Genomic DNA, 246288 nt, shown 5'->3' with positions numbered 1-246288 from the left:
AAATGACAGGAACGCTTGTGGGGTAAACAGAACAGAGACACAGGATGAGGCCCGCCTTCTGGGCAACCCCAAGAAGTAGCATTGGGGTTTCAGGCAGGACGTTTCAGCTTCCCCAAAGCTCCTAGGTTTTAACTGAATTCCAAGAGCAGTCTGTAGGACTCCAAGGTCCCTGCCCACACACACTGCACCTGCACTGTGAGATTCTCACCGGACCCCCAGAGTTGGCACTACAGTGGCCCTGCCTCCTCTGCCACCTGGCACCTCCTTCCACCTACTGGGTGGTCGGAGCTCCTCTCTGTCCAAAAAGCATCCCGGTCTCACTCTCATCTCCAGGTCCCCATAAGCTGTCCCATTTGTCTTCCCATCCTTCTCATATGATTAGCTCATACTTCACTTCTTCCAGGAAGTCCTCCCCGATTGCTCCTCTAACCTTCCTGTTTACCTCCCTTACCGCTCAACACTGTTTGCTAAAGTTAGTGTCATTCCCGAGGTTCCAAACTGTGAGTTGTCTGAGGGCAGGGGTTTTAAAAGTAGCTAGTGTGCGCTGAGAACTTCCCAAGCTTGATTTCCTTTAAACCTTCACAAGCCTCATGACAGAGGCAGTTTCATTATCCCCATTTTACAAATGAGGAAATGAAGGCTCAGGACACACAAATATCATACCCAAGATTACAGTTAGCGGCAGAATCGGGCAACAACCCAGCTGTGGTTCTAGCGCTCCTTCTTGTGAGCGTTACAGGGTGCTGCCTCCCAGATAAATCTTTGTTAAAATATTGTCGACTAGCCAGCCCTGTGGTTCTCAAAGCATGGCTCCCAGACCAGCAGCATCTGGGAACTTGTTAGAAATGCAAATTATTGGGCCCTACCCTAGACTTACTGAATCAAAAACTCCAGGAGTAAGGCCCAGAAGTCTGTGTTTTTAAAAGCCCTGTAGTGTTTTTTTTTTTTTTTTCTGATGTTTGCTGGTGTTTGAAACTACCTCACTAGGCCAAGGATTGGCAATCTTTTTCTGTTAAGGGCCAGATGGTAAAGATTTCAGACTCTGCAGGCCTAGAGGTAAAATGAAGCTTAGAATATAAGGTACTTCTGTAACAAGACAGAAAACAAATTTCCAGAAATTTTTAATTGTTAAAATTTGAAATATGATAACAACTGAATATGACATTTTTTATCATACAGGTCTCCTAACAAGAAGAATGATATTCATTTCTGGAGGGGATCACATTTTGCTTACTTGGGGTTCAAGCTTAGTGTTCCCCATCATCAAATCAATTGCAAATGTTCGTTTGTAAAGACCATTCTTAGTTCCCTGTACAAAGCCGGCAGCAGGCCAGATTTGGCCTGCGGGCTGTAGTAAGCGGATCCCTGGACCAGACCAAGCCAGTCGAATCAGTAACTGTGGGTGCACTTGGGTCAATTCCTGTCTAAACTGAGCAGTGACTATAAACAACCAGTTTAGTGATTCCACACCCCCAACCCCACTCTTCCAACCCACAAAACAGTTGCTCAACAGAATTGACAGATCTGACCAGGCATTTTGGCAACTCCTAACTCTCAGAGAGGCTGCGATAGGCCGGGCAGGCCCTGCCTCACATAGCTCCCTGATAGGCAGAACAGCTGCCTGGCCACCTGGCCGAGCAGCTGCAGGGAGCCCGCAGCCCAGCTCCCCCCACCACCTGTGGCTTCTCTGCCTACCTCAGCTGGCCCTTCTCGGACTTCCCTGGGGCAGGCGCCCAGCTTGCTCCCGGGAAAGTAAATGCCCGCACACGACAGAAATTGACCCTTTGCTCCATTTTTCTCCTTGACTTGGCTTTCTCAGCACCTGCCTGAACTCGTAGCAGGATGGGAGACAGAAGTAGCAAGAATTGTCAAATCTTTTTCAAAGGTCTCTAAAACTGATGGGTGGAAGTAACCAGTGGCTGAAGGGCTCTACTGAATTAGGTCTCCCAAAACAGTTATCTTCGAGTCTAACCCCCATTGCCTGTGAATGTGACCTTAGTTAGAAATAGGGTCTTTGCAGGGTGCCCGGGTGGCTCAACTGGTTATGTGTCTGACTTCGACTCAGGTCATGATTTCATAGTTCGTGGGTTCGAGCCTCACATTGGGCTCTGGGCTGACAGCTCAGAGCCTGGAGCCTGCTTCAGATTCTGTGTCTCCCTCTCTCTCTGCCCCTCCCTGCTCATGCTCTGTCTCTCTATCTCTCAGAAATAAATAAAAGTTAAAAAGGTTAAGAGAAAAAAGAAATAGGGTCTTTGCAGAGAGTCAAATTAAGATGAGGTGCTACAGGATGAGGATGGGCTCTAATCCAACGACTGTTATCTTCATAAGAAAAGTGAAGTTTGTCACAGATACACAGGGACACAGAACATCATGTGAAGATAGAGGCAGATATTAGAGAGATGTATTTACAAGCCAAAGAACACCAAAGACTGGGGACAAATTCTAGAAGCTAGGGGAGCAGCAAGGAACAAATTCTCCCTCTGAGCCTCCAGAAGGAGCCATCCATGTCGACACTCTGATTTCAAACTTCTAGTCTCCAGAAGTGTGAAAATAAATCTCTGTTGCCTTCAGTCACCTAGTCTGTGGTATTTTATTCTAGGGGCCCCCAAAACCAACACAGCTGGCATAAGAGAATGGTAAAATACAGAGAGGTATGTGAGAACGATGAATCAGGGAAAATCCCTATACTTCCCAAAAGCCCTCGCACTGGAGACTGTGCTTATGACACAAAGTTAAGCAAATGAAGCAGATTCCAAAACTAACTTTTCAATTTTAAACCATTTATGCACACATAAATACTCAGGCAAAAGGCTGGGTGAAGGTGTCATATCTGAACTATTTATCTCTGGGTGGGGAATAGAATGAACATGGGTTCTTAGAATCAGGAAAAAAAATGGTAACTAGCAAAATCAAAACAATTAAATGGAAGTGATACTCTATGTGTATGCTGAATAAAAAACCAGTAAGTATGAAAAGAAAAGGACAATCATTTGGAATCAGAGCCATTTTGAAGCAGATCCCAGGTAAGCGAGAAGACAAGGCTGCTGTGAGAAGCCGCGAGGAAGCAGGTGCAGCGGTATCAGGGGCCGAGACTGCATCTCAGCCCGGGCTGCACACATTAGACCGTCTGCAAAGGTTTCCAAGTAAACCAGTGCCCAAGCCACCCAGGCAGGCTGAATGAACCAGGGGAGGTCACCAGGACTGTGTGAAATTTAAATTTCATTGTAATTATCTCTGCTTTGAGAAAATTCTGTGTGGGGGCAAACCTGAGGTTTGCCTCAGCAGTGAGGGGAGATGACAGAATTAATAATAGGTAACATTTTTGAACATCTGCTACACGGCCGGCAGAATTCTAAGTTACTGACATGGATTATCTCCCTTACACGTCCTAAGAGTGTCATAATCGCAGTTGCCATGGTTAAACCCATTTTAGAGACGAGAGAACTGAGACCCAGTGATGTTAAGTACTGTGGCCAGGGTCACAGAGTTTGTCAGTGGCAGATCTAGAATCCAAAACGAGGAAGTTAAACTCTTCACCATCTCACTACACTCCATCTTTGATGCTTGAGCCATGATGCTCCAAGCTGGGAATTTGATAAAGAAGATTGGAGTTGCTCAAATCCAGAACGTCATCTGGAGCCCTGCTTTTTCCCAGCTTTATAGAACACGGGCAACTACGCTGGGCTCAGCAGAGCTCCATATGCATCCTGAATAGGTCCTGTGTGTGTAACTGATTTAAAAACTCTGTCAGCTAAGCACCTGGGGAAGATTCTTTGCTTTCAGAATTAAAGATGGTGTGTTTCGATCCTTGACGATCTTTGCTAAACTGCACAGAAGCCACTGTTTAAGGTGGATCACCAGAGACGTTTCTTTTTAATCTCTGGACTGGGGACTATAGCGCTCCTCTCGAGAAATATGTTCACGTTTGTCACGTAGACATGAAACCCAAAGGTATCACATCCCCTCTATCCACATGTCCCCAGTATCCTAATTTCCTCATCCCTTTACTGTTAATTTCTTTTGCCTTTTCACACTGTCTCTATTTTTATAGATCACTGAAGCCAGTGGCCTTTAAACTAGGCCACAGTTCAGAATCACCTAAGGGGCTTTCAAAACTCCTGATGTCCAAGGGCATCTGGGCGGCTCAGTCAGTTAAGCGTCCGCTTCAGGTCATGATCTCATGGCTTGTGAGTTCGAGCCCCGCGTCAGGCTCTGTGCTGACAGCTTGGGACCTGGAGACTGCTTCAGATTCTGTGTCTCTGTGTCTCTCTCCCTCTGCCCTCCCCCAAGCCAAGCCACCTGCCTCTTCTCATTCAGAAACTTCCCCCCAACCCCTCCGTATTCAGGGACCCCTCCCACTTTGTTCCAACATCTGTGGCTCCACTAGGGACTCGAAGAGAAAACCCAAAACCACAGCAAACCGTTCTTCTGTAATTTGCTGAGCTGCCAACCTAAAAAGAGACTAAATATTCACCCCCCACTTTTTTTTTTGTTTAAATGAACTGTGAAACAAACCGAAGTTGTGGTTTTGTTTTCCAGAAACAATTTAGTAAACTGGTTTAATGCTGAAGCACAGACAATATACTCATAAAACTACTGAATGCAAAAAAAAAAAAAAAAATCCTCCAAAGGCACCTAACATTATATTCACAGTGATTCAGATGCACACATAAACAAATAAAACAGGTAAGGGGTGATAGGTGGCAAACCTGAGTATCAGAGGATTGATCTTTGAAAAGCGATTGATCTTTGAGGAGCGCCCCTGAATACAGAAGCATGAATGTTATCTGCAGAGTCAGGGCAACAATACAGAGCAAAACTCAGTGTAAATATTAAACTACCATCTATCCTCATTGGAAACCCTTGCCATCCTTCATGCCCTTGGCATGCTCTCTACTGCTTCCCACCTGGGGGACTGTGGCTGGCAAGACAGTGTCCAAGAAGGCATAGCAATGGAGAAGGGGACTTGGGGTTCAGAAGCCCCACTACTGTGTTCCTTAAAAGGGGAGCTGGGTGGGTTTATGTTGTTGGAATCAGACCCCAGACCTGGTCTCATCTCTGACTTAGCTGTGGACCTTGATGGAACTCTCTCCCCATCTATGATTCTCTGTCACCTTCTCAGTACGATGCAGAGTCTTCTAAGGATTAGATGCAGGTCTAATATCAGAACTGCAAGGTCTGATATTTAGGGCAGCAGGCTCTAGGAGCCAAGTCAGGTAACTGGCTCAGGACCCTGGGAGGGCTTGACTCAAACTTCCGGGATTTCAGGAAGGGCTACCCCCTATTTGCATCTGGGACCCAGAACGGCTGGCCCTCTAGTTTCTATGGAGGGACCTCTCTGGAAAAGAAGCATGGGAAATCATCACAACAACAACAACAAAAAATAGCCAAGAAAGGGACCAGCTCACCTAGAGGGTTCTACACTTTCCAAATGACTATGAAGTCATGAGATGCAGTACACAGAGCATGGGCTTAACCACACACACACACACACACACACACACACACACAAACACGATTTTTATAAGAATACTAGATTTAGAGTCAGCAAACCTGTGTTGCAATTCAGTTCTGGCACTTACTAGAGCACTTCAAGCAAGTTAATTTTGTGTAAAAACTGCCAAATGAAGCTCATAATATGAACTGCAGTAAATGAAAGATAGCCCCACATTCTCTGCTACTCCTCCCACTGAGAGGTACAGTCTGATTTCCCTCCCCTCAAATCCAAGCCATCCTCAATGACTGCCTTGACCAAGAGAATGCAAAGGCAGTGACACTCTATCTGCCAAGGCTAAATCATATGGCATCCTGGTCTTCCACTGAGGTCTCTTGGAGTGACTTGCTTTTGGAATGCTTTCTCTCAGGACCTACCACCAGATTCTGAGCAGCCCAAGCCACATGGAGAGCCCACCTGTACACGTTCTGGGCAAGCACTCCCACTGGGCTCCTGGCCAACAGTCAGCGTCAACTGCCAGGCATGTGAATGTGCCATTCCAGATGCACAGGCATTACACTTGGGGAAGTATGTTATGCAGTAATAGACCACTGAAACACCTAACTTGCAAAGCAAGTGATTACCATGTGAGATTAACTGTCAAGAATATAGAAAAACACCTATAAATCATAAATCACTCCACAAATGTAAAGAGTTATTATTAATATTGTGAGTTCTTGCATTGCCCTTCCTGTCTTCTCTCAAAGAGCAAGTCTGGGCCCTTGTTCCAGCCCACAGCAATCTTCTGCCTTGGCTCTGTGTCCAGTTCTCAGATTTTCCAGGTGAGCTTTTAAGAGACGCCAAGATCACAGAGAGGAACCCTTGGGGTTGCTTACCTGAGGTTCCTGACTACACTCTCATCCCTACATCCTGCTCACAGCTGACATTTCAAACCCTGGGTTTCCCAATACCTACATACAGCTGCATGGATACAAACTCCTCTGTCCATCTTGCCCTCAGAACTAGATGCTCTAAGTTGTCCCTGAAGTTAACATCTTTCCAGCCAGAATCTGTGCATATCCGTCCTCCTGTGGCCAAGGATTCACTATCATGGTAAACCACAGAACCCTACAGACCCCTACAGAGGGTCACGAGTGACAAGAGGGTGGAAATATGACCATAATCAGCTGGCTACAAATTTTTTTCTCCAATGGCCTTATCAAACCCAATGCTAGAGTCCTGTGGGACTATTTTTCAACAGAGTTTGTTCACTGGCACAAATCCTTTGACCTGAAACATTTTCAAGAGAGGTCCTTAGCTGTCTCTATCCTCTCAAGCAACATCAGACAGGAGACAATGTTCAAGGCAGGCATTTTTTAAAAATCCATTCAAGTGCTGTAATTTCCTGGTCATCCTGAGTGGAACTAAGTGAAGGAATCTTTTAATTTCGAAGGTAGTTCTCTGGAAAGATAATTAACAGAATTCTTTCTGGATTTCCCACTATATTAGTATTTGAAGTTGGGTTACTGTGCTCACCGGTCCCTCCCATTTCCTCAACCAGTCAGTACAGACAGAGGACAGCCCACACCCATGCTGCCTCACAAACCTGATGGCGTCAACCCCCACCTCTTTACACTACTGCAGGGAGGGATGTCGGTGTCATCATCTGTCTCGTGCCATTCCGGCCATCTGTGCTCCTCTCTATATCACATGGGGCTAGAAGCCTGCAAACAACATTTCCCAGGTCGATTCCCACACCAACTGGCTTCCAGTTAGGTTCTGTCAACAGCAGGCAGTGCCAGGAGACTGGAAAGAGGGAAGAAGAGAAAGACCATCTTTTTGTTCTTTCTGCTTCTGATGGTGTCATCAGTGCAGGAGTGGAAGCAGGCAAGGGGTCTCTCCTGGGTTCCTGGGCAGTGGTGGGAACAGGATTGGTGGCTCGGTGCTCAAGGGCTCTGGCCCTGCAACAGCACTGTCACAGTGGAGGTGCTCAGGTTTCCAGGCTCCTAGAGTATCAGTGAGAGCACAGGTTTCTGGCTTCCTGCAATGTGGCAGCAGCAGCAGGTATACCAGTAGTCCAGAGTCCAGCAACCCTGACTTTGGGGTAATATCATATGTCTTTCTGCGGCTATAGCCTAGGGGTGGTAATGACGCCACATAACTCTTAATGCCTATAACTTCTCCTAACCTCATTTTCCTTTTTTCTCCTTTGGCCCTTCTGACATTTCTTGTAGAAAAACCAAATGCCTGCACTGAATTCTTTCTGTATGATATACCTACAGCAGTTTCTAGTCTAAGCACCTCTAGGAGACACTGTTCATTGCTTACCCAAGGACCATTCCTTCTATCTGTCTTGTAAATGGAACGCCAATTTTGGTCAGATCAACAAGCTTCCTGGATAAATACCCACTTTTCCAGTCTCCTCTGCAGCCAGGAATGACTACGTGACAGTTTCTGTCAATGAAATATAAGGAGTCTTCTGGGATTTCAGGGAAGGTTTTTGCTTTTCTGATACGATGAAATAGGTGGAACCAGTGCCCCCTCTTCCACCTTCCTTCCTACCTGGAGTGTAGATGTGATGTTTGGACCTACAGCAGCCCTCCTGCAACCACGAATCAACAAACGTGAGGACAAAAGGCAATATTCTAGAGGAAAGACAGAAAGAGCCTGATCCCATGATGCCATTGTGAGCCTCTACACTGATTCCAGCAACCACGTTAGCCCTAGGGTCCATGTTTGAGTCCCATCCTATGACAGATTGGAGTTCTGGAACTTCCTTGTACATTCCATTTCTTTTCAGTAACTTCTGACTTACTTTGACTACATAGAAAATTCAGAAAATAGTTACCAGCTCCTGCTTAGCTCAGTTTGCGTATACTCTCACACGAGGCTTCGTTTTTTTTTTTTTAAAAAGATTTTTTTTTTTATTGATGATAACATTCCTTATTATGATGGGGACACCATCAAGTACTTTGCTTGAAGCTTTGCAGTTTGATATCGGAAGCAGACTGCTCTGCACTCTGAGGAATTTATTTACTTTTAACTGAATCAGACATCCATAATTCTCAATGGGGGCCATAGGAAAGCTTTTCTTCACTTCTCCCTCTTTCTCACCACAGACAAGGTCATCCTTAGGATTCTAGGCCTAAGAAGTAGCTTATTAAGGATATTAGCAGGATATTAGCTAATTTGAAGTGATTCAACAGTGCAGACGATGGTGTTTTCTGAAAACCTCATACCCCACTGTTAGTAGGTCTTCATTTTAATGACTGCTCCTCTCAGGAAGAGACAATCTCGGCACCTGGAAGGATTCCAAGGTTGCAAACCTCACATGAGGCTTTTTAAAAGAGAGGTCAAGAGGCAGATTCAGAAAATGGGGGGAAAAACCCAGCATCCCTATAAACAGGGGAGCAGGAGAGAGGGTGTGCTGGGCAGAAATCTGACAGGAGCAGCCCCCACAGCATTTGACCTCCCTGTGCTCATTTTGAATTGCCCTTTATAAAAGCTCACCACACAATTCTCATTAGGGCCTCTGAGATAAGCTGGAGTAGGTCGGAGGCAGATTATTTGGGTCACGGCCAGTAATGCAGTATCACAAATCCCTTCCTCTCACCCTACTTTTCTCCTCTTCTTTTTTACCCGAATTGGCTTCGGAGCCCCATCTTCCTGGAGAGGCAAGCTGGTGATCCCCGCTGACCACGGTTTCTCTTGGCAGCAGGTCTAGTTTGATTGGTACCCAGTATCGCTGCATCTCTCTCCCTGGGAGATGCCCGCCGCCTGGCCATGCTTTAATTAAGCGGACATCTCGTTCCCGCAGAGGGGGTGCAGCTGCTGTGTTTTGCTACTATCTTGAAGCCAAATTAGAGTGTTTTAAATCCTTAGCTTTCATTTGCTGAGTTCTCTGGTCTCTGGTGGGAAATGCGCCCCTGCCCCCCCCACCCCCTCTCCAGTTCCTTTGGAAGCATGGCCAAGGGGCAAGAGGGCGTCCCTCCCTTGAACTGGGCACTGATCATGTGCACATGCCTTGTTAATGAGTGCCCTATTTGTGAAGAAAGGGAGGGAATGAGGAGAAACCTCATTTCTCTCCTTCGATTTGTTTTTTAATCAAATCAAATTCTTAATTACATTTGGCTGGAATGAAATTATGCCTCTGAAGAGCTTCCAGATGGAACTAGGAAAGTGACTTGAGCTGAACTCTGCAGCCGTTTTAGTCAGCATAACATGTTTGCTCCTGAGGGGGCTGCCAGCCTGGTGGTTTTACTCTGAGGGACAAAGGGCACTTCTGTACCATCCCTCTGCCCGACGTGTCGCTTAGAGACTTCTCACCTGGCTGGGCTAGGGGACTTCTAAGTTTAGGGGTTTCCTAAAAAGTTGGCTCGATGGGGACCCTGAAAGGCAGTCTAGTGAAGAGCTTGTGGGATTTATCATCAGACACACCAGGGACCAAATGCTGAACTACTCCTCACTGGCTGTGTGATACCAGGTGCCATACAATCTCTCTGAGCCTCAGTTTCCTCATAGAGTTTTCTTACCTCATAGGATTATTGTCAAGATTAAATCATATGGTTTGCGCATAGCCTTTTTCTCCTTCTCTTTCCTTATTCTCCACCTATTTCCTCAGAGAAAAACTGCACAACACAATTGCAATGAAGGCTAAGATGCTGCTTTATTTAAAGACACTCTGGTTTACAAGCCACTGTTTTTGGGATCTCACGAAGAGGGTGGGCAAACAAGAATGTCAATTCTCATAAAGAGATTTAACTCCTCCCTTCTAACCTGGCTCCCGTGTCATGAGTCCCGAAGCTCTCCTTCCCTCATCCTTATCATGGGGCTCCTATTGTCTGAGCATCCTCTTTCCTCTCTCTGGATGCAGCATCTTGGCCTCTCTAATACCATCGTCTGGAATTTCATTATTTTAATGAAGCAAACGCAATCCAGCTTTCAAAAGACAGCTGGTAGTGTAGCCTTTGGGAGCACAGAAATGTGCTCCTCCTGGCTCTGTCCTGATCCCCCTGGGCAGGTGGGGGAGAGGGAAGGCAGGAGAAGAGCAGACCTGGTCATGTGGGGCAGAGGAAACTCCTATTTTAGCCACTGGCTCCCTGGGTGTGACAAATTAACCACTAATCCAAAATGGAGGATGTGTGGCCTGCTGGGTGATGAGGTACACCCAGCACGTGTACCAGCAGGTACAGGCAAGACGGTGTGGCACGTGTTGCCAAAACCTTCAGAGCAGGGCAGCAAATGCCTTGGCACTCCAACTGGTCACTCTATTTCCATGGTACATGTCACTATGAACACATGTGGAAACCTACAGGGGACTTGCACTGGAATGAACTTTTATGACAGATCCTTTTAGATTTTTCTCAGGGGCTTTTGCCAAACCACCTTAAAATGGCTCCTCTGTTCTTCTCTCAGCCCAGGGGTTATCACCGGGAGGAGCTAAAGTCAGAAGCAGCTCCATTTTCCCAGGAAAATGAGGAGATTCTGCTCTTTCCCTTTTTCCACCATCTTCTATCTCCAGCTCTGAGTCCAAGTGAAACATTCTGAAATATGCTTCCTAATCAACCATTATGAAAATTCCTACTGAGATCCTATTGTATGCAGAGCATAGCAGCTCTTGGGTCAGCTATTAATCTTTGGATTTAATTTACTGACTTATTTAAAACAGTGTGCATGCCTGAGTTCTTATACTTCAAACATTCCAAAATGGTTTCCAAAGAGTTGCGGCAGGTACTGGAGAATGGTTTACTTGGTGCCTAATCCCAACTGCTATTTTCCTCACCTTTCTCTAACACAGAGACTGAAAAGCTAAATACTCTGCCTTCCTTCCAGCCAGGAAGGGCCCTATTCTGGCCAAATAGATATATGTGGAAGCCACATGGTAGCTTTTCCCTTTCCAAATAAAAAATAAAGCCTCTCGAGAAGACAGCTTTTGGCATGCCCGCTTCTTCCTGCCTGGAAGCAGTCTTGCAAACAGGAAGCCCAGAGCCGCATTCTAAGAATAATGGGACGGCAAGATACAAAGGAACTGGCGGCACCCCGAAGCAGCTGTACCAACGCTGGGCTGCACACCTCCCGACTGCTTGTTCTGTGAGGGAAATACAGCCCAAGTCAGTAGTTCAAGCCTCTTCTGGGTGAGTTTTCTATTATTGGTGACAAAACTGATTTCTATCTTATACAAGTATGAACCCACAGAGCCACTGAAGATTTGGCATATTTCTCTTCTTCTGACCCTAAAGGATCATGAATGAAAGGGTCAGCACTTGTCCTGGTGAGTTGGGGAAAGGAGCAAAAAGGAAGAGTTCAAAATTGCCCACTGTCTCTAGAAGAGGGGTCAGAGCTTATGCCCCTTGTGGTACTTGAGTTACAGACTTTCTGTTCCTCTGTAGTGGGGGATTTCTCAAAATTTGGTATTTAGAAGGCTAGATGAGACTCAAGTCTCCTGACATCAAAACATGAATGGTTTCACTTCTCAAACATTTCAGTTGAATGTTTGCCAAAGTTTTTATCTTAGGGAAACTATTTGCTGAGGTTCTAATATTATGTAAAATGCTGAAGCGAGGCCTCCCCCAGAGGATTATATTACTATTTAGTTTTATATTTCTTCTGATGCCTCCAATAAATCATGAACTTTTTCAGAGATGTCAGAGGGCAGCCTGTCTCTCTGACTGCAAATGACAAGCTATGAATAATGCACATGAGTCTCAAGGAGAGGCTCCCAAACCTTCAGCCTGTTGCCTTTAGGCTCTGGCCTGCTGTCAGACTATCTACTTCAGTGGAGTCTGCTTTGGGGTGTGCCTGGTGTGGGGTGAGCTCTACACTGACAAATCACCAGGAACCCCCAGCTGAAGGTCTCAGTTCAGAGCACATGATTCCTGGAGTCAGGCACACCGCCAGGTAATGTGCAACACCAAGAGATGGCTCCAAAAAGAATGAAACTAGAAAACTGAGGTGGCTCAGATGGGTTAAACATCTGACTTCAGCTCAGGTCATGGTCTCATGATTCATGGGTTCGAGCCCCACGTCAGGCTCTGCGTTGACAGCTTGGAGCCTGGAGCCTGCTTGAGATTCACATTCTGTGTCTCCCATTCTCCCTCCCCCTCCCCTGCTCATTCTCTCTCTCTCTCTCTCTCTCTCTCTCTCTCTCTCTCTCTCTCTCTTTCTCTCCCTCCCTCCCTCCCTCCCTCCCAAAAATAAATTTAAATTTTTTTAAAAAAAGAAAAGAAAAGAAAACTCCAGAGAAGGCAGCCAGTGTGTTCTAATCTTCTCAACTAAAGACTCCTCAAGCAAAGTCCTGGCTCCCTATAACTCCTACAGTAGTGCCTGGGTCTTAATGGTGGCCCAATAAATATTGATTGTATGGCAGGATGAACATATGGCTGTATGGACGGACAGATGGATAGCTGGATGCACTTCCATACAAAAATTAACATAACACAGAGTATAGACAGGAATGAATAGAACTTGTTTATCATATATATCAAGTCAGAAGAAACTTCACAAGACTGGCAAGTGAGGAAAAGCAAGGATGACATGACTTGACATAGCAAAGAAGAAAGCTTAGAAACCCCCTCACGAGGCTGAGTTGTATATATATGCAGTCTAATACCTGCTCCAACCTTCGCTATCCTAATATTTCCATCATCCCTCTTCCTCCTCATTTTTTACTGAATTCCCCAAGGAACAGTGTATACTTGCCATATCCACAAATAAATCTGGCTTTCCTCTCAGCCAGCCTTATGAGTCTGCTTTCAAGATCTCCTTAATGACTTCCAAATATCCCTATCCTTGTCTAAATCATCTGCTTCCCCGACTATGAGGAGTTTCGATACTCAGACGATTCCTTAAATTCCCCTATGTTCTCCTTTCTTGATTTCTGTCTCGTGTCACTCTCTTACTCTTTCCTGTACCCTATCGCAATGTTGTCTTTCTTCTTTTTTATCTGCTGCATCCTCTAAACCCACTTCTTCCCACGCAGTAAGCTTTTGTCACATACTATCTTCATCCTTTTCACTTTTCATGCTACATTCCCCTGGTGACCTCATTCACACCTAAGTCCTCAAGTGTCTTCTTTTGGCAAATGACCCACATGGGATGTCTTTGGCCCCAAGGACTAGACGGGACATCTCCATCCACCCGTTAATTCATTAACCAACAATTTATAGAGACCTTATCATGCATGAAATTTGTTGGTACAAATTGGGGAACCAAGAAAATATGATTTATTTTAATGATATCAAAGTTTAGAGGGGGAGACAGCAGTAAAATGACAATAATGCAGAATAACAGTTTTCACCAAAGAGGAGGTCCTACCTAAGAGACCTCTAGGAGAAGGCTAAGTAGGGGTTAGCCTAGAGGATGTGATGGCAAAGGACATCCTAAGCAGAGAAAGGACACAGGCATGAATATATATGAGGTAGTACATTGGTCAACTAACAATTACTTGTTTCCTATCAAACACCAGGCACTATGGTAGGTATTTTCACAATATAATATCACATCACATTACACAGTGATTATTAGGTAAAAATCACTTTTCTAGGTCCTTTTCAAATAATATATTATTTAATCTTCAAAGAACCATACAAAATAAATATTTTACCTTGAGGTTACAGATGAATAAACTGATACTTAATGGTACTCTTTCTTTAATACCCTACCCATAACACTCCGCCCTTACCATAGTCAGTAACCTGAGTTAGTCAATAGACCCATGCTAAAGAATTGGCCACTGCAGTTCAAAATGCAACAGTAACTAGCACGACTTATAAACCAAAAAATTAGACCAACAAACCTCTAGTCTACTCATAAAGCCCAAGAGTAAAGCTGGTTGGTGAAAGATTGATTAACTAAGCTATTTTGAACGAAATCAAGAACATTGTGTCAGCAATTGCTATTACTAGTGTAAAAAAGAAAACTATTGGCAGATACAGAACAACCCAATGAGTAACTTTTGTAAGGTCAAGGGATGGCATTGCAATTGGTCTATTTGCTAAACTCGAGCTGATGAAACAATCAGGAAGGAGTAAAAGGAAAGAAAGAGTGAGCAACGGAGATGGTGCCTAGTAGAAGAAGACAACTGGCTTAAGACATGGTGGACAGATGGAAAGGAACACACCAAAATCAATTAGGGTCTCAACAAAAAAAAGTGGCCAATCTGGGTTGGTGACCCTAGCAGTGTACTGGAAAATGTTCAACTACTGGCCACTCAGGAGGAAAAAGCTCCCAGTTCACACCAATTTCCGTGGTGTAAATGCTCCCATCATGGCCAGTTTCACATTACCAATCAAACCTCATCAAGTGGGGAATTAGGAAGAGATGCTTGCAACTGACTCTCATGAGCTGGTGAGATGTGGTTCTAGCACACCACTGGACATTTCCAACCTTCCTGGCTTTCAGCATGTCCTAGGATAGAGAGACCTTCAGCTCACCCAAGTCAGAACTCCTTGGAACAAACAGCTATGCTCTTCACCAAATAATCTGACCCTGAGGTCTTTCTATTAGTTAAAAAAAATCGATTCCAAAATCAAACATCTCTCCAATCTTACCATAAATCAATTTGTAATCTAGTATATATTATAAGAAATGTACAAGACAGACTTTGAAAAGAGCTCTTGAAGAAAAGAAAAAAAGGGAAAATGAAATCCCTATTGACACACAAGCCGGGATTCAGGAGGAGGAGAGGCACTTCCGGGCAGTGATACTAGATTGAGACCCTGAGGTAGGACTCAGGGGAAGAAGCAGTGTGGATGTGCGTCTGTGAATGAAGCTTCTTGACTCACTTCATGAAAATCAGGACTTGAGGTCTAAGAATACTTACTCCTTAATCTTCCTCCCAAAGGTCTTTCTATCCGTAGAAATAACATTTACTTCTGTATTGACCAACATCTCTGGAGCCCAGCACTTCGTTCTATTTCTCCCTGCTGCCTCCCTTAAATTCTAGCTCTCATGACCTTGTAATGTTTTCTTTATTATCTCTCTGCCAACATCCTTCTCACTTTTACCCTCACCACTCCCCCAATATAGGTGTTCATACATACACACACACACACACACACACACACACACTCATGGCCCTGCCACCCCATCTGAGCACTACTCTGCTTCCAGAATGATCTCCATCCAGGGTAGCTCTGAAAAAGTCCCTTTGTAGCTGAAGAATGCCACAGAGGCATGGGTGGCTCAACCAACCTCATTTGAGCTTACCCTCTACCCATCCACATCCACCTATGATCCTGCCATTTGCTTGATTCCACTGTTCCCAGACACACCAGTTGTCCTACCTCAGGATCTCAATCTGGTCTCACTGCCCAGAATTGCCTCTCCTCCTCCTAAATCCCAGCTCTCATGCCAATAGGAATTTCCTTTCCTCCATTATCTTTCTTCTATTCCTCTCAAAGTCAGCCCTGTCCTTTTCTTATAAAGTATACTAGACTGTAGGTTCCTTAAATTAAATGCATCTATTGTGAGAGGACCCCATCTTCTTTCTCCTTACTCAGCACCTACCCGAAACTTACAAAGTAAACATGTAAGACAGAAATTGCCAACTGTCCTGTAACATCCAGTCGTTGTCTCTGCAGAGAAGGGCTGTTTTTTAGCTGCACAGATGGCTACCTAGAATAAACATTACATTTTCTAGTCTCCTTTGTGTCTGCTATGACCCTGTGCCTAAGTTCTGGCCAAAGAGAAATGCACCAAAGGGCATGTGTGGCTTCTGGAGTTTTCCCTTAAAAGGAAGGAGCACCCCTTCTCCTTCCCGTGCCCTCCTTTTCTCTGGCTGGAATGAAGATGTGCTGGCCAGCCACGTTGGTCAGAATAGATGTGAGCAAGCACCACAGGATCAGGAAAGACAAAAGACAGAAAGAGCTTGTCCCAGATGACACGGAGCCACTTGCCCAGCCAAGTGAGCAGCTTATGCACAGGTGATTACACCAGAAAGACTTTTTGACTGCATTTAAGCCACTGTGTTATTCTGGGTCTGCCTTAGAACAGCTGCATTCATATTCTAACTAACATAAGGTGCTTAATACACATTTACTGAATTAAGTTCATGGATGATGGATTCTAGGTTTGTATAGAAAACAAGAAAATTAAGGAAGTCTTGCTTCATGTGTTTAGATTAAAGTTTTAGGCAACTGGACCTCACAGGAGTCATCCCACTATGCCTGTGTCAAACAGAACATTCATTAGAAACTGAGCTAACTCTGGGGCACGTGGGTGGCTCAGTTGGTTAAGTGTCCGACTTTAGCTCTGGTTATGATCTCACCATCTTATGAGTTCAAGCCTTGCATTGGGCTCTATGCTAACAGCTCAGAGCCTGGAGCCAGCTTCAGATTCTCTGTCTCTGTCTCTCTCTGCCCCTCCCCCACTAGTACTCTCTCAAAATAAATAAACATTTAAAAAAAATCTTTAAAAAAGGGGGGGGGGGCTGGGTGGCTCTGTCAGTTGAGCGTCTGACTTCAGCTCAGGTCATGTTCTTGGAGTTCATGAGTTCAAGCCCCATGTCGGGCTCTGTGCTGACAGCTCGGAGCCTAGAGCCTGTTTCAGTTTCTGTGTCTCCCTCTCGATCTGCCCCTCTCCCACTCATGCTCTGTCTCTCTCTGTCTCAAAAATAAATATAAACATTAAAAAAATTTTTAATAAAAAATTAACCAGAAGGGGACAGAGCAAGAGCAGCCACACATGGTATTCCATGGACTAACTCTATTCTTACTATTTTTTAAAGTTATCTCCATGCTCAACAAGGAGCTCAAACTCATGATCCTGAGATTAACAGTTGCATACTCTACTGACTAAGCCATCCAGGTGCCCCTAAAAGGATTTTATTTTATATTTTTCAAGTAGGTTTCATGCCCAATGTGGGGCTTGAACTCACGACCCTGAGATTAAGAGTCACATGCTCTACTGACTCAGCCAGCCAGGCACTGTCCTGTTCTTACTTTATTGATTAAAGGCATTCATCCTAAGATCAAAAACACCCCAAATGTGGTGCCTGGGTAGCTCATTAGGTTGAGCTAACCAAGAGATGGCTCCAGAAAGAATGAAACTAGAAAACTCCAGAGAAGGTGTGCCTGGGTAGCTCAGTCGGTTAAGCATCTGACTTAAGGTCAGGTCACAATCTCACGGTTCATGGGTTCAAGCCCCACATCAGGCTCTCTGCTGTCAGTGAGAAGGCTGCTTCAGATCCTCTGTCTCCCTCTTTCTCTTGGCCCACACCCCCCCAACTTTTGCTTTCAAAACTAAATAAATATTTAAAAAACAAAAGCAAAAAAAACCCCCACAAATGTGCCATAATCACGTTGTTCGAGGCCTGGCAGAGTAAATGATTTTTTTTTTTTTTTTTTTTTTTGGTTTGGGAGGTGTTCCCACATTGGGAAAGTCAAATAAAGAATACATGTTCACCAGAACCCAGGGTGGCTGCTTATCAAGGTCCCAAGTAGTCTTACAAAAATTCTCCAAACACAGAATTGTCCTTTGACTTTCTTCTGTTTTTAATTTTCTAAAGTGATGGGACCCTAAGGAATTGATGCATCACACTGATGAAGAGACTTCTCCTCATCTATTTAATTCCACCACTGTCAACCAACCCCCCACCCCAGGCGTCAATCCTCTAAGATGGTCACAAACAAGCAGGGAAGCTCCCACACAAGGCAGCTCCTCCTGGACACAGGACAAGGGGCCGAGGGATGAGATGTGCCCTGTCATTTAGCAGAAGTCACCTAAGCCTCCCTGAACTGCCACCTCCCTTAACCACTGAGCTTGCATCATGCTAGTTACAGGAATCATGCACCACATGTTGAGTGAAATAGGAGCCACAGGAAATGAGGCAGATTCCTGGGCTTCAGGGAGGGCTCATTGTTAACCAGAAGGGGACAGAACAAGAGCAGCCACACATGGTATTCCAAGCCCTCGGCAAACTGCACAAAGGAAGGCTGGATCCGCCTGTTCTAAAGACAGTTTATGGCTTGGATTCTGGAGACCCGACTTCTTTTGCTCTGGGCAAGAAACATTGAAAATTCAAAGCTGTTTCTGTGCGTGCGTGCGCATGTGTGCGTCTGTGTGTGTGTGTGCGTTTTAAATATATGGCTGTGGATCAAACAGTCTGAGGGTTCTGTAGACATTTAAAAGACAAAGTAGACTTGCAGTAGACAAAGCCAATTTTGGAAAGAAGGCCAAATGCGAGGTCTGGGAAGTGCCCCTGACTCAGCGACTCAAACCACGGATCCTGCCCGGCCCTTTCAGAGCCCCATTTGTGGCATTTAAAATTGGGGTGACAGGATCCCCAAGGAGTCTGAACATCCAGGTTGGCGATTGCCCACATAACCTCATCCTTTCCTTCTTCCTCCTCTAACCTAAATCACTCCCTCCAGGGTCCAATTGACTTAAAATTGCTTATTTTCTCCAGGGTTTCTTTACAGATCTCACTGCTCCTTCGTCTTCCTGTTCTCCAAAAGCCACGTGCACATACAGTCCTAGCTCCTCTGACAGGGCTATGAGACTCCCGGGGGCAGAGCCTTCGCTGTCTCTTTCTTTCCTTCCTCCGTGGTGTGTTGGATGATCCAACTCAGGCAACTTAAATATTTGATCAGTTGGTTTGATTTTCTGTGAAAGGACTCCTTTTCTCCGCACCTCCTAAGACAAGGTAATAATAGCAACCAGTCACCTCCGCTATCAGATACAGAAGGCTCTAAGTATTGGCTCCTTGTCCTCAAGTGTGGAACAACCAACAAAGCAAAGAAGAGTATATTCCGAGGCCCCTTCCTTGTGGCCTCAAAGCAAACTACCCGCCTTTCTTCTCTCTAAACCTCCTGCTCCTGAAGACAGTCCGTGAACGACGTGGTGAATATTACCAACTTATAACAGTTAGAAGGGAAATTAAATGATATGAAGTCTTTCCTCACCATGGCTGGTAGAAGCTCAAACGGTGGAACACCATCATTCCCCAAGCACAACACGTGGAGACTGATTCCTCAGAATGGATGGCGCCAGGCCCACTGTATCTCCCAGGGGCTGTGAGGGGGCCGGAGTTCTAGCCATCTTCTCTGAGCAGGCTGGGTGGGGGGACCCCATGGGCACACGGACCTCTTCCCACAAGGGAGAGATGTGGCTCCACACAAAATGGCTTCTTACCAGAGCCAGAGGACTAAGCAGCTTTTGCCTGGTGGTACCCGAGTGAGACTGACCTTTTTGATTTTCCGGGGCAGAGAACCCACCAGCAGGCCCAGGTATCCCCAGACACTCTAGCCATAGGTCTAGTGCAGGAGAGGTGAGCGGCCTGTTTCCTGAGGTGTTCTGAACAGCGTTCTTTTCCTCAGCACAGCTTCTGCCTCTGTGGACGGGGCACAGCAGGGAGCCCATGGGCTTGCACCTGAAGAGAGGGAAAGCACATTTCCATTCATCTCCCTCTGCTGTCTCACCAGCTCACTCCGCTTGTTGCTCCGGCCTCCCACGGCTCCTCAAACAAGCCAGGCTTGTCCCAGCCTCAGGGCCTTTGCAAATGTTCCCTCTGCCAGGAATGCTCTTTCCTTTGCATGTCCTCACGATACACCCTCCCCCTGTTCAGGTTTGTTTAAATATCACCTCTGAGAGCTCTTTCCTAAACATTGTTCCCCACGCCCCCCTCCCCCAGCGATCCTTGCTCCCCTCTCTAGCTTTATTTCCCTCTGCTACACTTGCCGTTGCCTGGCATACTGTCACATTACTCATATATTGTGTTTGCTGCCTGCTTTCCCCCTTTAGGATGTAAGTTCCATGAGGGCTGTTTTGTCCTCTACTGGTCCCTCAGTGCCTGTAACAGTGCCAGGTAAATAATGGATGCTCGTGCGCATTAAAAATCTTTACCAAATAAACGAAATTATCATCACTGTCACCGTTAAAAGAGAGGAGTGTAAGTTACCCTTGGCATCAGTAAGGGAGCCAGAACTCTCGCGGGAGCTGCTCCCCACGGAGAGGAGAGGTTGTGCAAGGCCCCTCAGGGCTGAGCAGTGTAACACACTGGATCGCTTTGCTAGTCCAACAACAAAACTTCCTTGTCTCACAGTTCTGGAGGCTAGAAGTCTGAGATCAAAGCGTCGGCAGGGCGAGCTCCCCGTGAGGACTATGAGGCAGAATCTGTTCTGGCCTCCGCCCTAGCTTCTTGGGGACTCCCTGGCAATGTTGGGGCTCCTTGGCTTGTAAAAGCAGCAACTCCATCTCTGCCTCTGTCTTCACATGGTGTCCCCTGTCTGCGTGTCCGTGTCCCAATTTCCTCTTCTTATAAAAACACCTGTTGTTTGGGACGAGGGCCCACCCTAATACCTCATCTCAACTAATGACATCAGCAATAACCCTATTTCCTAATAAGGCCTCACGCCAGGGTACCGGGAGTAGGACTTCCATGTCTGAATTGTGGTGGGGGCTGAGGGACACAAGTCAACCTGTAACACTCTGCACCTTGTCTAGAGACAGAAATGTTGCCCCTCTCACTGCTTCCCATGGGAAGGAACATGGATGTCAGACAGGATTGTCCCAACACCAGCCTTAGAGCCTGTATCCGCCTTCCTCAGCGCTCCCTTAAGATGACCACTGTCCAGGCAGTGTGGACGCCCTGGGCCTCTACTCCCTGCAGCCAGGGGGGAGGCCGCCTGCCCTTTGGCATCCCGTAGGCTCCCTCAGCTGGACCCGAACTGATTCCCTCGGAAAGATAGACAGAGGCTCTTCTGTGTCCTGCTATAGCCCCTCACTGCTACGAGCCTCTCAGCCTGCCAACGTAGATGTTCTCAAACAGTGCTCCTGAGTGAATGCATTCACCCTGAAAAGCCAGACATGGGATATAACTCAGATGAATCCGTCCGGCAAGAGGGGGCTTGTTGAAAGGAGGCTCAGATGGCATGTGCCCCATCCGCAGCTGGGGATGGGCCGGGAGGAATTTCCTGAGCGCCTGGGGCAGGTAAAGCTGCCAGCACCTAACTAGGGCACCAGGCACACAGTTCCTGATACAACCACTTTGAGAGCTAGAAATGACAATACATATCCCAAACAGCAAGCAAACGACACATCGATCTTTGAAAGCCTCAGTGGGGCTGATGATAGAGTTGTCCATTAGCATGAGCACGCAAATGCCCGACCCCCAGTCTCCATCAGAAGCCCAGTTCTTGGTGGTTTACCAGCTGCAGTAAAGCGGTGGGAGCTGCCCTCTGAAAGCCTCACCCAGGTTTCAGTCTATGTGCATTTGCCCCAGAAAGGGCGCTAAAGAACACAGGGATGCTTTTGTTTTTACAACCCATGACATTCTGATTTACCAGAACTAAAACTAGAATAATTGAAAGGCAGCCTAGATATGTGACTTCAATAAAGCCGGAACTGTCTGCCAAACAATACTTCCTTCACTGTGGGAAGGAGTACATGAAGGAACTTATGTGCCCCGTACATAGTAGGCACTTATCAAATGCAAGGATGTGGGTTGAAGAAGGAGACTCTTCCAGCACTGTGCAGGAGCATGCAGGAAGCCCTGGGCCCCGTGAGCTGTTTTGGCCTCCCTGTTGCCCATGGTGCCTGCTGCTGCCTGAGGCAAAAGACCAGGAAGAGTTGGGGGTTTCCAGCATTCCCGGGTGGCAAAGTGCCGTCTGGGCACTTTTCTCCTGCCCAGATTTAAATTAAAGTACGAAATTTGCATTCAGTCCCCTCAGGGCCTGGCTCAGCGACCTAAGCCTCAGGTTTGAAATACTTCTGCTCCGGGGAACTGCAGGTTCAAATCCCAGGAGGGTTTCTGCTAGGCCTGGCATCCTTCTGAGACAGATCATTTGAATAAATGCAATTTAGTGAAGGCAGACCTTTCAGAGGAGGCCTCTGGGAAGGAGAGATGGGGGCCCTATGGGAGGGCCTAGAGGCTCCGAGTTTTATCCAGTTTTCCTGGTGTCCTTGCCAAATGTCAGGCGTGCACTTAAAACTTTGGGGAAACCAGAGAAAGCTCACAGAGGACTCCTGTGCCAAAGCCTAGCCCCTTACTTGTCTTTATTGTGAATCCTCTGTCATCTTCTTTCTCTCCAGCTCTCTGCCCAGAGAGTAGATGTTTTTTTAAGAGGGAGTACTTCTGCCTACACTCTTTTCCCAGTTCAGAGATGGGTCTGTACCCCTTCAAGCCACAGCCACAGGAGGGATAGTTTAGTACAGTGGTTACAATTGTAGAGCCCAGATCAGATGGCCTGGGTGTAAACCCTGGCTACACTGAGTCCTACCTGTGTGGCATCTTCTAGGTCACACAGCAAAAAGGATACTTGTCTCTGCATATTTTACAATACCCCATATTATTGGCTCTAAGGCACTGCCACAGTCCCCCACTGCTCTGAGCTTGGAGACTTATAGGGTAAAGGGACTCCAAGAAAGTGCTCTAACAGCCCCAAGCAGGGGCAGCAAGGAAACATCAGAGTGGTTAAGCCTTCCTTTTTTTTTTTTTTCAACGTTATTTATTTTTGGGACAGAGAGAGACAGAGCATGAACGGGGGAGGGGCAGAGAGAGAGGGAGACACAGAATCGGAAACAGGCTCCAGGCTCTGAGCCATCAGCCCAGAGCCTGACGCGGGGCTCGAACTCACGGACCGCGAGATCGTGACCTGGCTGAAGTCGGACGCTTAACCGACTGCGCCACCCAGGCGCCCCAAGCCTTCCTAATTTTTAAAACACACACTCACAAGCCACTTCAATGATTCCTCCTAAACTTCCCATAGTTCCCCAGAGTCCAATCAGAATTTACATGGCTTTTTAGGGGCCACTGTTCTCAGGGCTCTGATCTACATGGCAGAAGTATATAGGGGCTGTGGGGAGACACTAAGGGGGGAAGCAAGAGAGGGGGTCTGTCTCAAGTTAGTGCCCCTGAGGACAGACATAGATTACTGTGCAGGATGTTTATCAGGAGTGCTCTTGGGACCAACACCTGTAAGGGAAGGGAAGGAGGCATGGGTGGGCAGAGGGAGAGAGTGAGTCGTGATACAATCTCAACAGAGGGCTCAGCTGACTATACAGGAGGTTGGAGCAGCCAATAGGACACAATGAAGTAATCCAATGACAAGCAGTCTCTTCCCACTCCTGTCTATTTCATTTTAACCTTGTTACTGCAAGAGCCCTTAGACCTGAGGCCCAGCTCCATTTTACAGGGGTAGTCCCTAAGGCCAGAGGGGCTCGGTGACTTTGCCAAGATTCCCCCTTGCTGGTTAGTGGTTCATCCAAAGCTAATTCAAAAACTGCACCCCTGAACTCTTCACAAAAGAGTGAAGGCAGAGCCCTGCCTTCCATCCTCCCCTCAATTTTCACACTCCCCAAAATGAAGTGCCCTTGACCAGTTCTCTGGCCAGGGCAGCTTAGGCTTAAAATGATGTGGAAGCATTTCAGCCCCACTTTGCCTCTTCTCCCACAATAAGGTCCTTTAGGAGGGTTGATGTCCATCCAGGAAGCAAAGACAAGCACAGGAGGAGGCCAGGGCGCTCCAGCAGTGAGAGGGCACAGCCAGCCCGCCAGCCCTTCAGAATGGGACATGAAGGCTGACATTGTATGTGGTGCAGAGTCTCCCTGGGCATTACCTTGTCTAACCAGTTGTTAAACAGGACTCTTCCTGTCTCCGAGTGTTGCCTGAGGCCCCCAAACTGAGAACAATAGCTATTCAAACTCAGACTCTGGGGTGAGGTGTTGGTCATCTAGCCAATAGCCTTCTCCACTCTGCAGCTGAGGTGGTGATGGGTGAATGCCCACCCAGAGCCCTGCTTTGGAGTTGAGGAAGTTGGAGAGGCTGAAGGTAAGGATTTCTTTAGAGAGAGTTGTGGAAAATCTTTAGAGATTTAGAGTTGTGGATTTCTTTAGAGAGAGGCCGTCTATTGGTGGGGGCAGGGAGTGAGGAGGAAATTAAGGAAGTCATCAAGGAAGTCTCTCTAGAGGGGAGCTTGATTTGTGTCTGCTGGAATTAGGGAGGATGTAGACACTGACTGCCGACTCAGAGATAACAGGTGGCTGAGCCAGGAGGCAAAGCTCTGGCTAGGTGATGTGGTGCCTGTTCCAGATGGGCCCTCGGAATAGTGCCAGCCTGAGAAGGCAGGAAGGGAGGAGGGGACGCCAAGAGAGAAATGGACTTCTGGAAACTACTATGTGGAAGGAAGAACACAAGAGGAGGCAGTGCCCATGGTGAGTCACTACAAATGGGAGATCCCTAGGGACAGGGTGAGTCTCCAAAGAATCATAAAAGCATAGCACACTTGGTATAATTCCAGAGTGCCCTGATGCCAGACTATAACCTCATCATCCTCGAGATTCTGCACACTTATTCTTCGATGTCCCCTTTCCCCTAGGCTAAATCCTGAAAGGGCTAGAATAACAAGAGGGTGAGTAAAAGAGGTAGAGCAAGGAAGAGAGACCTTCCCCAGTGCAGCCTTCCGAGACCAAATCAGGCCAAGAAGGGATATGTGTCTGTATGTGTGTGTGTGTGTGTGTGTGTGTGTGTGTGTGGCATTATAGGGGACGGGCAGGTGCAAAGATTTGAAATATATGAGTGACTAGAACTTTAATTTGGATATACTCAATTTTTAATATTTGTGGATAATTAAACTAGTTTTGATGGCAAAACAGCTTGAGTAGAAACTCAGGTGATGATTCAGAGCCATGGAAGGAAGATACCAGGATATAGCACAGATTTACACCTTATCAAGTCCACCTCAGTCGATAAACTGATTATACTTATTCAAACAAACCCAGAGCCTCCTTCTGGGTTGGTTGTGCCCGGCTGAGCACTGGAGCAGAGGAAGAGATAATCCAGTATCAAAAGGAACAGGCCCCACGTCCTTGTACACGCTGTGAGCTCTCGGTATCAGGGACCCTGTCCAGAAACCATGTTACTATGCCTTTGGGGGATGAATATAAGAGCCCAGGCTGGGGCCTCCAAAAAGAAGATCCTGGGCCTCAAAACCAACCCAAAGGCCCACAAGCCCTGTGACAACAGCCAAACATAACCCACGGGGAGACTCGCCCCCGGCTCATTCCCTGGCCAGGATGTTTGCCTTTCCTCCCTTCCCACATGGAGATCTGAGTGGAAATGGCCTTTCTTCCTCTTCACACTGATGAGAATTTGTTGGCAGTGAGCCTTTCCAGCGTGTGTTTCCTTCCCAGGGAAGCCGATGCCTTCACAAATGAATTCCTTGCCTTGACACTGAGAATAGCCGCTGTGTATTTCTCCTCACTGAGGCCCTGTCCATTCTGGGTCTTGTGAGAACAATGCTTGGTGCCACTTTTATCCCAACAAAGAAGGAATTGGCCAGGTTAGTGCTCAGGGAATGGCCTGGACATGGGTGGAAATCCCTCTCTGTTCCTGCAAGGCCTTAACTTCATAATCCCAGGGTAGGGCATGAACAAGAGGGACCAGGGCTAATGACCAGATACATCCAGGCCTTTGAAAGTAGCCTCCAATGAGAGTCAAAAACGACTCTCTTATTCTGACCAGCAGTGTGATCGTGGAGAAGTGACCTCACATTTCTGAATCTCAATCCCTTCACCCATAAAGTAAGGATAATAATGTGAAACTCAGGGGCGCTGTTGGGATGATTAAATAAGAAAAAATAGGGAGCAGTGCAGGCACACAGAAGATATGCAGTAAATGTTTCCAGCTTAAAAATCAGACCCTACATGTCTCAGGCAGCCTTCCTTGATCACCCCGCTTAATGCCAGCATATCTATCAGCTCATCATTCCACTAGCTTTTCTCCAAAGGCTATAGGTAGGAGGTGGAAAGACACCCTGTGGCTAGGTGTAAGGTGTTGTTAGGTCAGGCTGCTGGCAGCCTAGTCACCAAAAGACCCATATCCTAAAGCTGGACCTTGTTCTTCCAGCTTTACATATTCTCAGTGATCTCTCTCAGTGGTGGTAACACAAACATGGTCACATGTGGCCCAGAGATAAGCCAGGCTGCCAATGTGTTGATACCAAGAGGAGAGGGTGGAAGAGGAAGAGGTTGTTGCTTTCTAATATCTGGAGCCCCCACAACACCCTGACTAAGATACCGGACGTCCCCAGTTTTGAGGTTCCCTCTCCTTTGCGGTAGGGGAACCACATGGTCTATTTGTCCATAAGGTACCCATTTTTCTGAGTTTCCTTGCAGATTAGTCCTGCCTTGTGTCTTCATCAAATGTGCTAATATCATTGATTATGCCACTATGAAGTAGATGTTTCTACAGGCCTGCAGAGGCTTCAGTATCCTCTCATTATATGTTGATTTCATTAGTGTAGCTTTCACAGCCTCCAGCTGACTGAGTGATGAAGAATACTGGGCATGGTCCCAGTCTCCTGAGGCCTCAGATCATCCCAGCTGTCAGTCCCTAAGAAATCCTCTGTGCAAAGATGATCTCCAGCCCACTAGAAGGGTGGTTCTGGCCTCTGAGTCAGACACGATAATGGCACCATATGAATGACTGAAGAAACACACCTCTGGCTTCTTCTAAGCCATTACCCTACATGTGCCATAGCCAAGGGAGGACCAAAGGGCCAACTAAGAGCAAGAACTGGGGAGGACCAAGGAGCAGCTGCCAGTCGAAATATTTAAAGGGACAAAGACAGGAGTTCAAATCAGAGGCTGCTCACAGTGGGAAAGGTTTAAACTTGGTGACAGGTTGTCTGGCTGAACTTTGCTACTATAAGTAAAGTGTGCATCTTGCCAAATTCCAACAATAGTCAAATTTTGTGCCATGAGTGGTTTTCTTGTCCCCGTTGTTAAATTTTCGGTCTGTGAGTAGGAATTCCAACTACCAGACCTCGTTTCTACTGGGCTTCTCCAGGTAGGTCCAAGGCTTCACAACAGAAACCTGGTGGGCATGGTTCTCCAGGCCCAGTGATGGCAGAAGTGAGCGTGGTGATGGGGCATTTCCAGACACTTGGAGAATTCTAGAATTGTCTCCTAATCCAGTCCCAATGAGTAAAACTGACAGGAAGCTCACTGTTACCCAAGAACCCACTCAGGCCACACAAACTGGGGCCCACTTAAAGATTCTCGGTGACACAGAAAGCCTTCCCGAGAAGCCATATTAGAGAGAAAAAAGCTGGTCTATGAGCTACCTCAAGTCCTGACATCTCTGGGTGTAGTCTGGGAAGACTCCAAAAGTAAACACTTCTCCTCTGAGATAAGTATTTCTGTCTGTTGATATGACAGGAAATTTCATGAAACCATCTTCAGCCAAAGAAACAACCAAAGGCTGAGAATGCCTTAAACATGCTGATCATGGCTGTTGCACAGTTAGCAGTGAATCAAATGCCTCCATTTGTCTGATAATGAAATAGCTCAATTTACTAGGCACTTCATCTACTCCAGAGCTTGAGATATACGTCCTCTTTACACATTATGTTTGTTCTACAAGCCTCACAAATACTAAGTGGGGTAGAAATTATTAACTCCCTTTTATGGATGAGGAAAAGGATTATCAAAATGACTTTTAAAAAACCATGGCTAGAATACCCATACGTTAATATGGGGCATGTAAAATGGTGCAGCCACTTTGAAAACATTCTGACAGCACCTCAAAACGTTAAACACAGAGTTTCCATATGACCCAGAAATTCTACTCTCTACCCAAGAGTAGTGAAGACATATGTCCACATAAAACTTGTGCATGAATGTTCACAGCAGCATTATTCATAACGGTCCAAGGTGGAAACAACCTAAGGGTCCATCAACTGAAGAAGAGATAAACAAAATGTACTATATTCACAAAATGGGTTATTGTTCAGCAATTAAAGGAAAGGAAGTTCTGACATACACAACATGGATGAACCTTGAAAACAACGCTAAGTGAAAGAAGCCAGGTAAAAAGACCACATTTAATCCCATTTATAAGAAACGTCCAAAATAGGTAAATCTATGGAGACAGAAAGTAAATTAGTGGTTACCGAGGGGAGAGAGTGGGGAAAATCAGGAGTGACTATTAATGAGGATGTGGTTTCTTTTTGGAGTGATGAAAGTATCCCAAATTAAGATTATGGTGATGGCTGCACACCTATATAAAATAGACTAAAACCACTTAATCATATACTCTAGATGGACGGATTTTATGGCATGTAAATAAATTGTCTCAATAAAACTATTTAAAAAAATAACATGGCTGGTTGAACCCTAAGAGATGTCTGTGCCTACAAAGTAACCTCTGAACTGAAGGGCAAAACTAGGGTTATGAATGTGTGATGGTAGAAAACACAGAGCTGTCATAACAGAAAAATCTGCACTTGGGCAACCTTGAGTAAGTTATTCAGTACTTGTGCGTCAATTTCTAGGACTTTTATGAAGATAAAATGGAATAATACCTATCACAGTTCCTATACAGACTTGGATTTGAATACACGTGAATTATACCTTCCATCTCTTAGAAGGGGGACTCAAAAGAACAAGCCAGGGTCCCAACCCTGTAAAGGGATGAGGATATGAGTCACTGGACCACAACAGGATGCTAGGACTGGAGATAAAGCTGAAACCTGTCAAAACTCGTTAGGCCCAGTGTAAGGACTCAGACTCAGTAACAACTCTACAACCCAAGACTGGAGTCCAATCAACAATCAAGCAATCATGGTGAGCCTCACGCAGGGCACCCTGAGATGGTTGAACCCTCCCTTGCCCTGATCATGCCTCGTTCTGCAACTTACAGGAGGCCTGAGGAGGGGGTGGAGGCTCCAGCTGAAGGGGGGTAAGGACTTCAGAAGCAGGGCTAGAAGGTAGGAAGCAAGAAACAGAGATACATGAGTGGTTCCAGTCCTTTAAGAATTGTTCACATCCCAAATGGCTGTATGAATCTATAAAGACCTATTTCATTACTGTGAAATGATCCAAAACGTGTCATATGGATGGGAGAAAGAAGATGGCACTACTTAGATTATCTACAACTTCACTTTTCATTCATCTCATTAACTCCAAATATTCCTATTCCCAAATCCAAATTCTAAGCCAGTGGCCTCAGAACAGTCCTTGTTCCCCAGATCTTAGAGGGCAGAAAAGGAAGCAGTGTGTCTATGTTCAGTCAACAAGATCTGCTAATCCTTCTTTCTTCTGCAGTGTCTTCAGCACTTATCTTCTTTTGACAGACAGGGAAAGGAGAGAAAAAAATGTATAGGCCTACAGTTGACACCTCAGCCCTGATTTTCAATTCAATCAGCCCACTTAAGATTCAGGAAGAGTACCATGCATAGTGATGTAGGAGAGATCTAGATAATAGTAAGTACCTCAGAGGATCACTGTGGAGAATGAATAAGATGGTGACCCAGTTGAACAAATTGTAGATTTGGAGTCAGGTAGAAATAGGCCTATGTCTGAAACTTTTTTAACCTTCAATTGCCAATCCCAAAAGACTGCTATGAAATATCTACTCAGAAAATGCCTAGGGTAGTGTCTGGCATCAGTAAGCCTCAACAGATAGTAGGAAAAGAGAAGCACATTCCACAGTGATTGGCACAGTCATAGCCCCTGCCTACATTGTTTCCCAGGGGTGGTAAGGGTCAGACGGCCAAGATGTGATTGAGAAAGAGGTCAGATGCATGCACGGAAGGGCCTAGAAGACCCCAGTGTGGAACAAGCCAGAGGAGAGCTGTTGTAGGCAGCTTAGTCCGGCAACCTCATACCAAGGGGAAATTTTGGCTCCAGACCTCAGAACCGAAGCAATTTCTGTCCTGGCTGGAGCCTTTCTGTGGGGTAATACACCACCCCAGGCTGCCTTCAGCAGGAAGGCAGCACTCCATCAGGAAGAACTGGTCAAGCTGGCAAGAGAAGAGTACATCCTGATGCATGTATTTACAAATATGAGAAGGGAATAAACGTCCTTCTCAGCAGAAGTGATCAGCAATATTTGACCTCAATTGGCAGGAGTTGTCCTATCGAGCCCATTCAGAAAGTCCAGAATTCTGCGAGGCACAGAGAAATGCGGTGATTTGGCATGAGTCACAAGCCATCTCTTCCACTGTCTCAGTCCGAGGCTTCTACTGAGCCCTTAGAATCAATAATAAAGAAAGAAGCCACTGTTTATATCCGGAGTCCTTTGTGCAGACTATCCCTGCCTCAGTGGGTGGCAGGTTGTCTGCAAAAGAAAGAAAACAGTCACTTTATTAACCCTCTTTGTGGGCCTCAGCTTTCCTCCAACCTTCTTGATTGAAGGTTAAAGCTTTCCCCCTTCCAGTGGTGCACATTGATCTCAGAGGTCATGGAGGAGAGATTTTCATATGGAGGGCAAGCGTCCCTGGTGAGAAGCAGGGAGGTGGGGTGGTGGGGTGGCGATGAAGACCAGGGAGGGTATCTTTTTATCAAAAGGTGATTCTCACTAGGGCCTTAAAGGTTCCAGGACGAGAAGAAAATCGTGCATTATCTCTTTAGACAGGCTTAGCATGATAATCTGGAGCCCAGCAAAGGGAGCTCAGACCCAAGCAAAACATGCCAAAGTGGAACAACCCCCCAAAATAGCTCAAGAACAAAGTGGTGTGAACCTGACACTCATGAAGATTTAACAAAGCTTGGGTTAAAAATAAGTTATTAATCAGTTAATGTAAGCACATGGTATGAAATTCTGGAGAATGAAAAGTCTCCCTCCTACCTGTATATCCCAACCAAGCAGATCCTCTCCCTGGAAGTAAGCATTGTTAACACATTTGAACATATTCTTCAAGAGATAATGTATGCATCTATAGCATACAAACACACACACACACACACACACACACACAATCTTCCCTGCCCTTTACACAATACTATACTATATATATTGTTCTAACTTGCCCTCTACTTAATGACGTATCATGGAAATTATTCAATAGTTCCGTCTAGTCATCTGCAATTATATCTACTTATACTATTGTCATTTACCTCCTAAAAAAATAGCATTTGCCCTCCAACTCTAAAATTTTTGGAAATCAGTGTGTTTGCTTTCTTTTTTCCTTGCAGAAACTTGGTGAAATATGTGATTTCTATAGTGAAGTGTTGTATGACACTTACATTCTGTATTTCAACCATAATTTCCACACGTTTTGATTCTTAGTCCTACAACTGTAGGGATTCAATGTTTACCACTATTCCTATAGCCAAAGTTTTTCCACTGATCTCTTGGCTGGAAAAATTTGCCTTCTCATAGTTTCTTCAAAGAGTGGTCCACAGAACTGCTTATCTTACCTATTTGAAACTGTTTGTCTTCTACTTTTACACTTGATCAACATATTTGCTGGGTATAAAATGCTTGGATTCCTTACATTTTCTTTCCATGATTTGAAAAACTATCAGCCATTTCTGTCGTGAAGCTTAATATCAGCCTTCTGTTTTTCCCTGTATAGGCAACTTTTCCTTTTTGGTTAGAATGCTCACAGGCTTCCTTCCTTATCTGTGAAGCTTAATTACTTTACTAGGATGTGATGCTCAGTGTATCAATTTTTCTGGGGATGTGGTATGCCCTTCCATAGTAGAAATTCAAGTCTTTTTCATTTCTGGTAATATTGTTGAATAATACCTTTGAGCATTTTCTTCTACTTGCCTGGTTATGTTCTATAGGGATATTATTTATGGATGTCATTTGACTGATGTCCCTCTCTATTATTTTCATGTTAGTCTTGTCACAATTTTCTCCATTTCCAATTCAATTTGCTGGCTTCTCAGTCCTTTTCTCTGTGTCCTTCTTGCATTTCCATCAGTGTTTATTCCTTTTTGTGCTTATTCCAATGTGTACTTCATTTCTCTTTGTCTCCTTCCTGGACTCTCCCGGTTGCTGGGCCATACAGTATAGTGGTTAAAAGTGAGGGCTTTGAAGTCAGGGTTTGATACCACTTACCGGAACATAAATCTGATTGAGTTACTTGACTTTTGGCACTTTGTGTTTGAATTGAGTAAAATGAGAGCATTTACCTTACAGGGCTATTTTAAGAATTGATGAGTTAATACATAAAAAGCAATTTGAACCATGATGGGCACATTTTAAGGTCTGTTTATGAATTAGCAAAAGGAGATGATGATGAGGATGATGATGATGATGATGATGACGACGACGACAGCTGTTTCTTCTCTGAGCTCTTGCCTCTGCTTTGTGTTCCTAGATCAACTTGTGACATTTTTTGAGTTCATGGTGATATGGTCATAATTTTCATCTACTTGATGGCCACATTTTTCTGGTGCCTGTTTCCTATCTGTTATTCTCGTTCTTTTCCTCATGTTTTCTTATAACATGTTTGTGTAGATCCTGTACTGATTCTTTTTCAATTATTACATATCTTTCAATAAGGCTAGTTCTTCCTGGACTAGCATTTCGCAGGAGATTCTCACGGCAGGCTAGCCTGGGCTTCAGACCAACAGAAATAGTCTGCATGATCATAGAGTGGTGCCTATGAGTGAACTATCTGTCCTTCATAGAAATCAGCAGTTATAAGACTGTGTGTGAATTGGAGTCTCTCTTCCCCATTCTCTCCAACAAACTGTCTCCTTCAAAGATGATTTTTGTATGCTCCTCATTCAGCCTCACATCCCTGCTACTTTTCGGTTTCACACAGGGGCCAGAAAAGCTCCTATCATCTAGTGATATATCCTAGTGCCACTGAATCAAATAAGGGATGGGGATTTGAGGCCACTAGGGTTTGTGAGAGAATTATGCTGTTGAGCACTGTCTGAGATGTATAAATGGAAACTTCCTCCTTTAAGATGTTCCCATAGCACTCCATTTGGCAGCCCTCCCTCGTATATTATGGTGAGGGTCACAGGATGCCTTTTAGTTTTATCCAAGATGAAATATTAGTTTGTTTCTTGATTTCTTTCTCTGCCTTGGTGGGGTTGTGGCTTTCATGGCTTGTCAGAGGCAAGGGCAGAGCCCTAGCAATACCTTTGTCTCCAATAGCATTTATGAGGAGTTCTGACCCCATCAGGGAGCCACACTGGGGGAGGGAGGCCTTGGAGGACTCAATGAGCAAATGAAAGGCCTTACACCATTGATAAATTTATCTTCCTTTGGAGCAAAGCCCACAATCACCATGGTTTTATGTAATAACTCAGAAATCTGGGATACTGCTCTTGGTAAACAAAGCATCTTTACCATATCACACAATCTCCTTATTATGCTTCACAACCATAACAGCCTCTGTCAGAGCTTTAATTGGAGAAACAAGATAAGCCAGGCACGTTTCTTTTGGTGATTTGTTATTAATAGGTTATATCCACTCAATGACTACCAGGTACTGAGCCTTTCTCCCCTTAGAGTAACCAGAAACAGAAGCACCAATTGGCAAATAACAGATAATAATTAAAAAAATTGTTTTAATGTTTATTTTTTTTTTTTTTATAATTTTTTTTTTTTTTCAACGTTTATTTATTTTTGGGACAGAGAGAGACAGAGCATGAACGGGGGAGGGGCAGAGAGAGAGGGAGACACAGAATCAGAAACAGGCTCCAGGCTCTGAGTCATCAGCCCAGAGCCCGACGCGGGGCTCAAACTCACGGACCGCGAGATCGTGACCTGGCTGAAGTCGGACGCTTAACCGACTGCGCCACCCAGGCGCCCCCTAATGTTTATTTTTGAGAGAGAGCGTGAGCAGGGGAGGGGCAGAGTGAGAGGAAGACACAGAATCTGAAGTAGGCTCCAGGCTCTGAGCTGTCAGCACAAAGCCCAACATGGGGCTCGAACTCATGAACTGTGAGACCATGACCTGAGCCGAAGTCAGACACTTAACCGACTGAGCCACCCAGGTGTCTCTAGGTAAGAATATTTTCAAAAGTCTCTTTAATTAAAAAACAAACATCTGAGAGTTTGTCTGGTTTTCTCTTACTAGACTTGAACAGGGTCAGACAAGGACTCCTGAGTCACCAAATCAGTGAGGCAGAAAGTCATTTGTCACCTGGTGTGAGAACACAGCTGGTTGGAAATGCTTTGCAAATACAGGAAGCCACTTTGTCTAGAGAGATTCTTGTGCACAGTGAGACTAAGTCTTCCCAAAAAAGCCTCGAAAGGAACAAACCACTGCCTGAAAAGGTATTGCCTTTATCAAGTATGTGGTGAAACTTTGGGGCTTTCAAACCAAGGGCTCAGAGAAAGAGCCACTTGACAAGGTCATCAAGATAAAGGAAAATGCACCACCCCCACTTCAATTTCACCTGAACCACTAGCAGGATATTCATGAAAATCCAGTGGGATCTGAAGGGCAAGGAGACCTTGAGCGTGAATTCTCTGCCTAGCAATTTAAAGAAGTGTTTTTCACACATCATCATCAGTTCTGAGTCCCCCAAATCTCCCAGAGTGACAGCAATCAAAATTGATTTGGGGAATTTCATCCACAAATTAAATTTACTGGTTCCAATATGGAAGCTCAGTGGCTTTATCTCATGGCCAGTGAGGTGACCAGAGGGTTTGAGGTATGACTTGTGAAAGACTGAAAGCATTCGATCATTTGGCACAAGTGAATGGTTTGAAAGCAGACACAGGTGCACTTTTAGCTCTGGGAGCCAGAGCTGGCAGGGCCATCTGAAACTGTTTGGGGCACACACGGTGTGACTTTAAGAAGGCTCATGTCTTCCAAGTTCACTGCTACCTAAATTTTTTCCAGGCTCACTTTTTTGTTTGTTTCTTTTTGGTGTTGTGCATGTAATCTAATGTACTGACTACCCTAGGAAGTCATTCCTGTCTAAAATTCTGCTGAATGCTCTATTCATGGTTTTCACCTAGTGAGAGTTCACCCAGCATCTAGCCCATAGGTATTCTCTGACTGTATGTCACAGCCGTGTGCAGCAGCACCCCCTGACCATGACAAATGGCGTTTCTCTGGGTGACACATGGGAATTGCAGAGAGAAATCCTTCTGCAAAGAGCTGTTGGCAGAGAAGGCGGCAGGGTTCCAATATCTGGGGTGGTCTGGCTTGGCACGCAGCCCAGCCTCCAAGCTTACTCTTTCTGGTCCACCTTATTTCATAATTGACTGTTCAGACAGACCTGGGAATGCTGGATGTGATGAAGGCAAAATAAAAAAAATCTTTAAAACTGAGCTTCCTTATACAGATTTCTGTGTCTCCTACTCAGAAGGTCAAAATCACCAGTCTGGGTTGGGGTCCAGGAGTTAGCATGTCTGATAGTGCCTCAGGTCATTCTAATACAGGGGGTCCATGGACCATGCTCTGATAAACGCTGCTCTGTGAGATGATTCACGGATTAAGGAGAACAAAACATACTTTGTTCATGTGAAAAAAAAAATTCATGGGCTTGTCCTTCCCTTCCACTATCTGCTCCTAACCCCTGACTGGTGATATGACAGCAGGATCAGATTAGTCAAGTTGAAACCAGCTATGGAAAATGTGGGTGTTCTCTGGACTATCTCTGGCCTATCAGGTGACCTAATAAGCTTCTACCTTGTTTTCAAACACCCACAATACATACGCACATAAAATCGCATTTCTTTGGCCCAAATAAAAATAAAATTATTCATGTCATGTTGTACCATTAATGAAAATTCAAAATGGTTGTTAAGACATTTCCATCCACTTCGTTTTATCCATTTTACAATTCACTGTGGCATTTTCTTCTTGAGGGTCAGAACCATGTCTTACATTTTTCTGTGGGCCCTCTACAGTTCCAAGAATACATCACATGCTCAATTAACACAGTTAATTCCATGAGAAGCATGAGTGGGACCTTGAAGCCAGTTGTGTTTTAATCTGCCACTAACTAGCTGTGTAGCTTTGGACAACCTTTCTGTAATTCAGTTTCATTGGTAAAAGGGGGATGATAAAACATGTTTCATGGGATTGTTGTGAGGAATTAAATAGCTAATATAAAGTACATAGAACAGTGCCTGAACCACGGTAAATGCTAAATGTGCTTGCCATCATTATTATGATTGTTGTTATGGTGATGATGGCCGAAACCATAGGGAAGGACTGTAGTTGTGCTAGCACTGGCCCCAAACCTTCTTTCATCATCCGTGAATGCGCACATTGCTCTATTCTAAAGTGGAAGCAATGTTCAAACTACTCTGAAGTAGATTTCAGCTTCTCTAGTTTTATATTACTTCTCTACTTTTATATTTTATATTACTTAAAGGAACATATTTACAAGGTAGCAGTCCATCTACAAATCATCCATGGAGGAAAAGCAAAATCCCTTTGTACGTGGCTATGTTAGAAGGTCCCACACCCAGCAAGCTAGGGTTTATCAGGAGAGGTGAAGGTTTTTTTCTGATTGTTAATACACAGTGAAATTAGACAAAGAGAAGACGAAGGAAGCTGTTTTCTTCCTTTCCTATTTTCAAACTGGGTTCCCTGTGCAGGGGCAATTCACACCACATCACACTGATTCATGAGAAGGTTAACATTAATGGCCAAAACGTGCTTCAAGTTTTACAGCTTGTGTGGACATTTAGGAAATAATAGTTTTTACTACTCCTCCAACTTTTCTCTTTGAAAATTTTAGAATAAAAAGTTGGGAAAGGGAAAACAAGAAAAATAAAAATGTAAGTAGGAAAGAATAGGGACCATCATTCCCTTACCTAATCTTTAAGCAACCCAAGATTCTCCACAATGAACAAAGTGTAAAATTCTTGCCAAATGACAGGACAGGTAGGAAAGTCAAAATATTCGTAAGTCATAATATTCATATTTGTAAGGTTATACATTTGTAAAGCTGCCTGTCAATAGGTTATTATTGTTCTGGGCATTGAAGACACCGAAAATGATGCTTGCACAGTGGAAAATAAATCTCTTCTCTGGAATCCCACACCCCCAAGGGGTCCTTGCCTGGCCAGGTCTGTGCTCTCTGACCCTCCTCCTTATGTCAGGGGCCAAGCCATGACAAGGTCTTCCTTGGGATTTGCCAAATTAGAACTAAGAAAAGATGGTCCATCTCTGGCCAAGAACTGTGAGATGTGAGGATCAGAAATTTGTTTCCTATCTGTGAGGTAACTCTTAAGAGAATAAAATCAATATTCAGTGAACAAAGAGCAGCATTCAGAGGACTCAACACTAGGAGAAGCCATGTGGAAGCCAGGAAGATGAAGGACTGGCAAAGGTGTATGTCAGGATAACAAATAAGAGAAATGAACATTTTCAGGATTCTATTTTGGATCCAATTATCTTCATTCATTCTCTGATCTTTCTCCTGAACTAACTCTGCCTTGAAAGCGCCACATGGATGTCTTAGACGCATCTCGAATTTAATGTGTGAAACTGAACTCTTGATCCTCCTCCAAAAAACTTGCTCCCCGGCACCTTCTCCATTTCAGTTACTGGCAACTTCTTCCTCCCAGTTGCCCAAGTTTAAAAATTTGGAGTCATTTTTGATGCCTCTCTTTTTCACATTATCACATCTACTATCAGGAAATGGCTCAACTTGCCAGATATATAGACTCTAATCACTTGTCACCATATCCACTGATGTGACCAGGTCCAGGCTCCATCATTTCTTGTCTGGATTATTCTAAGAGCCTCCCAGTTTTTCTCTCTGTATCCCTCCTAATCACATGGCAGCCAGTGAATGGTTTCTCATCTCACTTACCAATCAGGTCCTAGGATTCCTCCCTCTACTCTGAATCCTTCAAATGGAGTAAAAATCTTCCTACAAACCTCCATAGGAATAATGATAAAAAATAATTTTGGGATAGTCCAACTCCCCTACTCTTTACCCTCATCTCCTCCCTCCCTCTGCCCCTGTCTGCCCACCCCATTCTACTCCAGTCACACGCCCTTTCCTTTGCTGATCTCAGATAAGGCAAGAGCATGGTCACATTTCTACCTCAGGTTCTGTGCTCTTGCTGTTCCTTCTGCCTGAAACACCCATCTGCCAGACACTAGCATGGTCAGCCTCCTCCCTCACTTCCCTCGGAAATCTGTTCATATTTCACCATATGAGGAGACCTCTGAGCCTATTCTACCTAAAATAGCACCCCTTCCCTTACTTTTCCTTATAACACATATCACTAGCTAATTACATTATCTAGGTCTTCCTCCCACTTAGAATATATGCTCCATTATGGGGCGCCTGGGTGGCTTAGCCGGTTAGGCGTCTGACTTTGGCTCAGGTCATGATTTCATGGTTCGTGGGTATGAGCCCTGCATTGGGCTCTGTGCTGACAGCTCAGAGCCTGGAGCCTGCTTCAGATTCTGTGTCTCCCTCTCTCTCTGCCTCTCTCCGGCTAACGCTCTTTCTCTGTCTCAAAAATGAGTAAATGTTAAAAAAAAAAATAGAATATGTGCTCCACGAGAAAAGGCATTTTTTTGTTCATTACTTGTCTTCCTAGAGCCTAGAACCATGGCTATCGTGTGGTAGGCACACAAAAGATGTTGGCTAAAGGAACCACTGTAGTACATCTTACATTTCAATCTTTTACCCAACCTAGCTTGAATCCGTTCTCCTACTGCTGTAAAACAGTTAAATTTTGCTTCAATCACGTTTCTTTAACTAAAATATACCTGACTATGTAATGATATTTTCTTCCCCTACATCTTCCTGTCCTCTCACTGACCATTTACTTCCTGAAACAGATACCATTTAACATTTTCAGCAATTTGGAAAAAGCTCAGATGTCCTTTGCTACCATAATGTATTATAATATTGTGGCTACAATGACTTCACTTAATAATTTTATTCAACTGACAATATTCGAAAGTTATGAAACATTCATTTCCCCCCAAACTAGTTTCCATTCTCAAATGAAATCACAAATCAAGAGCAGTGAATTGTAGAATTCTATAGTCCAAGCCCCAATTAGGAACAAATTCTCTCCCCTTGAATTATCTAATGCTTCCTCCATTCTTCTTCCTGTTCATTCACATTTTAACAATCTCAGGACATTTCCTAGCACGGGCCCATTGGAATGTAAGAAAACATGCACCTATCAAATCTGTTTGTCTACCTGACCACAGTCCTAAACTAGGAGTTGAAGCCATGGTGGTTCAAGAACGTTGGCTAAAACGGGAATGAGAAAGTAATGTGAGTTCATTTGTCTGACATCCTTGAACTCCATCTTTTATCTAAAGGCTCAGAATAATTTTAAGATCTCTCTGCAAAGGTGGTCAAAAGAATTTTCCATCAGGGGAGATCTCCAATTCTATACTACCAGTCACCTTTATTCCTCTGATGCCACTCCTCCTAACTTTTCAGCAGTCCACTTCATTATGAAATGTCTGTTTTAATAGACCCACGTGAATTTATATTTATCTTTAGGCAACATCAATTTTCAAAAAAACAAGAATAAACTTGCATAACAGAACCAAACCTCATACCATTTTAGTTTTAATTTTTATTTCTACTTGGCATTAATGGGATTTTAAAATGTCACCAGAGACACATTTATTTTAACTTTCACCTATTGACTTAACCTGTTAACATTTGGAATACACCGTTAAGACTGTGTAACAAAGAGAAACTTTACAAATATTTCAAGGGATTAAGTATTTTGAAAACTGTAGCTTTAAAAAACTATTTGTTAGGGCATCTGGGTGGCTAGATCAGTTAAGGGGCCAAATGCTGATACCAGCTCAGGTCATGAACCTGCAGTCATGAGATGGAGCCCCACGTTGGGCTCCGTGCTGAGCTTGGAGCCTACTTGGGATTCTCTCTCTCTCCCCCCCTTTTTCCCTCTCTCCATGCCCCTCCCCCACTTGCACTTTGTCTATCTTTCTCTCAAAGTAAATATGCATTTAAAAAATTGTGTTGTTAAAAATAACCCTATTTGTCAATATCACTTCTGGGTATAAAGACACAAGAATTTAAAGCAGAGTATCAACGGGCTTTTGCATATCTACATTATAGCAACACTATATACCATAGCCAAGAGATGGAAGCTACCCAAATAATCTACACTGATGGATAAAAACAAAATGTCACACATACATATAATGGACTACCACGCAGCTTAAAAAAGGAAAATGCTAACTCACACTTCTGTGGTCAATTAATCTATGACAAAAGAGGCACATACTATGGGGTAAAGAGAGGCTTTTCAATAAATGGTGTTGAGGAAAATTGGACAGCTACACCCAAAAGAATCAAACTGGACCACTTTCTTACCTCATACACAAAAATAAACCCAAAAGAGATTTAAAAACCTAAATGTAAGACCTGAACCCATAAAAACTCCTAAAAGAAAACACTGGCAGTAATCTCTTAGATATCAGCCACAGCAACACAGGTCTAGGTTATGGATAGGTCTCAGACAATGGAAACAAAAGCAAAAATAAACAACTGAGACCATACCAAAATAAAAGCTTTTGCACAGCAAAGGGGACCATCAACAAAACAAAAAGGCAATCTACTGAATGAGAATATCTGCAAATGACATATATGATAAGGGATAACTCTAAAATATATAATATCCAAATTTATACAACTCAACACCAAAAATACAATCTGATTAAAAAATGGACAGAGGACCTGAACAGACATCTTCCAGGAAAGACGTAAGAATGGCTAACATACACATGAAAAGATGCTCAATATCACTAAATTATGAGGGAAATGCCAATGAAAACCACAATGAGAGATCACCTCACACCAGTCAGAATAGCTACTATCAAAAAGACAAGAAATAAACGCTGGTGACGATATAGAGAAAAAGGAACCATCGTGCACTGTTAGTGGGAAGATATACTGTGAAAAACAGTACACAGGCTCCTCAACTAATTACAAATACAAATCCTGGGGCACCTGGGTGGCTTAGTTGGTTAAGTGTCCCACTTCAGCCCAGGTCATGATCTCACGGTTCGTGAGTTCGAGCCCCATGTCAGGATCAGTGTTGACAGCTCAGAGCCTAGAGCTTGCTTCAGTTTCTGTGCCTCCCTCTCTCTCTGCCCCTTCTCCCTCTGGCACTCTCTCTCTCAAAAATAAATAAACACTGAATATATATATATATATAAAACTCTTTAAAAATATAAATCATGTACGATCCCATAATTCTACTACTGAGTATTTACCCAAAGAAAACGAAAACACTAATTCGAAAAGATACAAGCATCGCTATGTTTATTGTAACATTACTCAGAATAGCCAAGATATGAAAGCAATCCAACTGTTCACTGATGGATGAATGGATAAAGAAGATGTGGTACATATATGCAAAGGAATATTACTCAACCATAAAAACGAATGAGATCTTGCCATTTACGAAAACATGGATGAATCTAGAGGGTATTACGTTAAGCGAAATAAATCAGAGAGACAATTACCACATGATTGCACTTATATGTGTATTTATTTTTTTTAATTTTTTAAAATTTAATTTTAGAAAGAGAGGGAGAGGGGCAGAGAAAGAGACAGAGAGAGAGAGAGAGAGAGAGAGAGAGAGAGAGAGAGAGAGAAAGAGAGAGAGGAGAATCCTAAGCAGGCTCCACGCTCAGCACGGAGCCTCACACGGGGCTCAAATCCACGACCCCGGGACCATGACTGAAGCTGAAATGGAGAGTCAGACGCTCAACTGACTGAACCATTCAGGCACCCCACTTATATGTGGAATTTAAAATCAAAACAAACTCATAAATACAGAGAACAAACAGTGGGGGGGGGGGCAAAATAGGTGAAGGGGATTAAGAGCTACTAACTTCCAGTTATAAAATAAGTCACAGAGATAAAAGTACAACACAGGGAATATAGTCACTAATGTTATAACAAAATTGTGTGTTGACAGATGATAACTACATTTATCATTGAGTATGTATAGAATTGTTGAAATGCTATGTTGTACACCTGAAACTAATATAACATTATATGCCAACTGTAATTCGATAATAAATAGTTTTTAAAAAGAAAGAAAATCCGTCACATGTTACCACATGGATGGATCTGGAGTATGTTATACTACAGAAATAAGTGAAATAAGCAAAACACAAAGAACAAATACTGTATAATTGCACTTACATGAGGTTTCTAAAGTAATCAAGTTCACAGAAAGTAGAATGGTGGTTATACAGGGTCTGGGGTAAGGGAGAAAAAGGGCTGCTATTGTTTAATGGATACGAAATTGTTTAATGGGTATAAAATTTAGTCTGTAAGATGAGGAAGGTCTAGAGATAATGCACAACAACGTCAATATACTAACACTACCAAAATGTACACTTTAAAAAAAATGATTAACATGGTATATTTGTGATGTGGTTTTACCACACACACACACACACACACACACACACACACACACACACATATACAATCTAACTGCACCATTTTGCTATAATCTCTGAGGGAGATGAGGTGGGACAAATGTTTATATTGCATATGCAGCATTCACTCCCTATAATGCAATTTCCTTTTAAACCACACACACAGAAAACCTCTCACAAACTCAGCATTTATTAAATATAGCAAGTCCTGAACATATTATAGTTTATTAATTAGGGAGAATGACCAAACGTACAGACTGAGGAAAAATCAGCTATTCTGTCTCATATTTTATCTTTGTAATTATATGATTCATGTCAGTCTTCTCCACTAAGTAGACAGTAAGCTCCAGCGTGCAATTTTGTTCACCACCGTATCTCCAGGGCCCAGAAAATAGTACAGAAATATTTACTGGATGAATGAACATAGTATTAAACACTTGGAGATGTGGTAATATCCTGGTCTATAATCACCAAATTCAAGCGTAATACGAGATATACCATAAAGGAGGCAGAATCAACTTTCAAAAAACTAATTTTAATCAAAACAAAAATTGTTGATCATTAACAAGTTTATAAAACAGTGATTTAGTTACATAAATAAATTGATATCAGTGTATCAAATCTTAATTACTTTCAACTTCATGAGCATGTTTACATGGGTGATGAAGTACAACCTTTTTTTTTTTCTTTTTACCTATTATAATAAATAAAATGGAGCGCATGAAATAGTTCTTCTAAACAAAAATACCTACAAACATACCTCTAGCATGTTCTCTAATGAAGGGAACAGGAGACACTGGACAACTTTTGCACCAAAACATAAAAATTGCTTTAAAAAGCACAAGGTTACAGAACCATCAGCTAAAGTAAAGACACTATACTGTAACCAAAGTTGGTATTTAATAATATAATGAACAGTTTGGTAGTTAGATCTCCAGTTTGGTTATTTTAAAGCATTAAGACAAGGCAAGATAGAAGGCTGCTTTTGTTTTGAGTAATTCTAGAGAAAATAAAATATATTTAAAAAAAAAAAGAAAGAAAACTGAAAAGTAGAACAGTCATACCTACACAACTTTCTGTCCTGCACAAAGTCAAAATACCTATGCAGAATAGATATATAATATATATAATGTTATTTGTGCACAAAGGTTAGCTTATTATTAGCTCACTGCAAAGGCGTTGTATCATATGTCAATTGTTTTGGAAAACATTTTGCGTTTCGTGTCAAAAGGATATTTCTTTTAAGTTTCCTAGGCTAGGAGGCACGAACCCCAGTTCCGGCATACTGTATATTCTTAATGCTAAGGCTTGCTGCTCTGGCTGTGTATTTTGTTGTCCCTCTTTATTCTAGTGCCTGTTACAAGCATGTGTGGTGTAGTGGTTGTTGGTGGTGGTGTGTTTGTGTCTGGTGTCTGTGTGTATACATATATATATGTATACATAAACTGTATAAATATATATACATATATCATTTCTCCCAATAGATCGCAGTCCAACCATGCAATCCAAAAGGTGGCTCTGCATAGATGCCCAGCATGAAGTTCACCGCCTGAGCCAACCCTGAAGCAAGGCGCACTCTTTTAGTCCTTCTGATAGGTTTTCTCTCAGTTTTTTTGTTTTTGTTTAAAACCAAGCTACTGCAGCTTCAAGTATTTTGCATTACATAGAATATTTTTTATAAATTAGTTCATGTTATATTTTCAATATTCAGACATATACTATAATATATATACAGTACAATAAATGCTCTCATTCTTTTTTTAATTTTTTTTTTTGATAAATCCCTGAGAATGTATGTTGACAGTCGCTAAGTTTCCACATGCACAAGCATCGTGTGCCATGCTTCCGGACGAACAGCACTGCAAAGCCACGTGGGTCAGCCTTTTAACTATTAGTATTTCATTTTGTTGGTTTGTTTAAATATGCTGAAAATGTAAAGATGAGTTACAAAGGAGTAAAGCTGAATCCATTCGAGGTACTTATCACAGGATGGAGGTGTTCTGTTTGGTTTTTAAAGCCATTTCAATTATTTTTTTTTTTTTGAGGCTGTGAACGTATACAGAAAACAGGAGAGCTATGTGGACTTTCGCCACTTGACAACATATACTCAGTGTAAACCAAACCTTTTTAACCTCTCTCTCATACAAAACCAAAAGAAAAAAATTAAAAATTATAATAAAATAAAAGGAAAGGAAAAAAAAGTAAGAAAAAGGGAAAAAAATTAAAAAACACACAAACTTTCACAACATGACAATTTAGTCTGCAAACGCAATATAACTATACACATATAATACCGGTGTGGCTCTGTTCTTTAAGTTAAAAAGGGTACAAAGGCAGGCTCAAGTAAAAACAAACCATCCCTCCCTTCCCACCCCCCACCCCCATTCATACAAGTTCTATCAACCAAACCTCTCCCGAACCAACATCATCAGTTTCTTTTTGCCTTTGTAGATTTGTTTCAGGTTGTCGATAAACTGTGTAAACTGAATGTGTCCATCGTGCGCCATTAAGAAGGTCTCTCGGGCCTTGCTGAGGAACTCTATAAACTCACTATAGTGCCGAGGACTGATGTGCGTGAGTCTTGAGTGCGTCGTGTTGATGTAGGCCCCAATTGTGGCATCCAAGAGCTGCCTCAAGGGGGCTTTGTCCAGTGACATGAGCTTACCAGAGTTCCTCCTTCCGTGAAGTCCCACCATGCCAGGAGTGGTCAGAGTGCATCTGCGCAAAATGTCTGACAGTACCGTTGCACACTTGACACTCTTGACCACCAGAGGTATTATAGCTGCAAGCTCATTTTTACCAAGGGAGTGGCTGAGCGCACAGGCCCACAAAACGTCATTAATGGCAGGGTGTGTATCCTGATTGTAGCTCAGGTTGAGATGGGTCATGGCCAGGGTGGCCAGCTTGTAGGCCCTCATGGGGTACCCGCGGTGCTCCATGTACCGTGCTATTGTAAAGAGCTGGGTGTAGCTCATGCCGGTCGTAGCAGCGTCTAGAACAATTTGGTACGCCGTCTCAAAAGCTATGTGATCCTTTTCGCACAGGGTCAGCGCAGAGAGGGCACAGTTTTGAGGGTCCTTCATGGCACACTGCAATGCAAGTGTCCGGGCACTGCTGGCCAGCTTTTCCTGCTGGTGGCAGTCCAGATGGAGGCGAACGATGGTGCTGTTGGACATCACGGTGGTTGCAACTATACTTGTGGCCTCAGTGGGAGTAAAGAGCGTAAACCAGCTCTGCATGATGCTGTCCAGGGCATAGACACCTTCAAGGAACACAGAGAAGCCCTATTACTGACGAGGAGGCTGCACAGAGGTCTTGCCTTATTTCCACCTAACAATCAATGTTTACATGGTTAACCATCACAGGACATGACCTAGGTCACGAAATCCTGGAAGGTAATGTGCCTGGACGCAACCTTTTAGAATAAGGTTATGACAGATTATTATTCAGTGAAATACCTAAAAGAAACATGAATTTCCCATAATAAACTTCCTCGGTAGCTGGTATGCACTGCACTGCTTGCCATTTCAGAAAATGGCTTATTGCTAATGAGTTCTAGTTCACTGGGGCCTCCTGTCAGTTATCCACCACAGAATCTGAGTCAGAAAAAAATGACCACTCTCACCAAAAAAGAAAGTTTTTATGGAGGATGTATGTTTGTATATAGTTTAAAGTACACACAATACAAAATGATTAAGACACACAAAGAAGCAGAAAACTATGACCCGTCATCAAGAGAAAAAAGTCAACAGAAGCAGACCTACAGGTGACTCAGATGTTGGAATGTCTGACAAGATCTTTATAACATAACCGTTTTAAGGGCAGAGACCCAATGTGGCTGAGCCATAAGAAAATCTTAACTGCAAGTGATATGAAGACAAGGTACTAAAACTCAAAAGAGAATTAGGTATATGCCTTGGTGCAGGTACAGAAGTTGTATTAGCAGTTCTCCAACCGGTATTACTTTTGTAATGCTGCACTAAAGCATCACCTCAACAATCTAATGATACAATTTTTATACTGAGACCAACTTCCTTTTTTCCAAAGTAACAAACCATTAAGATTAATAAAAGAAAAAACCAAGAAGAATGATTTTACAATATCTAAAAACTCAGGTGGCAGTGTCCTCTCAGCAAGAGGGGTATATACCCTTTTCTGATGCAAACAGGAAAACAATTTAACCAACACTCATTTAAAGCAGCCACCATTTTGTTTGTTGACATTCCTACTGGAAATCTAATTTTCTTTAGTACTGATTTACCGCAACAGAGGGGAAACAGTTGGTTGATGGTCTCACAAATTGCAGATTATGGGCAACCAGGAGGATCTTCTTATAGGTTTCACATACCCGAAAGCTCACCTAACCCACACTGTCATTTATCTGTTGGATATGATGACATATGCCCTCATGATAAAGAAAAATCTCAGCACACCTAGATAACTTTATATTATTTTAATTAAAATGGATCTAACCACTAACCCACAGTCTCAAGTTAGTTTCAAATGTGGTTTCCAACCTACCAAGGACTCACTCTGCAACTCTTTCATATAAAACTATAAACCTGATAATGATCTCACAGTTCATGAATTCCAGCCCCACATCGGGCTGTGCTGGCAGCATGGAACCTGCTTGGGATTCTCTCTCTCTCTCTCTCTCTCTCTCTCTCTCTCTCTCTCTCTGCCCTTCCCCTGCTCACTCTTTAGCTCGCTCAAAATAAATACAAATTAAAACTTAAAGAAACAACCATAGGCCTGATTATCACAAAAAGTTACTAAAAGCACCTTAAGAATGACAGAAATGAACAAAAAGTATTTACTCAGTGACTTATTCAATTTTAAACAGGAGTATGAAGCCTCACAAATGTGATAGTTGAGACGAGGAACAGTACAACTAAAGGCTGGAGGCAGGGGTTGGAGGAAAGGAAGACCCTGTGGGTTGCTAGAAGGAACAAGGAGCCTTCGAGAAATCCAGGTAAAAGAGGGAAAACATTCTTGTATTTATAAATGATGAGTTAAATCCAACCAGGAGGCACTGGGGAAAGTTTCTCCTTCTCCAGAGTTTACCTACCCACTTCAGTAGCACACGTCACCAACCACCTCACCATCTCCCGCCGTCGCCAATTTAAGGTGGACAGTGTCATTCGCATAACCTATAAACACAGGATAACAAAATATTTCAGAAGATGACCCTAAGTCAATGGAAAAAGGAAATAATTCATCCCAAGGTATAAACTACTAGGAGTATTCCCTATGACCAGGAAGATGGAGAGCCATATTTAGAGCAAAGTTCTGCACATCAATTTAGATTCGACCATGGCTTCCCTAGCTGGCCTTGACCTTGCCTAGGAAGCAGGGGGCCCACATTCTACTCCAAATCGGCCGACTGATCAGATGCGGCATCCTGGGCCAGTTGCTCAATTATCACTTTTCTCATCTGCAAAACCAGAGCGCTGGACTGCAGGATTAAGCACAGTCCATGCCCTCACCTCCTCCACAGCTTTAACATATTCTCTGATTCTAGATTTCTGAGGCTCTTCATGAACTAATTCTGACTAGGACCTCTCAATGGACAAACAGGTATTTTAAAATAATCATTTTAGTTACTCCTTCAAAATCTGGTTGTTCTTTTTTCTGGTGATCAAGACGATATGCCTAGGTCTACGGAAAGAAATCATTTTTTGGCATCATTAGTTATCTGATTTTGTTTTTTACTTTCTAATAAGATCCTAAAATAAGTTGATCCACCTCTTCCTACTTCCCCCACCCTTTAAGATTTAGAACATCTGGGGAATGACATGCCTAAAGCCTTAGAAAGGCATTGTGGGACTTCTTCTTGGGTCCTAGAAAGAATAAGGCAGGGGTTAAGTTCTAAGTGATCTGCCAGATTTATCCAAAAAAACCTGCCAGAATTCCAAATAACCAGAAAGCTTGTGTTAATGGTACTTTCTGCATCATTCCTTAAAGAGGCAAATGATAACAAAAGTAAGCCACAGAGCACAAATTTATTTTTAAAAAGAAACTTCTAAAATGTCATTGTATAGCAGCAATCCTCTCTACCCTCTACTTGGACACTACTATATAGGGTGAGTACATTTTCCTGTAATCTAAGTCTTTAAACTTTATTAACCATCATGAGGAGACTCCATAACTAAAAATCTACATTAATCATCTGATCAGGACATTCTATTCCCCATACTTAAGGTAATTATGTAATTATTTCTTTCAATGCTTTTAATGGTATATATGGTATATATTTTAATGGAGAGATTTCCTGAGACAGATCAAAGTTTAAACTTTTCAGTTCCTGGTTTATATAGGAATTTTTTTTAGAAACTATAAGGAAGCAAACATCCATTTGTATGACTAAGAAAGCCTGCCAGAATACTGGAACTGGACCCTGGCCCAATCATTCCTCCTTTACCTAATTTTCTCAAGGTTATAAAAAGGAGCTAGAACTGCCCATCTATAATGAAAATGCAAACATCAATAAAAATTCATACTTCCTCTAAAAATTTAACCCCACAACTGATTCTTTATTATACACGATAGTTCTATTTAAGTCTCTTACTAGCAACAATCTCCTCTATTCATTAAAGGACAAACAGCGGTGCTAAGGCCATAATTCAGAAAATGACCTTTGTTATTGAAGGACACATACAGGGTTTCTTAAAGTACAGTCCCTGCACCTCAGGCAGCAGTCTGGTTCAGCTGGCAATGAGCATAGCTCTGAAATACAGTGCTCTTCTAAAGTCTAACCATTTTGAGCATTGAAGAGTCATTTGCCTGCACTAAAATATCCAAACAGAAACAACCCTAAGATGATGCCTTTATTTAGCAGTTCGTGGTGCCCCAGGAAAGACCACCAGTCATGTACCTGCAGGCCCAGCTCCAGAGACACTTTCAAAAGAGTGATGTCTGGCAAACTGTCCATGAGAGTTGCTATTTTAAATGCATCTTGGGCAAGCTTGAAGATGTGGGATGAGGAGTGAATGTTTTTCTGGATGGATTCTAATACTGTTTCCAGCCTCCGAACGTCGCCTGCAACGAACATGGGAAAACCAAACCACAGCAAAACAAAACAAACAAATCATACAACCACATACATATACACACACACAAGAGGGAGGGAAAAAAGGAAACAAAACAAAACATAAAGCGCAAGTTAATTTACCTGAAATGTTCACATATGGCACAGATGTCACTACAACTAAGTGTTCCAGAGTTACATGCCTATGAATCTCCGCTTCACAAAGATACACGGAGACACATCCTCGGTAACAAAGGCACAAAATTAACCGGAATGAACATGAGATAGTAAAAAACCCTCCTTAGTTCCTACTTACATATTTTTGGTGAATATTTCAGGGAGAAAAAAAAATACGTCACCTAACATTTTAATCTGCTTCTGAACCTGAACCACATTTACATGGCATGACACTAAACCTAAACTCTGTCAGCACCGAGTTTAATGATGCAATTAAAAGAGGAAAACGTCAGGTTCAAGTGAGTAGCACTTGTTTTACCTTATAAGCTAATGTCCTTACAACCAGATATTAGCATCACTACTGAGAACTGGATGGAATACATGACCGTTTAAATAAAAAAGGCAAACTATTTAATCATGAAGTCTCAGGACAATCCAATACCTTTGGCTGCAGTTAGCATGGTGGATGCCAGCTCACACTGCTGGGATTCTATGTGGCTTAGAGTGAACCAACGAGGATATCGGTTGGGAACAACTGACGCAATATGGTGTGGGCGGGTGAGGTCTCCAGTTGGAGCAGTAGATTCCAATACTAGTAACCTGTAATGAGAAGACAAGGCAGTTGGCTCCCAGTTATTCCTGGTCCATCACCTTGGCCACAGGGTCTGGTCAGAAAGCAGATGAATGGGTAGATGCTGGGAGAAACTGCTCAGGTCCTTGGTGCAAGAAGAGCTGGTACAGCTACACTCTGCTATCTGGATGCCAAAGTCACCTTGTTAATTGCTCATTACCCAAACTTAAGAGATTTCTTTTCCTTAGCATCATTCAAAAAATTGCAATTATTCAAGGAAATTAAGATACATAGCAATGAAGAGATCTGAAACACAAGGCTCGATGTTTACCTACTTTAAAATTTTTGAATCTTATCACTCATTAAAAAAATAAAAATCAACAGAAACTGATAGTCAGGTGAACATTTAAGACTGAGCTTGCAACGGTCAGGGATCAGTGGATAGCTGAAATGGATAAGCTAACTCATTAAAACACAACATAAGAGGGGAAGTTAGACAAAAAATAAACTCATGCTTCCTGCAGAATTAGTTCCTTATTACTTCAGGAATTTGTAGTTAGAATATGTTCTATCAATCCTATCAGAGATGATGAATGCAAATGATCCAAGTATTTGTCCTTTGACAGTCTTGCATAAATTCAGTGAGATCTCTATTTCAATCAATCTATGTTTGACTGAGAATATGTTGACAAATAAAGAACAATTATTGGAAAACAAAGCACGTGCTTAGCAATCTCTTCCAGATAGAAGTACCAAAGAGATAAGCAGAGTAGCTACAACTGCAATTATTCCTTTACAATCATCAAAACGCTGACCTTAATTCAGGTATACCAGTGTTAGAGACTATGGAATAAAAGCTGAAGACCAAAGGGTGTGAGGCTGGCCTTGGGGCCTCACCCAAGAGCAGTTACTGCTCTGCTAAGCCAAATGCCTCACTTTCATTTCCTTTTATCTAGGGACAAAGAGATGTGAGCATTAAAGAGTGGCAAGGTAAGCTATTAAGTAAGAAGAATTTTGGTGGAGTTGCTATTTAACTTTTCAAAAAACCTAGAATGCCCCTGTGTTCACAGGCAGATCTTTCCAGAGTTGCTGTAGAGGAAACTGGTCAATATGCTAAAAGGATGAGAAAATGAGTGCTAAAAACACCCTTTTCCCGCTCTCCCACCCTTCTCTCACTTCCACAAGGACGAAGAAGCAAGTAAGCTACAGGTCTCTTTTCTTTCCTGTTGCCCTGGCTGCCTTGAGGGGCTCTATCTAGTAGGTCACACTACCTCCCTTCCACAGCAGTCTTTTAGCAGGACTAGTGGCAAGTAGAAGAAAAGGTTGGAAAACAATCCCCCAGGGCCCTACTAATATCCCCCATAAACAAACTGCCTTGGCAGCAACCAAGGACAAACATCAGTGAGTTTCTGAGTGTTACAAAGCAAGCCTTTCTACCTGACAGATACCTTCCCATAAGCTAGAATCACAGAGAAACCTTTTATTTTACCCCTCAACTTTACAGTGGTCCTAGCAATCATATAACATTAGCATTCTTCCATTTCAAACAGGAGCAAAATTCTTAAGATTTATGGAAGCATAGAGCTAAGCATCTGTCTTCATCTGACAACTTCTATTTCAGCTTCCAAAAATGGGAATAAAAACTTACAAAACTGTGCCCTAAAATAGACCAAGGGGTATAAAGTAATTTGGTGGGGGGATTTCTGCTTATGTTAGTTATTAATTGATCTGGGGACATTTTAAAAATTAGATAAGAGAAAACTCAACAAGGTTTCTCTGACAGGTTAAACAGATTTCATGGCGCCAAGGAAAGAATACCAAGTTAAAAGACGTCAGACTCAATACACATGGGCACACAGGTAGGTACACACACACACACACATGCACACTCACTGCATAAAAAAAGAGGCCTCCTGAAAGATGTAAGCTGCCCTCACACAGGCAAGAATTTCTTTTGAATCCACTACAATGTTTCCGGACACAGAAACTTTGATGAAAAGATTCTACGGGACCAAACTACTCCCCAGCACCTCAAACTCTTAGGCGTGTGTGTACATGGTCTGTCTTTCTTTGGTGACTATAACTAAGTCTAATCTGCACTTTAAGACAGGAATGTTTTAATTATTTAAAAAGGAAAAATCTCATATTTTAAGAAAAGGAGATCTGCCTTTCAGGTCCTTAACGTTTAACAGGCAACAGTTAAGATTAAAAAATATAATCTTGAATTCATTAAAAAATACTCACCTAGACAAATTCATGGTAAAAAATATTTGATGAACAGACTTTAAAAAGTAAAGTGAAGGGGCACCTGAGCGACTCAGCCAGTCGAGCATCCGACTCTTGATTTTGGCTCGGTTCATGATTCCAGGGTCGTGGAATCCAGCCCTGTGCTGGGCTCCGTGCTGAGTGTGGAGTCTGCTTGGGATTCTCATTCTCTCTCTCTCCCTTTGCCCCTCCACCCCCGTTACCCCTCTTGTGCACTCTCTCTAAAAAAATTTTTAAGAATAAATAAAAAGGAAAGTGAAAATAGGAAGGTCAGTGGCAGAGAACAACATAATCTAATTATCATTCATGAAAGAGAGGGCTGGGGAGGAGATGGAAATAGTCAGACTGAGGAGAGCAGGTCCTGGAAAATGCCTAATAGTGCTGCCTTCAACCCTAGTCACCAGGCCTCATCCTCCCTTAAGCTCCAGGTGAGCACAAAGGGGTTTCAGCGATACTACGGCCTTCCTGCACTATTGATGCAGCAGGTGTGAAGGGCTCCCTCAGTTATTACATTCAGTCAAGTAAACTTATTATTTACCACTGTTTCAAAATCTAATATTTTCAAAACAATTAACTAATTAGGAAGGTTTCAACTGTTGCTCCCTTGTGATTAAACTTGGCCTAAAATTGTTCTTTAATTCCCAAATTCTAGCTTCAAGAAAAGTAAGAAAAAGCCACCATGAGCACAAGTATGACAGCAGTCTAGGAGACAATTCTTCCTTTACTGTAAAATAAGAAGCCAAACAAACCAACAAACAGACCACCACTACAACAATCCAAGAAGCATAAATAGTTTCTTTAGCTTTGCTGCTGCCTACAAGAGATATGAATGAATGAGAAGTCAGTTAACAGCCATTTTTTTCCCAGTGGGGAATTTGGATTGCCTCTGCCCGACTGGGCTGTGAATACGTACCGCATTGCTCTCAGTGCAATTTTGTATGCCAATTCAGCATCATGAGGTAGGAGAGAGGTGAAGAGATACTTGGCAAATGTGTGCATTGGAACGCTCTCCCGATGGATTATTTCGCCTAAACCACTATATGGTCCGGCTGTGGGAAGAGAGCATACACATTTTACATTCCTAAAAAAGGAACTAAGACTTCTTGTAAAGTATATTTTTAAAAATTTTTATGTAACGTTATGACATATACAAGCTATTCTAGTTAAGAATGTAACCAAAGTGACATAGTAGAAAGAAATACAATTCTTAGTCAAAAATGATTCCACAGGGTGTAGTATCCAGTATCCAATCACTTCAGGAACAGTCCCCAACTAACTGTACCATAGCGAAAATGAGAATCACAGAACTAAGGGGCAGAGCTTTTTCATACCATAACTGCTTCAGAGAAAGAAACCCCCTGAAGCATAAAATCTCACTGAATTCAAGAGACATCCTTTCTCACTGTGTGACATCTGAGCATCCAGATTTGCAAACGCACAGACGACTGTGCAGCTTAACTGTGGAACCTACCCCCGGACCCCATCGGTCTTGTGGGCACGGACAAGTCAGGTTTCCAGAAAAGAGTGCTTCGCCTCAAGGGAGGACTCTTAAACCACAAATCCCAATGCAAAGACTTTAAACACAGTTGCTTCTAATAAGCAGAAATAGGTATTAATTCTCGGAAAGTGATTAATAATAAAAGAATAGTTAGTAATCCATTTGATACTCACCACAGGCAAAAGAAAAAAAAAATTAAAGTAACTGGAAATCTACTACTTTGAGGGCTCCAAAAGACCAATTTCAAAAGTAAAATTACGTTTAAGCTGTCAAAACTCATTTCTTAGTAGGTTATGACAGGCATGGTGACAGAACTAACTTCCCTTGTGAGCTCTCTGAACGCTGCCCTAAGAAAGGCAATACCAAATTTTAAAATAAATTTTGAAAGGAAACCACAGTGGTTAGTTCAACTACTTTCCACTTAGGTACTTTGAGGTTTAGTTACTGTAAAGTGTTTAATAAATTAGTTTCCATGTCACCTTTGGGTAACATTTGTTTAATGATTTCTAGAATTATGAACCATGACACTACTGCTCAAAGGACATAATACATTTGTTTTCCATGAGAAAAAATCAGTCTGGCAAAGAGTTTAGAATGCAAGAAATGTCAGTTCAGAAGAAATGGTGTGAAGAGTTGGAATTGGGCACTGAGTAGGAGCATGATACATTATAGATAATTTTCATAGAGATTATTTTAACATTTCTGTATTTTTTGGTTAGTATTTTTGAACTGTTCATTATTTAAGGACTTTGAAAATCGTATTCTCATAAAAATTTGTTTTTTTACCTAGGCAAACTAAAATCCACCCTAGAGTTCTAATTTTACCAAATCCATGACCTTTCTTTTACGTTTAAGACATTTAAAAATATTCTGCAAAAGTTAATATAGCATTATAGTTCTGCCTTTAGTTTAAATAATGAGGCCAAACTATTTAAATTATTATTATGGACTGAAAGTTTATATTCCCCACCCCAATTCATATGCAGAAGCCCCAACTCCCAAGGTGAACTATACTTGGACATAAGGCCTTTACAGAGGTAATGAAGGTTAAATGGGTTCATAGGGTATGGCCCTGATCCAATAGGATTAGTGTCCTTATAAGAACAGATATCAAAGAGTTCTCTTTCTCTTTCTCTTTCTCCCCTTCTGCTTGTGAGAGCACAAGAAGACAGACATATACAAGACAGGAAGAGAGGGCTCACCAGAAATTTAATTATCGAGCACTTTGGCCCTGGACTTCCCAGCCTCCAGAATTGTGTGAAATTTCTATTGCTTAAGCCACCCACTCTGCAGTATTTTGCTATGGCAGCCTGGGAAGACTAAGACACTAACTCTACTTAAGGCCTAGTTATAGCAAACTTGTAGACTATCTATTTTCTTCATTTCTCCTCCATTTCCTTTCAATGTTTCCCTTAAATCATCAAGTTACCTTTTTGTGCTATGCAAAACAGGCCAGGATGCATAATCAACACTTCTTGTTATGATACCTCCCAACAAGAAAAACATTCAGCCAATTATTCAGAATTATTTGTAGATGAATAATCAGTGTAATCCCTGAACTCCCAGAAGTACTTTACCATTACGTCAATTGGCCCAATGTGCCAATATTGCATTGTGGTCAAAAGCGATCAACACACAGCAACAATACAGGGTTACTACTGTTTCTTTTTCAGAAAAAGTTAGCATCTTTTATTTCAGAATAGTTAGTGTCTGCTAACTACTATGCTCCTGAAATTTACAAAGTAACTGTAAGAAGAACTGATGCCCCAGTGCAGTCAACTTAGTCATGGAGTGCTTATTTTCAGGAGTTTACAGAAATGGTCCCTTGGCTTCCCCTTAGACTGCTTCCCGTCCTGCACTACCCATTCTTTACAGTCCTAGCAGGATCAGGAAAGTAAAGGAAGCTGTGATGAATCAACAGCATTCCTTAGCAGGCACAATTCTTAAAAAAAAATGTTTAACAGGGAGGGATGCGCTAATCAAAAGCTAAGAAAAAGTTTTAAAATATTCATGAGTAATGAACATGGAGACATTTAAAAAGGCAAATGATAAACAGGTATAAGACACTATCAACTCTATAAAAAGCACACATTCTCTTCCTGTCCTTCAGTATAATGGAAATCAAAACTCAGTTACTAAGAGCCAATGACAACATAAAAGTTTGTGGCTAATGGTACTGCTTGTATCAAAAGGAATTAAACAGGAGGGAACTAAAACAAAACAGTAATAAAAGAATGAAGATCACCTGAAATTTGCCAAGATAGGCTTTTTTTAATCTTTAGAAGAAAAAAAAGTTAAGGAGAGTGCTTCAAAAAATTACTATCAAGAATTTTACCAAAATTACTCTTGTTATTAAGAACATTTTCCCTTTAAAATACACTTATAAAACACACAAATGTATGATACTGTAATATATTTGATAAAGGTTTTTCTTTCAAAGAGATCTTTAGCTTTGGACAAATAAAAAGCAGTGAAATGTTATTTTCTCTAAATCCTTTCCCTGTATGCAAGAGTTCTAAATATATGATGAGAACACCACACTTTACTCATCTATCAATCACAGACAATCCCACAATAATAATACCCATGTACTTAAGATAAAGAAGCAACTTTACCCAGTAGGCATCACCGAAATTTGCATAAAAGATTAGGCTAGTATACAAATTACACTTACTCTTTTCCAGAAAAAAAACAAAACAAACAAAAAAAACTTTTTAAAAATAATGCCAGCCAAAATTTCTTAGGCCATTCAGCTCTTGACCTTATAAAAAGAAGAGAATTAAGACTGTCTTAGAGAGTCCATGAAACTTTGAACCTGGTGAATCTACACTTAATGAATTCTCTGAAAGAATTAGCGAGTGGTAATTCATTCCTGGAGCCTCCAAGTCCTTTGCTAACACATGCAAAACGACATACTCAAAACCCAGATGTCATGTAAAAGCCAAAATAATAATTCAGAGGAATGCCGATGAATTTCCATTTCATTATTTAAGTGATCAAGTAAATAGGTACATGGCTACCAGCAAGAACTCGCAAATTATCAAACTTAACATTTACCTCAGTAACAACACAGACTAAACAGTGACAGTCCTTTTCAAGGTTTGTGGCATTAAAAGGAGCTCATTTCTAACAGGCTATCTCACATCACCACTTATATCAAATGACACACAAGTGAACATCAGTACTTTTTGATTAAGTGATACAATTTTTTGGATAGTAAACATTCCTGTGACATTCAGTGGCCATACCAATCAGAATAACTACCATACTGAATGCATAAAAACAGTATTCCCAACATAAGAAAGCTTAGTGCCTCAATAAAATTGGCAGAACAAGCGGAAAACTTCTTTATCACACTACCTTCTAATAGGAAGACTGCTTGCTTGCGAAAAATTTTCACCAGTGTGTCATCCAATTCAATTTCCTGAAGCTTGGAAATGAGCTGCTCCTCATTCCGGCAAACTTTCTCTTGTGTGTACAGCCCGTCAGGCATGATACGCTGCTGTCCCAGCCCTATCAGGGCGACTTCCACAGCTAGTGTTAAATAGGATTCCCCCTCTTCTAAGAATTTGTGTGCAGGGAGATGCTGGTATTCCAGAGACTTGCACTGTCCCGTATTCTCTGTAAAATGTCACAAAAGAAAGCAGAGTTCAGATACTACTTTTGCAGGTACCGATAGGTATAAATATTTATTTTACCCAGGACCATTAAATGAATCGTTTACTTTATTCCAAGAAAAATAGAAAATATGTTTCTTACATTAAAGTGCGTAGTTTTCTAGATCTTTTAAAAAATGACCATGAATGACTAGATATGTATGTTTTAAGGGACAGAATATTACAAATATTTTCCTCCCACTGAAAATGAATCACCAAAAAACCCTACAAATCTAAGAAGAGATCTTAAGAATACTAACGAGTAAAAAAAACCCAAAAAAACAAAAACAAAAAAACAAAAAAAAAACTTTACTTAAACAAGAGTAAACTTATATAATGACTGCCATAGTTACCAACTCTTTAAAGCCCGGCATTAAAAAAGAAGTTGTTTCCAAAGTGTTATCACAATATTGGAATTTAATGAAGAAATTAGAGAACACAACATACTAACCAATTTCAAGGTCCTTTCTGCTATCAAAGAGTCATATCAGTTATCAAGAGGAACGATTCTTTGAGCATTCTCTTATCTCTGCTGAAGCACTTCTATGAGAAATTTTAACCAACTTCAACCATCAGACTCCCAAGGAAAATGAATTCAGAGTCATAGCTTTCACCGTCCTGACAGAGTCTGGGGCACCCATAATCCATGAAGGCAAACACCACAGGGGAAATTGTGGAGGGACAACATTATTAATCCTCTGTGTTCACCCATTCATGAGAGCAGAAAAGGGACAGTACTCCCTCCCTGCCACACCTCTGTCCACAGCCCACAGGCAGTTATTTTAACACTGATTCTTAAGTTTCAAGAGGCCAGAGAGAAATCTCAAAACATGCTTTAAAGGAATGTGTGATGTAGGGGAGCCTGGGTGGCTCAGTTGGGTAAGTGTCTGACTTCGGCTCATGTCATGATCTTATGGTCTGAGAGTTCAAGCCCCGCATGGGCTCTCTTGCTGTCAGCACAGAGCCCACTTGGGATCCTCTGTCTGTCTGTCTCCCTCTCTCTCTCTCTCTCTCTCTCTGCGCCCCTCCCCCACTTGCCCTCTGTCTCAAAATAAATAAATGAACTTAATAAAATAAAATAATGTGTGATGTAAAACACTTTTAGTGACATTAGATAATCCTCTTAAAGTAGACTACAACCCATTTAAGTCACAAGTAACTTCTAAGGCAAAAACAAATTTAAAAAGTAACCAAATTTCTAGTTCCCAATGCTAGGATATACATCTTTATCTTAAATTTTAACGCTGGAAAACAGTCATAAATGCAGATAAATTCTTAGATGCAGAATCACTAGCTAGAAGAAAATACGTATTTCTAAGGTTCTTTAACACATGAGCCCAACTGTAGATTCGAAGATTTTTCTCAGCGTGTTAAGTTTTCCATAAAACCATGGGAATGCCCATTTCCTTGCTCCCTTGTTAACCAAAAGTACTACTAACTGTACAGATTCACAAAACCAACTGTGACAAGAAACACTGACAATGCCACTCAAGGTTTAGGGGAAAAAAAGCACAGGAGACAATGCCAACAGTGTTACCTGTAAAATCGGAGAACCCAGAGAAGCTTTCATCATCAATTCGGCAAGCTTCCATAAGGCTGCTGAAAAGAGTGCCCACAGGGTCCAGGGGGTGTCCAACCCAGCCCTCCAGATTGGTTATCAAGGTGAGGCTTTTATGGGGTAGCTCTGTATAAGAAAAGAAAATTGAGGGATGGAGACAAGTAGAGGAAGAGATGCTTTTAATAGTGGCATCATAACAAATTAGTCCTGAATTCCACTGGCAATTCTTCTTTAATTAAAAAAACGATCGTACACATAATACCCAACATGTGAACAATTTGGTGTTCTCAAAGTTTATCTGTAAATCCATATAAATGGTGCCAACTTTCAAGGACAGGCCTGTGTGTCCAAGGTACTGGGTTAACATTACCACTTATACTATTAAATTATGTTATATGAGGAAAAATGAGTTCCAAATTTTTACCGAGAAGTGAGGAACAACTCCCCTTACTTCCCCAAGAGTGGCATTAGAGAAGACTAAGAAGTCTCCCTGGAATTATACTGGATAGCTATATTAAGAAGATACATCAAAGTCAATGTTCACTGGGTCACCTACATGGGAGACTAGATGGCAGTGGTAACCTGGGTCTGACTTGGGACTTCTCTATGGGTATCATTTAATTACTACCCTAGCACCTATGAAAGTCCTCATTATCATGAATCTGTAAGCCATTAAAGAGAGGATCTTTGCCACAAAGGGGAACTACAGCAGAAGATAACATAATTTGGATGAAACATATCCTTTGCATTTTCTCAACAGAACGGTAGCACTTTCAAGTTCTTATGTTAAATTACAGTCCTGAGAAAAAAGCTGTAAATATTCTAAGATATGTTCTTTGTTGTAAAATATGCAATATTTTACATCCAAGTGTTTACTAAAGTAATAAATAAGAGTAGCTCCTTCTTAGAGGAAAATATAATGAAATCTATACACAAGATACAATATCCAAGAAAAAAGCTGACTTTTTGTAAATAACTGAAGAACCATTTCATGGATCCAACAGTCCTTTAGAAGTCTTCTGGTTTTAGACCATCAACTATCAGTACATAAAAAATAAACCATGGCTTGGCACAATATATGAAAATTTATAGAAGTTGAGTCTTATATTCCTTGGAGGGGTCTTTCCCTTTAGTTTCTGTCACTGTCTTTCATATACATAATCAGTATGAAAAAAGAAAGAGGAGTTTACTCTTGGAACAACAAAATATATATGTTTTATGGGGGGGGTGATATATGGTGAAAGGTGTGGTACTTACACAAATAAATCTATTATCAAGTGATGGAAACGACATAAAATTTTATAAAGTATCTCCTCTTATTTCTTTCCACACAAACATTAATGAAAAAAGAGAAAAGAGAGAAATAAACAAAAAAAGGAGTGTCATTTTTTTTTTTTTCAAAATCAAGAAGCAAAGTGAAGTAAGTCAGACAGAGAAAGACAAATACTGTATGATCTCACTTATAAGTGGAATCTAAAAACAACCCCAAGCTTCTAGATACAGAGAAAAGACTGGTAGTTGCTAGAGGCAGGGGTGGGTGTGGGTGAAATGGGTGAATGGGGCCAAAAGGTGCAAATTTCCATTCATAAAATGAACAAGTCATAGTGATATAATGTGCAGCAGGACAATTACAGTTAATAATACTGTACTGCAGGGGCACCTGGGTGGCCCAGTCAGTTAAGCCTCCGACTCTTGATTTCAGGGTTCCTGAGTTCTAGCCCTGAGTGAGGCTCTGCGCTGACAGTGCTGAACCTGCTTGGGAACCTCTATCTCCATCTTTCTCTGCCCTTCCCCTGCTCATTTTCTCTCAAAAATAAATAAATAAACACTTAAAAATGTATTAATAATACTGTACTGCATATTTGAAAGTAAATCTTAAAAGTTCTCATCATAAAAAAAGTTTGTCAGGGTGCGTGAGTGGCTCAGTCAGTTAAGCATCCAACTTCAGCTCAGGTCATGATCTCATGGCTCGTTAGTTCGAGCCCTAAGTCAGGCTCTGTGCTGATAGCTCAGAGCCTGGAGCCTACTTTGGATTCTGTGTCTCCCTCTCTCTCTGCCCCTTACCCACTCACACTATATTTCTCTCCTTCAAAAATAAATACAAATGAAATGAAATGTGATCATTTCAAAATACATAAACATCTAATCATTATGTTGTACACCTGAACTAATTTGTTATATGTGAATTATACCTCAATTAACAACAAAAAGCTGACATATTATGCCAAACAGTATTGAAAATGTACAAGGTGTATATACATATACTAATCTTGATCACATAACAAATAGCTGTCATGGCAGTTTGGAATTGTAACAGCTGTGGAAAACCTATTCTTTTAATATGAACCAATAAAAAAGTAGAAAAGATATAGGTATAGAAATGTAATCACAGTAATAATTAAGAATAGTCTGAAAATAGTTATCATTGCTCACAAGATAAAAGAGAAATGGGTCTAAGAATGGTCTCAAAGACAAATTAAAGGAGTCTAACTTAACACATATTCTAATTTACCTATACAAACTAACATTTTTTACACTTTCTGTTTCTTAGATAATGCAACATTTTAAAAATCTTTACTTATTTTTTATTTTTAGAGAGAAAGAGAGTATATGAGTGGGGGAGAGGAGCAGAGAAAGAGAATCCTAAGCAGGCTCCATGCACAACGACCTGGGATCATGTCCTGAGCCAAAATCAAGAGATGGATGCTCAACCGACTAAGCCATCAAGATGCCCCAGATATTGTTTAAAACATTTTTTTAAGATGGTTTATTGAGAGAGAGAGAGAGAGAGAGAGAGAGAGAGAGAGAGAGAGAGAAAGAGATTGATTGATTCCTAGGCAGGCTCCATGCTGTCAGCACAGAACCCGATGTGGAGATCATGACCTGAACTGAACAGATCATGACCTAAAATGAAATCAAGAGTTGAATGCTTAACCAACTGAGCCATCCATGTGGCCCTAAAAACAACATTTCTAAGAAAAGTTTATGATTTTTTTAATCTGATAATCATCATGACCTAGCTTTATTTCTACAGTACAAAAAGTGCCTCACTTCTCTTAGCTTGAATTATTATTATCCTTTATACTTTTCAGAAGTAGCTATAGACTGTGGCTACTTTTGGCTATAGATTGTGTTTAGGGGAAGAGGGATTTCAGAAAAATTTTTAAAAAATCTAAATAGTATGTTTTGTAAACACATCTGGTAACCAGTGATGTTATGAAGAACATGAAGAAATGAACAAAATAATGACAGCCAGGGATATTACCTTCCAATTTCATTTGAGCTCCCCTTTCTTTGGTTACAATTTTAACTCTGAAATTTTCTTTCATCATATAAATAATAATGTTAATTAACATCTATAATAATTCTGATATAGAGGGTGTTAAAAGTTACAACAAACACTCATTCCAACTTTCAGCCTATTACAACAACTTGTGATAAATTTTAGCTGTATCCTTGGTGTGTGTATAATCATAGAAGGATTAAAAACAAAACATAACTCAAAAAAAACCCCTAGCAACTAAAAGTATTTGTCTGAATAAGAAATAAAACTCCACAGTGAAAAAACAAACCTAATCAAAGCAACATAAAAAAATTTATAACCTATGGAAGGAACAAGAAGTGCATTAATTAATCAGAAAAAGCATATGTATTTCTTTTTCTGATCAGGGCCTTCTGAGTATAACTCTCTGAAATTACTGTTACTCAGCAGTACTTATTTAAAAGATTAATAGTAAATTAAGATAAAGAGAAGTTAAATGTGTCCTGTCAGTTGGCAGCTCATCAGATGTTATTTACAGAATTTGAAAAATCAAATCTGATCACTTTAAACAAATACCATGTCCCGACACACAAACTGTTACAGCTAAGAAGTTTTAAAGTACTTACATATTATGCCAGGCTCTGTTTTAAGAGCTTTGTAGCAATTAACTTATTTAATTTTCTCAACAACTCTAATAAATAGATCCTCTACTAAGCTCCATCCACAGATGAAGAATCTACTGCCTAAGGTCTCCTAGCTGGGACCCAATGCTAGGATTCAAACATGGACAGTGTGCCCCCAGACCCCTTACTGTTAGAATTAGAATGCACTTTCACAAAATAAGCTATTGGCTCACTGGCATTTTTGATAATTCAGACACACTAAATAACTACTTGAACAACAAAATTATCCCCTTAAAAAAATTAACTAACCTAAGAAATGTTTTTAAAAATCCTACTTCTTACAACATTTAACCAAGACAAAACGTGCCTCAAATTTCTCACAGATCAGCTATTACATATTCCAAATGAGTGGTGAGTAAAGCCATCTCCTAATTTCAAAAGCCATCTCTCCCCAAAAGACGACAAAATCCAGTGATGTCATCACCAAGAATCCCATTCCATTGGAAACAAACTCCTTCACATTCACCTTTTTTCTGAGTCCGGAACATTTCCAACTGTTTCTGTTGCTGTCTTCTTAACGTGTTAACAATAGCTATTGCTAGTCTCAGGGCTTCTCTGGGGTACCCATGAGAACGTAATGCGTCCACTCTTGCACAAGCTGTAGGAACATGTTCTAAAACAGAAAGTTAAGGGGACAAAGTTGTCATTGTCAGATATATGTACAAAAATAGCATGTAAATAGAATGATGTTTTTCCCCAAAATACTATTAAAAAGACCTAAGAAGCCATTTCTGAACTTGGATTTGAATGCAAAACTCAGCTCCTCCTGCCAAGCATTCATCCCTCTCCCACTGAATCCCTCAACTCTCCACCTCCCACTCCAATAATGCTATAGAAACGAAACAAAGAAGTAAGTCATGGAAATGTCTTTCCGGTTTGGCCACTTACCATGCCAGAGGGGCCACCCGCGGGAGTCAAAGAGGGAGTTTTCAGTGTCGTCATGGTAACAGTAGTTGGTGTATAGGTCACTGCTGATAATGTGCTGCAAGTGGCTATCCTGCCAGTGGAGATCGCATGCCTCGATGGCTCGGGTGAACACTGTCCGATGTGGCCTGTTCGATGAATCTGTTTTTTCCACAATTCAGAAAGCCGTGTCAGCTATTATTCACATGTGAATAAATCAGTCATACCATTCTGTGGCCAGATGTTCATGAACACACCCACACACACTGTCCTGCACCCCCTAAGCAGAAAGATGAAGGGTGAATACTCTCGTGTCCTAAGTACTAGGAGGCAAGTCAGCCCAAAGAGCCACCATCCACTCACTTGTTTTATCAAACACAAACACTCTGCAGCCATCAAAGCTAAGGTTAAAGGCATCCTGCAAAAAGAAGGGTCAAGTCTAGTTTCCATGCCAAATACACTCAAAGGAGGCACTCGGCACAAAAGTCACATGAAAACTCACTGCTCCCCACTTCTGAGGTGCTGTGGTGGGCTGCCCTGATGGGATCAACAGCTCTCACAAACACTATGCAAGAGATGCGACACCAGCCATGGAACCTTTCAGGAAGATGCAATCAGCCTTTAAAAGATATGCATAAGGGTTGTGCTTTTGGTTGTATTTTTTAACTATATTGTGCGGTTTTGCACAATTAAAACTATTATGCTTCTTGGGATATAATGCTGAAATGCCACTTTATATCCCAAAGGGCATAAATGCATATAGTTAACATTTCACAAAGCCACACAACATAGCTACAAAACAAACCAGCGCACTTACCTTGCCCCTACAGGCTGCCTCCTGACTCCTGTGCAGGTTCCATGACTGGTGTGATGTCCCCAGCATAGTGTATGCCGGGGCATCACAAAAGAGCAGAAGCATACACTCCGAAGAGGGTTCAAGTTTCAGGACCTGACGGAGAAAAGAAATGTTTGGGGAATAAAGAATATTCTCATCCTAAATCCTGGGATTATTCAGTCCCTCTGGATGACATGGTTCCAATTCTGCAACTGCAATCCCACACCTCGGGTCCCCACTCCAGACTTACCTTCAACTGTGGCACAAACCTTAGCAAGCCTCAACTGATAATCAGGAAAACAAACTATTCTTATATAGATTTTACTTAGCTCAAGTATCACCCCTCACTGTACTGAAGCTTAACTAAATGAGAAGCAAACTGGAGCTTTGGCTCCGCAAAGATGTAAAGGGAATCATAAAAACCAAAACACAACCGAATTGAGAAGCACTCTGAAAACTCATCTGGTGCAACTCCCCTATTCTGCTGATGGAACTGAAAACTGAGAGATTAAAGTGACTTGCCAAGGTCACACAGCCAGGCAATGGCCATCAAGATCAAAACATAAATATCCACACTCCAAACTCAGCTATTTCAGCTGTTGTGACAGGCTTCAGTGAGGTCTTCACAAGAGAGACCTTCAGTTTTACCAAACCTTCAGCTTGGTTTCAGGTCAACTTAGATATCTGTATTTAAATGGGAGACATATCAAAATGTATGATGACTGAACACGCGAGGCATAAATAGTGACGTATCTGTCATGGCCCTGCCCAGTGGGCAGATGAACACCTTGCAAAGAGGAAGAGTGGGCCCTACATTTAAGGCCCTTTGAACCTACTGGGGCTTTGTGTTGAGCAGAGTAAAGATATCCCTACCCAACAAAAAACTGGTTCCATGACCTCTCACCCAGTGTCAACTGGGTAAATATTCCAAAGTCCAAATTTTACACATTTTAAGTGGCTCTGTCATTACATTTATTTAGCTCAAATCACAGAAAGAGAATTGAAAACTAAATCAAGCCTTTAAAAAGCAATTTAGTATAAAGCATATATTAAAAGAATTAAGAGTTCTACTTATCAATTTGGCTCACTGTGGTATCACTTAAGAAAAGTAAGTTGTAGAGTATGATTCCATTTTTTAAAAAAAGCAGAAATCTCAGGGGGTTTGGGTGGCTCAGTCATTTAAGCCTCAGACTTCGGCTCAGGTCATGGCCTCACAATTCTTGAGTTTGAGCCCCGTATCAAACTGTTAGTGCAGAGCCTGCTTTGGAGGATCCTCTGTTCCCCCCATCTCTTTGACCCTCCCCCACTCACTCTCTCAAAGAGGAACATTTACAATAAATAAGATAAAAAATAAATAAAGCAAAAATCTTAACTTTTCACATGTTTGTGATCGTATGAGCAAAGCGAAAGGTACAGGAATGGACCACACTTCCAACGGTGGTTAGCTATAAAAGACTAATAAAACCAATTCTAACATAAAAGGCTAAATACTAATGAAAAAATAACTAAATGAAAATGTAAGATATAACATTGTCTGTAACAACCTGGGAAATAAAATAAAGATTATGTACAAAGACAATGGCTACAAAGATAAAAAGTTAGTTTCATTAATATCAAAATTATGGTCAATTTTTATTGTAATATCTGTAGTTCTGTTTTTATTAAAAAAAATTTTTTTAACGTTATTTATTATTGAGAGACAGAGCAAGACAGAGCATGAGCATGGGAGGGGCAGAGAGACCAGAAGACACGGAATCTGAAGCAGGCTCCAGGCTCTGAGCTGTCAGCACAGAGCCCGACGCGGGGCTTGAACCCACCAACTGTGAGATCATGACCTGAGCCGAAGTCGGGCACCCAACTGACTAAGCCACCCAGGTGCCCCATGTAGTTTTTTTTATTTTTGCAACAAGATGGAAAAAACAAACAGATTACATTCGTCAAATTTTCAAAATGATAAATACACAAATTTGTAAAAAGTTGTTAATAAAGGATATGTAATATCAATACACGCCGATTAAAGAAAAGTTGGGAAATTCAGAAAAGTAAAAGAGGAAACCATTAGCTCATTTATCCAAAAATTAAAATAAAAAAACTGGCCACAATTCTGGTATATTAAAAAAAAAAATACTCTTTCAAAGAGTGTGGATTTTAATACTGTTGTTGTTAATTAAGTCTAACAAATAATCTTAGCGAAGACAAGGCCTGATTCACCCTTCACATTCACTCCAATCTGCCAGCACATTCAATTCTGCTCATGGTCTGAGTCATGCACACACTCCGCCCAGCTGCAGAGGCATGGCGGCTGGGCTCTGCTGGCTTTCCCCAACCAAGCCTGCTCAGCACTCCCAGCACTACTGCAGGCTGAACATCAGAGTCCCTCTGTAGAGATGTCTCTTCTGACAGCCTCTTGCAGGATGCGGATATTCTGCTAAAAACAGAAACTATGGTGCCTTTACCTTTAGGCCCAAGAAATATTACCCTTAGAAACTAGATTCTAACTTCATATCCCAGGACCAAACCATAAAGGAAATGAGTGGTTTCATCTGGAGGCTGGACCACTTCTTTTTTTTTTTTTTTCAACGTTTATTTATTTTTGGGACAGAGAGAGACAGAGCATGAACGGGGGAGGGGCAGAGAGAGAGGGAGACACAGAATCAGAAACAGGCTCCAGGCTCTGAGCCATCAGCCCAGAGCCTGACGCGGGGCTCGAACTCACGGACTGTGAGATCGTGACCTGGCTGAAGTCGGACGCTTAACCGACTGCGCCACCCAGGCGCCCCTGGAGGCTGGATCACTTCTTAAAGGCTTTCTAAAGCCTATGGAATATTTATGTTTAATAAAAGGGAAAGTAACCAAATGTAAAGTAAAATGTTAGGATGGCAGTCCCAAAAAGCAGGTGGGAAGTGAAACACAGAGAAACAAACAGTTAAGTAAAAGGAGATTAAAGTAATTTACCTATATAGATATAGATATACTGTTTCCTAGAAATGGAAGAAAATAAAACTAAATTGTAAACCTGAAAATACTATGCTTCTAGAAAAGAAACTGGGATGTACTTATTTTCTCTGAAGTTATGAATTAACATAATCATGGGCAATAAAATATGACAGATTTCAAATACTGAATTGCCAAAGCAAATAAATATTTCTAGACAAAGCTGAGGCAGACAAGCATCTCTTTCAAGTCCTAAAACTTCTTTTTTCAAAAGATTTTATTTTAAAGCAATCTCCACAACCAGCATGGGGCTCAAACTTACAACCCTGAGATCAAGAGTCACATGCTCTACCAACTGAGCCAGCCAAGTACACCTTAAAACTTAAAACTTTTTGGTAAGACAAGTCCCTATGGAGTAAAATACCTTATTTTCTTTCTCTGTAGATACTGAAAACACTATAGTAACATTCACACTTGACACAATGGCCGGCTCTTTCAGTAGTACCAACTCCATATGGGGCCATCACATACAGAAAGACAATCTGGATTCTGGATCCTTCCATTGTCATTTAACTCCCACTTTACATTGGTCATAGTCTGTCAAATCCCCCAGACATCTCCCCCGCCAAAAGAGGCAGCAGGGACACAAAAATCACACAAAAATAGTTACAGGAATAAGTGAATGAAATTTTTATTTGTTAAGACTTAACTTCTGTAAGGACGTGGTTCTGAAAGAGAGGAGAAAATTGTGTAGTAGCTGGAAGAGAAAATGGGGCCAAGGAAAGAGTTGTTTTTTGTTTTTGTTTTTTGAAGATGAGAGGAACTTGAGCTAAATGGGTAGATCCAATAGAAAGGGAGAAGCTGAAAAAAAGAGCATAGAAATGAAAGACACAGGTCCTTAAGAGGACATCTGGAAATGTATGGAAGCATCTCTTAGTTGTTCCAAAGACTGGAAGGCACTATCAGCTTACAGTACGTGGGAACAGGTATGCTACACAATGCATTATAATAAAGAATTTTCCTACTCTAAATGCCAACAGCATCCCATGCCCCTCCAACCCAGTCACATAAATGTTTATGTTTAAAATTAACAAATTTTAACTGATTAAATTACACAGCAACCCAAATATGAAGTGGGTTGCACCAAAAGAGATAAAAATAGTTTCTCAAGCCTCTCAATATTTTGTTTTACAAGGTAATATATTACTTCCTTATTCCATGATTTTTTACATTATTTCAAACTAAATAATTAATAGGGAATTTTAACACATTCTAATACATGAAAGTACAATATTCATTTGTATTCTGATAATATGAAAAAGCATACACAAAGATATCAGGTAAAAATTAAAATACATACAATCACAGTCAAAACACTAAGTCTCTGAATTGTGAATTCTTAGAGGGCAAAATAATTTTCCCACGTATACTGTATTACTGTTGTAAACATATATGCACAATTAAGCAAATATAAAGTGAGCAAAACATTACTGTGGACTCACCTTGGTTAGCATTTGCACCCTGAGGCAAAGCATTGGTTAAGTTGGGTAATTCACTGCCATGATTTCCATCTTCCCATGGACAGACATCAACACTGTTCCACTTTTTCAGCTGTTTTAGCCAACTGGCTTTCTGTTCCAACTTGCAGTGGGGGTTTAAAACTATACACATCCACAGAGCACCTAATTTAAAGGGAGAGAGGGAAGTAAATTTCAAATATCATAAGAATTTCCAATTCTAAAACCTAATGATACATTTTAAACCCTTTCAGAATGGACCTAGGTCTGCCATTTTTATAACTCCATTCTCTCCTTAATCTAAGCTACAAATCTCATATAAGGTTTAATGGAAAGAAGGACAACAGAGCCCAAATTTGAACCAAAGATCCAAACATGGTTACATATAAAGATGAAAGATATTTCAAATGCTAACTGTATCACCTTCCTATTTGTGTCACATTTTGGACAAAAAAGACAAAAAAGAAGTAAAGTCCAACTTACCACTTTAGTCTACAAACAGATTTTATATATGGATGCTGTAACAAAGCACTCTAAATGCTTTTTCCATGCAAAAATTAAATTTACTTCTAAATTTACCTTTTTACAATAAAATCATAAAGGTACTATAATGGACACAAATAAATAATTTCCTAGTTTTACAAGCTTTCCAAACTTTATGATGTTTTTAAATTAGAATGCATATCAATTGATATGCGTATGTATATTTCAACAGATGTTTTAAAAATAAAATTCATTTAAACATACTTCCCCCTAAATGATTTCACCAGAAATTAATCTTATTATATATATTTTTTAATGTTTGCTTATTTTTGAGAGCGATACAGAGTGTGAGCAGGGGAGGGGCAGAGAGAGAGACACACAGAATCAGAAGCAGGCTCCAGGCTCCGAGCCATCAGCACAGAGCTAGACGCAGGGCTTGAACCCACGAGCCGTGAGGTCATGACCTGAGTCAAAGTCAGAGGCTTAACCGACTGAGCCCCCCAGGCGCTTCAAAAACTAATCTTATTATAAATGAAATCACTAAATTTATGTCTTCATGTGAATGAAATCATTAAACATTAATCAAAATTTCACTTGTTTTTCAAAGGAAAAACCATAATGAATTTATTTTTTCAAATGATTTAAGTTTATTTATTTTTGAGAGAGAGCACACATGAACAGGAGAGGCACAGAGAGAGAGGGAGAGAGAGAATCCCAGGCAGGCTCTATGCTAAGAGCTCTATGCTCTTAGCATAGAGCCTGATGCAGGGCTCAATCTAACAAACTGTGAGCCAAAATCAAGAGTCAGATGCTTAACCTATTGAGCCACCCAGGCACCCTGCCATAATGAGTTTAGAATGCATAACTCATAACTTGAATAGCTAATTAGGTAGCTAATTCAAACAAATACTTCAGAAGTTCTAAAACTACAAGTTTTACTTTACTGATTTCAAAACAAGACAGATTCTAGTACTTCAAACTCATTCACAATACTTTTTCTTTTAAAGGTACATGTGTGGGGCACCTGGGTGGCTTAGTCGGTTGAGCATCCGACTTCAGATCAGGTCATGATCTCGCAGTCTGGTCCATGGGTTTGAGCCCTGCTCAGGCTCTGTGCTGACAGCTCAGAGCCTGGAGCCTACTTCGGATTCTGGGTCTCCCTCTCTCTCTGCCCCTCCCCTGCTGATGTTGTCTGTCTGTCTGTCTGTCTGTCTCTCTCTCTCTCTCTCTCTCTCTCTCTAAAAAATAAACATTAAAAAAAAAAAAGAAAGGTACGTGTATCTATGTGTATTTTAATCAACTGTGTTAGCCAAGTAAATAAAAGTAGAAATAACCACTGTGTTTTGTTTGTCCAAAAGAGATGTTTTACATTCTTTCACATATAAAATTAACAAGATTCCCAAAAGTGCATCAACAGATAAATGGATAAAGATGTGATGTGTATACACACACACACACACACACACACACACACACACACACACACACGAGGAATATTATTCACCCATAAAAAAACAATGAAATCTTGCCATTTGCAGCAACATATATGGAGATGGAGAATATAAATGCTAAGTGAAATAAATCAGTCAGAGAAACACAAATATTGTATGATTTCACTCATATGTGAAATTTAAGAAACAAAACAAATGAACAAAAGCAGGGGAAGGAGGGAAGGGAGGGAGGGAGGGAGGGAGGGAGGGAGGGAGGGAGGGAGAAAGAGAGGAACCAAGAAATAAGATTCTTAACTATAAAGAACAAACTGATGGTTACCAGAGAGAAGGTGGGTGGAGATATGGGTGAAACAGGTGATGGGGACTGGAGAGTACACTTATGATGAGCACTGAGTAATGTACAGAACTGGTGAATCACTACACTGTACACCTGAAACATAACAGTGTATGTTAACTATATTGGAATTAAAATTAAAAACTTAATAAAATTAGCAAGCTTCTTCAATTATAGAATCTGATATTTTAAATATCAAACAATTTTTACCAACAGAAAATTAAAATTGCCACAACTGATTATTTAAGCCACAAGTATTTAAAAATTACATTTCTATATTTTTAAATGCCAATTAAAACCAAAATGTGATCAGTTAAAATGGAATAAACCCACTATTGCTTATCTCTCTCCAAAAGTACAAAAAGCAGCACCTTGAGGGCTCTAAAAAGTAAATAAACAAGTAGATTGGAGAAATAAAACTTAAAAAAAAAAGCCATGTGAGGCTGATTTCATGTTACTTTTTTCCCCCTCTTTTGTCTCCTGGGTTGGCAGAAAATTAGTCCCATTTTGGGAACTTTGTAGAGGGCACATACAACAAAAAAGGAAAATATCATCTAGTTGGTGAGAGAACTGGGAAAAGGGGACCCTCCTCACAATCAGGAGCTGAAGAGGGAGACCCCTAAAAACTATATACCAACAGGCCCACATCCTATGTACTGGGCAGACCGCAAGCAACAGAGACAAGGCTTTGAAAACTTTACTGATAATGTCATCCAAAGAAGGTAAAATAAAACGTATGGTCTGAATCTACCCTGATTGTTGACTGTATGCTTTAAAAAACAAAAACAAAACAAAAACAAAAACAAATTCTCCAGAGGATTTTAAGAAGACTCAGATTTTAACACAATATTCAAAACATCCAGGATCCAAAATTACTTGGCTTACAAAGAAACAGGGAAATGTGATCAATTCTCAAGGGAAAAAACAATCAAGAGTGCCAACCAAGACAAACCATATGTGAGAATGATCAGAGACTTTACAGTAACTATATAACTATGCTCCATGAGAAGGTAAACACTATTAAATGAGTAAAAGACAAACTATAAAAAAAAAACTAAATGGGAATTTTAGAACTGAAAAAAAATATATCTGAAATAAAAAATTCACTAGATAGGATCAGTGGCAGGATGGATATGGCAGTGGGAAAAGTTAGTGAATGTGAAAATAGAAATGATCTCATCTGAAGAACAGAGAAAATCAGAAGAAAATTAACCAAACCTTAAAGACAAGTGGGAAAACATCAAAATGTGTAATATTTGTATTACTGGAGTCCCAGAAGATGAGACATAGATACAGAAAACTGTGGAAGAAATAATGACTAAAAACTTCCAAATCTGTGAAAATATATGAATTTACAGAACGAAGAAGCTCAACTAACCAGGAAAAGGGTAAGCTCAAAGAAAGCCATGCCCAAACATACCATAATCAAATCAATGAAAACCAAAGATAAAGAAAAAAAAAACTTGAAAGTAAAGAATAATAAAAAACCATACAGAGAAGAATCACTCAAATAATTAGATATTTCTCATCAAAAATCATAGAAGTTAGAGGACAGTGAAACAATACCTTCCAAGTGTTCAAAGAAACTAAAGTGTCAACCTACAATTCTATATCCAGCAAAAATACTGCTCAGGAATGATGGTGAAATAAAGATTTTCTCACATCAGAGAAAACTAAAGTATTTGTTGCCAAAAGATCTGTTCTAGAAGAAATGCTAAAGAAAGTTCTTCAGGCTAAAGAAATTAATACCAGAGGGAAACTGAGGCTTTAAGAACAAAGAGCAATTAAGAATAATAAATAGCTGACTAAATATAACAAACTGCTCTTGTCCTTTTAAGTTCTTTAAAATAAGTATGACTACTGAAAGAAGAAATCTGAATATTGTCTTGTGTCATTTTAAATGTATGTAGATGTAATACCCATTTAGAAAACTATAAAATAAAGAATGGAGAGTAAAGGAACCTATAAGGTTGTTAGACTCTACATTCTACTTAAAGTGGCAAAATGTTAACTCCAAATAGACTGTTTAAGGCTAGGTATGTTTAACACCAAAACCATAAAAAATATACTAAGAGATAAAAACAAAAAAGACAATACATTAAATGAAATACTTAAAAAGGTTAGAACAATCCAAGGAGGACAGGAAAAAGCAGAAGGAACAAGGAATAAAAACAGAAAGGATAAAGAGACTTAAATTCAACTACATCAATAATTACATTAAATGTAAATGGTCTAAACATACAAATTAAACGAGATGGTAAATTCAGATTAAAAAGACCCAACTCTACGCTATGTACAAAAAAGATACTTTAAATAGAATGACATAGATTAAATGGAAAAAGATATACTGCGTAAAACTTTCAAAATAAAGCTTAAGGGGCCATATTAATATCAGACAAAGTAGACTTCACAACAAGGAATAGTTACATCAAGGATAAAGTGAGATGTAGAATAAAAGGGTCAGTTCTCCAAAAACAATGAGAATCCTAAATGAGTAAGCTAAACCCAACACGAAGACTTCAAAATACATGAAGCAAAAACCAACAGAGCTTAAAGGAGAAATAGACAAAGTCACAACTATATTTAGAGGGTTTAACACTCCTTTTTCAATAACTAATAAGATAAGCAGACAGAAAATAAGGATGAAGAATACCAACTCTATCAACCAATTTAACCTCACTGACATTTATAGCCCACTCTACCTACCATTAATAGGAAAAACAAAACATTACTTTTTTTAAATGCACAAAGAACATTCACCAAGACAGTCCATATTCTATGCCATAAAACAAACTTTGACAAATTTGAAAGAAGTGAAATCATACGAAGTATACTCTCTGATGTAAAAGAATTAAACTAGAAATCAGTAACAGGAAGATATTTGGAAAATTCCCAAATATCTGGGAACTAAATAACACTTATAAATAACTCATGAATAAAGGAGGAAGTCACAAGAAAACTCAAAAAATATTCTGTAATGAATGAAAATACAAATAAAATATATCAAAATTTGTGATGTATACCTGAAAACAGTTTACAGGGAAATTTACAGGGTTAAATACTTATCCTGGAAAAAAGAAAGGATTCAAAGCAATCATCTAAAATTTTCTTTCTGTTTATTTTTAAGAGAGAGAGAGAGAGAGAGAGAGAGAGAGAGAGAGAGAGAGAGAGCGCGCGCACAAGCAGGGAAGGGGCAGAGAGAGAGGGAGACACACAATCAGAAGCAGGTTCCAGGCTTTGAGCTATCAGCACAGAGACCGATGCAGGGCCTGAACCCATGAACTGGGAGATTAGGACCTGAGCCAAAGTCTGATGCTCAAATGACTGAGCCACCCAGGCACCCAAAGCAATAACCTAAATATCCACCTTAAGAAAATGAGAATGCAAAAGCCAGCAAGCATAAGGAAGGAAATAACATCAGAAACCAATTAAATTGAAACCTACACCCCCTCAATTCAGTGAAACCAAAAGCTGCTTCTTTAAAAAAATCTAATAAAATCAGGGGCACCTGGTAGCTCAGTAGGTTAAGGATCCGACTTCAACGTGGGTCATGATCTCAGAGTTCCTCGAGTTCAAGCCCCATGTCGGGCCCTGTGCTGACAGCTCAGAGCCTGGAGCCTGCTTCAGCTTCTGTCTCTCTCTCTCTCTCTCTCTCTCTCTCTCTCTCTCTCTCTCTCTCTCAAAAACAAATAAAATGTAAAAAATAAAAATTTTTTAAAGGCTTATAATGGAATTCTACGAACAACTTTATGCCTATGAATTCTACTACTTAGATAAAAAAAAAAAAATTCCCTGAAACTCGCAAACTACCAAAGTTCATCACTCAACAAGTAACAACCTGAATAGTAATAAATTAAAGAAATTAAATCTGCAATTCAGTCCCTAATAATGTAGGTTCAGAGGTTTCCTTGGAAAATTATACCAAATATATTTAAGAAAGAATCCCAATTCTACACAATATCTTCCTGAAAACATAGAAGGGAATGGTCTCCAATTCATTAAGAGCCCAGCATTACTCTGATATCAAAACCAGACAAAAATATAAGTAAATACAATTACAGATGAATATCCCTCATGAACACAGAAGTAAACATCTCAACAAAATACTAGAAAGTCTAATTAAGAAATATACAAGAAAGAAAATAAACCACAACCAAGTATCATTTATCCCAGGAATGCAAGGTTGATTTAACATTAAAATTCAATCAGCATAACTCACTATATTAACAGACAAAGGGGGGAAAAAAAGACCATCTTCAACAGATGTAGATAAAGTAATTTTTTCCAACAGAAGAAGCAACTGACAAAATTCAACATTCCTTCATAATAAATAAACCTCTCAACAAAATAGGAAGATAATCAGATAAAGGCATCTGTGAAAGAAATGCTACACGAACATCATAATGGCAAAAGACTGAATATTTTTCCTGAGATCAAAATAAGGCAAAGATGTATCTCTTCCATCTCCTGTTCAGCATTACACTGGAAATTACAGCAAACCCAAAAAAGCGAGAAAAGGAAGTTAACTGCATAGATACGAAAGGAAAAAAATTAAACAATTTCTATTTGCAGACAAGTGACCTACAAAAATGCTCCTAGAACTAATAAGTAGGTTTACCAAAGTTCATGACACAAATTCAAAGTAAAAGCAAACAAGCCCCCCCCCCAAATTGGGGTGCCTGGGTGGCTCAGTCAGTTGAGTGTCTGCCTCAAGATTTTGGCTCAGGTCATGATCCCAGTGCATGGAATTGAGTCCCACTATGGGCTCTGTGCTGAGCATGATGACTGCTTGAGACTCTCTCTACTGTTCTACCTCTCCCCCTGTTCATGCTCTCTCTCTCTCTGTAAATAAAACACACACACACAAAACCAACTGTAAATCTATATGCTAAAACTGAAAAATTACAGTTAAAAATTTAACCAAAAAATTACCATTTGTATTAGTACCCAAAAAACCATGAGATACTTAGTTATAAATTTTATAAAACATGTGCAGAGTCTCTATGCTAAAAGCAAAATATTGACAAAATAAGTTAATCTTAAAAAGCAGAAAGTTTACTATGTTCATAGATTAGAAACCTTAACAATGTTAAGATGTCAATACTCTCCACACTGATCTATATACTCAACACAACCCCACTCTAAAAGCCAAGCAGGTGTTTGTGTACATGATGGACACAAGAAGATACTGAATCACCAAAGCAATTTTAAAGGACAAACTGGAAAGACTTATAGTAGCTAATTTTGAGACTTCCTATACTTACAGTAATCAAGACAATGCACAATTGGTAAAACACACAGATCAATGGTACAGATTAAAAAGCTCATAAACAGACCTACACAAATATGGTCAATTTGAGGTTCAAAGTCAATTCAGTAGAGAAAAGATAAATGTTTTCTTTTAAAAAAAATTTTTTTTAACGTTTATTTATTTTTGAGACAGAGAGAGACAGAGCATGAATGGGGGAGGGGCAGACAGCGAGGGAGACACAGAATTGGAAGCAGGCTCCAGGCTCTGAGCCATCAGCCCAGAGCCCGACGCGGGGCTCGAACTCACGGACTGCGAGATCGTGACCTGAGACGAAGTCAGACGATCAACCGACTGAGCCACCCAGGTGCCCCAAGATAAACGTTTTCAACACCTGGTGTTGCTATTAGATATTCTTGTGAAAAAAGTGAACTTAAATCCATACCAAAAACTTCATTAAAGGATTGGTTCAATTAAATTTTTAAAAACTCAAAATAGATCATAGGCCTAAATATAAAGCCTTACCATAACACTTGGGGGAGGGGGAGAAAACTCTTATGATCTTGGGTGAGACAAAGATAAAGTTGATCCAATATCAAAAGCAAGATCCATAAAGGATGAAATTGAGAAAGCAAACATCAAAATTAAAACCTTTTCCTCTACAAAAGATACTCTTCAGAGAATGAAAAGATAAGTCACAGACTGAGAGAAAATATGTGCAGATCATACATTTGACAGAGGATTTGCATCCAGAATATGTAAAAGTCCTCACAAAACTCATCAAGAAAGTGAACAACCCTATAAAAATGGACAAAAAATTTGGAAAGACACTTCATCAAGTAAGATCTACAGAACCATATAATGTGTATAATGGGATGTTGCAGATGAAATAAAATATAATAGCAAACTGCAGATGAAAATGTGCTCAACATCATCACTCATTAGGAAAGTACAAATTAAAACCATACCACTATACACCTATTAAAATAAAATCAGAAAAAAGAAATTTAGAACTTGACAATGCCAAGTGCTAGTAAAGTGTGGAGCAACTGGAATGCTCAAAGGGTGCAAAATGATAGAGCCACTCTGGAAACTAGCTCAGCAGTTTCTCATGAAGTGAAACATATTATTTAATTACCTCATAACCCAGTAATCCACCTCTAGGAATTTGCCCAAGGAAACTGAAAATTTATGTTGATAAAAAAAAACTTATATAGGAATGTTTACAACAGCTTTGTTCATAAATGCAGCAGGTTGGAAGCATCCTAAATGGCTTTCAACAGGTGAATGGGTAAACAAACTGGTGCATTCATAAACCGATTACTACTCAGCAATAAGAAACAAATCCTTGACATACACATAACATCTCAAATGCATTATGCTACACGAAGGAAGCCAGAATGAAAAAGATATATGTGTGTACCCTCTTTACTATTTAATTTATATGACATATTAGAAAAGGTAAAACTAAAAGAAGTGAGAATAAATCGCCGATGAAAGGGACAGTCAATGATGGAAAGGACACATGGGGACAGTGTGAGGGAATTTTTGGAGATGATATAACCATTTCATATCTTGACTGTGGTCATTGTTACAGAAGATGCCATTAGTCCAAACTCAAAACTGTACATCAAAAAATTCAGATGTATGTATTTTTTTTAATAATTGTAATAGACATTTATTTAAAAGTAATACATTTGCAGTCCAGCATTCTAAATTGTACATTTCAGGTTTAACCAACTTCGTAACAATACTTTGAGGACAGCTGCAACCATAGATTCCAACTACATGATTCTTTCTTTACCCATTTTTCTCTCTCTTCTTTCCTGAATAACCTCTTTCAGATACAGTTTGGAGTAGAACCTATCCTCCTCTTTTGCCTACTGCTCTTTATGCAAAATCTACTGCCTCATGGTCAGGCACAGTGCTCCCTTAATGTGAATCATCCTGTCATTATAAAGGTTCCCAGGAAGCTTTCTTATGCTTGTTTTCCACTATAATTCTCACATACTGTATCATCTTGCAATAACCCCAGCTTACTGAACCCTGCAGCACTGTAATACCATTTTCAAATATCCCTAAACCACCAGCTTGATGCTGCAATGGCAGGCCTACTCTCCATGATGACCCAAGACCATAAGTACAGGTGTCTGCATTTTTATAGTAAGTACTTGCAGTATATATTTTACAGTAAGAATTTTACTACATGTAAACTACAAAGTAAACTGCTGCTACATAATATCTGTACCAAACAATACTGTCTACTGGTACTCCAAGGATTTAAGTATGAGGGCACTCTAAGCAGGAATCCTCTAATGAGCCAATGGGCATTGCAAAAATCACTACCTTATTAATTCTATGCCTTTCCCAGAAAGGGAAACAGGACAATCAGCTTCAAATGAAACATGGCCACCCAGCTTCAAATGAAACATATCACAAAGCAAGGGACAAATCAAAACGGTATCTAAAGAACCTGTTAAGTTGCAGCCTTTTCCAATGAACTCCACTGGAAAATGAGATACAACTTTACTAGGTTTTAGGCTGTGGGCCCTAGCAACACAAAAAAAGTTACATTTAAGTAATTAAATAAAAGCTATATACTGGATCAAAAATTTCCATTAATATTTATTAGGGTACAATGAACTAAAAAAATTTCCAAATCATCAAATGACCTTTAGAAAAAAATAAAATCAATATTCAACGGGTAATGCTTAAAAATTAAGAATCTTCTAAGGTTTTCTTCCAAGATGTTTTTATCTTATAATTCTCCTAATCTTAAATAGACATTAGACAAAACTAAAATCAAGAAGTTGCCCTGAAAGATGCGCCATGACTAGTATAGTTTCATTATCAGGTTGTTAGTGTATTAACAAGGTTGTGTGTAAAAGGGCAACTAAGTAAATTAATGTTGACAAATAATGTGATGTAAATGTTTTTCTAAAATTAGTGCTTTGTCTTTAATGTGTTCACTATAGTTCAGAATTCTGTATTTCAGTCCATAACTTGTAAACTGTAATTTATTCTGAAAATCAGCATGAAACATGCACCCCCAAGCCAACTAAAAGCTGGGCTAGAGCTAACTTTAAATTAAATGCAGAAATTATATACCCTAAAATATATGTTAACCCAAACCCATTGTTTCCACATAAACATAACACAAGGTTTTAAAAACAGAATAACCAAATTTATTATCAAGCAATAGTTCTTTCGAAATAACTCAAAATTAGAAAAACATTAACCAATACATATAGTGCTGAAGGCCTGACTGACTTGCTTATGAAGGAGTTGATAATGTGACAGTAGAACAGTGAGTTTCACCTTCACCTACGGAGAAGTCAGAGTCTATAAGAAGATAACATGATTTTGATGACATAACACTACTTTTCTTTAAAAATGTCCTTTTGAGGTGCCCTTGGCTGGCTCACTTGGTAGAGCATGCAACTCTTGATCTCGGGGTCTTAGGTTCGAACCCCATATTGGGTGTAGAGATTACTTAAAAATAAAACCTTTAATTAAAAAAATTGATTTTAATGTTCTTTTGGGGCACCTGGGTGGCTCAGTTGAGTGTCCTGACTCTTGATTTCAGCTCAGTCATGATCCCAGGGTCATGGGATTGAGCCCTGTGTCAGGTTCTGTGCTGAGCATGGAGCCTGCTTTTAAGATATTCTCTCTTACTCTCTCTAATAAAAGAAATTTTTTAAGTGTTCTTTCTAAGAAATAGGAGAATACCAAAGATAACTTTAATTAAATAATCATTATCATTGATCCTCGCCATTTCTTGGATGTCTACTATGTGCTACAGGCACCATATATGGGGCTTTAAAAACATTTTCTCATTAACTTATAACTCTAATATTCGATTCCCACTTTAAAGAAAAATAAAACTCAAATAGATTATGGTCCTTAAAAGCAAATTCCTAAATATTCTTGAAACCTTACGCAACGATTTCTATGATTTGAGGAAAAAAGTCCAATCTAGATTTTTGTGCTTACATTTCTCTAATTAGAAAATTTCCATTTTGCAGAATGAGAAAAATTTTTTAAAGCCAAGCCTTTATTAATTTGCCTATAACATTCTTTAATTGCTCACCTCCCCAAAAAGAGGTTTGATCCTGAAAGGATGTTCTTAATGTTCGATTCAAGTTCTGAGCTACAATAGATATGGTCTTTTATCTTAACAGTCACCACTACAAAAGCTGTAATTAGACTTAATAACCAAATTAACCAAATTGAGTAAGTCATTCTCCAAATTTTATTAATTCAGAGTTCTACTTTGGGCATTTATCTCCTTCCCCTCAAACACATGCCCGAAACATCTGTAGTTTTAAAAATAAAGCTCTTTGATAATTAAACACTTCATTCTGTTGTCCCTCAGAAATATTAACCCTTTTAAGGACTCAACCAAAAATACAACACAGAACTCAGTGAGAACTTAGCATTTCCAGCACCTACCAGAGGACCTGACATCTATAAAGGTATTACTGGTTCTTTCACAAAGGATGCTTAATTATTTGCAATGAATTACAATGAAAACAAATTCAATACCTTTAAATTGCTTTTCTAGCTTCAATGCCTCAAAGTGTATAAAGGCAATTATCAAATCACTGGTGTGTACATCATTCAGTTTCTGAATTATCCACAGCACAGTTTGGCTCTAGTCTAGCTTTTTCCCACCAGCATGCTTTTACTCTTCTTTCCACGATACCACCTCATCTATACCCAAAAGATGCACTTCACCAAAAAGACGCACTATAATGTACAAGCCAAAGTAAACCAAAACCAGGAAGGCAACTCCCCTGGGAAGAGGAAAAAAAAGCATTCTAAGCTTGTTGATATCCCCTATCTGACCAAATCACCAGCAAATGTGGGCAGACTCACAAGGAGGCAGAAGATAAATCATCACAAAGACCTTTATGGTTACTTCAACAATCCAATAATAGTGCCAGCAGATAAGCACCCATACTCCCAGAAAATGTGGGTAACAAGAATTAATGAATTCAGGAAAGCCTGTCTTTTCCATCAAACATTCAGTTGTACAAATCACTACCATTTTGCCCCATCTCACATATCCGTTGTTTTACATTTCCAACTAGAAGGAATGTTTCATCAACAAGCTCTGATCCGGAAAGGACACGATATGCTACAGGCAAGACCATTTACTGTCTCTGAGGTGGCAGCTCCCTATTTAAACAATAGGGATAATAAATCCCATCTACCTTGGAGGGCTATTGAGACTTAAGATAATATATAAAGTGTTTGAAAAGTGCAGAGTTCACTCAGCTCCAAAAGGTGCAGTCCCTGCAAACCCCTGTGTAGAAGACTTCAATGCTAGAGAAACACGTTGAGGAGACTCAAAAGTTACGACAGGATTGGAAGGCTCAGACTGCAAGCGATTCTGTGAATATCCATACACATATTTTTATATTTAATAAAATAAAACAATTAAGAGAACATATTACATCAATAAAATATCACGGACATTAAATGCTTAAGCTAGTAATAATGGGTTCCTGTAAATTAATTTCCACTCGCTGTGTGATTTTAGCAGGAAACATCTTTTAGTCTGTCTTTCTCCCTCAGTTTCCACAATAGGCTTTTAAATGTGTTTTGTTTTCTGGCAAGCATTGTTCTCTCCAGCTTCCCAAGGCCAACTGGGGCCCACAGGGACACTTAGAGGTCAGAGATGCTTTGGGCAATTTTGTCCTTATCTACTGGCAAGGAAGAGGCATTTCTCAAACTCGTCCCCATCCCTACAGGGTCATGTAACATTTTCTCTGCCCATGGTAACTTCGTGCCAATGGATGGACAGAGAATGCAGCACTGAAGTGTGGGCTTATTCTTCCTTTAGCATCCCCTTCCTCAGCCTCCCTGCTGAAACTTGTAGCTACTGTACACTCTGTCTCCTTTTTTCATTTTCAATGCCCAGGGTTCCACAGTCTTCTACAGGAACACAAAATTAAAAGTTAGCTGAACTCAAATTCTTATTACCAGGTGAGAAAAATCCAGAAGTCGAGCCAGGTGAAATTTGGCACAATGAAAATATGATGGTGAGGAAGAATTACTGTAAAAAAATTCCTAAAATTGGAGATGCAGAATATGTTAAGATCATGTTACCCTATTTATTAATAATAAACATTCAATGGTGACAAACATCTGACTTAATCCAACCTAAGGGAAAAACTGAAATACAGAACTTCATCTTCACACATTGTTATATCCTGTACTGCTGGAGAAATTTGGCATTTGGAAAATAACCATGAGAAGAAGCACGAAGCACTGTCAGACAGAAGTAAAAACCTAACCTAAACTTACTGGCTTAATACAGAACATACCATTGTATCTCATGATTCTGCAGGTCAGAAATGCCTTTCTCCTAACCTTCCCCTTGCCTCAACACAGCCCGTCCATGTGGACAGCAGGGGCTTTCCCAGCGCATGGCAGCTTCAGGAGAGCCAGACTCCTTACATGAAAACTCAGGGAACCAAGACAGAACCTTCTATGAGACAGGAAATAGACCTGCTAGTCACTTAAAGCTTGGGCCCAGAAACTGACCCAGCATCTATTCTGCCATATTCTGCTGGTCAAACATTTTTTAAAAAATTGACCAGATAAAAGAGGAGAAAACAAAGACCTCATGTCTCAATGAGAGAGTAGCAAAGAATATATGGCCATCTTTAATCTATCACAATTACCAGGAAGATTATAAATCTGCTAGATTACAAGACAGAAAAGTGAGGTATTTACCAATGAGTAGGTGAATATTGTCAAACTAATCAAACCCAAATGAACCACTGAACATATGAGAAGAGGTGCAACTACAGGAAAAAACAAAATCGGGATGCCTGGGAGGCTCGCTGCTTAAGCGACCAACTTGGGCTCAGGTCACGATCTCACAGTTCACGAGTTTGAGGCCTGCATCAGGCTTTGCACTGACAGTGCAGAGCCTGCCTGTAATTCTGTGTCTCCCCTCTCTCTCTGCACCTCCCCTGCTTGTGCTTTTGCTCTCTCTCAAGATAAATAAATAAACTTAAAAAAAAAAAAAAGTCATTATGAAAGCTTAACAGCACAAAAGGTATCCCAACACACAATGCAATATTAAGTGCTGGTTTGTATGCTAATATTTTTATCCCTTCAAGGAAAATCCTAACAATATCAGGTTACACATGTTAGGTTTCTAATTAGAGTCTACATTTAAAGTTTTAAAATGTCTGCTTTAGGGTACAAACCGCTCTATTTAGTTCAGCTAACACAGTTCTAAAAGTGAATGGCATCTTTACTTATCCACCGGACAATAACTGCTGCCATTTATTGAATATTCACCTCACACTAACCCTGTGCTAAGTATTTTACATACACAATCGCATTTCACTGTCACAAAAACTCACTTTACAGCTAAAGTAACTTACAAACTCATGCTCCCCAAAATCCAATATTCTCAACACTCAGATATTATAGCCTCTGCCTACCTATTTAGTCAAAAAGTACTTCCGTTAAGCTAGGATTCATGTATGTAGTTATGCATACATAAATCCCAAGATTCACCATTTTTGTCTCTTGACAGAATCATCATTTTATTGCTCATATTTTCGCAGCATAATATAAAAGGGTAAATTATTGTCTAAAATTATGAAGAAACCTTAAAGGCACAGCTAAGAAATCCTGTACTTTATTTAACCATGTCTTCTCTCTCCCCTGTAGAGAAAGCATCCCCAACAAAAACCTACACAAGGTCCATTTAAAAAGAGCCTAATGAAAACAAAAGAAAACTGCATTTTTCAAGACTTTGAAAGTCACAGCAAACAAGAAACTCCACTGAAGATTTAAAACAAAAGATAAACCCAACTTACAATTCAAGAATGATTATCCAAGTCAGAAGAAATCTGTTTTCTCTGAAATTATGATGTGTCACGAGGTCTGTTGGAATACAGTCACATCAGCATTTCCAGGATAATGCACTTGCGTGTGACTAAGTGTGCTTTTTGCCTGTGGGTGTACTACTGGGTGGAGCATTATGATTTGTGACTGAATAAATCAGTTGGCCATTCTCTAGTGGTACCCCCCAGAGTCAATAACACTTGTTTTTAAAGTCCTTCCACTTCATGTTTTTTTTTAGTATGCAAATCAATTCAGTAATTAAAAGGTACACCTCTTCCATAAAGGCACTTAGGCGTTTTTGATAAATGTGGCTCTTCTCCCTATTTTCCAGAAGATACAACGTGTATAATGCTAAGGGGGCAACACACAGGTGCAGTGGCAAGTGGGGAGTAAGAGGCAGAGGAGCAGCAGAAAGGTTAGTGATTCCCTTTTCTCTCTGCCTCAAAGGTAGAGAATAAAGAATGTTACATAGTTTAACTTCTACTTTTTAATACCATGTTTATTCCTATGAAATAGTAACAAAGTAAAACAATTACTTGTGGTATTTCCCAGGGTTCCACAGTTATAAAACAATTCATAATATTTATCATATTTATTTTTGTTCTCAGAGGCTATTACGAGAGGCTAGAATTTCATGCATGATCCAATTAACTAATTATACTTATTTAGAGGCCATGAAATGCCTAATTGCAGTCACAAATAGGAGATCACTGGTATAATTAGTTGTGCTACCAAAACTATAGTCACAAAATTTCTTAGGTCAGACCACACAAAAACTGTGACCCTAATTATAGTATTGTTCTCAGTACAATTCAGTCTTAATATATTAGTCACCACTGTTTGAGAAATAAGTTTAACTGGTAAAAACATTCTCCTTACTTTAAATTTGGTATAGTTTCGAATGCACTAAAACATTTCTGGGAAAATTTCAAATACCTCAGGTTCACTGTATAGAGAGAGTTTGTGAGATCGTGTTAGGTCAAGCAGGGCTTTTTTTTTTTTTAACTTTTTTTTAAATGTTTGTTTATTTTTGAGAGAGAGAAGGAGAGAGTGCACACGAGCTGGGGAGGAACAGAGAGAGGGAGACATAGAATCTCAAACTCCAGGCTCTGAGCTGTCAGCAGAGCCCGATGCAGGGCTCCAACTCACGTACTGTGAGATCATGACCTGAGTTGAAGTCAGACGCCCAACCAACTGAGCCACCCAGGTGCCCCGAGCAGGGCTAACTCTCAAGCAAAAGGGCGCAAAATCGGCTATTATTTAACCAGGCTCTGAGAAAAGACTGAATGAAACAACCATCTTTTTTTGCTATCAAAAAAGAAAACAAACCAGATACTCCAAAAAGTTAATGGGTATCCTTGATAATGTTTCCTCTGGGGAAACCTGTGGCCCTCCTCTGATACGCAGTGATTTGTCAGTGCTGACAGGTCAACATGCCAGATTCACCAAAAACAGCCTGCCTGACCTTACTGGGAATCTGGTTCTGTAGGAATGGCCAGAGCCAGCTCGTCCACCACTCACCACCCTTCTCATTTTTGAGGGAGGGAGGACAGACAGGAAAAATCATAAAGAAAAAAGCCACAATGACAGACGTCTTACTTTCATACACAAAAAGGGTAGTCAGTGTTGTTAGTGAGGGGAAGGAATGTGAACTGTGGTAACCTGCACGAGCATTTTCCATGCGCTCTGCACTGGCTGCTTAACCAAGCTGTCTTCACAAACAGTTCCACGATCCATTCAACAGTCCAAGTTTATATAAATATATTTCTGAAAAAGACTCCCTAGGTTTTCGTGACGTCTCTCTCCTATAAGCTTCGCACTGGGCCCACTTTCTCGACACAGGCAAAAGACCCTTGGAATGAGAAAGTGTAATGCGTTATTTAATCATCTTACTTTAGGCCTTAAGAATCCTCATTATGGTCATTTTACACATAAGGAAACTAAAGTTCTCTCTAAAATAAGGGACCTGTCCAGGGATATACAGTTGGTAAATATGGGGATCAGAATCCATACTTAGAGACCATCTGACTTCAGTAAATCTTCTCTGTATTCCAGTCGAAGGCTTTGAAAACTACAATAGTCCTGGTGAGCTGTTACCTGTCCCTTTGAAAAAGCATGCTCGGTTAGGTGTATTTCATTTGACTGTTATAAACTGACACAGAAGACTGATTCAGAATATGAAATGTGTTAGATCCTCAAATTTTTCTGAAACAGGTACTACATTATCTAACTTCATTTCTTCAGTTGCCTTAGGTGGTCTTGGGCTGCTTTTTATTTTTCCCTTATTCATTTTGTTTCCCAACTAGACTATCAGCTCCTAATGACAGTACCTATCATAAAGCACTGTAAACACCAAGTCATTGTTAATTTATCTGCTTTCTGGTAAGGCACTCTACTGTCCACCAGCCATATCTATAGATAAGTGCTTCCCTGAGCCAATAGGACAAGAACTGCCTTTCACTTAACCATGGAGAACAATTAGGATAAAAGATCATCAGGATCCCTCACAAAAAATAATCAAATTTACCAATGGCTATGATTATGGAATACTGACGAATATAGTTTAGCACTAGACTTGTATAAGAAGCCCCAGTAAAAGGGATTGCAGTATTTGGACATAAGAGAACTTCAATTTCATTCATAAAAACAGTTTCTTTTTTTTTTTAATTTTTTTTTCAACGTTTTTATTTTTATTTTTGGGACAGAGAGAGACAGAGCATGAACGGGGGAGGGGCAGAGAGAGAGGGAGACACAGAATTGCAAACAGGCTCCAGGCTCCGAGCCATCAGCCCAGAGCCTGACGCGGGGCTCGAACTCACGGACCGCAAGATCGTGACCTGGCTGAAGTCGGACGCTCAACCGACTGCGCCACCCAGGCGCCCCCATAAAAACAGTTTCTTAATGCACTGACTTTTCTACCGAATTGAGAAAGAACCTGTGATGAGTGCTGAGTTCTTGGAGAACAGAATGTTTCATTTTGCTCTAATTCATTCTATTACTGAATTAAACTTTGATGTATTGGTCTTGACAAGTGCTTCATGCTGATTGTATTGTGTATGATAGTATAATCACTCCCCATGCATTTCCCACTGGCTGGCTGATTAATGCAATAGATTACCTGCAGCACTGATGGCAAGGGGGAATCACTGCGCTTCTGTACTCTATACTGTTTGTATTTCAGTGTGCATTGAGTGTGTGCGCACGCGTGCATCTGCATACATTCAGGCATAAACAGGCACCCATGAATATCCACCTGTACATGGGCGAAGACGGCAAGATAAGCCAGGAGGGGAAGAAAACTGAAGACGCAGTGAAGATTAAGGCCCTTCAATCACTATTCTCAGTACATCAAAAATACTCAACTTTGTAAAGCTTCCAAATAAGTGTTTTAGCATTACACTTCAATTATTTCTTCACTATTTTATTGATAGATACTTTACTAAGCACCAACTATATGCCAGGCATATTTTTTTCACCTGTACAGGAAAACAACTTTAAAAAAATGTGTCATTTTCAGTATTCTAATTAGTGGACAAGAAGGGGAAAGGGGGGTGAGATTATCACATGAACACTAATAAAGATGAAAAAGGATGGCTCCGGAATTAGTTTAAATGCCCCCAAAAGACAGCAACTGACAAGATTATTAAGGACCGTGAGTAGTTTAAATGGTTTCAAAACAAACAAAAATCTCTCAGGCTAGCTGTTGTACACAGGACCCTAACATTTGGCAAAGAGCATCCTATGTGTATGATCAGTATGTATGGTGAATAGGTTACCAGATATACTATCATCTTTAAATGTGTTGGAGACCGGGGGTGTCCCACTTTTGTGGTCTTGGCAACATTTTGAAGCCACTGTTCCTAACAGGATTCTCTCCAAATTCCAAGCTTATATTGGATCCAAGTGCCCTGTATACAGTCCTCCCATCCAACTCCCTCAGCTTATGCCCATCCATAAAGAGGGACTGTGGCTTCCAATCTAAGCCATTTCAAGGTTGCTGATAACTTAAGTCTGATACCTAATTGATGAGTGGTCATGCTCTCCTCCAGGAATGCCCAAAGCAATTTTGAAACTTACTAAGATACCCCAAATTGAAAGGGGCTGGGAAGCACAACCTAGGGTCAAGAAAATAGAGCTGACACAGCCCAAATTCAAAGAGTAGAATTTCTATTTCAAAGGTTATCTTTGCAACAGGAGACATAGAGAGCTGGGTGAGTTAGCCCCATTTTGGACAATTACTATCACTACTCCTGGTTATTTGTCTCTAGATCAGAGCCTGAGAAAATAACCTAGAACCAGTTACTAATTCATCCAAGCAGTTTAATGTCAGAGGGCACCTGTATTTTACTAGACAGAATATTATTCTTATTCCAATTTGAAATTTTTAAACACTGAAACAAGATTATGCAATTGTTAGATAAGCTTACAGCAGCCTCACAAAAACTCACCTGCTATACATCATTTACCAGCTTGCCTTCTCCTCAAAAAAGAAAATTATTTATATAAATAAAAGTCATTCTTTGGTACACCTCTAAGAAGAGCAGCTATTTAAAAGCCTATTGAAGACAGTAAGAATCAAGCATGCATTTTTAATCTCGGAACCCTTTGTTCTAGAGAAATCTTAACAGAAAGCCTATGTGTCAAGTGGTGAAAGTCATCTGTTGGGACGGAGAAGACTTGCCTCCCCCCATCCACACTCACGTCCTCCCAATCCCGCCTCAGGGCCTCTGTGAGGCACAGGTGAACACCCCCTGTCTAACAGACACACATTCATCATTTCCTTGGGTTCTCCTGCCCCCTCATTGACCCACCTAAGCTTTAATCAACTGCACAAACATTTGTAAAGCACCTTGCTCCACACGGCACCCCACAGAGAACAACCTAAGTGGCTCTCTCACTCCTCCCGTGGCTTCTACTTCTTCTAGTCTGGCTCCCGGCATCTCTGATCCCCGTGAAGCTCCTGAGAATCTCAGAGGGCTTAGATGAGGCTTCTCAGACCTCATTAATTTTTGTACGCTGCCACTTCAGGGTAAGAAGTGATGAGAGGAAAATTTCCCCAACCCATCTTCCTTCCTTCCTTCCTTCCCACTCTCTCACTTCCCCCCCACCCTATTGTGATGGTGCTCCCCAGAGATCCACAGTTGAGCAAGGAGACCACCTCTCCCCCAGCCACATTTCCCTTTGGTGGCAGTTTCTTGAGGGCAAGTGCAATACTAACTCTTAGGAAACAGAAAGAGAATAAAACTTTTCTAAAATTGTTGTGAGGAAGAAAAAGACACTTTATACTAATACTCTGACACTCTTAGTAGCCACTAATATGAGAAAAAATATCTACTACCAATGGATTCATAAATATTACATAAAAGAAAGAAACTAGAACCTATTCTTCGTACAAATAATGCTACCAACACACTACATATACAATATAGGACACGAACATGTACTATCATAAGTCATAAGGCATCTTAACTCCTAATAAAATCTCTGTGGTCTATATTTAGAATAAAGTTTCATAAAAATACACAAGGGGGTGATCCCCAAGTGTTGTTACAGATCATCTATTTGTACACCTAAATAACTTAGAGGATGATTATCATTAGGAATCTCCAATTGGTTAGATAATAGGATCAAACAATCTGTAAAGATCTCTTTTAATCTTGAGAATCTACCATTTTCTATTAATATTTGTTTAAAAGTTGTTCTCTTTATTTCTACTCTTTCCCATAAGTGAGTAATGAATGGATAATTAAACCTTAGCAGCTGCACTCAAGGGAAAGACGGTTGATGGCACTGTACAGGAAGTAAAGAATATGCATTCACAGGGTACCTGGGCGGCTTAGTGGGCTAAGCATCTGACTTCAGCACAGGTCATGATCTCATGGTTCGGGAGTTCGAGCCCCACGTCAGGCTCTGTGCTGTCAGTGCAGAGCCTGCTTTGGATCCTCTGTCTCCCTCTCTCTCCGCCTCCCAACCACCTCTCTCAAAAATAAATAAACATAAAAAAATGTTTAAAAAAATACGCATTCTCTCTTTTGGTTAAGTTCTGACCCAAACTAAAAGTTAACTCTGCCTACTTCAAGGAGCAGAGAACAACCCCCCTTCTTCCCATTCCCAGAGCAGAGCAGAATCCAGAAGTCTCAGTTTTAAGAGACAAAAAGCAAGAGGACCACACAACAGAGAAATACACCATGCACAGGTAGTGAGGACTCAGCAGCAGCATCAGTATTCTGAGAACATGGCCAGACAGAAGCAAAGCCTCCTGAACAACACAACTGACAAAGCCTCTGTATTTAGAGGGAGCTATGAATAATAAGGGGAAAACCACAGACTGAAACAGGAAGTGTAACCCCACTCCAGAGCAGGACAGCCTAGCCCAAGTGCAGGAGGGATCTGCAGAGCTACAGACCACATGACATAAACAAGTATTGACAACTGTGTTATCATTAGGGCTTGATACAGGCCAGGACAAAGACCATGACCTAAAGGTCTCACTGGCTCCTTAGCAAAGGAGCCTGGAAAATGAAATGAAAATTCGACTGTATCCCATATCCCCTATGTACTCTCTCTGTATTTTGTGATAAGCATAAGTTTATTATAACAGTTCTTAATCAATAGCATGTATGTGGCTCTTCTACACTGTATCTTTTTTCAGATGCTGAAGTTAGAGAGTTGCTAGAAACAAAGATGAGCAACTAGAATAGGTAAGCTCTGACAACTATAATTAGACCTGCAGGACCACGAGTGGGCAGACCAGCTGTGCAGCTTTTACAGGGTTTACTGCCATCTAGGTGAGCTTCACCTTGCCCCTGCTCTGCTCGGAGCAGAGACCACTTAGCAGAGAGGCAAAATAAAACAAGTGAGGATGGTATGTACTTTGGCGGTTAAGTCTCTGAAGCCACTGGCCTGGGATCAAATTCCGGCTCTGCCACTGTGACCTCAAGCAAGTTATCTAGTCTCCCAAAGTGCCAGTTTTCTCAGCTATAAAATTAAGGCAAATAATTATACCTAAATCTCACTGGATTGTTTCAAGAATAAAAAAATAATGCATGCGTTATGTGCTCAGCATAGTGCCTGATAAATAAGTGCTGACATCTATGTCATCTTTAGTAGCTGGACTAAAATGGGAAATAAAGCATAGGAAAAACTTAGATCCTAGGTCTACTCTCTCTCCCTTCTCACCTCCCTTTGGAGTAAAAACAAATGACAATAAAATTGGACTGAAAATCTTGAAGACAACATTGCTGACAATGAATTTGAACCCTTTATAACCCTCTCCCATTGAGTTCATACCTGTCTTTGTTCATGTTATTCAATGTCACTACTTCTTCCTACTTCCTAACAATTCGCCTCCATGAACACCTTGTAAAACCATGTTAAATTCAGTCTCTACAAGTATTTGTACTAATATGTGAATAAATTACTCTATCAAAGTACCCCTCAGTTCACTCATGCCTAGTCTAATTTCTGTCTCCTGAAGGTTCTATCCCTCTATTCCCCCCCCCTATACTACCAGGACCATCACCAATAGTAAAATCAAACACTTAATACATCTGTGCCTCTGAACATTGCAAGTGCTTAATACCATACTGATAAAGAAACCACAATAAGACTTCTGGAATGAAGGGTTAATGAGAAGACACTGAAGTGGTTTCAGTGGTAAAGGTGTCTTCTCCTTATGGCCAGGGAAGACAAACTGGCAGGTGAGAAACAATCCCTAATGTGTAGTCCATTAGGCTTACATTGTACACTTACAGCTACAGAGAAGTATCCAACTTTTGCACCTGACAACTTTTTGCTGCAAGGGGGCTCTGGGAATTGCTGTTTTCTCCATGGCACTAGCAAAGAGAACACTACTTATATGGCAAACCACACTGGAATGCTTCCAAGTTCTCTCTGAAAAGGAGTAACTCCTCAGACATTCACTAACCACCATCAGCTTCAAACTTGGGAAAGCCTGGATTTGAATTTATCATATAAACCAAGTAGTGGCTCAAAACAGTGGATGAAATTACTAAGTCTATTACTTTTAGAGACGTTAGGTGGCATTTCCCAGGTATTTCTCCACAATGACCTCCAAAGCAGAGTCTTTGGAATCTTATTTCTGACTGTGCACAAAAGCCCTTCGAAGTTACTTACAGCATCATTTTAAATGTGTGACTTAAGCATACGATTCAGGAATAATGTGGGTGGGTGGGTGTGGAAGAAGCCCACAGAGATGACTACTGGTATCTGAGGTAGTACATGAGACAAGTGTTCTGAGTCTGCGGAGCAGGAAATTTTCAGTATTTGCAACAGATTTGGTCTCAATGGATGAACGATAGGCTAAGTTCTCTATTGCTGAACAAAGATTTATTGTGACTCCATGCACCCTGAATCTGTACACCCACTCAATCTATCCGGTACCCTAACAAGGAACACGAGAGCTGCTGCTTAGCCGCTGGTCAAACTAACCTTACAGCGGATTTCAAAATAGAAACTTCTAACTATGACTATTTCTACTCACAAAGACTTAGGTATTCATTTCAAAACTTTTTTTTTTAGGTTTTATTTTTAAGTTATCTGTACACCCAATGTGGGGCTTGAACTCAACCCCGAGATCAAGAGTCGCATGCTCCACCAACTGAGCCAGTGTGACACCCCCATATCAAAACCTTGGAAAAGAATTCTGTAAGATAACTCCTTGTATCTTGTGAATGTGAGCAAAGCTCAGAGTAGCAAGGCTCTTGCAATGGTAACCCAGCCTCTCCCTAAAAAACAAAGTTGAGATGCTAGAAAGCAAAACATATGACTCAGCTCACAGAGAAAGTGTTTAAAATTTTAGGAAAAAAACACATATGTAAAACTTGAAAAATGAAAATTTAAGAATCTTTCCCTATGATAAAGCTGTAATTAAATCTTATTTAACTGTTTCCTCTAATGACATCCATTTTTAATTAGATTTTAATAGACTGGCAGCTACAACCTATAGTTTTATGAAGCAAAGTAAAATTACAGTCTAGAAGACATTTAAGGAAAGAGACCCATCAACATAGATAAGAGATTACAATATACCCCCTCATCCCTAAAGACCCCCATGGTAATTAAGTGTGCTGAACAGAAAGCCATTAGGGCTAACAGTAGGTGTGCTCACCACCAATCGACACTGGGTTGTTCTTTGAAATCTAAGGATTATTTCTATGATCTGCTTTCTAGAAAATCTGCATTTTATAGAATAAAGAATGCAACTAAACAGGTGTATATTCTATAGATCTACCAAATATGCACCTTCTATCACTGCAATGGGCTTTCTATCTTAAGATTTTATTTTATTTTTTGAAATTTGAGAGAGAGAGCATGCATGCACACGCACATTTGAGCAGGGGAGGGGCAGAGAGAGAGAAGGAGAGAAAGAATTCCAAGCAGACTCAGTGCTGCCAGCACAGAGCCCAATGTGGGGCTCAAACTCATGAACCACGAGATCATGACCCAAGCTGAAATCAAGAGTCAGACACTCAACCTACTGAGCCACCCAGGCACCCCCTTTAAGATTTTAACGTATACATTTTCTCTTGCTGATCATGATACCACACGCACTCTGAGATGACTGCCATATGGTTTAGAAAATGACTATCACATAGAAAAAGTAAAACTAATATTGAAAAAGATTCATATATAAGAATAATGTATCTGCAAATGGGATGCACTGAACAGGATCTTAATAGTATGCATCTGTATTTATTTCATACTACATTATGAATATCAGGGAATAAGTCACAAAAATTAACTCAGACTAAATGAATATCATAGGCACTTAATTTAGAAAAGAAGAACTGAGCATAATTAATCCCTCTGTTCCCGAGGGGAAAAGGAATCAGGCCTGTTGCTACTTCAAAAAAGTTTGTATATACTTATTTGAAAGAGAGACAAAGTTATACAAATATATATTATGTTTTAAACTAATTTTCAAACATCAAGAGTTAAATTTTAATAAATCACATATACTCAGTAAGCTGTAAATATTGGGGAGGGGAATATCTGATCTTACCAAAAAAATTAAATTTTGTAATCAGGCTGACAATCTGATGCCTCCAAATACCTCTGCCAAGAAGCAGAGTTACTTGGCTAAGATACTCTTACTTGTACACTTTCATCAGATTAAGGCTTTCATGCCAGGAATCTTTTTTTTTTTTTCCTGGTGTATTGGCTATTGCCAGAAATGGACCCATCGAATTCACCAGTGCTAAGGAGTTAAGCATCTGAGATTTAATTTAACAGTTTCAGCTTTATTAAGCTGTCACAGAGCGGCCCCACTTTGATAACAGTAGCTGCTCCAATTATGGCTTGGTTTAGGGTTGACAAGTATAATGATTCATTCGTGGCACATGAGAAGCAATAAAAGGTTGTTTTGCATTACAGCTTTAAAAATGTGGGCACTTTTTTCATTTAATTTGTCACTTAGCTTTTGCTAAGAGGACATTTAAATTGCAGTAAAAGGCAAATGGGGCTTTTAGTTTAAATGTAATCCCCATATTTAAATGATCTGTAATGGTGCAGTGTTGGAGTGGGAACACTATTGTCTCACAGTGGGTCCTGATGGTGACATGTGACATTTGTATTCAGGTCCTGTATTATCCATGTGGCTAAAGGGCTTCCAATTTCATTTCACAGCCAGAAGCCTGCAGAAAACACCAATTAACTTGCAGATCCCATTTGCCGACAAAACTCAGCCTCTTCTCAATGTCTGGCATCTGGCAGTGCTCAGCATTTAATTCCAAAGCAGAGCCTTGAAGCAATGTGAGCCCTGTGCAGGGGCACAAAGTCAAATTCTCCCATTTTATTAAGAAGCAAAATCCTTTCGTTTTGTAGTCCAGAAGCAACTTTTAGTTAATTTTTTGGTGAATGAATATTAAGATATGGTAGCTATTGTTACTTCTACATGGGATTCTTCACAGAACATAGATGCGGTTAAAATGGCTAGTGATCTCTGCTTGCCATCAGAGTACACAAGAGAATTTACAACAGTCTAGTAATGATTGGTGGGCGGGGTGGGATTTGTGAAAAAAGGAAATACAGGGCAAGAAAATGTATTCTTCATCTTAGACTGAAATCAAAGAACTTGAATAATATAAAGCCTGGTCCATAATCAGAAAGCAGTTCATCATAGGGTATAACTAGAATCAGCTGGTGGGAACTTCCACCTAATGAGAATTTATAATTCTTATTGAAGGCTGAGGCACATAATTTCCAAAACAACTTGGAAAAGTGAGATGTGACTAATGGATTAAATATGAACACTGTAAGTTTTATTTAACTATATCACTTTTTTTTGTAACCAAAAAAATTAGTTTGCCTTCTCCTAATTAGTTATTTGTAATTCTAATTTCCTCCAAGCATCTAAGTTCTTAAAATTCTATTCATTTAGTATTAATCCAAAATTTTTTTCTTTAAATGATTCCCTTCATTATAGTTTTTTTTGTAATGCTAGTCCTTTTGAATGTCATAAACCAACTAATCAATTCAACATTTACTGATATATTGATTATAAAATAATTTTATAATCAGTATACATATACTGATTATAAAATTGAAAAAGGTTTACCTGGAAAAGTGTAACACTCAGTATTGTATAAAAATACGTTTAAACCACGCATTACACTTGTGTTCTCCAATCACCAGACCATGCTCCCAAACACTCTTCTAATATATTGAAACAATCTACTATAGTTACAGACTGATTTAAATTTTGATTGGGTTAGAGATCACTAACCATTACTTCAGGTGACCCAAGGAATGTACCAAGATTAAGTTATTACAAGGTAGTTAATAAAAATACCAGGGAAAAAGGTCAACAAATACCTAACAGGTGGCAAGTAGCAGATATATCTGTCAAAAAAAAAAAAAAAAAAAGAGCTGTCATCCATACCAAGTTTCTGAACATACATTCTATTAACGGGAAAGAGGAAACTCTAACGTCCAATTCTTTACCAACTTGCTGCATATCCGTAAGTCAGTCAATGCCATTTTCTAGAAGTCTCCTGAACTTCCCCAGAATTCAGTTTCCTTACCCATAAAACAGTTCACTTCAAAGGTCCCTTCCAATTATTACAATCATGGGGCACATACAAAAACAACAGCTTCCCTTGGTCTAGACTTAACATGGGATCAATCAACAGGATGTGGTCTATTATTAACCAAGAGAGAAAAAAGGTGAAGGTATGAAGTTATTCTATTCAATTTCAATGAAACTAGGATCTTCTAGTTATCATATCCAAAACATAAAATACAGGCATTGAGATATTTGTCAAAAGTTCCATTTTCCCCATGCAGATTTCTTAATAGAAAGACCACAAATGCATTAATTCCCTAGCAATGGGCACTGGGTAAAAATATTCATCTCCCCAAATTTCCCGGTGAATAAGACTAACGGATTTGTCATTTTTTTCAATCATTTTTATCAGAGATCTGGGAAGCAATAAAAATTGTAGTTTGCTGTATCTTTTCCATTCTGACAATCAAAAGTTCGTCTAAGTCTGTAGCAGCCAAAAAAAAAAAAATGTTCAAACCACTTTTGATACTTTTAATGTAGGCAAAGGAGGGAAAAACCCAAATTTTAGACAAATTGATTACAATATTATTCTAGAAATAAGTAACTAGCTCTACTAAACAAAATAACTGTTTTAAAACAACATGGCTTCTTTTTTCAAATATTAAAGCAGATTCCTATGCTCGCTTTCAAGATCACACAATTTCCCCCAAACCTTCCCAAGATTATTTCCTGCAAATGTCAGCCCAAGTCCTCCTTCTTCTAACCAGGATATAATGGCAGTTAGTTCACATACGAGCAGCTCTCTCTTCAGCAACACTCTGACTATGCTTTTTTAAACACTCCACCATGATCTTTACCCATACACAACTCAATGGCAATCCATCAGGAAACTTGTATTTACCCAGCTCATCCCAGAGCTGCCTATATTTGTCAGTCATCGCAGTGCCTTGTTGCCTCCAAAGTGACAGACGAGGGTCAGCCATGAATTGCTCTGTTATCAACGTCAACATGCGGGCCCCATTAGAGTCCCTCATCTTCAACATCTCCCGCACCTAATGGGGAAAAATCAGACCTTTAGAAAAGTGTTCAAAAATACGCAGCAATACACAAACAGACCACTTTATTTCTTTCTCTGGGGTCCAGAGCAGGTAATTTTTGACACCAGTCCTCTTAAGCAAACAAAAGTTTGTTAAAAACTGGTCTCTATCCTAAATGGCAATTTAATCAGAGAATTAACTGTTAATTTTTTTAAAACATGTTTCATAATGCACATGAGGAAATTTGGTTACCTTCCCAATTACAAAGAAGAAATTTTTGCCAGCCTACAGAAACATACCAAATTAAACAAGACAAATAATTTGGCACCTTCCTGACTCTTCCAACTGATTGTACTTACCACCAGAATAGACAAGCCAAAAGCAGTCTACTGATAACTCTTTAGAGATCTAAATCGACTGAGTAATGTTTATAATAATAACATCTGTCTTTCTGTTCTTAAAAAACTGCATTATTGAGACATAATTCACATACCATACAATTCACCAATTTAAACTGTACACTGCAATCTTTTGTAGTATATTTCCAGAGTTGCGAAGTCCTTCAGTTTTTGAGGTAAATCAGAATTTTGAGGTAAATTCTCACACCGAAGTTTTCTGACAAGAAGAGCAACATTATACTTTTATATTCACTCAGATGGGACTCTTTTTGCAATAGTCAAAGGAAATGGACTGCATCACAGGTTAAAGAATTTTCTTGCTCTAAATGAGAGATCCAGGAAGCAGAACCATAACCTGTGACCTGGTAAGCTAACTCTGCCTGTCAAAGCTGGAACTTAAAGCTCTGTCCACTACTCTTATGCCAAATTCTCCAAATAAAATTTTTAAAAAGGGGGGGAGAGGGGACACAAGACTAAGTCTCTTTCGAGAAAACCCTAAAGAAATCTATCAATCCCAAAAGTGTTTACTGCTATGTGTTCAACAAATAAGAATCTGAGCTGAACACCACCAGTTCTCCCTACAGGACATTACTTGAACAAGGTCATAAGCAGCAGAAAAAGAGAGGGGGTCCTTTTATTCAAGGTTCTGTGTGAAAGGCAAATGAAGGAGGAAATGGCAAATATTCAATTAAGCAGCCTAAACCTAAAGATCCACAGATCCTGTGTCAGGCTTGTACCCTGACAAGTAATGGAACCCCATCACAGGCTTTACATTTGAGCCTTGCAAAGAACTCAAAAGCACTTTCACCCTAAATCACAAATGTTGTGCTTCCAGGATTATTTCAATAATCTTAAAAAGTTATTTCCCATATGGAAGCACTAAACAGTCATGAACAGATGAAGACTGCGAGGAAGAAAGGGAGTTGCCATTTACTGGACATCATGCTAAAGAGTTTTTACATTTGTACCTACCAGGTATTCTTCACAATAACTATATAAAGTAGGCCAGATTATAATCCCATTTTATGAATTATAAAACCATGCTTCAGAGAAATGAAGTAACTTGCCCAAAGGACAAGAGGAATCGCTGGGATCAGAGCCCAGATCTGTGTTAACTCTAAAAGTTATGCCAAAAAATTAAAAAATAAAAAAGTTATTCCATTTCCAAAATTAGATGATGTTACTTCATACAGCATATATAATGTATACATCATCTACAGGGATAAAAATAGCAGCTGTAGGCCTGTCTAATACCTCTTTCACTTTGCTTCCACTAGGCCAAAGTGTACTATTCATTAACATGAGAATCTATGAAATACTTCCTGTGAATCAAAATATGCCAAACCTTTAATATTACCACTACATCATGGATTTGATTTAATGTTTCTTTTCCTGATAAACTTCTAACTTATTACTCAGCAACAGCAATGAAAATAAACACTTTACTCTTAAGCATCTAAACCACAACTATTACGCAACACTCAAGTACACCTATAGTCTAACGGTAATTAATTTTCAGAAGGCAGACTCTGATCTACTACATGAGTTTGACTACCTATTAATTACCAAATGATGATTAAATCACGTGTGAAGTAGTTTTAGGGTTAAATGTATTTTACTGTAATCTAATTCTCAGAAAATTGATGATCTATATTTAGTAAATGGGATAAATCTTTGGCAAGAGGATACTGATTAATCAGAATACACTATTTTCTGAACATGACCAGTAATAGAATATATGCTAATTCTTCAGAGTTAAAAAAAACAATAATTATTATAAATATTAGAAAAGCTTTTTAACACAGTATTGATGAGTATCAATACTGTGTATCAATCAGTTATCTCTTCTGCTAAAAACCAATTTGAATACATTAGCCAGAACAATAGCTATATCCCCTATAAAAAGAGAGTGATTTAATATGACTAAAAAAGCATTTTACCCAGTATTGAGAATTGTGTTTATGGGTACTAAAAGTTCTGTATAAAGCAACAGACATAGCTTCTACTCACACAGAATTTATAACGATGATAACTATGTTTCCTGGGCCATCAAATTTTGGTGATGAAAATTAACATTTACCAAGGCTAAAACGACATGTTAGACACCATTACATTTACTCGTAACTTGAGGGAGATGTGTTATCATTAACTAATTTTACAGATGAGGAAATGGACTTAAATAACTTGCCAAAGTTCATACATTCAGTAAGATTTAGAATTTAGATTGAAACCCAGGTCTGTATGACTCCAAAGTTCCTGCTTCTGAATCTAATTTAAATACACTGACATTATTAAACTAAATATATAATATCTCACATGCATGTATAAATTGTTCAAAAATAATTATGTAAAATTTACAGAATATGGATTAGAACAGGAGATACTTCGGAACCTCAAAAAAAACCCTTAAATATACAAAGCACATTATAGGGACTGTATTCAAAGTTATGCTCTACTTGAGAACATTAACTAGAAAAAGTAAAAAATGTGAAAAGATAGCATTTTTAATAATATTAAGCTATTTACTTTTGAGTACTGAAAGGTTTTTCAAAATTGTATAAACTGTTACCATTTTAGTAATGGGAACTGAGAGAAACAAAAATGCTCCACATCTTGTCTACGGACACCTAAGTAAATTAATGCATTACAACATAATAGTTTCTAATTGGTTGGTTAACTCAGACTCTATTCTTCAAAAAAATAATTTAAAAAGCCTTTATTCTAGTGTACACATAATCATATATAGATACTTTCTATATATGTATATATTTAGAATATTTCTTTTAAAAAAAATCATACCTTTGCAAAGAGCAAATTAAGCTGCTTCCCTGATCCGTGGTACCCGCCCTGGGAAAGGAACAGTTTAACCTGTTCTTGAACCTGCTCTTCATCTAAGTGCCAGCAGTTTTCATCATCTATACTAGCACCTGCTGTTGGATCAGGAGCACCTAGAAATAGAAAGAAAAAATAACACATATGCTAGATAAAAACTCTGTGCTAAAGGGCTCTGATAATAAATTTGAGAAGAATTAAGATTCTGTACTTTTTGCCTACACACTTTTTAAGCCAATCTCAATTTCAATTATACATACAAATTTATGACTGAAAATAAATATGAAAATCATTCTCTCATTTCCAGGTCTTTGTTGATTTGTGCTAAGCTATAATGCAGATTACTGTAGAACTGAGATATTTTCTTTTTAAAGATCAGAAACTAAACCTTTGCAGATGAGTTTACACGTCTAAAGAATTAAAAAGTCACAAAAAGGTCTTATTGTAAAATACATGATTGTTGATAAAGCTCTACTGTGTAGAACATGTTAGGAAAGTTTTCAAAGACATGAGAAAAATGTGAAACCAAGTAAACTGAGCAGAGTATTTCTCTTTACTATGTTAATTCAAGAAGCTTTCACTGTTATCTGCTGCTGTATAAACTACATGCTGACATACTCTTTAGTTGCACAAAAACTGAAGATTAAAAAGGGAAATCAAGCCACATGGGAACAGGCAGTGCAGCTGTTGTACTAAACCAGGTTGTAGTATCACCTTGCCGAACTGCATAAATATTTTATTGCTGAAGCACACACAAAAGGTAAGAGCTATATAATAAGCCCTCCAAGAAGACTACCTTAGAAACTCAAACATTATCCAGATATTTAGGCAGGTAAAAATTAAGTTTCATTATTTATTCAAAAAGTAAAATGGTATTTAAGGCCTAAGATGTATAAGTAATATAAAAAATTTAAATCTAAAAACTTTTCATCAATAGTGTTTAATCTCCTTATCAACCCGTAAAAAATACATTAAAAGTCTGGTTTCACATTCCTTTCCTTTTCTTCTAATAATCTAATAATGCAAAATGAATTGGCCAAGGAAACAAACACTAACATCTGCTTAGAACCAGGGTTCATTAGTTCCTAAGAGGAAGGATGAGTCTGTGAATCTCCCCGAAAAGGTGCGCATTCATTTATTTATTCATTGAGACAACATATTTACTGAATGTCCTCTGCTAGATTTGGGGATGAAATTGTGTATAAAAATAGAACTGCTATCGTCATATAATTTACCATAAAATATTTTTGACTAAGACCAACAATAACAATTAACATCATGCCCAATATATTTGTATATCCAGGTGTTTATGTGATCACATCTATTAATCTAAAGCAAAAGCATGATGGAAAAAAGACCTTTAAAGTGAAAGGCTCTGATATTCTCTATTTCTTTTTTTGAAAAGGGCTTATCATAATTTTTAAAACTGATTTCATAACCCAAAACGGGTTGCAACCCACTATTTGAGAAATACTATTTTAAGTGAGATAAATATCAACCTAATAATCACACATATAAATACACAATAATAAATGATAATAACTGTTCAAAGGAAGCAACCAAATGCCAGAAGACGGTATCAGAAAGCTCTGACTTAGCCATGGATCACCAGGGTAAGCACACCTTAAGGAAATGGAAACTGAGTTGAAATTTCCCTTACGTAGATTAGAGGTTAACTAGAAAACAGGAAAAGGAAGGAATGGGTCTGCATGTGAGACTAAGAGCTTAAGCAGAAGTCTCAGGTGGGAAGGAACACAGAACACAGATGAGACAAAAGCTAGTCTATGTTCATACAATCCAAAAGTAGAGGATGAGGAAAAGACAAATACATGACAACCCAGAGAAGAAGGGCTAGACCTTGAGAGCCCAGGCAAGTGAGTTTAGATTTCTCTTCCCTAAGTGTAATAAAGACAAATTCCTGACAAGGTCATCCAAAGGACAAGAATGAAATACTCTAGATCGTAAAGATGTTTTGCTCTAATGTGCATCAATTTCAACATTCCTACGATGGAACATATTCAGCCACAAAAATGAATGTGGAGAATCTCTATGTACTACAATGGAAAAATATCCAAGATATGCTGTTGAATGAAAAAATAAAACAAGCTGAAGAAAAGTGTACATTAAAAAAAAAAACTTTATGTAAATAATGAAGTTTTAGGAAAAGCCTAAAACTTAGCATTTCCTTCCACATGCATAGAATGGGTAACCTAGGGGGCGCCTGGGTGGCTCAGTCGGTTAAGCGTCCGACTTCAGCTCAGGTCACGATCTCACAGTTCGTGAGCTCCAGGCCCGCGTCGGGCTCTGTGCTGACAGCTCAGAGCCTGGAGCCTGCTTCACATTCTGTGTCTCCCTCTCTCTCTGCCCCTTCCCTGCTCATGCTCTGTCTCTCTCTGTCTCAAAAATAAACAAACATTAAAAAAAAAATTAAAAAAAAAAAAAAAAAAAGAATGGGTAACCTAGGTACACGAGGGAAGAAAGCTCTTCCCTGCACCTTTTCATATTTTTAAAATTTGAGAACTATGTGAATATATTTAGGTACCTAAAAAATATCTCTCAAGTGTGGAGGACGGACTAGGAAGCAAAAATACATAAGAGAACAGTGAGGATGATGTTTTCATGGTCTGTACAAAGGATGATGATGGTAGCTTGAAAAACAAGAGTGAGAACAGAAATGTAGAATCTGACAGGAATTCAAGACATAAAAGCAAAGAAGTGGTAAAGAAGTGGGTATGTGAGATTTGTAAGATCAGGGAGTTAGGAAAGACAAGGTTTCTGGGTTACACAACTGGATGATGGACAACTCAATGACACACAGATCAGAGCAGGACCAGGTTATGGGGTGGGAGGGCAGTGTTTATTAGGTCATGAGTTCTGTTTCAGATAGGGTGAATTTTAAGTACCTCTGAGATAGCCAAGAAGAGGAGAAATGATTTCAAGTAGGGGACTGGATATTTTACAGGAGACTCTACAGATAGGAAGAGTATCTAAGATAGGGCCCCAAGGAAGGCCAATGTTTAAAGACTGGGAAAGAAAATGAGTGAGGATGGCAACGGGAATGAGTGGCCTAGAAGGAAGAGCTGGAGAGACTGGTTCTTCCAGAAGTAAGGCAGAGAAAGTTGTACCAAGGAGGACTTGGTATGTAGTAGATATTTAAGCTCCAGAGAGCAAGGATGGTAGCTGCCCTGCTCACCACTGCTTCCTGACACTTAACCAGTTTTTGCCTCTATCAGGCAGTCAAGTACTGGAACGGGGGAGAAGGAGGGAGGAGAAAGACATGTGTACATTCCTCCCCTAAGAGAAAGATTCCTATCAAAGAAGAACCGCTAAAGCATTTTCACATTTATCTCATTTTTGCCTTACAACGTCCCCTAGAGGTGAGTTAAGATCATGATCCCTATTCTACAGAAGCAGAAACAAGTTCACAGTGATTAGGACTTGTCCAGAGCCACAGTGCCAAATCCACAGTCTCCTGGTTCTCTCCCCTTCTGAAGAATACATCCCAGAACCTTGGAGCTAAAGTTGAACCCTGACGACATCAAGACAGGCATTGTCAGCCCTAAATCAAACACAAATCTAAGGAAAGATACTGGGATGTTCACAAGCACTTATTAACACATTTCTCTCTTTCACAGGAAGATCTAAGGACACACAGTTCTGTGAAGAGTTAACTAATGGGGCTACATCTGTATCCCACAGGGACCGAGAGCCCCTAATCCAGCCCAACTCCTTGATTCTAGAGAAAGAGACACACACAAATACAAATGCACAACGACAACTATAGATTCATCTTTTTTTAAGTTTATTTTTTTAACAGAGAATGCATGCATGCCCAAGTGAGTAGGGAACAGGCAGAGACAGAGAGGGAAAGAGAATCTCAAGCAGGCTCCACTGACAGCAAAGAGACTCACACAGGGCTCAATCCCATGAACCATGAGATCATGACCTGAGTCAAAATCAAGAGTCATGTCTTTAATAGACTGAGTCACCCAGGCGCCCCTATAGATTCTTTAAATACACCAGAAGAGACTTGCCCAACAACTCAATGATAGGATGTCAACTTTCATATTTAAGCTTTCTCCAGTATCTTGCTAAAACCCTCCTGGGCAATCTGACACATCCTTCTTTAACCTCTTTTTAGGGAAAATTCTGACAAGCTACTGATTATCTACTCTTTGTTCCTTCTGATGAGCTGAACTAAAGAAAGTCAATTTCTATCCTCACAGTGGTTACTTCCTCCAGTACTCCTCACTTTTCAGTTGTTCTCTATTGGGCACTGAAGACCAAGACCTACAAGGAATCCTGTCCCTAAAGGACTGAGATGGGGACTGACCATCCTGGTGTAGTAGAAGGCATGCTACCCTTCACTGCTTGGGTCAGAGCCATGTTGAGACTTGGCTTTTCTATATACCACATAAATTTCTAAATATTTTAAGTAGATTTCAATGTGGTTTAGAGGAAAAAAACCCAGTCTTATTGGCCTAAAGTGGCAAAGGGGTCAACATTCAGACACTCTACAAGAACTTCAGGATATACTCAACTCTTATTTTTTTCATACTAAAAGAGAAAAATGTTACAAAGAATATTCCAGAAATCATGTTTATTTGACTTGAATTATAACAATGAATTTTTCCTTAAAATTCAATATGTTTTAAAACACTCGTATTTTTAAAAATATGATAATTTGTTATGTTACTTTAATGGGATATTTAATTTACACACAGATATTCTTGACTAGCTGGGAAGACATCTAAAAGAAAATGTATAAATATATGAATAATGTTTCTCAAGTTTTTAACAAAACTGAGGGTTTTTCAGTTTTCATGTTGAGGGCAGGAAAAGCAGGTTAGGTTTGGTAAGCTAGTGTTAGAATTAACGTATTTCTTAAAGAGTGTGGGGGAAGGGGGAGACACTGCAGAGGCAAAATGGCCCAGATAAAATTTTACTGCAAATAATCTATCTAATAACGTCTACACACGAGCCGAGAAGACCTAATCCTAGATCAGACCTCGGAAGACTTCAGTTCCAGGCACAGCTTGGAAAAACTATGTACCCTCAAGCCTCCTACTTCCTCAAACCTAATACTGTATAATGGAGGAATAAAAAATTAACTAGGTGATAAGAATTAGAAATCTTTTCATGTGACTGCATAGAAAACATCTTCAGTTGGTAATAAGAATGCAAGTAAACACAACCAGTTGGTAAATAAAACATAAATTTACTCTAAACACAACTCAACACTTTAGGAATATGTAATACTATACATTACAGACCAGGAAATTAAATGTCTACAATAATAACCTCCTTAAAAGAACAGATTCATTTAGTAAACTTTAATGCTTAACTATTTAAATCCTAATATGTCTTGATTACAAGTATTAAAGTGTTGCCTAAGCCTTGTATAAAATGTAGACTTGCAAAATTTATTTCTACTTGTTAGTGGCTATCTACCAACAAAGAAAACCTCTCAGTGTTTAGCTTTGAGAAAGGTATGCAAAGAAAAACATTATTCATGTATTTATACATTTGCTATTACATAGTCCCCCAGTTGGGCAGGAACCAGAATCTGTGTATGTAAATTAAATGGTCCATTAAAAGGTTTTAAAACCTATCATATTTTTTTACCCTTATTTATATTTATAATTACGAACACTATAAGTTTACAACTATATAATTAATCTTTATTACCAAAGCTTAATTCTTCAAAGTTTCAAGCCTTCAGGGAAAGTGAAATTATCTAGTGAAAAAAGTCAAGCAGTTTAATTGTCTCTCATTCCCAGCTAGAGATGTGTGAATTTGATTTACCCTCTTATGTTAGTTATGTAATACCATAGCAAGAGAGCAAAAAGAGAATTCATGAACATGGAGGGGCACTTGGTCCATGTCCTTGGCTTTCCCTGTCTGATACCTGATTTGGTTTATCTCAGGATCAAAACCCCCTTATCCGGGCAGTTCTCAAAATTAAGAGTCTATCAAGATTCCTGAGGCACCCTGTGGAAAAAATAGATACCTAGGCACCACACTTCAGAACTACTGACTCAGAATGTTTGCCAGCAGGGTAGGGGAACTATTCTATATTTGGAGACAATGTTAAACATGTTGGCACTTTGTGGGTCTTCATACTGAAAAGTATTCAGGGTTCAGAAGCATCAAACAGACACCTCTCCAGTGTATTGAATGAAGCATATTTAAGACACACCAAACGAAATATCTGTCTCATGTCAAGGAAACAGTTGCTTTTAAGCAGTAAGCGGCAGCAAACCATTCTGTAAATTTTAAACTGAGAAACTGAGACACATTCACAACTGGCTTATGCTATGTTTGGTATGTGGAATTATTCACAGCTTTGGGTTCTAATAGGGAACTTAATGCTTTCTTTTCTTGGCTTAATCTGCTGGAAAACAATTCAAACAAAAAGGAAATGAAAAGCTTTACTTTACCTCTTCACCTTAACTGTGACCTAACTTTAATAATACAGTAGTCTAAATAATGCCTTAACTATTTATATTTATGCAGAAGAGAGGGTTTTTTGGTTAAAATTGTTAAATTTAATCTATAAAGGCAGAATGTAGGCAACAGATGTCTACACTGTAGAGGTGATTAATTCAGCCTCTTTTAGGGCACCTAGAAAAATGTCACCTCCTAAAATTTCAGTGCCCGCTGCTAAAGCTAGGCAACATTAAGTCTGCGACTTAAAAAAGCACCGGTACACCTGTCTTACAAGCTGAAGGCAAAATCCTGACATCAACCACTGGCACCGCAAGGGAAAAGGCAAAGCAGCAAACTTTAGTGATTCAGACTCCAAAAAAAATTCTTTCTTTAGAAAAAACAAGAATCAGAAGATTGCTGAAAAATAACATGCACTGAATAAAAACACACTTGAAAAAAGATTCAAATTTTATTATTCCTTAAATCCTCATTTCAAAGTAGTGGCAATGCCTTCCTTTCAACCTACAATTGTGATGGCTTCAAAAGCCAGATCCTTCCTCACCTTCTATTCTCAAAGGTCAGCTCCAGAAGCTGTTAGAGTTCGGCCCATGGTCTTTATCTCGGGAGGCTAATGACAGAGGGAGCCCTGGCATATGCCAGGCTGGGCACCCTCAGCAAGCCACCTTCCCTTCAGTTAAATGCGAAAGAAGAGAATAAGTAGTACTGCAATCACCATATAGCTCAGGGAACTCACATAGAAAGGCCTGTCAGGGTTTATAGATCTTCCTCTGTTACTTTCCTCTCATCTGACTTTATTACTCATCTCTTATTATCACTTAATTTCCTTCAGAAGCTCAATAATATGTTTATTCATGTACAGAAATAAGCATGTGTCTTATATGGGTGAAAAAGCAATACAGTATTTGTACACTCTCCAGGCTCATTTAAAAATGCAGAATGTAAACATAGTGTGCATAACAGGTAGGTCACTTTCTGCAACTTAGCTAAAAATGTATTACTTGGTACACAAATATAAATATTTAAATGCAAAGTTCTCAGGAAGTCTTGACTTTACATTACCTAACTCTTCAGATTTATTAAAAGAAATCTACTATGTTTGCAAGCTTCGAGAATGGTTTGCTCAGATTATTTAAATGACGTTGTTTAAAAAACAGCTCACAAATATTTTCCTCAACTCTCACTGCTCTGAAGACTCATGTCAACTGAGTCATCACCATGACAGTGATAACAGTAATTCAAGTTTACTCCTTTAACCCTCCTGACCTTATAAAACAGGTAACTCTTCATTGTCCATGTCTTACAAATAAGAAAACTGAGGTCTGAAGAGATTTCAGTTGCTATCCGCAGTAACAGAGCTGGAGAGCAAAGGAAACATAGGCTAACTTCTAAGATCATCAACACTCTGCAGAGTCTCAGAAAAAGTGAAAACCCCATTTGTGGGGGAGGAGGGCACAAGAAGCTCATAGAGCCAACATGGACAGACTTAGGGTCAGGTCAAGGACAGAGGACTAGCGAGGAAACTGATCACAGCTGGTAGCTATCCTTTGAAAAGCATGAGAGTGAAGACAGTGTCAGAGATGACTATATGGTATAAGGGAAGGCAAGATTTGGAGGTGAAAAGACAAAAAATGAAGGGTACTGGGCTAAAAGTAACTTGGCTGTTTCTGTATTACCCTAGCAAATTCCTCAAGGGCTAGAGATGTGATTCCTCCAAATGAAGACACAGAAGTTCTAAGATTAGTTCTTTTGCTGAAGTGAAATGCTTTTTCATATGAAGATAGTCATACATACATGGTCATACATTCCATCAATTTTGTAAAAAAAAAAAAAATTTAAATCTTATTAGAGAAACATCTAGTTTTAGTCAAAACTTAAAAATAAACCTAGTGAGGGGCACCTGGGTAGCTCAGTTGGTTAGGCGTCCGACTTTGGCTCTCAGGTCATGATCTCATGGTTTGTGAGTTTGAGCCCTGCATTGAGCTCTGTGCTGACAGCTCAGAGCCTGGAACCTGCTTTGTATTCTGTGTCTCATTCTCTTTCTGCCCTTCCCCTACTTGTGCTCTGTCTCTGTCTCTCAAAAATAAATAAACATTTAAAAAAAAATTTTTTTAAATAAACCCAGTGATTCTTTGAGGGAAATGTAGCCGTACTTACTAAAAAATGCATGTACCACTTGTTCTGGCATTTCTACTACTAAGGATCTGTTATTCAAAAATACTTGCACAGGGGCTCCTGGGTGGCTCAGAAGGACTCTTGATTTTTGCCTCAGGTCATGATCTCAAGCCCCATGTCAGGCTCTGAGCTAACAGTGCAGAGCCTGCTTGGGATCCTCTCTCTCTCACCCTCTCTCTCTGCCCCTTCCCTGCTCATGTGCTCTCTCTCTCTCAAAATAAATAAACTTAAAAACAAAAAACAAAAATATTTGCACAAATTCACACATGTACACACACACGATGGTTGAAGTGGTACTGCACACAGTACAAAAACAAAACAAAAGCAACTTCAAAATTATTCAGTAAGTTAGTAGTTAAATGTATCCATAATATGGAATACTACACAGCATTAAAAACAGTAATAGACACGTCTGTACTAACATAAGATATACACCATATATTAAGAGAAAAAAGCAAAAGGGAGAAAAATATTTTTAATTGTTTTTTAAAAACCACATATGTGTGTGCACAAAGAAAGCTGTCTCAAAGAATACAAACCACACCGTCAGCAGTAGTTGCCTTCAGGGATAAGGGAACTGTTGGAGACACTAAGGAAGGAGCTGGTTGATGAAGGAGCCAATCCGGATTTGTCTTTTTATCTTCACACAGTTCTATATTACTATATATTTTTCCAACATACTTTTTTTAAATTGTTTTAAAATTTCTCTAACTTTCACACTGCTGCACTTTAGGACAGCAAATTCAATTCTCTCCTACAGAATATTTGCAAATTGTATTAATCACCAGTAGATCATACCTTTGTTTCACCAAATGTCAATGCCTGAGTGTTCTACGAAAGAAAGAATATGCTTGTAATAACCAAATTATCTCCCTAGGATACTTGTAAAAACTGGTTGCTAATGCAAGCCCGATTACAATGAACATGACCATCCACAGGGGAACAAAAGGAAGAAAGATATGACATAAGGCCTCCATCAAACAACTCCGACTGTCGCTCACTGCTAGATTTGGAACACGTATGTGTACAAAAATAAATCTCCAAGTTCCTGCTAAGAACAAAACAGAACGAAAAATGACAGTGTTACTTTTTATTTAACAAATTCCGAGTGCCTACTGCTTCTTAAGTACTGCCCTTAGGGAGGCCACCAAGATACACACACAGATCATAGTTTCGGACCTGATGGAGTTTACAATCAACTAAAAGCTACACAGTGAACACAGGATTGCTGAGTAGGTCTGCTTGTCTCTTTGGAATATCTAAGAGAGGCTGAATGGACTGATATATAAGATGGCTGGGACACAGAGGCATTTGGAGGCTAAGTTAAGCAGGACTGGCAGGCATGAATGGAATTTATGATGTTGGTTTTATTTGAACCAGGCTCAAACAAATTCAAATGTCTCATCAAAGAACAACACGTAAGTGCACACTTGAGTAGAACCACAGGAGGTGCACCTTTTCAGTATGATACCAGGTGCTTCCTGTGTCTATGTAGAAATACCACAGAATCAGAGGTGGAAGAGATCTTGGATGTCATGTGTCAAGTGCATCTAACATGTGAATATATTCCTTCTGCTTCTAGCTGACTGAAATGGTATCTCTGGGCACATGACAGCGATATCAGGGAGGAGTCTACCCTACTTTTGGGATGGCCCAGGCTCTAGGAGTGAAAGGGCCACTGAAATGACCCCCCACACACACACACATACACACTCTGCTCCCAGCCAAGACCAATACCAGCTTCCGCTTAGTCTGTCTTTCTTTGCTGTAGTGTGCCCACTACAGGCTAGCTCATGGGGGGGGGGGGGGGGGGGGTGGACAAAGTGCACAAGGGAGAAAGTAGAAGGAAAAGAAATACATGACAGAAAGTCAGAGTAAAGTAAGATGACCTCCAACTGTGATATCATTCACCCCCCACCCCCTCCCAATTGGTTTCTACCCTCTTCTGTGAGAACTTCTGGATACACTGAACATGAGGTAAACTCAGTAATATTTCTATTATTATTATTATACGTGTATTTCTTATTAAAATTCTTCCAATGCTGTTAGAGAAGAGCATGACCACTGTAAATGAGAAAAAAATGAGCTTCACCCAAGGTTACTCAAGTAATGCATACATAATAGAGACAATACTGGACTCTAAGCCTTCAGATTTTAAGTCTGATGTTCTGTCTCTACACCACGATTTACCAATCTATGTAATACACCTCCTTTAATACAAAACGTAAAGGACCAAAAAAGGCTGAGTTAAGTAAGAGAGAGGACTAGCACTTGGAAATCAGTAAATTTAGAAAAGTACTTAGTGAAGACACCAGCATCTTTTTTAAGAATGTGGAAGCTGGAAAGTTTTATTAGAATAAAAAAATGAAAGCAAACAATTTTGCTGAAAAAAAAAATGCAGGATATAATGGGAAATCTCCTTGGAGGGCCATTAACATCACTATCTTACAGCCACTATTTAGCATACAGTAGTTAGTTTTATAATCTAATCAAAATTATGTGTGTGTGGGGGGGGAGTGTTATGAAAACACAAAGAAATGAAAAAAAAATCTGACAAGGAATGAACTATTACAATAACTAAGTCTATATTCCAAGTACCTTTGCTCAGTCTGTGAGCTTGGATGTACTAACACATTCTCTTCAGCTTCTTCATCTAGAAACTACTGCAATTATAAATATGCAATATCAAGTTAAAAAGGAAATTGTTAGGAATAATATGCCTGAAATCATCTTGAGAAAGCTTTTAACTCCTCAGGATAAAATTCTTGCAGAAAGAAAATATTCCAAAATACAGTGACCCTTGAACAATGCAAGGGTTGGAGGGTCAACCCCCCAAACAGTGGAAAATCCATGTATAACGTCTGACTACACAAAAAGGTAACTACTAATAGCCTACCACTGACTTTCAGAAGCCTTACCAATAAGGTAAAGTCAATCAACATGTATTTTATATGTGTATTATATACTGTATCCTTACTATAAATATGCCAGAGAACATAAAATGTTAAGAAAATTGTAATAGAAAATACGCTTATAGTGCTATACATATATTTACGGGAAAAATACAGGTATAAATGGATCTGTGCAGTTCAAATCCATGTTGTTCAAGGGTCAACTATAATAAGGAAAAGCAACTAATAGAATTTTAAGCAACATTAGGATAAATAAGTTCTTAAGAAAAATGAATAACCTGTTACGAACATAGTTTGTTATTTCCTTAAATTATGACTTTCTTCTAAAAAGGATTTGGAAGCCAAACTTGTCTTTAAGATAACTATTAAGATAACTGAAACTAAATCGTATCCCAACTCTATTATCTGGCCAAGTAAAAGTGATGCTTTTCCTTAAAGAAAAATTAACTCTATCAATATTTGTGTTTAAGACATCTTTCTACTCAAAGAAAAACTACACCCAAAAGACCATACAAAAAAAGCACTGCTTTAATGGTTTGGAGAATGCTTTATGTACAGATGTTTGGAGGCAGGTGAAATCATGTGGTCAAATACTGCAAAATATTTTTAATCCCACTCTCTAATAAGGCATCGATCTAACAGTTAAAATAACACTCTCCAGGGTTCCCCTTTTGTCACTTAAAGTCATGGCCTGCTTCCTACCTGTCTTCTCTTTACCATGTATCATACAAGGATAGAAGGCAAGAAGGCAGCTCATGTAACTGGCCCATTTCCAGGCTGGGAGCAAATCTGATGATAAATTAAGTGAAGAAGAAACTGGTGGGATAAACTGCTCAAGTTCACTGCTCTAGTTAAGCTGTTCTCATACAAGTTATTTGAAAACCACACTAAGCCTAAAGCTAATCTGCATTCTGCCCTTGCTATTTCCTTGGAAAACTTTTTCTTCTTATTTTAGAAATTCTGAAAGAAATATAAATATCATAGGAACACTTTCTTGCACCCAGCTCTGCATTACATTAATTCATTAGTCTTACTATTTGAACATAAAAATGAATTTTCAAAGCTTTTAGACAAGAAACTTTGGGGGCTGCTATTCTTCAAAACAAGGAAGACCCATGCAGAACAAATGATTGTTGATGTGGACCTATGGTTAAACTAAAACTCAGAGAACAAAGTAACCCTAATGGATTATATAAATTCGGGGGGCGGGGGGAGGAAATAAAAGTTTGAAGAACACATACAAGTTTGAAGAAATGGTATATCCTATTCTTCTGCCTCCACTGAACAATTTAATAAAAAAGCCGTGGATAGGCTCCTGAGAAATCTGAGATGATTGTTACCTAGCCTGAATTTTCACAAAGCAGTAAGATTGAGGGAGGTAGTATGACAAAGAAGAAGCCTACCTGAACGAGTCCTTGAGTGCATGTCCTTTGGTGGGTCAAAGGTACTTCAGTGCCACAGTTGTTTACAATATTGTATTTAACAAGGGCAGGCTCTACCAAGTAAAATGCTTTACACACCTTGTGATACCTCTCTAATAAAACTGAACCTAATATGGGGACTACTAGAAGAAGTATGGCTATGGGGGTGTCCCTCTGACATAAAAACCATTTTCAAAGTATCTTATAGCACTAGGGGACTTGTAAACGAATGTTCACAGCAGCTCTATTCAAAACAAGATCGATCAACAGTGGAATGGACAAACGGTGATGTTCTCAGAGCTAGACTATTCTAGAGTTGTGCTGTCCAGTAAATAAGGGAACCACTAGCCACACGTGGCTATTAAGCACTTGTAGCACTGTGACTACGGGGGGTTTAAGGTATGCCGTAAGTATAAAACAGACACCAGATTTCAAAGACTGAAATACGAAAAAAAAGGGTAAAATGTATCAGCTTTGTGTTGACTTGATATTTATGAATATTGAGATTAATCACTTTTAAAATTAATTTTACTTGTTCCTTTTTAAATAGGCTATTACAATATTTTAAACCATACAAGTGGCTCACATTATATTTCTCTTGGACAGTGCTGCTCGAGAGCAATGAAAATTAATGAACTACAGGTACATGAAACAGTATGCATTAATCTTACAAACATGATTCCAATGAAAGAAGTCAGATAAAACTCAACTAGTGTTTAATGATGTCAACAACAAAACACAAACCACCAAGGTGTGATTACCATAAAAACCAGGCAGTGGTTAGTTACCATGGGGAAGAGAAAGGAGCTTGTGACAGAAAGGGGACATATGGAACCCTCTCAAGTGCTGACAGCAGTCTATTTCTGGGACCTGTGTTGTTGGTTCACTTTATTAAAACTACATATTCATATTTTATGCACTTTCCTACATGTTTTACCTCACAATTTTAAAAGTTTTCAAGAAATAAATATTAAACTTCCTTTCCTTAAATATTTACATTCACTATAGCAATTAAGGACTTTTTAGAAACCTAAAAGAATAGATTGAGTCCTGTATCTCAAATCAATATAACTAAAGAAATGCAAAAATGTTAGGCCCCAGAGTTGCCTAGTCAAGACTGTGTTACATTCCTCAACATATTTTTAAATATTTTTAAAATTACGTCTAAATGTTTTTAAAGCATAACAACCTATAACTTAGCCATATTATTTATCCTGTTTTAATGTACTCCATGAAATAGGTTGTGGGTGTATTTCTGACAGGTTGCACATACATTCTTGTAAGTCAACATATCTGCAATCACAAAATAAACACCTGATAAATGTGTTTATAAGAAACCATTTTTGAGATTTCTTACACAGTGATAATCATATCCTAAATTCTCTCTGAACAAGTTGTAATATGTTTTTTTAAAATATTTATTTTTTAAAGAGCACAAGTAGGAGAGGGGCGGGGGGTAGGGGGCGGCGACAACAGAGGATCCAAAGCAGGCTCTGTGCTGATAGCAGTGAGCCTGATGCGGGGCTCAAACCCACGAACTGCAACATCATGGCCTGAGCTGCTCAACCGACTGAGCCACCCAGGCAGCCCAGTTGTAATATTTTTCTAAGAATAATTTAATTTTCTTAATATGAGGCATCCTGTCAGAAATGTCCTTTCTTGGAAAATAAATCTTAAAAGAAAATGGGGGAAGAAAATTCAGAGTACGTCCAAGTTAATTTACTGATAAAAGCTGACAAAGGTGAATTAAATAAGTCTTGTGTTTTCCACAACCAATATCTAACATTTGATGAAATTTTACCAAATGTAAAAGCATAGGAGTCAACCTTTAACAACTGAGAAATTTTTCTGGGCACAAAAGGTTTGCTATCTAATAGAATGCACAAAACACTTCGAAACAAATGTTTCAGGATACAAAACTAAACTTAAAAACCTCTGTCAACAATACTTTAATAATAAAAAAATTTTTAAATCTCTCTTGGCTACTAAGAATAATGCTGAAGACCTAAATTCACATTTAATTCATTTTTATGCAGAAGAAAGGAATTTATAAATGAAAAAGAATACAGAAAAGACATCTTACAGAATGAATGTCTATACTCACCATGAACTTGGTTGATTTCTGAATTCTGGGAAAGAATTTCATCTGCTAATTTCTGAGCAGTTGGCAAAACTTCTGTGTGGTGCACTGTGATCAAATACTGTACAAACTTTTGTAGTTGGTCTCTATTCATTTGAAAGAGAGTCTCTGAAATGGGAAGATGCAGTTTGACCTGATCTGGCTTGCGGATGCGGTATAAAGACAGTGCCACAACATGAGCACAATAAAATATGTCCTTGTTTCCACAGCTGCAGGTCACTGAGGTAATCTTGCAACGATCAAAGCTGATGGCCACGTTGCAAACAGTTTCTGGCTCCGATTGTATTGCAGGTTCTGTCACTGTGCCACTCAAGTGGAAACCTATGTGATAGAAAGGGAGGAGAGAGGTTAGCTGCTGCATTCAGATGCTATGAAGTATTTCTAATTCTTTGCAATGGGCAGTACTTGACGGCAGTGAGAAAAAAATATTGACAGTTTTTATTTTCAAGTAAAAACATTCAGACCACGCAAACATCCTCCCGCCTCCCGTTCTCCACACTTTATAGGGAAAAAAGCAATGGTATTTGACAGACATGCTAAAGTATTTTACACATCTATATGAAAATATGTATTGCAGTATACCACCATCACACCTATAGGAAGTTGTTAGATCGCACTAACAAGCCATAATCACTCATCTCTGAACCTGTGGTATACCTGACACAAATCCCCAGATCAGTGGTTTTCTTCCTTTAAAGACACAAAAAAACAAAACAAGGCCAGCTTGGCTTTGTGCTCAACAAATTCCTCCCTTCCCTCCTTTATTCTAGGCAGCCACTAACATCTTCTAACCAACAATGCAACTCTGGGGCAGGTCGTTCACAGACACTGATCAGATAAATTTTCTTTAAGGTTTTTTTTAAGTTTATTTATCTTGAGAGAAAGAGAGAGAGTGCAGGAGGGGCAGACAGAAGGAGAAAGAATCCCAGACAGGCTCCACACCAGCAGTGCAAAGCCTGATGCAGGGCAGGGCTCGAACTCACAAACCATGAGATCATGACCTGAGCCGAAGTCGGACGCTTAACTGCCTGAGCCACCCAGGTGACTGTGACCAGATAATTTTTTTAATTTAATAATCCGTGCCTAACATATGCCCCAATACAGCAATGTCTATGAGCAATGCCTATTGGTATAACTTCAAAGCCCACCAAACCTCATATATACCGCAGTCTAAGTAGCTCACAATGAGCTGGTACAGAAGTAAGGTTATTAAACATGCTTACATACACAAACACACAGGCACACAGAATCACCAAGGGGAAAGGGTCTTTACAGCTTAAACTTAGAACTACACACAAATCCTTCACACCCTCCCTGACCAAGAGGTCATTTGGTGGCTGCTTACAATGGTCCAGAGAGGAGACGCTCACCCCACACACACACGACTCCCCCTTGGATTGCTCTAGGAAAACCATACAGCCAACTGAAAACTGCCTCCCACCACACTGACATCAGTCGGTCCTGGCCTATTTGGCCAGGGGACAAAACCTCCTCTCACTATCCATATGTGGAAATATCAGTATGTGGAAAGTTAACCCCAAATTTCTTTTTGGCACATCCATTCAGTTCCACCTTCCTTCTCTCAGAACCACATTCAGAGGTAAGGGCTAAACCTTAAGGAGATAATTTTGGGAACTTTCAGGACACCAATTTACCTCAAGATTTTGAGTACTTGACAGAAACATAAGATCCAGAATGAAGGTTTTGACTTTCTTTCAGCCTTCCACTATCTATGCTACTTGAATAAAACTCATCAAGCAGGACACTGTCTTCATTCCCAAAAAGAAAGATCTTTACCATTTGGGAAATCTGAGAGGGATGACAGACATATAACATGAGAATGACAACTAGATAATGCATAGAATTCACATATGGGGCACTTGAACCCTACTTACTGTCTCCCCCAAGGGATGATCATCAGGCCAGAGAGCTGGAAGAAATACTACTCACTATTCAGTTTAGAAGAAATCTTTCAGAGTAATACAATTTCATCCTAATAATTCATATTTAGTAACATAGAAGGAAAGAGAAAAGTGTGGTAATAAGTTTTACCAAGTTAATTTAAAAAGAGCAATCCCTAAAAACAAGTTACTACTAAATTTCATGGTAAGAAATTTAGAGAACTGTAATATGATAATCTTCGTTTTTCTTACAAAGAGATTATATTATCCCTGTTTCAGAATGAATATTCCAGTCTCCTTTACCTCTTTTGGTCAAGAAGTTTTTTTGAATACTACAATTAAAGAAAAGATACATAGTAGATATACTTCTATTTTTTTTTAATTTAATGTATTTTCCCATGAGGAAAAAGTCACAGAAAAAGTAAACACCCAGAGAACTTCAAAAGTGAAGAATAGTAAGGACAAACTTACCTTACTATATACCAGATGCACGATAAGCCTACAGTAATTAAAAATCCACAAGACAGGCACAGATTAAGATAGAAAAAAACCCAATGGATAAGAGATAATTCTGAAAGTCCTGAAGTATATTCTGTACGTTCAGTGCAAGAGATCTCAATGTTTTCTACCTTCACAGACATGTTATATACAAAGAAACCGGTTATCACTATGGGAAAATAGTTAACATAAACTGACCATTTATAAAATTGATCTCTCCCAGCTTCACAGCACCATAGCTCTCCTTGTCCATCAAGTCAACATCTTTGTCTCTCCATGACAGTGATATTGGACAACTTTTCCAATCATAGGAAAAGTCAAGATAATTGAGGATCTAAGAGTTGGACTAGTCACTACTTAATCTGTAAGGGTATAACATAACAGGTACTTCAAAAGAGAATGATTTAACTACCAAAGAAGAGGCCCTTATTAAGAAAAGTGATGAACCCCTCAAACAATTTTTTGCAAAGGCTGCACAAGTCAGAAGGAAGTAAAGTGTATTGAATGAATGCTGCGATCATTAAATTATGCCGAAGGAAAAACTCATCTATTATTCAATTTCATTACAACAAATATTTACTATTCTCACAAAGTCTTTTAAAAAGCAAACCATATAATATTGTGGCCTCCAAAACAATCTAATTCAAGAGATATATGAAAGCGCACATAAACATACATATGTCTTACAGAGTAACACTTCATTAATCTGATATCATCAAAGATTAAGGTGTTTAATAATGTTCATTTTCTAAGCAATTCTAGATTATCTTTCAAGTACCCCCAACTCCTTTAAAAATTCCAAACATTTTTCTTAGAAATATTTCTAAATGTTCTAAGTTCTCCCCTGCCACCCTAATCAGCTGACTATTGGTGCTACCAAGTGAGTGGGGCAACATTCTTTGTAACAGCCGACTGCAGGTGGCAGCATTTTTTCAGCGGGCTTTTTGTTACTTTCCTCCACTATCAGCTATCACAAGGACTCCTCTCCTATACTGCTAGCCTTTTCAAAGAAAATTATTTGCCCTCGGGTCAGCTGCACCTCTAATGTGACCAGCTTTGTGACAGCTATTAAATACTCTGAGGCTTATTTGTTTGGGGAGGGGGTCCCCCGCCCCTTACTTTTAGGTTGAGATGGTTGATGTCACTAAGGGGAATGGCTTTACTTTTAAATACAGGAAAATCACACACACACACACACACACGCACGCACACATGCACACGCGACAGCTGGTATAAGTACTTTTTAAGACTGCAATACTGAGTCAGTTTGTAAGAATTCCATCAAGCCTCACTTCAGGATCGTGTACTCATGTATTTTGGCATCTCCAATTTGAGAAACCTTTGAAATTCCAACACACTCTAAGTTAGTTGGTCCTATATCATACCAGAGCACCCACAAGAGAACTAAGAATACTCCCTCAGCAATCCCTAGAGAGCTACATAAGCCATCCTTCCTCCACCCCTTATTCCCTCCTACCCAAGCTGATCTTACCTCTTAGGGAGTGTGTGACCTGCAACAAAATAATATTCCTAAGAATGGACTTTGCCTTTCTGGAGTTCTGACAAACCTTGATGACAAACTGAGTAGCAAATAAAAACTCTCTTTCTGGAATAGCTAACTGTTCTATATGACAGATCTAAGAACAAAGAAAGGGGCAGGCAATTCTATACCCTGTAGTAAAACACGGGCAATTAATTTTCAAAGAACTAAAACCAAAAAACTTACATAAACCTTTTCTTATAAAAGTATTTATTTGACTTTACAAAATACAATCTGTCAAAGATAGTTAATCCCATAAGAGCAAACCTCCCAGGGCAAATTGTTTTATCATCACCATGTTTTAAAAAATTTTTTTTCAACGTTTATTTATTTTTGGGACAGAGAGAGACAGAGCATGAACGGGGGAGGGGCAGAGAGAGAGGGAGACACAGAATCGGAAACAGGCTCCAGGCTCTGAGCCATCAGCCCAGAGCCTGACGCGGGGCTCGAACTCACGGACTGCGAGATCGTGACCTGGCTGAAGTCGGACGCTTAACCGACTGCGCCACCCAGGCGCCCCTCATCACCATGTTTTTATCAGGGAGCCCCCAAAAAACGTTAGTATTCACATTCTCAACCTGCAGAAAGTGAAGAAAAACAAAGCACAAACCAAGGCACAGTGCTGTATGGGCTTTAGTAATAGAGACACTGTGATTGGGATCAGACTCTGTCACTTAAATGCTGAGTGCTCTGGACATGTTATTTAACCTCTCTGAGTCTTGCTCTATTTGCAAAATGGGGCTAGAAATACCATCTAGGGTTGTTTTGGGAATTTAAATGAAATAACATACGTAAAGCACCTGGCACATAGTAAAAGTGCTCGTTAAATTTTATTTCCCTTTCCCTACCCTCCCAGCTGGAGAAACAGGAGAGGGGTGGTAGATACAATCCCTTCATCTATAACATTTTTTTTTTAATCTATGCTACTGAAATCTGGTGGGGGGGTGGTGGTTCTCACTTGACAGGTGTCTTGTAAAGTAAGCCTGGCCACTGAGAATGTTTGAGGTAAATGAGTTGGAGGACACTAAAGGGATCACTGCTGTTTGACAACAAAACCAAAACCCTTCAGGGTCCTTTGCTTATATACCAGCTTTCTTTCCCCTTTCCCATTAAGTTCTACCAACACATAAACAGTTAATTTTGTGATCGATGGTTACTTTGTACACAGAGAAACCAGAAAATTGGGAAGAGATTTTTTTTTAGCAGTCATACATATTTCTAAAATGTTAAAATGCAGTGATCCTCAAAACGTGGTCCAGGGTCCCTAAGACCCTTTCACAGGGTCTACAAGATCAAAATTGTTTTCATAATTCCATCTCGGCATTACTGACCTTTTAAACTCTCCCTCTCAAGTGTACACATTTAATTTTCCAGAAGCTACATGATGTGTGCTATCACAACAAAATGAAGATAGGGACAGGAAAATCCAGATCTCTTCCAATAAAGACAGACATTACAAAGATTTTCAAAAATGTAATACAATGCCACCTTTTCCACGAAAATATATTTGGGGGGGGGGGGTAAAGTTGTTTTTTCATAAAGGCATGCTATTTATGTTAATAACTTTATTACTGTTATTTAATAAATATATTATTTTTTCTCAGGTTTAATTTCAAACAGTAAATATCAACAGGCATAATCCTCATTAGCAAAGGACTCCTTAAGAATGAGGTCAGAAAAACAAAAAGCTGCTATTAGAATGTACTGCTAAGAAATGGAAAAGATAAATCTTCTTCACCAAATCATCTTTTAAATGGCATTATTTCCACTTGTATTTTATACTACATCAAATTTCTCACATATGAACACATATTCATAACCTCTACATTAATCTCACATTAACAAGGATTAATGAAAGTTTCTAGAAAGCAAACATTTACTCTGTCACTAACATTCTACAATGAACTTTCCTTGAAAACTGATTTTCCATATCTAAGGTTAGATTTCTGTTTCATTTTTAAAGGGGACAAGGAGACCTATGATACCAGACTGGGAAGACAACGGTTTTAAAATATACAAAGAATTTCTAGGGGCGCCTGGGTGGCGCAGTCGGTTAAGCGTCCAACTTCAGCCAGGTCACGATCTCGCAGTCCGTGAGTTCGAGCCCCGCGTCAGGCTCTGGGCTGATAGTTCAGAGCCTGGAGCCTGTTTCCGATTCTGTGTCTCCCTCTCTCTCTGCCCCTCCCCCGTTCATGCTCTGTCTCTCTCTGTCCCAAAAAATAAACAAATAAATAAATAAACGTTGAAAAAAAAATAAAATATACAAAGAATTTCTAAAGGGTGGCTACTTTGTGCATATATATTTGTACATATACATGTATGTAGGTATGTATGTATGTACCTATGTACATGCTCAGTTAACTGAAAAATCGTTACAAACTCAAAGCATTAGAAAATTTCTAAGCTAAAATAAACTGGGAGACATGAAATAAATACACACTAAAAACTACTTCTTTCGGGGTACATTCTTTTCAGAAAAATATGCACCCTGTGCATGAGGCGCTCAAGTAACATATTCTTTGTTGAAAAAGAATTTAACAGAAGCACTGGTGTAGCACTTACACAAATACATTTTTCACCCTTTTCCTAAATAAAAAGAACCCCTGGGGAAATTAAAGGCAGAAACCAAGGCAATGTAATGTTATGGCTGAAAGGGTGGTAAGGGTTATGAGAGGGTATTTTTGGATTTTTTAAGCTAAGACTAAAAATGCAAAAGTGTCAACATTTAATACTCTCATAACAAAGTATTCACTGGTTGACTAAACTCATTATATTGGCGAATTGCATAGTAACTAATATTTGATTATGTGCCCTTTGGTAAAACAGATGAGTTAATCACTGCCTCCAAAAGCCTAACTTTCACCTTTCCTAACTCTAATAAATACTGTATACAATCTAACATGCCATGTTGCAATTATCAATTTGCAAAAAATTTTAATTCAAATCATGCACAATTTCTAGATCAGTAATACAGATGCGGTAAGAGCCCAAGATAGAAATACAAAACAACTCAAAAACCACCTTGTCTAAAATATGATATTCCTTCTTCAACTACATAATTTTCTCAAAGGGAAATCCTAAATTAAAGAGACTGCATCCTCTGAGCTGGCTAATTAAATTCTCTAGCCCTAATTTCTAATACTAAGCTTAAACAGCTTAGGAGACATTAGGAGATTTTGCCGGCAATCACTAATGAAGCAGTTTCAGTCTCTTAGAAAAATTATTTTTTAAAGGGAAAGCTTTATTTTTAAGTTCACCTTAAAAATGTCTGTCTGGGATGGAATCATTCCTACACTTCATTAATATTTGAGAGAAAGACAATGGCAAATTAATGCAAAGACCAGACTGTAAACCACAGCACACCATATAAACAACATAAAAATTTACGGAGCATGCACTGGATGGGCCCAGAGTTCCCAGCGGCATTCTGTTCAGTATCAGGTTTATTTTCTAGTTAATGCATATTCTTGCACCATTTCATAAAAGGGTCTGTATGATCACAATACCTGTGTTAGATATGAATGGCATTAGTTATTTAAAATTATTTCTGAAGAAAAGACACGTATCTACTAATATAGCTATCTGCAATACACACTTAGAAGGAACATTAGTTTAAGGGGAATGCATTGGATTAAAAAAAAAATCACATCGTTCTGTCATCTGAAATCTTGAAGTACCTACAGATTACCCACAATCACCATTACCATAATTTTCCAGAATGCGGTTCTGTTTTTTAACATGCATATGTGAGGGAAACAGCCATCAATGAACCTGAGAATTAGGGGGCTGGTGGGGGAGGTAAACAAATTAACAGAATTTGATTTATTTGCACATCTGTAAAGCTGCAAGGTGCTTAGGAATTTAAATTATTTGCCCCAATCTTTTAAGTTCCACTTTCTTAAATGCCAACCTTTTCTAACAAGCAAAGGGGTTCTAGCCTTCCACCCTTCTTAAAGGCCAGATCAGCCAGGCTCCCTTGCTCCATCTGCATAGTCCTCAATACCCTTGCCATTGCACCCCTACAATTCGGTATTTCCTCCTCTTCCCCTCCCCTACTTAGTCTCTCACCTGGGTCCTCAACTTCTGAAGTACAGATTAAGTTTATTAGAGCCCTTTGGTGCCCAAACACCAACTCTTAGCACCTTTACACACCTTTGTCTTACTTCCCAGGGTCCAGGCCTAAATCAAGAGGGGACAGAAAATCCTTTTTACCTGTTTATTTCCTGTTGTTGCTTACAGCCAAACAACCTTCAGAAATGTTTGGCTGTTTGCTTTAGAATCGGAAAGAAAGGGGAAACTCTAGACACTAATGCTGTTTACCAGAGCCAAGAGGTAAGGAGAAAAGTCTGCTCAGACCAAAGAGGGGAGTTGCAGGCTTCAGTGATCAAAACCCTCCAACCACAACCTGAAGTTCCAGCCTGAGCCCTCAATCCCAACATGAGCCCACACATCTTGGCCCTCACCAATTCCTAATGCCTAAGGACTAGAATCTGATACACTTACATCTCACAACCATCCTGCAAAGTGGGTTATAATCATCCTCCCCTTTTTACAAACTGAGGTTCTCTCTGAGTTGCAGTGATAGAACACACTCTGGATTAGATAGGGCTCTGTAGGACTATTAGGAACATGGGTCTCTATATTCCAAATGATAAATTTGCACAAGTAAAATCTCTCCATGCCAACACATTAGTGGTTTAAAAGGATGAAGGGGGACGCCTGGGTGGCGCAGTCGGTTAAGCGTCCGACTTCAGCCAGGTCACGATCTCGTGGTCCGTGAGTTCGAGCCCGGCGTCAGGCTCTGGGCTGATGGCTCGGAGCCTGGAGCCTGTTTCCGATTCTGTGTCTCCCTCTCTCTCTGCCCCTCCCCCGTTCATGCTCTGTCTCTCTCTGTCCCAAAAATAAATAAACGTTGAAAAAAAAAATTTAAAAGGATGAAGGGAGGCAAATTAATAGATATAGACAGTAAACAGTGTTAAGGTTTAGGACCTTTGGAGGCAGGGCACTGTCTTTCATCTCTGTAGCCCAAAGATCCAACACAGCTCCTGGAACAGGCCAGGCCCTTATAACTGTCAAATGAAGGAAGTGATGCGGCTCTTCCAAGCAATGCATGACCTGTCCTGCAGAAGTCACAAATAGAAAAAATAAAAGCTTTGGTCTCAAGCCCAGGATACTATAAACTTGGGAGTCCACTCTCCCCTTACACTGAGTTAAGCGAGACACAGAGGTCTGTGACACCATCTAAGACAGCAGATATCTGCTGTATTTCCATCACAGAGGACTATCCTGAAGGAAACACTCAAGAAGCATTTGTTAGGTGAAAGAATGCACAAATCCTCTTAGGCTCTTGGTATGTGGAACATACAAAATCGTGCTTCTCAAACTGGAATGTGCATCAGAATCACCTGGCAAACTCATTATACAACAAGACGGCTGGGCCCGTTTCACCATCCCAAGTGATGCTGCTGCTGCTAGTGGTCCAGAGAACCAATAACCATGATGATTAGAATTAAAGCTTAAACAAGTCTTTTCTAGTCAAAAATATACTTAAGTGAACACAGTAAAGAGAACAGAAAAGAATATATAGCTTGTGATATAAAGAATGTAAACAATTTCTAGCTTACTATGTAAACTACATGCTCCTCATTCCAAGAAGACAGGTATGGAATATTTAAATGGTCTCAGCATTAAGAAAAAAAAATGAAAAAAATTCCATAATATTCATAATTTTTTAAGTAAAACCTTCATTCAAAATCATAATTAAAACATAAAAATTAGAAATCAATCAGAGAGTATTTACTTTTACAGAGAGATTGTTTCACAGTGTCCCATGGATTCATCATAATTGATGGCTCTTTGTGAATTCAAAACAATCCATCTGGGGGACCTGGGTGGCTCATTCCATTAAGTGTAGACTTCAGCTCAGGTCATGATCTCACAATTCATGGGTTCGGGCCCTGCGTCGGGCTCTATGCTGACAGCTCAGAGCCTGGAGCCTGCTTCAGATTCTGTGTCTTCCTTACTCTCTTCTCCTCCCCCACCGGGGTGCGCGTGCACGCGCGCTCTCTCTCCTTCTCTCTCTCTCTCAAAAATAAATAAAACATTAATAAAACATATTTTTAATGTAAAACAATCCAATTAATGAGAAAAAAACTGGCAACTATTTTAGTAACATATTTTTTGCCTACAGGAAAGTATACTCAATAAGAAAAAGTCAGAGGCAACAGAACGTACAGGAAAACAAAAGGTGAAGTAGGACTTCATAATTTCCTTCCAATTCCAACACATTTCTGTTAAACAATTTTAGACAAGCAATTTAGCCTTGATTTTCTTATTAAAAGGGATTACTAATACCTTACCTTCCAGGACTGCTCTAAGTGGTAGAACTGACAATGTACGTTAACCACCACAAGGATTCCTTTTATGGAATGCCTGCTATCATCAGCACTGTAATAGAAATGTAATGCTCTTGGAAGCTTGGCATTTCCAACAAGTGTAAAAAAACCCTAGCCCTTTGGCGAGTATACAAGCTGTTGGAAATGCCAAGCTTCCAGGAGCATGCTAGCATTTCCATTACAATAACGTGCAAAGGTTTGTTGTTACTGTAGTAATTCTAATATACTCATATTTCCAAATTAATGGAACTGCTATAATTTTTTTCAAACTGTCCACACTTTACATAGGACATTCTTAAAATGTGATTTGATTCCAAACAGTAGAGAAAAGAAGAAAAATTAGAAGACGTATTAATTTTGTCTGAAAGTAACTTCTAGTTTCAGTGAGTAATTTTCCAATCCTATCTTTGAAGATCTCTCTTCTAAAATGTAAAACACCTTTTTTACTTCTAATGTTTGCCTTCTGTGTCACTGTATATAAAATTATTTTCACAGCTCAAGTCCATCTTGTCATTGAGCTAGAGACTAATTCAAAGTTGGATGCAACCGTAAGGAAACTTGCAATTCTTATTGTGAAAGAAAAAGTGACCACAGCTTTTCATTCCCGGTAATTTATGGCCTGACAAGCAGAGTGAAGTTAGAACTTATGCCCTCTTCAAAGAATCCTAAGAAACACTAGCCCTGCCAGAGCTGTAAGTATTATTATTTCCCTGTATGTAGAGATCCAGCTGAGAAGAAAATCCTCTCTGCTTCATGTGTGTGTCTTTAAGAACAGTGAGCACATGCGTTTACACCTTGGCTAAGTGGTTTGTTTTTTTTCTTAAGTACATAGTGATAAATGAGAAGCAAAGAGACGGACTGGCCACCCGTTCAAAATGTAAATGAAATTTATTAAGATATTCCCATTCCTATCTTGGCCCAGTGTAATTACAGATGATTTTCTTCCCTTGTTTTGGTTGGTGTGGAGGACGTGTTTTTTCTAAAATTTCTACAGTGAAGACGAATTACTTAAGAGATTAAAAAAAAGTGCTCTCAGTAAAATTGCAAAGGTGCTTAAAGTCTTCCTGAGGAAAGAATCTGCCATATAAAGGATGCCCAAAACATGTTCTGGGTGCCTGGTAATGACCACACACCAAGTGTAAACAGTGACAGTGATCATCAGTCAAGCATTGCCCTACTACCTGGCCCAGCCTACTTTACCAACAGGACACTCCCAGGCTCTCCTTAACCCCATGGATGCTCAGCCTTCCTCGTGGCTCAGACACTTTCCAAAGAAGAAGATGGACTTCAGCACTCAAGGTAAACAAGGCAGAGAGACTGGGCTCCTGGTTCTAATTTCAGCCATTAGCTAATGTCAGCCCCATGGGCAAGTTGCTTCAAATCTATTTCTTGTTCTTTCTTCTTTTCTCATGTATTAAATAAGGAAAATAGATGTTAGATGATTTCTAGAAAATTAGGAAGCTTGGCAGCAGTAATGGAGAGTATCCACGGCAAGATGAAGGATGGTAGCTGTCACACTCACTCAACCCAAGACCTTTGACTTACCCTGGCTGCCACAAAGTTGAAGCAATGGTCTTCTCAAAGGACTTAGAAGTTATGGCTCAGGGAAGGAGCAACAAAAAGGATAAATACCACTATTGTTGCATCTATGTATATATGTCACTGGCGTGTGGGAGAATTTTTTAAAACTTCGAAATTCAATATAAAAGTAAACAATACATAATTTTTAACCATCTGCCTATAACTGATATTCTTAAGGCATAATAGCTTTTTGTGTTCTAGATCTAAAATCAAAATCTAATCTTAAAAATCTCAGATTGTATAAATACAGGTAAAGTTTATCTATGCAAAATGTATACAATATAGAATATAAAAACACGAAAGCCCATTAAAAATGAAATGAAACAAATGGATTAGATCATCTCGTCTGTCTTTACCACCAAAAGGGCAGTAGTATTCTTTCCCTTCCCATCCATTAATTAAGAACATGAGGGGCTATACCATTCAACAACACTTCCCTAATCCCCTAACTTGGTAACAGGCAATGTACAAGTCTCCAGAGAAGTATCCATGAATAACACATGGGCTCCAGTTCTGAGAAATCACTGGATTATTGGGCAATTTACACCTATGAAGTCAGATCAGGGTTGAATTCAGAAATACATAAGAAGAACAGACCGACATTTCCCAAACTGTGTTATATATGTTAAAAGGTATCAAAGGGTGGGGGTTTGGGGAGGTGTTCCCTTATGTCAGAGAAATTTCTATTAAGTTGCATCCAGCACCACCCTTTTAGAGATTGAGAATGTAGCTCATTCAGAATAAGAGCTCTAAGAACTTAAACAGTACCTGGAGTCCTACTGAACTTTATTTACTAGGACTTTAAAGAAGAATGGTAGTGGAGTGCCTGGGTGGCTCAGTTGGTTAAGCATCCAACTTCAGCTCAAGTTATGATCTCGCAGTCTGTGAGTTCAAGCCCCATGTCAGGCTCTGTGCTGACAGAGCAGAGGCTGGAGTCTGCTTCTGATTCTGTGTCTCCCTCTCTCTCTGCCCCTTGCCCGCTCACACTCTTTCTCTCCCTCAAAAATAAATAAATATTTTTTAAAAATTAGAAATGCCACATTTTTTTAAATTTTTTTTTCAACGTTTATTTATTTTTTGGGGGACAGAGTGAGACAGAGCATGAACGGGGGAGGGGCAGAGAGAGAGGGAGACACAGAATCGGAAACAGGCTCCAGACTCTGAGCCATCAGCCTAGACCCTGACACGGGGCTCGAACTCACGGACCATGAGATCGTGACCTGGCTGAAGTCGGACGCTTAACCGACTGCGCCACCCAGGCGCCCCAGAAATGCCACATTTCTTAAAGAAGAATGGTAGTACAAGGTCTAGAACAGCTATAGGAAAATTAAAAAATGTATTTAGTTCAAGATGAGCAATAGGGTTGCTTAAACTACAGGCTCAACTGAGAGTTTAGAATCATAAATCAGAACAAGCCAACTGACAGGCTTTTGTTACTTTTTCTCCAGGAGTTTAAGCCAACTCAGACATGAGTGGCTTAAAGGTTGGAGAAGCCTCATCACCAATATTCCCCTTCTACTATTAAAGAACCATTCATTTATGGGGAAAAGTAAGCCTATCGTTGAAAGCCAGTCTTCTTACAACACAATACAAAAGAAAGCACACCAATGTTGTTATGTACACAATTACACTTAAAAGTTCATCTGGCATTCTCTCAACTAGAAATACCTATTAATATTCAATTAACCAGAATACTAAACACTGTCAACCCAAAATGGTTAAGAAAAGTGTTTATGATATTTTACCTCCAAATCCTAGAAACATGAGTGGCAAAGCTCAAACATCTGTTTGAGAGAGGACCTGAAAGAGTCTTAACATGCAAATTCTGTATTAGAGTTTATTCCATAATACAAAGGAACAGTACACGGTGTCCTATGAAGGAAGGACTGTTAAGATGCTGATGGCACTCAGAAGTATGTAGAACAGTGCCTGCACAGGACATGTACTCAGTATTTGAGTGAATAAATGAATGAAAAGGTAAAAAAATTTTTTTGTAGAGTGATTAAATAAAATCTGAATGCTCTATACCAAATTGCTCTAGTGTGAGAAGCTGCAAGATAGCAAAGTCTGAAAACAAATGATTGTATGTGCCTCACACAGGAAACATATGTGAAGTAGTTAGAATTAAACTCTTACTATAGATAATTACCGTTTATGCATGACTTTTTCAAGATCTTGCAAAAGTGCCACTAATAATAAATATACACTATTTTAAATAACAACTTGGTTGTATTTATTGCTTCTGAAAACAAAGTTTTTACAAGGTAAACGAACAGATATATTCCATTTTAGACTGGAGAACATTTCTATTGGACAGGGTATTGGTTAACATTCTAGAAAGAATCAGAAAAGTACAGATACTGGCCAGGAGCTCTAACCACAATTTTCTTTTCAACATCAAGTAACTGTTAACTGAAACTTTATGAATAATAATCCAAACTTCAGGATTAAAAATAAGAAGAATTTTAAATAGGTAACAGAACTCCTGCACCAAATTTTTGAATACCATTCATTCTAAACAGAAAATATAAATGCAAATGGCTTCAAATCTTAAAGAGTACTAATTAAGTAGCAATTATGTATACAGTGGATTAATGTGGTTCAGAATCAAAATAATGTGTCTAAGGATTGTCAGTATAATGGAATAAGAAGTGACCTGGGAAAGCGACTGGAGTTTTAATCCCAGCTCTGCTACTAATTAGCTATTTGACCTTCAGTCACTGGCCTCATTTTCATATCTGCAAAAAGAGGCTGAAGGACTAGATCAATGGTCCCTAGCTGTCTTTTTTGGGGGGAGGGGGGATAGGGAGCAGTTACTGATCCTCTGAGAATCTGAAAAAGGGCAATGTATGTTTCCCCCAAATATGCACAAAACTATGCAGAGTATTTCAGAGTTCAAGATCTGTTATCTTCATTTATTTAGTTTAAGGGCATCCTTGTAAATCTCCCCACAGACCCTCAAATTCTAAACTTTAGTTTCTGAGTGAAAAACAACCAACCAACATATATACTCAGATTCAAAATAACTAATGAAAATCCAGACTTGTGCCTCAAGTTACTTTTTTCTTTGGTTTACAATGGACTTACAAGGACTTTTCTAAAGAATTTAGACATTTAGAAGCAACTGGAACACCTATGCAAGTATCAATATACCTGGAGGCAACCAACTTACCCAGGCTCAAGAGGCTATTTTGTACATTCATGAGAATAGGGGACTTCAAATTTAAATATAGCCCACGTAATACTCGGCATGAAATGATGAAACAAGAATAAATCTACAACAGATTCTTAACGGGAGTTAAAGGGGAAAAATAATGAGGAATAACACACATCATGTATATGATCCAAGGCATCATAAAACTCAAATGACATATAGATTAAATGCAGACAAAAATACAGTACTTCAACAGCTAAGAGACCAAAGACATGTGGTCTAGTTGTTTAATCGAACAGAATTAATATTTTTTATAAAAAGCTATTTTAATTGCCTAAAATACAAATATATTGGATATATATTGTCAAAGAAAGCTCCACAATGTAAAACAAAAACAAAACACCTGAGGAATGAACTACGTGGTAGTTTTCAAATTCCGAGGAAAAGGCAAATGGCCCTACATTTGTAAATCAAATACATTAGCTAAACAAATGTTTCATCATAATTCAAATTAATTTCTCTGGTAGAGTATGAATTCTGCTATTTAAGGTTGAAATAAAATTTGCCCCTTTTATGTAAAAAGGTAGTCAGAAGCGTCTCATGCCCAACAGAAATCTATGTCCCTGCTTCAGAAACCTACAAATAAATGTTAGGACCACAAAATATGGAAGTAAAGACATGATAAATGATAAATGAGAGCCACAGCAGTATCTTTTACTAGTCTACCTGGTCGTTCTCCTCTTTCATTTCTCTCCCTCTCCTAGCATTCGTTCTTTCAAATTCTTTACACACTTTCAACCCTTGCTAAACACATTTGTACCTTGCTTCATTCCCTTATTCCTCCCTCCATTTTGAAAAGGCTAAGAGAATCTTCTCTGGGGCAGTGATACTCCCCAGCAACTCCAAACTCCACCTGGACCATTTATAAACTAATTGGGGATTGTCTGCAGTTACCCTGAGCCTAAAATAGTTTTTTTCCCTTTGGAAACAGCTCTACAAGACTACAAGGAGCACAAATCTAAGTTGACTTTTTCTTTTTCTTACACACATATCAAATTTCAGCATTTTAGTAAATAAGAAAATGAAAAATCTAGGCAGGCCAGAGAAACATTAGGCTTAATATTTTAGAAGTTCCAAAACACTGAAGAATCCTAATTCATTCTTTTTGATGATTCTTCCTCAAACAAATGTTGGAGGTTTTCCCCCTAAATAAATATATAAGAATTATATTTACACATTATTTTTGAGAATGCCTCTGATACATTAAACCCTACTGAGAAACTGAATTCTCCTAATATAAAAATGACAGCCATACCTAATGATATACTGTTATGTTTAAAGGAGAAAATCAGAAATGAAAAGTTGATACCTTAAGAGAAGATGAAACTAGCATCATCAGATTAAACAAGAATCCAGTTTTCATGATCATCACCTCACTAAAACAGCAGTTCTGTATGCTCCAAAACTCTGGCTCTTAATTCTTCAGAACCAAAGGTTCAGCTGGAAAAACCAAGGATTTTCATTTTTATCAGGTTGATGAAAATCTATCAAAAATTTATCAATACTTCATAACTTCCTAAACAGCATCCAAAAAATCTAATTTAACACTTGCTTGACAATTCAAGGTCATCATTAGAACAACATTCACGACACTATGTCTTCCCAGTAATGCCCTCAAGGCCTCACTCAGCCCGGTTACTAGCCCTTTAGCTGAAGACTTGAAGAGCTAAAAGGTACTGCCCTGCTGGCTGAGAGCCTGGTCTGCTTCTTTTTCTCTCTCCTCTCTTGCCCCTTCTCATGCTGACATTTTACTTAATACTTACATCCCCTATCCTTCTTCTAAAATGCTGGTTTACATCCTCTAGGAGTTTGGAAACTAGATAACCATCGTCTGTAGACCTGTGTATAAATAAGAGTAAATGACGTCTGAATACAGGCCTGAGGTTTTCTTTTGTGTGTTAAGTGCTTAAGCTGCAGTCTGGGGATATTGGTGGATTTAGACTGGTAGCTTCAAAAGCCCACCATTTGTCCTTGTTTGTTCTCAATTATATGCCAGATAGAAAATAAAAGAGAAACTGAATACATTACTTTTCAAGTTTTCCCTAAAAGTGCCATGAGCTCAAAAAGGTAAATTCTAAAGATATTTTTCATTCATTACTAGAAATATGTGGTATAATGTCTGATTGCTTTAATCACTACTGCCAATAGTAATAAGAGTTAACTCTTCTACCTGTCACCATATAAATCTCACTTTTGTCTCAGGAAAAAAATGATTTTTAAGATAAACATACATTAAGTCTAACATAAGAAAGCTCTATGATTTTTAAGACAAACACCTTTGTTTTAAGAAAACGAGGCACACCCAGATCTTGGTTTCTAAATACCATTCTCCAACAAAAGGAACCAAAACTTCTTGGGAAAACAGCTTATTCTACATCTGAGATGAAGAAAATACTAATAGTGTCAGAAATGAAATGCTTAAAAAAAATTTGAGGGAACTGTCACATCCTGAAAGAGTCCACTTAGCCAGGCTGTGACTATTTGAGCAACAAAATAAAATAACTTTATAGTATTACATAACTCAAAAAGTAAGTATACTGATAAAAATTACTGAATTAATTTAATTAATTAATTAAAGGACACACATCTTCCTTTTAGAAGAATTCCAACTAATAATGTTGAAAGACTGAAAGAAATAAAAACCATCATTAGAAAACCCCAGTAATATCTGGTGCAAGATACACTGACAATAGTAAAATTAGTGGGGAAAGCGTTAAAAAGAAACAAAGTATTTGGATAGCCTCAAAGTAGCTCCCCTCCAGACAGGTAACTGTGGTGGTTTTAGCGCCTATCCACAAAATCTTTGATACTCCTCCCTCCAGGCAGTGAAGCTTAACTCTCTTCCACTTGAATGTGGCCTGGACTTTATGTGACTCCTTTCTAATGAAAAGCAAAAACAAAACGAAACAAAACAAAAAACTGTGGCTTTTTAGAGTGGACAAACTAGTCAGATATCATCTTAAGCAAGTGACAAAGGTCGGCATAACCAATAATAAGTCACATTGTTCAGAGGGATATCAACGTATCCCCCCAACTCCTCACACTGTTCAGGGGGATATCTAAAGTGATGCAATGAGAAGTGTATAACACTATTATTTCTCTGCTATCCTTTTGAAAAATGCACAACCTCTATCTCATCATGAGAAAAGCTTCAGACAACACAAATTGAGGGATATTCTACAAAACTACCTGCCCAATACTCTTCAAAAGATAAGGAAAGACCAATGAACTGTCAAAGATTAGGGGAGATGAAGGAAACACAATGACTAAAAGCATTATGGTAGCCTGGAATGGATACTCAAAAAGGAAAAAGACATTAGTAGAAATGCTGGAAAAATCTGAATGAAGTCTGTACTTTAATAGTACTGTACCAATGTTAATTTCTTAGTTCTGATTAACATAGCAGGGTTATATATTAACTTTAAGGAAGACTGAGTAAGTGGCAAATGGGAACTCTGCTATCTTTACAATTTTCTGTAAATCTCAACTTATTTCAAAAAAAAAAAAAAAACCTTGGTATGGTTACTTAGTATGGTTACTGAGACCCTGGCAAACAGGTCACAAATATCTAAACCACAAAGATTGTTTGGGCCACTTTAATATAGAGATTCTTAGTATTTCAATTTAAAGATTAAGAGGATTGTCATGCCAAGAGAAAGGGTAGGAAGGAAGACTCTGAAGAAATACGAGCCCATTTGTAAGTCAGAGTCACGAAATAATGCTCAAAGCAACTTTGTTATAAAACTGGCAACCCAAATATCCATCAGCAACAGACTAAGTTGTGACATACTCCTATAGTATAATACAATACAGCTGTGAAAAATGAATGCACTGCAATCAAATCTGAGTTTTTCTTTTTTTATTGAGGTATAAGTGACATATATTGTATCAGTTTCAGGTGTAGGTATACAACATACCGATTCGGTGTTTGTAGGTACTACAAGTAAGTACTACATATAAATACTGTGGTACTTACCACAATAAGCCCACTTAACATTTTAACCATACATAGTTACAAATTCCTTTTTCTTGGGATGAGAACTCTTCAGTTCTGTCCTACCAACTCTCAAATATGCAATTCAGAATTATTAGCCAGTCAACATGCTACACACTACACTGGCTCAGGTCATGATCTCACGATTCATGAGTTCAAGCCTCACATCAGGCTCCACGCTGACAGGGCCTGCTTGGGATTCTCTTTCCCCTTCTCTCTCTCCTCTTCCCTAACTCATGACAATGCACACACTCTCTCTCTCCCCCTCAATGAGTAAGTAAACTTTAAAATATCTTCAGATTTTGAAGTATTTTATGCATCAATTTTCCAAAAGCCACAAGTGATTCATAAAATGCTCACAAAATTAAATATTAGGATATTTTTGTAGATTCCTAGAGTAAATGCCACAAGTTAGCTATCACACCTGGGTATAAAATACAGCATTAAAAAAATCAAGATAAACGTACTTCCTTTAACTTTTTAATTATTTCCACAGCCAATTATAATAAAAACAGTAGGCTTATTCTAAATTTATAACACTAAAGTGGCCCTAGGCTCAATACCCACGCCTAAATATAGTATTTCCCAAAGAGGGGATTGGCCAAAATCTATCATTATGACAAGACTGAGCTATAAGATACCAAAAGTATAATCAAAAAGTGCTACCTCTGGTCAATATTAAACTATTTTTTTAAATGTAAGTTAGTTCGGTCTAAATTTACTAAATCCCTTACTCGGTGAGAAATACTTGATTCTACATGAAAATAATTATTTACTTAATTATGCTTTAAGGTCAAGTTCTGAGTTCAAAAGAAAAAAACCTCCTAAACACCCAGAGGGTACAATTTTAGCAGATGTACTGCTTTGTGAGCACACACCCAGGGAGTACAAAAGTAACCAAAGCTTAAAAACCACATTTCCTTTCATAGGGGAATTTTATTGCATTGTGAGATTTTGCTTTTGAAAAACTATAAAATTGAGAAATTAAGGTCACTAGAGAAATAAGAAAATAACAAACTTATAGAAGGTTTTACTACTTCCTACAAGTCTCTTGAAATATGAACAAACTTTAAATAATGTATTTAATAGGATTATAATTTAAGGCACAATTAGGAGTTTATATATATATATATATATATATATATATATATATATATATATATATATATAGTTAGTTAGTTAGTCAGTCAGTCTATCAATCTAAATTGCTCTTACCCTGACTTCCTGAATCCAACTAAAACATTCCTGCCATGATGCCAGCTTTCTAGTCAGGCTTTCTGAAAAGACTAAGGAATCTCAAGTTTCCCTAGCTGAACAGGAGCCAAAATGCAAACCACTGCCTCTTCTGTGCAGTTGTAAGCAGTTAACACTCAGAATAAGTCACTCCTAAATCAAAGCAGTTTTTACTGATCACAATGACAACAACCCAGCCTGTCAGTCTTCAGGAGTCCAGACACACTTTTAAGGTAAGAGAAGCTTCAAACTACCGTCTTCTGGAACACACAGACTTCTTGGAACCACATTATCTTTAAATAAATAAGCCTCAATCGAATGAAGTAAAATTACAGATAGCTCTAAGAAATATACTTGATTACTTAAGTGTTCCCAAAATGACCAATGGCAAATGTTCCTGGGGTTCCTTCTCTCTGCGCTCATTTATTTCTTCTCCCTTGAGTGCTGGCTTATCCCTGTCCCAAGCTTCACCTTCATGAATCATTTTTCCCAGCTCAGGAGGTAAAGGTACCATTTGCTTTCTATACTATTCACTACTGTGGAGTCCTGTAAATATTTCGTAACAATGATAATAATTAACTGATTATGTCAAGCATTCATAGTTCACAGAAGTATAACCAGGAAGTGATAAAAATCTCCAACAGTAGCCTGTAAGTGACAGAGGGTTTTATTAACCCACTTTAGGGAAAATGTGTTAAAGGTGGCAATTCAGTAGAAGGCATACTTTATATAGCGGCAACCTTTATTTGAGATACCAATTACTTATTTTTTTAATAAATCATCCAAATGAGAAATAATCTCAAGTGAGAGTACTTACATATGTCTGGAAAGGCATCCCCATTTGTTCCCACTCCTTTCCCTTCCTGGCAGAATGCGAAGGCTGATCAAATCATCTACAGCCATCCATTTCCACTGCCTTCAAGCAATACCCATTTCATAGATGGAGCAGAGAAGATTTTGAACAAATCACCATTCTTCCTGCCACCTGATACTACCAAATTATTGGAAGGGGAAAAGTAAGTGGAAAAGATAATCCAAGAAGAGTAGCAGAAAGAAAGGAGACCAAAAAGAAGCTGAGGATGTCAGAAGACAAGAGGCTTATGGGTTGCTACTAGGTTCAGAGCTTCTAAGAAGCAGCAGTGGTCTATCAGTTTGGAAATGTTTCTGAAAAGGAGGATGTTCTTTCACTCCACTTACGTAGTTAGCAGAGTCAGTCCAAACTGTTCAGCACGCCAGCCCATCTCTGCCTTTCTGGTTAAGCTGGCAGTGAGGTACGTTGAGAATTCAAACTTCCAGTCAAGCCTCCTTTTTAGTTACTGCCTGAATCACACCTAGAGGTCAATCCGGGGACAGGTGTTTCACTGAGACTGCCCTCCCATCTGCTTCACATCTGTTCCTGTCCTAAAATAGCTATACTTACAAGCAGAGAGACAAGGAGTATGAACGGGATTGAGCGGGTCCCCACGACGCTTTGTACATTCAGCATCACTACTCATCCCAACTATGCTGGGAATGTGACTCTTGGAACTATGACAACAAAATGCCAGTATAAACTACTACTAGTGCGACTATTGCTACTGCTACTACCACCACCACTGGCACCACTACTTAACACCTTTTTAGAAGCAGACTGGAATAATTTAACCAGAAGAGAGTCGTGAGATAGTATATACGGCCTTTTTCAAACCTAGGCTATTAAAAACAATCAAATAAAAAAGTATTAAAACTCTGGAAATTCAAGAAAGTAAATGAGAAAGTAATAACAATTCCTTAAAAAGTTGTATAACCCTAACCAGGAACACTTTGTGACATGCCTGTTAGTAATATTAAACACTGAAGAAAAGTCCATGCTAAATACCGGGCCTGCAACTCAAACAAAAAGAGTTTTCTCTTATAAAACTCATTTTGGGTGACTCAGAATGGGAAACCAATGTGACTGAAAATAAACAGTGATATATCCTATGAGTAAAGGTGCTATCCTCAATTATTGTTCTACTGTATTATGAGCACAAACCTAGGATTACAGAGAACACTTAACCAGGAATCACCATTCTTAAATGTAAGTGCCAAAAAGAAATCTTACAGAATGGTCGCAGGGATTCAAAGGGGGAAAAGATGCTTCTGGTTACAAGGACAGCCAGGGTGACAGTTTTACCATTTTGTGAGGTTTCCTAGCATATTCCCTTTGTAAATGGCATTTCAAGGACCACAATGTCAAACTATCCCGTATTCACCTAATACTCTCTACTCCCACCGGCACCATGATTTTCTCAGAATACTTCAATGTCAGAGAGAACACCCTAGTCAAGGTTAGTCTAGTCTCATTCGACTTTCACTGCCAGCTACTCTTACTTCTAAAATATGCTCATTTGGACTTCCACATGACAAATAAATCTTCTCACCATGCTCCCATATACTTCCTGGTTCAATGTTTTTACTTTATTGTCTCCAAATGTATCAGATAAGGCCTGTATGCCTTTCTGAGGTTGCAAACTCCTTGAACAGTTCCTTTCAGACTGCCCACCAGCAGCTCTAGCATCTCTCTTCCACCAGCTAAATCTTTTTATGGTCACATAGGCTTTCTTATTTATACCATACTGTTTCAAATCTAGCTGCGTCAGCTAAGTTTTCTACACCATAACAGCAGTAAATAAGAGGCTGATCTGTGACCAAAAGCAGGCATACAGAAACTACGGCAGAGCCAGGGCCTGTGCAGTCAGAGGCTCTGCACAGCACCATCTCCTCAGCCAATCCCATCCTGCAGCTGGGCTGTGTAGCTTTGGACAAGACCCTTAACCAATTAATTAGGCCTTAGTGTCCTACATATAAAATGTGAGGTAAACCGGGTAATTTTTAAGGTTATGTCCACCACTATTTCAATTAAATTTTAATTAAAAATCACCACCCTATACAGCTAGGACTAAGTTTATTAAGCCTTCTTTATACTCTCCTGAATCCAGATGATTTGGAATCAAAAAATATCTCTTGAATGATGAAAGGTGGACTGACTAGAATCTACCCCTGAAGTTATCTTTACATCCAGGAGGAGTTGAAGGTGAGTCTGCCTGACTACTGAATTCTGGCTGAGAGAAAAAAATGTTATGAGTATGTGTATTTTAGTGAGTTAAAAAAAAAAAAAAAAAAAGGAAAGGCTAACAATTTCAAACTTGGAACCACTGCCTAAATTGCCATGAAATTTTAACTTTTACACATAATATAATCTCATGTAGATTATTCACAATCTAGATGAACAACAAAAACTCATTAGTTCATTCAATTTCTTCAGCTAAATATGCTGCTTCTCCTTCTGGAAATCCTCATCACCTGTATGACCTATTTCAAATCTGGTCATCCACACAGTGAAAGATCATTACTATGTAAAACTTCACCACCTATATATCACACAGTAAAGTATTTGTTCTGTCCTCTATCCACCAAAGTACTCTCTACACATTGTTATTACAGCTCTTAGCACACACAACACTATGGTGAATTGTTTATATGCCTGTCTGTCCCAGTGGACTATAAACTGTTTTATTCATCTTTGTGTCCCCAGTACCTACCAGGACCAGGCACACGGCTGACACGCACTAAATGTTCACTGAATTGAACTGAATAAAACAAAATTTCCTATTCACCAACCAACATAGCTTTGGGTCTGAACATCCCAAATATTCATGCTCAGACATGTTTTGCTATACTGGGTAGCAAAAACAAACTCTAAGTACCCTGTAAATTCAGGTCTCAGAGAAACCTGGGGGAAACGGTTTTTTTAAAAAGCAGTCAGTATTTAAAAAGTCTTCATACCTGTGGACCAGAAGGTCAAAAGCTTCTTTGATCTTGATTTTCAGTATGAATACAGATTGTAAAAGCAGAGCCTCACCATAATTTAAAACTAAAACAAAGGGGCGCCTGGGTGGCGCAGTGGGTTAAGTGTCCGACTTCAGCCAGGTCACAATCTCGCGGTCCGTGAGTTCGAGTCCCGCGTCGGGCTCTGGGCTGATGGCTCAGAGCCTGGAGCCTGTTTCCGATTCTGTGTCTCCCTCTCTCTCTGCCCCTCCCCCGTTCATGCTCTGTCTCTCTCTGTCCCCCCCCCCCCCCAAAAATAAATAAACGTTGAAAAAAAAAATTAAAAAAAAAAACACACCAATATCTGGGGCACCTGGGTAGCTCAGTTGGTTGAGCAATGGACTGGCTCAGGTCATGGAACTCACAGTTCTTGAGTTTGAGCCCCGCAACAGGCTCTGTGCTGACAGCTCAGAGCCTGGAGCCTACTTCAAATTCAGTGTCGCCTTCTGTCTCTGCCCCTTCCCTCCTCACAGTTTCTCTCAAAAATAAATCAATGTTAAAAAAAAAACCAAAAACGCACCAATATCAAATATCCTTCAAAAGTCTTTTTATTCTGGAACAAATCATTTAGAAATAATAGTATGTCCTTATCTAGTGGGGTTGAAACACTCTATGACTCTATGACTCAACATTTCCATTGCAAGGTATATTTACACTAGAGAAGTGTGTGTACACACCCACCAAGATAGTCAAGAATGCTCTTGACAATCTTGTTGATACCCCAAAACTGAAAGCAATCCAAAGTAGTGCAGATATATAAAATAGATTACTATACAGCAATGAACATGCTACAAGCAACCACACAGATGAATCACATAATGCTGAATGAAAGCAAACACAAAGAATACATAAAATGGAATTCCATAAGTATCTGTTCAACTGTAGGCATATATGTCTTATGTACTATTCAATATTCATTTTATACTTCACAGTAAAAAAAAAAAAAAAAGCAGTCTTTTAGCTTAAAAACTCTAGTCTCCACACATAAAATCCTTACTTTCATTTCAGTTACAGCATTTATAAGTCTACCTTTTCACCAGACTATCAACTGCCTGAGGGTGGAGACTGATTTTTTTCATTTTTGGGCTCCCACAACATCATGGTACACAGCAGATGCTCAACAAACACTGGAAGGATATATGTATGAATGAATTATGGACACAGGGAGATCTCACATGGCAAGGAAATCTCCTTGAGGCCGAAGAATAAAAGCCATTTCACTTTTCTTATATACAAACTAATCCCAAATTTCAACAAGTTAAATACATTTTCAGATGCTTATTTCTAATAAATGGCTCCATTTAGACCCAGCATAGTTTTAGTATGTAATTTATCAAAAGTGCAAGGTATTTCTGAGCTTAGTTCAGTCACCAAATTCTGATTTTCCCTCCTGCAATATAGCTGCCAGACTCCTGATTGTCTAACTGTATTAATAATTCCTTAATTTAAATACAAAAAACACATGCACAACCCTCTTTATGAGTTTACCCCCAAGAGTTCTAAAATGTTTCTCCATTAAAAAGCACATCTCAGCACATCCTGCTGTTCTTAGAGCTGGAATGCTTTCCTCTTCCCAGTTCCCCGTCAGTCTCCTATGGACCATAGGACTGAAATTAGCTATTCATTACATGTGAAGGAGCGCTGGCTAGAGCAGAGCCCTGCAGAGAAAGACTGCTATTTTACATGTCAATTTCAGAACCAAAGCATCTGCTACCTTACTAATATGTATATTTAATGTCTCTGCATAATGTGCAGAATTATATGCCGTTCATTGCCTGTTTGTTCTGATATGAGGTACTCTTAAGTAGCATTATTTTAAATTATTCCCCTTAAAAAATACGGGATTCTTTTATCAGGTCTCCTCCCTGGTGCTGTCTCTAACAGAAGGTCCAAACTATCAGCATACAGAATACTGAACAATCATGACTCAGAGAAATGTAATCAAGCATGACAAGTTTCTGGCCTGTAATTACTAACAATTTACTTTGAATTCTAGGCTCCCAGGATACGATTTTACATTAGGTTGCCATAGGGGAGGAGGGTCTTGGGGGAGAGGTGTTAAGTTTTTAACAGCTATTAGTAAACCGAGAATATTTGAACTGTTGTTTTTCTGGAAAGGCTGATGTTCAAAGTCATATTTCTAGCAAGTCTCTCTCTTATCAGCAACTCACTCCGTGTTAAACATACAGGGTTTTTTTCCTATAAATTGTTGTACCACGTGTCACTGAATAAGCCTCTGAATGGGGTGTGGAGGGGTTAGCTTTAAACTCTATAGTCCTCATCCTATAGATTATAATTGGTTTTGTTCATTAACCTTCATATTGAGCAGGAAGCTGAGAATATTCAGTGTTTTAAGAAGTACCCTAAATGCCAGTATTATACTAGTCAAATCTATGTAATACTAGATGTATGATAAAGAATTAATGTAGGTGTTAACAAAATTAATAAAAGTGCCACATTGGCACAATCATCTGGACCGCTTTACCAGTTAGTATTGCTCTAACAGGACATGCTTAGATGAATAAATAAGGTCACTCTAGCTTTATCAATCATCCACATTGGTTAACAAATACTGCATTCGGTTACAGAAGGCAATTAGCAGATTTTGGTTTTGTATGTAGTCGGATGCGAATATACGCCTGTTGGTATGATGAAAATACAGTGGCCATGTGAGGTGCCCACAGTGAATGACTGGCATTGTACCATCTGTTTTTACCCAAAGTCCAAAACATGAGGCCTAAAAATCTGGTCATAAACTTTAAAAGATTAATAGATATTTCTCTCAGATGTATAAGTTTAGATGCCACAAGTTCAAACAATAAATCTATCAGTGCATGTCCATTACCATTCACCCCACATGTCTTTCAGAAGCTCCCAAGCAGGTGTGTGGCTGTTGAAGCAACCGTAGAGCCTCTACTTCCCTTCCCTTATGTTGCAGTGTCTTTTTTGCTTTGTTTTAGTATAACTTTCCAGCAGCTAATGTAGTTAGCAGTGTGTGCAATCTGAAGCAGATGTTCATACTCCTTTAGCCTTCTTCTGCTCTCCGCTAGAGGAGGGAGGCAGGGCAAGATCCAAGAACAGTTTCTGGTCAACTGGCAAAACACAACTTAGACGATGGGCAGTAGAAATGAATGCAGGCTGATAAATATTTTTGATTAAAACCATTAAGAATATTTCAGGTTGGAAATCATTATAACCTGGGAAGACAAGCCAGTTACACTGTTTTTATAGTATCATCAAAAAAAACTACTTCTATTTCTGAGGAGCAGAAGCCATTAAGGTACTTCTACTTTCAGGCACTTACTCACAACTACAATTTTACATCTGTTATATATTTAACATCTATCCTCCCTCTAGAAGTTATGCTCCAGAAAACTAGGGTCACCCATGTGTCCCAGCATAATGTCTAATATTTGATAATGATGACTCAATAAATATTTGTTGTGAATGCATGTGGACATGAATGCTAGACATAAGCAATCTGAAATTAGTAGGAACTATCATACGAACCCACGGAACTAGACCGAACCTATCATCAAACCAGAAAAGAGCTGATGGTGACCAAGACTTCCATGAATAAGCTAGTTCACAATCTGATTAATGTCACAATCTGAGGCTACAGAAGCTTTATATATTTAATGAATAGTATGGCACCCACCTAGCAAAGATTTTAACAAATAAACCCTAACAACAACATACACGTATGGAAGAAAAACTAAACCTGGAGAAAATATTCTCCAACACTGTATCAAACCTGCAAAAATTTAAGACTAAAATTACCACCACTGTATTGTTTAGTTCAAACACTTGTCAGGTGATGTCTAAATTCCTACCAACATCTCATCTGGTGATAATTAAATCGTGACTAAAGTTTTTTTTTTAATATGTAAGTAATTGTTCATCTTAGATATACATTACGGGTTAGACACCAGAAAGTAAATTTTAGTTGATCTTTAATCCCATCTTTAATCAGCATTTCAAAAACAAAATTAAGTTCTTTGTGATCTAAAACCACCACAAACCAACAACCTGAGAAAACATAATAAATCAGCCTCTTATTTAATCAACAATGATTTTAACATGTAATCCTTAACAGTTGTTTAAAATATGCATAACTAGGTTTGCAATAGTTATCCTGATTTAAAGCAAAAGCACATCTGTTTATGAGTAAGTAAATATAGTCTGACAGCAATTTGGAACATCTATCAGAAGGAATCAACTGCAAGCTTAATAAGCATTATTTGTATTCCACATAATACTCTATTTGTTCTTTCTAGCCACTGCAGTAATAAAACACACTGAAACTCATTTAGTGTGTACTAAATCCAATGTACCTAGGCAAAACACTGAAAATTTCATTTGGATGGTTCCCAGACCATATAGCCTAACTTTTTAAAGTATTACTACCATCTGGTTACTAGTCTGTGTTTACCAAAACAGTAGCTGTGCACACATTTCTGTAGCAGCTGTGGTCAAAAGCTTTAAATCATTTGGCTACATGAAAACTCTTCAAGGAAAAAACAAATACAGTATTTTGAATTTATATCTAAAATTAAGTTCCATTACTGATTTTAATAACATTCCCCAAGAACAAAAATAGTAAGATTTTAAGTGGTATTTGAGACATCTTAATTACTTATATTTTCTATCATTTATCAAATGACAAAAGGTCCACAGAACTCAAGTGAATTATGCAAGGTCACATGACTAGTTAGTAGCTAGACAATGTCCAGAACATGATTATCTTTTGGTTTCCAGAACAAGGGTCTTTTCATAAAATTGCTCCAACGAAATACTGAAATATTAGAAAAAGAATTATGTAAAGGGAAAATACCATTTACTAAATCCAAGTTAAGATTATTTTAAAAGCCAGCATTTTCATAAAATATAACAGCTCATGAATTATTATAAAATCTGACTTGTATTTGTTTCCTGTGGTAAAAGCTTAAAGGATCTTATGAAATTTATAAGAATTTGCTTTCATAAACCTTTTCCTTCCTTTTTACTTTCTTCTCCCTCCCAACCTCTCCTCCATAAATAAATAGTTAAACTAGGTCTACAAACCAATCCCATGTTTGGTCAAAAGTAATTCCTTAGCTCTTACACACATCCTTATGTTCACCTTTCTACTATAGTATAACTACATGCCACATTGTACGCCTATAAATAGAAAGTCTTTTACAACTATCAAACTTCTAAATGATTCCCTCACTCCTAAAAATCAAACATAATCCCCAAATATAAATCAATGCGGAAATGTTCTATGCCTTGCTTAGACAGGAATGAAAGGCAATAAGACAAATGTACCTAATAGAATTCGTCTGTTGTCACAGTACTACCAATTTAAACTTAAGAAAAACAAAATTTCAGAACATAATGGTGACTCTTTTAAGCTTATTTGGGTTAATGACAAAAAATGTTTTGACAAAAAATGAACTGTTTCCTTCTTTAATGCCTTTTCAAGACACCTAAGAAGAAAAACCAAACAAACAATCCACCAAAATAAAGCACATGTTTCACTCTTTTACGTGGAGTATTAAACTTTCAAAGGAAATAACTGGATATTAAACTATTTGGGGATAAGTGTATAGAAGGGTTGATCTGTATTTATAGGTGGACTATTTTTTACTTTGTTGGCTTCCTGATTACGGGTCATTTATTTTAGAACATGAGAACCCAATGAAAAACTGAAACTCAGAATTTTTATTTACTTCCTTACATAACCAGGAAAAGAAAAGTTGGTATCTGTGGACAACATCTAGAACAAACAAGGGAGACGTTAACATCATCATTATTGACACACATGTACAACAGGGTTTACACTTCTACATCCATGTCGTAGGTGCCTCTCAACAAACATCCTTACAGAGTTGTCAATGGACTAGAACAAGCAGTATTATTTCCATCTGACAGATAACGAAACTCAAGAAGGTTAGATGACACATCAGGGCCAAGGCTACTTAACCAGCTGTGGTGAAAACCGAAGTCCTTAGGTGCCAAGTCCAGCAGTCATTCCACAACACTCCCTCAGTTCATTTCACTCATTGCAATTAATTTGCAACAAGAATAATAGAAAAGCTACGTGCAATGCCTCACTCTGCTCATGTACTGTTTTTGGTCTTCCTTTCTCTCTTCCAACCCAGTGACTCAACTACATTTGGGCCCAACACTGGGCTGAGAAGCCAGGCGTGTACTTCCTACACACATCTATAGATTCTATAAACTGAAGCCTATGGTTTGTTTTGCACAGGTGGTTGGGATTCCATTTAACCACTTGTGTATATACAATTCCTTCTCAATTCAAACCTAGCACAGGCTGAAGTTTCATGTTTTAGAGAGGAGGGAAGCAAAATTGTTTTGAAATTCTCTGTGAAAAACAGCCTGTTGTATTAGAACAAACAGCAGCTTGTTCCTATCATTCCTTTGTTTGACAAGTCTGGGCTGGCTAGAAAGGTCATTTATGCCTCAAAGCATCAAATTAACATTTGAAGACATGAATTTTAAAAATGGCTATTTGCTTCTGTTCCGTGAATGGCTAATGCAGTTCACAAAAAAAGGAAAGAAAAACCCACTGCAGTTTTAGCCAAGTCCCAAAACAGACTAAAAACCAGTAACAAAAACAGAAAAAGGAAACCCAAAACTTTCCCCAGGCAAACTGAGCACCGATTTTATGTCCACGTCAACACAAGGTATCTCTTAATTAAGTCTCATTCTTTAAGAAAAGAATTAAGAAAGTAGCTGAAATGGTCAAATGTTTACATAATTCGGGCGGGGGGTGGGGAGGGAAGTCACTATTTAATTATTGTAAAATGACTTTCCGCCATATCAAAAGGTTCTTCCATCTTAACCCTCCTGCCCCAACACTAGCAATGACTGTACAAGATAAACTAACTTAGTAGTCTTGGTTCATACACAACAACTTTTTCAAAACATGAAGTTCCTATATTATTTTCCCAACACAGATCTATGTTCCTACATATGTGAAATGTAAGCTATCATTACTAACTACAACTTCTACTACATACATATGCATTCAAGATCAGAAAATACTGAGCCTCAATGGCTCAGTCGGTAGAGTATCCAACTCTTGATTTCAGCTCAGGTCATGATCTCACGGTTTGTGAGATCGTGCCCCACGTCGGGCTCTGCACTGGAGACACATGGAGCCTGTTTGGGATTCTCTCTCTGCCCCTCCCTCGCTCACACTCTGTCTCTCTTTCAAAATAAATATTCAACAGAAAATACGCGGGGCGGGGGTGGGGAGCGGGCGCCTGAGTGGCTCAGTCAGTTAAGTGTGTTGACTTCGGCTCAAGCCATGATCTCGCAGTTCATGGGTTCGAGCCCCACATCGGGCTCTGGGCTAACAGCTCAGAGTCTGGAGTCTGCTTCAGATTCTGTGTCTCCCTCTCTCTCTGCCCCTCCCCTGCTCACGCTCTGTCTCTATCTCTGTGAAAAATAACATTTAAAAAAAAAAAGAAAAAAGAAGAGAAGAAAGTACTTTGGGTCCACTAGAAAGAACAAGGGATGTAAAGTCTGAAATTCACTGTACAGCCTTACAAAGGTGATTCATTCTTACTATAACTCATTTTCTACAGGCGGTATGTATACTGAGAATACCACAAACGAGCTTCCTGAATATTATAGGAAATGTAACATTTTAAATTAGTACAAATTAATATGAGATAATATGAACAATATGGGAAATAAAATTTGAAAATCTTACTAATTCCCAAAGTATTGTAAGAAAATTTTGAGAAAATTTATAAAATAAGAGGAAAATTATAAAACATTACTATAACAATTCAAAATAATCTCTAAAATGCAAATTTATTTTTAAATAATTACCTCACCAAGAAATACCCTATAATATTATATATAGTTCATAAAATCATGTCACAATGATGATGTTGCCTCAAGTCACTTCCAACGTCTCCTCTTCTCACCTGCTTAACCCCTTGCAATCTGTGTTCCATTCCAAACATCCCATGGACAGGGATATCCTTTAGAGATAATTAATAATAATCTCATAAATGTAAAGCACAAAGGTCTTCTTTCAGGCCTCATTTGCTCTGACATCTCTACAACGTCTGACACTACTCCATAAAACCTTCTAACCTGGCTTCTGCAATACCGCACTGGCATCCTTCTCCATCAACCTGTCAAAACACCTCTTTCTCAGTACCTTTCACTTAGCATTCATGGATCTAAATGATCCTAAGTAGGAGACTCAAACTTAAGATCTGCCTTTCATATATATATCTGCCCCACTGCACAAATCGTAGGGGTGCCAATCACACAAATGACAATGCAAACTGGTACCCACAGGAGCTGAGCAATGGAGCGGACCTCTCCTGGGATTGTTCTCAGCCTTACCAGAGATAAGGCTTCCTTTTTATGAACAACAACATCCATTCCCACACTTTCTACTACAAACTATACAACATACAAAATACATACACACACAACAGATATACATACACTCAGTCTAGCAAGCTCCCAAATCTGTATCTTCATCTCTGTTTTCTTCTGATGACCAGTCCTTCCTACCCAAGTGTTTGGAGCTATCTCCATATATACAATATATATTTATATCCACCTGTACTTTATTCATCTCCTGCCAAAACCAGTACCACTTTCCAGGCCATGTCAGATTCCTTAATTTCATTCATGTTGGCCACAGTGGATCTTGCAAACGCCTTCCTCTACATTCTCTCTTGCATCGATTGCTTCACCTTCATTCCCAAAGCCCTTCTCTAAATCAGGCTTTGCCTCTGACCTCAACGGATGAGCTCTCCCTGCCTGCTTCCGCCATCTTGCCACTCCAATGTAGACTATCAATCTAAAGCACAGGTAGGAGCACTGCATTCCCCTATGCTCAGACTAACTTTATATGCTACGCCAAAACTGTGACTCTATTCTGTGGGAAAAATGAAGGCTTCGGATTGTGACCCCCCCCCCCATCTTCATCTTTACATTTTCTACCTCATCCACTTTATATACATTGTCATTTACTATATCAAGAAATCTAGGGGCGCCTGGGTGGCGCAGTCGGTTAAGCGTCCGACTTCAGCCAGGTCACGATTTCGCGGTCCGGATCTCGCGGTCCGTGAGTTCGAGCCCCGCGTCAGGCTCTGGACTGATGGCTCAGAGCCTGGAGCCTGTTTCCGATTCTGTGTCTCCCTCTCTCTCTGCCCCTCCCCCGTTCATGCTCTACCTCTCTCTGTCCCAAAAATAAATAAACGTTGAAAAAAAAAAAATTAAAAAAAAAAAAAGAAAGAAATCTAAAATTTTCCTCCATTAAATCCCCACATAAAAATTACTACAACACAGTCATGTGAAGCAAATCCACTCTGATATATTTTAATAATTAACCATGTCAATGTACACGTTTCCAATTAAAATCAGCTTATTAGTTGAACTATTTATTTCTAGATTGCTTTTTAAATAAATTTCAATTAAAAAGCAAGATACCCCATGTTTATGCAACATTATTTAAAATAACAAACTATGGAAGCAGCCCAAGTGTCTACCAATAGATGAATGGATAAAGAAGACACACACACACAACACACACATGTATGCATGTGTCATATATGTATATGTGTGTCATGCACATGTATGTGTATATATCATGGAATATTAGTCACCCATAAGAAAGAATGAAATCTTGCCATTTGCAACAACATGGACAGAACTAAAGAGTATAATGCTAAGTTAAATAAGTCGGTTAGAGAAAGACAAATACCATATGATCTTACTCATATGGAATTTAAGAAACAAAACAAACGAGTAAAGAGAAAGAGACAAACTAAGAAACAGACTTAACTACAGAGAACAAACTGATAATTACTAGAGGGGAGCTGGGGAGGGATAGGTGAAACAGGGGATGGATTTTAAAGAATACACTTATCATGATGAAAGAAAATAAAATAAACCATCCAGCAAAGAAAGGAATTATCTGCCCAGTTTAAAAACAAAACAAAAAAGAAAAACAAGATAATCATGCCACCTGATCAAGGCAAGAAGCACATCATCACTCTCTAGAACAACCCCCCCACCCCTTGCATGAGCAGTGCTTCCTGCAAAGTAGGCACTCTTAATAAATGTCTCAGAAGCTGAACCTCAAATGAGTGGCAACATCTGACTGTCCCTCTAGCCACAAACAGGGGGTGTTTTTACCTGAAGTTGGTTTCCCTGCCATCTCAAAATGTAAAATAATAAAGATGTAACAAACCCAAGAAATGAAGTAGCGTTTTCTCTAAATTACTAACAATTGGTTTTACAGTAGTAGCAATGGACCTGCAGTAAATCACTCAAAGTATTTCCTCTTCCCTGCCTTATAACAGAGAGTAACACAGCCAAAGTGAGTGACACAGGCCACAGTGATTAAGAAGCACAAAGCCACGCAGAAAGCATACATGTGAAGCCCATTTTAAAATTTAAAAAAAAAAAATTTTTTTTAAAGCAAAAACCAAAAGAGGTTACACAGTATGAAGATATTTAATGAAATGGGACTATGTTTTCCATCCCTTCATATATTTCTGGCACCCCTGTTAATTTTGAAAATAAAAAAGCCCAAGGGAATCACCAAAATGGTGGTTCACTCAAGAAAATGATTAGAGCACTAATAAATTAAAAGATTAAGAAAGTCCTATATAAACTAGAGTTCTCTTAGATACTGACCATTATAAATGCAATGTCTCCTGTGGTCCCAGTCCCCTTCAATGATAATATTAAATCTACTAAGCTCATACCTAACCTATCCAGGAGCCATCATCAAGGTACAAAGGAACCAAGGAGGCCATCGTCAGTAGCTGGAAAGGAATTCTCAAAAGGGCAGAAGTGGGATGGACAATAAAATCCGCCCCCCATTTTTTTTTTTAAATTAAGCTGTAGGCCCAATGTAGGCCTTGAACTCATGACGCCAAGGATCAAGAGCCACATGCTCTACCGACTGACCCAGCCAAGTGCCCCCAAATCTCATTCTTTTTTAAGTTTATTTATTTATCTTTGAGAGAAAGAGAGTGTGTGTGCAGGGAAAGGGCAGAGAGAGAGGGAGAGCATGAATCCCAAGCAGGCTCAGCTCTCAGAGTGTGGCTGGATCTCAAGAATCGTGAAATCATAACCTGAGCCGAAGTCAAGAGTCACTTTACCAACTGAGCCACCCAGGCACCCTCCCTCAAAATCCCATTTTTATTAACTCAGAAAGAATCATTGTAAATACATGATGTTTAACAATTTAAGAATTTTATTAAAATAGCTCTTTGATTACTACTAGAAGCATATGCATTAGAATTTTTATTTAAAAAAAAAAACACCAAACTTAAAAAATATATAGATGATTTAAGCATTTTGCAGCTACTAAAGTAAACATTAGTTCAAGCATGAATCACCTGTAGATGCCAAGTCTAGGAGAAATTTTGATAAACAGCAGGACATTTTCATAGTCTTAAAGTATCTCCCCATAGAATGCTAATTCTAAGGGGAAATTAACTATATAGTGAAGAAAGTGGAAAACATTTTGACCAAGTAATGATCACAATTAACACCCCAATGAGGGGCAGATGGATTTCATGTGCCTCCAGATTTGATACCTTGAGAAGAACACATTACTTATGTAGCATTCTGGCAGAGAATACGTCACCTGAATCTAATCATGAGAAAACCAAATAAGAAACCTCCTATTAGAAAAAGAGGGAAAATTCAATTCTTTAAAAATGTCGATTGTCATAAAAGATAGTCTTTGGAAATATCCCAGATTAGAGGCTAAAGAGAGAGAACGAAATGCAATACCTGATTCAAGACTGAGTCCTGTTACCGAAAAAGGGGAAAAAACCAACAACAACCTATGAAGAACATTATTGGATCAATTGAAAAAAACTGGAATATAAACAGTACATTAATTTTAAAAGTTTTCATCAGTGTTAAAAGAAAAAGAGCTCAATAATAAAGAAAATAGGCTAAAAAGTCAAGTGAATAGAGGCAAAAAAGAGGTAAAAAAAAAGAATCAGTCTTTGATTCTTGTACTATTTTTCTGCAGTTTTGGAATTATTACATTTTTAAACTTAAAATATAAAAAGTTTATATGCATCACTCTAGTGTTCTGCCATCTAATTTGGTAAACAGTGTTTGCCCTTAAATAGTATTATGAAAAAAAAGACTTCATTACATTATCATTCTACAACCTTAGAAAGCACACAACAGCCTCACTGTGTCAGAGAAGGGATACCTGTGTCAAAGAAAGGTTTAAAAGCAGCCTTCACACTTCCATAGCTGAGTGTAAACGAGCAGTTCCTGCTTCAACAAGGCATAACTGTATAATAACAAAACAGAAGGAAAGGAAAGTTATTCTGCTCACATCAGCCCACTGCTTAAAACCTCCAGTTATCCACCCATTTCCTACAGGACAGAATGTAAAGTTCAGACTCCCTAACTTGGCATACAACACGCTTCGCAATCTGGGGGAGAAGATTACCTCTAGAGATTTATCTGCTGCAGCCACCACCCCCACACACACCCTCAATTTTTCAGCCAGGCTGATTATAAACCAAAAGCCTTTACACATGCGATTCCCTCTGCAAGGACCATCCTTGTCTGATGCCCTCCTCTTTCTGGTGAGCTCTTTTGTTATGCTTCCTGATTAAATGTCACAGCCTCTATGAAACCTTTCCTGACTCTCTTCCAGACAAAGTTAGTCTTATTCCTTATACTCTGCTCCCAAAGAATTACATCCCTACTTTTGAGTCATATGAGGATCTCTTTCCGTGAGTTTCTCTAAAGCTAGAATGTAAGGCCCCTCAGAGCAAGGATTGTAGTCTACAGTGTCTTCTAAGCACACTGACTCGATGACTAAATTAACTTCTCTAAATAGAACAGGTTCAACAGTAAACAACAGCTAACTAACACCTGGAACACTTATTTTGTATCAGACACTACTGTAAGTGCAAAACACCAAATTACTCCTCACAACAATCCTAACTCACAGGGTTTTTGCTATTTTAACCTCCCCGAAACTGGGATGTGTCATAATTAAAAGGACAGCATATTTTTCTTAGAGTAAGAAATGGCTTAGCGTAAAGCAATGGTGCTTCTTACAATCAATGGTGTGAGTTTTGATGAAATACAGTTTTACTCCCACATATTCCTTTGTAGTTATAGATGAGGAAACTGAAGCACAAAAGAGAATTTAATTAATTTGGTGAAAGTTGCACAGAAGAGTCAAGATTCAACCCTAGGCTGACTGGACTCCAGAATCCATACTCTTAAACCACGAGGTTATACTATTTCCCCAACAAGAGTGATCCCACAGCATGGATAGGCTATGGGCACCAGAGCCAGGACAAATACAAAAAGGAAGCTTGCTCTTTAAGGTCACCAGGATCCTGAGAAATGGCTGGGATGAACCTCAAGATTAGATAGAGGCAGTGAATGAAAAAGGTCCTCCAAGTGCCTGAAGAGAAAGCCAAAGGCCCATCAGCCTCCACTCTCTGGGCAAGGCCTGGGTCTAAGTCCTGGCTCCCTCTCCGCCCCCCAACTTTTCCCTTAGGTTTGCCTTCAAGTTCCTAATGAATATAATCCTAATTCTCTCCCAACTAGTATTTTACCAAAAAAGTGAGCTAATCAAACCTTCCTTCTGCTATATATCTTAATCCCTGTAACATCATCCCTGCTAGTAATCTAGCCTCAGCTCAAACACGTAAGCATTTTCGTTTATTTTCAGAAAGATGGAAGAAGATACTCCATATATTAAAGTCCATCCTCCTTCTAATTTCCACCCCCAATCCTTTGTCTGCCGTCAGAGCCTGCACAGCAAATTTTACTTTCTCTCACGACTGTCCTTGTCCTTCAAAAACTATAGTCTTGAGGTAACAACTCACAGGCACCCTGCCTACTCCAAAAACTTGCCATCACCAAAGGAAGGAAAGGAGGGAGGAAGAAAGGGCTCGTATAACTAAGACATAAGCAAAGTGCTAAAAAACAGAGAAAGGGCAGCTCATTTGTGGGGGATAGAGAGTGGGGTGTGGGGAGGAAATAAAGGTTCATGGAGGAAGTGGCTTTTGAGGGATAAAATGTCAGTTAGTGTCAAAATTCAGTATTAGACTGGGGTGAAATTCTATAAAAACAAAAAGCTGAACTTTAAATATATGAAATGTTTTCGGTTCCTAACATTCTTGCTTCCTCTCACTTTATGATTCTGGGCAGAAGGCTCATTGGCTTGTACAATTTGTACAGTGCTGAATGCATAGATAACCATCCTACTGACAGTGGAGTGTAGGGTTGGAATAAACAAAGTAAAATTTACCATCTGGGTGGTGCCATCTGATTTGGAGCAGTATCACTTGCTGAAGATTACGTTTGTATTCTTCACTAACAGAAGGTTGCCTCATAGACTTCATTTCTACTAATCTAAGGTAAGAAACTGACACAAATGCAACCTCTGCAATTGTTTCTTATCATCAGTGACCAAGTCAGACTGATCCAAAGCACAACTCCCCACATACTACCCACCCCACTCCCCAGCAGCCCAGGGTCCACTGCAAACTGTCTGCCACACTATGTAACAGGGATAATGCCCTAATGCTGTGTTCCAATTCCCAGTGAGATCAGAAAGATCATGAATTCTGGTAAAAATACTAGAAACTTCTGTACAGAGAACATTAAAAAACGTTGTTATAAGTGATCTTTCTTTCCATGTGATGTTTAACGAGCAACATACTGGTCCAGAAACAAGTGAAATGGTTGCTAGAACTTTTAGATATACTATTAAGAAGCAGGGGCACCCTTATCATTTTATCTTTACCACAGTCCATAAATTAACCATATAATGTCACTGGACAGTTTTCTGATCTCTAAAGCACAAGTTGGCTTGTTCGTATGGTTTTCAACTTTTCTTTTTTTTTTTTTTTTTTAATATTCATTCATTTTTTCAGGGACAGAGACAAAGAGACAGAGCATGAGGGGGAGAGCGGCAGAGAGGGTGACACAGAATCCAAAGCAGGCTCCAGGTTCTGAGCTATCAGCACAGAACCCAATGCGGGGCTCGAACTCAAGAACTGCGAGATCATGACCTGAGCCGGTCAGTTGCTCAACCGACCAAACCACCCAGGCATCCCTCGAGTTCTTTATCAATGAGTTCATAGTGCCTTCCAGGCAGGATGTCAGAACTTAAAAATTACTACTGCAAATTAATACTGCTGATACATGTAAATTCATACCATATACTTATAGAGACTTCAGTTTATAAACTACTTTCCAATGCTTTTGACACAACCACCTTATGAATCAGATCCTTATTTTACAAGTGAAGAAGCCGAAGTTCAAAGACATCAAGTGATTAGCCCAACTCCCTACTGCCAGTAAGGAAGGAGCAGACCTGGATCTCAACCTGTATCTTCTGACTGCATTATTCTATTAATAAAATTTGTTCATCTATTAATAAAATCATGGCTACATCTAACCCAGTTGCACACCTAACTCCAGCCAGGAAAAATCCCATTATCTGTTGCATATCCTCTTCTGCAATGAATGCAACTGGGGGGCCACGGCCATTTACTAATACTATGCTGAGGGGCTTTCAGAAAGGTTTGCACTGTGTGGATGAGGAATAACACTTTAGACCCGTGTTGTCTAACAGAACTTTTTTTTTTTTTCAACGTTTATTTATTTTTGGGACAGAGAGAGACAGAGCATGAACGGGGGAGGGGCAGAGAGCCAGGGAGACACAGAATCGGAAACAGGCTCCAGGCTCTGAGCCATCAGCCCAGAGCCTGACGCGGGGCTCGAACTCACGGACCGCGAGATCGTGACCTGGCTGAAGTCGGACGCTTAACCGACTGCGCCACCCAGGTGCCCCTAACAGAACTTTTTGACAATGGAAATGTTCTTCTACACCTGAACTGGTTCAATACAGTAGCTACTAGATACCTGTGGTTATTGCGCACTTGAAATGCATAACTGAGAAACTGAACTTTTACTGTTATTTAATTTTAACTAATTTAAATTTAAATGGCCACATGTGGGAAGTGGCTAACTTACTGGGCAGCTCAGGTCCTTCCCATGATGATGGGAAGTGAAGCTCAATGTTAATGTCTTAATATTGTAGACTTAAGCATAAATGAAAAAGAAAATCAACTAAACAGCAGGCCCAGAGCACACCACTGATTCACAGGAACTAGAATGGATATGACGCCATCAAAAGTAATACAACCAAAAGATAATCATAGAATAATCTTTCAATCTCTGCAAACTCTCTGGTCAGCCAAATCTAATAAGTGACTGTAAACGCCCAGGCCTGCTGATAGCATCGACTGTGAAAGGCAAGGAACTCTACTCTATAGGTCACAATGGCTTTCTTGGGGAAAAAAGACCTTATCACTGCATGGAAACTACACCAACTAAACTATAAACAAGAGCTGATGGATATAAAAAGCAAAGTATCTTAGTAAATCAGCCATTATTTCTCTAATAATACTGTATCTTTACACGGAAGGATTTAAAGGAACATCTTACAGGACAGGACAGCCATGTCTGTGTCCTTCCAGTATCACATTCATACCTCTTATCACAATCCATAACATTTGTTACTATGTCTCCCTTCTCATTACCTAGCTAGGGAATAAGAGGTTTCATTTAAATAAAACAGACTAGTATGGCATCAAATTTTTGTTTTAAAATTACCGAGACTTCTTAAAAACTGAGAACAAACTGAGGGTTGATGGGGGGTGGGAGGGAGGGGAGGGTGGGTGATGGGTATTGAGGAGGGCACCTTTTGGGATGAGAACTGGTGTTGTATGGAAACCAATTTGACATTAAATTTCATATGTTGAAAAAAAATAAAAAAATAAAATAAAATAAAACTACCGAGACTTTCGAAACCCCCAGATAGGTTTCACGAGTCCCATGAACAAAAGTACTTGTCATTTCTTACTCCTTTAGTTTCATCCAGGTTCAAAGGGCCTTACTGGTGCTGATAACACAACTGAACTACAAGTCAAAAGCCTGGAGTCTTTGTTCCGATTCTTTGACTACTGTATTTTGTCCTTTAAAATCCATTTAATTTCTCATTGCCTCAGTTTTCTCATTTTTAACTGATGGGATGATTAGATCACCTCGAAGAAATGTCAATTTTAAAACTCAACTCTTCTGTGATATCCTCAGTGGTTTTCAGTTGGATTCATGGTCTTTCTTAGAGCCTCCTATTAAGAAAAATCACGTATTTTGCTTAAGTAGCAAAACCTATGTATGTGCAATCTGCTTTAAAAATTCACAGATCCAGCCACTGTCCAAAATTCTGACTATAGAATTTAGTTTTTAAGTATAAAAAAAAGACATTCATTTCTAGTATTTCAAAAGCACAAATCCTTCCTAACTGCACAAATTAAAAAGTACACTCTTAAGAGGTAAGGAGATAATTACTTATACCGTTAACAACCTAGAACACTAAGAAAAGCACATGCTATCATGGACCTTTACTGGTTAGTTTCTGCTTTTCATTTAACTTTCAAACTCTTCTCATATACTACAACAGCAGCCTCTTCAAGAGCCTTTCCACCTCCAGTGTTCAGCAATTCTGAAGCAGTGGATTCTAACAATATCTTAAAAAGATATTCATAAGCAAAGAACAAATAGCTTTTCTACTTACATGAAGGCTTTTTTTGAAACCTGGATCAATATATACCCAAAAAAATCCACTTTGGATACTAAATTTGAGTAATCTTCTAAACCTGTTCAATGTAGATGATATATACTGAAACAAGACCCTCTAGAGCAAGGATAGGCAGTGAGTTTCTTGTGAACTGAGTCATTTCTACAACAGCAGTTCCGGCCAAATGTAGGCACTGTCTCTTTCTTTATTTTTAAACTTTATTTATTTATTCTGAGAGATAGCGGGGTAGGTAGGGGCAAAAAGAGAATCCCAGACAGGCTTCATTCACGCTGTGAGCACAGAGCCTGATGTGGAGCTCAAACTCCCCAAAAGCAAAATCATGACCTAAGCCGAGTTCAAGAGTCTGACGCTTAACCGACTGAGCCACCCAGGCACCCCTCTCTTTGATTCTTTTTGTCCATCTTTCTCATTTTCTTCACACCTGTTCACTTTCCTTAGCTTCTGTAAAGACATATGGGCTTTGTGCTTTTCTAAACTCAGTAACCTATTTTTGACCATCCATCTTTTCAATTAATTCTGTCTTGCAATCCAAGCATGGTAGCTGGCAAGGCAGCAGGCTAGGGCTACTGGGCTATATGAGGCCAAAGGATATGGCACAGCCACACTAAATCACTCCCAGAGGTATGGACCTATAGGAATCAAACCCTTGACTTAATCTCACTGGCATGAGGTCTTAATCAGCTGGCTAAAAAGCCTACCTGCTGGTCACTCATCACTTCTAGAGAATCAAGGAACAGTATGCTATCACATCCTCAGGAGGCAATCAGAAGTATATAAGCTCTGACAGGTATATAATCACCCAAGAGAAAAGACCAAAAGCAGCATGATATCAGAGGCTGTGGCTCCTAGAAATTACTGTGGGAGTACCTAAAATTCTCATTAAAAATTTCAAGAAGTTTCATATAGTTTCTGGGGGAGGGAAAGATGAAGGGATAAAGCTATATGTGAAGAGAAGTGTCAGTAGTAGGAAAATTCCAAGGGTAACCAGAATTAACACATCTTAAGAAGGCCTCCATGAAGTATGACCAAGCAGCATAGCACTGTGAGAACCAAGTCTTTCTGCTTCCTTTCACTATACTCCTTTCCCAGTGCTTGGACTCCTTGAGCAACAAAGGAATGCCTTTTGTTCTACAAGCTCATGTGCAGAGAGTCTACTTCTATCTGCCCTTTCTGTCCTCAGTGATTCCTACAATCCACATACTTCTCTACCCAACCCATACGTAAGAAGGTTAGACAAAGATTATGATCTGTGCTTTTGCTTTTACAGTAAAATCAGGCTGCTGGTATTCTAAGCCCTGATAAGCTTATCTTGAATAACTTAAGCTCCTATTACCTTTCATTGGTAAATTTTTTATGAAGGCTTTTTGCCCTTAAAGTTCTCAGTTGTTTAAAACAAACAGAAAGAGGAGGAGGGGTGGGGGAGGAACAGAAGTTCTAAAGACCTAACTAGTCTTTCTGAGGTAGAATATAGCATATACATTAACTGACCCAAGCTCATCTAGCAACACACACTGAAAGATGGCTTTTAGGTCACTAGCGATACTATCTTCTAACTGGGACGTCTGTGAGTTATAGAGAAATGTGGCCCAGAATCTTTATGTGGCCAATACCAGATCTCATCTCCTACCCATCGCAACAACAAACATACTCATATACAGGATTCACCAAGTATTTCTAAGCCAAACACTTCTTTGACATACACTAAAACAACACTGTCTTCATAATCTATAAAGTACCCCTAAATTAAAGACTCCAGCCATTTGGGCTTCTAAACTAAGAAATGAAAACCTACTTGAGCTCTACCACATTAACTTCTCTGTGTAGCACATTACTTCAGCAAAGCCTGCAAAAAACACAGACCTGTTAGTTCAGTTCCAGCCACAGAGAATAGTGACTGAAAGCAGGGGCTTTGGATACAGTCAAACATGAGTTCTAGTCCCAAATGGCAATGTTAGCTCCATAGCCTTCAACAACTAATAACCTCCCCACAACCCAGTTTCCTCATCTGTAAAGTGCAGATCCACATGCCAACTATTTCACAGCCCTCTTATGAGGATTAAAGCTTGAATAAAATAATACACAGTAAGACATCAGTATAATGCAAGAAATGCAGTGTTCAACTTTTATTGTAGATTCTATTATATGGGTCAGTTCTCTCTCTGTTACGAGATAGAGGTCTTTGGTTCTATTATCCTATGACCTCATTTGCCATATCTCCAGCTTCAAGAAAGTCTTAGCCTGGACTAATGAACACAGCATTCCCAATCCAATCTAGTCTATATAATCAAATATCTCAACTACCCAGAGAAAAGTGCCAAATGAAGCATCATTTGTTCTGTTCTACTTCCACAACTTTATTAAGTGGCTCTGTCACAAATGTGTAACTAGTTTTTACAGAGAATCACATGACAATGTCTGTACATATCAGAGCCAGAAAAATAAATCAAGGGCAGGTCTTACAATGAATAGGTCAATGGCATCCTCTGAATATATATATATATATATATATATATATATATATATATATATATGATAAACTCCAACTTTCCAATTTTCTATCCAATACAAAAATGTACTGAGATTGGAACAATGTCCTCATGCTAACACTGTTACAAAAACACACCTGTACACTATTTCTAATTTTCATAAACAGCTGGCAAATATCTATAATTCTTTACTTTTTATTTCTATTTTATAATTTTATTGTAATATATCTTTTCCTTAAACCTCCTAAAAATTCCTTGGGGAAAAATAATTCAAAAAATAAGCAAAAAAATACCTAAAAATCAAAATAGGTATTGGATGCTCACTCCTCTGAAACATATACAGTCTTCTTTAACTTCCAATCATATTTCATGAGCATAGCATATTTCATGAGAGTTCTCCCACGCTGAGTTCTTCAGTTCAGGGGTTGTTTGTTGCCAATTATAACTACCACAAGGTATTTCCCCTTCAACAGAGGAAATAGAAGTCTACTATTATTAACTCAGTCTGAGTTACAAGAACACCCAACAAGCAGCAGTTAAAATCCTGTATCCTCAGTTTTTAAAAGCATAAGTAACTCTATAAAAGAAAAAAAGCTCTCACCACTCTCCCTATCTGACCTCTCTGCTGAATAGCCCAAACATACATGCGAAACAAGCCTTGATTAGTCACACTCCAAAACCCCTCCAGTACAGAGGCACCACCCAGATGTTCAAAGCAGAAAATAAACCCTGTTGATTTGTCCCCTTCTATGTCCACCACCCCACAACAGCAAGAGCTAATATTGCCTGAACTAATGCAACCACCTTCTCTACGGGATACCCTGCTTCCACTCTTGCATTCACCAACCTATTCTCCATGGAGCAGCCGGTGGAGGGGGGCAGGTTGGGAGCCTTGCCATTACACTCAGAATAAAAGCTACTTACTTACCATGCCTCAAAAATGCCTTACAGGATCTTGCCCTGCCCATTTCTCCTACCCTATCTGGGGTCACTCTCCCTTCATCGTCTACTTCACCATCCAACACTGGTTCCTTTCAGTTCCTTTCAGTTCCTTCGCCACATCAGGTCCTTCTTCCCTCAAGAACTTCTTCCCACATACTTTATTAATAATCTCTACTTTCCATTAGACTGCAAGATCCATCAGGCAAGGAAGAGTTTTTATTCAGTAGTACGTACCCAATACCTGACATAAAGTTTGGCACATAGCAGCTATTCAAAAAGTTTCTGAGAAAAGAATGAATGAATGAGAAGAGAAAATAAATTTTAATGACAGATACCTTCAACAACAAAATGAAAAGCAATATATGAAACCAGCCTCAATGAGAATAAATTAAAAATAAGCCATTTTTTAAAAATGTTTATTTAGTTTTGAGAGAGAGGAGACAGAGACAGAGCGTGAGCAGGGGAAGGGCAGAGACAGAGGGAGACACAGAATCCGAAGCAGGCTCCAGGCTCTGAGCTGTCAGCACAGACTCCGAAGCAGGGCTCAAACTCACCAACTGTGAGATCATGACCTGAGCTGAAGTCGGACATTCAACCAACGGAGCCACCCAGACACCCCCAAAATAAACCATTTTTAAATTTAATATTCAAAATGGACACTCCTAAAAGATTCTTGAGCAATGCTCTGAGGAACCAAAACAAAGACTAACAGAAGTTTTGAAAATTAAGTACAACATGCTTCTATTCTGGTTTTGACAAATCTGTTGTCACTACTGAACTTGCTCTTAATTCCATGTCAGTAAAAACCAAGAAGTAGCTCATAAAAGGAATATGCAAATAGTTAAAACACTAACCAGAACGAAGACACAAATGTGCTGCCAGCTGCTTCAAATACCAAAAACAGTAAATGCCTTCATATCACTATTTCGTGATATGCAAGAGGAGAGGGGAAGATTCTAAATTCAAGTCTTGAAATATACTGAAACCACAGCACTATGCCTGAGCCATCAGTCTTCAAAGGATCAGAGCAAAGATGCTGCCTTTCCTCACACCCCATTCCAAATAAACAAGATGCCAGATCTGAAGTATGATAGTTGCAACTCTGACCTATCCAACAGCTCTTTCCCTACGAGAAAAGTAGCTCCACTTTCTCTCCTGAGGTTTTTCTCTTTTAATCATGAAGTCTCAGTATTGGGGTCCCAGTCTCAATCTGCTATGATTCACTGGAAAAGTATCTACATGCTTTACTCAAAGTATCAAGCCATCCAATGGAAATTAAAGATTTACTAGGGGTGAGCTACAAGGCTAACAACGGTTGTTTCTTTTTCCTTGTGGGCTGGAATTAAATCAACTCAGTGTGGTTATATTGGTTATATGAGGCTGTTGGGTATTGCCTGCTATAATGTCTTCGGTGTTTTTTTTTTTGGTGTTGTTTTTTTTTTTTTTTTTTTTGAACACATAGTAATTACAAACGCAATGTATTTGTAGATAGTATCTTTTAAAACATGGGTTAACTAGACAAGAAGTAATTTTAAAGCGTTCTTATTAAAGACAAGGCTGGAAATCCCTAAAACACATCATAGTATTTGGACAGTAAAACGTACTGCAGTTTGGGGCAAAAACTTCCAACACAGACCGCTGCATGGCAATCTTTGCCATGTTCCCATCCTTTAGAAGCTAAAATGTGCTCACCTCACTTGGTATTAAGTAGAGCTTAAAAAGTGGTCCATTAATTAAGTCATACTTATCTTCTACAAACTCCAAATAGACTCATTCAAGAAGCCAATAAGCATTCAGTCATTATTTTGAAGGTGTTTTTAGAAAAAGTAATAACTATTTTTGCAAAAGCAAAGAAGAAAAGCTTTAATTCTAAACCCGTCCACACTCAAAGCACTCAGGGCTCCTCTCCCAGAACACAGGGCAGCCCAGTGAGGTACTCACAACAGTGCTGGGGTGCTTCAGACTGACACCTTACTGGGGTGTCAGTAAGGACTCACACTAACTCATTTCTTCTGCTGCCTGGGGAGCCCAACCAGATTGTATCATTGCTCAGAATTTTTATGTTAATAACCTTTTTTGCCTTGAGTCCTATTATGGGGGAACTAATTAAAAGCATTTCCCTCCAGTGAAATCAAGACACAGTGCAATCAAAAGTGAGTGGAGAATGCCATGTACTTGGTGACTAAGCAAGAATTCATAACCTCTTTCTGAATTCAGTGTTGAATATACCAAATACTCCTGTGGATATTCCACGTATTAAATGAAGTAACTTTAATATTTGGATCTAATATAACAGAATAGGGGTGCCTGGGTGGCTCAATCGGTTAAGTGTCCAACTCTTGATTTTGGCTCACGTCATGATTTCACAGCTGTGGGATCAAGCCTTGTGTCAGGCTCTACACTGGGCATGGAGCCTGCTTAAGATTCTCTCCTTCTCGGGGCGCCTGGGTAGCTCAATCGGTTGGGCGTCCGACTTCTGCTCAGGTCACGATCTCGCGGTCCATGAGTTCAAGCCCCGCGTCGGGCTCTGTGCTGACTGCTCAGAGCCTGGAGCCTGTTTCCAATTCTGTGTCTCCCTCTCTCTCTGACACTCCCCCGTTCATGCTCTGTCTTTCTCTGTCTCAAAAATAAATAAACGTTAAAAAAAAAAATTTTTTTTTAAAAGATTCTCTCCTTCTCCCTCTGCCCCTTCCCTAATCACACACGTGTAAGCATGCACTCTCTCTCAAAAAAACAAACAAAATAATAACAATAAATAACAGAATAGTTTATAGTTTTTTATATTTCTGATATTAATCTGCATAAAATGTATTATTATCACCAAAGACACCTAAGTGAAAAACACAAGTCTTTAACATGTAGCCTGATGCTTTAAAAAGAAAACAAATAAATAATTATGACACTAAGCACAAACTCTGAAAACTCTAAAATTCTGTCGAATCGCCAATTTAGGGCTGACCACTTGAGCCTCTCTAAATAATTTAAGGCTAAGCATGTTGTCAACCATGTTGTGTTTCGCCAAACAACGTCCTGGTTTTTTGCTCTTTGTTTACTCCTAGTGTACACGATGGCTTCACCTTAGCTGAGGCTGCTACACACAAGTGAAATCATAGTGACGGACTCCAGAAGGTGAATGCCATCAATGCCTAAAACAAGTGCAGAAGCAGCTTCTTAGCAAGAAGGATAAATATGCATAAGGCTTCCTTTCATGAAAAACTAAAACCTCCTGGGGTTTCCCGGCTACCTTAGCTCAGATGGTAGAGTGCACTACTCTTGATATTGGGGTTGTGCTGGGTGTAGAGTGTACTTTAAAAAAAAATAAAATAAAAATAAAAAAGCTAAAACCTTCTGTATTGAAGGAAAGTCATAATAAAAAAACTTATAAATTGGGGGTTCCTGTAACAGTTACTCTAAGCCACTCACTTAAATTAGCTATACTAGATAATTCCAGTAGCCACTCAAAGAAGGCTTCCCTATTGGCCTGATCAAGTAACAAAGCTTTCCATCAAGTTTAACGGCTCCAAGGAGCTAAAGATCCTTGTTTATAAACTTGTACTGCACTCCACGCTGACCACCCATACCTCTCATCACCCCACACAAAAACTTAATGAACTTGCATTCCTGACTGACTCACATCAAACTAAGAACCAGAAGATTAACAAAACTCTTGACTATAGCTAAGCAAAATGATCTACTTAATAAATAGTTGAGAAACATAAATGTTTTTCAAAGTAAAATTAACCACATGAGAACAGGATGTAAGGGGAGAAAATGTAGCAGCAAACCTGATCTTTGAAAGATGTCACCAGGGAAAAGTCCCCATTTTTAAGAGCTGAAGAATCAGCAACAATAACCCATACCTGTCATGCCCAAAGGTGTTTTTAATAGAACTGTATTCAACTCTGGCAGTTTTCCACATAGTATTTCTTCTTTTTGGTGTTCTGTTTTACAGAACTGCATCTGAGAGCCTTTACAATTTCTTTCTGGTACAATTCTGAAATAAAATGGACTTAAGATTAAAAAAAAAAAAATCAACCACCTCATTATCCAGCAAAAGTCATCACCCCAACCCCTCCACCATCAAAGATCGCCATAGTTTTTACTGTTTCCCTGTCAGAAGCAAAAACAAACACAACGGCCCATGAAATCTGACAATTTGATGTTACAAATACTTAGTTTTATGCCATTTAAATTGAAGCAATACGAGCCCTGGCTTTCGAAAACGAGGGGGGGAAAAAAGTCTTTCACCTTACCACACAGAAAATAATCAGAATTTAGCATTCGTTATGAAACCGCAAACCCGCGCGCAACCCTGCCTCGGCTGTCAGTCACACACACACACCGCCCCGCCCCATACTGTCAGTCACATGCAGGCCCCGCCCCTCCCCGCCCCCTACGCTGTCAGTCCCGGGCTCTGGCCCGCGGCTGAACCGGCGGCGCTGACGTCAGCTGGCGACCGCGGCCGCATTCCTAAACAGTTCAGACAAACCCACTGGTGGGAAGCTTCGAAAGCCCTCAGCTGTAGTGAAGAAAGCAAAGGCTTGGCTGGCAGCCAGACTCCTGAGCTCAGCATTTTGTAATGCACTTCCTTTTTACTTAACAGCTTGCATAATGTCCTTAACCCTTCCTTTACCTGCATCACACCTTTAACCCCTTCTTTTCTGGAACTTCAAAGCAAACTTCCGAACTCGGTCTCCTACAGGGTTGTAGTATATTCTGCACCAAATTACAACTGGCCGATTTTTAATATTGCTGAGGAGACAATTTAATTAAACACACATGCTCCCACTACAAGGCCCACATTTTCCCCCCTTAAAAATGTTACTTTTCAAGCAAAGAAATTAAGTTTATTAAAACAATATAATGTTCAGTTTTTTCAATACCCTTCCTTAATTTATCTTAGCACTTATTTTTTCAAGAGAGTATACATTCAAATGGTCCAAACACAAAAATAACAGTATACAGTGACAAAAATCTCCCTCCAACCCTGTACCCCAGGGTAACCGGTTCTCACTCCATGAAAACCAATGTGATTTATTTCCTTTGTAATAACCCAGGAGTAGTTTAGTATATATTCTATTTTCTCCCTTTTTTACATAATAGTAAACACCACACATGCTTTCTCTCCTTGGCTCCCTTCTTTTCTAGAGCTGCATGGAATCCCACAACTGACTTAGTGATCCCCCATATACGAGTATGTAGGTAATTTCCAATTTTTTACTATTTCAAATAAGGATGCAGTCAAACTCTTATATGATGATATCTCTAGAATAAATTCCTAGATGGAGAATTGCTGGGTCAAAGCAAACATACATTTGTAATTTTGAAAGATGCCTGCAAACTGCCCTGCATTGAGGCATACCTCTTCCGCTCCTACCAGAATGGCAGAAGGATGCTATTTCAACCTCACGCAGCTCAGACTATGTTCCTGCTTTAAGAGGCTCTCCTTTATTTCACAGTGGTCCCAGATCCCCCATTCGTTGTCAAGTCATTGTTACGAAGATTTTTTATTTTTGGAAAACAGATCTCTTTAAAAAAAAAAAAAAGGTATCTCAAAGTAGTTTTATTTTACATTTCTCATATGAATGAAGTTGAGCATCTTTTTATACATTTAAGAGCCATTTGTATTTCCTTGTGAACTGTAAAATTAAAACTTCGTCCATTTTTCTATTGGGTTGGTTGTGATTTTCTTACTGCTTTGTAGAAGCATTTTTAGCTAAGTATCTTTTGTCTATAATGAACTTGAAGGAGCTTTTTATATATTAAGGAAATTAGCCCTTTGTTTGTAATATGAGTTGCAAAAAACTTTTTTCTTCTGGTAAATTATTTTGGTGGTTTGTGGAACACAGAAATTTAGGAATTTCATGTAGGTGGAATGTTATCAATCAATTATTTTATGGCTTTTGTTTATCAGACAGACTGTAATTCCCAATGCAATTTATAAAAGAACTCTCCTGTGGTTTCTTGTAATACCTATTATGTTCTCAGTTTTACATTTCAGTATTTGTGAAGTTTATCCTTTGTTTTTTTTTCTAGATGAATACCCAGCAGTTCCAACATTATTTACTGAACAATCTTTCCTCCTTCAATTTGAAATGCTACCTTTATTATATTTATCAAATTTTGTATGCATGGGGTTCATAGGATTTTCATGATGTATTATATTTCACACTGCATATAAGTTACTGATCATTTTAAAATCTAGTAGAAAGTAAGATATGTGTTCCACAGACAACAAGATCTGGTTTCCATAAATACATTTTAGATTTGGGGAGTTTTGTCCATTTTTAAACCAAACTAAATCCTTTTCAGGATTTCTGGGATAAATTATAGCAAAGTATCATACTGAAATAGTATCTACTGTGATTTCAAAGTAGCTTTTTGACAATATCCATTCAGAAACATGACTCCCGACCAATTATGGCAAGCACTTTTGGTCTTCTTAAAGCCTCAGACCATTACTAGAAAGATTGAAAACGTTGAAAACACAGTTAAAGCAAAATTTTGATACTCATTGTAGACAAACGTGTCTTTTATATATCCTTTAAAAAATATTCTATTTTTTTTACAAATGAGGATAAACTGGGGCACCTGGGTGGCTCAGTTGGTTTAAGCATCCAACTTGGGCTCAGGTCATGATCTCACGGTTTGTGAGTTAGAGCCCCACATCAGGCTCTGTGCTGACAGCTTGGAGCCTGGAATCTGTTTCAGATTCTGTGTCTCCTGCTCATGCTCTGTCTCTCTGTCTAAAAACAAATAAACATCAAAAAAAAATTTTTTTTTAGATGAGGAAAAACTAGTCCTTGCAACTAGTCTTTGACCTTCTTTCTAGATCTGTTAGAGATTATTACACCCGGGCTCTGAAATTCCTAGGTTTTATATTTATGTAAACCATCATATTAATAAATAATTACTTATTCTATTAATTATACAAATTATTAAGCATACCAATGGTTTCAACTTTAAGAATATATGAAAAGACAGTAATAGGCAACTTTCATTAGCTGCTAAAAACACACCAGAAACACAGTTTTGAACAGGATCTCGTAAGGGTAGCCAAGTAGTTCCCAAAAGGTGTAGCAAGATGACACAAACTTTCAAGCACAAGGTTCAAAGCCCCTGTATGTTAGTAAGAGAGGGGAAAGCTGGAGACAGGGCAGGGAGCAGGAGGACAAAACAGAATGACTGAAGCAGGAAGAAGGCCCAAACCCTGAGAGGCAGAAGATCCAAATGCGGCTAAGGCTGTTCTCCACATGATGAGGTTCTCATTTATTTCAGTACTCCCAAGCCCCAGTTTTCCTAGGGCAGGCATGACCCAGAGTCACCGGACTGCAAAGTACATGTCAGGAGAAAGCAGTTAAAGATGTTTGCTTTGTGTGAAACAGACACCTGCACATATGCAGTTTTGAAAGTTCTGAAATAGAATTCATGTAAAAGATTTTATTCTCCTAAGATATAGTGCTACAATTATAGTTATGAAGTTACTATTTTAAACTCTGAGTCCATTTCCCTACAAAAACTATGACACACAGCATAAAGTCCAAACAGAAATTCTTTAAAGCTCCTGACACTCTGCCCCTAGTCTAGCATTCTATGCTTTTCTTTCAAGGAGCCTACATTTTGGCCCCATGGGAGGAGGGCCTGCTGTTTCTCAAACATGCCTGTTAACTTTGCTCACATTTTCCTGTATCTGGAATATCCTCCCAACAAGAGAGAATACCAATCTCTAAACTCACATCTTCTCCCACATTTTAGAGACTTGGCTCAAATGCTGCCTCCTCCATAATTTCCTCCCTCTCCGAGGAGTCAGCCCCTCATAAACTCCATCAGCCTCCCCAACGATGATGAAAACTGCAAAAGACAAATGTCATCAAAATACATGTTTAAATTTCTCAAATTAATGTGAAGATAAAAGAAGAAACTAAGAGAAGACCACACTCCACTAATAGAAAAAGACGGATGATTATGAAGAAAAACAATGTAGATCCTATTTATAAAAAATCTACTTAGGTAACCCATTTATGTAAAGAAAGTATACATTTTTTAATTGGTCTCATCTTTTTTTAGGGGAATGGGATCAGCTTACCCATCACATCTTCAAATGGAGCTTTCCATCAACTTACAAATATAAAAGAGGACAAAGCTAATATATTTTAATATGGCACTAAAAACACAACATCCACCAACCAGATGACTAGAGAGAAGTACAAATGCTCTTTCATTCCTTGAAGCCCTCTTAGTTCATGAACCCCTGGTACCTGTGGCTTTATCTGTCGAGTAGTAAGTCCCACTGGACCTATGACTTACGACTCAGAACTTCCAAGGTCAGGATGAGTCAGTATCCAATAATTCTCAAATCTAACTGGGCATCAAAAGCACCTACCTGCATAATAAGTCAACAAATACAGAGATTTTCACGATTCAAGCCTCAGACTTCCTAAAGTATAAAAGCTGACAGTGGGGCCTGGGAAACTACTTGGTTAAAACAAAAACCAAAAAAACCCAAAAATACCTCCCTACATGACTCTCTGATTTGTAAACAAGTAGTTTGGAAAATAGTAGACTGGGCAGGGCCATGAAGGGAACAAGAGGACTAGAGGAAGTGGTGAGAATCCTTCTTCTCTGGAGTTCACCTTCTCTGCCTCATATCTCAGACCCAAAAATGAAAAGGCAGTTACTAGGAGAAAAGCGACAGAGTTACAGGAATAGCGACTGTTAAGGGTTTCCTCTTTAAAGCCCACCTGCCTTTGTCAACCTTAAGGTCTGCTGCCCACAGAAAATCTGAACCAAAGATAGCAGAACAGGGACAAGGGTTCTCCTTGTGGGGTCGTAGCCATGGCTTAAAGGCGCTGGCAACAATAATTCAGGAAGGTGCTGGAAGCCCTTTGAGGTTTTCCATCTGCCTCAACTTACGCCATTATTTGCTTAAAAATTTAGTCCTAGGGAACAAGAAGAAAATGTAATCATTTTAAGAATTCAACTGATAGGAAAGGGGAGGGAGGGGGTTTTACCCTATGGTATAAAAAGTAACTTTTCAAACCTCCTAAGACTGCTCTTAAAGAGACTGTATGAGGGGGCCTAATTCATCTCTTAGCAAAGACTACAGCTAGTGCTCTCCAGGGGAAGAAATTAGAAAATACACTTCAGGGGCTGAATGATTTCCAAATGATTTAATTGCTTTCACTGTCAAAAATATTACTTAAATACCAGGAAGCTCATAAGATTGCAAGCTATGAACAGAGCATTAAAAACTGCTTCCTTTTGGGACAAAAATATATACTAGCCAAAAAAAAGTTTTCAACTCCCATGCAGAGTATGAGTATCCATTACTCTGTATGATTCCAGACTCGTGTTTGACATGCATAATTTCCCTTCTGATTTTATTCAAAACATTCTCTTTCCTTTTCCAAGCCTACTTCCTAAGCCTGGAGACAAAGTGCTCCTTTTCCCACCTCGTCCATGTGATGGTGCAACCCCTGCAACAACTAAAGGAGGTATAGGCCCCTAGCGGTCTTACTTGTTAGTCTGTGAAAATCCGAAGCTGCCAACTGCACACAGATTAGAATGGCCCTGTTGAGAAGGGCTCCCTGCTCTGTATCAAGAGAAATGGGACTGACCACAAGTCACATGGTTTAGAAACTCCAGGCCTTTTTCCATTTTTTTTAATTTTTCCATTTTATTTTTATTTTTATGTTTTATTTTTCTAAACAATAACATAAATTCAACAGCCCCAAGAGTTCTGAACGCTATAAATTCTAAATTTTTTGGTAATATGAAAAGTGTCCCAGTGAATAATCACTCCATCTTTAGTTACTGCCTAAATTGAATGGGTTTTTTTAAGTAAATCCAGCCAATGGTTTCAAGATAGTCTTTGAGAACCAGAGTTACCTCAAGGACACCAAAGACTTGTGTCCTCAGTGGAGTCCAAAATCTTTGTTTCTTCTATGTCAGATGTGTAAGCTTGGCAAATACCATCATTTGTAGACAACATATTATTCTTAGTGCAATGCACAATCACTCCCTTAATTTTATCACAAAATCACAGATACATGCATTTCCCCCATATTACCTAAGTGTACAACATAAAAGCAAGGATTTTGTTTTATTTGTTCATTTCTATATCCCTAGGCCCTATCACATAGTATATGTTCAAATCACTATTGGTTAATGAATGTTGCCCAGTTACAATATATACAGAAATGAAGTTAATTTCTTTCCCTCATTTAGATATAAGACTCAACTGTATATATTGAAGTATAAATTATACATTATGCTCAACAATGCAAATTCAAAATCTGCCCATGGGGACAAAGTAACAGTTATTTTGAGAATAATAACTTTGAATTTCCTAAGTTGAGTGCAACTGGATACTTAACCTTTAAGGTGCAAAACCTCATGTATTTAATAAAATTGAATCTCATTAGAGTTCTAATTTCCACATGTACCCCTACAGCACTGTAATCTAGAAACCATACAGCATCTTGTTCTCCACAGAAAGTTAGTCGTTAAAGACTCCTTCATTTGAAGAGCTTCTAGACACAGTATTTCCCATATTAATGGAAATTCTTCTATATACTGTTCCTGGAATCCATGCTGCAAAAGTCTGACTTACTTCAAGTAATTAAAGCCTTTATATAAGTTGGAAGCCAAATCTAAACAAGGCAAAATTCCAATGATAATGAGTGACTTAATGCAAAATTCTATTGTAGTTTTAAAAGTTCTCATTAATAATTAAGTACATCAAAATTCCAAGCATTTATAGGTCCATGTTCAAAATCATTCTCACAGGTTAGTCCTCCATTCCAAATGTTCTTCTCCCTTTTACGGTACAATTCATCTTTTCTAATCCTTACAAATGAGGTCTTTTCATTCCACAGTATGTGTGCTCTATTACTGCTTAATACTTTACACTAAAGAGAACCTCAAACACAGAAATATCTAACTGCTACCATTACTTGGGATACACATGTTCCATAAAGGACATTGTAAGAGTGATAAAATAAGAGGAGATAGTTTCTTAAATTTTGCCCCCTCTTTACAAGACTTCTAGGGACAACTGAGTGGCTCAGTTGGTTAAGCATCCAACTCTTGATTTTGGTTCAGGTCATGATCTCACAGTCATGAGATCAAGCCCGGTGTCAGGCTCCACATGAGCATGGAGCCTGCTTGGGATTCAGGATTCCCATTCTCAATCTCTCTCTCTCTCTCTGCTCCTCCCCTGCTCGCACTCATGTGCATTCACGTGCACACTCATATGTTCTCTCCCTCTCAGTCTCTCTCTAAATAAATAAACATAAAAAAAAAAAAAAAAAAGACTCCTGGAATGTTTTTTTCCAATTTCTCCTTCTACCCCTGGAGGATGAATTTAAACTGTCTAAAGTTATAGTCTTTTGAAAAACTCTGTGGTATATATGTAGTAGTACCTCTGGAAAAAAAGATCAGAAACCTTCTTAACATAGGACATTTCCTCCTTCTATTGGTCCACAAGCCAATTCAGTACTCAGTTCTGGGCATTCCAGAGGTCAGGAAGCCAGAGGAAGACTGAGAGCACCAAGAAAAACACAGGATGGGGACTAGTGGGCAATATTATTGGAGATCACATATGGAAAGGCTCACCTAAGTAGAACACAAGAACTGGCAAAAGAGCTGGCACCAGCAGTCCAAATGCACACGAAAATAGAAACTTACAAATACAGAATTTTCAAGACAGATGATAACTTACTGAGAAGCCTGTTTGAACTGAAGGCTTCAAAACAAGACAAATTACATCCAGCTATGATTAAAAACATATTGCTGGTAAGAGCCTGGAACCACCATGATGGTTCCCCACACGTTAAATGTAAAGAACAAAGAAAGATGCTGGCTCTCTGCCACAAGAGTCTCCAGTTGGCTTTGCCTTGGTCAACATTTTCATCAACTACCTGGGATGGACTCAGGGGCAGTATCAGAGAGGAGAAATGAGGAGAACACAACCTGTGGGACTCCCTAATATCCAGGACAGATGGAAGGATCAGAAAATTCAGCAGTCAGGAGCAAGGAACAGGTATAAAACAATTCACAAGAAAAAAGAATTAAATATGAAGTACTGCCCTAGAGCTAAAACATAAGCTGTTCATCTATAAAATAAGGCCTTACCTGTGAGCAATTCATGTGAAAGACAACTCCAAGGATGAGAGCTACATGCTCAACATAGCAGAAATCTGTCTATAAAATAAACCAACAAAAACATCAACTTGGGCTATTCTCATTAAATTACAGTTTCCAAACATTCTTAGCATGCACTGTGCTAGTCACATCCTAGCTAAAGTACTGGATATGCTTCTCCAAGGGTCACATTTTAAAAGTGGCAGTGAAAACCTGAGATATTTCAGAAAAGTTAGCATGATATTGAAGTTCTGAAATACATCAAAGAGCAATGGTTAGAGCTTCGGCAGCATAACCTGGAAAAAATTAACCTGACACTCGTTCAATATCTGAAGATCTGTTGCGTGAAAGACGGAAGATATAATTAGGACTATGGGAAAGCTAGGAATCTACACACCATGAAAAGCTCCTCAATATTAAGCTGTTCAAAGCTGCACTGAAAACAAAGAGTTCCCCATCTCTAGAAGGGAAGGGAAGCTGAGGCTGAATGAAACAGCCAAGAGACAGAATAATGACCTGCCAAGAGTGCTTCAAGGATGTCTACCTGTGCTCTTATGGAAGGCTGCATAAGCTACTTCCAACCCAAGAGCCTGGAGATCACCTACAGCCCCTGAACGACAAGAGACAAAAAAAAGAAAAAAAAAAAAAAAGAAAAGAAAAAGAAAAAAAAAATTGAAGCCAGACCAGCAGACTACCTTTCTCAAGTATCACAATCATATATTAGCAAAGCCAGAACCAGAAGCCAGCATTACGGGCTCCCAGATCCACACTCTTCATATCCTGTTCCATCTTGTTCCTGCTCTTCCACGTATCAGGCCACTTTGACCCTTGTCTTCCTCAGAGATCATTCACACTTGAGAAGGAGGAGTTGGAAGAACTCATGGGATAAGTGATTTTGTTTGTTTCTTACTTCTTTACATACAGTTCAAAGTTACTCTGATAGCTCAAGAAACACCAATCCTTCACGTACACAGGTATCATACACCTTCTTCTACTAAAAATTCAGCCCTGAGAGCTTTGCACTGAGGATTCAGGTCCTTCAGGCCTACAAAGAGGAATGGCTCAAACCTTTCACCTAATTCAGTAAGTATTGATAGATTCTAGAAAAGGCAAAAGAGGATCTTATTTTTCCTCCTCAGTCAAAAAGACAGAAATGAAATCTGCACCGGCAAAGAAACAGATTTCAGTGTTTAAGAGAAACTGCCAGCGTGAATAATTTTCTCACTCCAGTCACACAAAAGGATTTAAATTCACAATCAAACTCAGTGTTTTCAATCAATATACATTTTCAAATAATAGATGCTGACTGACTTTTTAAAGGGCCATAAAACTCGCTCCTCTTCACTCCCTGAACTGCCATTCAGCCATAGGACCCAAAGTCATCCTTCCTTTTCGCACTAACAGGCACCCTAGTAACAATAGTCCACAAATTCAGTTTGTTCCCTAACTCCCAGAAAATTATTCTCAGAATTGAAATCACACAATGCTTGGTTTAATCATAAAAACACAATCTTAATGAACCTCTGCTAAGGCTCACCAGGTGCCAGATGCTATGCTAAGTACTTTACGGCCTACTGATAAGGTAAATATTATCCCCGTGTTGTAAATGAAGAAAACAAGGCTCCAAGAGATTAACTTACTTGCCCAAGGTCAAGAGCTACTAAGTGTAATGGCCATGCTTCAAACTCCAAACTCCAGGTCTACAAATTTCACCACTTTACAATGCTGCCTGCCTACTTACTTGCACAAGGAGAGTGATCCTGTAGACTCCAAGCAACAACTGGAACCACAGCAAGGAGGGGGTCCTGAGTTTATTCAAGGGTTTCACAGGGACCAGACGACAGAAGGGACCACAGGGCACAAAGTGCCATTCTTGGAAACACTGCTGAGATGCGATTTTGTAACCAGAAACATTAATGGCAGCAGGAGGCACTAAATGTAGACATGAAAACGAACTTCCTTTATTATGAAGGTAAGCCTCTAATAGTTACATTAATAATGATTAAATTTCTCATTGCTTTGTGTGCTAAGCACTGGAATCAAATTTCTTCTCTTTAGGATTGGGATCCTACAGCCCACTCTATACACTTGGAGTACAGGCAGCAGCAAGAACTCTATTCCCCTTCAGAAGTCACCTCCTGACAGCTTGGCTGTCACTGATGGGCTGCGCATGCCAACATCCCCAGAGGGCCCCTGCTGCGAGGCTGAGGATTCACTGCACGCGCAGACCAACAAAACAAACTGTCATTTTTTTCCTGAAATGTGGATTCAGCCACAATTGCCACTCCCCAGAGCATTTCACTGATTCCCTAATATAACACTCAAAGTGAATTTGACTAATCAAATTTTGTTAGTAGTAAATTTATTCCTGGGTATTTTATTATTTTTGAGGCAAGTATAAAAGGGATCGTTTTATTAACTTCTCTGATAGTTATTAGTACATAGAAATGCAACAGATTTTTGCATATTTTGTATCTTGCAACTTTAACAAGGCACTGTATGTAAAATGCTCCCAAGAGATTAACTATGTCCAGTTCAAAAATTTAATGATGAATATTTAAAAGACATCAGAAGGATCAGTCATTTAAACCTAAACCCACTCTGCAAAAAACCATGTGTTTTCTGAATATTTTTTCTTCAGCAGCATGTAGAAATTATAACCAAAAACTTACATTTAAAAATGTCTAATTAGTGTATTGATGAATGTAGATTTCTGCCCTTCTCTTTACTTAAACCAAGCTAAACTGAAGTTAAAATATGCTATGCTTGGGGTGACTGGGTGGTTCAGTTGGTTGAGTGACTGACTTAGGCTCAGGTCGTGATCTCACAGCTCGTGAGCTCGAGTCCCGCGTCGGGCTCTGTGCTGACAGCTCAGAGTCTGGAGCCTGTTGCAGATTCTGTGTCTCCCTCTCTCTCTGCCCCTAACCCACTCGCATTCTGTCTCTGTGCTCTCAAAAATAAACAAACATTTTTTAAAAACGCTATGCCACTAAAAACAAAACTTTTCTGACACCTCATACTGCCATCTTACATCGGTAAAGTATTTTGCAAGCTAAATAAAATGTTTCATTCACATTAGAATGAGAACATTCAATTCTCACAAAAAATCTGTACAATTAGGAGGTAGAGGTGTTATAGGGATAAGTCTGCAAAAGAAGATGGAAGTGATAGAGGTAAATAAGACATCTAGGGCACAGTGCTCAAAGTGGTGAGACGTAAGCAGAAACCCAACCTTCTGGATCCACGCTGCCAAAATCACATCTGCCTCCACACACCAGACTGTACCTTCTGATCTCAGTATACGCAGGAGATTTGTAAAGAAGCACAAGCTTTCCAGATTCTTTCACTTCCAAGCCAATACACTGATTGAGAATTCCTCAAACCAACATCTGCCCCTCAAGAAAACATCTTTAAAGCTTAGTAAGATATTCAAGTCAACAGCCCACTGACTGCTCTCCCCCCGTAAATCCCGTTTATTTACTCCATTTGAATAATTTATAAAGGAATAAATTCTCTAAGTACACTTTAATATCAGATTATGAATACAGTCCATGGCCTACTGTGTCTTACTTAAAAACTCTGCTTAAAAGATCAAGTGAATAAAATGTCTTAATTTATATACTAGAAATTCTAAATCCTAATCTCTTTTGATACATTTTTAAAATTTTTTAACCAAGTGTTTTTCAGTTTTTGAAAATCCATTTTGTTTTAAAGTCAGGTTTTTTAAAAAAATCAATTAAGTATTTATCGAGCTATTACAAGTCTAGCCCTATGCTCATTTCATCAATTAAACCACTGATTTTTATCTTAACTCTGATATTGCTTAACTCAGTATTCAGAGATGACACCCTGACAGATCCATATTTGTGTGCAGGTATGAAATGGGGGGAAAAAAATCAATGCACAGCAGTCTTTTTCTGCACTGCACAAAGACTGTTCCTCTTTGCACAGCCTGCCGTCTGTCCTGTGTCGGGCTGTCAGGCAAGGCTGGGTAAGGACACACCCTGTGCCATCCCCCAAACCTGTATCTATACACCAGATTGGACTGCCTGGACATTAAGTTTTCTCAGCACTAAGCAGTTATACCACCTGTCTGAAATGGCATCCCCTTTATTAAAGGAGTCTTTCTGCTTACCTTACAGACCCTGAAAGCCTTGCTGAGGGGATGAGTCACATTATAAATGTACTCCCTCTAGTACTAATGTTTAGCACATCCCCTAACTCATAAATGGGATTTTTATTACTCCATGAAATGAGCACAATAGGTTTTCATTTGCTGCTCATGAATGTGCCCATGAATCAAGGCACAGGGCTAATTAAAGCTTTGTGATGATGCCCCACTATCACTAAAAGATCAAGTCCAACTCTTCATCACAGCACACAAGGCCCACTATGGTCTCTACCATCTCCTCTTCAAGCATCCCCCTCTCCTCCAACACTTAGCGTGCCAGCCATGAAAGCTGTGCAGAATGTGAATCACAAAAGAGGTGTAACTGTTTCCTATCTTCACATTTTTCCACAAGCTTTACCTGCTGCCTAGAATGAGTGTATTTCCATACCCCCAACTCTGACCCCACCTTTCCCCCTCCTAACAACTTTCCCCCTCCAACTCTTCTCACTTTCCACCTCTGGATACAAGTTTCCCCGTCTCTTCTGGAAGCCTTTGCAGCCTTTCTTCCTCAGAACTGATAACTCCCCTCTCAAACACACCACTCAGAGGGTACTTGGTGTGCCATCTATCAAGCTACATGCTTTGAGGTTGTCTTACTTTCCACAAGGTGAGCTCCCAGAAGAGGAGGAAGGGGTCTGACTCAGTTTTGCACTCCTAATACACACCAGTGCTGGCAGCACAAATCAGGCAATAATGGAAGGAAGACTGGCACTGCTCAGTTGCCCAGGGCTCATCTATCCCAGAAAACTGTTCCCACACAGGGGTTGCCAGAGCCCAAGCAGTCAGATTCTGGCTGACTCCCTCATGACCAGCCTTGGAGAAGGCACCAAGGGGGCCAGCAGCCTCGAGAGCATGCCCAGAGACAAAGATATACTTCCCCAGTGAAGAACACAACAAGTAGGCAATGCCAGGCAGAGAAGGAACGAGGAGGCAAACACTCCATCGGCATTTCCACCCACCTGAAGGAAGGGAATTTCCTAATCATAAAAGCTTACCTTTTATCTCAATTCATACAGCCTTGTCGCCTACATTCAGCAATAAATTGCTGCTTTGTAGTAGAAATAATTCAATACAACAGAACGTGGACATAAAATAAACAGCCCCCAAAATGAAAATAGTCCTTACATTTCCTAAATTCAACCAGTCAACAACTTTATCCTACCTCTATAACTAGAACACTCCATAGATTTTGACTCAGGGGCTACTTGATTTAATTTTATATATCATATAATAAAGTTATTTATCTTGTTTCCAAGTTCCCTACAGGTTAAAAGCAGCAGGTTTGAGAAAAGAGTTTTATAAGGAAGACAAAAATAAATCTATAAAAATGCAGACCCCCAAACCCCCAAAACCAGCAATCTGGACCATTTTGGCCCTATATATGTGGATGCTAATAACTACATTCAGTCTCAAAGAGCACAGGTCAGATTCTTAAAAGGGAATATTATCAGCTTTCCAGAACTGCTGACCATACAAAATTATATACTTTTTAATATATTGCCACAAAGTATAATTATATTTAAAATAAAATTATATTAGCATTTCTATTTACAGAAATGTGCCCCCAAAATACAAGCGGACAAGAGGAATATGCCACTATGCTTAGGGTAGCATTGCTCCCAATAGTGAAAAACTGAAAACTAAACACCTATCAAAAGGGTACTGAGAAATAGATTATGATATATACATCAAGTGAAACATAATTCAGTCATTTTAAAATATGATACTCATTAGCACAAGAAAAAAGCCACAACAAAGTATTAAGTAAAAAATTAAGACTGGTAAATGGCATGTGTTATAGAAGTTCACTCATGACACAAGAGTGTACACATGTGTATGTTCGTGTTATGTGCACATGGACACCCATGCATGCAAATTACCAAACTGTCGACAGTGATCAATCTGGAATTACTAAACTGTTAACCGTGATTTTTGCTTCCTCACAATTTTCTATATTGTCTGAATGCTCTACAGGATCAAAGATCTTATATATAATGAGAACAAAATTATTTTTGAAAAACAGACTCCAGTATAGGCACATACATCTCAAACACTGGTTTAGAGAATAAAAGAAAAGGGAGAAAAAAGCAGGTACTTGCATGTATGTAACTAGCCTGGACACAACCACCAAGTGTTGCTTTACATCTATCTGCCATAATAGAGAAATCAGCAAAAGGCTATATAGGTGCATCACTGTAAATTCATCAATACTAGTAGAAAACAGAATTTTGGGGGCACCTGGATGGCTCACTAGGTTAAGCGTCTGAATCTTGATTTCAGCCCAGGTCATGATCTTGCAGTTTGTGAGTTCAAGCCCCGCATCGGACTCTGTGCTAACAGCACAGAGCCTGCCCTGGAACTCTCTCATTCTCTCTCTGCCTCTCCCCCACTCACGCTGTCTCTCTCTCTGCCTCACTCTCTCTCTCTCTCAAAATAAATAAATAAACTTAAAACAAAAAAGAAAACACAATTTTGAATGCCAAAGTATTTAGACAGAATATTATAAGGATACCTTATAGATAGCTTCAATCACCCTATCAATTTCAAATAGTTTCTTAGTTCTATCTGGAAGAAATACTTCATCAAATTTTCACTGTTGAAACACCACAGCACTTCAGCCTTAAGAAAAATACAATCTTGAAGACGTATACAGTTGACCCTTCAACTATGCAGAAGTTAGGGACAATGACCCGCAAAACAGCCAAAACTCCCCATATAACTTTTAACTCCCCAAAAATCTAACTACTAACCAGAAGCCATACCAGTAACATAAACAGTTGACGAATATTATATTTTATATACGTATTATACACCATATTCTTACAATAAATTAAGCTAAGGAAAAGAAAATATTAAGAATCATAAGGAGGAAAAAATACATCTAGAGACCTGTACTGTGTTTATTGATACCATGAGTTTATGTCATCTGTTTACACGATGCATCATCTATCGGTACCTTCACAATATTGTCTTATATGATATAAAACACTGTATATGCCATACATATTACTAGCGCTAGACATCAAAGATGAAAAAAATAATGTGGAAAAGAAATTCATATGTATTTATAGGTATAATGATCCATGCATTGATAACAAAAAAGCAGCAACATGGTGCCAACTAATGTTTAACAAAGCAGGAAAGAATATCCAAAGGAATAAAGAGTGTCTCTTCAGCAAGTGGTGCTGGGAAAACTGGACAGTGACATGCAGAAGAATGAACGTGGACCACTTTCTTACACCATACACAAAAATAAACTCAAAATAGGGGCGCCTGGGTGGCGCAGTCGGTTAAGCGTCCGACTTCAGCCAGGTCACGATCTCGCAGTCTGTGAGTTCGAGCCCAGCGTCAGGCTCTGGGCTGATGGTTCAGAGCCTGGAGCCTGTTTCCGATTCTGTGTCTCCCTCTCTCTGCCCCTCCCCCGTTCATGCTCTGTCTTTCTCTGTCCCAAAAATAAATAAACGTTGAAAAAAAAATAAAATAAATAAACTCAAAATGGATGAAAGACCTCAATGTAAGACAGGAAGCCATCAAAATCCTCAAGGAGAAAGCAGGCAAAAACCTCTTTGATCTTGCCCACAGCAACTTCTTACTCAACACGTCTCCGGAGGCAAGGGAAACAAAAGCAAAAATGAACTACTGGGACCTCATCAAAATAAAAAGCTTCTGCACAGCAAAGGAAACAATCAGCAAAACTAAAAGGCAACCGACAGAATGGGAGAAGATATTTGCAAATGACATATCAGATAAAGGGTGAGTATCCAAAATCAACAAAGAACTTATCAAACTCAACACCCAAAAAACAAATAATCCAGTGAAGAAATGGGCAAAAGGCATGAATAGACACTTCTCCAAGGAGGACATCCAGATGGCCAACCGACACATGAAAAAATGCTCAACATCACTCATCATCAGGGAAATGCAAATCAAAACCACAATGAGATACCACCTTACACTGGTCAGGATGGCTAACATGAACAACTCAGGCAACAGATGTTGGCGAGGATGCAGAGAAAGAGGATCTCTTTTGCATAGTTGGTGGGAATGCAAGCTGGTGCAGCCACTCTGGAAAACAGTCTGGAGGTTCCTCAAAAAACTAAAAATAGAACTACCCTACAACCCAGCAATTGCACTACTAGGCATTTATCCAAGGGATACAGGTGTGCTGTTTCGAAGGGACATGTGCACCACCATGTTTATAGCAGCACCACCCACAATAGCCAAAGAATGGAAAGAGCCCAAATGGCCATCAATGGATGAATGGATAAAGAAGATGTGGTATATATATACAATAGAGTATTACTCGGCAATCAAAAAGAATGAAATCGTGCCATTTGCAACTACGTGGTTGGAACTAGAGGGTATTATGCTAAGTAAAATTAGTCAGAGAAAGACAAACATCGTATGACTTCACTCATATGAGGACTTCAAGAGACAAAACAGATGAACATATGGAAGGGAAACAAAGACAATATAAAAACAGGGAGGGGAACAAAACAGAAAAGACTCATAAATATGGAGAACAAACTGAGGGTTGCTAGAGGGGTTGTGGGAGGGGGGATGGGCTAAATGGGTAAGGGGCACTAAGGAATCTACTCCTGAAATCATTGTTGCACTAGATGCTAACTAATTTGGATGTAAATTTAAAAAAAAAATTTTTTTTTTTAAAGCAGCAACACGGGTACTTTATGGTAGTCTAGTATAATTGGATATGATTGCTTCACAGCAGCCTAGCCTAATGAATTAATCATTATAAAATTTTTAGGGCATACAGTATTATGGTCATAATTCAGAATATAGTATTGGAAATATTGTTAACATTTTTAAAACCACTTACCTGTGATGATAAGCTGATAGGCATTTTCTCCAATTACAAGAGAGGGAGGCATACTGTACAATACTATAATTCTTTGAAAGCAGTTATCAGACAGTAAGAAAACTCATGTTATTAATTTTATATTAAATATCACTCACCTTAAACCTACGTAAGAATAAGTTATCCTTTTCCATCCAAGTCTTGCACACAATATTCTATGCAATTAATACCTGGATGATGATGACACAAAAACATCTCACACAGCTCTTTCCATACAGTTACTAGATTTCCACAGGAAGACATACATAGACACAAAAGATAAGTTCATTAACTGTACGGTCTGACAATTTACCATTCATTTGGTGGGAACGGATTATCACAAAAGTCTTTACCCAAATCATCTTCCTGTTGAGCACGCTGAGAAAGAGGAAGAAGACAACAGGTTGGTCTTGCTGTCTCAGGGATGGCAGGAGAGACAGGCACACTCAGTGTCACTTCACGGCAAAACATTATAATTTCTGGCTTTGCTTTTTCATTTCTCTAAAAATGTTTCTATACAGTATCGCCATTTGTTTTAATTTCAGCGCCTGTAAAGTAGAAGGGCCTATGTCATAAAGGAAGTCAAGGCAGTCTTGAATAATCAGAACTCTTCTGTACTATGGTTTAATGTCAATTTGTTGTCTGGCACTGCTTCTTCTAGGTCTTCTTTCATCTGGCACTGGTTTAGAAGCACTCATCTCCATCAAGCCATCTTCGGTTTGTTCCTCTAGCATGGTGTCGATTAGCTCTCGAATTTCTTCAAGCTCCCTACCTTAAAACCCTTTGCCCCCACCTTTTTGGCCATACACACAATCTCTGTCATAATCTCCTTAACTGACTCTGTTGTAAACTTTGGAAGTCATGCACAACATCTGGACAGAGGTCTCTCCAGCAGGAATTTATTGTTTTGGGCTTGATGGCTTTCACCGCTTTTTCTAAAACAATGATAGCATCTTCAATGATGTAATCCTTCCAGACTTTCATGATGTTCTCTCTCTCTCAGGGTTCTCTTCCACAGCATTGACAATCCTTTCCATAAAGGATCATGTGTAACGAGATTTAAAGGTCCTCATGACTCCCTGGATCTAGAGGCTGAATCAGAGACACCGTGTTTGGGGGCAAGTAGACAACTTTGATGCATTCAGTGCTGAACTCATGGGGTTCTGGGTGGCCAGGGGCCCTGGCCAATATCAAAAGAACTTTAAAAAGGAGTCCCTTACTGTCAAGGTACTTCCTGACTTTAAGGACAAAGCATCGATGGAACCAGTACAGAAAAAGGGTTCTCACTGTCCAGGCCTTCTTGTTGTACAATCAAAAGACTGGCAGCTGGTGTTTATCTTTTCCCTTCAAGGCCAAGGAGTTAGCAGCTTTATAGATGAGAGCAGTCCTGATGATAAATTTGACTGCATTTCCACAAAACACTAGATTTAGTCTATCCCTTCCTGCCTTATATCCTGGTGCTCACTTCTCTTCCTTACTAGGTAAATGTCCTCTGCGGCATTTTCTTTTCCAGAATAGGGCACTTTTGTCTGCATTAAAAACCTGTTCAGGCAGATATCCTTTCACCTCAGTGCTTTTCTTAATGTTGGGTATGGGAACTCGTCTGCTACCCCCTGGTCAGCAGAAACTGTTTCTCCAGGTATCTTGACATTTTTAAGCCAAACCTCTTCCTAAAATTATCAAACCATCCTTTGCTGGCATGGGATATTCTCCAGCTTTAGGTCCTTTACTTTCATATGGTCATATGATGACTTCACCTTTTCAAATCACTTGAAGAGTCTATAGGAATGTCTTTCTCGCAGCAATCCTCACCTACATAAAAACTGCATGTTCAAAATGAGATGAAAAAGTATTTTGCTGAAAGTACAAGGCTTTTGCACCTATGGCACAGTTGCAGCAACAGCTTCACAAAATTTCCTTTTCTTTTTTTACAGTGGTACTTATGCTGGATTCATTTATCCTGAAATGGTGGGCAACAACAGGTGAAGACCTCAATCTATGGTAGATGTCAAGAAATTCCATGTTTTCTTCTAATGTCAGGACTTTTCTCTGCTTCTTGGGAGCACTTCCAGCACCACTAGTGCACTTTGTGTGGGGCCCCTGCTGTCATTCAAGGTTTACAGTATTGCACTAAACACAGTGAAAAGTACATGAGAACCTCACGAAAGAACTTTTCACCGTGATACACAATTTACCATAAAGACAAACTGCTCATGAGAAAATCAGTGTTACACGGTACTTTAACCAGATACTTGCAATGCTTGAGCTCAGTACAGTGGCAACAAGAAGGGCCTACAAAATTATTACTGTAGTATAGTATGTACTACAGTTAATTTTCTGTGGCTAGGATTTAATAATGCATCTTTACGTTTACGTATCTCAACTGTGAGTGATGTCACATACAATCTGTTGGATGTGTGCATAAGCTTTGATAAGTTTTAACTGTTATAATAGATCTGTGTATATTTTATGGCAGTAAATGATAAAACAGACTAATATCTACATATATTCCATGTATTCATGACATACTTTTCTCTTTTTTTTGATATTTCTAAGCTATGCAGTTTATCTGGAGTTTTCTGAAATTGTCACAAATCTCCAAAAATTTTCCAGCGGATCTATTGAAAAACATCCATGTATAACTGGACCCACACAATACAAACCCATGTTGTTAAGGATCAACTATACCACTTTGGAGATCACTAGCCAACTGACAGTGCTCATTTATAAAAATGTTATCAATGAGGCACCTGGGTGGCTGAGTCGGTTGAGCGTCCGACTTCACCTCAGGTCATGATCTTGCAGTTCGTGAGTTCAAGCCCTGCGTTGGGCTCTGTGCTGACAGTTCAGAGCCTGGAAACTGCTTCCGATTCTGTGTCTCCCTCTCTCTGCCCCTTCCCCGCTCATGCTCTGTCTCTCTCTGTCTCTCAAAGATGAATAAACGTTTAAAAAAAATTTGTTTTTAAACGTTATCGCATGTAGGCTCTCCAAAACAAAGGGCAACGACAAAAGTGGAGGAGAGGAGCACAGAGAAATAGGACTTTCCACCTCATGTAGAAAAGAATTGTGAAAGACACAAAAAATATTACTTTCTTATAAGCACAGGTTTAATAAGGGAGAGGTATAAGGTATCTGAAGGTGTGTGAGCTAAAAAAACAATTGAGAGTTGGGCACAATGCTGGTCACATTCTTTCTGAATTCTAATAATTTTCCCTTTTATGAAAAGCATAAGTGGATAAAAAATGTTAATTATAGCAAACTTCCTTATTAGCCCTTGATGAAAAAAATACTTTTGAAAATAAATACAATAAACAATTATGAAATGCCCTACTCTCTTCATTGTACCAGACTAGCTTCCCAATGAAATGAATTCATTTGGGAAGGCAGGACATCCCCCTATAAGTAGACAGGCAGACTGGCAGGCAGGCTGGCCAACAGAGTCAAGGAAAGGAGAGAGAAAAAGAAGATGAAGAGGAATGGGAACTTTGTAGCAAATGAGATGAAAGAAAAAGAAAAAAAGAAAGAAAAATTCAACTCTGCCTCATGCTGCAGATGCCCTCAAGAAATATGATAAATGACACATTCTCATTACAAAAAAAATCCCCCAGATTGGCCAAGGGACTTGGTTTCTTTGTGGTTTCCAAATCAAACATTGTATGCACCTTTTGTACATCAAGGCTAGTATATATACAGCATGTGGCTATTCTCAACCCAGCATGTCCTCATCAAGATATATCTGTGGCCTGCTGTAACTTCTAATGACAACACTGATAGCTGCATGGAAGACCAACACAGACACAGAACAGACAGACACAAAATGGATTTGTAATGTCAAATCTATATTCTAACCTAACCAAAGAGGTGAAAAATCTACACACTGAAAACTACAGAAAGCTTATGAAAGAAACTGAAGACATTAAAAAAATGAAAAAAACATTCCATGCTCATGGATTGGAAGAACAAATACTGTTAAAATGTAGATACTACCCAAAGCAATCTACATAGTCAATGCGATCCCTACCAAAATAACATGAGCATTCTTCACAAAGCCAGAACGAAAACAAACAGTCCTAAAATTTGTATGGAACCAGAAAAGCCCCCGAATAGCCAAAGCAATCCTGAAAAAGAAAACCAAAGCTGGAGGCATCACAATTCCAGACTTCAAGCTCTATTACAAAGCTGTAATCATCAAGACGGCATGGTACTGGCACAAAAACAGATACACAGATAAGTGGAACAGAATGGAGAACCCAGAAATGGACCCACAAACGTATGGCCAACTAATATTTGACAAAGAATATCCAAAGAAAAAAGACAGTCTCTTCAGCAAATGGTGTTGAGAAAACTGGACAGCGACATGCAGAAGAATCAAAGTGGATCACTTTCTTACACCATACACAAAAATAAACACAAAATGGATGTAAGACCTAAACAAAAACAGGAAGCCATCAAAATCCTAGAGGAGAAAACAGGCAACAACCTCTTTGACCTTGGCCACAGAAACTGCTTACTTGACATGTCTCTGGAAGCAAGGGAAACAAAAGTAAAAATGAACTACTAAGGCTTCATCAAGATAAAAAGCTTCCATATAGCAAAGGTAACAACAAAACTAAAAAGCAACCCACAGAATGGGAGATGATATCTGCAAATGACCTATCAGATGGAGGGTTAGTATCCAAAATCTATAAAGAACTTATCAAACTCAACACCAAAAAAACAAGTAATCCAGTGAAGAAATGGGCAAAAGACATTAATAGACAATTTTCTAAAGAAGACATCCAGATGACTAACAGACATATGAAAAGATGCTCAACATCACTCATCATCAGAGAAATACAAATCAAAACCACAATGAGATCCCACCTCACACTGGTCAGAATGGCCACCATTAGCAACTCAAGCAACAACAGATGTCAGCGAGGATGTAGAGAAAGAGGATCTCTTTTGCACCGCTGGTGGGAATGCAAACTGGTGCAGCCATTCTTCACCAGTATGGAGGTTCCTCAAAAAATTCAAAATAAAACTACCCTTCGACCCAGCAACTGCACTACTAGGTATTTATCCAAAGGATACAGGAGTGCTGATTCGAAGAGGCACATGTACCCCAATGTTTATAGCAGCACTATCGACAATAGCCAAAGTATGGAAAGATCCCAAATGTCCATCGACTGATGAATGGATAAAGAAGATGTGCTGTGTGTGTGTGTGTACACACACACACACACACACACACACACACACACACACAATGGACTATTACTTGGCAATCAAAAAGAATGAAATCTTGATATCTGCAACAATGCGGATGGAACCAGAGGCTATCATGCTAAGCAAAATAAGTCAGAGAAAGACAAATGTCATACGATTTCACTCATATGTGTAATTTAAGAAACAGATGACATAAGGAAGGGAAGCAAAAATAACATAAAAACAGAGAAGGAGACAAACCATAAGAGACTCTTAAAACACAGAGAACAAACCGAGAGTTGCTGGCGGGGTGCTGGGTGGGCTAAATGGGCGAGGGGCATTAAGGAGGGCACTCATTGGAATGAGCAACTGGGCGGTATATGTAAGTGATGAATCACTGGGTCCTATTCCTGAAATCATTATTACACTACATGTTAATTGAGGAGGAGGAAGAGGAGGAGAAAAAACCGTATTCTTAAACTTGGGTTTTATTCCTCAACAAGACAGTTCCCAAATGTATTTAGTCTTTGAACCACCACAGGATTTTTCATTTCCCTAACTTCTCCATTAAGATGTGGAGCTCTGAAAGCTGCAAGGAAAGTATATTTCCATTTCAGTATGCAGGTATGGTACCACAAGTCTCAGGTGAGGAGAGCCGACCTAAGAAGGGAAGCTGACCGAGTGGGAGGGGCCCCCCAGAGCAAACAGAGTGTGCTCAAGGGCAGGAGAACAGACCGAAGTTTCAATGACAGATGGTGACTTTCTTCATTTTTTGTCTCTTCTCTCCTTTCTTTTCCCCAAATAAATTTAGAGACAAGGGTTCCAGTGTGCCAAAATGCATTTATGGGTCTTCAAGTGACAAAGAATAAAAAAACAATAATCTACAATGATTCAAAAGACAGACTGAAGGCAGTCTTTTTGCTTACTGCAGAACCAAATTCAGAATTTACCAATTTCAACTGTGAAATTGTCAATTTCACAATTTTTTCTACTTCTACATAAACAGTATAGATTCCCATTGTTAAGATTTCTCAGTAGCAAAATACCAAAGCCACAATTCTAACTCAAGAAAACTTAAAGCCTCTCAGTTACTACACAGCAAAGTGGTTAAGAGCATAGATTTTTTTTGAGCCACTGTGTGGGCTCAGGTTCCAGGTCTGCCATGTACCAGCTATGTGACCATGGACAAGTTACTTAAAGTCTGTACCTCAGCTTCCTTATGTAGCTCTTAATTTAAATAAATTAATATACATAAACTCTTAAAACATTATGTCACACAATAATAGTAATGACTGTTACTATTATTACCATCATCATCATCCAGCAGGTTTACCACTGAACATTTCAATTCAACTTCTCTCCTGGAAGAAGAGTATCACTGCTAAAGCATCCCGACTATTTCTCAATTTCAAAAGACAGTATAAAACTAAAGTGTTTCTTACATCTTAAATAACATTTTGGAATGTGGTGAGCTATTCAGCTAACAGTGGTTTTTCAAAGAGTTATACTCAAGAAAAGTTTTGAAATTAAACCTGTTCCCTCCCTCTTTACACCTTTCAAAGGGAAAAAGGAAAAGGAAGATAGTTTGGGAGGTGTTTTGTTTGGTTTCATTCTGTTTTTCAAAGAGTGGCTTTGACTGGTCACTTATCCAAACTAGTCTTACAGACATTTGTAGAGTGTTAAACATGTGAAGTACTTTTGCCTTACAGCTCTAAAGTATAGAATGTTATAAGCACCCAATTAATTTTAAAAAGCACTTTCTTAATTCGTAACTTTTGCTTTTGAATCTCAGGAGTGTTGTCTTGCCCCTTCTATTTGCTACATTTAGCATATTCCATTATTTTTAATAGTGGAGGAATGTTAATTAACATAAGCATAGTTTCTCCAGCATCAGGCATGAAAGAGAACAGGAAATGGACACAACGCTGGTTTTCAAGCAACTTATGCAAACATATGGCTTGTTTGGGGGGGGGGGGGGGGCTAGCAGATTTACTTTATTTCATTAATATTACCCATTCACTGACTTAGGGAAAGTATAGATACCTCCCAAACGCAAATGCCAGTCCAACTGAAGAAGAGCTGTTTTATACTCAAACAACTACAAGTAAAGTAGTAAATTCTCAAGTTAGAACAAGCCCCTTTGAACTCTACACAGTGCTCACTATCAATAGCATAAATAAAACAATAAAAGCAAACGCTCCCTTGAAAAGAGTCTTAGCAACTAAAGATAAAGGGGTCTGTCATAATCAAGTTGCACAGACGGCATCTGGCAAGAGCAAATGGAGGAAGAGGCTCAAAAGTAAATCATGATTTTGTTGAGATATGAAAATAAAGAAAAAGGGGAGCTAGCAACGTTTCTTGAGAAAGTAAGACATTCAGAGGTATGAAAAACATTTTTTTAAATCCACATAAGGGATTTTAAAACAGGAAAATTAACCCACAAGTTGTTGAATTATTTTGCTTAAGTATACATGTTTTAGAAACTTCAGAATCACGAAATATATTCCTGATTAGCAACACTCAAGTTTTCCAGCTGCCTTTACATTTGTTCACTTTGTCAAAGCCCTAATTCTATACCAAAGCCTTTTGTCCTACTCAAATGCTAGCTCAGCTCACCTTACTGGAAAGGCTCTTCTGGTTTTGTCAGCTGTGCCCATGATAAGCAGCTGGGAAGTATGGAAGAAACATTAACTATTGACTAAAAAAGAGTATGGACGTGGAGCTTTACCATTTGTTACAGAAGAGGTTATAAAAAAATGTAAATCCAAAAAACAAAATGAAAAAGACTATTCATTGCTCCACACCTGCTCAGAAAAACTTACAATCACCAATCCATGTAAAATAAAATAGCCTCAGCTCAACTAAAGGAAGTATTAATCCTTGTTTAAACAAGGAGCGGGGAAAAAAACTACCGAGGCACAAAGGCAAAGGCAAAACCACTCAGAAGCAGCAGGAAGAGAAATGTCCACTGATATACTGGGAATAAACTCAAGGTCTCTCGGAGGTCTGTGTTTCCTTGATGCAGTACTTGAAACAAACAGCAAGCTCGGGGCATAGACATTAATCTAGAACGTAGGCAGAACTTTTCACAACTTCAAAGCATAAAATGTGTTCTCAATTAGTATGTCATATATAAATGCCAAATGTAGACTAGCTCTCAAGTATTTACCATCTTTAGCCTGCGATTTTCCCATCTTTAGCAATGGGAACCAGTGCCACTGTTCTCATTATCGGCTATGCGCCCCTGTTCCCCTTATCTGCTATGCCTATCTGTGCCCACCCCTCCAAGTGGTATGGCTGAGGAGGGACTTCTCCTGAGTGTGACTGCAAACCTCTGTATTTGGAGCTGGCAGTAAATTATATCCAACCAGGCACCAAACAGTCTCGGGTATTCACTGCTATTCAAAAGACAGCCAGGTTAGACACGCTGTAAAACCGGAAGTAAGCCGGTATGATCACCAAGGCTAGCAAGAGTTATCCACACCTCTTTGCCCATGGGGTAAAGGAGCTGAGAACAGGCTCTCAAAAGAACCAAGATGCAGGTGGATTGTCAATGATGGAGCCAAGTAAACTTCTCTGCCTGGTTATTTGAGACATTATGTGCTGTGCAAAATATGTGCAGTCCATCATGAAACAATGAAAGAGGAAAAAAGCATTAACAGTGATAAAGCATCAATATACTGGCCTAGATATGAGACATAAAGTACCTCAATTAATGCAAATGAGCCCTAGAGAATTTAAGTAACTTGCCCAGGTCACAAACTTGGTAAGTGCTAGAACCATAATCCAAACACTGATCTCCTCAACTACAAAGAAAATGTTCTTTCTATCAAATCACAGTTCCTTGTATTATTTCTCTCATCATCTGAAATAGCTGTCCTGAAATAGTTACAGTTCCACTGGAGGCATCTATAAAGGTGGTCTGAAACTTAAAAGGAACTAAGCATTTCCTTGACAACCAAGCAATGCACACTGGGTTGGAAGAACTCCTTTAATCAGTAACATTTTTCTATTTTTTACCACTTTCGACGAAACGCTTTCTCAAAATCTGTAACTTCCTTCTTAAACATAATAATACAGCAACCACCGCCGAACAGTGTGTTGCGCCATGTCCACAGTGTTGCGCCATCTGGGATGAAAGACTGCACTCATCTGACAGATAGAAAGGGCCACAGACCACCTGGTCAAACCCCATAATTGCAGGACCTCCCTCATAAGATTTGCCCAAGGTAGAGAGCTAAAGTGTTAAAAATATGAAAAGAAAGCCATTTACACGTGGCTCAAGATATCTAAAATTCATTTCAGCAGCTTTGGGGACACAAAGGTTCCAACATACCATCTACACTCAAAGCACTCCGCCAACACTTGAGTTTCATTCCAGAAAAGGGAAATAATGCCCATCGCAAGACAAACTGGTCACCTGTCAATCTTAACATTTCTTAAACACTGTAATCTCATGAAGTCATACTCAACTACATGAAAGTAAAGCAACTGTTCACAAGGTTGTGTGAGGGTGGTGGTATTCTTTTACTCTTTGCGAATCTCTCCTCCCTCTCTAGACTTACAGAGCTACGTATACTTTTTACTACCACACTTGTTCTAAAAACTCTGTATCAGTTTGGAAGACTTTTTATCAATAAGGATCAAAGATTCTCTGTTTTACCATGAACAACATTTTAACAGTGTAAACCTGATCCCTATCTGGCAAATTTCAGTATCATTAAAGTAGTAGTTTTTCCTCCGAAATATTACTGACTTTAGCATCATTTTTTTCATTTTTCTAAATAAGATGATTGTACGGACACCTGGACAGCTCAGTGGTTTGAGCGTCCAACTCTTGATTTCAGCTCAGGTCATGGTCCCAGGCTCATGGGATCAAGCCTCATGTGGGGCTCCATGCTGAGCATGGAACGTGCATGAGATATTCTCTCTCTCTCTCTCTCTCTGCCCCTCTCCCCAACTCACATGTGTGTGCACACGCTCTCTCTGCCCCCCTAAAAATGAGCAAATAGATAAAGTGATTGTATTACTTAAACCAGTCCCACAAGCCACTGGTATGTATAAGAAAAAGTTTTTATACATCAGTAAGTACCAGATTAAAATAAGAAATATCAAAATAGTACTGCTATGCAAGAATCATCAACCATTTGAGGCCTTCAACTCACTCAAAACAAGATCAAGATTTCACTTACAGCTACAGTCAGCTGCTGGAGTGAAAAGAAAGCCAGCCAGCCAGCCAGCCACACCAGCCTCCATCCCCACCTTTTGCCTTTCACTATTCCCCACCTTCCAAAGTTGAAGGTGCAGCACCAAGCAGCCCAGAAGGTCTTTAATCTAAAAGAGAGGAGATTGCTGGTCAGTTGTCTAGCCTCCTTCCTGACAGTAGAGTTATTTTAAAATAGCACCATGCTGGGGCACCTGGGTGGCTCAGTCGGTTAAGCAGCGGACTCTTGATTTCAGCTCAGGACATGATCTCACAGCTCATGAGTTCAAGCCCCATATCAGGCTCTGTGCTCAGCGCACAGAGCCTGCTTCAGATCCTCAGTCTCCCTTTTTCTGGCCCTCTCCCGCTCCTGAGCATGCTCTATCTCAAAAAGTAATAAATGTTAAAAAAATGTTTTTAAATAAATAAATTAAAATAGCACTATGCTTGAAACTTGGAAAGAAAAAAAATCCTAAAAACAAACAAAATATTGAGTGTCTAAAGCTGTTTCAAAAAACAGAGTAAGTATGTAAGTTACATTTTAAAATAATATTCTCAATCAATAAGCACATTATTTTCCCGGGGGGGTCCACACTTATTGGACACACTATTTACTGTACTTACTTCAGATTAAGAACTGTATCCATTGCTTTGAATTCAGAGAAACTTTACCTGGAAAGTTATTTGGAGGTTAAAGAAATCATAATTAAAATGCTGTTTAAAAATAAGACTATTAGGGGCACCTGGGTGGCTCAGTCGGTTGAGCATCCGACTCTTGATTTTGGCTCAGGTCATCATCCCAGGGTCATGGGATCAAGCCCCCATGTGAAGCAAGAGCCCCGCTTAAGATTCTCTATTTCCCTCTGCCCTTCTCCACTGCCCGTGCACGCTCTCTCTCTCTCTCTAAATTAAAAAAAAAAAAAAAAAAAAAAAAAAGTCTATCTCAGGTTTCCGGATTTCCTGACCCTCTATTTCAGTTCATTGCAAATTAGCTCTTTAATTTCCTACCTAACCGCCCTCACTCACCCCAAAAATCAAATTTCTTTCTACAAGGAAGGCATCAAAACTTTACTGCTTTTGGTATAACACTTTTAGGAAATTGAAAAAAAAAAACCTGCTAAAGAAAGAATTATTTACTCCATTAGGGTCTAGTTTATTTTGTCACTGTCTGCTGTGTAACTATAGGAAAGTACTTTATCATAAATAAAAACACATCTCAAGATTATCACTGTTGATGGGCGTCAAAGGCAATGGCAGTACAGTACTCACATAATCCCTCTGCAGAAATCTCAGAGAAGAAATGAGGTGGAAAGGATTCTCTCTTTTGGCTCTGAAATACAGATGTATATTCTGGCTATTTTATAACCAAATGACTGATAACTACATGTAGAGAGAGGGAAAAGATGCATAAGAGAGCACGCAGGACCAGCCACACTGGTTTATCAAATAAACAAGACGCTACTTAGTCTTGGTTGCATTCATCTGGAACAGACCAGCTTGTGGCCTGCATTCCAGTTCTCATTTTTCTAGCATATCTGTATCACTCCATTTTCTATCCCTCAACAAAGAACAGAAAGTTTAACAGGTGGACCTCTACTAGCATAACACATGTTAGTTACAACCAACTTCATCTGTTATATAGAAAAAGATATCTACATTCCACATCTCCATGAAAAGCCCCAGTAAATTTCATATTTGTTTTGAATGAATTGTATTATACTTATCTATGCAGTAAACTACATACTGCACTGTGATGGCAGGATCTATTCACTCCACACTGCAAAAATGCTTCAATTGCTAAAGAGAAAACAGTCCTTCTCATGGCACTCAGAAATTTTGACTATACGCAATTTCAAATGAACAACAGGGAAAAATATATTCCTCTGATGATGAAAGACATAATATACTGTATGTTGGTTTTCTACAGCCAAGAGGCCACAGGTACAGACTAGAACAAAATAAACTACAGCAGTTGTCTGTTCACCACCGAGGCATGTGTGCGCCTTCCTTCACACTTTTAGATGAAGCCACGACATCCATCACAATGTTACTTTGAGCTCTTCGTCCAAGACAAATGTAGTTTATTATAAGTAAACTCAGTGTTCTACACAAAAGAAAACTTTTGAGATGATTTTCACTTTAAAATAATTTGCAATGGTATTCTTTAAATATAAGTCCTGGAATGGCTCATACTATAAGGAGGAGCAGAAGGAGCAGTACCTCCTTATGAATGTAGGAAGGAGTCTGTGCTTACAATGACGATTCTAAATTAGGGACTGGTAATTACTGGCACAAAAATCAAAGAGAGCAAAAGTCAACACTCAAGAAGACTTCATGGTTAATAATGATTATAGAAGTATAATCCCCCTGGGCTCCAGTCAGCATCTTCCAATAAACAAGTATTTCTTCAGTACTTACTACTTGCCAGAAAATCCTACCCAGCTGAACATTTCCCACACTTCCACCTCTTGAACTGATACCCAGAAAGGGCTCCAGACTTTTATAGAGAATACTGACCCAGATACAATACACTCAGTAACTTCAGTTTTGTCAAGATTTGAAGTCCTAAGAACTATGAATGGATTTTACAGTGCTAGTATTTTCAAAAACTAGACTTAAATATCCTAAGAAAACCATTGTACAGATGCTGCTAGGAATATTTTCTGGAGCTCTACTATTATGAGGAAACTACTACTGGATGTCCAAATGCTGGGCATAATTTAAAGCTCTACGAAATCTAGTGTGAGGATAGTGAAAAACAGAACAAAATGGGTCCAAGCCCATTTAAAATCATAAACAAAGCCATTTTCTCATCTTAAACATCACACAAAGAGGCTTAACAGTTTTGTTTACTATCAGATGTAACTTGACATTTGCGTTGCTCATAGTCCTTCTTCCAAGTATGCTCAGACTTTCAGGTCCTTTTGAATAGCAATAACTGGATCTCATACCTGCCCTCGGACCAGGATATGCTAGTAACATCAAGATGCAGATATGCATACTTCCACTTTTATATTACCAGGGTAGAAAATTTTTGGTAGGGGGATGTTTATTTTCTTGGGAAGGCATTGTAAAAAGGAAGGTCCGCACTGCTTTATTCTAGTGTTCACTTGATATCCTATAGGGGTGGGTCCAAATATAATTTATTCCTCCTTAAAGACATCCCTCACAAGGCAAGAACCAATGGAAATGAAAATTTCCTACAAGAGCTGTTTTTCAGATACTCAGTGGAATAAAAAGGGCTTTCCGTTTTTTGTGGTATCAAATTCTTTGCCTTCATACAGTTATCACCTCAAAACTAGTCTAAGGACCCTCTGGCAAATGAAACTGTAAAAGGCAATGGATTACTCGACCACAAGTAAATCCTTACAATTTTAAGATGACAGTGTACTTCTATGCAGTCGTTTAGACAATAGAGATTTAAAAGAAAAGAGAAGCAATAAAACACACTTCACAAATTCAAAAGATCGTTCCCCAGATAGAAAAAGAATTTCCTTCACAAGGTCTAGCCCAAGAAATTGTAGTAAGCATAAAAACATTTCTCAGTTGATAAAAAGAAGACACAGACTTAATGTTAAATTCCCAACTGTTTTATATCTACCTTTCTAATTTTTATTTGATTTTTATTATGGCTGAAAACTGAAAAAAAAAATTGAAAGGATATGTTTGCCTCCCAAACTCTCCCCAGGAAACATAAGGTTATCATTTTCTGACTAATCCTTCCAGAAATACTATATGCACTTACACATAAGCAATATAAATGCTTGTATAGTCTCCTTTCTACTCAAGTGGCAGCATAACACAAACTATTTTACATCTTTCTTTTATTTAACAAACATCTGTATCATTACATATCAGTATGGTTCTCCTCATTGTTCTTTTACAACTGCACGATATTCCATTATGTGGAAGGACCATAATTTATTTAACCAGTCTTCCATAATGAACATTTAGGTTGTTTCCAGAGTTTTGCTACCATAAACAATGCTTCAGTAAGCTACTTCATTTCAATTCAGCATAAGCTAAATTCCTGGATGTGGAACTGTTACGTCAAAGAGGTCTGTACATTTATAATTCTAACGGATGCAATCAAATTGCCCTCCATAAAGACTGTGCCAGTTTATAACCCCACACCTATCTAACCTATGCTGACAATGTGTTAAATTTTTTATTTTATCAATGTGATGGGTTGTTTTTAAAGGGCATCTGATGCAGTTTTAATTTGCATTTCTCATAAAATAAGTACCTTTAGATTTAGTGCCATTTGTATCTCATTTACATGAAATCTCCACACATATCCTTTGCTCATTTTTCTACGAATTGTTGGTCTTTTTCTTACTGATTTGTAGAAAAATTTTATATATAAAGAAAATCTCCTATAATCTTTGAGGAGTTAAATGTTTTCTCAACTTATCTTTTGACTTTGCTTGTGTTAGTTTTTGATATGCAGAGACATTCATTTTTTTTTTTTTTTTTTTTTTTTAACAGAGATTGTGCCATTTTATTTTATTGTTATTTTTTAATGTTTATTTTTTTTTTTTTTTTTTTTTTTTTTATGAAATTTATTGACAAATTGGTTTCCATACAACACCCAGTGCTCATCCCAAAAGGTGCCCTCCTCAATACCCATCACCCACCCTCTCCTCCCTCCCACCCCCCATCAACCCTCAGTTTGTTCTCAGTTTTTAAGTCTCTTATGCTTTGGCTCTCTCCCATTCTAACCTCTTTTTTTTTTTTTTTCCTTCCCCTCCCCCATGGGTTCCTGTTCAGTTTCTCAGGATCCACATAAGAGTGAAACCATATGGTATCTGTCTTTCTCTGTATGGCTTATTTCACTTAGCATCACACTCTCCAGTTCCATCCACGTTGCTACAAAAGGCCATATTTCATTTTTTCTCATTGCCATGTAATATTCCATTGTGTATATAAACCACAATTTCTTTATCCATTCATCAGTTGATGGACATTTAGGCTCTTTCCATAATTTGGCTATTGTTGAGAGTGCTGCTATGAACATTGGGGTACACGTGGCCCTATGCATCAGCGCTCCTGTATCCCTTGGATAAATTCCTAGCAGTGCTATTGCTGGGTCATAGGGTAGGTCTATTTTTAATTTTCTGAGGAACCTCCACACTGCTTTCCAGAGCGGCTGCACCAATTTGCATTCCCACCAACAGTGCAAGAGGGTTCCCGTTTCTCCACATCCTCTCCAGCATCTATAGTCTCCGGATTTGTTCATTTTGGCCACTCTGACTGGCGTGAGGTGATATCTGAGTGTGGTTTTGATTTGTATTTCCCTGATAAGGAGCGACGCTGAACATCTTTTCATGTGCCTGTTGGCCATCTGGATGTCTTCTTTACAGAAGTGTCTATTCATGTTTTCTGCCCATTTCTTCACTGGGTTATTTGTTTTTCGGGTGTGGAGTTTGGTGAGCTCTTTATAGATTTTGGATACTAGCCCTTTGTCCGATATGTCATTTGCGAATATCTTTTCCCATTCCGTTGGTTGCCTTTTAGTTTTGTTGGTTGTTTCCTTGGCTGTGCAGAAGCTTTTTATCTTCATAAGGTCCCAGTAATTCACTTTTGCTTTTAATTCCCTTGCCTTTGGGGATGTGTCGAGTAAGAGATTGCTACGGCTGAGGTCAGAGAGGTCTTTTCCTGCTTTCTCCTCTAAGGTTTTGATGGTTTCCTGTCTCACATTTAGGTCCTTTATCCATTTTGAGTTTATTTTTGTGAATGGTGTGAGAAAGTGGTCTAGTTTCAACCTTCTGCATGTTGCTGTCCAGTTCTCCCAGCACCATTTGTTAAAGAGGCTGTCTTTTTTCCATTGGATGTTCTTTCCTGCTTTGTCAAAGATGAGTTGGCCATACGTTTGTGGGTCTAGTTCTGGGGTTTCTATTCTATTCCATTGGTCTATGTGTCTGTTTTGGTGCCAATACCATGCTGTCTTGATGATGACAGCTTTGTAGTAGAGGCTAAAGTCTGGGATTGTGATGCCTCCTGCTTTGGTCTTCTTCTTCAAAATTCCTTTGGCTATTCGGGGCCTTTTGTGGTTCCATATGAATTTTAGGATTGCTTGTTCTAGTTTCGAGAAGAATGCTGGTGCAATTTTGATTGGGATTGCATTGAATGTGTAGATAGCTTTGGGTAGTATTGACATTTTGACAATATTTATTTTTCCAATCCATGAGCAGGGAATGTCTTTCCATTTCTTTAAATCTTCTTCAATTTCCTTCATAAGCTTTCTATAATTTTCAGCATACAGATCCTTTACATCTTTGGTTAGATTTATTCCTAGGTATTTTATGCTTCTTGGTGCAATTGTGAATGGGATCAGTTTCTTTATTTGTCTTTCTGTTGCTTCATTGTTAGTGTATAAGAATGCAACTGATTTCTGTACATTGATTTTGTATCCTGCAACTTTGCTGAATTCCTGTATCAGTTCTAGCAGACTTTTGGTGGAGTCTATCGGATTTTCCATGTATAATATCATGTCATCTGCAAAAAGCGAAAGCTTGACTTCATCTTTGCCAATTTTGATGCCTTTGATTTCCTTTTGTTGTCTGATTGCTGATGCTAGAACTTCCAGCACTATGTTAAACAGCAGCGGTGAGAGTGGGCATCCTTGTCGTGTTCCTGATCTCAGGGAAAAAGCTCTCAGTTTTTCCCCGTTGAGGATGATGTTAGCTGTGGGCTTTTCATAAATGGCTTTTATGATCTTTAAGTATGTTCCTTCTATCCCGACTTTCTCAAGGGTTTTTATTAAGAAAGGGTGCTGGATTTTGTCGAAGGCCTTTTCTGCATCGATTGACAGGATCATATGGTTCTTCTCTTTTTTTTTGTTAATGTGATGTATCACGTTGATTGATTTGCGAATGTTGAACCAGCCCTGCATCCCAGGAATGAATCCCACTTGATCATGGTGAATAATTCTTTTTATATGCCGTTGAATTCGATTTGCTAGTACCTTATTGAGAATTTTTGCATCCATATTCATCAGGGATATTGGCCTGTAGTTCTCTTTTTTTACTGGGTCTCTGTCTGGTTTAGGAATCAAAGTAATACTGGCTTCATAGAATGAGTCTGGAAGTTTTCCTTCCCTTTCTATTTCTTGGAATAGCTTGAGAAGGATAGGTATTATCTCTGCTTTAAACGTCTGGTAGAACTCCCCTGGGAAGCCATCTGGTCCTGGACTCTTATTTGTTGGGAGATTTTTGATAACCGATTCAATTTCTTCGCTGGTTATGGGTCTGTTCAAGCTTTCTATTTCCTCCTGATTGAGTTTTGGAAGAGTGTGGGTGTTCAGGAATTTGTCCATTTCTTCCAGGTTGTCCAGTTTGTTGGCATATAATTTTTCATAGTATTCCCTGATAATTGTTTGTATCTCTGAGGGATTGGTTGTAATAATTCCATTTTCATTCATGATTTTATCTATTTGGGTCATCTCCCTTTTCTTTTTGAGAAGCCTGGCTAGAGGTTTGTCAATTTTGTTTATTTTTTCAAAAAACCAACTCTTGGTTTCGTTGATCTGCTCTACAGTTTTTTTAGTTTCTATATTGTTTATTTCTGCCCTGATCTTTATTATTTCTCTTCTTCTGCTGGGCTTAGGCTGCCTTTGCTGTTCTGCTTCTAGTTCCTTTAGGTGTGCTGTTAGATTTTGTATTTGGGATTTTTCTTGTTTCTTGAGATAGGCCTGGATTGCAATGTATTTTCCTCTCAGGACTGCCTTTGCTGCGTCCCAAAGCGTTTGGATTGTTGTATTTTCATTTTCATTTGTTTCCATATATTTTTTAATTTCTTCTCTAATTGCCTGGTTGACCCACTCATTCGTTAGTAGGGTGTTCTTTAACCTCCATGCTTTTGGAGGTTTTCCAGACTTTTTTCTGTGGTTGATTTCAAGCTTCATAGCATTGTGGTCTGAAAGTAAGCATGGTATAATTTCAATTCTTGTAAACTTATGAAGGGCTGTTTTGTGACCCAGTATATGATCTATCTTGGAGAATGTTCCATGTGCACTCGAGAAGAAAGTATATTCTGTTGCTTTGGGATGCAGAGTTCTAAATAGATCTGTCAAGTCCATCTGATCCAATGTCTCATTCAGGGCCCTTGTTTCTTTATTGACCGTGTGTCTAGATGATCTATCCATTTCTGTAAGTGGTGTATTAAAGTCCCCTGCAATTACCACATTCTTATCAATAAGGTTGCTTATGTTTATGAGTAATTGTTTTATATATTTGGGGGCTCCGGTATTCGGTGCATAGACATTTATAATTGTTAGCTCTTCCTGATGGATAGACCCTGTAACTATTATATAATGTCCTTCTTCATCTCTTGTTACAGCCTTTAATTTAAAGTCTAGTTTGTCTGATATAAGTATGGCTACTCCAGCTTTCTTTTGGCTTCCAGTCGCATGATAAATAGTTCTCCATCCCCTCACTCTCAATCTAAAGGTGTCCTCAGGTCTAAAATGAGTCTCTTGTAGACAGCAAATAGATGGGTCTTGTTTTTTTATCCATTCTGATACCCTATGTCTTTTGGTTGGCGCATTTAATCCATTTACATTCAGTGTTATTATAGAAAGATACGGGTTTAGAGTCATTGTGATGTCTGTATGTTTTATGCTTGTAGTGATGTCTCTGGGACTTTGTCTCACAGGGTCCCCCTTAGGATCTCTTGTAGGGCTGGTTTAGTGGTGACAAATTCCTTCAGTTTTTGTTTGTTTGGGAAGACCTTTATCTCTCCTTCTATTCTAAATGACAGACTTGCTGGATAAAGGATTCTTGGCTGCATATTTTTTCTGTCTAGCACCCTGAAAATCTCGTGCCAATTCTTTCTGGCCTGCCAAGTTTCAAAAGAGAGATCAGTCACGAGTCTTATAGGTCTCCCTTTATATGTGAGGGCACGTTTACCCCTTGCTGCTTTCAGAATTTTCTCTTTATCCTTGTATTTTGCCAGTTTCACTATGATATGTCGTGCAGAAGATCGATTCAAGTTACGTCTGAAGGGAGTTCTCTGTGCCTCTTGGATTTCAATGCCTTTTTCCTTCCCCAGTTCAGGGAAGTTCTCGGCTATTATTTCTTCAAGTACCCCTTCAGCACCTTTCCCTCTCTCTTCCTCCTCTGGGATACCAATTATGCGTATATTATTTCTTTTTAGTGTATCACTTAATTCTCTAATTTTCCCCTCATACTCCTGGATTTTTTTATCTCTCTTTTTCTCAGCTTCCTCTTTTTCCATAACTTTATCTTCTAGTTCACCTATTCTCTCCTCTGCCTCTTCAAGCCGAGCTGTGGTGGTTTCCATTTTGTTATGCATTTCGTTTAAAGCGTTTTTCAGCTCCTCGTGACTGTTCCTTAGTCCCTTGATCTCTGTAGCAAGAGATTCTCTGCTGTCCTGTATACTGTTTTCAAGCCCAGCGATTAATTTTATGACTATTATTCTAAATTCACTTTCTGTTATATTATTTAAATCCTTTTTGATCAGCTCATTAGCTGTTGTTATTTCCTGGAGATTCTTCTGAGGGGAGTTCTTCCGCTTGGTCATTTTGGATAGTCCCTGGAGTGGTGCGGACCTGCAGGGCACTTCCCCTGTGCTGTAGTGTATAACTGGAGTTGGTGGGTGGGGCCGCAGTCAGACCTGATGTCTGTCCCCAGCCCACCGCTGGGGCCACGGTCAGACTGGTGTGTGCCTTCTCTTCCCCTCTCCTAGGGGCGGGATTCACTGTGGGGTGGTGTGGCTCGTCTGGGCTACTTGCACCGTGCCAGGCTTGTGATGCTGGGGATCTGGCGTATTAGCTGGGGTGGGTAGGCAAGGTGCTCGGGGGCAGGAGGGGCAGGCTTAGATCGCTTCTCCTTAGGTGATCCACTTCAGGAGGGGCCCTGTGGCAGCGGGAGGGAGTCAGATCCGCTGCCGGAGGTTTGGCTCCGCAGAAGCGCAGAGTTGGGTGTTTGCGCGGAGCGAGCAAGTTCCCCGGCAGGAACAGGTTCTCTTTGGGATTTCGGCTGGGGGATGGGCGGGGGAGATGGCGCTGGCGAGCGCCTTTGTTCCCCACCAAACTGAGCTCTGTTGTCAGGGGGCTCAGCAGCTCTCCCTCCCTTTGTCCTCCAGCCTTCCCGCTTTCCGAGCAGAGCTGTTAACTTATGACCTCCCAGACGCTAAGTCGCGCTTGCTGTCGGAACACAGTCCGCCCGGCCCCTCCGCTTTTGCAAGCCAGACTCGGTGGCTGTGCTTGGCCGGCGAGCCGCCCCTCCGCCCCGGCTCCCTCCCGCCAGTCCGTGGAGCGCGCACCGCCTCGCCGCCCTTCCTACCCTCTTCCGTGGGCCTCTCGTCTGCGTTTGGCTCCGGCGACTCCGTTCTGCTAATCCTCTGGCGGTTTTCTGGGTTATTTAGGCAGATGTAGATGGAATCTAAGTGATCAGCAGGACGTGCGGTGAGCCCAGCGTCCTCCTAAGCCGCCATCTTGCCGCCGACCGAGACATTCATTTTTTATAAAGTCTAACTAACTTATGAGTCTTTTTCTTTTATTGCCTCAGAGTTATGTATCAAAGTTGCAAAAACCTACTTCATTCTAAATTGTAAAAAATTTCTCTCCTATTTAGTTCTATTTCTTTTGTGACTTTGCTTTTTAAATTTAAAGCATGATCTACTTAAAATTCATTCTGGTAGAAGTATGAATTATACATTCCACTTTATTTTTTTTCCAGTTGGCTCCCCAGTTATGCCAACACCACTTACTGAATAAATTTCAGCACTGATTTGAGATGCCAATTTTATCATGTCCTATGTGTTTTGAGGTCTCTTTCCAGTATTTCTACTTTATTTCATTGATCTGTAGACCTACACATGTGCCTTCATCACACAGTTTTAATTAATGTAGCTTAATAATACCTTTCGATATCTTATAGGGCTGGCTCTACCTCTCATCACTTTTTTTTTTCCCCTACATTAATTAACATTAGTTTGTCAAGCCAAAGAAAACCCTTTTGGAATTTTTATTAGGGTCACTTCTAATTTACAGACAAATTTGGGGAGCTCATTTAAGCAACAACCCCAATCCCTGGCAATTTTGTTCCACTGAGTACTAATGGTGTGATTCAAGACTTAGTTAAAGCGTTCATATTTCACATTAGCAGATCTCCAGTCACAAGATGATGGTCTTCTTCACAGGTAGTGGTGGTGTTTGGCCTTAACCCTCCTCCTACAGACAAAAGGGTCATATGAAAATGTCTGAAAGTCAAAAGTACTGCTAAAACAGCACATTCACTGAGTTTATCCATGGATTAAACATAAATAGGAAGTTATTCTATGGTCCCCATATGTTTTCTTAAAATGTAAGCTACAGACACAAGAGTAAAGAACTGAAAAAGGCTTCTACAGATGATCTAGACCAGGTTCTAAGCAACCTTTTCTTCAAAACATATCACACCTATCGTAAAGATTTATTTTATGGACTGTTTCCTAATTCCCCATTCAAAGGACGCTCTAAATTGGAAAATCATGTCCATTCTACCCCAACATTCCTACAGAATTGTTACCACATGTATAGTATCTTTTACCATCATGTAGATGGAAGCAAAAGGAATGATGGATGGGAGCAAAAAGTTGAGAGAAACAATATTTTATATTAACATTTACAAATTATAAACACCTTAACATACACTATCTCATTTAATATACATATGCCTACACATGAAAAAGTACACAAAAATGAAGAATAATTTTATAAGCAATATTTTAAAACCAAAACATTCATTACTACTATATCCTGTAATTTTAATGCTACAGGTCTTAGATATCAAGAGAAATGTATTCTCTCTGTCAAAAGGTGAGGGGAGCAAGATATGAGATTAAAGATGTATGCAGGGCCAGATCAAGCAGAGACTTACAGACAACAGTTAAGAATTTTACATTTTAGCCTCAGAGAGATTTTAAATAGGGAAAGAACATAATCATAATGGCTTTTTAAAAATTATCTGTGTACAGTATAGAGGAAGGGTTAGTGGTCGTATGGCACGGGAAGATACAGAAAAACTTATTGCAATGAACCAGATCAATAATGGCTGGACTTTGGGTAGCAGCAGTAGTGAAAGGATCTGTTTTACAGATATTGAAGAAGTAGCAATGCTAAGACACTGATGGCTTGAACCCAGAGGATGAGGTGCCATTTATAGAACTAGGGGACATATAGGGAAAGGCAAGTTTGTAAGGAAAATACTAAGTTTGAGGCACAAGTGCTGGAAGCAAGTAAAGATATCCAGTGAACAGACTACAGACTGCTGGAGCTCATGAGAAGTAAAGATTTGAAGCTAGAATGTGGAATTTTTCAGAGTAGGTTAAGAGTAGGGAAAGGGCCCAGAAACATGGGTAGAAGGTGACCCAGCAAAGAGAGGCAGAGTTAACCTGAGAGGCAAGAGAAAAACCAAGAGAGTTTAGAATTATAAAAGTCAACTGAAGACTATGTTACTAGAAAGAGCGGTCAGCTTCGTTCAGTGTTGTTCAGCTGTTAAATAAGATGAAAATGAGAAGAACACATTGCATTCAGTGATGCTGGGATCCTTAACAGGCATAGCTTCAGTGGAGTGACAGGGACAAAGACCAGAGGGCAGCGGACTGAGGAATGAAGCTGAAGGTGAAGAAACAGAGTGACATCACTCTTCCAAGAAATACGAATATGAAAACAAACAAACGAGAAAGGTTACTGAGGGACAGAATGAAGTGGGAAGGCTTGGGTGTCAAATGGGAATTTTTTTTAAAGTAGAAAAGCCTTCCTAATGTTTAAACGGTATGTATACACAATAGTAATACGGTAAAAAGAGTTATCCCTTCCCGTTTTGATAATGTCCCCAAATTAATACAGAAAACAAACTGGATTGCTGTTCATTTCTGAGGATGGTCTGTCTTATTAAGGTAGTGAGAAATATCAGCCATCAATAAATGGAATTTATTTGCTCCTAAAGATAAGCTCTAATAAATTAACAAAAAACATCAACAATAAATCTCTAAAAAAATAAAATCAATCCGAAAATCTTTTACATAGACATACGAGAGTTCATAAGAGAAGTCTGCATGCATTTAAATCATATCAGAACTTTAGGATGCTCACATCAAAACAGAAAATGGAATTCAAAGTTCATATTCCTAATGTTCAACCAGGAATTGGTAAATTCTGAAATATACTTTCTCAAAATAATCACATAAAGGAAAATAATCTGTAAATCCAATAGGTCAACTTCCTCTGATTCTTCCACAGATTAAAGGTTTTACAGTTGCCTTGAAATAAAAGGAAACTGATGATTTCATGAATGGTCTGGTTATTTACACCCCTTGAGGCTCATACACAGCACAACTAATGGTTTTGCCTTGAGGCAAGAGATTTAACATATTGCCCTTCTAATTGCTCCCTGGACACTGTACACAGGCCACGTGTTTCTCAAGTACAGATTCCTATATAACACTCACCTTTAGAGAAAAAAAAAATCAAAGATAAATATCTCACCAAATACTTCTGAACCAATAAAACTGTTTGTAATATCCAAACCCTAACAAATCACCATGCCAAACACTAGCTAATACACCCAATAAATTCCAGTTCTCTGACCAGGTTTCTCTAAAATGAAAGTGATTTAGGTGAAGACATTAACTTCTGAACATTTAGTTGTACTACAAATGCAGTGCCAATTTTGAAATTCCAAACATGACAAATTTCATTCCTGAGGAACATCTCTTATGCCTTCATAATAAGCACGGGCACTTAGGAAAGTGATCCATTTTATAGGAGCTTACAACATAAAAATAAAATCTCAGTAAAGAGATAATTTTTAAAAAGAAAACAAAAATAGAACTGAGTATTAAACTTCTGGAAAGGTGAGAAACATTCTCTATACTTAGAAAAGAAAGCACAATGGAAAACTGTTTAAATTCCAAAAGTAAAAAAAATCTTACAAATGTCCAAAAATGGCAACTAAAATCTTGGCAAGATGGTAACACCTGCCCAACATCCCCCACTCCCGGGGGCAGATGCGAGGTGGGGACTGAGCCAACTGTCTCCAGAACTCATGCTTTCCACCACTGTGTTCCTTTACCCAACCTTTACTAACAGGTGAGGAGGACAGGAATAAAATTCCTGAAATAGGAAATGTGACTAATAAGCAAACACACAGGAAAATATTCAACTTCCCGAGTGACCCAAAAATTTCACATTAAAACAACAGGTAACTTTTGTTTTATGCCAACTTTGGTAACTTGCTAACTGGGCAAAAATTTAAAACCTCAGTAATATCTAGAACTGGTAAGTGGTGTGTGAAACTGGCAGGGAATTTGGCAGTATGTACACAGAGCCTTAAAAACATCCCCATGCCCTTTCATCCACAGTGTCCACTTCTAGATGTCTATTCTAAGGGGGGGGGGGGGACTAAAATATGGACAGAGCAGAGGGGGGTGCTTACTGCATATGCTCAAAGATGCTTTTCTGGCAATTATTCATAAAATGAAAACCTGGAAACAACCAAAATATGTCCAAAATAAGAAAAACAGGGTCGTGTAAAATGGGATAAATCCACTGGTTTATTATACATCGTCAGTCATGCAAACTTGGGATACCTGAGTGGCTCCGTCAGTTAAGTGTCCGACTTCGGCTCAGGTCATGATCTCACAGTTCGTGCCCCGCATCAGGCTCTGTGCTGACAGCTCGGAGGTCAGAGCCTGCTTCAGATTCTATGTCTCCCTCTCTCTTAGCCCCTCCCCTGCTTACACACACACACACACACACACACACACACACACACACACTCTCTCTCTCTCTCTCTCTCTCACTCAAAAATAAATAAAACATCAAAAAAATAAAAAATAATTATAACAGGTATATAAAAAGAAAAATGTTTTTCTAATATATTCTCTTTTTTTTAACATTCATTTATTTATTTTGAGAGAGAGAGAGAGCCCATGAGCTGGGAAGGGGCAGAGATGTAGAGGGAGAAAGACAATCCCAAGCAGGTTCTGCAATGTCAGCACAGAGCCCAATGTGGGGCTGGATCTCAAGAACTGAGAGACCATGACCTGCGCCAAAATCAAGAGTGGGACACCTAACCAACCGAGCCACCAGGAGCCCCAAGAAAACTGCTTTTCATACATTGCATTTTCAATCCAAAAAAGAGCTGGATACAAAAATGTACAGATGATAGAAACCCCTTTTTAATGCACAGGAAAATACAAAAAAGAAAAACACTAAAACTGACTATGGTTGGTTAATGTGATGGTACAGAATGGTTTTTTCCCCCACTATCGTGCAAAAATCTCAAAATGTGGTTTAATTACTTTTATTTCAATAAATTTTTGAAAAATGAGTGCTTTACAGACCATGTGCAAATTTAAAATATAAGAACAGAAATTTGAGTGTTCTTTGACATTCTTTTCCCAAGAATGAAAAATAGGAAGTACAATAAAGATTCCTCAGGTAATTTGTTATGTATGATCCGAATTCCACTGTACAAAGGATGCAAAAAACAATTGATTGTGAGCCTACCTAGGACTTTAGAAATTACTCCACTAGTTATTTTATTTTAAATGCAGTCAGAAAACCATTTGATTTTTAACCTGGTATGTTTTATTATGTGATTTATGCTACACCCTCCATTTTCTAGTGTTTTTGTAAAATCTGACATCCTCAGTACTTAGCAAAATGTCTGCTGGAAAAGAGCTACTTATACTAAGAAAAAACTTTGTTAGGTAAAAATCATATTTAATAATATTCTAAATCTTAATAATGTGTCCCATGCTAGCAGGACAGTTCCTGAGACCACAGGGAGTTTGGTTCTTACACAAGCATACAGAGCTATGCTTGAGTAGAGGAAACACTAATGTCCCACAAGTGAGGATAATCACAAACCACAACTCAAGTAAGCAGACATACATAGGTTGTCCACATCCAATAACACCTGTGCACAGTATTAGAACATTTCTGAAAGAACTGGATAGGCTACCCAAATGACTAAAAAAAGTCCAGCTAAACCTCCATGTCACCCTAAGCTTGACACTAGGAAGATCAATTCTAGCCAACCATAAATCAATACATTTATTACAAGAGACTTTGAGACCTGTTTCTTTTAGCTATTACATGAAATGGTGGCTGGGATGCCTGGATGGTTCAGTCGGTTAAGCATCCAACTCTTGATTTTGGCCCAGGTCATGATCTCACAGTTCATGAGATCGAGCCCACGTCAGGCTCCATGCTATAGCGTATAGCTTGCTTGGGATTCTCTCTCTCCCTCTCTCTCTCTGCCCCTCACCCAATCTTTCTTTCTCTCTGTCTCTCTCTCAAAATAAATAAACTTTAAAAAATGTGATTGGTAGCTTAGTCAGTGAAGCACCTGACTTCAGCTCAGGTCACTATACCATGGCTTGCAAGTTCAAGCCCCATGTAGGGCTCTGTGCTGACAGCTCAGAGCATGGAACCAGCTCTGAATTCTGTGTCTCCCTCTCTCTGCCCCTCCCCTGCTCATGCGCTAGCACTTGCGCGCTCTGGCTCTCTCTCAAAGAATAAACATTTTTAAAAGTTTTGTTTTTTTTTCTTAAATAATGGTTAACAAAAAGCTCATTTATGAAGTTTAACCCAATGATGAAATTATTTCATTCAACTTGGGCTTTCACTTACCTATGCTCAGAGACCTTTTGATTGTTATAGGAGATAAATTCTATGATAGGGAATGTGAGATTTAGCTCCCCAAGAACTGCCACATTTATTACTAAAACTACTGGGTCTTCAGATCTTAGAACAATACATGAATCTGTATCTAGTACCAAAGGAAGTGATTGCTAAAACCACCAACAAACATTTGTACAACACTTCATAGTTTTAAAAAGGCATCATATATAAAATATTTGATAACTAAAATGTATCTAGACCCTCAAGGTGCTCCCTTCACACATTATATGCCACCTCACATTCCAACCAACCTTTTAAGTTAAGCAAGGCAGGTATTAAACGATGAAGCTGAGGCTCAGAAAGCTTAAGTGATTTGCCCAAGTTCACATAGCTATTAAATGGCAAAGCAGAAAGTACACTTTGGGGTGAAGGACACTTTTGCGTGCCTCTCCTCTCCGTGCCAGAGCTCCATCAGAGAGCTGATGGACTTGCATCTTGTGCAAGCAATGTGATCAAAGGGAAACTTTGTGATGACATCCCAGATATATGTCCTTTCTTGGTAGCCAGCCAGCAGTAAGACTTGTTTCATCTAATGACACACATAATAGAAAACCCACAGTTCTTTACCCAAAAGGCAAACCGATAATTAAAAAGGTAAGCCTCCTACTGAGCCAAAGCCCTGACTTTTTTTTTAAGGATTTATTTAAAAGTTCAGGAGCAAATACCATAAAGGAAAATCAAAGGCAGACCTCTGAAAGGTTTTGTTTCACCTTCTTTTCTAATGTTTATACATGAAGCAAAACAACATCTCAATATCTAAAATGGCAATGCCAATTATCCTAACTTACAGTGATAAATGATGACCCTGTGTAAGTATTAATACTCTTTAAACATTTCAGCTGCGTAAAATGTTCCTAGGATGTATTAAACATCTGTCTTCTTAAATATAAAAAAAATTACTTATGTGTCTGCTGTGAATCATTAGTAACTGTATTTTATATAAAGTATAGTAGCTAACGTGTTCCAAGCTCTTAATATGTGCTGGGCACTGTGTTATTTACCTACAAAGTCTCACTGAATCCTCACAATAACCCTATGATGTAAGTACAAAGAACTTTAAAATCCAGTGCAATATTTTATAAATACAGAAACAGAGGCAATGAACATTAGTTAAAAAATCAGAAAGTAACAGAACTACAATCTGAAGCTAGAAAGTCTAACCACTATATTATACTGCCTCCCTCTGCTCTGGCCTGTTCTCTGGGGACTGGAGATTATGGGAAAGGCACAAACTCTGGAATCCGACTACCAAGATTCATATGCTAGCTCCCCTGCTCAATAATGAGTCTTGGAAAAGCTAGAGAAAAAAATCTCTCACTTTTCTCAGCTACAAAATAAATGTAAGAGTTGATACAACAGTTCTTGCATTATGGAGCTGTTATGAGGAGAGAGTGTGTAATATGCTTGGTAAACAGAACTGACTCAAGTAGAGGACTCAAGAAGATCAGTAAGCAATAGCACAGTGATTCTTCAAGGAAGAGTGAAGTGTTGGGGGCTTTGGTCTCACACCAAATGGCCTCAAAATGCTTTTGGTGAGTTCTTTAATCTTTTAAGGTTTTACTTTCTCAAACTATCACTTTCTCAAGCTGGCACTCTTGGATGCTAACCTGCCTATATGGAGCTTACCCTTCTTTCCCCTCTTCCACATCTCCTTCAAATACACTGTTAACTAGAAAGGGAAAAAGTCAGACTTTCTAAAATGATCTCTTAAGAAGAAATACAGATTGTAAAGGAGGATTTAGGGTCTCCTAATTAGGGAAGAGGAAAATAGGGCCGGACTTTTTAGAGTGCTGCTTTTTTTTTTTTTGCTTAGTCAGCTTGTGATATTTTTTTTTTTTCAAGAGTGTAGAAAATACGCTACATTTTAGGCTTACAGATAAGCAGGATCTTGCTGGAGCACACTAGAATGGGCCACTGCTATGGCTCCATCAAATCAGATACACAAAGATGGTGAGGGAAGGCAGGCTAGTACACTGCACTGCCCTAAACAGTCCACAAAAACACAAACAACCCTCTTCCTTTGGCTCACTATAAGGGTTAAGGGAGGTAAGAGGTGATGCCTAATATAAGTAAGAGATAGGTCTTGGGGTCTGAGGCACCGTACTGAAGAGGAACTAAAGTACATTGAAAACATCCTCATCTTAGACACACCTGCCCGGGGACTGCCAGGTGTAGTGGATCAAGAGAACAGCTTTTCTGCACACTACAACTCAGTGCTGTGTTGCAAGGCAGCCCCACGCAAACCCACATGCTCTCTATCAAGGCAGCAGAGAGAAATGACTCCGACTTTTAGTGATGGGGCCCATTACACAAACTTAAGTACCAAAAACCACTAAGTGTTAGAAGAGAATATAATCACACTGTTTACTGTGAGGCTGGCTTCGCTGGATTAAAATAAAAGCACACAAGGGAGGGGTGAAATGGAGGTGATCATACAAAATGTATTTGAGATACCTCAAAAATAGAAGCTGTCAAATGTGAACAAAGTTTAAAATATTCCACTTTTATTACAGCAACTATATCAAGCACTGCTATATTTCTGTGTCATACCCTTATAACTGCCATTTCTCAAAACTTGCCATTTTTCAAAATTCGGCAAGTCATTCATTCCCCACCCAAGAAGCTGGTCTAGGAATTATTTCCACAGAAACAAATTCCTGTTTTTAACCCCCAAACCCTTGTTATTACCTACGTTTATGAACATGATATTCCACAATGGAATGTTTTAAAATAGTTAAGTTCAGGGGCGCCTGGGTGGCTCGGTCGGTTGGTTGAGTGACTTCAGCTCAGGTCACGATTTCGTGGTCGATGGGTTCGAGCCCTGCGTCTGGCTCTGTGCTCACAGCTCAGAGCCTGGAGCCTGCTTCGGATTCTATGTCTCCCTCTCTCTCTGCCCCTCCCTCACTCACACTCTGTCTCTTTCTGTCTCAAAAATAAACATTAAAAAAATTTTTTTTAATAAAAAAATAAAATAGTTAAGCTCATTGATATAATCGATAAAATATGTTACATTCCAAAAGGCCAGGAAATGTATAGGCCAGAGACAAGGAAGCTTTTTCAGTAAACGACTTTTTCTATTTTAGGTTTTGCAGGCCATAAAATCTCTGTCACAACTACTCAATTCTGCCCTTGTACCACAAAAGCAGCAAAGACAACCTGCAAAATAATAAGCACAAATATGTTCCAATCAAATTCATATGTCACAAAACATTATTCTTTTGATTTTTTTCCTCCAACTATAAAAATAACATAAAACCCAATCTTCATTTTGCAAGCTACATAAAAACTGATGGCAGGTCAGAGTTAGCCAATGAAACATACTTTTCGGATCTTTGACATAATACTAATACTCGCAAATGAAGGGGCGCCTGGGTGGCTCATTCAATTAAGTGACTGGCTCTTGATTCAGCTCAGGTCATGATCTCATGGTTCATGGGATCGAGCCCTGGGTCAGGCTTCTGCACTGACAATGCGGAGCCTGCCTGGGATTCTCTCTTTCTCTCTCTCTCTCCCCTTACCCCACTCATGTGCACACGTACCCACTCTCTCTCTCAAGAATGAACAAAATAAACTTTAAAAAAATGAAAATGCAAAAAACCCCACTGACTTGCAATTCTGAAATGAGGTTCCCTTCAAATATAAGGTGGTTGTTAAACAATGTGCTATTGTGCTTTTGAATTCAAAAAGATGGAAAAGATGCTTTACAAACAATTTAAAAATCCTGGCTTCTAAAGTTAACACCAAAATGTTAAATAAGACTGTGTATTTGTAATAATCTTTAAACATGTATGAACTTCCCTCAGGAATGACTTAAACTTCTGCAATGTTCATATTATTAAGCACAGTATTTTTAGGTCCATCGTAGCACAGCTAAGAGCCCCCCCATCCCTGCATAATCCCTATAGGTCAACTAACCAACCAGTAAGTCACTGTGCCAAGTGTAAATTTCTTCAGCATGATACAAGCTATTTCCTGAAGCTTTATTAGAATAAATGTTGGGTCTAAAATATGCAAACACTCTTGGATCAGAGAGGAGGCTTTTGAGAACATTGGATTAGTCAACCTTCTGTGAGCTTAGCAGAAGCGTGCAAGGTAAGTACCTATAAAATCTTATTATAGCGAGTTCTGTTACAGATATATTCAAACCAGGTACTATATAATCCGACAATTTCCACATGTCAGTAGGTGACTGAGAGTATCCTTACCAATTCTAACTAATAAACAATTCTGAACAACCAAAAGCTAGCTCTGATTCCATACTGAATCTCTTGAGGAATTTACATGATCACTCTTATATGGGATAACCTTTTAAACTGGGGTTGTTGCCTATAATAACTCTTTTCAACTTGGTCCGCCTCAGTGGACTCTGATCAAACACCTTTCCTGTGTGCAGTGGCCTCTGTGGGGTGGAGAGAGAAGGATGCAGTCAAATTAGAGGAAATAAGCTTCCTCATTTTAACAACTTTTTTCAAGCAAGTGTCAGAGCTGCCAAGTAGGCAGGTGTTAAAGAAAACAGAGCTCTTCATCATGAACCTCAGGGGAAAAAGAGATAAATTGAAACCAGAATGATTTACCTCAGGTATCTGAAAGTCAGTGATTCACTTGGAACAAACATGTATTGATCTGGGATATCAAAATCTCTTAAGTAAGCATTTGAAGGGAAAAAAAAAAAAAAAAAATATATATATATATATATATATATATGTGTATATATATATGTATATAATATATATGGGCCAGACATTTGTTTTGTACCTGGGAATTCTAATTGGTTGCATTTTCATAACTTTTTAAAGTCATTAGTAATTCCATTTATCCAGATCTTGCTCATACAGGGAAAGGGCAGAAATACAGTTTCCTAGGAGGGTCAACCAACTAGTGGTTGGATTATCAGTGACCTCAAGAAGAGCAGTACAAGAAACTTTTGGCTTCCTGAAATAGGGAAAAACAAGGAATCTGTTCAAGCCTTCTTTCATAATGATGTATTGCACTCTAAATATTTATGGTCCCCAAATATGTGGACAGACTCTCCTCAACCTGAAGTATCTCATCTAGTGGCTCAAGAACAGTGTTTTTCAAATAGTAGGTCACAAACCATTAATAAGGTAGATGTGGGTCACAGAGAACATCTTTTAATGAAATGAAACCGAATGCTTTTGAAAACATCAAGTATGTCATCTTTTAAAGGTAATTACTGTCTTTGTGAAACTTTGGTTCCTATTATTTATAGTAATGTATGTTTGTGCACAGCTGTGATATAGTTTCTTACGGATTCTATGTCTCCCTCTCTCTCTGCCCCTCCCTCACTTACACTCAGTCTCTCTCTGTCTCAAAAATAAACATTAAAAAAATTTTTTAATAAAAAAATAAAATAGTTAAGTTCATTGATATAATCGATAAAATATGTTACATTCCAATGTATGGCATGAAATTCCCACCAAATCTAAATAGAGGTAAGAAGTAAATAAGCAACCAGGAGAGCAGTCAGACCTGGAAACCAAAATTGGGTAGTAATCATCACTTGGTAGCATAGAAGAATTTGGGGGTGATTGAGATCACCTAGATAGGAGAAAATAACCCAGCCTCAGGTGCCGGGGACACATATAGTTAGAGGTTTGCTAAAGGAAGAACCAACCACCTAAACCAAAGGAAGGAGTGGCCAGGGAGCCAAGATTCCCCTGTAGGCTTCCTCTAAAGCAGGCAAAGTCAATAAAACTAAAAGTTAAAAACAGAGGTATAAACCTTTCAATTTCCCATTTTTACAAAATAAAACATGAATGAGGGAGGGCTGGAGGATGTTTATGAGTAAAGAAGATAAAACAATTTCTATGGAATCTGGAAACATACTCTTTTTTTTTCAGCTTATTTATTTATTTTGAGAGAGAGGAGGAGGGAGGAAGATAGGGAGGCACAGACAGAGAGAAGAGAGAGAGAATCACAAGCAGGCTCTGCATTGTCAGTGTGGGCCTGAAGCGTGGTTCGACACAGAGGTCGAACTCACAAACCATGAGATCAAGCATGACCTGAGCTGAAATCAAAAGTCAGACGCTTAACAGAATGAGTCACCCAGGTGCTCCGAAACGCACTTATCTTAATGATGTGTGTGTGTGTGTGTGTGTGTGTGTGTGTGTGTGTAGGAATACTTAGATGAGTATTTTATAATGGGTCCTTTATATCAAGAGAGGATGTTGGTATCCACTTAAACCATCTATTTGCATGTCTGATGGCAAGACATGGATGAACCACATGACAGTTAACCATTTTAGGGTTGTCCACTGGCTTTATAAAGAAATCAAACCATATTACAGTGAACCTTACCTTTAAAATGTATTTTGCACTATCTTCTTGCAAATCTCACACTAAATTCCATCCAAAGAAAGGAATTCTTAATAATCTGGAAGCACATGCTTTCAGCATAAAGTATAATGGAATAACTGGATTGCCCTTTTGTTTAGACTGGAGTTGTTCCAAAGCTATTATTCTGAGCACCTGTCAATAAAAGCCACAGCCTCTAATGTTCTAGGCAGCAGCCTCATTTGAAGGTAATGGGGCTCTCTTGCAACTTACATGAAGATCTATCATCATGACTACTTTAAATGCCTGTGCCCTACTTCATAACTTTTACAAATAACACATTAGTACTCTTGATCTTAATAAAACAGGATGTTTCGTGGAGTGGGAAGGCAACTTCCTTTTTCAATACGAGAAGCAACTACTGCTTGCGACACTAGTTTGTGACAAAATCAGAACGATGATACTGAAATGGGCCTTAAAACTGATCTTGCCCAGTTTCTTCACTTAACAGATAAGAAAGTGGGAGCTTCTCCCAGGTGGTCCAGAGGAAAGAATCTGGCTGTCAGAGCACATCACATGAGGGTTTCAACCCCAGTTCTATTACTGGTTCATCACAAAGAGTTAGTTTCTTCATCTGTAAATAAGGGTAACAAACAAGCAATCTCACACAGGAGAACTTAAATGAAGCAACACATCTGAAGCACTTAGCACAGTGCTGGTACATAGTAGTTACTCAGAGTGAGTCTGTCTCCTTCACTCATCCTACTCTCTTCCTCCTGGCCCAGGGCAGAACACAAATTGAAACCCTGCTCTGACTTGTCTGACTTCATAACACACAAAGGAAAAAGGTCATAAGAACTGTATACATGAAGATTTTATTGGTCCTGATTTAAATATAAAATTAACATTAAGTAGCTTCTTATAATACACTAAAATCCAAACTCAAGGCAAGATATGGCAATGGTTTAAGGAATGGGAAGAAAAAGAAGAAAACCAAAGGGCCTCAGTGAGATAAGGGGAAAATGAAGCAAGTCAAAGTCAGCATCATAGAAATCAAGGTTGGAATCCCATATAAATAGGTATCCATCCATACCAAAAGTCAGAAATAGATTAAAGACAAATAGAAACTGAAATAACCGATTATATTAGCTATAAAATCAATAGGGACCAGAAGACAGGTTCCAGAGGTTGAGGTGAAAAACTGTTGCCAGTAAGAGATATCAAAGAAAAGTAAGTGCAGGATAAGCAAAATCAATGGAAACAGCTGCTCATTTGAAGTGCTCAGCAATAAGGAAAAAAAGCAAATAATAACCATGTGTGGAGGCAAGATCAAAGTGCAGAGGCTAAGAGCACACACTCTGAAACCAGACTACCTACATCCACATCTCAACTCTGCCAAGCTGTATCTGTGTGACCTTCTCCCATGACTTGGTCTCCACACCTGTAACATAAGGATAAAAACAGTACCCACTGTGCTGGTTATTTTTCTGTTGGTTCTCTTCTCTTCTCTATTATTACATAGGAGCTGGAAATCTATAAACTGTATTTTCCAAACTCCCTTTACCAACTACCTTCCTCTTGGATATGGTGGCAGGAGATTCCAAGGTGAGAGCAAGAAAAATGTCTTTGTTTCCTGTTCCTGGTGGTACCTCCACAAGCAGCAACAGACAGCCAGAGGCTCCAGCAGCATCTGTGGGGGTTCCAAAGCAGCAGAACCAATGAAGATCTCCAGCAAATCTGTAGAGCATACAGTTTATGCAGCAGCTGTCTGACAACTGATTAACATTTCCTTCTCCTTTTTCTTCCTCCAACATTCATCTACACACACACACACACACACACACGCACGCACGCACGCACTTACTCTCTCCTCCTCTCCTTTCTCCTCCTCTTTGTTCCCTTCTCCTTTTTGCTCCAACACACACCTTTTTCTTTTTGTTCCTCCAGCTCTTCCAATACCACTGTAACCAATTTCCTGCATTAAACCCTTCGGTGCTTAAAATATTCCGTGCGTTTTATTTTCCTGACTGGACACTAACTGATAACACATACTTTTTTATGGCTATTATGAGAATAGAAGGAGTTTTAAAATGTGCTTAGATCAGAACCTAGCATTTTATAAACGTTAACACTTATTTCTCTGCAAGCATCTTAAAATCCCCATGTCCAAAATCAAGTTCCTTGTCCCCTATACAAGACTCTAATTCTGAAAACAGTCTTGAGTCATCCTTTCCTTCAACCAGACTCCAAATGTGAGTCACCTTTCCCCTTATCAATAAGCAGAATTTGGGGTTCCCACTTCAAGAAGCACTTTCAACCTCTATTCACCAATAATAAAGTGCAAGCCTTTATTATCCCTCATCTAGCCTGGATCAATGTCTTTCCCTCCCCAGGGATGTATCAGCTTGCAGGCTTCAGTTCACTCTACACTGCCCCAGAAGGATTTTCCTAAAAGGAATAGGGGAAGTGTCACCACCAGTGTTGCCCAAAGTCATGAGCTCATTCAATCTCATAAAGGCCCTCCTGAAGCCAACCGCAGCCTACTTTCTTAACAGTAATTCCCACTATCCTGCTTCCTATTTGCATCCCCAAATCTTACCCTCCAACCACATCAGAAATCCTTGGCAGTCCCCAAGTTCCCTCTGCCCTTTGCTCCCACTCTACCTTTGCACAAGATAATTCCTTCCATGCCCCACCCCCTCTACAGAGCCTTTACTAGATCCTTTCCACCTCAAACAGATCTAACGCCCATTCTTACTATTTCACCAAATAATACTATCATAACTTAACACTATATGTTTGCGTTATAACTTGTAAATATTGAGCTCTTCACAAGACTAGGACCTCCTGAATGCCTTCTATAGAGCAGAACTTCCCAATATGAGAGCTGAAAGTTGTAACATACTGATATCTCACCTCTTGGGGCAGCCATCTGGGGCTACCAGTCCAGTAGCAGCTTGTCTGTAGTTTAAAACCTCCTATCCCCGTGTCCTGTACAAAGTATTACTTTCAATGTGTTCTGAAGTAAAAGAGATTGGAAGTACTGCTCCAGAAGCATCCCACTCAGCACCTTTCACACAAAACAGCTCTGGTCTTCCACCAGACCTCATGAAATATAACTCCCCATTTCAATGCCTTAATTGGAAGCATTCACTATTATAAAAACTTAGAAGTTAAAGGGGCCTGGGTGGCTCAGTGGGTTAAGCGTCCAACTTCATGAGTTCAAGCCCCATGTCAGGCTCTGTGCTGACAGCTCAGAGCCTGGAGCCTGCTTCGGATTCTGTGTCTCCCTCTCTCTCTGCCCCTTCCCCGCCCGCTGGCTCGCTCTCTCTCTCTCTCTCTCTCTCTCTCTAAAAAATGAATAAACATTTAAAAAATTTTTAAAAACTTAGAAGTTAAATGAAAACTATACCCATTCCTTACTTAACCTACAACTTTTTTTCTTAACTTACGAAATGTGTATATAAGAAAGTCAGTGAAGAGAAAGCACAGATCTTTCAAATATAAGAAAAACAGATATTCTGGACTCATTTGCATTCAGAAATATTAGATTTGATTTTGGACCATTAAACACATAATTGGATTCTATCTAAAACAGTCTATTGGAATTCAGAACACAGTCCCCCTCAAGGAGGGAAACTGTGGTTAGCTTCTTAGCTTCCATTTGTTATAAACAGTATAAAACAATACTGTTTCAAATATTAGTTAAATACTGCTGTCTGGGAAGAAAAAACACATTCATTTAGAAGGACAAGGAAATGCATGACTTTCTGCATGGATTCTGAGGGCATCTTCAGGATCCTTTCAAGGGCTTAAAAGGTTCAAGACACAATTTCTAACTTTACTTTGAAAATCTGAAACTTGCATTTTCCTTGTTATAGGCCTATCGTTGTAATTACCCTTTTCCTATCAACTACAGTTTAATCAAAGCTGAAACAGCAAAAGAAAAAGGGAGAAGAGAGAAGGCTGGAAAATTCAAGGCGAGAAATGTAAATACTGCAGGCAAAGAGGACATAACACAAAGGAAGAACTACACTCTAAGAAACAAATGAAAAAGGGAAATATGAAAAGAAAAACATCCAGGATATTCCAGGACAGCTGGCAGAGAAACTGATGAAACAAATTTCCCACATTTGCCACACAACAGTGCTAACAATCAAGGACAGCTTTGTAGCCCTTCAAATAAGAAGAGGATTAAAATAAGTTCTAGAGTAGGGGCAAAATAAGTCTTTCAAAGGTATATGGCAATGTTTCCCACACTTACAGATGCTGGTCCCTGAAAACACTTCCCTGGCCATCAATAAAATTACAAAAGGATATGTTTGTGTTCATAAAGCTAAATTTAGGGGTCCCTGGGTGGCTCAGTTGGTTAAGTGTCCAACTTAGGCTCAGGTCATGATCTCACAGTTCATGAGTTCGAGCCCCACATCAGGCTCTGTGCTGACAGCCCGGAGCCTGGAGCCTGGAGCCTGCTTTGGATTCTGTGTCTTCCTTTCTCTGCTCCTCCCCCACTCACATTCTGTCTCTCTTGAAAGTAAACATTAAAAATTTTTTAAAAATAAAAATAAAAAAATAAAGCTAAATTTATCCCAATTAAGAAGATTGTCCTCTATTGTGAGATTATTTTTTGGTATTAAAATGCCTTAAAATTTTTTTAATTATTGGCACAGGGGTGACTCAATTAAGCATCTGACTTCGGCTCAGGTGATGATCTCACAGTTGATGAGTTCAAGTCCCACATCGGGTGAGCACCAGCCCTGCTTCAGGTGAGCCCTGCTTCTCTCTCTCTCTCTCTCTCTCTCCCCCAATCTCTCTCTCCCTCTCCCCCCCACCTCGTGGGATTTTCTCTCTCTCCATCTCTCTCTGTCCCCTCACTCACTTGTGCCCTCCCCTCTCTCTCAAAAAAAAATTTTTTTAATTATATCAAAATATTGTTTTGTTTTAAAGTATAAATACTAAACGTGCCAGTCCTAGGCCTATTCCCACAGATATATACTTTGAGAGTTCCTTAGCTCAGGAAAGTTGATCACTGTAGACATCATTTCTCAGGCTCCCAGGTCACCTGGCTTTTCTCCAGGTTCAGTCTATGGGAAGCATTCCTGGAGAATTGACAGGTGGAAATAAGGGAGGAGCCAGGGTATTTCTCCCTTTTACTTCTCCACTTCAGGCAGTGTTCCCAGCAAGAGCTGCATTTCTTCCAAGGCTCCAGCTCCTACCAGCTCCTACCAGGAGATTCCGATCTCAGAGCAGCCCTGGCTCCTTAAACTCCCATAACTACCAGTGATACTATTCTCTTCTTGGGGCTGTTAATCTCTGGGTTGCCTGACCATCCTATCTTGCTTCTCAGCTCGTCCATCACAAGCAGGAGGTTGTATAACCAATCTCCTGCACTGAATTCCTATTTTAAAAATTTAGAAAACTTCTAAAAACTTTTCCTGGCTGGACCCTAACCAGTACATTTAGCCGGTGCTTCTGGATGTATAAAAAATCACCTGGAGGGCATATTAAAACCCAGATTCTGGTCCCCACCTCCAGCGTTTCCCAGTCTGTGCATCTGGAGTGAAAGAGAAGAATGTGCATTTCCAAGAAATTTCCAGTTGACGCTGATGCTACTAAACCAGGGACCACACTATGAAAACTACTACAAAACAAAGAACTGGCCATCTTATGTTGGTCTGTCCCCCCTCCCTTTTTTTTTCACTAGACAATAAAATCCAAAAAACACTCTGAAACGCAAGGAAACCCCATCCTTCTGTTTTCATATGCAAAATCAAACCTTTTAAGGCAGTTTCCTTACATTATTACAAAGCCAACAGGTTTCTTATTTTTAAATTTTTTATAGCCAATAGGTTTTTTTAATAATTTTTTTATGTTTATTTATTTTTGAGAGAGAGAGTGAACGGGAGAGGAGCAGAGAGAGACACACACACACAATCTGAAGCCTCCAGACTGAGCTGTCAGCACAGAGCCCCACATGGGGCTCAAACTCATGGACCGCAGTATCATGACCGAGACAAAGTTGGATGCTTAACCGACTGAGCCACCCAGGCACCCCAAGGCCTATAGGTTTCTAAGGAACTATTTTTGAAAGTAAATATAATTTTAGCTCTCAATGTATACCTTACCTAGAAATAAAATCTCAATTTTAAATATCATAACCAATCCACTGAGCTCTTCTAAGAAGATAAAATGGATTTAGATTCTTAAATTATTGGAAATAACTTAGCCAATGAAGTTTCAAATCTACAAAATAATCAATTGGCAGATGGTTCTTCTACCTTAGAAACTTAAGACTGAAAAACAGTCCTAAATAATCCACAAAGAGCAATTCAAGAACAGTGTCTTGGAACCATGGTTTAAGAATCACTACAAGATACTCAAATTTATGGTTGGCAAAAAGTTATAATCAAATTATATAACCAAATCACAGCTAAAATGTATACCTAAGCAGAAAGAACTTCTTATGAGACCACAGGGTCCAGAAACCAGCACTAAAAGAAAAATGTGAGCTGCATATGTAATTTTGAGTTTTCTAGTAGCCACACTAAAAAAGGTAAAAACAAACAGATGAAATTAATATATATTATTGAACTCAAATACCCAAAAGATCACCATTTCAACAAATTACTGACAATATATTTCACATGCTTCCTTTAACTGCACTGCCTTCAAAATCTGGTGCCTGCCTTACACACTTCCAGCACACCTCCGTGCATTCCAAATGTAGTCACACGTGTGGCGAGCAGCTACCCCATCAGAGGGCACACATATAAACAAAGTGAAATTCACTTCTCTTCATTGAATAGACTGATGCTTGATACAGTGGTTGTGTCCCAACATACTGATGTTAGCATAGCATGTGAATTTTATTTTTCACAAGTTACCTGTAAATTGCATTTTTAAGAATTTAAAGCTGTAAATGTTTTGTATTGTTGTTTCAAAACTAAGCAAACATTTGCCTCCCGCGAAACAGAAATAGTTTTTAAATACTGTATTTAAAAAAAAAAAAAAAAAAAAAAAACTTCCCAAGAGAATCACACTGTAAACAGGTAAGGTAAGCTACCATCAACTGCTATTTTACTTGTGAGTCCCAAAGCCAGCAGCATCTCAATTCGCCTTTCTCCGGCCCAAGGGAAGACCTAACAGCCACTATGGGCCTGCACTGGTCTCCACGCTAAGGAAATTTTCATCTCCTAGGCTTAACAGGGAGCTAAGTCATAACTACCAACCAAATCCCCAAAATACAGTGTCTGGTCATTTGCTGGCGGAAACTGATGTAACCTGATCACTTTATACCATTAGATAGGAGCACAGTTAACACAATGGGACTAGTAGAATTGTGATAAAATATATTTTTAATATGATTCAAACAGCATTTTAACACTGAATTAAAACTAGAGAGGAAAAATCAGCTTGAGGTACTATGTTTAATTATTCAGGATCTATAGAAAGAGATTAGACAGATAACCTATATGCAAAATTAAAAATTTAAGGAGACTGTAAGTTTTTATTTTCAGTAAGAAACCAGAGTACATCATTTTAATGCTTTTAATTAACACACCTGATGATCAAAATAGAGTTCAACAATGGAATATTTAACAAGTCACTGAGTACACGGCAGCAGACTATAAATTATAAACAAGGTGCTTTGAGAAAATCCGTACATTAGCCTCAACACTTGAAATCCACAATTTGATGCTGGTTTCCTGTAGAATCCAGTGAGGTAGGATTTTGTTAGGAGGGACTAAAACAGTACTTCTAACACTAAACAACCTCTGAGCCTCTCAATAACGGACTGTTCTGTTCCTTCACTTTTCAGAAGTGAGTTTTCTTTTGCACATAAAACTTACCATAAGCATAAGTGTACTTGTGTGTATGTGCAAGAGTAGTGAGATAATTACATACCTTTGGGGCTTAAATACATCTGGTGTCACATCACACCTTAGGCATATAGTTATTTCATTTTGAACCATTCACTGTAGAGAGTAATTACTCATCCCATAACTTGGTCATAAAAAGCAGAGCTTACTCAGTGTTTCAGCAATTATATAGCATAGGTAGGTTTTTATATGGTACTTTTGTAAATCAGATAATGAAAACATATACCTTAATAAGGTAAAGTGCTAAAATTATGACAAGTTATATAGACTTACTAAGCTTTTAACTGGAGACACATCTACATAGTAAGCTGCAGTTGGTGCAGAAAGGCCCAGCTATAGAATAAAAGTTGAAGCCATATGCAGAGTTCACTACTTTGAGGAGAAGGTACAGTGGCTGCAGGAATGAGGTCACAAGAAGACAACTCTAACAACTCAGGTCTTCTAAGGAAGGATAGAGTCCTAACTATTATCTTACATTAGCCAGTCAGGTTGTACACCTTTACACTGCCTACTCCCAAGTGAAAAATAAAGGTCATGGCATCTCAGACTAGTGGATTCAATGGCCTCTATAAATGCCCCTTTATAGAATCTCATGGTACACACAGGAGAGAATAGGGAAAAGGGAAAGACCCTGTACGTTGCCTGGAAGGACACATCTAGCCTTTCTTAGCCTGCAACAGAGGAGAGTTCCCTCCAAACAAAAGAGGAAAAGGAAGTTTTAATGCCTGCTCTAAGAGTGAGACTAGAATTTATTAGTAAGAAAAAACTGTTCACAGCACTTCAGCAAACTGCTAAATCTCTCCATCAGTAGGGCTATTAACACAACCCACCAGCACCCGGAGCTGCCTTCACATAACAGTGCTGGTTGCACCGCAGCAGCCTCACACAGCTTCTGTTATACCTCCTTCTCTTTCAAGTATCTCCCTACATACATTGCACCCAGGTCTCCCACTAAAACCAAGGAACCGAAGAAAGAGAAAACATAACTGTTTCAAGCCAAATTATTAATATCATCAAATGCTGTGAATGAAACTCTCTTTTAAAAAGCTCACAAAGAAAAAAGTCATATGCAACGGAGTTTAGTACCAGCTCCAAGAAGCAATTAGATACTATGGGTCATATACCCATTACTACCATCAAAACCTAAAAAATAAAATGTAGCAGATCCTGGAAATCATGGACCATCGTTAAAAGGTCAGGGAGCCAATTTTGCATGGTGTCACAGACCAAGAAGGTCTCTCAATGGCTTCTTTGGTGCACATACAGGAAGACAAGCTGCCTGTAGCAACACGTGAAAAGAAGATAGTACAGTGAAAAGACCCCACTTGAGAAGTAGGAGGCCTGAGTGTCCTGGTCTGGCACAGACTGGCTGAGGGCTCCTGGACATGTGACTTAGCATCTCATATCTCAGTTTCCACAGTCACGAATGAAGCGAATACCTTCTTCTCTAAGTTGTTATGACAGCTGGAGATCATGCCTGCAGAGCACTAAAACCAGTGCCGAAAAAGTGGTAGATGTTCTGATGCTGCAACTACATAGAGGAGTGAATGAATACAGGTTTCAAATTAGAGCTGACCCCCTCCACCATGCCAAACAAGGTGATGAAAAAAGTTCAAGTTTGTCCAAGATCACTTTAATGGGACAAAAATACCTTTATGCAGTAGATATGCAATTGATAGGTCTTCCATGCATCATTCCAGCCTATTCCTTTTGAGTTGAACTAACATGAAGATTCCAAGATTAACATGACCAAAAAACAGACTGGAAAAAACAGAGGTTCAAGCACAAGCAAGAATGTACAAAATAATAAACAGAAAAAAAAAATGCTGCATGCAAACCTGCTATGTGGCCCACAGTGACCCTGCACATGAGCTCTCTCCAGAGCCAGTGCCCTGCCCGTCAATATGAAACACAACTGCCCGTTCAAGAGAACTGACAAAAAAAGGAAACAAGAAGTGACCCACACGTGGGAAAGAGAATCTATTGCTCTAACCGCATGCCTTACCATCTACTCAAAACCTTTGGCAGTTTGGATTTTCCCAGGTGCTACATGACAAAGTAAATTTCTCAGTCATATGAACCCACATACCAGCACAAGTGACCCTGATAAAGGAGCTTCTCAAACTCTTCTAAGAAAAGTCCCTGTAATAGCAGAGACACATGAAAATGTACCTATGGGGAATCTGGGAGTGGCCCAAAGCAGCCACAAACATACAACTGGACTGTTTTTCAAACTAACACATTCTTTGTGGCATAGGTGTGGGGTGGAAGGTAGATGGAACACTGAGTTAAAGCAGTGCCTCTTCCTGGAGAGTTAGGAAAATATTTTCAAAGTAAAACATTACTTCCTGCATCCATTTATTCAACAAACTTCTGAGAGTGGAGTACATGCAAAGGGTTGTACTAAGAACTATGGATACAAAAGTACGTACACATACATACAGACACACACGTACAATCTAATGGGGGAGACAATAAAAAAAAAATCACACGGGAAATTGTGATTATGGTTACAAAGGAGAGAAACCTTTGCCAGATTTCTCTAAGCCAAGATGACAATTAAGGCACGAATCAGGCAAAAAGAGCATTCCAAGCAGAAAAAAGAACATGGGCAAAGGCAGCTAGCAGGGCAGCTTGGAGGCAATAGAAGGGCAAGGGAGAAAATGTGCAAGAGGCAGATGAGAGTACAGGCCAGATTATGCTAAGCCCTGCACACCCTCAAACGACCTTAAGTCCTCTGCACAAAGGGAGGCCACACACGGAGCAAATGGGCAACATCATTCTGGCTGCAATACAGATTGTAAGAGCTGATGCTTGCCTGTCCAAAGTTTATAAGCTGATCCTAATACTCTTAGAAACACATGAAGTCCACTCTTACACATGTGCATATACACAAAGAAAGCAAGAATATTCTTTGAAATAAAAAATCTCTGTGGAACATATTAGAAGTGCAGAAAGGCCATTAAGTTCACTGAACAGCTAGAAAGACAGTGGGGTAAATAGGTCACATCAGCAGAGCTTTCAAGGGCAAGACTTATGAGATACTTAAAAATAGAATTGAGGAGGGGAAAAAAAACATCCAAAATGTCAGTAAGCTCTTAAATTTTCACTTGAAACTATTTTTCTCAACACTTGATTTGTAAATGTTTAAATCAGGAGAAAAACAGTAATCAACTCTTTTTATTGATTCCAGTTGCCAAAAGAAGGAAAGGTAGATCTCAGTACATAGTCCTATGACCTGAGAAATTCAGAAGCATATCTGAAATGGAATGCTTTGTATCTTCTTCCATTCTCCACCTGCCTATGGTAAATATTCAGGGAAGCATTGAAACTAAACCCCACGTCACTAGGCTAACCCATAAACTGTCCATTCTACTCATGAATATCACTGAATTGATATTAGACATTCCTCTTCCCATTTCCAGAAAAATTATTCTACAGTTCCATGTAAAGACAGAATTCATCAATCAATCGGGTCAAAAACAAAAGAGGCGTATGACATCAAGGCCAAGGCATACTTTGTTGACCAACATATATTCTGTTTAGGTGCACTAGATCAAGCAACATTTGCAATCATAATAAAATATTAATAGAGATTAATCTGCAGATAGCAAAACTTCATGTTTTAATGGTTAATGAAGCAATTTTTGAAACAATGTTTCCCCTATCTGATTACAAAATCAATACATGATTATTGCAGGGTTTTCGGGAAATAAAGAAAACCAGAAGAAAATAATAATGGAGAAAATTAGGTAAATTGGAGAAATTAGGTAAATAATGGAGAAAATTAGGTAAAACGGGAACACTGCATAACAATGTATTTTCCTCCTGTGTAACTATTCAGAATTCAAGTACTTTCATGTATTCATTTCCATGTGGGTCTCTAAACAGCCTCACGATAGAGGTGACAGAGGTATAATTATTCACATTTTATAAGGAGTCAAGGAAGCCCAGAGCCAGTAAGTGATCTGCCTAAGGGTACACAGGTAGTTAAGACAAGAGCCAGCAGAGGACTCTTGTCTCCTGATGGGTTAGGCATCCCCTCTAAGCTCATGGTCATGTGATGAGCAATGACACAGTCACAGAAGTGGTCAACTGCCTGTACCTAAAATGAGAGTACCTGTGAACATCAATCTAAGGTAAGAAAATGTGCAAATAGAACTGTATCATTAATACAAACATGCTAAAATACTATGACATCAAATAAGGATAGGAAAATTAACATATCTCTAAATTGAAAAAAACAGTGGGGGGCAGTGAAGGCGAGACACATCAAACCAAGAGTTCGAAAATCTCTTAATTGTTTCCTTTTGAGATGACTAAAAACCCAGACAGAAATCAAATATTTCCTATCTGAAAGAGACTGAGTGGAGTCATTGATTAAGAAGACCAGGGATAGCAAAAAGGTTTCCTTCGGTCCCAAACAACTCCTCAAACAACTTCCCTCCCTTCCTTTCTCCCTCTCCCTCTACGCACACTGGAATGTGCATGTGCAATCACATAGAGTATAATTTTAAAATGATTTCTTAATTGCTCCATCCTTTGTGAAAAACGAGGTATTTATACAACTACAGTAAGTGTATATTTTATAATTTGAACTGGAACACTTACAAGAGTGAAAGAGGGGACTGTTGATAATTATGCCAGGAAATGAGGCATAAACTAAGATTCAGTGGACTGGACAAATGGAAACACATGGTCACCCAATATCTGGACAACCCATCCCCCTCTCATGAGCCAAGCATTTGGCGTACATGTTCATTAGCAAATTATTATTCAAAAAACTGCTTGGTTATCCCATTTTAGGCAAAACTGAGTCGGAAGCAAATTCTACCTCAAGAGAAAGTCATCAGCATTTTGTAGACCAGTTTATTAATAAACCATTCCTATCAATTAGCCAATGTATTTTCACAATACATCAGATTTTGTGGGATGTTCTGAAGTCACATGTGCTTTGCAAGTTATCTGGAAAAAAAGTAAAAAAAAAAAACAAAACTAATTAAATTTATTTTTGCCAGTTTCTTTAAAAAATGAAATAGCAAATAAAAGGAAAAAGCAATCTCTTAATCCCTCAAAGGCATTTGTAATTGAAAGTTATTTTCTTGGGTAACTCAAAAGTACTGTTCTATACAGGAATGCTCAAATTATTTTCTGTTTAGGACGGGAATCATCAAATAAACTGCTTTTAGAACAGCTTTTTAGCCAATGTTATTAACAAGTTAACAAGCTTAAAGAAAAAGTCCCCTCAAATAAGAAAATTGAAGAAAGAAACCTTACATCTGTGAGGTTATTTCTCTCTGTAGAAATAAGCTGATAATAATAAGCCAAGTCCTAAAAATTAAACTATCTATCTTGTGGTCATATTCCTATTCAAAATGCCTCTTAAGAGATTAAGTTACAGCAATTCAGATTCAGAAAAGCAAAGAGAAATTAGGACTTGGAGGGGTTTTTTTTTGTTTGTTCGTTGTGTTTTGTTTTGGTGCAAAAAGGTGATTTTATTAAAGCATGGGGACAGGACTCATAGGCAAAAAGAGGTGCACTGGGGTCACGTTGGGTAATGGAGTTTGATGGTTCTATTTTTTTTTTTTTTTCACCTAAGAGGCAATCACAAAGACTGGCATAAAATCTAAGCTTATTTCATTCAAGCAACATTTCAATGTCTACTAAGTACACTGCATGAGCACTATTACTAGTTGGCTCTCCTGAATTTAAATTTCCTAGTACCTTTTTTTTTCCATCTAGCAGATACATCTTTCACACCAAAAAGGGACTTTGTATTTAAATACTCTGGGATTCTCGTCCCAAAGAAAAAGACTAAAAATAAACAATGGGCAACTCAAAATGACTCTGTAACTGTGCACGGCAGAATATTTTTACATTTGTTTGTTGGCACTTCATATTTTCAGTCATTCGATAGCCAACTGTTGCTCCCTCTATCAAAGACACAGAAATCTGCAATCCTACAAAGGATTGGATTTTCTGATTTCTCATAAATCATCTCTCATTTCCTCCAATATTTACATTAAGGATGAGTTCCACAGTTGTGTTCTCAAGCTTGGAAAAGGTCATGAATCAGGCCAGTGTCAGGCCCCACAACAACCTCTTGTAGATTTTCAGAAGGTCAACCTACTCTCAGTGGAAGAAAACCAGATTATTTAAATGTTCCCCATTTACTATATCTTTTTAAAAAACAGCAAGACAGTTCTAGATTGCTTAAGTAAGGCTTAAGAGTCAAGACACAATAGAATTTTCTAGATTTGTTAAATAAGCCTTCTTGAAAGAGAATCAAAGCTCTATTCTAAATGATTAAAAAGGCAAAACTAAAAAGAGAAAACTAGTTGACCCACAATTGTTAAGGATCAAAGAGGGAAACAGCAACTCAAGGAAGTAAATTTCTTTAAACTAGCCTTTTAAAGATGCAATACAAAATACATCCATAAAACTATCATAATACAGACTACCAATATACACTGAACTTTCATAGATTACCTCCTGAATTGTTAGTATTTTTAACAGGAAGAACTAGGGGAGAGGGAAAGTTAAGTAAAAAATAAGTTTTTATATGACAACATAAATGTACAACCCAAAGAAATATAAATTCTTGAAATAAATACTGTATATTTGAACATGGCTACTTGAAATTGTTGTGCTTTTCTGACTTTAAGCCACCACAACTTGGCTCACCACTACCACCATTCCTTCCTAAGACCCCAACACACAAACACATACACACACACACACACACACACACACACTGTTTAAAAAAATACAAACCATACCTTTATATGTCAAAAAACAAATTTCACAGAGGAGCACAAGAACTCAGAAGTCTCAGGATTTACCAAAAAACAAAAAACAAGCTAAACTATGAGCTACTAAGACAAATTCAGGCTTAATATATACACTGAATTTTTAATAAACTCATAATCACTGGCTCTTGTATCACCAATTTTTTTCTAACACATCTAAACTTATAAACTAGGAAAAAAAACTTGAAAAATCATAAATGAAACAAATTAGTATTAAAACAAATTTTTTTTAAATCTACCCATTTTAAAATAGAAGTATTTTGCCATAAACCGTTATAATAAGAGTTTTTTAAACTTTTTCCCACTGCAATCATCCTTATTGGAAACAAAAATGCAATACTATTCAGTACTTTGGAATTTCCTATTTATGAAACAGCCTAGACAAAATGCTTTTTTAGTAAGTTGTTAATAGAGATTCATGAAAACTGCAAAGAAACTGCCCCAGCAAAGTTCCAATAAGGAACGTCATTTGAGCACTTTGCTCCTAAGGAGTCTAAACAGCACTAGTCAAACTACCTTCTGGGCTTTGGTTTTAATCAAGCTTGTTAGCTGACCTGGTGCGGACATCATTTACATGACTCACCTCAATAAAATATAAATTACATTAAGGATTCATAACTTAGTCACTTACATACTATCATCCAGTAAATTACAATGTTCTACGCATCATATTACTGTATATAGAAAGATATCGATCTAGATTATCTATTATCTACACACACACACACACACGCACACGCACATACCCCTACAGAGACATACATAATGTTTATGGATCAATAGTCTTTTTCTAAGACACCTTTGAAATACCTACTATAACCACTAACTGCAGAAAGAAACCAAATGGTACAACTACTACACTGCATTAGAACTCAATGTACTTGTGGGATGCCTGGGTGGCTCAGTTGGTCTATAGCTTCGGCTCAGGTCATGATCTCACAGTTTTGAGTTTGAGCCCCACGTCAGGCTCTGTGCTGACAGCTCAGAGCCTGGAGCCCACTTCAGATTCTGTGTCTCCCTCTCTCTCTCTCTGCTCCTCCCCCGCTCGTGCCCCCCCCCCTCTCTGTCAAAAATAAACAAACATTAAAAAAATTTTTTTTAAGAATTCAATGTACTTGATAATCTATCCCCAAGACATTCTGATTATATTTCCTAATGAAATTTTTGTTTTCACCAAGTAAAAAAGTAAATTATTCTTACATCAGCAACAGCAAGCTGCCCAATTTGCTCTTATCCACAAAGTAAGAACTTGAAGATGTAAAAATGTAAGTAAACTCTAAAACATCTGCCTTCTCTAAGCTATTAGATCACAAATTCACCTTTCACTAAATCCCTCACCTAAACTTCCTTATTTCACAAAAATGAATTCAGCAGAATTCATCCAATAACTGCCTTAAAGATAAAGTGAAGGAAAAAAAAATCAATCAGACTCTATTTCTAGTTATTTTGGCCAAAAATTCTGTGCTACTTTCAGAAGGACATCAGATCAATGCACTAAATGTTATCCTGCCATTCAAAAGACCTAAGTATATTACAGCACTACTACTCTTTGAATAAGGTTGAATAACCATCATCTCTGGTTCTACTCATATTCACTGTAGACCATGGTAAATGGAAAATCATACCTAGCATAACCTCAAGCTCTTCTACATACCACTGTGGAAAGAATATAAACAGTTCTTACCAAAGTCCCTTCCAAAGATAAAGATTCACACTCCAACATTTTTTTTACTTTTTTCCAAAACGCATTCAAGAACAAATACAACTTACTTTTCATTTTGAGTGCAATAATCAGGTAAGTACTGAAATCCATATGTGCATCCAAAATTTAAAACTCAGTTTGCAAAGAAAATCCACATGATACTGGCTAAATCTATACAAAGACACTGATATTCCAGAAACCTAGCTGCTCCCCATGAAAATAAATAGTAAGTTTTTTATTTGTGAAACATATTTCTACAGTATTAACCAAACCTAAACACACACAACCGAATTAGCAAAGAGAACACTGACAGCTATAGAAAAAAACAGTACATATGTTTTTTAAAAATGCCTGATGACACCTATAATTATATAAACCAATTTGGACTCTACAACTTCAACAGCAATGGCAATTTTAAAAGATGCCCCACGCCTGGGTGGCTCAGTCGGTTAAGTGTCGGACTTCTCAGGTCATGATCTCACGGTCCGTGAGTTCGAGCCCCGCGTCGGGCTCTGTGCTGACCGCTCAGAGCCTGGAGCCTGTTTCAGATTCTGTGTCTCCCTCTCTCTCTGATCCTCCCCTGTTCATGCTCTGTCTCTCTCTGTCTCAAAAATAAATAAATGTTAAAAAAAAAAAAAATTAAAAAAAAAAAAGATGCCCCAGGGACACCTGGGTGCCTCAGTCGGTTAAGCGGCCGACTTCAGCTCAGGTCATGATCTCGCAGTCCATGAGTTCGAGCCCCCCGTCGGGCTCTGTGCTGACAGCTCAGAGCCTGGAGCCTGTTTCAGATTGCGTCTCCCTCTCTCTCTGACTCTTCCCCGTTCATGCTCCGTCTCTGTCTCAAAAATAAATAAATGTTTTAAAAAAAATTATTTTAAAAAAGATGCGCAAGACATATTAAATAGGTCGGGCAAATTTCACACTTCTTGGCGCCACCACAAAACCAAAATTACTGAGCAGGATATAACAATGACCCGATAGTGCAATTCTTAAATCTTCCTCCTGTCTAAAATAGTTATAGTAGTATGATGACCACTGTCAAAACTCAATCTTTTCTAAAAATAAACATATATGTCCCATTTCAAAAAAGTAGAGATAAGTAGAGTATCATCGTGGAGAATATATCTGAAATTTCAGTTTGATAACTGAAAAGTTAGGTTTTTGACATTTGCCAGCAGTCCCACAACGTGCTGGCCCTGTGCCATCATGGCCCGGTGCCAGCCTGATGCAGGGCCAGGCTAAAAATAGCAGCCAAGCAGCAGCTGGAACACATAGGTCCTTGTGACCTCAGCTTTATTTCCCTAAATCAAGGGAGGTTTAAGGGGAGGAGACAACTAAAAGCAGAGAAGGAAGGGAACAGAATAAGCTCTCAGCTGGTATTTTCTACCTCTCCCAGATTTCTTGCCTTTTTTCCTACCACTCCCTCCTACTCCTCACTCCCACCACTCCATCTCCCACACTCGAGAAAGGAGGAAAGACAAGAAGGAAGTGTGGGAAGGGGAGAAAGGGAGGAAGACAGTGAAGCGCTGAAGAAGGTTCAGAGGCTCCGCCACCTCCTACTCTCAGGTTTCTCTCACTTGATTCTACCATCATCACAAACCAGCCACTGGTCATTTATTTCAGTCCTCAGGTTTGCCATGGTCTAGAGAAAGTAGAAGAAAAAAAACACATAGGTGACTGGCAGGGAAGGGGCGGCCTAAAAGACAGTGTGAAGAGTACAAAATCAGAAGTGTCAAGAAGTGCTAAGAAAACAAAGTCCTAAAGAAATAATGCAAATGTATAAAAAAAGATGCTCCTTCACATACACTAATAAGATTACAAATTTCTGGTATTTGAATTTTAGGGGCTTATATTATGACAAATATTTATGAAAACCATGACCATCTTGTCTGTGGAAACTGGTTAATATCAAGCTGTAGCAAGAGCAAAGGTTGAGTATAACTTCGGCAGGCCGTCACCAAGAAAGATTAACACAACACAAGAGGCTCCAGGCCCTGCCCATTACACTGAAATTATAAAACATCAATATTTCATTTATAAAAATGCTGGTCACTGTTAGCAAATATTTAACAGGTACAATGTGGCACATATAGCATTCTAAATTGTACCAATCTAATTAAGAGAATTTAAATCTTGCTTCTGTGGACTCACTCTACATGCTACCTTCTTATGCTTATTTACAGTATAATATCTTCCATCATTAGAGATCTGACACCAATTAACAATAAAAAATGCATTAAGTAAACAAGGAGACTGGTAAATAAGGCAGGACCAGGCAGTGAGTCACCTGAATTTAAGCATATTAATTCGCTAAATGAGCTTCCAATTTATCTGATCAGTTTATTCAGTTAGTACCAGTTTAAATGTACTGACAGGTCCTACTGCATCCTTCAAATTAACATCTTTCCAATGAACTCTCTGCCTCTCAAAGAATATGAAATCTTTTTACCAGCCACAAGAAATAATGATTTTTAATCAAAACATTTAAAAGGGGCCTTAAAATGAGATAAATACAGAATTTCTAAATTTTACCTTGAAAGATTACCTTTGCCTCATATATACCACATTTAGATCTAACCTACAAGTTAATTCCTCTTTCAAAAGTTAAAAATGGGGGTGCCTGGGTGGCTCAGTCGGTTCAGCCACCAACTCTTGATTTCAGCTCAGGTCATGATCTCACAGTTTGTGGGACTGATCCCCACATTGGCCACAGAGCCTGCTTGGGGTTCTCTCTCCCTCTCTCTCTCTGTCTCCCCCCACCCCACCCCCCAGGGTCCCCCACTCATGTTGCACGCATGTTCTCTCTCCCTCTCTCAAAATAAATAAACTTTTAAAAAAAGTTAAAAAATGCCCAATGGAAGATGATCAAAATCACCCCACACAACCATCTTCCAAAGCTGAAATTCATTCATAAGAGAAATTTGTGAAATGTAGTTTTTCAAGTCAAATTCTAAAATACATGTTAAGGGGCGCCTGGGTGGCGCAGTCGGTTAAGCGTCCGACTTCAACCAGGTCACGATCTTGCAGTCCGTGAGTTCGAGCCCCGCGTCAGGCTCTGGGCTGATGGATCAGAGCCTGGAGCCTGTTTCCAATTCTATGTCTCGCTCTCTCTCTGCCCCTCCCCCGTTCATGCTCTGTCTCTCTCTGTCCCAAAAATAAAATAAAAACGTTGAAAAAAAAAATTTTTAAATACATGTTAAAATTCATAGCTGTGGGCACCTGGGTGGCTCAGATGATGAGGCGTCCGACTTCGGCTCAGGTCCCACTCTCATGGTTCCATTCATTTATGAGTCAGAGACCCGCATTGGGCTCACTGCTGTCAGCACAGCACAAATCCCACTTCGAATCCTCTGTCCTCCTCTCTCTCTCTCTTTGCCCCTCCACCAATGATGCTCCCTCTCTCAAAAATAAATATTTTTTTTCAAAAATCATAGAGTTATGGGAACCTGGGTGACTCAGTCGGTTGAGCATCCAGCTCTTGATTTTTGGCTGTCATAATTTCATGATTCATGCATTCAAACTCCACATCGGGCTCTGCACTAATGGTACAATGCCTGTTCCAGATTCTCTCTCTCCCACCCTCAATCTGCCCCTCCCCCACTCGCGCTCACTTTCTCTGTCTCAAAATAAAATAAACCTTAAAAAAAAAAATCACAGTTGTGATAATTTAAAATTCTGGCCACCATGAAAATCACTCCATTAAGTAGAAAAGACTATAATAAATCTAAAGATGAGCCCTCTAGAATAGTTAATGATGATGCATCATAGGCATTAAAATTTTTTTAATTTTTTTTTTAATGTTTACTTATTTTTGAGAGAGAGACAGAATGTGAGTGGGGAGGGGCAGAAAGGGAGGGAGACACAGAATCCGAAGCAGGCTCATCTCTGAGCTGTCAGCACAGAGCTGGAGACAGGGCTCGAACCCACCAACCATGAGATCATGACCTGAGCCTAAGTCAGACCAACTAACTGGCCCAACTAACTGAGCCACCCAGGCGCCCCTCGTGGGCAGTATTACTTAGAGGGTAAGAGTACCACCCAGAGAGGCTGTGTCTGGCTCGATAATGTACCAGTCTGTGTAAATGGGCAAAGTCACTTTCATTTTTTTCCAATACTTCAGTTTCCTCATCTGTAAAATGAGAATGATAAAAGTACCTACCTCATAGGACTGTTAAGAAATATAAAGTGCTTGGAGCAGTATCTGGCACAAGGTTAAGGGTATGAAAGTGTTAACTACGATTATTAGTTAGTAAATGTTGTTGCAGTAATATTAAAAAGCTCACCGTAAATCATGCTTCCTTCGATAAAGAAAAGCCACCCAAACAAGAGGTCTTTAGGAATTAGAGATGTTACTAAAGTTCTGAGACCACATCAATTACATGAAAGATCCCATACATCTAGGGACTGTTTATATACTATTTACTGGCATGAGGGTAGGGGATTCTGACAAAAACACTGGAAAAGCCTACAAAAATAAGTCAAATGTAGACACTGGTTAAGTTTTCATAACTGTACTAAATTCAGAGCAGCCAAATTTCTTACTGGGTATTAACTTCTCTTGTTCTGCACAAGCATTTTAAACATTTAGTAAATTCTTTATTACATAGGTGTACAGGTATAGGAGTGCATTCATGTATATTCACACAACTGTAATGTAGTTTCATAGTTAACAGTCTAACTTCTTCAGAACTTTGGTCTCATCTTACAACCTCTACAATTTCCAAATGTCTACAAATATTTTCACACTAGCATGTATTCAGCAAGCTACAATCATTGCTTAACTGAAGCCATTAGATTTCCACCAGAAACTGAAATGCTATCTAGAAATACTTTTAGAACATTCAGTAAAATGGTAGCCAAATAATCTCTCCAACAGTCCAATGATTTTACATTCAAGAATATGCCTGGCATGGGGCATGTGGGGTGGCTCAGTCGGTTAAGCGTCTGACTCTGGATTTTGGCGCAGGTCATGATTTCAGGGTTTGTAAATTCAAGCCCTGCATCTGCCTCTGCACTGATAGCCTGCTTGGGATTCTCTCTCTCCTTCTCCAACTCTCTCTCTGCCCCTCCCTCGCTCACACTCACCCATGCTCTCTCTCTCTCCCTCTCTCTCAAAAATACTTTTGAAAGAGAGAGTAGTTCAAGCGAGGGAGGGCAGAGAGAGAGAGGGACAAAGGATCCAAAGCATGGGGATCAAACCCATGAACTGTGAGATCATGACCTGAGCTGAAGTCAGCAGATCAATCGACTGAGCCACCCAGGTGCCTCAAATAAATAAACTCAAAAAAAAAAAAAAAAAAAAAAAAAAAAGACTTGTTCTGGAGCCTGGAGCCTGGAGCCTGGAGCCTGGAACCTGGCTGGCTTAGTCAGTGGAGCATGCAACTCTTGATGACAGGGTTGTGGATTCAAGCCCCACAGTGGGTGTGGAGATAACTTAAAAAGAAGAAAAAAAAAATCTTTAAAAAAATAAAAAGAATATGCAGAGTTCTGGGGGTTTGTGGAATTTACCAAACATCTCCAGCAAATTAACAGGTGGACTGAAGGGAGGAAAAACAGAAATTCAACATTTAACTTTGCAATTTATTACCCCTCTCTGGACAAACTACTCAACATGTCTGCGCCTCAGCTCTACAAGTAGATAATAACTATCATACAAAAGCATTTTGTAAAAACAAAATGCTTCTCATCTGTTAGCATATTTTAAGAAGAAACAGCACAACGTATCTACACACAGGGTCACTGAAATATGCTTCGGGTAATGATACCCAAGTGACACTGAGTTCATCTCCTTTTATGTGCACTTGTGAACATCAAATTAGTTACAAATACGTAAGTAAATACATGTAAATATATACAATACATATTAACTGACCCGAATCTAATTATCACTGAGGAATCCCACAAATATAAATCACTTAGCATACCCTTACCAAAGTCCACTTACTATTTGCTGAAAGTCAATCTTTAAATTTCAAATGAAAACAGATTTTGCACTGCTTTCTCTCTAAAGCTTACTTTAACTACCTTTTCTAGATGAGAACTAAAAACCATGTTTAAAGCATATTCTTAGCAGAACACATGGCACTGAAAGCAAAAACTGCAAAGATGGGGGTTTTTTTCCTAAGCTTATTTATTTATTTTTGAGAGAGACAGAGACACAGAGCACAGGTGGGGAAGGGGCAGAGAAAGAAGGAGACACAGAATCTGAAGCAGACTCCAGGCTTTGAGCTATCAGCGGGGAGCCCCAATGCCGGGCTTGAACTTACCAAACTCACCAAACTTACAAATGCCAGATCATGACCTGAGCTTAAGTCAGATGCCCAACCAACTGAGCCACCCAGGTGCCCCTGCAAAGATATGTTTTTTAAACAAATCTAACTAACATACTTTATTTGTGAGACTGGCTAGGACTAAGAAACTAGAGTCTCCTTTCATGAGACAAGACTATGTAGTATTTTTCTCCAAATTACCATTTGAGACTGATTTTTCAAAAGGAGATGGAGAGTCTTCCTATCCACTTAATGGAAACTGTTTATGTTTTCTAATTTACTGTAATCCCCAAACATTTACACATGTCAAAAAATTAATAAAACAAGAAAATTTTTTTTGTTGTGAGAAAGCACTGGTCTTGAGATTATACAATAATTTGAAAGATAACTAAAAATGGTTTTGTGAGTCCCACATAGTTTAAAAATGGTTTTGTGAGTCCCACATAGTTTATTGTCACCTAAAAAATAGTTGCCTATAATCTGCTTTGTTTCTAAGATGTTTATAGTTAACTATGATCTTCTTTCTTTTCTAGGATATTTGTCCCCTTAAATATAACAGTTGAAGGTCAACAACAGTTCAAGTTTAATGACCACCCCTATAAAAACTGCTAACACCACAGGAGTTTTGTTTAATTTTATGTGTATGTAACAAAGCTTCTTAAAGGTACCAAATTCATTTTGAAGTATTAAAGCAAAACGGTTTTCTAACACAAAAACAGAGCATGTAAGCATGTGGAATTACTACAGACCCAAGTGTGTAACTTTTAAAAGGGGCAGCTTTCTTAAAAGACAACATTGGTATTCTTCCATTGCCATCCTTTTCACTGAACATACTGCCCACTGAAATCAAACATTAACTAAACCCTTAATATGAGTGTGACCAGAAAAGATGTGCTGGCCTGCTTCTTTCCAAATGAAACATTTAGAGTTAGAATTGATGGCAATTGATTACCCATTGTGAAAAGAAAAGAGGCCCAGGATAAACATCTTAAAAATCGGCCAGAACATACTTAAGACAATAATGACTTGAGTTGGTCAATTAATTGCAATAATTCTTCTATTAAAGGACATGTTCCACAGTCATCCTGATGTTTCTAAAAGGAAAGGCATCAAAGTCTTTACAGAAAGGATGAAATTCAATGCACAGTTGAAATAAAATAATGGGGATGGCCTTTTCCTCCTCACCCCAAGGGTGTACTCAGAATACAGCTAACTGTATGGCAAGAAATTAAAGCCTGAAGCAATAGTAAAAATGTTTGCTTAATTCAGATCTGCAATTCACCTTCCATCTTATTGAAATCTTTTGGCTGCAAGTATTGTTGTTTCCTGAACACTTTAGATTTCCTCACTGGACCAATACTAGCCAACAGAGATGGAAATTCCAAGATTTCCCCACATATAATTGAAAAAATTGAAATTTTAACCTTCCTCAGAACAATGCTGAGCACATACTAAGTACTCAGATACTTTCAAAAATCAATTGTAAGCAAATCAAACATTTTAACTGGCACAGAATAAAAGAAGACATATGCAACTAGTTTCAAACTTTCTTTTGTGTACTTTTTCATTAATCAAAAGGAAGAAAACATAGGATCTAATTTTTAAATGTTCTATATTATCACTTCCCTCTTGAAAATGCTTTCAATGAAATATACTATCAACAGTAAACAAAATATCCTATTCTGCAAGTGTACCCAGAATCATACTTTCATATAACAATCTCTGGTCTATAAACAAAACCAAAACACTCAAAGAAATGCCCACACATTAGCCTTAAATAAAGTGACTAAAAATTTTATGGAACCTAATTCTAAACCAGATTCCCTTTTACTGCCTTGCCACTCCCTAAAACAAGAAATTTTAAGTTATGAATCTAAAAAGTCCATAAAAAAATGTTTACCAAAGTGTTAACAGAATTCCGGGCAATATTCTTTTCTCCCAAAAGTAACCAGCAAAACAAAACAAAACAGAACAAACAAAAAAAAAGCAACTCCTTTTAAAATTTATCTTCTTCCTGCCCATACTAAAGGCAAGATCCCAGTTTTGTTTAAATACTTGCTTTAAACTGATTAGTCACAAATTAAGCAAACTTGTTTGTTTCAATACAAAATCGAATGTATATCAATTTTCCGAAAGAGGACACACGCACACCGCAAAACAAACAAAAAATTGAAAAACACAAGATAATTTTTCTAAGACTTTTTAATTACAAAAATGAGCGCTTCTGATCTTAGAAAAATCCAACCATAAGACAATCAAAAAATGAAAAGTAACCCCCCCAAAAGTACACCCATCCACTTGACTGCCCTTTTCCAAAGATAACCACTATTCATTGGTTGCTTGTGTAGCCTTCTAGAAATTTTTATGCATCTGTAAGTCTATCTTTTTTGTTTTAAACAGAAATTACAGCCTACTGTATGAAGAGCTGACTTGTTTTTAAATAAAATATTCTGGTCACCTTTTCTTATCAGTATATATATTTATCTCTCTGTTTTTCACGGTTGCGTAGAATTCCATAGAGTACTTCTTAACCAGTTCCCTTCAGATGGAAATTTCCACAGACTCCAGCTTTTCAGTATTACAGATACTGCAATGAGCATTGCTCAACGTACAGAACATCTTTGTGCACGAATATCAATGAACGTAGAAAATAAATTCCTAGAAATGACATAAAAAGACAGAGCCAAGGAACCAGGGAGGCAGCATCTTCTCCCACCTCCTCAGCCAATTCTGTGTACTATCTACCCATCTTTTTTGTCTTCACCGATGTGGCAGAAGAACGTGGCCTGTCACCTTTACTAACAACAAGAGTGAAGACAAATTGATCATTTACATTTCTTTGTGAAATGTGTTGCCCGTGTTTTAACTAAATTATTCATCCCTCCCTTTTATTTTTTAAACTAATTTTTCAGAGTTCTCTTTAGCCTCCAACATGCTGCAAATATTTGCCCCAGTTAGCTGCTTAACTTCATTTATCACGTTTTCAGTCTTCCAGAAATTTTTAGGTTTTTTCATCCAATTAAATTTGTCTGTCTTTTAATTCAAGTTATTTGTCCTTAAAATTTGAGTTCCAGGTCATAATAAGAAAGCTCTCTTTCCCAGGCAAAACTTTGGGGAAATTTTTTTACATGCCTTCTAAATTATTACTTCAGTGATGTCGATAATATTTACATACAAGCACCTTCAGCAATGACTCTCTCTTGATATAATATCAATCAATAAAAAATTAGCAAACTACACTTTCTCCAAAACTTCCAATAATTAACTGACGGACAGTTCTGCACCAATTAAATACCATTTACAACTACTACATCAAAGACTTAATTTTTTTCCCTTTAAATTTCTTCTTAAAATAGGAGTTTAAAAATAACTAATAAACATGTTTAGTTTCTGGGAAGTCCCAATTCATTGACCCTCAATACTTAAAAAATCTTCAACAGTGTCAAACAACTAGATTTTCCCTGCTGCATCTATAATTTAGTCATCTCTACAAAAGTCAGTGAATACTTCCTGTACAAACAAAAACTTGTAATTTTGAAATACCAGAATATTGCTTATGGTTCTATCATGGTATATGGTGTTATTTTCCACGTCACGTTCTGAAGCAAAAATGACTTCTACCTCAAATCGAAAAATTACAAAATAAGCCTCTTGTGTTAGTATACCAATTCAAACCACCACTTAAAGCTAAATTAGATGGTTAATCTAGCCATTCTCTCTGTTCTTCATCAAGGAAAAGAAATCCTGGTCCTGAGTTTTCTATCTCACAGAACCAGCTGCCAGGCATTTAACAGCCTTCCATCTCATAAGCTGACTGGCACAACAAGTAATACAACTTGGAAGTTAAGGAAACTGGCACAACTCAGAGGGGAAAAAAGAATATTTTCCACAATTTGTACAGCACTTGTTTAGCACGTATGTAAGTGTTTCCGAAAGGGTGGTCAACTCTTCAAGCTATGCAAACAGCATCATACGATTTCATATCAACTACTGCCAACTCCATTCAGTGGCCTCCTTCCCCTTTGGGGACTATTCAAAAAGTTACTATTTTCTTTTACAACTCACCCAGGCCTCTTCACTGATGAAAGCAGGCAAAGCCCACGCTGTGTGTCTGTCTCCTAGAGAAGATTGCATCTTTTATTTATCGCCCCTTGGCTTTATTTTCACAGTGAATTCCTGGCTTAAATGCAATCAGCCAAGAAACCCTCCCTATGTGCTCTCCTGTCATTCCTCATTGCTTGCAAGCAGAGTCAAGCACAGAAGGGGGAAAAAAAAAACAACACTCAACATTGCCAGCCAAGCCATAAAAATTCCCAAACTCTAGTTTGGTTATACTGAGAAACCGTGGATGTGCTTCAATCCGTTTCAACCCAGCAGGAAACGGGGGGGGGAGGGGGGTGTAAAAAAAAAAAAAAAAAAGGAGGTATAACTTTAAAGAATGCTAATTAGATTTTTTTTTTTTTTTAAAGGATGGATAGCCTCAAAAGTTAAACCTCCTCTAGACATAAGGAGAAGATACCGAACCTAGAAAAGACAACACTGGGGGCTGCCTTTGGAAATAAATGACCATGCAGAAAATCACGTTTGCAGACTGCATTAGAATTCAAATTAATTAAAGAGAATTAAAATAAATCTTAATTCTCTTTTGCGGCCCCTATCCAGACCCCCACCCGACTCCCAAAGAGAAGGATAAAAGAACGGACTATGGAAAGAAAGATTAAAAATCAGAGACAGCGATGCTTCCAACCCTCTCCCCATTCATTAGGTACCATGTTCACCACCACAATACTATTTAAAGTAGACAGCAATGCGGGGGGGGGGGGGGCAAAATATGCCGTTTGCAATCAGGAGAAAAATATGGGGGGGGGAGTTTCATTATAGCATTGTTCTTTTCACTCCATCCCAAACATCCCCATTCTACGGCTGAAAAAGATATCTGGCCAGAAAAAAACATTGGGGGTAGGGAGTGAAGACAGGGAAAGCTTTTAAACTCGGTATTTGAGAAAACTCTCATGGTCTGTCAGAGAAAAGGAGGGCTGTGCAGCTTTAAATCACAAGTCCTGCTCGCCTTTGTCAAATATCTTCTACTTTACAAGCTCTGAAAAGAAATAAAGAGACTCTTTTGTTTGGGTCTCCCTTTTCGGAGGATGACAGAGAACTGAAAGGGGCACAAATAAACCTGAAAACGAGAACAAAGTGCGGGGTCGCGCCCGGCTGCCAGGCGGCCGCGCCTGGAGGGACGCTGCGCGGCCGCGGAGCCCCTCTGCCTCGCGCTCCTGCCGCCGCCGGCTGCGAGCGCAAAGCCCGTAACTGCTCACCGCGGCTCGCCCCGCGCACGGCCACCGGCCACCCAGCGCCAACCAAACTCCGGCGGCAGAGGCCCCCGGGCACCGCCGGGCCCGACAGGAAAGGGAAGCGCAAGCCGTTCCTTCCCCGGCTCGCGCCCATGGACTCGGGGACGCCCTCGGGGGAAGAGGTCTCTGAGGAGAGGGAGTCCAGCCCGCCGCCCCCCTCCCTCCTGCGCACCAACTAGGCAGGGCAGGCGCGGGGGGAAAAGACACATTTAAATCCCCGGGCCGCCGGCGGAGCTCGCCCGGGCCAAACCAGACGCCGCAACGACCCCGGAGTGCCACGGCCGCCAGCCCGTCGGAGCCCCGAAAGGAGCGGCAGCCGAGAGGCATTAAAATGTAGTCCCCACCCCTCCAATAGAGGGGGCGGGGAGGGGGAGAGAGGAGAAAGAAAAAGGAGCGAACGGCAGACAAGGAGAGAGAGCAGGGTGAGCGCGGAGGGCGGCCCGGCCGCCGGCTCGGCCCCGGCCGGCATTGTCTGTGCGGCCCGCGCCCCCTCCCCCGCCCCGCACGGCCCCGCCACACACACCCTTCGCCGGAGCCCGGCCGTCCGCCTCCGCCTTTGTCCACAACCACCCCCCAAAAAAGGGCGAGCAGCCCTCCGGGACGTGCTCCCCGGGAGAAGGGCGGGGAACGGAGCGGGCCGGGGGCACCCGACACCCACCCCGCCAACCCCGCCGCGGGGCGAGTCCTGCTGATTCATTTCCCACTCGCGCTGGCCCGTCCGGGGAAACGGGGGCGGGGAGGGGCGAGAAGGAAATGGGCGCTCCGCTCGAGAGGACGGTCCGGGCCGGTGAGGGCATCGGGAGGGGGTGCGGACGCGCGCCCAATTGAGGGGCTGCCGGAGGAGAGGGGGCGGGCGCCCCCCGAGGGACTGACGGACGGACAGACGGCTCCGCGGCTGCCCCGTGACTCACCGACTTGCAGGACGTTGTCGACGCAGCCGCTCTCCAGCAGCGCGATGCCCCGGCGGAAGGGCAGCCGTGTCTCGTCGCCGCCGTCCGCCGCCCCGGCGGCCCCCACCGACGGGGCCCCGGCCCCAGCGGCGGCGGCGGCGGCGGCGGCGGCAGCGGCGGCGGCGGCCGAGGTGGCGGCCGGCGAGGACGAGGAGCCGCCGCCGCCTGCGCCGCCCGCGCCGCCGCCCGCGCTGCCGGGACCGCCGCTGTCGTCGCCGGGGCCGCCCGCGGCGCCGCCGCCGGTGTTGAAGGACGAGTACATGCAGATCTCCCGCTCGCTGCGGGGAAAGGACCAGTAAACGATGCGGCGCTGCACCGGCTCCGGGATGCGCTCGAAGCGCTCCTCCACGCGCTGGAACGGCCACTTCTCCGCCACCTTGCGCGCCGCGATGTCCAGGAGCGACTCGGGGCTCTGGGTCTTACCCGGCGGCAGCAGCCCCAGCGCCGCGCCGCCCCCGCACGCCGCCACAGCCGCACTGCCCGCCCGCTGGCCGGGCCGACAGGCAGAGCTGTAGCCGCCACCCGCTCCTCCACCGCCACTGCTGCCCCCGCCGCCACCGCCGCCGCCCGGCCGGCAGCAGAGCCGTTTCGCGGGAGGAGGCTGCTGTCCGCGCTCCGCCATGACCGCGCCGCTTCTAACCCGACAGCGGAAGTGCTGGGACCCTATAAACGGCACAAGGAAGCGCGACACGCACACGCCGCGGCGACGCCACGCTGCCATCTAGGGCCCGCCGCTCCTTGTACGGGCACGAGAGGCGGGGCCTGCTCCGTGACGTCGGGGTTGAGGCGGGGAACGGATAGGGGGACCTAGGGCCAGGGGCGGGGCCTATGCAAATCGCTGAGCTGAAACATAAATAGAGCACTCCGCGGACACGGGGGTAGCGGGGGCGGCGAGGTTGGGTGCCCGGTGGGTTGTGAGAATGTCAGGCTGCTGTGACGCGGGGGGCGGGGCTCAGGCGGGGTTCCCGCGGGAGGGGACGGGCAGCCGAGCCTGGCCTAAGGTGGGTGGGTCTCTGTGCCCCCTGCCAACTCAACTTCCCCCTCCAATTCCCTGCCGCCCTTTGATGTCCGGCAAGTGAAGACGCGCCTGGTGGGTCTAAAAGCGGAGGGAAGGGGAGTTGGCGGCGGGGGGGACTTGGGGAGAAGAGCCCGGGGAAGGGTCCGGGCTAAATGAGGGGCGGGGCCCGCGAGCCAATGCCCCACCCCCCCACCCCCGTCAGAGCCTGGCCGCCCGGGGAAAAGCCTCTGGGCGGAGGAGGCGCTTTCAAAACAAAGAAATGCGGCGTGGAACCTGAGGGACGG

General features: G+C 39.4%; 1 protein-coding gene across 2 annotated transcripts; it reads right to left on the bottom strand.

Moving 5' to 3' along the window:
- Window positions 1-42502: 42502 nt before the first annotated feature.
- Window positions 42503-245630, bottom strand: ZSWIM6 (zinc finger SWIM-type containing 6). Of its 2 annotated transcripts, none has more exons than XM_047858433.1 (14): window positions 244948-245630; window positions 116136-116492; window positions 101044-101192; window positions 97711-97861; window positions 69379-69558; window positions 64093-64269; window positions 63671-63817; window positions 59239-59385; window positions 57406-57666; window positions 53461-53596; window positions 50154-50311; window positions 49382-49545; window positions 47576-47657; window positions 42503-45769 (listed from the first exon to the last, which is right to left on the bottom strand). In XM_047858433.1, exons 1-14 carry the CDS (start codon window positions 245606-245608, stop codon window positions 44907-44909), a joined length of 3633 nt encoding a protein of 1210 aa, XP_047714389.1. In that variant the 5' UTR covers window positions 245609-245630; the 3' UTR covers window positions 42503-44906. The 2 variants fall into 2 exon arrangements, with proteins under 2 accessions (XP_047714389.1, XP_047714399.1); XM_047858443.1 differs by lacking the exon at window positions 244948-245630 and adding an exon at window positions 125911-125985.
- Between the last annotated feature and the right edge of the window lie 658 nt (window positions 245631-246288).

This window comes from Prionailurus viverrinus, chromosome A1, assembly GCF_022837055.1.
Source record: "Prionailurus viverrinus isolate Anna chromosome A1, UM_Priviv_1.0, whole genome shotgun sequence".
Lineage (NCBI taxonomy): Eukaryota > Metazoa > Chordata > Mammalia > Carnivora > Felidae > Prionailurus > Prionailurus viverrinus.
The sequence above is the reverse complement of the archived record's forward strand: the minus strand, read 5'-3'. Positions and strand labels throughout refer to the sequence as shown.

What these genes read in the sequence shown, in the direction of transcription:
- ZSWIM6 (XM_047858433.1), bottom strand. Translation starts at nt 245,608, where the DNA reads ATGGCGGAGCGCGGACAGCAGCCTCCTCCCGCGAAACGGCTCTGCTGC. An exon ending in TTAATTTGCTCTTTGCAAAG is followed by an intron (nt 97,862 to 101,043) that starts GTATGATTTTTT and finishes TTTCCCCATTAG; the next exon opens with GTGCGGGAGATGTTGAAGAT. An exon ending in CTCTGGAGCTGGGCCTGCAG is followed by an intron (nt 47,658 to 49,381) that starts GTACATGACTGG and finishes CTGTGTTTATAG; the next exon opens with GTTATGCGAATGACACTGTC.